General features: G+C 34.2%; 10 protein-coding genes across 14 annotated transcripts; 4 read left to right on the top strand and 6 right to left on the bottom strand.

Moving 5' to 3' along the window:
- Positions 1–15,821: 15,821 nt before the first annotated feature.
- LOC142981499 (uncharacterized protein CG3556) lies at positions 15,822–131,417 on the top strand. Its single transcript, XM_076127464.1, has 11 exons — positions 15,822–15,980; positions 56,906–56,935; positions 123,708–123,783; positions 124,264–124,460; positions 124,897–124,994; positions 125,949–126,196; positions 126,461–126,621; positions 126,914–127,130; positions 127,615–127,765; positions 128,418–128,629; positions 129,241–131,417. The coding sequence occupies exons 3-11, from the start codon at positions 123,717–123,719 to the stop codon at positions 129,300–129,302; spliced, it is 1,413 nt and encodes a 470-aa protein (XP_075983579.1). The 5' UTR covers positions 15,822–15,980; positions 56,906–56,935; positions 123,708–123,716; the 3' UTR covers positions 129,303–131,417.
- Positions 72,638–73,060, bottom strand: LOC142981863 (protein GVQW3-like). The gene has a single exon (XM_076128000.1). The coding sequence runs from the start codon at positions 73,058–73,060 to the stop codon at positions 72,638–72,640; it is 423 nt and encodes a 140-aa protein (XP_075984115.1).
- A 408-nt stretch (positions 131,418–131,825) lies between the features above and the next one.
- On the bottom strand, positions 131,826–151,020 carry NTPase (ectonucleoside triphosphate diphosphohydrolase NTPase). 2 transcript variants are annotated; one of them, XM_076127466.1, is made up of 11 exons: positions 150,691–151,020; positions 149,083–149,206; positions 142,204–142,347; positions 140,785–140,873; positions 139,970–140,133; positions 139,375–139,466; positions 138,853–139,006; positions 138,185–138,337; positions 137,524–137,696; positions 135,611–135,774; positions 131,826–135,162 (listed from the first exon to the last, which is right to left on the bottom strand). In XM_076127466.1, the coding sequence occupies exons 1-11, from the start codon at positions 150,709–150,711 to the stop codon at positions 135,070–135,072; spliced, it is 1,371 nt and encodes a 456-aa protein (XP_075983581.1). In that variant the 5' UTR covers positions 150,712–151,020; the 3' UTR covers positions 131,826–135,069. The 2 variants fall into 2 exon arrangements, with proteins under 2 accessions (XP_075983581.1, XP_075983580.1); XM_076127465.1 differs by lacking the exon at positions 150,691–151,020 and adding an exon at positions 149,773–149,971.
- Positions 150,106–155,017, top strand: l(2)k10201 (zinc finger protein 511 lethal (2) k10201). Its single transcript, XM_076127469.1, has 4 exons — positions 150,106–150,512; positions 153,157–153,300; positions 154,115–154,313; positions 154,648–155,017. The coding sequence occupies exons 2-4, from the start codon at positions 153,158–153,160 to the stop codon at positions 155,002–155,004; spliced, it is 699 nt and encodes a 232-aa protein (XP_075983584.1). The 5' UTR covers positions 150,106–150,512; position 153,157; the 3' UTR covers positions 155,005–155,017.
- Positions 155,014–156,589, bottom strand: Pglym78 (phosphoglyceromutase 78). Its single transcript, XM_076127467.1, has 5 exons — positions 156,380–156,589; positions 156,067–156,299; positions 155,789–155,980; positions 155,614–155,686; positions 155,014–155,451 (listed from the first exon to the last, which is right to left on the bottom strand). The coding sequence occupies exons 1-5, from the start codon at positions 156,480–156,482 to the stop codon at positions 155,285–155,287; spliced, it is 768 nt and encodes a 255-aa protein (XP_075983582.1). The 5' UTR covers positions 156,483–156,589; the 3' UTR covers positions 155,014–155,284.
- Positions 156,590–156,857: 268 nt separating this feature from the next.
- On the top strand, positions 156,858–170,900 carry LOC142981498 (uncharacterized). Of its 3 annotated transcripts, XM_076127463.1 has the most exons (8): positions 156,858–157,168; positions 157,864–157,923; positions 159,071–159,199; positions 162,741–162,824; positions 162,901–163,140; positions 163,480–165,836; positions 166,467–166,742; positions 167,337–170,900. In XM_076127463.1, the coding sequence occupies exons 1-8, from the start codon at positions 157,021–157,023 to the stop codon at positions 167,364–167,366; spliced, it is 3,324 nt and encodes a 1,107-aa protein (XP_075983578.1). In that variant the 5' UTR covers positions 156,858–157,020; the 3' UTR covers positions 167,367–170,900. The 3 variants fall into 3 exon arrangements, with proteins under 3 accessions (XP_075983578.1, XP_075983577.1, XP_075983576.1); XM_076127462.1 differs by having other exon boundaries at positions 159,074–159,199; positions 162,901–165,836; XM_076127461.1 differs by having other exon boundaries at positions 162,901–165,836.
- A 260-nt stretch (positions 170,901–171,160) lies between these two features.
- LOC142981764 (uncharacterized) lies at positions 171,161–175,213 on the bottom strand. Of its 2 annotated transcripts, none has more exons than XM_076127866.1 (4): positions 174,844–175,213; positions 174,078–174,179; positions 173,802–173,908; positions 171,161–173,558 (listed from the first exon to the last, which is right to left on the bottom strand). In XM_076127866.1, the coding sequence occupies exons 1-4, from the start codon at positions 175,039–175,041 to the stop codon at positions 173,477–173,479; spliced, it is 489 nt and encodes a 162-aa protein (XP_075983981.1). In that variant the 5' UTR covers positions 175,042–175,213; the 3' UTR covers positions 171,161–173,476. The 2 variants fall into 2 exon arrangements, with proteins under 2 accessions (XP_075983981.1, XP_075983982.1); XM_076127867.1 differs by having other exon boundaries at positions 174,087–174,179.
- A 373-nt stretch (positions 175,214–175,586) lies between these two features.
- Positions 175,587–177,048, bottom strand: LOC142981532 (mitochondrial import inner membrane translocase subunit Tim22). The gene is made up of 3 exons (XM_076127526.1): positions 176,666–177,048; positions 176,040–176,303; positions 175,587–175,716 (listed from the first exon to the last, which is right to left on the bottom strand). Exons 1-3 carry the CDS (start codon positions 176,889–176,891, stop codon positions 175,628–175,630), a joined length of 579 nt encoding a protein of 192 aa, XP_075983641.1. The 5' UTR covers positions 176,892–177,048; the 3' UTR covers positions 175,587–175,627.
- A 256-nt stretch (positions 177,049–177,304) lies between these two features.
- LOC142981619 (uncharacterized) lies at positions 177,305–178,809 on the top strand. Its single transcript, XM_076127639.1, has 4 exons — positions 177,305–177,507; positions 177,759–177,912; positions 178,159–178,328; positions 178,651–178,809. Exons 1-4 carry the CDS (start codon positions 177,387–177,389, stop codon positions 178,788–178,790), a joined length of 585 nt encoding a protein of 194 aa, XP_075983754.1. The 5' UTR covers positions 177,305–177,386; the 3' UTR covers positions 178,791–178,809.
- Positions 178,810–179,097: 288 nt separating this feature from the next.
- Positions 179,098–242,244, bottom strand: LOC142981618 (hexuronate transporter). The gene is made up of 11 exons (XM_076127637.1): positions 242,006–242,244; positions 207,391–207,511; positions 199,971–200,094; positions 188,870–189,013; positions 188,218–188,500; positions 187,842–187,947; positions 187,459–187,590; positions 183,972–184,110; positions 181,701–181,840; positions 181,122–181,319; positions 179,098–180,714 (listed from the first exon to the last, which is right to left on the bottom strand). Exons 2-11 carry the CDS (start codon positions 207,497–207,499, stop codon positions 180,536–180,538), a joined length of 1,554 nt encoding a protein of 517 aa, XP_075983752.1. The 5' UTR covers positions 207,500–207,511; positions 242,006–242,244; the 3' UTR covers positions 179,098–180,535.
- Between the last annotated feature and the right edge of the window lie 4,198 nt (positions 242,245–246,442).

Below are 246,442 nucleotides of genomic sequence, written 5' to 3'. Positions count from 1 at the left end.
GCAAACTCAGTTATATGGAAAAAATTATGAAAAAAACCTTTACATTTTCTAAAAACTACGTGCCTTTATATTATTTTCTCTTTCAACGTAGTTGGGTTTCAATGAAAAAGCTGTTTTGCTTTCATCTCGGGATAAAATTGAATGTGTGAGGAGCTTGAATGCAGCGCGCTTGAACAATCCCTGACTGGATGTGCAGTGAAAATTATGATGAAATTACCGCAAACTTGTGATGAGTTTTTGGGTATTTACTTTGACAATATATTTATGTGTGTTAGACAAAACTAGTTCGTAAGTTTGGATTAAGAATCTGGTCTTTGGAGATACGTGAAGGATAGATTGGGATATATTTTACCTTGAAATGTTTCGACGCATGTTGCTCTCGCTGAAACGTTAGTCATTTCAAGGTAAAAAGAGTGTTCGCGTTAATTCCAGTATCCTATTATATTTTAAACGTAAAAGATATAATAATACGAAATTAAGTTGTTGTTCAAAAGCCTGTTTGTGCTATTTGATAAAATGTTAAAGTATTTAAGTGTTTTATACTCGGCCAGTAAATAAATACACGTCTAAATAATAATACGTATTTAATAGGCAACGGCCATATTGACAGAACAAAGTATTTGAGAAGACCGATGACATTTATGAAATATATTTAAGTGTTGCAATTACAAATAATTAATTTCAACATCCTCTTCTTAATTGCAAACCCATAGCTATTGAACAGTCTTCAGTCTTCTGTTGACAAACTGGTTTTGTGAGGACATCAGCCACCATGTTTAGAGTTCCAACATAGCTGAGTTCAATTTCCTTCTCAGCTACCTTCTCTCGAAGAAAATGATATCTTATATCAATATGTTTGCAGCGAGCACAGTAAGAATCAGTACCTGCAAATTTGATCGCACTCTGATTATCACAATAAATCAAAGTAGGCTCATAATACGTATTTAATAGGCAACGGCCATATTGACAGAACAAAGTATTTGAGAAGACCGATGACATTTATGAAATATATTTAAGTGTTGCAATTACAAATAATTAATTTCAACACTATTTAATCGGTGGAAGAAGTTCTTTACTGCTCCAAAAAATAAAATCTCAAGATGCAAATTTAGTAGGTACGCAAAGTAAAGAAAAACAAAAACTTAATACAAGTCACAAATTTTTTGAGAATAACATGAGGCAAAATCGTCTTAGGTTAAATGCAGTAGTCTCTCACGTTTAAAGTATTTACTATCTTAAAACGTATTGTTCTATTACGGGATCAGAACTAAAAACCTGTGGCAGCGAAATGCTTAGCAGATTCTCAGGCAGATATAAATTAGAGGTAGAAAACAATGGAGAGAGTACGACGCAACTTGAACAGCGCTCGATTCAACTTTAATACTGAGACATACATGCATCATGGACGCTTTACTTTGCTAATTAGTTTAAGATTATAGAAGTAAATTCATAAATTTTTAATTACATGATATTTTGCCACCACCTAGCTATAATGTTTGTCTGATCAGCGCCGTGGGCCTCGTAGGAACTACCTATTTTGGCAGTACATTTCTCGACAATACCGACTGTAGAGAATCGCACTACCGTGTGTTGGTTGTTCTTTGAATGATGTCAAAATTAAATTGGAATTTTATCGTAAGTAAACATCGCAAATATTTTGCTTAACTGTCACAAGCCCCGCGCCCGCACCATACTGCCGCGTTGAGGCAGTATAGTGGGCTTAATGGTCCTCTCTTGTTACTTTGTGATGAGTCTTTTTTAACAGATATACTTTTGAGCACAGCTTAATAATGCAAAACGTTTGAGTTTTCCCTTTGACTATCGTAAGATATTACAGAAAATAAAAATAAAGCAAAACCCCGGGCTACCTGTAATGTTTCACTCATACTTTGTGCCTAATGTGTGACGACCAAAACTACCAGGCGAGCATAATTCACAAGGAGATCTACTGACCAACCTCACAAGCAGTGTGTGAACATGTGAAATACATCTCCCATTCGGCGCAGTAAGTAGCGGATGTAATACATTCTTAGTGCAAGTTGCGCAGAGCTCGCGGCTCGAATTAAGATACGGATCAGTAGTACCATGCGCTTTGTGCATTAAGTGTTTTATCATAGTTCGAGAGTTGCGGTACGTCTTACTGAATTTAAGTTCTCACTAATTTATCTGTAATGGAACTGCAATTGCGTTTTAAGGCATGGTTTTAAAGAACATTTATCCGACATATATTATAATATACGCACTCACAAAGCAACTTAAATAACAATATCGTATGAGAATTGAACCCATGATCATTGTGTCAATCAAAAGTTATTAAATTAAAACATTACATACAAACAATGCAAGTCACTTCCTTTTTCAGGTCCAATTATACCTGAATAAGGAAGTGACTGTACAAATATTTGGCACTTATAAAAATACAGGTAGTTTGTAGTCTCAATAAACTATATGATATTTTTATGCTGGAAAATATTTTAATATGGTAGACATAGGATAGTTTTTATTCGGCAAATTTTTTTCACCGCGGGAACAGCCGCTCGCAGCCACTACAATTACCTAAGAACGCTTTACCGTACTCAAGAATCGAATGTTAGACTTCCTTTAGCACGATTTTGTACGATCGGAACCATCAAGTTTCGAGAGTTTGACATTTCGAATGTATTACAAAAATAGTTTCTACGACGTCCGCAGATTTTCAAAATTTCTCGATAGCTGGCCGGTTTTCGATAGTTGATAGTGGTAGAGAATCGAGCTACTTATCTCCTTAACTATGTTTCCTTCAGTATGTACTAAATCTTTCCCTCATTAAATACCAGGGTAACATACAGCCTTGGCCAAAAGTATTAGGCACCCTATAAATTACTGCATATTTCAAGATTACAGAGAAATAAAACTAATTGTAATGATTAAAGTACTTTATTTCCATTAGAACATTATAAAAACACCGATACTTTCTTGAGTCACCCTTTGATTTTATGACAGCAGCATCTCTGTGGTCATACTACGTACAAGTTTCGTACAATCCTCTGTTGAAAATGCATCCCATTTTTGCACTAACGCGTTTTTTGAAGCAGTTTTTGATGTTTTCGAGTGTTCTGTTATTTTTTCTTCTTAAAATACATCACAAATGCTTAATAGGGCTTAGGTCCAGGGACTGGACAAGCCAATCCAATGGATCAATACAATTATCAGTAAACCAGCGCAATGTGGTGGCTGACTTGTGACACAAAGCAATGCCTTGATGGAATTTCACCATTTAGGTTAGTGTCACAAAAAAAACACGAAAACGAAGGTACGGGAGCAGTTTCTAGCACATTAATGTACTTTTCACTTTTTATGCGAGTTTTGCAATTGAACATTTGGCCGACTCCATCAGCAGCCATTCAACCCCAAATCATTACACTGTCTGCGCCGTGTTTTATGCGTGGGACTACGCAATCTAGGTGATAATATTCACCTCTGCGTCGCCTCACGAACGCCACACCTGGTATTTAACATACCTGTAAATTAGAAAAAAAATCACATATTACAAACTCTTATAACATTTAAGATTGCAGACTAGCATTACATTTATCGTTGTTATTGTGTTATAGACTGAATTAGTAAAACTAACCTCAAGTTGGAATTCATCACACCACAGCACATTAGACCAATCCTCCTCCGTGAAATGTTGGTGTCTCAGAGCCCACTCGAGTCGTTTTCTTTTGTCGCCTCCTGAAAGCTACGGCTGCTTCCTGGCTTTGCAACCTTTTAAGCCTTCTTCTACCAGCCTCTGTCTTGCAGTTCGAGTGCTTACCGGTTTTCCAATCTCTTCAGTTAAAGCGGCAGCGAGCTTCAAAGAAGTTTTTTTTCTGTATTTTACAGACCCGCAGATAAGTTTCCTATTCTGACGGCTAGTAGGCACTCGTTTTCTGCCTGTTCTTGGTTTATTTGTGTGAATGCTAGTCTCAGCAAATCGTTTAATAGCTGATTGCACTGAACACCACGAACATTTCACCAACTGCGCGATATCTTTCTGATTCTTACCTTGGTCATGGTAAAGTTCGAAATTAACACGATTTTTAAAACTAATTTCGTTTGTTTTTGGCATTTTCAAATAGATTTCTTCTCGCTTTAATCAGAAAACCATAAATGTTCTAGCTTTAAGCTTAGACTTTCAAATGCAGACTGACAAAACATCAAAAACAAAGTTGTAAGAAATTATGATATTTGGTCATTGTTGCACCAGTTGTTAATCGGCCACTAAAATTTGCCACTCATTGTTTTTAATAGTGATTTAAGACACCAAGATCAATTTTCAATAGAATATTTATTCATTATTAAAATAGCATAAGTGTGTAGTAACTTTATTGGGGGTGCCTAATACTTCTGGCCAAGGCTGTATAAAGCAGGCGTTTTCGTAAGTTAGTCCCTGACTCGGCCTTCCAGCAGTAATGAGATTCATCTGCAACTTTGCACTTGAGACATTGTCGTTAGTTCTACTCAGTTTTGTTCCCGCCACTGAGTTTGTACAGTTTTCTGAAGTTAATATTTAAAAGGCAATAGTTGGAAAAGTGAAAGAGCTGAACAATATAAAATTTTATAAAACCAAGAATCTTTAACAGAGAAATGTGAAAATCTTTATATATTTATTCTATTGAACTCAAAGTATTCGTTAAAAAAAGGTATGACGAAGGTTGTCATTTTATTATCAGTGTGTCAGTGGCTAATTAATATTATAAGATTGAAACCCTAGCCACTGCTGACAGTTTCCTTACAAAATGAATGCAAACTTTTTCTGCGTAAATCTTGTTACGATTGACCGTCAATCAATATTAGACTTGTTTAATTATCGACTTTGTTAAATAGTTTTTTACTACTACTAATAGTTCGAGTTAACTACTTTTAGTCCCCACCAAGCCCATACATCTATATTATCAGAACATTAAAGTAAAAACAGGGGGGCTATCATGTATCTCAGTTGTCAAACATTTGAAAGCCACTATGCTGTACATTGCTTTCTCACTTACATTATAGTGATGAACACGTTATGTACAAGCGGCAATGTACTGAATAGTGACCATCAATTTGACGCTCACTAGCTGTCAACTGACATACATACGTGATAGTGATAGTTACGTGGTGACAGGTAACCAAAACACATTTTAACTACAAAAATGCACTCCAAATACAGCAGACTATACGTATGAGTGCACTTTTGCTAAAAACCTACAGCTCGTTATCTTTCACGAACAGTAGCGTATCACGAAACAAATAAACATCAAGCCTGACCACACCTTGGTATAAAAATTGGACTTTTACTCCAACTTGGGTCACTACTATGAGTTGTTTTGTTTAACTGCAGTCACTGTAGTGAAGAAAATGGGATAATTATGAAGTTAAAATCCATCTACAGCTATATTGCAACTATACAAAATTTTGTAAAAGTCACTTCAAATCTTTAAAAAATATATCTTCAACATTTAAGCTGCTGTAATGATTTCACCTAAAGCTTACAAAAACTAATTATAATAAACAGATTAAAATAAAAATAATAAATATGACTACATTTCAAGTGATGGTGTGAAATAGTCAAAATACTCTATATTTATCCAGCCATACAAGTTTTCACAATCATACTAACATTTTAACGATAAAATTTGACTGTCTGTCTGTTACGCCTTCATTATTAAACACCTGAACCAATGTCCATTAAATATTTGAAGTTACTGAAAGATCACAATATTTGCCAAAAAATATTTCCGTGGTAATTTCTAATCCAATTTAAATTAAAAAATATATAAAACATTACTGAGATTGTTACTGCAACGTTATTAAAATAATTGTTAAACCATTTTGCTCTGTCGTAAAGCAAATATAGTGGTTTCCTTAATCACTTAATTGCAATAATTTGATAGCCTTAACAATGGCTGTTTTAGGTCGTTGACACAATACTAAGGTGATTTACATATATGATATTAAATCAAGCAGGCAATTAGAATAAGGACATGTAATTCGAAGCGGGTCACTGATCTATAATTACTGGTTGTATATTATATCTAATGTGGTTAATTGAACTAGTATTAATCGTATATTGTAAACTTACTTCCAAGAAAAGAAGTCGTTTTTTTTAATGTATAAATGTTCTCTTTTTCCTAGAGGTCTGTACTATCTCTCTCGATAGGTATCATAAACTGTCCTCGAAACATGACAACATTTCAACCTTTACCGTAGCATAGGTGTTATTACAGCATTGTACATTACATTTGCATATGGCCTTTATTAATTCCCCCCATTTTAAGCTTTTCCGGAGATTTCGACTTACACGGCAAACCTTTAAATGTTTCTTAAATTAAATGTACTCTTTGAATTCAAAACCTTGAATCTTTAAGTCATACTTCAGTATAGATTTGAAACAGTGATAGTTCAAAACGTAGTAGTAGTACAGTAGTTGACTTCCACAAATTATAGTAATCCCACATGTTCGTATACTTCAGTTAGTGTAGGCGTTATAAATCGGGTGGTTGCATGCAAAGTCACAATCTCGCGTTACATATCCACGGCACATCGTAAAATCTTTATGCAAACTCGATATTGTAGGGCTGGGAAACTTGAAAGGGTTGAAAACTTAACCTGTTTACTTTGTATCAAGTAATGAGGCAACTTTGATTTGATGACCACGTGGATGTTTTTAAAGTATTCTTCTTTATAACTTTAAAACTAGCTTCGTATTATAATTATCTATTATTTTAGATAATCATTGCGATATGTCTGTAAAATTTCGTTATTTGTTAAACAACGATTCGAGATAAATTGATAAAATCAAAATCAAAATCAAATCATTTATTCATATAGGTGAAATGCTGACACTTATGATAGTCAATGATGCAGATAGTGAATTTACCCCCAGTTCGGAAAGTAGGGCCAATGAGAAGAGCTGGCAAGAAACTCATCTGTAATTAAAGTTTACAGAATTATGCCCCATTCACTTAAATATATCTTGACGTTTTGGTACAGGTATACATAACAGCTTTCGTTCACGGTCTTTGCAAAATGTGCTGAAATATTATGCATAGTGTAGTACTAATTTATCCGGCAGGAACCCGGGCTAGACTAAACAATTATTTACAAATATAAAACTGCACAATCACAAACACAAAAAAAAAACAAACAGTAAACCAATAATCTAAAAAAGTGGGTCAACAGATTTTTACAAAAAGTTCCGCTTGGTGGCAGCACTGTCGTTTCAGTCCGCGTGATTCTGACACACGACTAACATACCGTAAATAGTAGGGAACTACGGTAAAATTGAATTATACTGTAAGCCTGTACTTTTAGCGTTGCCGGTAAAAAATACTCGGCGCGGCCATTATCGATAACAGAAAACAAATTTACTGCACGATACGGCTACGTCGTTAATCTGAAAGCTTTAGCTTTATAGACTTGGTGTTTTTTATAAAGAATATACAATGTTTATAGATCGATGGTTTTATTGTCAAATTACAGAGTTTTTTAACTTTACTTATTCAAGAAAATCGTAAGCATTATACAACAGAAATAATAACTTTATTCTACAATGAGTAAATAGATAGAGAATAGCACATAAATAATTAATTAAATACATTAACATTTCATTTAAACTTACATCCGACTATTTCTTATGTTCTTAAGTTTAATTTTGACATTTAACACACCTGTAGAATATATTATATTTAACTATTCACGTACTGTCGAACCAAAATCTTCTTAAAACAATAGCATCAAGGCAATACTTATTTGAAAATAAAATCATTTCAAAAGACCTTTTGATAAATATCTCATTAGACGTTTATTATATACATCCCTAAATAAAACTATTGTGTATAATATTTTCTTAGAAGTAAACGAGAAAACAAAAGCCTTCTATAAGGTGTAAGCGCTATTATCTTGTCAAATCAGTGTCATACAACAGGGCTTTTAAGTGTCCATTGTAAAGTCTAGACGGAAAAACACATTATTTTTATATAAAACGCATTAGTTTTAACAGGTTTTTCCGTAGCTGCTAATTGCATTTGTGTACAATCGACAGTTTTGTGATATTATTCTGTATTTTAGAGGTATTTAACGTACTAAAAATAAGAAACACTGGTTTTCTGCCCACGATTTTATCCGTGTGAAAAGATTTTCGGATGTATATTGTATTATATGTGTTAATCTAGGGTATAAACTGTCTACGTACCAAATTACATCAAAATCTGGTCAGTAGTTTTGACGTGATCGAGTAACCAAACCTTCAAACTTTCTCATTTAAAAATAATATAGTAATTAAGTTCTATAATATAGTAAGAAAACTAGGGGCAATAAATAAGTACCATAAGTTATTGATCCTTTGTTACAAAATTTACATTTTCTACTCCCAAACCGCATTCACAATGCACCAACATCACACTTCTATTTTCAGAATATCGACTCACATCCCTAGGGGTGTATCGATAACAGAGCACACCACTACGGCGCAGTACAACACTAAAACTGTAAAGTGTTTACGTTGATATTTACAAAATGGCGACGTTCGCGTTACGACTCTTGTTATGTACCAGGAGCACATGAATGTATAACAGGTGGGAGTTAGCACGTAAACCTGTGTGGAGGTTGATTTATTGGGAGGTTTTTATTTTTACAACAAAACTGTTCAAGTAATTTCGTTTCTCAGCAAAACTAACGAAATTCTATTTTTAGACAAAGGAACTGAGTTGTAGCTACCTTACAGGTTACTGAACAACTAATGGCGAAAACCGTCTTTCACATTTGTTGCAAAAAAATGATATTCCATGGTATGTGAGTTTCGGATATTCATTAAGTATCGTTCAAGAGTGGTAACAGGAAGCGTTCAAGAAAACAAGCAAGTTAGGTCGATAACCTAACAAAATCTTTTAGGAAGACCTGCTCACAAGGTGAGTAAAAGGCACAGAGCAGAATATATAAAAAGCGAAAAAGTCCTTCTTTCACGCCTAGCTTATGCCATGTATATAATAACGTCATACATGATGATAACTATCTTCTTTCTTTGTAGAGTAACTACTTAAAAATTTAGTCCCACAAAGTCTAGTTACAACTTAAAATAGTCAATCTTAGAAACCGTATAAACTCACTTATCAAATAAAACGTCTAACTGAAAATAAATACTAGGTAAGCAGAGATATCAAGAAGTAGACAAAAAAGCAAACATGACTCGTAAGTTGGGAAGTGTCGGTAAACTTTCTAGTAGACGTGGTCGACTCCGCGCTCAGTGTTTATCTACAGACTAGACTAATCGTCTCAAGTCTGTCTACAGCTGTAATATGATTTTCTTGAAAAAAGATAATAAGACTGAAAGATAAGTTTTATAAGTGTCTGATTCCGTAACTGATAGATAAAGTTACAGATAGTATATGAATATAGATATAAAATCACATTTCTGATGGAGGGTAAGCAGAGACCAAAGAACGCCATCTCTGCAAATTTATTTTGTTTATTTTTTTTCCTTTCTTTACATCATCATCATCCATATAGACGAATACAACAACAATTACAAACAAGAGGTAAAAAAGGACTAAGATTTTAGAATCTGTTTACAGTGGAAGTATTGTAATCCAAACAATAACAAATAGTTAACTCCCATAACCCTCGCGTTTGAGATGAGACTCAAGTGTGTTATTTAAGAGCTCTATAATTATTTTTGAAGACTACAATAACACTATAAATTTGGCAAGAACAGAAAACTATTTTTAGAAACTAGAGAGAAACAAAACACAAACAAGTAAATCCATTCGTAAATATCAATGGAATTTCCGTTTAAATCCCAATAGCATGTGCAAAACAAACAGCAATTTATCACCTCCATTATCAAGAGCTAGAACAAAGCTTGAATATAATATCTACGAAATAAAAACAAGTCGTATTTGTTTTATCATTTCAGTATTCATAGCCCCGGTCTTCCCGGCTAGAATAACTATTCAATTTGCCCTCTTCCACTACGCCGTCGCAGCAGTTTTATAAAAATAACAAAGAAACAGTTTTGTAGGTCAGTTTCTGAATGTAATTATGTTTTGTGAATGAATCAAGTGGTTGGTTGGGATCCTGTTTAAGGATTGTTGAGTAATATTTTCGTTAAATTAGGTATAATGTAATGATTTGAAAATTATTTGATCTGTCGTCAAAATGTTGTATTTTGTCATTTACTTTAATTTAAAGATTTACTTTAAAAAACGGAACATACCAAAAAATCTGTTTAAATTTCTACATAAAAAGACTCCTTTGATAGGTACTCTATTAAAGATAGTGTAAGAAATCGCTGAAGCATAAAAATAAAACAAAATTAAATGTAACAAGCAATGCACAAGCCAAGCATTTTTTGCGTCGCTTCAAATAGCACTAAGCGATCATCCATCTATGAATCGGACATATCGTATGACCGCGACAAGTGTTGCTTAACCCACCGATGGTTCACCGACAGGCGAGCGCAACTGGCCATTGGCGCCGCATAGAAACAGTGTATATTATCGATATTTCATCAGTTTACACTGAAGGTTCTTTTTTATACAAGTACAAGTATATTTTTAGTTTTTACACGTGTCGACAAAACTACGAATCTATAAATATAAATGGAAAAGTCGATCTACAATTCCTATTTACACCTTCAATAAAAACTTTCTTTGAACGACAGAGTTATTAAAAGCACCGTTTTCGCGAAACAGCCTGTCTTATAACCCAGGTCTTTTATTTTAAATAAACTAAATTAATTTCTACGCTCGTAAAACTTAAGAGAGTAATGGAAATTTTAATTTAATTTTATTAGTTCCAGTTTAAGGTAAATAAAATTAAACGTTAGTTGTCGAATAATGAAAAGTTCAAGTTTTATGTTTCTTAAGAAAGGTTTTATTAAAAACATTAAATTAATTAGTTCTCGAATCTATTACTTAAAAACCCTTTTTACCGTTTTAACTATAGTTATAAAACTAATTGAAGGCTCGGAGTAGCTAAAGGCTCTATTTGGACAAAATTAGTTAGCTAGTTTTGTCCTTACGCCTATTCAAATTCTATGCAAGGACCTTTCTTTCCAAATCACCCTATCGGCAGCAAGTTTTTATCAGTCATTTTGAAATGCATCTAAGTCAACTCGCAATCTTTGTTTGGGTCACCACTTCTACGAAGATTTCTTAGCTGACACCTAATCGTTGGCAGTATGAGTATAAAAATAAATTCAATAATAATAATATTTTTTTTGCTGAATTACCTACAAACTGTTCCACAAGTAGCAGCTCATAAATCAGACACAAAATACCTTTGCTCTACGCTGTACATACAAGAGATCCACTAAATTATTACAAAACATAGTTAGCAGAACCTAAACACAACCAACAATAAAATCCCTACACAATTTCAGTTCACAATAGTCTAAAGTTTAACATACAAACTTTGTACAATGTAAATACCGAAAATCTTTTGTTGGATCCGTCGAAAGTTTAGACAAAAAGTCTGGGACGTCTTGGGCTGGTTTAAACGAATAAAGGGAGCGAAACTCGCGTCGTTAGATGTCCTTCGGGATACATCCTGTGTACTGTGTTCCATCTGCTTGTGTATGTGTACTGTGTGGCAAAGATAACGCATTGTTTCGTATTCTGAAGAAGAATTGAGATTCAAATCGTTTGAACTTCGGTAAATATTCATATGTAATTTGGGAGTTATCTAGGCATACAAAGAATTGGGACGCGGAGTATCCAATTGGAGGTACCTCGTCCTGGCCACTTTATGGTGACTATTGAAGGAACACCGTCAGGTTTTTAGTCGGTATGCCCAAATTTAAAAGCCGGAACGCCTAGCCGGCGGGAGAGCCCGACAGACCCCCGCTACCTCCCTGGAGCGGGACATGCAGTAATGCATTTTCCTGACGAAAAAAAAAGGCATACAAAGAATATGTGCCTTCTTCGGCTGTCTTCTACGCTTTCACGGCTAAACCAATGAATCAATTTGAAAGAAATTTAGTATGGAGTTAGGTTAAAATAGGCGTCAAAAGACTACATTTTTATTAAAAGTAACTATTAAGACGCCAGAAGATGGAAGCTAGTGGCACCCGCTTGGTGGAGACGCAAATGCGGCATATATAAAAAATGTCTGGCTGTAATATTCGTAGCAACATAATATTACACGAACAGTTTCCCTTTAATGATTACCCACGTGTAGTCTCACATTACTGACATATTTACTCAAACATAATTAAGCCGATATTTAGATGAAGGGGTACAAACAACTCAGTAACTGCTACAAGCGATCATCGTATTGACACAAGAAGTTTTCCTTCAACGAGAATTAATAGTTCCTCTTCAAAATTTGTATAACAGTGCTTGTTTTCAATTAGGTTGTTGGTTCGGGAATCGTTTTTGGAAAAGTTTAATAGAATTTTATTTGAAAGGAAAGACTAGGCTTTAAATATAACAGAGATTGAACTTTTAAAAGGGACTTGTAAATTATAAAAATATACTGCTACATTTAATATATTGCTAAAATTGGGTGTATTTCAGTTTAATACTACATGTGTAACAGGTATAACATGAAAAACAGACAAAAAGTAGGTTCAATCAGTTCCAAGAAGGGCCGGGTATTTTTTACAAAGCGAAATTATCGCGACCACTACAATAATTAAACTAAACCGATCCATTAAAATATATTATTGCATAAACCAGTTTCTCATCTAATACATAATATCTGAAGCTTATTTCAACATTTCCAAAGCATACAGCACGTAATTTTCGACTATTGTTCTCAGAAAATGTCACAAAATGCTCGTATTACTTCGAAAAGGTCTCTAAATGTAATCGCAACGATAGATGTGCATTGCTGCAATCTTTTAAATCCAATATGTCAGGTACGTGCGCTGAAACCAAAAGGATTTGAACACGTGCGAGTACCAGGAGGTTAGAAATGAAAAGCGGTGTGCCATACGTTTACTACATGTTCACTCACTCCAGAATTTTGTATACGTTCGAAAATTTTAAACTATGATTTATATTTTTATATTACAATTTCATCATGATAAAAGAAGTATTTAATTTAACCTGAAACTCCAAGGCCTCAATTGGTCCCATCATATTCAGGATATATAATATAATCAATCTTAAGTAATTTTATCTACGTGTAAAAATGTCACGGTCACGACCAAGTATACTCTCAAATCAATTGCGTTTTTATCAAAAAACAAACAAGTAACAGTAAACGTGCTGCGACATGTTAACTTTAGAAGGATGCAAGAATCACTGTCCAATTAATAAATTAGTAATCATTTTAAAGATTGACATTGTACAGGTATTATTGCTTATAATTGTGTATACATCGCGGTATAGCATATTTTGTTCATTAATTCGAATACAAATACTTTCAAAAAACATTCCAAAACTAATTACAAATAAAGATTCCGTTACCAAAGTTTCATTACAAAGGAAAAAGGTGTCTGTCCACAGCATGTGGCGGTAACGTTTCACCCTCATTTGCCGGCGTCCACCCACTGAAAGTTCGACCAAAACGGTAAACACTGAAGAAACTGCAACTTTATTAATCAAACTTAAGTAATACAAATTTAATGTAAGTGCTACCGAGGGGTCAGCTAGACCCTGGCTTAATCGTAGGTTTAAACCGAGTTTAATTGTGTGGGCTAAACATCAGTTTTGCTAGACTGATCTTTGCACTCTAGAGAACGTGTTTGTATTTTGGTAAGTAGTTTTCCAAATTATTATGAAAGTTTCGGTCAATGAACGTACGCGAGGGATAAGTAAAATGTGCTTAATGTACAGAATAGTGCTTGAGTTTTGTACTTAATTTTGTGATATTTATAAACAGGTGTTTTGAGTGAGTGCTGTAGTTTTTGATGAGTGAATTTTCCATCATTATAATTAAACAAATCATTAATACTAATTGCAAGTGCAGAATGTATTTTGTTGTACATATCCGTGAATCCAAAGAAACGTGATTTGTAATACATATCCGTATAGTAAATGTTCAAATTATAGAATAACAACACTTTCATCTTAGTCACTCTCTTTACTGTAGCAATCCTAAAACGAGTAATCATAGTTATAAACTCCAAAATAAACTCAGGTTGTACACAATTTTAAGGAAAGCTATGAGGGAAAGCAGGAGAATATTCGTCAGAATTTTAATTTCAAATATAATAATTATATTTACTAACAACATCACACATAATCAAATCCAGAAACCGTCGCTAACAATTTCTGCAAAAATATGCTCTAAGAAGCACCGACGAAAAAATTTAATTAGTAGACCAATTTTAAGAAAATTTATTTTTCAAAGTGTGATGCTCAGTGACCCGTGGCCTTAGCTATGAAGATTGTACTCCCGGGTCAGACTTCCGGCAAAAATAATGGCTTTATCCTATAAAAACATTTGAACCGTTCTTACTCATTAAATATTTGACGGTAGATTTTTTTCCTGTGTGTATGGCAAGGAAGGATCTGAAATAGAATGTTGAATTACGGCTTTGATTAATAATTTTGGCAATAGAAAACTATATTTTTTTTACTAATAAACTAATTTGATAGAACAGGTATGAAAATTAAATTTGAAACAAAAGATAAGCATAAGTATTTGTTCTGAGCCTAGTTTAATATAAATAAAGATTAATCTTTGTTTGATATAAATATAGATTTCAATAGATATAAAATTATAATAGAAAAAAAAAGATAAGCATAAGTATTTGTTATGAGGGTAGTTGTAAATGTATTTATATAAGTATTAAGTATGTATTTCAAACTATAGAAGTATGTTCATCACCTATCTGGTTATCGTAGTACAAGCTCTGCTTAGATTGGAATCAGACCGTGTTGTCCAATGATATTAATAAAAACGACAGAATCAACAAATAAACCAAAAGCGACACGATTTTTGCATTACTACCAACTTCAGAACGAAAATTGCCAACATCATAACACGTATTCCCAGTTCTGTACAACTCAATCTACAAGACTGATGAGAGGACATTGACCACAATATTGATGACCACAGATCAGCACACATCGCGACCTTCCCTCCGATATAAAATGGTGGTCACTTGTAAATTATTGACCACGACAGGTGATATATTTCAGACGCCTTCGGAATAAGATGTGAACTGAATTGTAGAATCTATTGTGTTTTTGATCATGTTTTAGACATTATTGCTCTTATTACTATGAATATTCTTTGTTTTCGACTACGGCTCTTCTCACGTAATAAGTTTTTTTTTCCTTCTAGTAGTAGTAGTTTAATTATCATGATAAAAAGCTGGACTTAAATGACTAGCAGAAAAACACTTAAAACTTATTAATTTAAAATCACTCAGTTTAGTGGTTTTTAGAAATTCAGGACAGAAAATCGGCCCTATGAAATAGGCAGAGGATGGGATTTATGTACTCAAAATGTACTAAGTTAATACCAATAAGAATATTGGTTTCACTTGTTACACAAGGATTGCTTGAATAGATATAAATAGCTAGTATCAATAAAGTGTCGACGATACTTAAAGACTCGAAATACCACATAGTAATACTACTATATATTACTCTTAACAATTCCCTGGTGCAAAATGCTAGACTCAGTGATTCACTCCAGCCGCACATGTGATACATAGGTCATCTAACTAACACACGAATATAAACCTTACGCACCAATAAATAAGAACGATTTACATCGACACCACTCCATTAAATAACTAAAACGATTTGAATCAAGACGAAGAAGGTCAAAACTGCTGCGGAAATTAGACGAATAGATCTCTATTACCACAGTGAGAAAAGTATATGCAGACGCGCTGCAACGGAGGGTTGAAACAACCCTAGGAAATTCAGAGGAACGCTCAGTCTACACCAGTCCGCAGGGCCGGACGGACGCTTCCCGCGCGCTACAATTTTCCGAACTTTCCATACCATATTTGAAGTCAGTGTTTTTTTATTTATACTTTTTGGTTGGAGAACGTGATCGGCAGCGACATTCAGGTAAGTGGAGTTAAATATTCATACTCTTTTATACCAGACGCGTTCGTTACACATTCAAATGATTTCCTTTTTTCGTGTTTTACGGCTAAAGTTCCGTAGTTAATCCACGGTTTTTCCACTGAGAGGGCTTATTAAAAAAGTTGAAGTTTAGGCTGTGTATTTAAAAAGTCATTGGAGAGTATTTAAAATGGTTACGGTCGGGGGCATTCTTGATTTTATGGTTTTATTTTTAAAGTGACGTAATTTGTCGGTATTGTTTTACAGCTTTGGATTAGCGGGAGATTGATGGCCGTTTTATATGTCTCGTCCGACAATCTGTTTTACGGCCTATATTCTTTTTACTTTGAAACTTTTACACTCTGACAATGTTGGTACTGCACACACGGGCTCGGCTAATTTTTATTACTCTTTTATGACATTTTTATTGAAAAGATCGTTATTTTTCTTAGTTGGTTCATAAGTGTCTATTATTTTACTTCAATTAAGTTTTTAGTGTGTCTTTTTTTGCAGTATAAAATGTTAAGTATGTATTATATTATATACTAATTAAATTCTTGATACAAATTCGGTAACGTATATCACAATATTAACTTAATAGTAAAAGGGAAATCCTTTTATTAAGGCAAAAAAATATAGTTTTGCTGACAAAAACCTAAATCAATTTCCCTCACATGATTTATGTCGACAAAACTAATAAGGTATCATCACAAATAAATTAAATAACGCCCTCGCAATCACTGGTGGCCGATAATTGGGTCTTATACCCTAATAATGAGGAAAAACCGGGCTGAGCCGTATTCTCGGTTCAAAGTACGGATATCACAATGTATGTATACGGATGACAGGTACCAGGCTCGTATAAAATGATGGAGATGTATCTATGTATTATGAATGAGATTTTCTCGGTAGGGGATCATTGTTGTTCGGATAACTACAGTTCATATTTAGTGGTTATTTGAAGGTATTATTGTGAAAATGATTCCTAAGGATTTGAAGGTGGTTTCGCCGTATTTTAGAGCTTCAGTAAATAAAAACAAGTTTGATTGGTTATTAAATATGTTAAATTTACTTTAATTACTTACTTTAATCTTAGGTAAGTACCTAAGATTTTCATCTCATAATAATGGCTCTTCAACCTTTTATAGTAAGATTCAAAATACTTAAATGAAATAGTGTTTTTTTTATGAGTAAATGTATCACATCTGTTACACCCAAAAGTAAAGCCCTGGCATTAAGTCCGCCTTTATACAGCTCTGTATATAAAGTTTGAAAATAAATAAAAGCATAGGTGTATGAAATACACCCGTGTTTCGTAATATTTTCTATGTTTCCATATGATAGGGCAAGTCTATTACCATATACCGCCACACTAGTTAGCACATTTACCCAACCCCGGAATTTCTAACTTGTCGTATACATGACTGCTAGACCACAACGGCAGTAAACACACAATAATATCGGGATCTATAAATAATTTATCTATTTTGAGCAACAAAGGAATACGAAATACAGAATATTAATACGTCTGATGGAGCTTGAAAGACTTAATCCATAATAATTGACGGCTGAAATGGCGGAGGCTTCGAGGGTAGGGGGATCGATCCCCGGGTGAGGCAAATACTTGGATGCAGACCTTGTTTGAATTGTGATTTCTGGATGTAATTACACTCGAGGGATTTTGGGAAACTGGGAAACTAATGTAGCTATAAGTACATGAATGTTTTCGTAATCCAAACGGTTAATCGAAAAGCATCAAAGATTCGGTCTTGAGTTCGGTTTCCGAGTCGAGCTCAGAGATATTTTTTCTTCAAAGAAAATTCTGTATCATATATCATAATTGGAATATATTGCAAAGTTGCTATCAGAAAACTATAATATTTTACTTCTACAGTAAGTAATAAAATGTATATAACTTTCTAAAATACAAAATATTTCATTTTGAATGAATGAACATACATTAACGTTATATCCATTCATTCGTTCGCGAGTGAGACACAAAGGAAATTACTTATATTTGGGAGATTTGTTCCTCATCTCCAGGGAAATGTTCATTTCTTAAGAGCAAGAGATTGCCCTCGCGATTTCTTACGATATGTGATTGACTCGTAAAAGGTTTTTGTTAAGACTAAATTAGATATTTTAGACGAAACATTTAAATATATAATCAAATGTTATTTTTTGGGAGTTTGGTAGTTTTTGCATTCCATACTTATGCGGCGAACAGGCTATAGTTCAAAACCCTGCCAGAGTAGTTAAAAAGCTAGCCTTTGAGGAGTCCTTTTACGGTCCCTCTGCTGGACACGGGTCTTCTCACGAAATGAAAGAGGATTTTGACTTTATCTCTCTGATTGACTAAGTTTAAAAGCACTCTCAGACTTGGGTTAACCTCATAATGTTCGCCATAATTTTGCGTAATTTTAATTATCTGTACCACACCAAATGCAATCTGACAAGATGTATGGCTTTGAATGAAGCAAGGGCTTGTAGGGATCGTAGCAAAGGGGCGTTTTTTGGTTTCTACCTATGGGAAAATGTCGTGACTGTTATGTATGTATGTATGTACCAACTTCTAAAAGGTGTGTTATTATTTTTCATTGGCGAGTCGCCTCGGGTTTGAACTCTCGAGTAGTTGTGTGGGAGGCTGATGCTTGTCATAGTATTAAAATAGGTCAATTCTATAAATAGACTTTATAAATTGTGAAGGCGTTAAAAGGACCGATTACTTGAAGTAATATTAAGGCAGTTTCTTGGTATTAGTTTATTGGTGATAATATTGCACTGTTCTAATAAGCAGACATCGAGTTTCTTAACGTTTCTTTTGGTAAACTCTTACAATCCTTCATCGGTCTCAGTTTTTAAATGTTTTAGAGGTTATTAAAAGACTAAATTATTTTTCAAATTTGTTATTTCTCCTATTTTTTACTACACGTACATCATATTCTCCTCCACAGCAGAATTATAGACCAACACATAAGGATGTTAATAAATGTAAAAACAACAAAAAATCTCAAAGAATTTCATTAGTCTCTCGCAGTATTTAAAAGCCTCTAAAGTGTAATACGGAACGCCGATTTCAACGAAAAAAGCGAACTGAAAACCTAATTAAAAATATTTACTTTTTGCGCGCTTGAAAGAACCGGCGCTTACATCATTATACAATTAAACTTAATTAATTAATAATGAAAGTAAGGAAACAGATTGAAGAGTTTCGAAAGGATCTACGCCTGCGGAAGAAACAGTATTGGATAGAAAATTGCTTAATAATAGATAATTTCTATCTAGTAGATGATATCAAAATCTGTTCTATTGATCAACAAACGTTTGTCATTTAAAATGACATGAAAATTCTTCTTACATAATATATCTACTAGAGGCATTGACTAGTACTTATCATGCAAGATTTGTCTATAGCTATTAACTACCCAGTTATGGATAGTCGATAGTGATTGGAAATTGCTCCAGAGATTCATTTTTCTGAAACATCGTACAGAAAATAAAAAATCTCTATCCAAGATCTGATATCAGTATAATAGAATGATAGCATTAGACCGACCTAATTCTGATTATATTAAGTAATAAAATGACTACATATCTCGATTGATAATTTTATGCTAAGCAATTACGAGTAGCAATGAATTCAGATAGCTTATAGACAGGAAATAATAGAGTACTTCCTAAAATACAGCCCAAAACCTTGCATTTGATGACTTCTAAAAGACGATTAATTTTCGTCAAAGAGAACTCGTAAAAACTGTTGAAAAGAAAAGTGTTATTACCGCTTGTTACTGTCTAACAAAAGAACTAAAACAGGCTTTCGACAAAGGCGTAGTTAAACCTTCAAATTGTGTAGTAAACCTCTATATAAATTTATATAACGATGGTCTTTGGTAGCAAACCGCTTTTGCCGACTTTTTGTATTAATTGCAAACGAAATCTTCCAAATGAAATATTGAAGAACTATGTTTTACGATTAGGATTTTTATAACCCGTAACTGTTCCTCTGCTGGGTCAATGATCTCCTCCTGAACGAAGGAGAGGTTAAGCCTTGAGTCCACTACACTGGCCAACTGCAGGTTGGGAACTGTAAAAGGTCAATTCCTCTTAAAAAAGTGTCTACTGAATTTACAAACTTTGCAACAAGCTGCCTATGGATATAGCAATAGTTTAAATGAGCTTCGAGGATATAAAAGCGCATTTTCAGAATCTGCTATTATAATTATCGCAGTTGCAGTAAATCGCTTTTCTTTTAAACGGCTTAAAAATCGCTGTCGCTCAAAGGAAAATATTTGAAAATCTATGTCAGAAGTAATCTTGGTATTTAATATAATCTTTTCCACCTGACGGAAAGTCTTTTAAAAAACGTTCAAGCCAAGTGGGCAAGGCGACATAATTCTTCTTATTTGTAATCTGACTTAAGGCTCTTCGTACACAACGCAATAAAAAACTCCGATTTCCGTCAATTTTTTGTTGCTACGCGATATTTGCCGTACAGATGGTTCTGTGGCTCTTGAAATTCAAGTTTTGTAGATATTGTATAATAAAGATTATTGATAGGCAAGAAGTAGGCCAAGACATATTTATGATCGTTGAGCCAACGGAGTAAGTAAGTATTAATTTATCACAGTCTACAACTACCATTACAGGTGCAGTATTAGTACTCAATGCGGTAGATATGTATTTGAAACTGAGTTAGCGTAAACAGTTACATGTCACCTGTCACATTTAATCCTATGTACCAGCTCCTACGAATATTTTCTGTGTTATCTCTTGGAATCGAAATCGTTAGGTATCAGAGACTACCCTTCTTGCCACGCTGACGTTACCTGCGTACATCGGTCAAGCGTATACATGCGATATTCTATGGGACACTGCACAGCGACGCTGACGCGAGCGCCAGGTTTTACTACATACGAATTCGACAGTGCGCTCTATCAATAAATGATATATCTGGCATAGCAGGAAGGGAACTGTAACATGATTCTTTATCACTACCGACCATCGATAACCGGCTAGCTATCGAGTTATTTTGCAATCTGATCAACGCCTCTAGCGAGTACCGTAGGAACTATTTTGGCAGTACATTTTATCTGTCAAACTCTGGATACTCGATAGTACCGACTGTAGAGAATCGTGCTACTGCAAAGCCTTATGTTGCGCTGTGTACGAAGGGCCTTTTAGACCGAAGAAATCTCTCAGAATATTACGAACAGAATTTATATCCAACATTTCTTAATTAAAATGATGTCGGCGTAGCAAATAACATTTTGTGAATATAATTTAAGTTTGTTGCGTAGTTTCTTGATAAACTTCAAATATTTAAAGAAACACTTTTAGATAAATTGAGCGTGAAATTGGTTATAGATTTTAATTTGAACGCTGCAGTTGACTACTTGAAAATGTAAATCGGTGTTTGAGAAAATAAATGTAATTGAAAGTTGGTAATACAATTTTATTTTGCAAAGCCCATAAGTAGACTCGTAAACTTGAAAAAGCTTAGTCAGTTTAAAATTTGCAACTTTAGCGAATCTCTTTTATGAATCCATAGTGATTTTTATTTCAACAATCAACTTAATATTCACATTCTATGCGATTTTGGAATAGTCGTGTTTACTTCTCGTGTATCGCGAATCGATTTCCCATACCATCGACTAAACATAGTAATCCAAAAGCATTACTAAAATACACTTTAAAATTCATACATACATTCATATAATCACGCCTTTTTCCCATAAGGATAGGCAGAACCCAGAAAACGCCACTTGGTACGATTCTTACAAACTTCCTTTGCCTCATTCACATCCATACATCTTATCATATAGGCCGATTACGAGTACTTTAAAATTCAATACCTAAATAAACAGCAATAACACTAAAATATCACTGAATACAATATAATATTCTTATCTTAACAATGTCTATCAATTTTTGAGCACGTTTTGCGTTCAAAGTTCATTATACCTTCGTAATTATACATTCTACTTTTATCTATCCTCTATATTGTCCCGGGGGGTTAGATAAAGGTGTCCTGCATATTAATAATGGAAGCGTTTAGCATTATAAGCACCATTGATTATACAGCGCCATCTATGAGTAGGATTATGATCAGTTTTGTCATTTTGACGGAGTTTATGTTGATAAAGATGATGAAATTCATGATTTTAGTTGATTCTGAGAACGATTGTGTGAGTTTAGTAAATAATTGTAATTTAAAGAATAGCATTTCATATTTCTTTATAAAAAATGCATGAATATATAGGAAAAAACGTAAAGCAAAAAGTATAATGGTATAAATACTAATTTATGAAGAAACCTTGTCGAGTAGATGGCATATAGCAACTTTTAATTAAACATTGTCGTTGCCAAATGCCATCACGGGGAACCTTACTAACAATATTGATATTCTTCTGATAAGGTTATGAACATGAAAGCACATAGTTGTCATAAAGATATTCATATTTTCAAATCGCTACTACCGCCATCTACATTTGAACCTCGCGGAACAAATTAGCGTTGCCATTTTCAGCTTGTTTTTTTCCCTCGATTTATCCCCAGAATGGGGGTAGTGAAAGGCTGTATATTTGGAGGCACGTGTTGTAGGCATGTTTATGGTAATAAATGACTCGCTCCCACTGTTTAGAGCGTCTGAATTATTTCGTGAAGCGTTTTTCCTTGTGAGGTGCGTCAGGTGTTGAGTAGGATTTGATGTTAGATGTTTTTAATTCCTTTGTGATAGAGATAGAGCTGTCTGCATTGTGAAATATTGTGGTTCAGTTTTGAATTATGCACAAAATTTGTTTGAGGGGAATAAATGCATGTATAAGGTAAAAAGTATTCTTGCTGGAAAAAAGGTCTTTTCCGAGACCCAAACCAGTTTAATATGAGGGTTGCAATAGGATATTTGGGTTCAGCAACTTAAAATAAACGGGATCATAAACCAAATGTTATCACTGAATAGTTTTGCCACCAATTTGAGTACTAACTAGCACGCAAAGAGAATAATGTTTGTGAAAATTGTCTTCTAACCATCATACTGAAATACATGTTTATAAATATTGCTAAAAGTACTATTAGATATTTTGGAAAAATATCAACATTATTGGAATCATGTGAACATCACCGTCCCATGACGATTGTTATCATACCCATAAAACGCTTATAGCGACACTTCATTTTCACTCGTTTGCTATAAAACGATGATTATTTCGAGGGTCCATGTACCAGGAGAGCAGTTGGCACCAGCTGGTTATCTTGGGAGCTCGTAACAATAAGTGATAAGGGTTGGCACAGACGGCCGAAGCGACGGTACTTAATGTCTGGGAATGTGCGATGTATGTATTACCCCTAAGAAGGGTGGACGTGATTTTTCACACCCTATGTCGCTTGTGTTGAGTTAAAAATAGGCATTGTAGGTTTTAAGCTAATGTATCGAAAAAGGGTAAAAATAAAGTATTAGTTCTTATTGTAGGCTAAATATAAAACAAAGGAAAAAGACCAAAATTGGAGACTGATTCGCCATTCTTTGCTATACTTTATGTTTTAATTGGTTTTTATGTTTTCCTTTCAACTATAACAATTTTAAAGTTAATTTATTTTAATTGGCCTTGGTCAATTTTAATTTCACCTACAGATTAAAAGAAACAAAAGGTACTTTTAAATGTATTTTTATACGAATGAATGTTTTGAACGTCGAATTATGCGGACTAACAAAAATACCAATAGGTGAGAGCGACGTAAATCGACATCCTATAATCCTTAGATCTCCTAGTGAACGCGGCTAGTGCCACCAGATTGACTTAAAAAAAAAAAACCTTGGTAACCAACCAAACTGTCAAGGTATCGTAAACTATTGAATTGAGCAACGTAATTTTTCTATAGTATGTTTTTTCGTATCACATTTGATGCTAAAATGCAACAAATTAATAATTTCCTTCACCTTAACAAACATACTATAGTGAATAATGACTATAGTATTTGTAAGAAAACATTACAACAAGTTTTAATCAACAACGTTTAATGTTTACTCTCTATTTACTTAAACTTGTTTGTTCCCAATTACTCTTTGCAGTCATGTTTCCCTGGTAGCTTAACAATGAAAATATTTCTATAGCAGAGATAAAGTCAGTTCTTTGGTCATCATTAGGTTATGTTGGTAATGAACGCGATGTCCTGTGCAGTCAGCCGGTCGTTATCTCATTGCCAGCGGTCATTTGTTCATTACTGTGGACGTCGTCTGACCTCTGACGACTCGCAGTTTTACTTCATTCTAACGGTACGTTTTCAAAACCCTTTGGGAGGTTGCTTTGACAAGTTTTTGCGAACATACATAGTGCTCTTAAGACGACATGTTTTATTTATTACTTCAAGTCGTGTCTCCGAGTTCAAAACTCCCGCTTTGACATGTAAGCGAACTAAGTAAGAGTACACGAATGTGTTTTATTTTTTTGTTAATTTCATAATAATTGTAAATAACATTGTGACCTTAAGATTTTATAGACAACAATCTAAAATAAAAACCGAAAATGATATTAACGCTTCAAACGTAGACACAAAGTCAACATCAATTTAAAATTTCATATTTTTTACCGACGAAAACAATATTTTAGCAATTTTGTCGGCGCCGGCTCCTTTGTAATCTTTATTAATGATACCTAGTGAAATTAAACACGTACGCCGTATCAAAGTGTACCAAGTTTTACGTAAACAAAATATTAATATAACGGAGGATCCAACAATGCATCAATATATTGTATTAAATGAAAACATGCCGACGAGCGCGAGCTCCGCACACTCAAAGTAAATTGCACCCAAGCGTTAAATGGTTCCGCACTTTCCGTAGCCTCGCTTCCACACAAGAAATATTTTTTACAAAATGCTCAGCGCCGTTTTTTTCAAAAGAATTATTCTCTAAGAGACGGATGGAAATTCTTTAGAATGTTTATTCTTTTACGGACATTCTGTACCCTCTGTACCAAGTTGTATTTAACGTAACTTGCACACGACTTTACTCGCAATCACAATGTGATAAAGTCCTTACGAATGTTAAAAGTCCACTGCCGTACGCTGGATTTTCGAAAATACTGGGATTCTGAGGGTCACCTATAAATTATATACAAACATTAGGTAGAAAGCAGACCCATAGGGTACGGAAAAATACGATATTATGTCACATCGAGACCCGAAATCCTTATTTTTTCCTTTCCCTACGTGTTAACTACAATCTATGTAAGGGATCGCCGAAAATAATATTTTCAAAGCAAACACAATGAGGCCTTTGTGCGGAGGATGTAGTCTTTGTGATGAAAGCATATACACATTCAGATGTGCGTAATACTTGTGTGACTGTGCCGTTAATAGAAATACGCTCCTGTTGTGTTATACACTCCTGCTATCATAGACAATGCCTGCTCTTTTTGAGCGCATTGTTGATTTTCATAGATACACGAGAAAACAAAATGATGGCGAAATATCTTTGCAATAAACAAACTAACTAACGTTTTGTAACTACTAAAATAACCTTCGGTTGGATTGTCTGTTCTAGTGACTACTAGTAATATACCTAACCGTAAACCTTTATGTCCTCTCCTTATGTCTAGAAAACAAACAGACTTCTAGGATAGAGCTCCTATTATCTTATGTTCACCTGGTATATATTATTATGATGGATAGGAGTTCTTGTATTTAATTACACCACACCTCCGAGTCGCTTTATGAAGATAAGCTGACGCCGTTTATTTCTTAATTGACACACAGAGCCCAGGTGTTTGTTTATGTACAAGACAAGATAATACATAAGTACCTACACGGGATCTCGTAGATTTATTTCTGTTTGCTCAGCCGTTTCATGCGAAGAGGATAAATATTTATTCTGATCGGGACGTGCGTTTATTTTTCTTATTGTGTGTGAATTGGATTTCAATTTAAAGGCTCTTATAGATAGTTGTTCTTATCGATTTGTAATCGAATAATGTCATGAAGCAATGAACCACTTAGTTTTAAGCACGTTCAATATTATTTGAGTACAGCGACTGTCGTTATAAATAAACACTACTAAATTGCTATCATCTATGAGATAGTTTTAATCAATTTCGTAGTATATACTGCGTTGAATAACATTGAAATACGTTTATGTCATGCTTGGCACTTAATACTGATATTACGATGTTCCAAAGGGTTTTCCAAGCCAATAATCGTTTAGTTTGACAAGTTATGACGAAACACAGGTGACTCACCTGTCAAGTTTAAAACTTAAGACATCGCTATTTAATATCATATTATTATTAGCCAACTTTTTATACCTTGAAACTTTTAAACAACAAAATAAAAACTAATAAAAAAGACGTTTAAAAAGTCAAGCCTGTAAAAGACACAAAACTTAGAACTACCAGGCTCTCAAAAAATAGAAGAGCTAAAATTTTCCCTAAAGTAATAAACCGATACTGTAGACAATAACTATCGCTTTATCGTGCGAGTTTTTGGGTTGCCAACATTCGGATAACACCATAAAATCCTCTATGCCTCTATTATCTTTATAATGTTCGAAACGGTTAGAGTAGAGAATAATGTCTGAGGTCTAGGGATGAGCCCTATTTGACGTCACTGGAATATACTGACTACATTTAAATATGATTTACGAGTGCCCTTATTTTTATATCTACTTAGGAGTCGCTGCCTTTTGCCGGCCATTACCCAGTAGTAGAAAGTATAAAAAAGAAGGATAATGGGTTATTCAAAGGTTGATGTTGATGTTAGGTATGCAAGAATTTAAGTTAGAATTTAAAAATCATTATTACCGCAGAATGTTTTATTTCGTCAATCAAAATAAAATAGAATCTTTAGATAATTGAGTGCCTCAATTAAATCGCATATCAAATCAACAACCTACTTTTCCTCTTTTTACTTTCTTTCATTCATTTATTTATCAAACAATTCAACACGAATAAAGGTTTCATTCGTCTATTGCGATACCAGGAAAATATAAGTGGAAGGAGAAAATCCGATAATATCGAGACGCGTATTGTCTACCGCTTATTGTCTTTTGGGCCTCAGCCGAGCTTTTGTTTTATTTATTCTTCTCTCGCCCTCTAAAACATTAATCAACATTTTTAAGAGATTTTTTCTGCTTATAGTTTCATTATAAGCGCTATTGTTATTGAATTCGGTTGTTCTGAGATATATGGGACAATTTCTTATTCAAATCAAATGGTTTTTCAATGTGCTTGCGTTGGAAACGTTTTCGAATATACTGAATACAGTTTTGCAGTATTTGCCTATTTGTGGAATATATTACCACAATTTTAAATGAATTTTTCGAACGCTTTGAGAACTTTTCAACAACTATTCGATACAGACATTACATAGACGTTGATTAATTTATTATTAATTAATAAAGCAACTGCAGTTTTACGTAACGTACGTACGCGTAAATACTATTTCACATACCTGATTGCCATGCTTAAGCTGCGTTTTGCCTTCAAAGAACTATTTCTATGAAAATAAGCATATTATCTTAGCTGAGTTTTCTTTTACCGGAGATTTTTTCCCAAAATCCCTTGATCCTTTGGCCTATCACCGAAGTTATCGACGCACGTCCGCTATTCGGCTCGATACGTCTAGCCGTTTCGCCTTGAAATTTCTGTCAATCAGGATTGTTTAAATAAAATATGGCTACACGTGTATAGGTTTCCGAAAATGTCAATTATTTTTTTATATAGCGTATTTTTATTGGTCACCAATGACGATGATAGTGATTGTTTTAGGGCCTGTTTATTTACTGAATGGTAATATCTTCAGCATAAAACAAGTCTATGTATGAAATGGTTTACGAATGAATAGTAAAAGTCAGAAATGTATGGAATGTCAGTCAAAATCTATGGAAATTACACATATTGTTAGTGCCTGCTACATGCCTACTATAACATAGCATAAAGCAAAGCTTCCCACGTGTCCCTTTGTCCGTATGTATACTTAGATCTTTAAAACAACGCTAGGGATTTTTATGTAATTTTTTTTAATAGGTGATTCAAGATTAAGTTAGGTTAGTTTAAAGGTTTTTCTAAAATAGCTGTTAACCGGGCGATGCCAGGGCGAGTGGCTAGTAAACAACAAAAATATAATAGGAACAGTACAAACACCGAGTTGACAAAAAGTGTATGTCAGCATTTATTAATCGCATATGAAAAATTTTACACTCAATGTACCAGGGGAGCATATTTTCAAAGGTATTTTTCATGTAAACGAGACGCGGTATAAACGTGGCTCATATATTTTATGCGGGCTGTTTTTGTGGGACAATAGTGTGTGAGATAAAACCTCTACGACCGGTACATGTTTATATGTTAAAGGCGTTTTTAATATACTTGCAGTTCGCGCTTTTTACCGTTTCGTTTTACGGCTAACAATTTTTTATGACAATTTTACGGGGTTAAAATTTCATATTTTATTGTACTGGTTGATATTGACAGGTACTAAATTCATTTTTTTTATAAAATTTATCAATTATATACTGCTAATTGTTTAGTAGTAAATTACTTTTATTTTTATTACCTACCATCTCTTATTTAAAAAAAAAAGTACGCAATTTCACTCTCGCTAACATTTTGTTTTCGACCAGACAAGATTTTCTTGATTTTTAATCACCCCACCTGGTATACATATAATAATACATTTGTCACAGTACATGTAAGCATATTATGATATTGAGAATGTCTTTAAAAATAAACGATAACAATATATTTTAACCGACTTCAAATAACGAGGAGGTTCTCAATTCGAGCGTACTTTTTTTTCACGTCAAATAATTTTCCGTTACAGCCGTAAAGGCGAGATCTCCTGTTTCAGTATGAGGCACAGTATAATGCCGTGTTCGTTCATATTTTGTGTAGAATGAGGTTTAGGAATGTTCATATTTAATTCTTTGAATCCCTGAGCGTCCGTCCGGGATAACTTTGATATTTTTTGGAGATCCGCATTTGAAAGGAATCTGATTTAAAATTTTATAAACCTTTTTTCAGCTGTTTAAAGTGTGTGGTTTTGTGTTATTTTCAACATCTGTTCTCCTGCTACCATAATTAATGAAGAGTAATTTTTGTATGATGATTTTCCATAGTTTTTATGTCACTTGTACAAATAATATAATTGTAAGGTTTTCTTTTAAGTATATATAATTATCAAGTATCTTTCCAAATTAATTGTAGCTATACTATTGTGCTTAATTGCGTATACATACATCAGTAAAGAAAACTAAAAAAAACATCTATATAAACCTCATCTGATCTATCTTCTAGGAAAAAAAACCACTCGTATTACTTTTTTCTGTTGCCAGAAACAGAAATACTTTCTCTACCTTTATGCGTTCCTAGTATTTGGCTAATTCCGGGGATATAAAAATATAATTTATGGTAACATGTTCAACCTTTGCGTGACTGGCGATTAAACCGATATTTATAGTCTTGTTGTTTTTTCAACGAAGCTCAACTGTTTTGTTGGAAAATTCTCATTTCTTGAAGTTATGTGAACCTTGACTGACAAGAGGTTTATGTGAAAATAATGGCCGCTTACGTAATCGTTACGTTTTTGATTGATCTGTTAAAAATAGGATTTTCGTGTCTTGCAATTTTATTTTTAAATTGTTTTTCTTTAGTAGTGGACAGCAAGACATTTAACTTTTTTGAACTATTTAAAGTATGACTGTAGTTTTGAAAAATATCGCTGACCAACTGCCTAGTATAGTATTTTTCCGACTACCTATAATAAAAAATGCAACCGCAGCAATAGATTATTGTTTATTCAAATTCAATATTTCAACACAATATTTAAACCTTTTAAAAACGCTACACACTATTTAAAATTTCATAGGACCGTAATTGCTACATAAAATTTTCACTGAAAAATAAATATTCGCCAGCCTGCGACAGACAACAGGGTTATTCTAGAGTATTTTAACTTCAATTTGGTAGCGAAGTACTAAAAACGTAGTAAATAGTAAATATGTGTACTACAGACACATATTTCAGCTTCACTTCAAGGCTAACACGCAATCATGAGCACGTTAAAGTTGGAAGGGTATTGTGAAGACGGGCAACTTTCTCCGTGAAATTATAAATGGACTTAGTACTTAATTAGACATTTTCAAGATACTGGCCTTTTACTAGTTTTCCTATCATTATGTTAGCATAAAAGTTCTCTAAAATGTATCTATTTAACTTTTGGAACCACGAAACTTATATTTATTGCTTACTAACTTCTGCCCACGACTCCGTCTACATAAAAAGATTTCCCGAAGTCCTATCCTAAGTGTCAATCCAGGTTTTAAGCTGCTATCAATGTACCTTCATTTAAATCCGTCGTTACACAACTACTTACTTAAGAAACTACATCCATCCATCCACACTTACAAACGCCTGTAAATTAAAACAAACAATTTTAATATTGATATTTTCATGAATGTCTGGGGACTATTTTTTGCAGTCATCATGTTCCTTTATTAAAATTTAACATCTCGGAACTCCTTAATAATGTAAACGGTCGCATTCCAACTCTTTCAACTCATGTGCCCCTAGTACATCTTTGTTAATTTTTCCTCCCACATTCTGGTCATACGTCGGGCTTGACATGCCCTTTCGTATTTAGGTAGTGACCTTTTCTTTCCACAAACGTGACTGTGGACATTTTTCGGTCTGTTTCGTATTTCCAATGTGTTAATTTCTTTCTGTCATACCCGTGTCTCGTAACTGGCAACAAAGGAATCTTAACACTCGCTGACAAGAAAGTTAATTTTTGTTTTGGTGTGAAAAAGCCATTCAATATTGGAAAATGTACCATGACGTTGGAGGTTTCGACATTATGCTATATATTATTTATTTATGTGCTGATAATTTTAGCCAAGATTGGGTTTCCCACACACTAAAAATAGTCTTTTAAAGTTATAAATTGGCCTAGGATGCGAAATTCGAAACATTATTGTCACCACTCCTTTTTTACACAACCACTTTTACATAAAATCGTATCATCTGATTAAAATTCAAAGCAAAAAGTCCACATTCACATAAAACTGACATGTCACATAAACCTTAAAAACAAAAATTGTGAAAGTACGTGCGAATCCGCATTGCACCTACCGCGGAACCAACTCGACAAAATTTTGGTGAAAAAAATCTACCTAAAAATACGTTCATGGCGAAGCCACAGCCAGCCCTTTTTGCCCGACATTAAAATTCACGTATTCATTGTGTGAAAAGCAAATCGAGTAGAAAATTGTTGTGGCGAAATTTATTAGCTATCGGGGCACGTATCGAGAGAGGCTGTACTTTGATTTTAGTCCTACTTTTGAGTATTTTCTCGCGTAACTTCCAGTCCATTTGAGCTCACTTAAATTGTTTATTTATTGATGTTTAACGTTAGAGATTCTCGCTTACGTATGCTGAGAATATTTAAGTGAAATTGTGCCAAACTTGGAGACAGAATTTTATTAGTACTATTTTTTTAACTTTCCTCATTTGAATTTGAACCAATTAATTAACAATAATAATTGAACCTGACGTAGGGATATTTCTGAAAAAGTAAAGCTATTATTTTCAGTTCCTGATCAAAAATTGGAACCTAAATTATGAATTCAATAGTAATAAATTTTCTTTTCTGTCTTTAGTATCTACTAACTTAATCCCTTAAGACACAAAAGTGTTATTATAAGAAAATATTAAAACTAAAAGAGCTCGGTTTAATTCCAAGGCTGGTTAATGTAGCCCCGGGATTAGGGAGGTCCCTAAAAACGGTATTAAGTTTTCAATTATTCGGGATTGAATAAAAGTTTATAACACTTTGCTTTTATCAATGAAGTTATAAGCGAGGCGGTTTATTTCGTTATATTAAGAGCTTATAAAACAACTAACCAACAGTTTTTACCAAACTTATTTTAATTAATTCACGACAAAAAAATATTTTGTTCGCATTCAATGACCAGTATACAGGCTTACGAAGTACCAGGGTGACATAAAATACAAAGAGCTACACAACGTCTTCGTAAAAGCAAACAAGTTATTATTTGGGAGCTCTGTAAATAAGGATTTTCGTACTACCTACAGCTAATAATTCCAGTCGAACCTTGAAAAAGCCTTTCTATTTTCGGTTACAATATTGATCCCACAGTTTTTTGTACGGTATTATTTTGTTCCGAGCGAATAAAACCTTATGAAAGCTAGCCTAGTAGGAATGGAATCTTTTATGCAGGCGAGCACTTAATCCCAGGCCGAATAACTTACCCGGGAGATTTAAGGATTAATAAAAAAGTAAATATACAGCCGGTTTCAATTTTGTTAAATTAAGTTGGTTTCAATTTTAGTAAATGAAGTCGGAGCCAACGGATTGAGATAACGAGACAGAAGAAATAGTTGCCAGTGAAAACAGTCCTTGTTTAATTATGAGTTCTGTTTTAATTAAACGCGGTCTGGGATACGATTCGATTGCATCTTTTTGGTTTGAATGTCTGCAATATAAATTATCGCGTGTATTTATTTTGTCTGTCCATAGATTTTGTCGTTTAGTTGGCGTTCTCTTGCTATCTTGTTCAGTTAGTTTATGCCTAATAAAGCTAACTAAGTTTAGTTAATCGTATAAAAGAAACTTAGTAGTTGATGGGAAAGTTTAGGCATTCAAAGTCTTCTTGATTTAAAGTCTTTATTAATTAGGAATGTTTATTATAAAGGTACTTATAGGTAGGTAGCAGTCGGAGTGAAAATGTGGATTCGTTTGAGTCCATTCCCAGCTTTGTACAATCTGAACAATTTGAGAAAATGACTGGCGAACAACCTAGTAGTACTAAACAGAAAAAAATTGACTTACTGAATTTAATTTGGAATTTAAAGAATACTCATAGAGTTAAAAGCCCTCAATAAATAAAGATTATAAAAAAAAAGGTACTTATATGAAATTTTATTATCTACCTAAAAAATATTAATTAAAAGTGTGTTATATACTATTAGCAAACATTTTTTCGAACGCTTTTTCACAGCACGACTGTATAAAAAATACTAAAAATAATATTAAGTATATTATTTCCAAAAATAAATCACAATCCTACAATAGAGAATTTTTATAATACTGGGTACGGATCAATAAACTGGAGCTATTGAATGAATTTTCCTTTTTGACCCGCTCCCGTAGAATAATAATAATGGAATAGAATCAGAAGGTCGGAGTACAATACACGTATGTCGTCACACGCACGTAGCGACTCTATTACCTACGTACTTACGTATAAAACCTTATAAAAACCATACCTACTTCAGGAAATCGTATACCTATGGACTGAAATTCATATGAATCCTTAATACGTACCTCCTTTAGGAAATCATTTACCTACGGATTGTAGGTATTGTAACAAATCTTACGAGAATATTGTTTTGTTACAGTTTCATTGCTGCTCTAGTACTTATAGAGTTATTAATTAGAGTCTATTGTTAATTAGACGGCAATGGAATCCCTTATTCATATTTATCATATTTACTTCCACTAAAATTCTATGGGACTATACTAATTTTGTCAATAGACGAGCACTTATTTATTATAGGGTGGAGAAGGAGCTTTTACGCCTCTTTTGTAATAAATGTGTCCTTTAATTACAAAAGAAAAGCAAAGAAGTTACCGAAATATACACTGAAAATTTCATATTTACTTGTGCAAAAGTGAAGTTAAACTTAGTTATTATTTTACTCGTAGTGTTCTAAGCCGTTCAATTACATTTTTGCCGCTAGTTACACCGCTGTCTGTTATATTTTATTCGAGACAATGAACAGATGCCTGCCATATTTCTATTTCTGACGGGAAAAGATTATGTGGCAGGATATTACCGAAGAAATAAATGACTTTCTGCAGGAGCTAATTAAACTGTGCAGTAATTGCCTGCACTTACTGCGAATTTTGTTCATGTCCCATCAAAAGTTGGAAAAAAGTTGCAGTGGGACTATCTAATTAACGTATTTTAGGCACATTTGATTTCCTTTCTACTTGCTGTCTTACTAAACATAAACGTCATGTGAGCTGAAGAGCAATTCAGTGTTTTGTATTATTCACTCTTGTACAGTTTCAAAATTGATAGAAAGTGACAAAACTCTGTGTAACTAATCAGAGCTACAACATTTATTAGCACAACAGTTAGAGTGCTTTAGCATTAGAATCAGGCTACGAGTTAACTAAATTTCCATGTGAATGATGATGATATTGCCCCCGTCACATATCTAGCCGTTTGTACTAGGCATTCAGCATTATGCAGGAGGTGTTTGTTCGAGCAATAACAGTGTAGCGTCTGAGGTCGGTCACCGTGCGCTGGCCGCGCTCCAATTGTTTAAGACCCTCCGTCTTCCTTCGTTACTGCTATGCACTCCTAGTAATGACGACACTTTAGACTCGACGGTTATTGCATAGTTATTTTGTAGGATGCAATCTATTTTTTTATTAAGACATCTAGGTCTAACTTGTGGTTAGTTTCTTGGCAAAGAGTTTGAACCAAACTTGGAAGGGTTTCCATAACAAACACGAAGTTTATTCTATGTGCCAATGTTGTTGGCACTGTCCTTTCCAAAAAGAAATATCGGTCAAATTTCGTTCAATTTTGTATTTGCATAGATAAAACCTGTTCAAAATTATAGTTACACACAAAATATGAATTTATTGCACAAAGTAATTTAACATGAATTGTTTAATTTTAAACCAATTCTGTCAAAAGCAAAAACAAATTAACCTAAACTAATTGGAATACAAACAAATCTGCCTCTAATGAGTACACAAAGTAATAATAAAACCATAATTAGCAATTTAAAATAACTAATTCAATATAATTCATAAACAGCTACAACTTCAACACAATCCATTCAGAGATATTAAATTAAACTACCGCAACCGCAAAACGTGTGGTTTAATCTAATTGACATTATTTCGAATGTACTAGTGAATTTTATTTGGCAGTAAAACAGTCTGGTGTCGCATACACACACAGTAAATAGACTTGCAGGACGAGGAACAACGTTCAATGCTTGGCAAACGTTCATTATGCTTGAGACATGCAAAAAGCTTACGTACTCGCCTCTTAACGATTTTTCCCCGTTCGCATCAAAAACATCTCTTGCAATTTATGTGGTCCTGGTACATCGTTAAAATTGAAACCAATATTCGCAGGGTCCATTTTTTGTGTGAGAGAGAAGAAAGGTATGCGAATTAATGAGATGCATTTTTAATCCTCTTAAGATTTTTTATCTCTGTGCATCCGTGTTTCAGGATTCCTCACTAAAAAGGTTTCTTTGACCGTTTTCAAATCAAATCAATGGATCCAGATAATCTCGGGTTTAAAAAAATTGGTGGCGATGTTTTTCTGTTTAATTAGCAGTATGTAAGGGAAAGTCGGTTTATTTGGACCACTTTTTTTAAAATGTGTTTTTGACACAATTTTTTAATTATTTTAAAAACAATTGTTACACCAAATTAATCTCCATTTAATTAGCTTTATTTTTATTTAACAATAATCAACATTACAGTTATATATTTATCTCAAATTAACCTAACATGAGATCGGAGCTTTGTTCCAATTTACCAAACCAGCATGGTTAATTGGACTATGGGGTTGCTAAATTGGACTTAAGAGTAAATCTAACGAAAAATAAACAAAACTTACACATTTTCTTCAAAAATTATAAATTAAATCTAATATAATTATAAAGTAACTCGAAATCGGCCTTATATAAAAATCACCTAAGAAAAACAATCATCGCAAATATCAGGATTGGTACAAGTCTGATGATTACATTTATGGAATCGCACGCATTTCACCCAGTCAACTTTTGGCCCTATTTTATCCAAATAACTTAATCTATATGTAGCACACTCGCATCTGAAACATTCAAAACTATGACTTCTTCGTCTGAAGAGTCCTCACTTGACTCCTTGATTTCTCGCAGTTTCTTCAGGTTTCCACCTATAATATTTTTCTCGGTCATCTGTAAAGAGACAAGACAGTTAATAGGTACTTCACTACAGTAGTAAAGTACTTTTACTACAGTATTTCACTAAATTGTAAAAATATAGTTCGGTAAATTGGACCGGTTCATTTTATCAAACTACATACGGTCCATTTTATCCAACTGTATAATTTTAAGGAAATTAAATCAAAACAATAACATAACATATCAAAGCCGCCAAATAGTTTTAGCCAGTTATTTGCAGATACATTACGGATATACAAAAAAAATATGAATCTTTACAGCTTACCTTTAATATAGTTACGTCCTTAGCACATATCACATAAAATTACAGTAAATATCTGAAAAATAGATTATTGTTAACAGAGACCACACGCTTGGTTTTATGCCGAAATCAAAATGGCCGATGTACAATGAAGTTAGTTGCACCTCATTATGTGTTTACACTTTTAAAATAAAATTACTACAAAACGGGTTTTTAGAGGTGGTCCAATTTAACGAGCGGTCCAATATACCCAACTTTCCCTTATTATTTTCACGCGCTCTAAAAAAATTATATAATCAAATACCCGATTCAATATAGACACTCAATACGGTTTCCCGCTCGCACTTGGCCAGTATTTTTACTATTCGTCTTGTCTCGCTTTAAGTGCTTTGTGAGATTAGAATTCCATTCTGAAATTGATCTCTGCTTTTGTTTATAGGATATTTATTGCGATAATCTTTTTAAAATGAGCTTTCGCTTAGATTAAAAATCTATGACATTTTTTGTGGAAAATAAGTGTTTAAAGAACGAGTAGATGGTTTACGTTACGTTAACGGAAGACAAATCTGTGTATTTAATAAATTAATCTACCTTCAATAGATCGTAATAAAATATAGTTGGAGTTGGTTGAAATACACAAAAGTTTTTGTCCAAACTAATGGTAAAGTCTTGAAAGTTTTGCCTATTTCATATTTCCAACCAAAGAATACCAGGAATTTACGGTCAAAATTCTCTCCAGTTTGACTTAAAGGCGTAACTTATGTACTAGGCGAGCAGCACAATATTGGAAGTTTATTATAAACAGAACTTTGTCGAAGCTTCTTTAGGAAGCGGATATTGCGCTCTCTAGCGGCTGGCATCCGGTTCTGTGCCGGTACACCACTTCCACCGACACTTTGTACTTCCATAGTTCCAAACCGGGAGAAGCTCGATTATGAATGTTTACCTCTCTATATTTTATGAACTCCTAGTAGTCGGTTATTGATTAAGCCATGACAATGGGGTAAACAAAGAGGGGCGTTTAGTTTAATAATCGCGTGAACGTGCTTTGCAATTTCATTACTTTTATGTCGCGAATTGTATTACTTTTTTAGTCAACAAGGGACACGTCGAATACAAACGTTTTAAATAAACAAAACCAGTTTGCCATTTCAAAGCTTGGATAAAAATACTATCTATCTGTTTTCCAATTTGTTGAGATCACATTCTGCCATGTAGCTAAACTTTTATTTGGTCGTCTATAAACGAGAAATGAGACCTATTTAATATTTTATACATTATCTGATGAAGAGCAAATCAATGAAAATGAAGTAGGTAAATAAACACAACATTAAGCAATCGTGGCTGTCTGTTGACGTGACGCGGTCTACAAATACAAATAGATGGTCAGCCGGCAGTCATTTGTCTTGTCGATCTTACTTGAGTGATGATTCCACTCTCCGAACGTACAAATATAGCTGCTTGATTTTATGTAATCCTGGTACGACAGGCTCGATGGATGAAAGAAAACTTTCGGTTTTCGATGATAACTTTTTTTATTACTTAACTATTTATTGAAGGGCCCGGTTTCACATCTTCTGGAAAACTATCAGATAGAATATTGGCCGTTGTATTCATATATTTGCTGTCACTTTATCCAGCAGATATCTGGCAATCCTTAACTGTGAAATTGACTTTTAATGTTCTCTAATGATTTTCTACTCTTCTTATATAAAAAAAACCTCCTCACAAACTACGAATTACGTCATTTTCTTTAAGTTGATTTTGTTATAAAATAATTTCTGCATACTTATTTTCCACTAAACCACTGCAAACTTATTTACACTATAGAGAGACTGACCTCTACAACGTATTCGGATTAAATTGGTTGTCAGTTAGTTTGAAGATAACAACCCACATCAATTGTGATTAGATGGACAGGCAATTGGCAATAAATTATCAAGGATTAGCGGCTCTGACACCTTTACTTGCTCTACGAGGATCAAGGTTTATCCAGGTGAAGAATAGTCGGTTGCAAAACGGCAACAGTTTGGACTATAAATACAAAACAGATTAAATCTATGTTATTTTAAAACCAATTTAAAAAATAATGGTTCTCAGATATTTGGATGTTTTTGAATGTTCAAGGTATGACAAATTTGCTTTTTTTGCTTAAGAAGCATGCATATCTTAACGATAAGGTAATGTTTGCAAACAGGCAATAGGACTCATATACCAATCCTTCCTTCTTTTCTTATTATTTTATTAACATTTAGCAGCCCTGGTTATTTACTCTTACCGACAGTGTATATCATTCTCCTGCTTGGTATAGACCATATCTCTATTTACCTCTATCGTGCCCCTATCGAACACATCTCTACCTTTAATTTTGCTTCACATTTTACATCAAAACCAAATTTCTAAACATCACTGCAATATAACTTAAAAGAAATAGAATTACTTACTAGTAATATTTTATTAGTACAAACAAAAATCTTTAGCTAATAAACCACCACGCAGAAACAGCCCAGTCCCTACCTCCACAGGCATAAATACGAACATTAATTAGTATGAGCCCAAAGGTAGTTACTATTCAAATCTACTGATAGTAAACCTCCGATACCGCTGTCAACTATATTCTAATTAATGACAGGGAATATACAACTACCCTACTCGTACATGTGTAAATACGGAGGAAACGTTTACACGCCTATTTGATACTGTGTACTTAGTGAAGAGATTAGCGGTATATATATTTTCGTTATAACTAATATTATAAATGCGAAATTTTGATTGTGATAGTAGCTCAACGACGCTGAAAGCATTGACAAGATATAGATGATATTTGGTACCCAGATATTTTATAACATCGATACATGAGATACTTTTGACCATGCGAAATCTTTTCTCGCGGATGAAATCATGGGTATAGGCAACCGAAAATATGTAAGTAACGGTAAGTACAACTTTTACTGTTGAATTAATTAACTATTTGAAAAAAATTGTAGCGCGATTGAAAACAAAGACACTTTAAACAACGATCAAAATGAGTGTTGCAAGAAATATCCTATACCTTATAGCCTATCTATTGCGTATTTACGGAACACACATTTAACTAATTTAGAGGAAAATTTACTAGTTGATAACACATCTTTTAGGGAGAAACTTAATTCAGGGAAAGAATGGAGCTGTGGTACATTTCACTTTTGATTCTATTTCATACTTTGCAATATACAAAAACACCTATTATATCGCTTGTCTATCCCAACATAATCACAGTACTACAGACCCTACACTAAATATTACTACATGGGCACAATTCAAATGAATTTGTAATCACATTAGGTATCATGTCGCGAGTATAATTGTGTAATTATTATTAATGCATTCAGCGCGTCACTACACAAACTTGTATTTTGTACTACAAATACAAATGCAAACATACGCTTGTTGATTTTGAACGGGGATGCTGATTAAATGTATTGTTAATTGAAAGAGTAAATATTGGAATTAGTTTGTGCAACTTTCAGAAATATAATTAAAATTTTCTTTGGAATTTAACGTTTTGGCATGACTTTCATGCGTCAATCGGTAAAAATTGTTCAGCAACCTTTGATTCGAGACGGCTCTACCACAGATGAAAAAAATCTGAAGGCATATAGGTTGATTTGCTAATGGCAATAATTAAGTATAAAATATTGTATAGCAGACGTTAAGCCATATTATAAGCAAATCTAAAAACTGATACATTTGATACATTCACTTAAATATACGAATGATTTCGATACTTCATTGATAAAATATACACTTTCAAGTATATAGATGAAAACTATTAAGTCCTTGAAAAATGACGGGTTCTCAGACGTTGACACGGACACATGACAGTCACTTCTCAATATCCTCTATTCATCTACTTATAATCTTATATATAAAATTTCCATGTCACAATGTTAGTTACCGTACTCCTCCGAAACGAAACGTCTTGACCGATTCTCATGAAATTTTATGCACATATTGAGTAGGTCAGAGAATCGGCCAACATCTATTTTTCATAACCCTAAGTGACACTATTTTTTCTTATTTATATGGCAAAACAACGGTTGCCGGGTGAACTAGTAACATCTATAAATAAAACCATACGTTAAAAAGTAAATCGATGTAATGACGTAAGCCACATTAGTTTCTAAACATAGCCTTCTATAAACAGAACTAGGCTGATTCTATTCTAAGCTTTAAACAGCTACTACCTGCCGATACGCCTCCCTTCGGCCTCCCTTCTGAGAATGTTCGTGATGGACTCATCCCTCGTAAGCTTACGTATACGACTTGAGCCAAATGGTTCCACCGCATATCTATTGATGTACATGACTTAGGATTTGGAAATCTTGATGTGTTTCGGTAGTAGATAGTGGTAGTTATGTTTTGTGTTAGTCGAAGAAATGTGTTAAAATTGGGTATAATTTTAATAGAAGTGTTCTTTGGTCTTTGCCTAGCCCTTCTGAAAAAATGTGTTACTTTATGTTTGTAATATAAAGACCTCCGTTCCTTATTAATTGTATCGCGGCATAAACAGTGAACAATTTTTTACTTGCGGCTTCATATCTTAAGTCACTAAAAAAATTATTAAAAATCCAAAATTACTATTTACAGATCATGAAAGTATTTCAAATTAAAACAAACCCTAGTCGTCAATGGCCAATTCCCGCACAAGAGATGTTTGTGAATTCCAAGAATTCGAAAATATATACCTAATCAATTTACTTATTCTAATAGTTTCACTAAACAATAACATCCCAATAAATACGCAATAACTATGTATATTAATTTTAATACTGCTACATAGCTCTTAGCTCCGTATAATCTACAGGAACATAACACCGTGTTTATTCAAAGCATCACTATATACATACATGTATATAAACACATCACTATATATCTATAAACACAACGTGTACTAAAATAAACAGGAGACCCCACTAGTTTAACTAGGACACGGCCGATTGTGATCAAAGGGTGCCATATAAACCTCGCCTGAAGGGACCTAGCCTTCAGACCGTTGTGCCAAATAAACACATGTATATGTCGTTTTAGTATTTAAAAGTATATTTTTCGGGGTATTTTTTATTTTACGTTATTAATTGGGCCGTGACCTTCGATAAAATAAATGAATTTAAGCCATCAATGTCCCACTGCTGGGCAAAGGTCTCCTCCCATAATGAGGGAGGGGTTAGGCTTTGAATCCACCACGCTCACCAAGCTGGTATTTACATATATACAAACATAACATCACACTTGTTAAACTCGATGATGTAGGCAGAGGTGTATGAAATAGATTCACATTTCACCATTAACAATGTGAGTCCCATTTAATAGGGAGCTAGATTATTGCACGGGCACGTAACCAATCTTTTGGCTACTATTGAAAAATATTCAAATATAAATAAAAAATAACCTAGTACTTACTTTTTATTTCACATTCAAGATATTAAAATTAAAAACTAACTTAAGCGTGTTTTTTTACTAACACTAATCGCCTTATACAAACTACTTTTACATAAAAAATACGTGACGGATTTTCATTCTAACAAAAAAGCTCATTTAATTTCCACACAAAGGAACACATTACAAAATCCTTGTACACAAACATTCCCTACATCGCAGAATTTGAAGCGTTTAAATTGAAAACCGCAGCGCGCGCGGACAAAATATAATCCCGTGAAACACACTATTCATGAGATTAACCATTTATCTGACCCCCGGGGCGCGTCAGTCGTTGTCCGTTACAAATTATGCATTAATTTAACAACCACACGATTTTCAACCTTACATCTTTACATTAAAGTTGATAGTTACATATAGTATATGTTTTAGAAAATGGTAGATTGCGAGTTGTGTCTTAATCCAATCCTTATTTAGTATTTAAAGGTTTCCATGATGGTTTAGTTAACATTAATTGACGGGACGGTATGAGAAGGATACTGTAATATGATGAATGTCTTATGAACGTAGAACGGTTCTAAGAATGAATATGTAACTATTTGGCCTTGTTTTCAATGGAACACTTATTATGTGTTTAATTCAGTTTGAGGTTACTTATGGGGAAATTATACTAACATTCCACCGCAATTAAGGTACAGTGTAAGGACTACTATCTGTCAAACGTGTTGCACGTTCCATTATTTGTTGTAAGATTTGTATGGCGGCGTGAAAATACTAAGGAGCAAATATATTTAAATCTAAGCCAATCCTGCCGTAAATCGTCTTGAGTAAAAAACTGACTCAATAGCTAGAAAGCCTAGTGTATTTCAATATTTGTCGTAAACCTTCTAAAACCAGATTAAAAACCAAATCAAATATTATTTTATCGATTTTCTTTTGTCGCACCTGAAAAATATATGAGTGGGTGAATTTAAAATCCTGAATTTTGACAATTTTGCTACGACTGCACCCACGTTATACATATAATTAACTTACATACTAATACATACATACATTAAAAAATCGCCATCCCATTGTATTTACTACTATTTTTATTCTTCTTCTTTAATCATTTGTTTCTTATATACAAATTCATAAACAGGTGCTTAACCTAATTAAATAACAATGAGTTACCTTTTTTAATTTTCCTCCACATCTTTCATCCTCGGACCTCTCTCTCGCACAGTCCAATGAAACACACAGTTCTTCGCAAAACAACGTTTGTCCAAGTTTAGACAGGAAACCCTCAAGACCCGGGGGAAATAGGCGAGTTTTAGGACGGCACACAAAATATTTTAATAAACTCGGACACAGCCCTAGGGGTTATATGGTTATAACTAAAATGTACTGAACTAACTATCACGCCTGTATTTCCCTGTAGGGTTGCAGGTACAACATCTTGTTATATGCAAACATAACTGTTTTCTATTTATTGTCTTGTTCGTCTCTAACACTTTTGTATATATTGTATGGAACGACTTTTTGAAGTCCACTTAAAATTGAGTGACGATTCAGTGACTTACTTTACTTATCCTAGACAAATAATTGTTATTTGCTGAAAAAATATGACTTCCCTAAGTGGAAAGCGCTGTAAATTGTTATATGTTCTAGAAATAATTCAAATTCATTTCCGCTTAATAATTATCTTGCCTTCTTCAAGGCAATATAAAATTTCGGAATCGTCCATTTTGTAAAGCATATTTTTGTAAAAATGCTTGAGATTGCAAGCCTAATTTAAGCATACGTTTTTACCCGACTACAAGGAAAGGTACATACATGTATGTTTTACACAGTTTTAATTACCAACACGATGTAACGCAATGAGCACTCGCCTTTACACGCGGTACTCCCGCCGGAAGCCAAAGAATTTAGCAAGAGAACTTTTTTAATTTAGAAAAATATTTTGCTTAACTTTTTATGTTAATAACGTTGCTGTAGCAATGTTATCTATGTGGAATAGTTTTTATACAATTATACTTATTATGTAGAAGTTTCATGATTGTTGAATAAGTGTAACTATTCCAACATCTTCTTTTAAAGGGTTTTGTAGCGCGATTCTCTACCACTATTGACTATCGAGAACCGTTTTATTAAAATTGGTCGGGCTAATCATTACTTATTTATGCAATGAATTGGGGCAAAATAAGACTGAACCAGATAGGTCGCTAGGTTTCAATATAGGACGATCAGTATAAGAAATAGCTAGACCGAATAATCAGGCTTTTGTGTTAATAAACCATCCTCTCATATAATACTGAGTATTCCTTCGCTACATTATCTTGGGAATATGAAAAAATAAACGTTATTTTCTCATCAAAGGACGTTCCTTTTCAACGATGAACTTATGTACTTATTTATTTACTGAAAGAAATTTAATTATAATTAGCTTTGTTTTTGTAATAGCCTTGGGTACTGACTTTTATAACGTAGAATAGAATTAATGAGTAATCATTATGATGAGACAAAAATGTAAGTATTTTTACTGCCGGGAACAGTGTTTGATGTGTGTACCTGTGTTACTAGGAGTCCAAAAATGTTAGGAGATGGTCAGACCACTCAAAATATTTCTGAACCTGATGGCTTATTAAGCCAGACTAAAATTATGGCTACTGACGCGTCAAATTGTTCAAGAAAATTATGAAAACAAATAGGTCTTATCATTACATTGTGTCTAGCATTCAATGGTTTTGATATGCAAAATCAATATTGATGATCATATTCGATAATGTGTGGTCTTGTTAAGCAAACCATTCGTGCAACCTAAATTACCAGGCTTGCAGCGCAAGACGGAGTTGAAGCGTGTACACGAAGTAAGCGGTTTAACGCTGCTTTGGAAGGATTAGCCGTTTATCTGATAGTACACACAGTTGTCCAGAGGCCGGGCTTAGCCGTGCGCGGTGTAGTTGCAAAGTGATCGGAGCGTTTGAGCGTGAATCTCCTTGTAATGTATGGGCTCCTGGTAGGCACAGATGCAGTATTGGTGTATAAGCTAGATACATAACAATGATCACCAATAAGATCATCATAATTTTTTGTCATTTTCAATAAGAAATATTGTAAATCTAGACATTTATAGACACAAAACCCACTCACTGACTTCATCGAAATCTCAAATTATTTAACTCTTTCCTGTGCCAGGATAGGTTGCCTCGATAACCAAGCTTAGTCTTGCAATCATAATATTTATGAATGCATCTCCTAGTAGGTTCTGTTGTCCTAATAAGAGAGTCTGGTGCGTTGCCAAGTTTTAAATGATTGCCGCCGCAGATAATATTGTTAAGTTCAAACAATGATAGTCCCACTTGTCGTAATGTAACAAGTCCTGCCAAAACGTTTATAAGAATTGAGGATTTTGGTACTCAAATGAAAGTTATTTTTTTCTTTGTGACATACAAATTTATAGAAATAATTACTTATAAGAAAAAATCGTTTATTGCGTTTATGCATTTATGTGTCCTATGCCAAAATGCAAATATTAGGAACTAGCGGTCCTTGCGTTCATTGCGTAAACCTCAATAAATTATACACCAAAACCTTCCTCATAAATCACTCTATGTGAAACTTGTATGAAAATGCATAGCATTTTTTAATTTTATCGCAAACGAACAGACATGGCAGGGGCTTTATTTAAAGTGAAGGAACTTATTTCGATCGTTTTTTTATTTATTTCTCTCTTTCCTTATCCGATAGAAAACTAATCAAACATCCGATAAACACTTCACCTTAAATAAAAATCCAGGGTTTTCACGCTCAACAAACGGGCTTGCTTAAGCTCAAGAAATAAAACAACAAAAAAGCGCTTTTCCGCTTGAATACAAGCTAATAATGAAGGCATCGTAGAGCTATGCAGCGAGCGTTTAGTCCTCGCAAGCGGTAAGCGGTTTAGCGCTGCTTCCGCGGATTAGCTGTTTATCTCGCTCGGGACTACGCCATTGTCCACTGTGCATTTGAGTTTGGATTAATTTATAAGATTATAGCGGAGACGCCGAGTTTAAAACAGTTTTTTTATGCCACCGATGTCTTGTCATTGTATTTTGATGTATTTAGTGGTTGTTTTGTTGTATTTATTTAAAGAAATTTATATTCTTTTCTATACAGAGAAGGTAAGAGACGAAAATTTTGTAGATTAAATTGAAGCAGAGCGGGTTTTTAAAGGTTAACATTTCAATACCGACGAACAAGATAACCACTAACATCAAAGTAAATACATCATAGGTTTTTCATAATTACGTAAGACGTAGATAGATGTATAATAAACGTATATTCTCTAATTATATAGTCTTTCAGCGCAAACCACTAAATGGAAGAAAATATCATTCTTTTAATTTTAACGGTTATAAACCTGCCCGCTTGCTCTCACAACTTGCATCGACAGTTTGTCGCCTACAGGGAATCTTAGTTACGGCTGCAATGGCTTTGTAAAATTATACGCGATACCATTCATTCGGTCCCAAGGATATTATGCAACTTAACTTATTCGCCACTGAATTAACTTAATAACTTTATGAATTATTATTTGCTAACTTCGCTGCTATTCTAGGAACTATGAAATGCAATTTGCAGAAACCTCTAGGGCACTATTAGTAAGAATAATTATAAAAGTTTTATAATAATATTATTCTTGTGCCTGACAACCCTAATCGTGTTTTTTAATCTTTGAAGTTCTATAATTAAAAAAGCAGTTGTAACCAGAGACAAAACGGTTCATTTGAATTCAGAACGTTTAGATGTTCCCGCGGAAAATGATAACAGACACGAACACTCGCTTAAACTTTTTAATTTTTTTGCTTCACGAGATAAAAATAGCTGGTGGTTTTAAGTTTCTGCATAACTCCGGAATATGTTTTGCTACTTACATGTTCATTTTACATATAGGTACGTAATTTTACATGCTTAGCTTGAATGTGAAACATAGATACGCGACAAAAAATTTGTTACCTTAACGGTAAGCCTTTTTTATTTCGAGTGCCCTTAGGTTAAGGGTTACAACATTGTGATCTATAGTGAAGATATTGCAAGACTCTACTGCTTTTTGACTACAGAATTTCAGGTAGGACATATTATGTTGGCTTAAAATACTTGATCAGCCAAGACAGTTCTTATAAGCCACAGCTGCAGCCACTGTACAAAACAAATTGTGAATCTTTTATTTTGAAAGGAGGGCAACATATTTTCAATAACATCGAATTTAAAAACATGTCCATTGTAAACAAAAGCCGAACTTGTACGTGTTCTGTTACAAGTTTAAATCTCGAATCACAACAAAACTTGAAATTTAATAACTTTCGTATAAAGTATGTGAGTGTGTTTAAAAGATATTGAATACAATTGAATTGTACTTCGGGCGTGTTCGGGTATGTTCGGCCAAGTTCGGCTAACTTCGTCGTTTTGTTGAAGTTCGAATGCTTATTGCGAACAATCTATTGTTTAAACCTCTCGAGGCATAGACGAACGTGTCTACTTACGTTCAGAAACGCATTGCTACCGTTAGCAGATAAAATACGTTGTTTATATCCTTTTACTGGATTTCTGGTTTATTTGTACGTTAGTTGGAGAAATGGTTTGGGTAGAGACATTATAAGATTTCGAATGTTCTAAGTTAAGATGGACTCTCAAACATCAAAAGCTTTTTAATGCTTTTACAAGTCTATGGATTTTAATCGATAGCTTTTGATTCAAATGACGCGAAATAATAATGAATCGTTAGCTCAAATTTTCATTGCATTTGCAATAAACCATAGATTCTGGTGTCAATATAATAATATAAATCCTAAGTAGTGTGAATTCAAGAACACCGAAAATGACTTTTATGGTATAATTCAGTTTTCATAGACTCAATGAATCAATATTTTAATTTATCATGGACCCCTCTACATTGTAACAGGGAAATGTATTAATTTGCATAATTTGTGCAACTTTATCGTATCGGGACGATCGACTTTTAGCCCTTTAGTTAATTAAACACGATCCAATTTCAACCCCTAACGAATTGATATAAACGAAGGGATGAATTCTGCATTATTGAAATTTTACTTTCAGTCTTTTGATCTACGCAATAAAGGCAAGACTGCGATGCTTGCAACATAGATATACATTATACACTCGTCTGGTAATAATTAAAAATATAGTGCACTTAGTCAAAGGCAGATAAATATAAAAGTTAATAGTACAAGTTGTTTAAAATACAGACATTTATAATTAGAATAAGAAGCAATATTCGAGCAAAGTTCACTTTTGCGCCGCATCTTTTTTGGCATTACATGTTCCAGTTTAAAACAAAACATTTCCAAAAATTGCAGGGTGAAAGTTGTATAATAATATTTACCGAAAACAGCAAAACAAAAACCACTCGTACAATCTCCAAAAACACAAAACCCAACCCCATCATAATTTCTCAACTTTAAACTTTCGTTCTGAAATTAGTTTACCTAATTTCTTTTATCGCGGTCCGTGGGAAATTGAATATGAATCTGTTGTCACAAGCCTTTAACTTTGTGGCACGGGACTCGAAAAAGGTCTCATTTGCATTAAACTTTATACCTTTGTATAGAGGGCAGTAGTATCGATTCTGCCGCAGTGGGTGAATACCCCGATGACCTATGCAGGTAATGATTATAGTCGTTTTATGCCGCCGGGCTTATGCCTCCGTAATTATAATAATTATAGCAAGTATAAAGTAGGCTACAATGAAATATGATTATGCCACGGTAGGGTTAAAAAATTGCGGATTAATAAAAAAATTGTTTTAAAAAGTAATTCATTATTTCAAACTTGATTCGTTCTATTTTCGTTTAACATTCATTAATGTGCATTTTGTTTTTGTTTAGGCTATTTATTTACACACAGAACCAAATTGAAAAGTGAGATAACATTTTTTATATTTATAATAAATGTTCGTAAAACCAGTTCATTTTGCGAATCTGTATTTTAAAACTGTATACTGAAAGAATCCAAAATGCTGTTAGAATACGTAATGTTTGAATATATACTTTTTAGCCTTATTTCGTACTACTTTGAGGTTAGTATCTAGGTATCCTAACTGGATTAGAAAGGATCGGCTATTTTACGAAACATCTTAGATCAAGCATCCACAATCCTTAGGGATAAAAATTAGAGCGGTCTACGGTTTTTTAAAACGTCTCTATCCCCACTTGAATAAATTTTCTAAAACCGTAATGTAAACCGTCTCATTTTAAATTAGAAATTTAGAATACGATACCTGATTTCGGCAATAAAGCTCCCCTCGAGATGCGAATTTTGCCGAGAACTGTCGAAGACGCACGAACCGTCCCCAAAGTCTTTTACCTAACTTTGCCCCTATTTTGTATGCTTTAGATCGCTCCCGGTGAGACAGTGACAGTTTTAAATTATTTAAAAATGGAACAGCTTTGAGAGTGTAGCTGGCTGAATGAAATATTTTTAAGGTGATTTTATCTCAGTATTCTTTTTTTCGAATCGTTTGTAATTTGTTTTTAATTCGTCTGCTGTCGATTTAAAAGCGCAATTTCTGTAAAAGCATTTTCAAATAGCTTGTGGTTCTTATATTTTTAGAACGCTTATTATGAATAGTTTCGCACAATGTACAACTTATTTTTTATAATAATTTGTCTTTGATAAATATTTTCTTAACTAAATATACGAGTTTAGCTACATCCGTTATGAGAATTAGTTTGGAAAAGAACGACTCTCACTAAATTTAGTCATAGTTCAAATTTATTTTATCTTACTGATTAACTCAAAACTATTATTCAAATAAACCTTTCAACAAAAATAACAAAAGAATATTTAAAATTTTCAATACAAGACTCACACAAAATTTTACAATTTTTTCATCCAACGCTACCTGTTTAGTCACCCCATGAATGCATAAGTCGTTGGCATTGTGCCAGCGTCCCGTATCTCTGATTCACTAATAGATAAATCGCTACTCCGTCTGTCGGTTGCACATAGTACTGGCGCTCAGTACTACGTACTACGTCTCTAGAGAATATCGCTTGTTTACACACGCTTTCATACCTGCGTGGTGTTTTATTAGAACTCTTCAAATGTTATGTGCGCCTAGTACTCCGGTCCCTTTATGAGTCATGTTTATTAACTAGTACTTAGGGTCTGTTTATATGTTTACATAAACCTTTAGAGGTTTTACCCAAATAAATTGTTAGTTGGAAATAAATGTGAATGGCAATTGGCAATTGCTTTTGGTTATAAACATTTTATATGATTTTGAAAGAAAGGAAGGTGAAAAAAAAGTAGATTCAGAATGTAGTATGTTTAAGAAAATTATGTGTTTTGAGTATTTGTTGCGTTTCACAAGGCTTTAAATCTAAGTCAAGTAAAGTCTCAATTAAAAGAAAAGTATTTCTTTAAATAAAAATAAGCTCCTTATGATATTAAAAGATTATACAAAAGTATTCTACAACAATGCTCACTTTGAAAAACATACAGCAACAGCACCAAAAACACCAAAACCAGAAAAACAGGTAGTTACATAATACGAATAGTGATTTGGAAAGGCATTTAAAGGCTGTTATCTACTATTAGCATTTAAATGTGAATGATAAAGGCTAGATTTCGATATACTATCTCAGATCCTCACCCGCACAAAGGAAATCGACTGTCTAGGAAGCTTGATAATACTACTCACTCTAACACGCTACACTTAAAATTGTACCTTATTTTTGATTACACAATGTTTTATTTTAAATGACAATATGTAAAATCGTAGATGTAGAAGCTTTAGGAGTATGTCCTAAAGCATACTATATAGGGGACGCGAATGTTCACTTTAACAGATGTCTACAAAATGATTTATAACAATTTAATTGAAAATTCACGAGATTATACATATCTACATGTCTATTGTGAAATTCGTCCAATTTCAAAACGACCCGTTATATTGATATTTTGCTTGATTAAACTTTTATTTAACATGTCGTAAAGACAATTATCAAATAGGTCGCTTGTTAAATATGTCACAAAAAAAGGTTTTTAAATTTTTTAACGTATCCATACAATTCTATGGAATAGTCTCATTTAATCTTATATATAGTTTATTATACATATATAACAAACATCTTCTACTACTGACTCCAAACGTAACCTTGGTATACATACCAGGCAAGCATATAATCAAACAATCAGTTCAGATCCAAGGTCCACAAAACGTCAAAACTTTTACACTAGCAATCAAACACGTACACTATTCCGAGACTATTTTCTTTCAAACAAACAACGGATATTTGTTTTTGTCTAACATACAAAATGGGTCACGTACATAGCTAAACCTTTAAGGGGATTAGGAGTAACGTACCCTACCTTTAAGGGAATAATCGCACTGATACGAATAAGCTTATTTAAAACTTTTAGTTCGTGAAACAAGCGTTTTCGTGTACCTGTTGCGAAAATAGTAGGGAATTTTACCTAAATAATACGGTCCTTGGTTAACACCAAAACCACGATTAACTTTACATGTTATGTAAATAGAGCCTTATACCGTTGAAAAGGTAGATTACTAAAAGTAATTTTCTCAAATCTTTTATTTTAACAAAAGCTAAATAAAAGGTCTATTTTTTAAATGATGTTTGTATAAATGGCCTAACCACAATTTCTCTGGAATCTGTTTTTTACTGTTCTTAAAATTAATATTTTACTTAAAACTCGAAGAAATAGAAAAAAATATGTTTATTGGCTAGTGAAATATTCTAAAAAGTACCAAATGTACCAGGGTAGCAGAACTTATTAGGTGTGTAGTTGTACTGAACTCGTAATCAAGTTGGAGTCAGGAATACCTGTACCTAGGTAGGTATTGCAAATGTTCTGATCTGGATCTGACTTATTTACTAAGTTTCAGACTAATCAACGTTCGTCTCAAAGGGTCGGCAACTTCTAAATAGGTACCAATGAAACGAATATACGTGTCTACTTGTATAGCTGACATAGCGCTTTTCTAGGGATATAGAATGAAATTGTTTTTGTAGCTATAGTACTTATATTTTAATCGTGTAAAAAAAATATAACAGCCATTTATTTGATTAAATTTGGAAGAAAAGAGTTCGTAATTTTCTACAGTTTATTTAATTGCTATAAATCCTTTACTACAAATTTAAAGTCCATAAAATTCAACGGTGTAGTTTAAAAAAATCGGAAGGCCAATTTTAACTCAATATTTTTTACACGCTATAGGAAGTGGGATTATGCTAATCAAAAAATATTTTAAGCCATTTTAAAGTCATTAGTAATAAATTACATACTTTACCATTTAGAACTTCCCTCCTAAAAATAAAAAAGATAGTATCTATGGGTACCGAAAGCGTCAATGTTGCCATAGTCGATTTACTTTGTGGTTTTAAACCGTTTCCTTGCATCGACTAGGTAATTTTATAGGTCGGTTTACGAGCCACAAGATGGCCGCTTTGGGGAGTAACGGTGATGAACTGCAATCCATTAAAGACAAGCTTCGGCTATATTGTCAATGTAAATGAATTTGGACAGAGTTTGTTACAAGTTTTTATTATGTTGAAGTTCAAAATTAAGGAAAATTCACTATTATAGAATAGCGATTAATTAAGGTAAAATGACAAAAGAAATTAAGGCTTTTGAATAGCATATTACTCATATTAGATCCTGTGGCTTGATTATATTTAAGGGAAACTTTATCTAAATCAGTTCAGGAGTTTAGCCATGACAACGCGTTACAAACAGTCAGACATTCGAAATATTAGTATGGAGTATGACATTAAGTTTAAGTGCATAAACGCGTTAAATTAATCATGAATATACTTACTTTTATTCTAAAAATAATACGAAACTTTAACAGTCCTATTAGTTGGTAGAGAACCTTCTATGCCAGTTTCACGGCTGGCGGAGGTTCAAAATTGTGAATTTAGAACATCAATGACTCGCAGGCTTATGCAGCTGAAAGTGGTCTATTGGATAAAGTTGATTTATATAGGAAATAATAATAATTATAATCTAGATTAACCGTGCATGCAAAGGCTCTACTAAGTTGTCGGACTTTACGTATATCAGATTATTTCTACAGAAATTCAAGTTTTAGTGGAGCTTTGAAAATTATTTCAGCAGTCTTATCTTATCCATATATTAACGCGATATATAATATTAAATACATAGTTATTATACAGTTAGGTGCACTACAAGCCACCCGGTCACGACAATGGCCGACCTCATTCCGCCGGCAAATGTGTTAAAAGCATAAAACACTAAGTGCTACCAACCTCGCGAAATATGAAAAAGTAAAAATACTACAGTTGGTATGCATGGAGGTTTAAAATTTTATTTCATTCTATTTTAAATAAAGTTTTGCATAAAATATATGCATTTCTCATGTTTGCATTTCCAAATAAGATAAGTATAAGCCAAAAGTGTCTTGTCACTATTTTTTGTTACCATGTTGAATGCCGTAGCTACAATCTTATGTATACGGCGCTTAGATTTTAAGCTGCATATTTATAAATCAGTTTGTTTTAAAAACTTTCAGATGAAAATATTCCGTTTCTATAGTTATATAAACTAAAATACTTAAATAAACAAAACATCTTTACATTTATAATAATGACGAATTATGAGTCTTCGAGCAAGCATAATATATAACTATTTTTAATCGAATTTGTTGAATATTGAAAAAATTTTATCGGTACCGATTTACTGCCAAAACCCTAGTAAAATCACAGTATCTCACGCGTGATTTAAGATAGATAGAAATCACTAAGGTTTTCGGTAAAAGTATTACAATCGATAGGGTGTCGTAATCTTTCCCTTTTCTGAAGGATTTAGGGATTAATCCGACCCTTGGCGGGCCTTAGATGTGGTCCTTGTGAACGACTTAGAACACAATCCTGTTGAAAACCCTCTAACATGTATACGAGAAAATTCTGAGTAAAATATGAACTTTTGACATTTATGCCTTGGCATGATCGATTTAGCTAGATTATAATTGATAATTCTATATATTTACTAAGTAAAAAGCTGTATCTAATATGCTAACATCAGCTGCCAGTCACTCATACTCAAAATCCAGATTTTCACAATACAAGGATCTCTGCTAAGTTGTTGGACGGTAACAAAATAAAAACCGTCAAATTGGTAGCTTGATTCTCTACCACTATCGACTACTGAAAGCCGACTAGTCATCGAAAAATTTTGTATGAAAATCTGATCAGCGCCTCTAACGGGCGTCGTAGAAACTATTTTGGCAAAACATTTAAAATGTCAAACTTTCGATACTCGACAGTACCGACTGTAGAGAATCGCACTACTGTCTATCCCCTACACATTTAAAATTTCTAATGTCCTAAAGTTTTATACATTCTGTCATCTTTTGAAAAACAAAAGCTAATTAGCTAATCACACATTTCACCAGCACATTTCGCATTCCATAAAACAATCCATTTTCAAAAACATTTATCATTCAAAGCCACCATAAAAGTCATTGGACATTTAAAACACTGGCCATAAACATTCGCTTTATGAAACAAACGTCCACGTCATTCCGTGCGTTGTCAGCCAGACAATGGCGGGAAAAAACTATGCATTTTTAATAACCCCGCCTTGTATTGTCACGTGGATCATTTTGACACGTTTTAATTTTGCCGTGTTATAAAATATGGCTGGCAGTTTAGAGGCTGACGCAGGATTTGATGATACGTTTCGACGTTACTGGAGTTATGTGAAAAATATTTATAATGTACAACAAAAAATAATTATAAACAAACGCAGTGTTGGATTTATAGCTTGTTTCTGCAAATGCAAAACAAAATAAGACTTAGCTATCTCCGAACATAACTTTAATTTAAGCTTGGACGTATTTATGAGAGTTCTGTAAATCTATTGTTTGAACCAAAGATCGATTTCCTTCGATGAAACCCACGAAACCTTGTAAAATAGAATAAGAATACTTTATTATACGACAAGTCTTAATATTTAAAGCGCTAATTTATCAAATTTATTAATGCACATTTTCTTCTCTTATTAACTACATCACAGAATAAATTACCCAATCAAAAGCGTGCTATTTCATCCGAGATACCAGGGCATCATAACACGTCTGCAGTGTGACATCATTAAAACACCACGACCGGCTGTTGTCCGAACGGAACTGCGTTATCAATATTTATTGCGGCGCGGGCTTGTGACGTCATTAATTGAGCACACGTCGCACATACTGACTGATTGTTCGGCCAACTGGAAACGTGACTGAATATGAATGAATGACAGTTTTTTGTTGTTGTTTTAGCAGCTAGCACAGGCTAAGTACTTTTCTCTACCCATAAAAATTAAAAAAAAACACTAGTCACGCTAAATCTCCCAGAACTAAGTGATTATTATTTCTTCTTAAAATTTGTGTTAAGTAACAATATTGAAGAATTACTAATATACCGACTCAGACCAAATTAGCGACTAAATAATTTCTAATTAAATATCGCTACGCAGTGCTACGCTTCGTAGCAACGTCTACGAAGAGCGTAGCACTTCCTTAAATGCTTCGTAATTTACATTACAGATTTGATTGATAATAATTTAAGGGCCAAAAATTATCTTTTGATTTCGAGATTATTATTATGCTCCAACATACATTAACCTACTTTGGTTAACATGTAACACAAATAATTCCCATCCAAATCAAAATCTACTTACCAAAACCAACCAACTTCACAAACATCAAACAAATTACTTGTCAATCTAAGTACCAGTATGTCACAGTACTAACGAGAGTAACACGTGTGTTTCAAGTTCTCTTCGAACATGTTCAGATATAATTCATATTTCTACAGCGAGCGAAGTTCTAGAACGATCCAACTCATTACAAGGGAACTATATACTTCTTTTTCGCACTTAAAGGCGATTTGTTGGACTCTTTATAGCAGAAAGTTTGGCAGGTGATTATAGTTGGTACTTTCGGAACAATTTATTGAGTATCTTTTACTTTATTTATTGTTTTGTTACGTGATAGTGTAGTGAGAAATGAGAATCTATTTCAAATATATACAGTTTGGTGGCTCTGTTATCGAAAAAGTTTTGAGAATTGTGTATTCAGTGGAAAAGTACACTTCAATTTTTTTACATAATATAATACACAAAACTACGCCCTGTTCCCATAGGGGTAGGCAGAGACCAGAGATTCCACTTACTCAATCACGTCCATACATATATGTATTACATACAAGTGATAAATGCCCGCCTGCTGACTTTTTTAAATATACGTAATCTATCTATCTATCTACGAAAACACAGTGCCCAAAGTAATAATTACAAAATTAAACATCCGAAAGTTTATTTTATTAATTGTCATTATACAGCATAAGTATCAATTTACTCACTCATTAATTTCTCTTTAATTATTTACCGCATACGGTCGCCTATCCCGTGCACAAAATATGTAAGTACCAGGACATCATAACAGCCGCGGAGCTTGCAGCATTTTACATTGAGGTAGAAAATTGAAAACGTGTTGAAATTGTATTAATACTGGCTGGGTGAATGTATTGTACAATTTGAGGGTTCATTCACGAACGCCGCTCGGGGATTTAAGGCTCGTGTCGCGTTTAATCCGTGGCTGAGTGTCGGATTAATTGTTATGTTGATATGTTCTCCTAGTACTTTTTGGTACTGATATCTAAGAATGTAGCATGTAACCACAAGTTAACTGCTTAAAATACTCTCTCATTCCGCTTAGAAATTCTTAACAGCTTTTCCGAGTTTAGTACTTTGTTTTGTAAAAGGTAATAAACCTACTTCCTACATGAGTCCTATAAATGTAAGGCGGGGTACACACGCAATCGAGTAGACTTTGCTTCCAGTAGCTTGAACTAAGTTTACTACACTGGAGGTTGATTTTTACATTTTCATATAACAACAGCAGAATAATGTAGTAAACAATCGCGCATTTTTTTTTTCCTGCATATAAACTTGTTTGAGTTTCGTTCATTATCTATCTACCTTGTTAAAATTTAGCTAACATGAGTGATATTTTTATATAAACGTATATAACGTTATACATATTATTATCTTAATTACACGGACTAATTACTTACTCAAAATAAATAAGCGTGTAATACGCCTGAAACATAATACTAAAATAATCCGAACCTTTATTCCACATTAAATTTGACCTTGTAGGTACCCGCGAATACAAAAAGAACAATTCCATTTGGAGAAATAAAACCGATCATAAACAAGCAAATATGAGACACATTTGAAACTGTATTTTCTTTTTTTTGCAGAATATTAACCCGTCAAGGAGGCAGCCTTCGGTAAGTAATTCCCTCTCACCTGGGAGGGTCGCATATACCTCCCTTATTATACTTTATCTTATACTACCGGCCACAAAGTTTGGCCACAAAAGACCGCGGCTACAAAATACCCCAGTTATTAATTTCGCAAGTGTAATTACGCAAAGAATATATTATGAGGACGCCTTTAAGGTGAAATTAAATTTTTGTTGTAATATCGTAAATTTTGAGTGGAGTGAAAATAGCGGTGAATCAATTTTAATGTTGGGTTGTTTTGCTACAATTTTTGGTGAGTTCCACTTTTAGTCAAAACTAAGAACTTAGGTTTCTAATTTAGTTTTAGACTTTAGCATAGGAAGTGAATACTTTTTTCTAAGTGTTCGATATAAGGTTTTTCGAAATATTTTGCAGAAACCTAAGTGGGAAAAGCCATGATATCAAAAGTCTTATAAATATAGACTTTAAAAGTATCAAAAGGACATAAACATAGTATTAAAATTTCGCTCGTTTTAGACTTGCATAATAAATATAGCATATCGATTTAGACACTATGGAATTAGGTCCGGGCATTTTATTTGATACAAATGAAATTGAATATTATGCTAACATATAGATTACTTTAAAATGTATTAATCAGCTCTAAACCTAAGCCAAATATTGTACTAAGCAGATATCTAGTTCATTACAGAGTTAGCTAGAAAATCTGATTATTTCCGTGGAAATTGGGCCACAAATATGATTTGTACATAATTTGAGTACTGCGCTAGTACGCTGTAATCACGTAATAGGAACATGTTATATTGTAACTAGTAGCATTTTGAAATGTGTAGTGAAAATTACTGAAATAAGTTAATAAACTAAGCTTTACTTATTATTATTTATTTATAACGTAGCGTCTGTTAAACTCAAAGGTTATAGAGGTGAAGGACGCAATGGTCTAGAAATGTATGAAATATATCTTCGATTCGATTCGCCGTTTACAATGTTAGTCTTATGTTGTAATGGATGAGCCTATTGCCATATACAAAATTTACCGATCTCCGAAATACCATAAAAAATAATTTATTAATAAGCCTAGACCAATAGCACTTTTCCCGACGTTGAAGTCGAACCTGAGACCTTTAGTTCATTAGCCGTAAACGCTACCTAAACCATAGAGCCAGTCAATATTAATAAAAAAAGTATGTTATCTCTGCCTAAATCAGGAATTGTCCCTTCAACATTATTTAGCAGAGTAAATAAGCATTTACTACTTAAAAACTAAAGCAATTAAAACGATGGTTGATATAAACTGTTATCTACTTAACGGCACCTTCAAACAATGCTGTTAAACAATATTTCATTATTTATAAGCAATATCTCTGTAAGTGCTGTAATAAACTTATACAAAGATAAACTTAAGTGCTTGTTATTTATTAAATTATTGTTTACTTTGTAACTTTACAATACGTAAGTTGATTGATATAATAACATTGTCAATTATGTAGAGAATTTAAAGTAACATGCATACATTTACATAAATATACATACATATACATATACATAGTAACCTCCATACATACATAATTTCGCGCCTGTTGTACCCTATGGTGTAGGTAAAGGTGTATGAAATACACTCACGTTCCGACATCTACAATATTAGTAATTTAGAGGTTAACCCTATGTAACAAGGGGCAAGCCTTATTGTCTTATACCGGGCCCATTATCAAACTTTGGCTTCTATTGAAAAATACTATAATTATATTATTTTTGGTCTTTTCTAATATAAGCACTTTACGCGACTCGGGATTCGAACGTGAGACCTCTGCATGGCAGTCGCATATACTACTGACTGCGACAAGGAGGCGGTTACTTATACATAAAGAATGTCAGGAAATAACTACTTCTTTGTAATAAACAGAATAAAACTGTATTAATATTAGCATATAAAACAAAAGCCGAGCTAATCCGGATAACGAGGTCGTTACCGATACATCTTCCATGGTGTTGCCAACACAAGAATGATGATAAATGTTGCCAGCCACGCGTTGAAATTACCTACGTACGTGTAAATGCATTTTCCAAGATGGCTGACAAGATTTATGTATGTGTGGTACACAAGGAAGAATATTTTACGTTTATGGATGCCGCCGACGGTCCTCCGACATTTTAAATTACGTTACTCACTTTTTACTGGCGAAGTTTTATTTTTAAAGTTACATTTTTATCAAGAGGGTGATTTTCTTGTCTTGTTCTCTGTTATTTTATGATTTCGGTTTTGTAATGATGATGGAGGGTGCATTTATGAAGCGTATTTAATTCTTTTGTGATGAATTTGAACGACTACTTGAAAACGACTAATGGTATCGTGTATTGTCTACATTGCTACTTATATTAAGCTATAAGTTGCTTTTATTACGACAATAACATGCCACTATAATATAAAAATACGAACATTTGATATGAATTTGAAAAATAAATTAAGATGTTCAAACACTTTCTTTTAATCCTTTACTAATCAAGTAGATATAAAAGAGTTCATACGTGTCCTGGCCGCACACAATCGCAGTACTCCATATTTAAAAGCAAAAAAACGGACTTCAAAATGGCGGCTGCCATTCGATGTATTCAAACGTTCATTGTTCTGCTACGTATCGTCATACCTGACAGTGCTCTTATTGCATTCGACGTGGATAAAAAACGTTACATATTCCTCTCCTGTCTTAACGTCCAATATGACTAGGAAATGTGAAATATTGGTGCTTGAATAAAAGTGGAGTATTTTGGGATAAAATGTTTATAAAATATGTATAATATAAAGATAGGAATAAAATGCGTAGGACGGTTATTGCAACGATATTTACAGACTTATTAAGAATCTTAATAAAATAAATATTTATGATAAATTCATAGGCGCAAATTAATCACTTATACTTGGTTTTTGAGTATATTTAGCGGTAGTTTATCAATCCGCTTGCAATTTTTTTTATATAAGTTTAAACGCTATTGAAAAGATGAAAAGACTACCTCTAAATTAATCTTAGAAAGCGGGGCTTAGAAAACTTTTCATATCGCTAAAAATGTAAAATATTCAAAGGAACCAGTATAGTAAAGCTAATTTAAAAATTACTCAATATATAAAATATAAAACTAACTGGATATAGTAAAAACCAATCGACTGCATCTATTTACATTAAAACTATAAAACCGTGTAGAGTCTAGACTAATTTGAAACTAAAATAACTTTAAGTCCGTATCTCGTTGTCTAGTACATAACGGTTAAGGCACGTACTCACTACGTGAACTAAAGTTTACTTACCTTTGATAGGAGAAACCTTTTAGATTGAAGGTTTTTACATAATATTTTACTAACCTTAGGTACTGGGCATATCCTAGGCCTTACACGGGGCTAGAAAGAGCCTAAAGAACGCCACTAAATCCCTACAAACTTCTTTATAATAAATACAAAATTCCTCCTGTAACGCTTTTGCAGGGAAACCTCAGTCCATTGCAATGAAATCTAGTTTGAAGACAGTTGAAGTATCGGTATCAAACATAGGCTAATTAATAAAAAAACGATTCTTGTACAGGCTAAAATGGGGATAAAACCGTATGAACTTTATGAATATAACCGATAAACAAGGCTCATCAAATCATTGTACCTCAGACAGAACAGCGATATTGACTTTCTACATATCCTTCTTAAACGGTCAGTGAGCTACTAATTTTATGAACACGTCTAGTGCACACTCGTCCTAAGTGGTATAATTGCAAAAGTAATTACTGGGACTTGAGTTATTTGAAGTCCAGAACCGACTGAAATACTCATTCGAGATTGTGATACTCTCGCCCTGAATATTTAAGATTCAACACATTGAATTTAAATTATTTAGAGTTGTTTGAAAGGAGCAATGTAGTATTAATTCTATATAAATAAAGGTCTTGATGGCTGAGGGAATGACTACTACAAAACGCCACTTACTCCGATCTTCACATACTTTTTTAGCTTTTATAATATTCATACGGCTCGTGTCATAACAGCTCGCTATTGGGTAGATAAACTACCGCTAAATGTACTCAGAAACCAGGCATTAGCAAATTGCACATACCAATAATATAAAATAAATGTGTGCATTTTTATTAACAGCTATATAGAGAGTTTATTTATAATTTTCACTCCTCTCGTAAATAGTTTACAACTTCTTTATAAAACCTCAATAAAAACCTCATTAAATCATCATAAAATTAATGTCAAGAAACTTATTTTAATAATAACCTCGCACTTGTAAAACGACTCTGGTGTAAATTAGCAGGTACCGAGTACCAGGGCGCCACAATACCAAAGAGCTTTAAAAACAACTCATTAGCATTGCCACAGAATAAATTTTTGCAGCAACCAAGCGGTTTACCAAGTACCCGCGCTTAATATCCAACGAGCGGTCGAGTTAATCTATTCTTTCGTTTCTCTGCCCTCCTAGTACTTACTACTGAATTTATTTAAATTTTAAACTTGTTCCCCTTAAAATTGAGTGTGACTTAATTAAACTTTTATGAATACAACAAATTACAGTGCGTGATGAGTTTCACAAAATATTCCGTCGCTTTTACAATTTAATGGTTATGAAATTATAGTATTTGAAACCGTTTTAATGAATTTGAAAAGATTTTCAGGTGAAAGAAAACTCTGGAAGGATGATTTATATGTAGTGTTTTTTCGGAAATTCGGAAATTCATACCTAATTAACTGTGACAAAAAATAGTTTTATTTCTTTAAAAAAAATGCCAATCGTGTTATTATGTTCTTGTTTCCTGAAACAAAGGAACCGAACGGGCGGTGTACAAAGTTTTAAAAGAACCAATTCATTAGCGTCGCCGCGAAATAAACACTTTAAAATATAAGAGGGGAAAAAGCCCCGCTCTTGATATCTTAACAAGCACTCCGGTTTATCTATCCCTTCGTTTTTCTCCGCTCCTAGTACTACCACTGAATTCATTTAAAAACTTGATTCTGTTTTTCATAAATTATGAAAAAAATATATAAAATAACAATTAAATTTAACTTTTCAACACTCATGAATAAATTAATGACTAGTTTTCTTACATATATAAGCTTGCTCAGCAGTAGGACTGAAATGGGATTTTTTATTTTGTCGTATGGCTAGTGGTCAACCTAGTATCAAAGTTGTTTAAGCCGCCCGAAAGACCTTAGACATGGCTAAACGACTGTTATCTTTATTGACTACGACCGGGACCGACTTTAAACGGAGATGCTCAGTTCAAATACCATTTTGAGGTCACCCATCGATGGCATGACTGCGCCAAGGGCTGCTTAACCTATGAATTGTTTAACGACCGGTAAGCTCAACTGGCTTTGCACTTTGGAAAGTGAATTAGGTTATAGCAAAAGTTTTAATTATTGTGATTATACGATAAACATAATAGACTGCTAATAAAAATATAGCAGTATAAAGTATGCTAGTCTATTTTATTAGTTAACAAGTAAACGTTGACAATCGCGTTACGATGGACGTGTGTTGGTGCAATGCAGTACACCGATAAATTGCAATGGACGTCGCATAGTAATTGTGGTTCAGTAATTAATAGTATCGTATATTGACGATTATTGAGAGACTTGTGGTGTATTGATACACGGTGTCAATTACTTGCACGGAAAAAGCCAGAATCTGTAAAAACTTTACAGTGAAAATCTCCTAGATTGTGTTTTAACCTTTTTTTTATCGCATGGCTAGTGGTCAACCTAGTGTCAAAGTTGTTCATTGTTCAAGCTGCTCGAAAGACCTTTGACATAGCTTAAAAACTGTTATCTTAATTGACAACAACCGTGATCGACTGTTATGGTGCCCTCCGAAGCATGGAGACATTCAGTTCAAATACCACTGTGTGGTTACATATCTATGCAATGACCGCACCAAGAGTTGCTTAGCCCAGAGACCGTTAACCGGTTGGTGAGTGCAACTACAACTAAAACAATACCCATAGACGGTTACGCTTACCAATCGATGAACGATTCAATAGAATATAAATACGAACCACCAAATATAAAATCATCCAAATGGAAATAACCCATACTTTTACTCATCACATACATTTGAAACCTATATTTCCAATAATAATATCCACCAATCAAATAGGTTTGCCTATTCAAGTATTTGTCGTGTGTGTACAAATGAATTACTAATTAAATTACCATTGTGGCCAGCCAGCACCTCGCCGAGTAAATAAAGGTGCTAACTAATGTGCCGACAAATTGGAAACCTATTGACGTACAGAATTAAATATTCATTACTGTGTACAATTGCGAATAATGTTTTAATATTTTGAAAATATGCATATTGGACAATTGAACTGCTGTTTGAATTGAAGCTGCAATATGCTAGCAAGCTGCAATTTGTTAACAATATTTTGATGCCATTGTGAAACAAAGAGCATTTTATACGCTAACTAATATAAACGAAATAGGTGCAAGTTTAATATTATTAGTGAAGCTATTTTAAAACTAGGTAGACAAACACAGACAAAACAGATTTTAATTTAATAAAGACAAAGTTCACTAGTACATAAGTACTACTAACTACCAGGGCGACATAAACCTATAGGAGTAAACAAAGAGGGAAAAGGCCACACGTCACAGACGGCAGAATAACTAGGCACTCCACATCTGTCGATGACAGCTGACGCGAGCCGCCCTGGGAAATTGCACGCCTGTCGACGTAGATTGCTTAGAAAATACCACTTCGACAAATAACTCATTATTATCTCTTTTCAATGGAGAGCATTCACTTCTGAAGAATGCTAATTAAAGCTCTTATTAAAACTTTTGATAGGCGAGGTTTAGCCGCGGGTGTCTATTTCGTTTGTTTGCTTCTCCGAGTATTTGAATCGATAGATTTAATTATGTAGGACGCCAGAGCGGTTGTGCTCAAAATTAAGTTTGTTAAAAGAGATTGATAAAATATCTTTAGTTTTTTTGATATTTTTTATAACGAAACAGTTTTATGATGGGTAACGTTTCGTGAATATACGACGCAAGATAAAATATTCTTCGTTTAAAAATAAATATTTAAAAATCTCAGACTTTACCAATAAATCATTCACGAAATACGTAATTAAAGTAAGAAATACCAACCGAATATAAATACAATATTTTGCGAAAATAAAATCATAAAATTAAAATGGCGTTCCGTTTTCATTGTTTTTTTAATGATACAGTTTACAACGAGCAAAGGAAACGTGTATACAGCCAGTATTAATTAATAGCAAGACAACAGCATTGTGCGTCGTGCGAGCCGATTCAAGCAGATTATTGCCAATCAACGTGCCGCCATGATCCGAATTGAAATTTACATTTATGATGATACACGCTCAATAGTTTGTGCTATACCTACCGTGTACCGTGTAACAACGCAGGTAATACCTTTTATTGTTTTGCCAATAAACGAAATCAAATCTGACCGGTAAAAATGAAGGATTTAATGAAAAATACCTTGCATACTACTACTAATTTTTGCTGTACAGAATCGCGCAACTGACCTTTTATTACTTTGCTGTGTTCAATTTACGTGAAACGAATATAACTTTAAGAACAAAAAAATGGCTACTGTGATTTTAAAACTGCATTTCTAGTCTTAAGATATTTTCGTAGAACTATCTCACTACACTTCAAAGTTTATTTCATTTGCGTTTTCAAAACTGCACTTTCGCATCATTTAAACTTATTCGAGGCGAGACTCGGAGACATGAGACATTCATGAATTGTAAGCTAAGCTGAAACTTGTAAGTTGTAACACCTCAAGGAATACTCATACGTTAGGCGTTTTATTTTTACATACAACTGTTGTTTCTTTGTAGTCTGACATTTAGTACGGGTAGAGTTGCAATTTGTGAAGACTTTAAACTTCGAATGTGCATGTAAGTTTAAATGGCGGCTTCTTTTTCTTTTTAATATGTAAGGAGGTTGAATATAATGAGTACTTAATACATTGCTATTTTTTTACACATATAATAACTATCTACAATAGAATCTTTGTTGGTATGGTTATTTTCACTGTTTATGAACAAATTGGCGTCTGTAGCTTTTTTTTATGAATGTTACCTACTAGTTTGTAAAGAGATGTATACATATAAGCCGATTTTTTTAATTATGCTACCTATCTCGTCTCAGATTTTATAAACTAAAAAAGTTGATAAAAAATTGAAAAGGTAGATTCCCTGAATAAAATGAACAGAGGATTAGAATCTTGTCATAATTAAAATAATAAATATATTGCTATGATGCTCAATCAACTCCTAAAGTTCTCTGGTATCCTAGTATCGCTTTGTCCAAAGTATAACAATGCCAGATAAACTTACTTCGAAGTGAATAACAGATAATAGTGCGAATTGCCCGGATAATTAGCAACAATGGCCGCCCGTATCGCAACAGATACCGTACTCGTCTGTTTAGTATTAGTTTAGACAAAGTTATTGGACTTGAGGTGGACTCGCCTTCGTAGTTCATTGATAAGGGTCTTCGTTAAAGAGAGGTATGATGAAATACTATTGATATACATTCATAAAATGACGTCTTTTTCTCATAAAAGTAAGCAGAGACTAAAGACCACTTCGCACGATCGTTACAAACTTTTGATATTTATGTATGTAAAGATCAAATAAGTTCTTGTACGTAAATGACGTTCACTAAAAAAAAGGAGACGTGACGGCGCGCCATGCGCTATTCTAGTTGACTTAATGTTTTGGTCATACTTCATGATTTACCCTGTTGAAACGATTTTTCTTTATTTAAGTATAATTTTATAATAACGCATGACTATTTTATATACACACACAACCTTTCACCACTCATGCTAAAATGAAGAGGCTTATAGTATCAGTAAATTCGTAATTTGTATCAATCTAGAAAATACTAATACTGACCAAAAATCTGCACCAAATTCCTACATCATCTATATAAATACCACTTCCTACACTCTCATCCCGAAATAATACAAAAGTGTTATTTCCATGACATATCTTTTGTTAATACAGCATGGATTGCAACTAGCGATGATGGATGACACGTCTGATTGATGACCACGCCATCTGCGGAACTTATCCCAATCCGATTCAAAACGTATTTTTACATATAAAAGAGATTATTACTTGGGAAATGGTGAATCGATTTCGCAAATCAACTTTGATACGCGACAGTTCCGCGTTAAACAATGTATCCAAGGTTTATAAATAGATAGATCCTTTGCAAAAACGTTGCTTAGATAAGCCCTAAAAAGTACTTCTAGCTTTTTCTGAACTATCACTGGACACGCTACCGCATTTCTAAACAATTTCCCAAATCATCAACTTTCATCTGGGTTAAGCAATGTAACCAAGGATGAGAAATAGACAGGTAGACCTAAAAATCCTTGACGAAGGTCAGAATGATGCCTAAAAGAAGTGATATTACGTAGCTGAGACCTAAAAACCCTATAAGCCCTAAAATGTAATGAATCATCAATTTAATTAAACTGTTCCGTTACCTACTATGTGACTGATTGACTGATGGGCAACACACAGCCGAAATTTGAGCGTAGAAAGTTGAAATTTAGTATGAAGATTCCTAGGAAGTGTAGATGAGCACTGAGAAATTATTTTCGGCGATTCCATCCCGAAAAGGGGTGAAATTCCTCGCGGGCAAAGCCGCGTTCAGAAAGCTAGTGTTACATAGTTTAGCTGTTTAGTACTGCAAATACTGGTCAATCCATTAGAGAGTATTGGCTATTCTGATATCCGGTAGCAATCTCTTCGATTATAATCGGATCTCCAGCTTAATCCCGTTAGATTAGATGGCGGTCATCTTCAATCTATGTGCTTGGGGAGTAAGCTACTGGAAATAAGATTTCGCAGACCTGTATTGTAAAACTAGCGGCTGCCCGCGGCTTCCTCGACGTAGACTTTAGTTTTACCGTTTCTACAACACTTTTTTTATTGTGGATCTTTTATAAAAAAGTTCTCCTCCCTTTTTACCCCCGCTGAGGGAATTTTCTATAATTTCAACTTCATACGCTCAGTAGTTTTTTTGCGTAGTCCATCAGTCAGAGATTTATATATATGACGGAGGAGGGACCTCCGTAGTGTTTTTAAAAAGTGTGACGTCAGCATTGCTGACGTCACAATTGTGGTTCTCATGATGATCACTCATTTTGGGTCTTCTAAGAAAAACTTCACTTGTACTTATAAACTTCGTTTATTCAACGGGCAGCGTAACGACGTCCCAGAGAGGTCCGTACTGTACGGCGATCGGCGTGCAACTGAGCCGATTGCCTACAGAGCGGCCGTATTTATAGTTCTCGGCGCACGAGCACGTGTTTATAAGTTTTAGGTTAAGTATTGAAATTACAATAATAACGTTAATTTTACATCGTATTAAACTCAAAATAATCAACTGATGATTTATAAACTAATATTTTGGACAACCAAATTATTAAACAAACTTATTCTACTTTCTCTGGACAGCTAATGTGGTTGCGCCGATACGGCCATACTGACAGGCGGTGCGCGCTCTGCACCAGCCTTGTTGTTTCTAGTAGATTGTTGTAAGCTCTCGTTGACCTGAAAATTTAAATAATTATCTCTGAGTAGTGCATCTGTAAGCAACCGGCGTTGCTTTGATTTTTTTTTTTTTTTTTTTAAAAACATTAATATTGTTAACGTTCTCGAAGCTTTGGTTTAAAGGTTCTCGAAGGTTCTCGTAGAGTTCTCGGCGGTTCTCGTGGAATACTCGGAGGTTCTCGTAGAGTTCTCGAAGGGTCTCGTAGAGTTCTCGAAGTTTAATTTGGAAATTTGGAATTTTGAAATTTGAATTGAGTTACTAATTACAATACTTACTTGTTTATTCTGATGGGTTGTTTTGTAGGTCGTGATTTTGCTGTACTTGCGGCTCTTCTCGTGAGGTCGACGGGATGGGCTCGTTTGGGTTTGCAGCATGTTCTTGGTGAGTAGGTGAATCGTTTCCCGCCGATACGGTTAACTGATCACCAGGTTGTGGAGCACGGCGCAGCTGGTCATGGGCAACCTTGCGAGGTCGTCCTCTACCAATAACTTTCTTTACCAAATATCGGTCATTCTCTAGTATTCTACAGACTTCGTACGGTTCACTGAATTTAAGGTCGAGTGACGTTTGGTTGCGAGGATTATTCTTAACCAATACGTAATCTCCTCTTTGGAAATGATGGATTTTGGCCTTATGTAGGTTGAAGCGTTGCCTGTCTTGTTCACTTGAACGAATCATTTTCTGTTGCACCTGTTGGGTAAGTGCTTCAATATCGATGGTTTCGTTGTCAATATCCACCAAGTTGAGAAGCTCAGGAGGTACACTGTGTTTGCGTTGTGTAATGAGTGTCAGTGGAGCAACCCCGGTGACCCGATGGGTTGTACAGTTCATTGCCAGCTGAAGTTCCTCGAGTACAGTGTGCCACTGCTCTGATTCGTAATTTTTTATCATAATTAATGCATTTTTGAGGGTTGCGACGACTCTTTCAACTTGGCCATTCGCTCGGCTGATTCCTGGAGCGATAGTATGAATATTTATTCCGATGTTGTCACAGTACTCTTTGAACTCGCCAAGGAACTCTCTTCCTCCATCGACTATGATTTGGACCGGTGCGCCAAATAGATGCACAGTACGTTTTAGAGCAGCCAATGTACTGTGTGGGTTTTTGTTGGTACTGAAGTACAGTAGAACATACTTCGAGAAAGCATCAACGGTGACTATGACGTACTGCTGATCATCTGGAGTGCCCAGCTTCCCTGTTATGTCCATATGGATAACTTGGAAGGCTGCTGTCGGCTTTTGTATAGGGTGTAATTGGGCTTGAATGGCTCCGGATCTTCCTTTGGATGTCCGGCATATAACGCAGTTATCCACAAATCTCCGAACAGTAGAGCTCATTTTCTTGAACCAATATGTTTCTTTGATCTTCTGCAGAGTCTTTTCCCAGCCGGGGTGTTTGAGAGCAGTGTGAAAGGAGTTTATAATGCTCCATTGAAAGGATTTGGGGACAACAGTATTGAGCTGCTGACCGAAGACAGGATCATTGACGTTCTTCTTTAAGACGTTATCCTCCAAGACGTAGTCCTCTACTGGGTTATTGTCAGTGAGGCTGTCCATTATCGGTCGTAGTTCATCGTCTCGTCTCTGTTCTATTTTAAGCCAATCTAAGTCTCTCGTCATAACATTGACCGCAAACTCAACTGGGTTTCTACTAAAAAAGTCAGCATGTTGGAGACGTTCACCTTTGCGGTATTCTACTTCGAAGTCGTAGTTTTGTAAGAACGCCCACCAGCGATGAATCCTTGGTAGGAGATCCCTTTTATGTTTTGACGCTTTTAACGCATTGCAATCTGTTATTACAGTGAACTTTCGCCCATATAGATACTGGCGAAAGTGTTTTATAGCACGTACCACTGCTAGTGTCTCCAACTCATAGGAGTGGTAGCGACTTTCAGCCTCCGTGGTTCTCAAGCTCATAAAAGCAACCGCATGTTGGCGTCCATCTGTCACCTGAACCAGTACTGCTCCAAATCCAAGGCTGCTTGCATCTGTGTATAGTAGTATAGGCGCCTCTTCTTGAAATAACATAAGTGCTGGAGCAGACGATAGGCATTCAATGATTGTGTTACGAGCTTTTTCGTGTTTGTCTGTCCATGTCCATTTTGCTCCTTGCTTCGTTAGTTCATACAAAGGTACCATCACACGAGAAAAGTCAGGAATGTACTTCCTGAAGTATCCAGCTAGACCGTTGAATTGTCTGACTTGCTTGACAGTTTTGGGTACTGGGGCTTTGACTAGGGCTTCTACTTTGCGTGGACTTGGTCGTACTTGTCCATCAGAAACTACGTGTCCGAGATATTCGATGGACCGTTTGAAGAAAGCGCACTTGTCTGCGTTGATAGAAAAGCCCGAGTCTTGCAGTGCTATGAGGATTCGCTCCAAATGCGAGATTCCCTCAGGAAAATCTTTGCATTTGCTCAACACGTCATCTACGTAGACCTGTGCAGCTGTTCCCAGCAATGATGTCAAGGCTCTGTTAATGCATCGTTGGTAGACCGAACAAGCATTGCTCAAACCAAAAGGCATGGTGAGATACTCATATAGTCCATCTGGTGTGACGAATGCGGTCTTCTCTATGGAGGTCTCACTGATGGGAATCTGGTGGAAGCCTGCAGCCATATCAAGGCTTGTATAAAAATTACCATTTGCCAACTGGTCGATCTGGTCTGAGATCAACGGGAGTGGATAATGGTCACGTAGAGTATTTGAATTAAGCTCTCGAAAGTCCACACAAAGCCGATCGTCACCATTCTTTTTCTTGACCAGTATGATGGGACTTGAGTAGGGAGATTTGCTTTCACGAATGATTTTGTTTTCCAAAAGTTCTTGAATTATGGTGCGAACCTTCTCTCGTTCCACTGGGCTGAGGCGATATGGTCTTCTTTCCACGAATTTTTCAGGATTTTTCAATCTGATTTCTAGCTCGCCAGTGTTGACCCGAGTCTTAGGATACCCACGGATGAACAGGTGCTCGTATTTATTAAGAAGTAGTCGTAGTTGCATAACTTCATCTTTATTCGTAAGGTCACAGTCCAAGTTATTGAAGAGACAAGAACTGGTACTCACATGATTGACGATTGTTTCACGGATTAGCTTTGTCCCGTTGGCTGTGATTATCACACTTAGATTAGTGTTATGAATTAGGTTCATACCCACTAAAATGTCTGTTGACATTTCGTAGTCGGGCAATAAGTAAAACTCAAGCTCAACACTGATGGTATCCACGACACATACGGTCGTGAGCTTAGTTAACGATAATGCGGGGAATTGCCCAATCCCTTTCAAATAATTGACTACTGGTCTCTTCTGACCAGGTAAGGCCATAGCAATTGATTCTCTGATAATTGAGCACTCTGCCCCGCTATCGAATATGGCTTGCAAAGTCTTTTCACCTATTTTGATGGAGATAGGAGCCAGCTTACCACTCGCTACGTAATTAACATTTGAAGTCAACAAACGTTCGCGTTTGAAGCAATTTTCATAAGTGTGACCTGGTCTCTTGCAATAGGTACAAGTGGTTGTTTCATTTCGTTTTTCATTTGTCGTGTTTGTGGTTGTTATTTTTGAATCTTTATTGCTAGTTTCCGGTTTAGACTCCGAAGGTTTGAACCTGCAGTCATTAGTGGAGTGGTTCGTCTTTTTACATATTCGGCAGTTTGCAGTTGATGCTGTATTGTCCGAATAACGTGGACGTTTGTTATGTGGTGTGGAACTGGAGCTTGGATAACTCCGCTTCTTCCGTATCGATGTTGCAACTGAGATGAGCTCAGGGACAGTGGTTGCCCTGGCATTCATTAATTCGATACGCAAGCGCTCATCATTAATGCATCCAATCACAGCTTCCACAGCATGTTCGTCTCCCAGTTTGTCTTTGGTGACTCTTCGCCACAAGATCCAGGCACGTGATAAGAACTCCGCGATGTCTTTTGTTGTATCGTAAACATGTTCCCTGAACATGATTATATCCCGGGAGTATCTATTTTCGGGTTCAAAAGTGGTGATGAGATTTTTCCGCAACTCTTCCCACGTTGTGGTTGTCACCATCCAATCATCAATCCACATCTTAGCACGCCCCTTCAACAAGCTGCAGACCTTCATGCGTACATCGAAATCATCAAGCTTATACGCTTCAATAGCTTGATCTATATGTTGACACCATTCTCGTACACCGATGTGAGTGTCTGGATCGAATGATGGTAAGTAAACATCCTTGATCCTTATTTTTGCTTCAGTAGGTGGAGCACATAAGCGCTCCGACATTTTCTGCATAGTCTCCATCATTTGCATCAGGAATTGTGGTGGTATCCCTCCAAACTGCATTCCAGGGTAGGTATACGCTTGTGGTCCTGATCGCAGTGAAGCTTCCAATGGTGCATTGGTAGCCAAAACAGGTTCTTGTTGCTGGCTGTTGGTTCGTTCCAGTTGATCAGGTGGAAGAGCTGATGATGAAGCAGCTGGGGTAAGAGCTTCTTGCAATCCCACTTCTGATGACGGAGGAGGGACCTCCGTAGTGTTTTTAAAAAGTGTGACGTCAGCATTGCTGACGTCACAATTGTGGTTCTCATGATGATCACTCATTTTGGGTCTTCTAAGAAAAACTTCACTTGTACTTATAAACTTCGTTTATTCAACGGGCAGCGTAACGACGTCCCAGAGAGGTCCGTACTGTACGGCGATCGGCGTGCAACTGAGCCGATTGCCTACAGAGCGGCCGTATTTATAGTTCTCGGCGCACGAGCACGTGTTTATAAGTTTTAGGTTAAGTATTGAAATTACAATAATAACGTTAATTTTACATCGTATTAAACTCAAAATAATCAACTGATGATTTATAAACTAATATTTTGGACAACCAAATTATTAAACAAACTTATTCTACTTTCTCTGGACAGCTAATGTGGTTGCGCCGATATATACATAGTGTGTTCAAAAAGTATCGCGAATTTTGTGTTTTTTCAAAAATTCTTTATTTATTCGTAAATATCTATTTTGCCCCCTTCAAAGTAATCCCCCTGGGATATTATACACTAGTGCCAACGTTTTTTCCAATCTTCGAAGCACTTCAAAATATCATTTTTTTGTATCTTGTTCTGCTCCTTCTTCGATGTCGTCTTTATCTCTTTAATCGTGGCGTAGCGTCATCCTTTCATGGGCCTCTTCAGTTTCGAGAATAAGAATAAGTCACAAGAGGCCAGATCTGGGGAAAACAGTGACTGCAGTATCATCTGTGTGTTGTTTTTGGCCAAGAAGTCGCGATCGAAATTGAGCAATTTTGGTACGAATTTTACGGCGACATGTCTCATGCCCAAGTTATCGATTAAAATCGAAAGGCACGAGATTATCGATATGCCTAGGTCCTCGGCAATTTCTCTAACGGTGACTAGACGCTTGGCCAGCACCATTTTCTTCACATTATAAAGCTTTTCGTCTGTTAGTGAAGTGCTCGGGCGTGCGGCACGCTCTTCAACGTTCCCATCTTCTCGGCCTTCTGAAAACATTTTGTACCACCAAAAACCGTTGCTTTTGTCGAAAGTAGCTTCTCCGTATGCCACAGTCAACATTTAGAATGCATCCGCGCTCTTAATTTCGTCTTTCACTCAAAATTTTTAACAAGTTCATTGCAAAATTTTTTTGAATAGATGGAAATCGAAGACGAACTAAAACACGTGCAAGCAAAACAGCTGCCAAGAATTAACTGAACATCTCAAATGGCCGAACTTTACAGCATAAGTGAGAGACATATAAACCAACATAACGCCGCAAAAAAAAAAACAAATTCAAATATACGTAACCCGCGAAAATTCAAAATTCGCGATACTTTTTGAACACACCTCGTATGTATAGTTAAATAAATACTCGTAACCGGCTGTCCGGTGGTGACAAAGTGTCCGGATGTGAATGAATCAAACAAAATTTGAAAGTATCGTAGCAAGATTAGTGGCATACTTTGGTGTCTACATACCCCCATGGGAGAAAGGCGTAATTTTATGAACGTATAAATCTTTCTTTCACCATCGTCGGCACCTCGACAGTGACGTTTTAATTACACCGATGACACGCAAATATTCGAACACATACTTATTTTTATGCCACCCTGGTAGCCAGTAGCGGACCCTTTTCAAGGCTCGGCCGCGGTCATGCAGGTGCGGCTATATTGGACGAACACCTGTGCCGTTATGTAGCCCTAGTACTCAGTTGATTTATTTGCTGTATAGGTGATATTTTTTTTCGGATATTATATATTTCAAATATTTCACGAATGATGAATGGGATGACCGGATGCGTAGATATTTTTCAATTCCTAAATTGGCCATAGTTAAACGGAAACGATCCAACCCACACAGACGTAGTTTCGAGATATTTAACTTTTAAGTTCAGATCACTTTAACTTTGGGACTAACTCAGGACTATAACTTCATGGTGGGTTTGAATTTTACTTGGATTGTTTTCAAAATCAAAATCAAAATCAAATCATTTATTCATTTAGGTCAAATATTGACACTTATGATAGTCGTTACAATTACTGAATCTACCACTAGCTCGGAAAGGGGGTGGAGCCTTATGAGAAGAGCTAGCAAGAAACTCACGGCCACTCTTTTCAATCGCCAAAAGTTTTACAATGTGGTTGATACAATAATTGATCATGCGAGGAGCTGCCAACAATCAGCGATATAGACTAAACGTCAAATAAGGAAAATGAATATAGCTAGGTTATTTATTAGTCTCTGATCGTACCGTATGTTGGGAGCACCTACTAGCATGTGATAATAAGAATATGGGCAGCAAGTGAGCACATTGGTTGTGAACAATATAAAAGAAAAAAAAAAAGAAGTGACAGTTTTATGATTAACATCAAATTGTACGTAACATCACCTAATTGCATCATTAATTGCCCATATTTTACAATATTTAGACCTACTGCTACTGAGTTTATACAATTTATAGCAAAGTTCCCTAATTTCATAGAATCCTAATCAAGCGAGCGACTAATCCCAAGAGCTATTGTCGTTTAGATACTCATCAATTCTGTAATAAGCTTTCCTAACGAGATGTTCCTTAACAGCAACTTTGAATTTTGGCAGGGGTAAATCCATGATGTGCTTGGGAAGCTTGTTGAAGAAACGAATACCGAGACCTACAAACGAATTGTGCACCTTGTGTAAACGATGATGGGGACCTACCAATTTGTGTCTGTTTCTAGTGTTATAATTGTGTCTATCGCTATTTGTTGCGAAAGTCCCTAAATTTTGTTTTATATACAACAAGTTTGCAAGCACATACTGTGATGACACCGTCAGTATCCCTATCTGCCCAAAAAGTTTTCGTGATATTAAAATTTTAACTTCAAGGAGTGTTTTGGTATACATAACTCATTTTACCCATAGTGTGGGTTGGATCCTTTCCGTTTAACTATGGCCAATTGTAAATGCAATAATAAAATAAGATAGGTAAAAGAAAACAACATTTCCGATTAGGTTTGTAAAGCTTTTTACACGTTGTTAAATAATTTAATAACACTGGTATTTACAATTTGAAGAAATATGCCACGTACCGTCGTTGGTATATCTACCGTAAAATTAATTTAGGTAAAATCGTAAATAATTAGTTAATATATCATAATATTGTTTATTAAATCTGAAGCAGAAAAGCTAATCATTGGATTCCTTTAAAAATTACATACTAATTATTTTGTACTTAAATATTTATAGGCTTCACATAATTTCATGATGATAATATACAAAAGATTCATTATAAGATGTTTAAATATCCGTAATCAATATTATAATTAATGTATAAGTAATTAAAACTATTTACAAAGAGAACATTTTTCTAATTATATTGACCTTCACAATTATAATTAGAGTATTTTAGTACACTTTATACTAATTAACACCTACGAGCTACTCGAATTAATAATCTTTTTGATATCCTTGATGCCAAACAACATCAGGTCAGGAGACAAAATTTTTATACAAGACAACAAAAGATTCCTTAAAAACATTAAATTTGTTGTACCTACTATATGTACAATGTATCAGGCACTACACTTTGTCTTAAATTAAGATAGCAAGCAGACAAGTAATTATTAAATTAAAATTTAAATTTCAATCGATAACTTAATGTTTCTGCTAACAATTTTACGCTACACCTAAAAATACCTTACAAAAACTGACATATATATCAAACACGACATGTCAGTTTTAAAGGTACATAGGATCTAACAAACTTTATAACCATTTAATTTCCTAGACACCCCGATACGCACGTAGCAGGGTAAAAATAACCGTCGGTAAGGGCGCGCACGGCAGCTCACCGCCGGCTCTCACGCATGAGCGCTGATCAAACGCGATTACCTGCCCGAGCGAGAGAAGACACCTCACCGAGCACACACCGCCATCGCCTTTTAATGTGCACACGCCTTTAGTGAATATTTTTTTAATTTCGAACTAGAATTTCGCTAGTTTCTTTTTAATTTTTTTACCGTAATTAGCTGTTTGGTGTTTTAGAGTTTGTTGGTTCGAATATTATCGGGTTTTTGTGAAAAGTTTTTCTGGATTATCAAAACCGAATATCGTACCTAACTAAAGGTAAAGTTTTTAGTAAAATAAACTTAAAACCTACAACAAGCCAAAAAGCTAAACAAAATGTTGAAAACACTCCCAAATATTCACTAAATCCTTTATGTACTTGGGTTTTAATACATTTCAAACCCAAACTAAACTGTAGTTGATTACATACATACAAACAAACATAAACATGTAATCTATTCGTATTTTCTGAACCCGTAAAGGCTTTAATACCAGCGAGGTCTCAATGCTCACTAAATAGAATTCAATTCCACATATCCGTACGTTCTAAATTAATTGGAAAGGAAACCAATGCGGCATCATTTCGTATGTTATTACTGAGTTCAATGCTTGCATGAGCATTTCATTCATACGTTTGCTTGAAAGACTGTTTATGTGGTTGCGATTCGATTAACAGAGAAGATAACTGCTCAGTTTTTTTGTTTTACTGCGGCTGAAAAGTGCATATTGACTTACGGCCGTTTTCAATTGTCTATCTATCCATTGTTAACTTACTTAAGCATTATCAGTTAGCGATAGATCATTCTGACGCTATAGTCTAAGATCTATATGTAATCTTTAAACACTGAAAAGGTTTTAAGTCTCTAAACAGACTTTTTCTTCATATAGAGTTTTAAGTTTAACTTTTAAGTTTAATGTTTTTTAAGTAGACCTAACGACGGTTATAATAATATTACTTTCGGGAACATGTAACCGTACACTGTTCAGATATACTGTAGGTAGGAGAGTTTGTTAGTCAGTACGTTTAGATTCTTATCAAATAACTAACCAATAAATAATCAAACACAAAAACCGAATCCCCAAATATGTACCAAATAATATTATAATCCTTGATCAACGTTACGGATAGCATAATTTAAATGTTTATCACAGGTAGGAAGCACGTCATGTAACAGAGCGATAGTCGTGCTAAATTACCAGGGCAACATGGAAGCGGGCTGGTATTCATTTGCATTGCTAACGTATAAATTTCATGAACGGTCGGACACTCTCTCGCGTTGCTGAGCTCCTATTACGTTTGGGCAATTGTCATCACAATGTACAATTTTGTTTGTGTACCAACCAAATGAAATCAACTTTGGAAAGGATTTGTTTATGCAAAAAATTATTTGAATTCAGCTGTTGTTCATTATTTTTCTCATAATTACGGTTTTATGTAACGTGACATTTTGCATAATTGACCAAAGCAGGATTTTTCTAATTCCCTATTTTATATTGAAAGACACACGAAGTATTTCGACAGCAGTCTATAATTTATTAGTAAACGTAAGCATGTATGTAACTAACAGAAGCGCAAAGAAAACTAATTACACATTAAAACCATAATGGTTAAAACGTTAACAGACTTATATCTTATAAGTCTTGCAAAGATTATAGTAAAATAACCACATCAATATAATTGTCAACGCAAAATTATCAAATGCCATCAAAAACATTCTGTAAAAACCTCAAGTCTCGCCGTAAAAAGTTGTGAGATCTATATAATACCAAGTCGTTTAATCTATTTAGTCTCTACTTAAAGGAACTTCTGTCTTAAGTTATTACGTATGTTATTATCATGCCAATTTTAAAAAAAGTACCTCTAAAACAAATAGACCGACCTGGCCATCGCATGATTTGATTATTAGTATGTACCACACTACACAGCACGACAAGAAGTTAATGGTCCCGAAATGTTTATGGCGAGTTTGTGTTTTTTTGCGATGACCAAGTCGATCTATTTGTTTTAAAGGTATTTTTTTTAAAATTGGCATGATAATAACATACGTAATAACTTAAGACAGAAGTTCCTTTAAGTAGAGACTAAATAGATTAAACGACTTGGTATTATATAGATCTCACAACTTTTTACGGCGAGACTTGAGGTTTTTACAGAATGTTTTTGATGGCATCTCACTTCTTTTTGTAGAGCGAACATAAGTCCAATTTGTATGGAAAGACGTTTTTTTTTTCATAATTCAACATATTTTCCTATGGGAATGTTGTTCAATTTCATGGGCTAAACACCCTTACCCACCCTATACCCCCTCCCGTTATGCCTCATAAAGTAGGTACCTATTTACACCTATTTATTTTATCTTCTACAGTATTAATAATTCATTAACTGCAAATGTAACCTTGTAATCTTATACATTTATATGGGATTACAAAGTTATAGTTGCAGTTGGTGTATTTAGAAAACTGGACCGAAATTAGAAAATATTAAATTTTTCCCATGATTAAGACACTAAACCCTATTTGTATTCAAAATTTTAAGCTTCTAAGTCTGCTAGAAGTACCTTAGACTTTTGATGATCGGTGAGTCAGTGAGTCAGTGAGTCAGTGAATCAGTGAGTGACAAAATTCAAAACTTTAACAAGTTGTAATTTTTAAACCACTAGTTCAAATTGACTGAAATTTTAAATATACCGTGTTTATACAATGACTGATTAGTTGCTGAGAATCCAGGCTTCTTGTTTTATCCACAACGAAATTATAGGGGTGTCAAAAATAGCCCGAATTGCTTCGAGAAAAGGATGTTACGGCCGTGCCGCTTTTTTTTGCTCGACTTGCGGGGGCACTTCCGTGCCCCCAGATTCCCACATCGATCTAATAACAGCTTAATATGATTATCAAATTTAATTTCTTTAACAATTTAATTTATTGGTGAAAATAAAACAAGCAATAACGCTAATGGCTTCAGTGAATCGTTTCTCATTTATTATAGGTTAGAGTTCATCCACTAATAGATTCCCAATACACAGACCAATTTGGCTATGTCCACCTATATAATGAATTTATAATCATTTGTTTACTTATTATTTCGGTATTACTTCTATACACGTAAAATACCATTATTAAGGTTATTTTTATCACTAAATTGTAAGCATTACATGCATATATACATACATAATACCACGCGTTTTTCCCTATGGGTAGGCAGAGACTAAACAACGCCACTTGGTTCGATCCTTGTAAACTTCCCTTGCCGCACACATCCATACATCTTGTCATACAGGACCGCCGGTTACGAGTACTAGGCAACTTACCTTTTTTAAAGACCTCGCCGGTGGCATCTATGTATGTATGTCTTAATAAACATATTTATTAAAAAAGAAAAGTCCGCTCACCACGCTTGTTGCAATAAACTCAAAACCCACTAAACAGATTTTTATCAGTTTTTCTTCTGAATGATTCTTGGGGAAGGTTTTAGTGTATAATTTGTTAAGGTTCACTCTAGGCAAGTTAAAGTCTAGGCGGACCGTTTGTATTGCATAATTTCATAATAATTTCATTTGTAAAATGTATATAATCACAGTGCTCAAGATGGATGCCTTGCTACATCACACACAGTCGTGCACACGATTCCAACATAGCACATTATAAAATATTTCTGTCGTACATCTTGCTTCCAACTGAGATGGTATGAAGGCGCCTTATATGCATGATAGTTTTCATGACAAATTTAAATCTGTGTTATGAAGGGACAAAGGTTTTTGAGTAAATTATAACAAAGTGCTTATTAATATTATTATTAAATACAATCATAAGAAACAGCAGTGATAGCCGAGAATGGGTATGCTTTTTCCACGCTTCTGGTCGGCAACGCATCAATTACTTTTCGAAGTTATGTATTTATTTGAAATAATTATCATTTAATCCACGGTTAAGAAAAAGATCGTGATGAAACTTTGCATACCTGAGAGTTCTTTAATACAGATCTCAAAAAATGCAAAGTCGCCAAAGACCCCAACCCGTGCTTGGCCAAAGGTGATGGACTCAAGGACCTGACCTCTCCCTCCCCAGAACCGAGCCCGGCAGTGGGACAAGAATGGGCTAAGTTTATTGTTTTCAAGAAAGTACTCTGTGATTTGGCAATTCATTTAAACATAACACGCAACTATAAACACAAGAGTCTAAATTAATCACACAGCATAGACTAGCAGACTGCACATTATAATTAGTGTTTAGAACAACAATAGCAAAGGAAAGCGCGCACTCAACCACACAACCACGTATCAAGGAGGTTACATACGACAGACACCTTTATTATGTTAATAAGCACTACAAGTGCTGTCTTGAGTGCTTACTTATGTTTGAGTACGCTGTACGTTATCATGAAGTTTATGTGTATGTGTTTTAGATGTATTTTTTTATTATTCAACCCTTAACAACCTTTTGAGGTGGATTCATATTGTTTCGCTTTTCAAAGTATTTATTAATAACACTTACTTTAACTGAAAACTGGAAGAAAGTCTAAGATTAAGTCCGCTTGTTTAAAAATTGTTAGCTCAAATAAATAGAATTGGTTGAAATACCACACTAGGTAATGTATAACCACTATTGACCACGTTAATCCCCATACATATTCATAATAACACGTTTTTTTCCATAAGGGTAGGCACTTAGGCAGAGATCGAAGAACGCCATTTGTCACGTACACCTTAACGTATAATAATAATATCTATCAAAGTTCAAAAAGGCAATTCTTCAAATCAAGACTTTAAAACTTCCGCCTATTCCAAACAAAAACGTAGAAACCTTTGAAAAAGGACATTTCTCTTGTGTATATCACCGATTGTCGTTTTACACGCGGCGTGCCATTTTACGCGCGTCTATACAAAATGGTTTAAACTTTATAGGTATCCGCAAATTGGACGCGTCCCTAGGGTTCGACCCTCCCTGGATGGGTTATGGGTTCAAACGTTGTATTTATGGATTATTTTTAAGAATATACAACTTTTGGTAAAGTTGCCAAGATTTAAATGTTGGGGTTGAATGATTTATGAAAAGGGTTGAAAGTATTTAGTTGTTATTAATGCGCTGTTGTTCATACTTAATCGTAATGTAACTATTTTGGTTTCGGGTATGTTGATATGTGTTCGTAGAGTGGGGAGAAAACAATATTCTGTGCTGGAAGCCATGAAAAGCTAGGCAGCGATGTGTATCTACAGTTAGGTGATCTTTCCCACCGTACCATCAGTCGCAACGTTTAGTTTACTTCTTCTTATTCTTCTTATCTTATCGTATGGTTAGTGGTCAACCTAGTGTCAAAGTTTTTCAAGCCGCCCGAAGGCCTTTGACGTGGCTTAACGACTGTTACGCTATTGACAACAACTGGGACCGACTTTTTACGTGCCCTCCGAAGCACGGAGACGCCCAGTTCAAATACCACTATGGGGTCACCTATCTATGGAAGGTTTGCTTAACCCACAGATTGTTTCCCGACCGGTGAGCGCAACTGGCTATGGGCGTTTAGTTTACTTATTAATTTCTATTACATTCGAGAATCAAATACCTACATTGAAACATTATGGGCGATTTTATCTTTTTAATAACAAAATATATCATAAAAAACGGCTTCAACTGTCACTATTGACATTTGAGTCGTCGGGTACTGGATACTACAGATAAAATATACCATTCAGTTTCCACCCCTCCGGAACTTCTCTCTCACCTTTATGGTCCGTCTGCTATCTATGATTGAATATAATATTTATTTATTAATATATTTCGCGTTAAACATACAAACATTCCAATAAATAAATCAAATAAATCAGGAACACAGGTCACGTCCGTAAATATGTTTTATTGCGAAAGGCCCGCGATTTACTGATTTACGGGCCGATGTTCATTTGAAATGAATAAAAAATGGACAAAATAAATAGAGTGCTTTGGGAAAAATATGGTTTTATGCCGTAGTAGGCTATAGAAATATTTATTAAGTGTTCAGTTAGTGAATCAATGACCAGTTACGAAATAAATCGCTTCCTTTAAAATAAAAACGATTATAATTCCTACTTTTAATTCGATTAACGATTTAATTGTCTTATATACAGGAATATCAACTTCCATTCTGCTATTAGCAATCAATATACTGTTTAGAATAGTCTCAAAGACAATACCTACTTTAAAAAGACATACATAAAAAGAAAATGGTTTTTCGACTCACAGAGAAAATTATACAAAAATAAGTTATAGTAGCATAAATGTCAAGCTTTGCAATAATATAACAAAAGGAACAATCTACAATAACTGGACAACGGCAGAATATAAACAACATACTTAACCCAATAATATAACATATAACATTTTAAACAGATAAAAAGACCATTTACCCACAACCTATAATAACTCGGTAAAAAATACGTGTGAGAAATCAGAAATCATGAGTGAAATATAAAAACGTTATCGTTTTTACGGCCAGTGAGTCGGAAATCACACGATGTCGATGTTGCCAGACGTGATAAATTCACATATTTACCGCCAATAAATCTGCTGATTTTAACTTTTTTATCGAAAGTTCGTAAGAAGTTTGGTTAGTGCGGACTTATTTTTTTGGTCAAGCCTGCTGGCGTAGAAGTTTTAATATTACATTAATGTTCTGTTGAGATAATCAAAATTACTGATATATACATCATTTAATATGCTGTATTTGCACGTTACTTATCTGCCTATATTTTAAATATTCTAATATGTTAATTTAATAATAACTGTCCTATAACAAAACCGTTCTTTTAGTACTAGTTAACAAAATATTAATCCTTATTTAACCACATGTTCAAAAGATCCTAAGTTAGTTCTGTGTGCATATTCTAATTTTATCAACCTATTCCTATTACCTCTAACACTAACCAAATATTTTAAATATAACGAGGTAAGAAAAACAAACAAACAGCGTCCATTGTATAATAAATATAATACCCGTATATTATGACAGTTCGTAATTACGCCCGTTGTTACCCTCATGCAAACAACTTGGCCGCTGTAATTACCGCTTATGCAATCAAAACCTTTCTCTTGTGTTTAGAATGAGCCTTTTTTTATTCTATTTATCTTCTACTTTGGGACCAAAAAAACATTTTGTAAATTACACAAAGGTAATGTTTACTGTACATTGTCAACGAAACGTAGGTACGGTATAATGGAAATGCTAGGCTTTTGTCTATTATATGAACTAGGTTACGCAAAAGTAGGAAACAAAAGCTTTAGAATTTTTAAAGGATAATAGGTACAGTCTTACCGAAGGAAGTCGTGTTGTAACCCAGGTTGTGAAGATCCGATAGGCAGTCTCGCCATCTAAATTTCTGGTATCCAGTTGCATCCCGTGAACAGGAAGCCGACTCCAACATAGTTGGAAGAAAGGCTAGGATGAATTAGAGTGCATTTACATTCAAATACAGTCCTGTGACCAAACTAACAGAAATAACAAGAGCAGTTGAAAAAGAAAACTCAAAAATCTAATTTCAAAATACAGTTCTGGCAGTTTCTCTCCAAGCGAAGTATATCCGAACTATTTTAAAAATCGAGCAAGTCAATCGCCCATCAAACCTTTTGAGTTCCGAACATTCCGCTTTTTGTCTTTTATCGACCCATTCACGTTCTATTTTCGAAAACTGACGGCGAACTAGCACTTTGCAGCGAAAAATGTTTCCACGAAATGATCTCCATAAAAATATGTGCTCCTGGTACATTCAACTCGCATTATTCGAAGATAAATAAAGTTGTAGCTTTTCCATCTGAGCGCTCATTAATCACACAGAGTGCCTCTCTCAGTACTCTTATAAGACAAATGCGTACATTTTTCTCAAGTGGACAAGTAGTTGGCTTTGTATTGTTTCCTTCACTACAACCGCAATTAATTGTCTTAATGCCATGTTGCCTTAGTACAACGACGCTGCTAGACTTACTTATTCATTATCCAGACAAGAGACTTTTATTAAATAGAATATTTTGTTATTACAGCTAATCATCTTTTCCCGTCGTAGTATTGTAAAATATTATTGAAGGGTTAAATTCAGAATTCTAGTTTTTAGAATTTTTGTTACTATAAATTACAGATAGTGTAAATGTGTAAATTAATTTTGAGCGTTTTGATTATAATACCGGGAAGCGGCTTTCAGGTTTTAAATAGTAGTTCTTTCCTGTAAAAATGCAACTGTAATAATAATACTGCCTACTTTCTATTCCGAGCTACGCAAGCAAAGCCGGATGGATCCACTAGTACATTAAAAGTCCGGTAGCAGATATCTCGGCGTTTCCTTACAGAAATGAAATCGCCTCTATTGTCGGTTACGCACCCTTTCAGAGCAACGACGTAAAAAAATGGTAATAACTTGAATAAGCTACATTATGCTATGAAAATTCTTTGTTGATTTCAAAAAGGGTTGTCAATGATGGAGAAAAACGTCATAACGAATTATGAAACCATGTAAATTGAGGCTTTTCCGTGTTGCTGTATACGAAAATGACAAAATTTTGCCGTATTTCAGAGCAGAATTTAATGTTAATAATAATAATAAACATCATTGGCCATCTCACACACGGTCATTTGATTCCAAACTAAACAGAGCTTGTATTGTGGTAACCAAATAAATGTACTTACATACTTCTAAATTCATACTTACATAGATAAAATAACAAGCAGGCTCAGATCAATTAATACTCATGATAATATAGGTACAAACTTTGCCCTAAGTCTTCTGTTCTTAAATATGAAGGTCTCCTATTTAAATAATTTCCAAAAAAATGTTTGAAGGTAAAATAAATGTTTTAAGTCGATTAATAAATAAACCATTTTATCTAGACATCAAACAGAAATAAATTCATTATAACTTGACAAAGCCTAAAAGCCTTTTCTTATGTATTCTATTTTTTGTTTATTTAATAACGTTCAGGTACAACAGATAAATGCCAACTGTTTATTTACCTACAAATACAGATAAAACTAATTATTCTACAAAAGACACGAACATGCTATGCTGAAAATCCCACCAAAATCGGTTCATTCAAACACGAGATAATCGCACACAAACATACATACATACTCACTCGTACAGGTCAAACTGAGAACCTCCTTTTTTATGAAGTCGGTTGAAATCAGGCGTATTGTTAATTAACCTTGTTTACGTGTATCTCGAAAATAATAGTACTAAAGCCAAACTAACTCTACTAATTGAATAAACGTAGATTACAAACCGAGATTGGTATCGATCGGCAAACATTTGTGAATTGCAACCGAATATTGTATGCGAATGCGAACTAAACGCGCTACTCGTTCGCCAAACTTTGCCTATGTATGAAACAAACCAAGTTATGAATGATACAGGTGCTCTTGCATATTCATAACATTACTGCAATTCCACTGAACTGCTGATTGCAAGGCTGCACTTTGAAGCTTTTATACACTTCCTAATACTTCCTGGTACCCTGGTAGCAACAGATTAATGCATCTATGCATTGGTTTTGATTTCCCCGAAATTTAATTTACTCTCAGGGTCTTTTCTCAATATGAAAGGGTATATGGATACTCTCTCTATTTATTAGATTATTTATTTATATTTATTTAAAAAAAAATAGGCATACAGATTTTAAATACAAGCGATATTGTCGCTATATAAAAGTTTTTGTTTTAAGCAAATGACTTCATAAGGGAAAGTCCATAATGCGCTGGTGGTTAGTATTACATTATTACATTTACAAGAATACTCTTATTTTCTCTATTTCGTCTGGAATCGAAGATTTGTGAAATATTATTATCAATCCACCAAAAAAAGTAACACCAATTTAATGAAGTGCGCGTAGGGTGCGTGGGCGTTACTTCCAAAGTACGTCATTAGACGTCGTTCGTCTTTAGGCATGTAATAGACCTTTCAGGCCCCATGAAACTGATGTAGGGGAGAGTTCGTTTATGATGTCACTCCGTCAATAGTCCCCCGTCTAACAAATGTAAGAAGATAAAGGCATAGAGTACTAGGCGAACATAAATTGATAGTAGGTAGAGATGCGCTCTTTGTAATTTCAAAAATGTCAGTGACCTATCTGCGGCCGCAAATAGAAAACTTTTACTGCTAGATTTTTATAATGGGATTTCGTTGCCTTTTATGTTTAGGAAACTTCTATAAAAATGTGTAGTTTTTTAGTTATAGAAAGATGCGTAATTTTTTGAATCATTTTAGTTTGTTTTTCAACAACAAATTTATCAAAAACTAAACCAGAATAGAGGAGAACTTCTGTTTCCTTTATGCAGAACTATTGTCCATAAATTTACGTAGGCGGTTGTATGCATCTGTAACATTTTGCCGCCATAACGAGATGAGCTACTATTGTACCATAACTCGATGCATACTCGCCTCAAAATTGAGCTTCAAACGTTATATTTATTATGAACTCAAATCATAGCCTTTACTAATTGAATATTAATATTATGAAAAAAATACTGATGTCAGTGGCCGCATAGTGGTTATTGAGTAAAACGTCTCTTTATTTTGACCAACTGTATAGCAGTCGTTAAACCATCCTAAAGCATACGGCTTCAACAACATAAGGTTTACCACTAACCATACGAGAAGGAAACGTATCTAAAACATAGCATCATATAGGATATTACTGAATATATTCGGTATATATTTTGTATATGTATGTAGGTAGTAAAGTGGTTCTATTGATAGCCGGTCACCTCAGTAATTTGCACGTGAGCGCACACAGGTCCGACCGGGGTGACCGGCGGCCGAGGTGCCCGGACTGCCTACTGGACGAAATTGTGTAATATACGCTCAATTGCACTGATATCCATACCAATATTGTAAATGTAAATCTAGACGCCTTGTAGGCAATTGCGTTATATTGTTGTATTCCAGGTTTAGTGGTAGTATTAGGCACAGTTTTTTCTGGTGCAGAACATTTTAAACGACCTAATCATTTCGATTGTATTTTTCATTAGTTTTTCAGTTAACGAAAATTGACACGGAGCTTTAAGTACTTATTATTGTCATAACGGGCAAAAAACGCTTCTAAGCATAAAAAATAATACTCATAGTCCTACGAATTGCGCTTAAAATTTATATCAAGCCTCATATTGGCGGTTAAAATACGCTTGAGACAAACACGCTCTCCAGCGTATAGTTCGAGCTACGTATTATTCTCAAAAGCCTAAAACCAAGAGTAACCCAGTAGTTAGTACATAATAATCCCGCGCAACAATTGAGCTCGCACATGTAAAGTTTAATTTAGTAATGTGTTGAAACGACACGTCATTATTTCACAAACAATTGCCTTGCCGAGTACAAACGCTTTCAGAATTTAGACTAACTACGGCATGCTACATTATTCCTTATTCTAACGTTGTGTTGCTAAATTTGCGTTATTTCAACGGTTAAACAACATTTCGTGGGTGCTTTGTGACTGTATTTTGTGGAAAATGTTTTACTTTTTCACAAATATACGTTAATATGAGAAGAATAAAAGACAAACACTGACAGACAGCTGCAGTTATTTCTGCGTTTTTCTGGTTGCCTGGTACGTGTTCACGTCTAAACTGATGCATTTGGCTGGTGATTCCGAAGATGGATTACTTTTCAAATCACTTTGAATTAAAATCCAAATCATATCAAATTATTTGATTTATTTTTAAAAATAACGTTGGCTCGCCGCATGTGTGTGCCTGTGTGTTCGCCATAAACTCAAAATCTACTGAACTTATATTCATGTGGTTTATACCAATAGGTAGAGAAATTTCCGAAGAAGATTTTAGGTAAAATACTTTTTGCCCAGATTTAATATAGAGTAGGCTACTAATAAATATATAAAAACATAAAATGCGATAAAATTAAAAGAGAGCTCCTTACAAATGATTATTCCCTAGTACTTACCGATATTTTTAGACACTCAATGATTGAAAGCGAAGCTCAAACGCGTGGACGTATCGATTGAAATCGTTGATAACTTTGTGAAATAGGTCGTAGGCACTAGTAGTAATAGGTTTTGGAAAGGTCTCTCGAGATCAAAAGTAAGAGGAAATAAGGTAGCTTAAATCCTATTTCAGCGTTTCAATTATTTCACCTGAAATTTCGTAATCGACAATACTGAACTGGAGATGCAATAAAAACTATGTTTGCGTGCATAATACAAAATTGCTAACTTAATGCGATGAGAATTTTGAGGTTTAGATACTATATTTGCTGCCCTACGCTTTGATCGAATCGCATCGACTGTGGTTTGTATGTATGTATGCTCGTTTATCGTGTATTTTCTCCTGAATTGCGGAACCTGTTTCTGAAATTGTTTTTGTGAATTAATTAATTAAAATTTGGCCTTGAGTATTGCTTTTTTGTCATGCAATTCTTCCTACTTCAAAACATGATTTCTTTATATATAAGCTAAAAAAGCAAGATTTTTAAATATTCTAGTTTGTCTACAAAACTAAGCTATAATACTTATATATTATTTTTACAAGAACCGTTTCCTTTGTAAGCCTGGCTTAATTTCGAGACAATATAATAGTGGTAGTCTATTGTCTGGAGACAATAACCTATTCTATATCGAACAATAAGGATTGCAGTACCGTCTTTAATTGCAAGAACATTTTAATTAACTCCTTTACAAAAGGAAGAGTTGTGTCGACTAGTGACATGTAAACATTCAGTATTTTAGAGAGAGATGCACTTATATCTTGAAAAGAGAGGTATATATTCATCTTCTTCTAACGATATTATTTTGTACGAAATCGAAGTTCAATCGCGGCGTTGTATTAAGTGGTCTTTGGCCTCTACATACCCTACTGGAAAATGACGTGATTTTATGTATGTCTGTAATTATTACACTTAAAGCTTCCTTATGCAATCTAAATAAGACGCATCAAAAGGTCAGTAGTTATTGAGATGCTAACATACAGACAACCAAACGCGGCAGTTTTTGGACTTTCGATGAATAATAAATAATTAAATGATTTTTCCACATTAACATAAGCTCGCCCAATTTAATTATTCAATTTCGTACATGCGTACCAGGACCATAACTGTGAACAGTATCACAAAAGCGACTTCCATCCGTCATTCCAACGAGAAAGCTCCGAGTTCCCCCAACAACTGGTACGTGAACTGAATCTATGTCGAGTGGCCATCCACTCCCGAGCCCTCAGCCGCTCTCGGCAACGATACTATTCGAATGGCCGACCAAAGAGCGTACAGCTTTGTTCCAACCTTTTTTCACAACGAACTGTTTCATTTCTATATTCTTTGAATTTAGAACGCGTGGAAGACTGACCCTTGTGTTTTAATACTTTCGTTTGTTTTATGATAGCCTGGTAATTATAGTGCTTTGTTTTCGTTCGAAAATAATTGTGGGTTTTTAAAAACGTAGACTTTATCCGAATTTATGTTAAATGGTTTTATTTTTACACGATTTTAAACACTACTAAACTAAAAAAGATTTCCATGGTAAAAAGTATCATAATATATGTTAATGTAAGTTATAAACCATCTGTGTATGAAATTCCAGTTATATCCGTTTTGTAGTTTTCCATGAAAGAGTTACCATACATATATTATACATATCCTCACAAACTTTAGCATAATATTGGTAGGATACACAAATATACGAAAAGAAATGACCTTTCAATTCCCAGAACTATTGTAAATAAATACGACTTGTTTACACTACTTAAATATATAATATTAAAACACCATAATAATAGGCAATCTTCACGTGTTATTAAGTTTTATAGGGACCGCCCATGTCGGACAGTTATGTCATTATATGATACGTCTGTTTTTATGGGAAACTATGCCTTTTGACCACATCATATGAACAAGCTGGAAATATAAAGAAACTGGCTGACACGGCAAACCTTTTTTACCACATAAATTAAAAAAAAATGTTATGGTTCGGCAGCCCTTATCACTTAACGGTTATGAATAGATATTAGCCAATTCTCAGGCTTACTGAATATGGATATAAAATTTGGTAAAAATCGGTTAAGCCGTTTAGAAGATACCTAACATTGTGACTCGAGAATTTTATAAGCTCATGATTTGCGAATCATGATCGTTTATCTATAAATCATTTCTATATTTTATATTAATGGCAGTCGTTACAGACTTTGCCTATCTCCGTCTTTATATTAAATGCTAAACCTAAATATTAGGCTTTTCTTTTTTAGGAAAAGTGGACATTAAGTTACAACAGCACTTTATTCATCACAGACTTAGAGATGTCAATACGAAGCATATTTTATTTCACAAACGACTTACGACACAAACCCTTTTTTACCGCACAAGGAAAGCAGATCTTTCAAAATATTGTAAACAAACCTCGTCCCATTAGCATTATGAATAAATAATTTGAAATAAAGTATACAGTTGCACTCAGTCCATCTGGGCAGTTCGTTCGCCGGACATTGGTCTCAACGGGCCCCCTGTACGCCGCTCGGACTAACACTGCAACAGGAAATTGCACTTTTGCAATAACTCGAACGCTACAGACTTATAGACCTTATGGACAATACTATTGTAGCTTTTATGCGCTTTGTGGGACTATAAAATGTGAATGATGTATTTTGAGATGGTCGATATTGTAGGAAAGAATCCTAATACATTTACATTTTAATAAATAAGTTTTTGTATATGTTTATTAGAGAAATATAAGTAAGCTTGTGATTTGAAATTGTAGTAACAAACTATTATTAACGAAGGTTTCCAAAAATGTATACATAGATTATATAAACTAATGGCACAAATTTATAAAAGTAGAACCACAGAGCAAAGTACCTACTATGTAAAATTTAAAGAAAAATAAACAAACATATAGACATTGTGCGAAAGTGTTATGCCTTCAGTGACCGAAATTAGGTACTTTTTACTAAACCTACAAAACGGGTTTGACAAATATTTTGCACTCATAACAATTTACGGCCTTGAATGTATACCAAATCAAAATATATATTAATATCGTGATTTTTTCTTTACAAAATCGCGAACAGAGCTCTAGAACTCAAAACACATAAATACAGTCACAATACTCAGATTGCCAGCGTTAAAAGTACCGTGCTTAATGTGACCACTGAAAGGGATATAGTGCTTTTCCGCCATAGAATCAACAATGGGGAACAAATGCTTATGGTAAAGTGTATATAGTTTCAAATAGACATGGGAATGACTATGGTGTGTTAAATGATGCTAAGGTAATGAGTGTATATTTGTGAAGTGCATCTTGTAAATTACAAACCATGCTTTCGTATTTGTTTTGTTACAACGCGACGTCTGCTGTATGTTTTTATAGTGAACATACACTATGTTAAGATTTTTAACTTGACAGTGAAAAAATAAACATCTTAGGACATTCTTTATGAAGGAACTGTATTTAAAGAATTTAACGCATCCATAAAGTTATGTGTGGAAAATCTGTCAAAAGTCACAATGTTACAATTTTCGAAATATTTCCTCGTATGAGATGAAAAATAGCCTTAGACCACGGCCTAAACAATTTACCCGTAACTGTTACGAAATAATCACAAAGAATGTACTTTTATCTATACATACGGGAACGTACATGCAAACACAGCAGCTTTTAATAAACAATATCAATCCACCATCTTTAAATTACCCATCAAACTAAAACAGAAAGTTCCACTACCACACGTTAGTAAACATCGGATACTCGACTAATTAACCAACTATTCGATTCGACTCGACTTGGACAACATAGTTCAAATTTCGGTCGAGGATACTAATTTCTGAAATTAGTTTAACGTGATTGGGAGTGTCTTTACTTAGGTGTTAGTTACACATCTCTGGCTTTAAGTGAATTAGTATGTTCTTGACAGTATTTGAGGAAGGTTTAGGACTTATGAGTCTAACAAGCTAGGCTATTAGTGGTATGGTTTCGATCGGAGTATTAATTTGGAGGTATCAAAGTTACTCGATTCGCATCATTACTTGGATGATTGACTGAAGGTCATTTTCAATGTCCTGTCAAAGATTACAGATAGATTTTTACCTTTGATTATAACGTCAAAAGTCGACCATCGACTGTCGACAACTAGTTAGCTATAAAAAAAATGTATGAAAATTTATACAGCGTCTTTAGCGGGCGCAATAAGAACACTTTTTGCGGTACATTTTAAATGTCAAATTCTCTCTACTTGATAGTACTCACAGTAGATAATCGAGCTACTGTATACATAACTTGGTTATCGAAAACCAAATAACGATAAAAGTAGGAAATATGTAGCGGCTCGCTACATACAGCGACATCTACTGGGACCAGCGCGGAACCAACCACCACGTGCAGTGTGACTGACGTCACAAGTCCTAGATCGCGCTATCGAAGTTTGCACTGCAACTGACTATATATACAAGTTCCCGACTAGAACAGTCGGGCAGCCTAGGCCCACCAGGCACGATCACCTCGCCTGGTCGAAGGATCCTCCCTTTGTGTTGGAGGAACACGATCACCTCGTTCCTCCACAGTGGTGACCCCGACGTGATTGGAAGCAGCCTTCACGAAGAGCAGACCAGCAGCAGCAAACCTTCGCACCCTCATCACTCCTCACTCCTACAGCAGCAGTCGTACAACTCCAGCCAGCATCTTCGGCCACACCAGGGCACTCCACGAACATGTCGCTCACGCACATGACTGGCATACCCTACGGCCTCAGCGGCATCCAACCTGGGCATCATCGTCACGCTACTCTGACGCACCCAGGGCACCGCAACGCTTCGTCTCGACTCACCGCAGACAACAAGCACCTCGCCCCGACTCACTGGGGACACTTCACCGCACACCGCACACCGCACCTCTCCGACTCACTGGAGTTAGCGGCATACAGTTCCGACTCACTGGGACTTGCGGCATACAGTTCCGACTCACTGGGACTAGCGGCATACAGCTCCGACTCACTGGGACTAGCGGAATTCGAGTTCCGACTCACTGGAACTCATCAATGCATGGCACTGGAGAGACCGACTGACATGAAGATCGACCTACGGTCTGAGGGGGAGTGATGTAGCGGCTCGCTACATACAGCGACATCTACTGGGACCAGCGCGGAACCAACCACCACGTGCAGTGTGACTGACGTCACAAGTCCTAGATCGCGCTATCGAAGTTTGCACTGCAACTGACTATATATACAAGTTCCCGACTAGAACAGTCGGGCAGCCTAGGCCCACCAGGCACGATCACCTCGCCTGGTCGAAGGATCCTCCCTTTGTGTTGGAGGAACACGATCACCTCGTTCCTCCACAAATACTTTACTTTCTTTAGTAAATAGATTAAACGGAAACGTATGTTAATGAATTGTTAACGTGGGTGGTGGTGTTACTAATGATCTGGAAATAAAAGTAATATTAATTAATTGACAAATGAGAACTCTACACCCACGTGAAAAGTTTTCCAGTAAAAAAAAGTGTAACTAATTCATTCCTATGAAAAAAAAGTGGAACTAATAATTAATTTACTTAATTCGTCATTGAATTAAAAACATACAAGACCCAAAGAACTAAACGTCAAGTTATTAAAACATAATTTTAACTACTAGGACAGTTCCCAGAAGTTCAAATTATGCTTAATTATTAATTATTAAACAAGAATGAAGTACAACACAGTTTTAAGAACATCCTTGTTTAAACTTTTTCTACTTATTAAACGACAACTTCTTAGAAAATCTTCCCAGCTTCTTACCTGAATATAAAAGTTACATTTTGCGTTAAAAGACTTCCATTTTCTTGAGGCAAACGTGTCACAAAATTGTCAATAACTGGCCAGTTAACTCGTCGACATCGTTTCGTAATCGAGTCGAAAATTCAGCCTATACTCGATTCATAATCGAATATCGATTTCCTGTGCCATATTTCACTGGGCCACGGTGATTTTCGTTCCCTACACCCTTGTATTAAAATTAAACGAGCAATTTATCGCTCTTGTTACATAATGTAATTATTTGTGAACACATTATGGGCTTTCGCTGAGTGTTGATCAATTTATGGAGTGAGTTTTTAAGGAATTTTGAGGGTTAATTATATTTTTTTAACAAATAGATACATCTTATAAATGGTTTGCAGACGGCCTCGGTGACGAAGTAGTTTAAGTAGTCGATACGCTACTGCTTCTGCCATACCGGGGGTCGTGGGTTCGATTCCCAAACGGAATAAACAATTTAGCGTCCATAAATAATAGTTTTAGGTCTAGTTGTGAATTAGTCTCATATGTTTGTAAAGTCTATACGGTACAAGAGCAATTTTTAGTCTAGTAATTGTCTTTTTATACAAAAATGATTGCCTATAAACCCGTAATAAAGTACTTTCTATCAATATTTCGGTAAATATAAAGTGCTTGATCATTAATAACGAATAGGTAACAAATATTTTTGACCGCCGCTACCTTGACCCGCTAGTTGAAATGAATCAATAACGTTATAACGTTACAACGTTATTGTGTAACTGCTATCGTTATTGGTAACGTTATTGGTTCGTTATCGGCGTTAACCATTGAGCTGTAATGTTCATTGGGTTATATAGATAGCTGGTATAGGTTAAATTATGTATAGTGGATATTTACATTGTAATGTTGTCTATTGCTGTTATGCTGCTACTCGTATGTTTTATAAAGAACATTAATAACATAATATATTATTATATTACTTGTTTTTGCCGGCTCTTTTTGTTTGTGTCTTATGAGGACAAAATTTTAACACAACTTTCATCCCCTATTTTATCCCCTGTTTAAGTAAGTAATAGAATGGATTGATTGCTTTCTTAGCTGAAGCCTACGTCATAACATCTACCAAAAAGCCAAAAAATCTACCTTAAACCTCTATTTACGGCGAAATATTAGTAGCTATCATAAAATGATTGAATAAATCTTTGAACTACTATCAAAGCGTTTTATTTTTCACAACATTTGAGACTTACAGCGAATCATCAAACAACTGAATACCAAACTTAACAACTACGTCCCATTTTCTTCTAACTTAAACTTTTCAAACAAAAATCGCATGCAAATATTCTACATGGTAGACGTCAAAGATTTCTAGACAGAATGTGTTTGGTGAATAAATCACTAGCCTCGTCTAGCACTGGTACGTTGAAGTACGGCCTGGCACCCGATACACTGTCAATAATTTAACCTTATTTATTGCTAGCTATTTATAAGAATATGTATGTAGTGACAACTATTGCTTGTATAGTGCGGACTTTATGCATGGGATTGAACTAGAAAAAAATAGAAGAAGATTTGTTTAGGGGAAATTTACGTAGACCCTATTCGCTTGAATTAGGCACAGTTTGTTACTTTAATAGAAGAACAAGAAAAGATGTATATTTTAAACAAAATTATTCATATATAACTTACACAAATTATAATTTTATATGTTTAGATTAGGTACTACTTACTTTTATGTGTCTGAACCATTTCGGATGGTAGAGTCAATCAGAGTAAAGAGCCCGTTCCTTGGATTATAAAAAAAAAACTTTTACATTTTTTAAAGTTAATTGATACTTTACACACATGTCTCTGCGTTTTTTTTCATTATTAATGTTTCAATTTTATCTCTTTGTGTTCATGTGCTCCTAGTATCAAAACCATCTCGCGATAATTATGTACCTTTTCCTAAGAATTTATTTTATCTATCTAAAAATCCTCACATACTTTAACACAACTTTGATCATACAGAATGGTATACATGAATAAAACGAGCATAAGTTACTCCTCAATAAACTATCATGCGAAACCTTACTCAAATATGAGAGAGCAAGCAATAATTCAATTCTATCCATGCATTACCGACTACGAAAATATTATTACAATCTACTTTGAACAACCTTATGTTTATTTGACGAAATAATATTTTGAAATGAACGTTCTCCAATGTAAAATTAGCATGTTAAAGGTGAATTGCAATAAATTGTGGCGATGTTACTTACGAACTGAAAGTTATGGCCGAGTTTCATATAACCTAAGTTTTATATACTTTTCTGATGTATTTTGCTATTGATCGTGTCTACAGACTTTAGCAGCCCATTTGATTTTTGATTACATAGTACTTATCTATACTTACTCTCTCTTTGTCTTTTCGTCAGTCTGTTTTTTACGCTTTTGCGACTAAACGATTTTGATGATTTACTATTAATAAAGATTAACCCGGGTCAAATATAAGCTACGATTTCCTTCTTTTTTATATAAACAGAAAGGGCTCAAATCAGGGTAAAATTTATACACGAACGTAGCCATGTGGCTCAGTTTGTAGAATATAAAAAATCTACTTATTAACGTAACCAGCACTTATCCAGAGGTAGTAAACCCCAGTCGTGAAAGTTAATTGTTCGGGATATAGGTTAACAAGAGGCTCGTATACGGGCCCGCCCTAACTAGGTATTAATTACGTAAATACGTAGAATTACACATTAACACCGACAAATATTTGTTTCTACCTGTTAATTAACTTGATAAACTATGTTGTATTTCAAAATACAACACGTATTTTGTAGTTGTAGTGTTATATCTTTGACAGTCGTTAACAGTAGTCAGAAGCTTGAAAGTCTGATAACCAGTCTTACTCTTTACTAGTCAACTTACCCTCTTATTCATAGAAAGAAAGGCTTATAAAGTGTTTTGTTTCTTTCACTCCTTAGCGATATGAAAGAGAGAAAACATATTTTAGTAGTTGTTCAACTGAAATAGGTTTATAGAGTGTTTATGAATAAGAGGGTTAGTCTTATACCGTGTTATAACCTAGGTAATTGGGTTGTAGAAGTCCGATAGGCAGTCGTTTCATGTAAAATACTGGTATCTAGCTGCATCCGGTGAGACTCTAACATAGTTGGAAGAAGACATTTTGTAGTTGAATAGAATGTATAGTTACTTATTTTATTGTACAATCTTCTTTTGACACATTAATTTAAAAAAATACGATCGATTTGAGAGCCTCATCCTTTTAAAATTGAGTGAGTGCAAAGGAAGTTTGTAAGAGTCGTATCAAGTGGTGTTCTTTGGTCTCTGCCTACCCCTATGGAAAAAATGTATTATGTATGTATATTGTATGTACATACAAACAAAGTTTACTTAGGTACTTCATCTAATATATAAAATTCTCGCGTCACAGTTTTCGATACCATACTCCTCCAAAACGGCTTGACCGATTCTCATGAAATTTTGTGAGCATATTGAGTAGGTCTGAGAATCGGCCAACATCTATTTTTCACCCCTAAGTCACACTATTTTTTTTCTTTACTTATATGGCAAAACGACGTTTGCCGGGTCAGCTAGTTATAATATAAATGAAGACATAGCATAAAGTTTTTAAACAAATAAATTTACACTCCGTTCCTAATTCACAACGTACCCAGTAAGTTCTTCAATACTAAACACATAACCCAGTCATAGGCATTTGTTCAAAGTTGGATCAAATCCGACAACTTCCAAGGTAACACTGTGTTTGTCTTGTTAACTGTACTAAATATGTAGTACTGAAGGAAAACTAGTGTAATGACATTATATAGGCCTTTAAATACATATAATACTGGCTCTATGTAAAATTATCACTCCTCGGTTCGGCCCTAGAGGCGATTTTTGAATATAAACTAGTAGCATATTATGTTCGATCTTCAACAAATTCGTGTATAATTTCATCAATGTTGGATTAGCAATTTAAGCCTAAAAACGACAGGTTATGGCATTTATGTTATTAGGTGCCTGACTACATGAGTCATGAATGCAAAATGAAATCATGAGTCCCTCGCGACATAAGATCAACATTTTTAGTCTCATTTTATGAAAAAAAGAAGGAGTTGCATTTATCAAATATAACAACCCACAACATCTACCGCAATTACCTACAAAATGTTTTCACCATTATTTCGTAAATGTCTTCGAAAATAACAAGATGGCGTCATAAACAGCTACAGAATACGCGCCAATTCAGCAATTTTCGAATATCGAACGGCCAACGACAATAGAGCTTATATTTTTTTTTAATATCGGTCTTATTTGTCAAAAGACAGTGATTGATCTGCCAACGAATTCTTCATAATCGGTCATGGTGAAACGGTTCGGGTGAATTGTTGAAGATGTTTTTCAAGAGCGGATCTTTTTATTACTTTTCATGAGTAAATATTTAGAAAAAGGTCTGATTATTTCGCAGCTGTGCTCAATCGAAAGGTTGAATGATTGGTTTCTTGTTACAAAAACCTTTTTTCTAGGTATTGAATTTTATAGAACCTAAAGATATTTTTGGTTATTTACTATAATAAAACGTTTAGCTACAGATAGAGTTCGATTAATTTTGAAGCCTGAAGTGAACAGAGGTTCTGTTCACTTCTGGCTTTCACTTTGCTATAGTATCAAACAAAAACAGCCATTTCCCCGTAAAACCGTGTACATTTTCAGGAGTTCCGCTATCTGTCTCACACCTATTCCGTCTCTCTCCCACCCTCTCCCGTCAAATGACATTCATCATGCTTTGTCTCGCTCTTTTCTGGCAATATTCATAACAGTCTGGCGACACGTGGTTATAACTGTCCTTAACAGAAAGTGCATGCAACGAATATGCGGTTTCATAAAAGCCTGACACAAGTGCAAGTTATTCTTTATACATTTCTGGGTTCAAGAACAACGAATAAATGTTTTATGAAAACGTCTATGATATGATATGATAGTATTTTTCACTAGTGAAAGTCTGTTGTGAACAGAGGACTGTAGAACTGAACAGATTTGAATAAAATTGCTTAAGGTGATATAAATTATGGAAATGTATCTAGTAATCTTTTTGAACCGGATTGCGCATATTGTTAATAGTTTACTATGTATGAATGTCTTATCTGGCCCCTGCGACACAAGCCGCGAGCTTAGTGCAGGGACCGCTGTAAACGTTACATTGTATAATTAGAACAATTTTGAAAAAAAATAAGTACTTATTTTTACAGAAGCCTTTAACGGAATGTTTTTCTTATTAAATGGTTCGCGAGTCCTTAAACCGGTATAAATTTTCATGCATCAAGAAAACTAAAAAAAATACATTTCTTTTTAAACCAAGTTAGATCACGATCTATCGATAGAAACTTTAACTAATTTCTTTGCATAACTATCAACCCATATCGTTTAGATCATGGTACAAAATCTCTATTCAATTACAATACATTTTACAATACACAATTAAGGCCCATTTAGACGGGGAGAGTTTCTCGTACGGTTCCGAGCGAGAAACTATGCGCTACTATCACAAGCAATAATCGCCATAACACAATCGTATCAAAATGTTTACATACAGGCAAGAATTAAAATCTCGCATACGATTATGTCATACGAGATTCGCTTATGACTTATCGCTAGGCGATAATTGCCTATGTCTGTTTACACAACGAAGGTATAGTAAGCAGATTGTTGCTTACGAGAATCTTAACTTGTATTAACACGATCTCGTGTGACATATTTTCAAGTTGATACGAGTATCGTACAAATCAGTTTGAATCGTTTTTAGTGCGAGATTTGTCATTCGAGTTTAGTGATCCGATGAACTCCGATGTGAACTCCGATGCCCGATTCTCCATTTTCGAGAACTGATAGCGACACACAGTGGTGTAATTCAAGCATGCAAGATGATTTTCCAAATGATTCAACCAATGCACAATAATTATTTTTTTCCAAATATCTCTATATTAAGTTGATTTATTATAAGCTAATTGGCATTTATTTGTTTTGTAATCTACCTTATTAAAGTAAGACTGATTTTGAATATATACTAAGGTAATCTTTTTTTTTTCTTTATTTATGATCTTTTGATTGTACTCTAAATATTTCTGATAATGTTTGAAATGAATCTCCTGTAGCCAAATATTTTAAAGTTATTTCTAATTTTGTACGAGCGGGTATAGCTTGACGCATATTTGTGTTACTTTTTTGTATAGATGGTCCAATTTCTTGAACTAAATAATAAAATATGAGTTGAGTTTTCGTAAGCCGAAACATATTTTTGAATGTCTCTTCATCTTCCAATTGTAATTCAAGGCACAACGTGTTAGATGCTCCCAAATCATTTCTTCTAGCTATCCATTTTTAACCCAACACGTTTTCTTCTTTTTCCGTTTAACTAATTCTTGCCTTAGAAGAGCAGATATAATTAAAACACCCTCGCGCACTGCACTCATGGTAGCAACTGGCATAAAATCTCGAAATACGATTATTGCTTTGAAATTATGTTTACACAGACATAACAATATTCCATTGCAAGGCAATTCTCGCCCAAAGCAACGAGCGAGGAGAGCGAATGTTTAGACGAAAAAAATGATTTATATTCTTTCGACAATCGTATCTTCGAGACGAGAAACTCTCCCCGTCTAAATGGGCCTTTACATACATATCCTGCAATGTTACAAAGACTCCAATCAGCTAACAATCAGTTATCAGCGCGCACTGATTGCTACGGATCAGTCCGTGATGGATGTCTCAATAACTAGTCGTTATCACGAGTTATCTTTGATCAATCATTACTGATCTTGTGTAAGGGAGACCATGATAATTAGATGTAGTAAAAGCTGTTTTTTATTGAATATTTATCGTTGTGTGTGAAGATTTTGAATCTAATATATTCCATAGCTCCTGAAATTCATGAAGATCAACCATAATTATTGTGTTAAAATCATGCACATATGTATAAAAATGTACACGATTTTACGGAGAAATTGCTGTTTTTGTGTATGACTATAGAAAAAGATTCAGTACCCGGCACATATCAAGCACAAAACATTATATTTTGGTACGGTTTTAAATTCGAATGCAGATTCTTTGTGTAATTTTAAAGTTTTTTTTCGGTTATTTCAGTATGTAGGGCTTACTACACTCGATAGTATTGAGTAGCAAGTGCTACGCATTGAAATTAATTTAATCATTTTTTGTAGAGGCTCTGGTCACATAGGGCGACGATAGTAGCAAAAAATCGCCCCTCTGTTTTAAAAAACAATGTTTAAACCAGCTGACTCACTACATGGGTTTTTACGCCATACATAAACATAAACCTTTTACACCCCTATTTTTACAACCCTTGCGATCTACAGTTAAACGCCAACAAAGAAAAAGGCAACACCATACCAGTCAAAAGAAATTCTAAACCACGTTAAAATAAAAACCGACTTTTCTTCACTTCTAAATATTAGATGGAATTTTGACAGTGATTCCATACACTTGCTGTCATTTTATTTAGGAGATATCTAACACTTTAATAGAAACCTAAAACTTTTTGCGCAGTTAGCTGATATTTAACACCCGTACTTGTCAAATAATACTCATAATTTTGATTTTGATAATCTTTTACTTCGGTTTGAAATTTCCAAAAATCCTCTCTTAGTGCTCTCCTACACTTCCTGAGGAATCTTCATACCAAATTTCAACTTTCTACGCTCAGTAGTCTGTGCGTCGTCCATCAGTCAGTCAGAAACGGTAGAGTTTTATAAATATTGATTACAACACAGTTAGCAGGTACTTAACGTCTAACACCACTCAAAAGTGGGTAAACTAGAAGTATTAATAAAACAAAAGCGATCTAACAAAATACATTAAGTGAGGAATAACAAACAAGGTGTATGGAAGTCCAATATCGTTGGCAAACAAGCGCCGATGTTCCCAACTTTCAACTACCGAGCTCTAGGCAAAAACTCGCGCGATCAATAATGGGACTATGATCGACTTACATCGTATGGGACTTATGGAGACCTCGTATTTTTAGGTAAAAAGGTATAAAAGGGCTTTTGTGCTACAAGTAGGTAGTAGTAGTAGGTATAATGTATATGTTATTTTTGAAATTATTTAAGTTTTTCTGTTGATGAAACATATTATTTAAAGCAGTTTATTTGCTGTAGTTCTTTATATTTTATTTAAGGTTTTGATTGGAGAGCCTTAAATAAATACTGTTCGTATAGCCGTCCCAGTGAATAAAAGTGCTATTGTTTGTTCATATAATAAAAATTATCCATTGACGTGTAACAATTAATCTTAACAATAACTGTAAAGCCATGATATGTTTCAAAACAATATCACTAAAAAATATTACAAAATAACATACTAAATTATTTATCGATACAAACATCTCTTCTAAAAATATCAACAATAAGGAAAATAACACGATGACTGTCGAAAAACCGAATAACATTTATTTATCACACGTCAAGGTAACTGTTACCAAAAAGTAATTGTTACAAAGAATACTTTCGTCACACGCGTAAAGAATAAAACTTTTAATAGAGTTCTGTGTGAAGTTCTGATCACATTTTGTTTTAGAAGAATCGACCCAACTTTTACTTCTGGAGCAAATTCTGTGACAAATATTTTTATGGTGTTTATTTTTTGTTATAGCTTCTGGCCACGGCTTCCATAAACTCCATTGTCCATGTAGAATTAAAAAAAGTTATAGAAATGTTCTTCTTGTCAATTAATTACTTGATTATGCTTAACCTTCAAATATGCTCATGACAATAGCTTATTCATTCCAAACCAAAATTTTAATTAATTAAATGCTTTATTAATTACTACACAGTTTCACGTTTATTTTGTATCCGCTACCATACGTTTACGATTTTATATGAGGGATAGCTTCAAGTAGCTTTTTTCTAAAATTAGTTACAAATATATTATTCAGATATTATGTCTATAGTGATTCTAGTACAAGTAGTTCCATAAGACCGAAAAAGGTAGATAAGAATATTATCGCTTTCATTTTTTTTGGCCAGTAAGTACCAGGAGAACATACCACAAGCAGAGCTTACCGATAATGCCTAGAGAAAATATCGCGGAGTCAAACAGACCGAATACCGCTGTGACTAGACTCTCAGTCACGCTGATTGAGGATTGAAAGAGAACACAATGTAGTTAGTGAGTGCTTGTCGGGCAAATCCATGAACCAATTGATAGAAGCGGATTGTCATTACACTGCAGAGAACAAATCGACTCTTATTTGCGCTACTTCAAATTAGTGTTGGTTGTAAGTGCACTTAATTTATAGTCTGCAGTAGAGTCTATATTCTAGATTTAATTGTAAAGTTTTTCTAGTTGAAATTGAAATTGTGTAATATAGCACTAACCTCGCTCATTATTGGGTACAAAGCGAAAGTATTGTAACTAGGAAAAGGTGTGAATACGCCTCCATGTTAGAAAGAAACCGGGTTTAAATGGTTATATTATTATGATTATGATAAACTGAAGAAAGGCGAACAAAATACGTATCTAAGTACCAGGCCATCAGAGCTTACAAAGAGTTCCAAAACTAAAATACAAACAACAGACAATCATCACATCCATTCCCTCGAGACGTTCCATTCTACGCACCGCAATTCACTGTCATGTTTAGACCTACGATATAAAAGATTTTTTATACAATATTTTTTCGCAAGAGACCGCGGGCTTATCTCGATTTATTTTTTGCCATTCTCGCGATAAACGCTGTAAAGTGTCGCCCCTGTTTGCGTATCAAAATTGGAAGACATTTTGAATACATACATGAAATATTTACACCAGTACGTTGGAGGAGTAAATATGTAATTTACGTTGTATATGCGTCGGTATTATCAACATGGAGGCTTTGTTCAAGGCTGAAAAGCTTTGGTTTTGAGAAACGCGAAGTAAGTAATAAGAATCATACACGAGGAGGTACTTTGTTATTCCTTCTTCCAGAAACTGTGTTATATAGAAACTCTTGCTTAACTGTTTTTAATTGAAAAGGTCGCTTCTTCATAACCGAAATTAAGATATATTTCCAAGAGCTCCGATTTTCAACATAAAGCTATTTAACGGCTAACCTATTGTCAAAGTTCAAACCGGCTAAAGACCTTTGACATAGCCGATGACTCCAAAACTGTGAATCTGAATTCAATACAAGCAGGACTGACTAATTTTGTGCTCTAACTCACGAAAACTCCAAAACAGTAGCCCACACTTCTTTGAAATATCTTCATTAACAGTTACTCAACAAAATGAAAGTTATCGAACCGATGAGCGCAACTTAAGCGCTATTCTCTAGAACTATTGACCACCGGCATAGTATCAAAAAAATGTAGGAAAATCTATTAATCACTTCTAGCGGGCGCCGTAGGAACTATTTTTGCACTACTACGTGTTATATGTCAAACTCGGCTGGCTGCAGTGAATTGCGCTATTGGTCAGTAGCTAAAAACTAGTCAAAAAACAACAAAACTAAAATGCGCAATACACATTGTACTATTTCCGCAATCGTACATTCAAATATTAATCAAGTAGTGTCGGAAACTGAAGTTTTATCAGCAAACACTGATTACTCCATGCATTTGCATTGTCCACGGTAAATCACCGCGAGGCAATGGCGGCCGGACAAAAATGGCCGCCAGAGAGACAGGCATGCGAACTTTTTTTTTTCGTTTTTTTTTTAGTGCACTGGTTTCAGTTTGTGATGGACATGGTTTTTATGATGTTAGATAGTGTATTGTTGTTTCCGAATGGTAAAAGTAGTTGTGTAGAAGTTACTTATGTCAATTTTAGTACTGAAAGTGAATATGTTTCAGTAATTTTATCAATCAGTATATCATTAAAATTATCAATCAGTAAAGTATAAATATGTTTTAAAAATGTTTCTCTATAAGATAATCTTCACAAAGCAGCATAATGTATATTATAGTTTTTAAAACTGTATTTGTAGACATAATTATATCACTTAAGACGTATAGGCTAGTGGTAAAAAATAACATTTTTTTGCAAACCACATTGGACCGAATTTCGATACAGAACCAATATTTTTGAAATCCACCATCATACACCTCATATTTCAGTCATTATCAAAATTCACTATAAAATAAATAATAATATTCAAATTCTTTCAAAACAAGAAACCAAACTTATTACCTCATTAAATGTATACTCATTCAGCAATAATGTCTCATATTTATGTTAATCGACTACATCACAGATGAAAGGCGGCAGGGTCATCAATTCCTCCATTAACTGACGATTATGGAAAAGCCCTCGACGACATAGAAACACCATATTTTATGGGTTATATTATGACTGTCATTATTGGTTGATACTCGTTTAACTTATGTATAATGTAGTAATTATAAAACATAGCTTTTACTAATAGATTTCGAGTTCCATGATTATTAATGTGATATGCAGAAGTGTATGCGATCATGCACTTTACCTTGGATTTGACTTGACGTTTCGGCGGGGCTTATACTAACCGAGATATTTGAAAACCTTTTCATTACCAAAGTAGTAAAAAAATTATGTACTTATTTTTATTTTCAAACTTAATAACTAAAAACATAATTAAATATGAAACACAAGTATTTGTTAGTTACATTTTTTTTATTAACTCTTTTGATTTATTTATCAAATCATTTATGAAAAACTGATTATGTGTATGTACTGTGTGCCAGGATATTATATAAAACGTATTACTTAAAAGTTTTATAAATGTATTCTAAAATATTGATCTATTTCATTCACCGAGCCTCAGCAACCAATACTAGTTCATCAAAATTTAAAAGCCGATTCCCCATCTAATAGCGTATCCACGTATAAAATGCAAGCCGCTACAAAATTTTCTTTTAGAATCAATTTGAAACCGACGGTGGATGTACGGACACCAACCAAATAATAAATGCTTCCACTTCTATATAATAAATAATTCTCGTACCGTCAGCAGTGAAATGTACACGACTATACAGCTAGAAGAGACACTTTGTTTTAAAAACGAGCTATGTATTTGAATTGTAATAAAACCAAAGTTTCTATTAAAACTTTTGGGACTGTATCTCGAAATGTTTTTTTTCAGTATTTATGTATGTGCAAGTCTTAACAAAGATTTGTTGTACCATTACTATTGATTTAGAATATCTAATTAATATTTCTTAACAGGTTTAACGTTTAGAAAAATCATTACACATACTACCATAAGATCTAAATATGGTATTATATTCCTAATTTTATTGGTATTGTCTTCAATGTGTTGAAGATAATACCAATAAAATTTTACCAGATCTTTTCATCATTATAATGTTAACCAACAAACAAATTCGTTTATCTATATAAAAAAGTTCTATATAATAAAGTAAACCAGAGTACAAATCACAAACTTAATAAAAATGCTCTTTCTGTCTATTCCAGTGAGTTAAGTTGAGTGTGCGGCGTGAATCCAGACAGGTTCGCAGTGTATGTGTTATTTAGTGCAGTACCGTCCACAGAATAGATTTATTGCGTATTACTTTATTTAATCTGATGACCGTAGCTCAAGCGAACATGCTCCCAAACCAATACCGTATTGAAATTCTATTCAGTTTTGTGGCTTTTAAAGTTTTGTGGTGAACATTTTATTCAAGCTAAATATTACAGCTACATGGGAAAAGAGCTGTATATTATGCTTGAGTTTATTTCCCGTACTATGACAAATTATTTATACACAAGTTACATTTGTACACAAGTATATACGCCCGCGACTGCCTCCGAGTGAAAAGATTTCCTGTGGTTAAAATATCCTATTCGTTAATCTAGGCTATAATATAAATTATATGTATTAGTTTAACCTTTGTTCCAAACTATGTTGGAGTCGGCTTCCAGTCTCACCGGATGCAGCTGGATACCAGTGTTTTACATGGAGCGACTGCCTATCTGTACTCCACAACCCAGTTACCTAGGTTATAACACGATACCCTTCGTCACAGGCATAAAAAAATATATTTATAATTGAAATAGGGAGAAAAGAAAGCGTAAAGGTAATTCCTAGAAGAATAACAATATTATTATGGTCGAATGGATCTCTAAATTCAGCCAAAAAATACATGAAAACGTTAATCTCGTAAATTAAATTAGATTCATACGTTTTTCCAGTATATTTATATTTCATCAAGATAAGTGGAATTCGTTGAAACTCTTAGCTCTATTTATTCGTGTGGGCGTTTGAGAAGATCTCGTGATCGTACCTACGCAATGTTTTAGAAACAAGCTTTTAAGCCTTGAAAAAACTTTAGAACTTAACTTTGGAAGAAAATAACTTAAATTTACGCTGAAAATCGTACATATTTTTTGTAACGATATGACCTACGCGACCTCGCTCGCGTGCTTACTATATTAGGTGTAGACTGTATTGTACATTATATTAACCGTGTAAATTGTATTTATTTATTTACATTAGGGGTCGATTTTGGAAAGGATTAGTTGCCTGTAGACCTTTGGACATCTGCTATGGTTTTGCAGATTTTTATTGGAGTAGGTCCAGTAATTTTAACATGAAGGCGTGACAGACAGACACATTTTCATATTTATAATGATAGCTTTAGTACCAATTTTACATAACAAATACATAATTGTATTTCCAGTCCAATCCATTTTTATACCTTTTGAGTTCTACTTCTACGTTTGACATGATCTTATATCAAACAAATATCGTAAAAAGTGAGTAAAATGTTTTATCATTATGATAGGCTATATACAAACTGAACATTTATTGAAAAAATTTTTTATTGTTGTAGTATAGGTTAAGTGGTATTGTGAAACGTTTTTTTTATAGCCCATACATTTTGTAGTCATATCTTCATGTTGCGGAAAAATATAATTTTCAGCCACTACTGAACGGGTAGACCTACATATTTATTTTCAAAAAAAATAAGACTTGTAAAAATCAACTACCATTTACAACCAATGAAAAAAATACTGTTTGTACTCATTCATTGGTCGGTCAATTAGTAGTAATTTGTGTCAGTTTTTCAAGCCACCTGAAGGATTTTGATATGGCCTACTTCTATTCGAATTTGAACCAAATAAAACATTATTACACTTACAAAAAAGGCTTAACTACTTTATACCTACTTTTATTCATATATGTAGCAAGACTACCACATTTAAATACTGCTATGGTATAACTACACTTAAAAAAGAACAAAGAGATTTAATTTCTGAAAATAGTTTAGTGATTAAATCCCTATTTTATCTTCCATCGGTACAAGATTGTCGATTAGCCGGCCGAGTGATCTGTTTAAATAGAACGTAACGGACAGACGGACAGACAGACTGACGTGAGAGCTAGACTTACACATTGTTGCGTATCTATCTACGTTTAAACTACAGTTATGAGACAGTATTAACCCTATTAGGCGTATCATATTATAGGATTGTCATACGACATTTCTAGTTGATCGGCGAGGCTCTACTCGTATTCTTGAGTCAGTTGCTTCAAACGTTTAAGGGTCGATTTTTGCAAAACAGATAAACCTGTGTTTGATTTTGAATCAACGACTATGTCCAAAATGATGAATGCGGAATAGACAAAGTTTTGGTATGAGTTGATAACTAATATCAATGTTACGATTAAATCTATAGTACCTACATAATATGTATCCAGAAGACGGTATTTTAGGCCGCGTTATGTCTTCTATAATGAAATTTATTTTGTTTCAAACCACTACTAGTTTGAAAAGAAGTTCAGTGAATAGAATTTCGAAAAAATAGACTAATGACCTTAAAGATAACGTTGTCGACAGAATTTCTCTGATCACAAATTGCCTTTAAAAAAACTATAGCGTACTCTATTGCTCATTGCCAATATGCCGAAGGCCTTAGTTCAAATCACGATCAATTCATTAACATAAATTATTCAAATCAAAGCAATTATTGATTTATTCGGACACTACCATTAGTCTCTGGGGCATAAAGCTTCTGTCATGAGTTTAGAATTGAATTAACTGGGAAACGGCACGTAAAGATATTGTTTGTAAGTTTGTATATAAGTTGAACCTTCTGGAACCACTAAACCGATGATGACAATATTTTTTTGTTATTTCTGTAGCTTTTCGGTAAAGCTAGTATATTTTTATTTTCGAGTGATTTCAAATAAAAGTAGGGCTATTTTACATGTAAAAGTTGTAAGCGGAATCTTAATCAGTAAATTTATACTTATATACATAAACACGTCAGTATTTTTCATATTGAAAAACTAATTTTTGACCTTTAAAAAAGACTTGACAGCTTTGACCTTTTTAAAAAAATATCTGCTGGTTCAACTCATAGGTCAGACGATATTCAATTAAGATAGTAGTCACTAAAAGAAAAAAAAATGCAGGAATAACTTCAACATTTCGTACTACCCACACGAAATGAAAGAAAATATCTCCTTAAACAGATACTAAAGAATTCCACGATCTAATTTCAAGGCAATGCAATCTAGACCGCTAATGAAAGTTTGCGAAAAGTGCAAAAGAAGCTTAATTGTCGCCGAGAATGGCCTTCCATATAATGAGAGAGACCTAACTATACTTGCTATTCTAGAACTAAGAGCTTAAGTTTTTCATAGTTAGATTTCTTATCTCGAAGAATGGTCACCCATTTAGAACCAAAAAGGGTGAACGTTGCTTTCTAATACTGATTTAAACTTTATTTGTTCATTTTCCTACTAGATGATAGGCAGAAAGGTTTAATTCGAAGCCTCGATGACATTCGACCGGGCACGCTACTATACCTGCTCCTAGACAGAAAAAACTTAAATATTTTACCACCCCGAGAATCGAACTCAGGACCTTATATACTTCAAATAGTTTTTTAATATTAATCGACAAAAAACCTCCATTAAAAATCGGTAAATAAACAAGTGATAATATACCACAACCACCAGGGAGGCAGCGGTGGCAGGAGATAGCCAATCTTCATTAGAGGTGTTCGCGCCGAAAAGTCATCGCGCATAGCCGTGCTGCGCTAGGCATGTCCCTCGGGCAACGACAACGACATATTTTCTAGCTAATATTAACTCCACTGCCGGTGATACGACGAAAACTCGCATGTTTTTCACACAACTAACTCGTTTGTACGTAACACAAAGGATTTATGGACTGAAAAGTTTTGAAAGTATTTGAAAAGTTCAGATAACGTTTGTATTATGTGTTATGTTTGAAAGTTTGTGAAACATTTTCATTCCTGGATTTAATAAAGTTTATTACAGCCTTCACTCTTCGTATGAATATGAAAGTGAAAAATAACAAGCAATATTAAAATTTTAAAAATACATCTTACTTAGGTTATTATTTTTTCGGAGACTTTGGACTGAATAAGAGCTAATTATGAATAAGTGTCGAACAACCTACCTGCTAAAAAAAAGTGATAACAAATGTAATAAAACAACAGTCAAAATTCTACTTCATAAGCTATCTAATAGATACCCGGAAGAAGTGAAACCAGCCCTAAATTAAATGGACAGATCTATTTTACCGATAGCAGAATCTATTCGATTAATTGTCTCAACTTCACCCGAGTACATAGTAAGTAATAATTGTCAATAAATCATGTACATTGACACAATTATTTGTTTATTTGTTGTAACAATATATTATTATTAGTTAAGTACTATATTCTAGTTGACTGTCGGTGTCGGTTGAATGTAGCGCACAAGTTACATGTTACAATTCAAAGTTGTAATTATTCGAATATCATCGTGATTTGTGCTTGTTGCAGCATAAATGAAATAAAAAAAATATGATACATTAATTTATGTGTGGTTCTTTCAGAAATTATTTGGTCGTCATGGCTATATCATTTTTATTATTATAATATTACTAAATTCCCGCCCCGGCTTCGACCGGGTTAAAAACTTATTTTTCACAAAATCTTAACAAACTATGCGTTCTTAACTCAAACGTTCCATCTATTGGTAATAACAGCATAAAGAAATCGTGCCATCTATTGGTAAAAACTGCATGAAAATCGGATCTGTAGATTTTGAGTTTATATCTATAATATATAGATTTAACGTTGCGATAAAATATAAATATATAAGGGACGTTATCAAAAATACTTCACATGATTCACCAATAATTAAGTAATTTGATGTGTTTCAATTTGATATAAAAAATAAATATATTGCATCCTGATTTGGGTTACCAGGAAGTGAGAAAGGTTAGGAGGTATCGAAATCCTCACGTCATACTTTTATAACCTTCATAAGCAACCTTCAGAAAAAATATGAAACAGAGTAAGGTCTACTGCATACTTATTCCTTTTATATTCTGGATTATACCGAAAAGGTATAATATGGCTCGCTACAATGGTAGGGTGCGAGGTAAAAATGTAAATTGTCCCTCGCATTTGAAAGCTCAGCGGTGGATGCTCTAATGCATATTTTACATATCATATCACGTGTCGATAAGCAAATTTGCATGTGTTAACGTGCGAGCGAGAGATCTTTATCTTTCATGATAGCCTGGTACAATTTTAACGCTAGCCTCGATACGAAATACCAGTTTCCCGTCCTGCTTTTATTTTGTTTCATACACTTGAACGAGCGAGAGAGCCGATAAGTGGTAGTTATTAGAAAGAGACGCTGAAAAAGTTTGCTTGTTTAACAGCTAAAGGAGTTTTGAACTCGTTTCGTTAGCAAAGTGAAGTCGATGGTTTCAGTTTAATAGCTTGCCTTTGAGTAATCATCATTGTATGTGCATATTTCATGCGGTATAAACAGAATAATAAAGCCTGTGTTTAAATAAAGCTACGGCGTAGACGCTCTACGACGTAGAGAGTCTACGGTGCCTGCAAACTTTTGCATTATTTCACCTATTCATAATATCGTAGACGATACGATACATAATATTCTAGACTATGGAGGAGCGATTTTTCTTGAGTTGTGGCAGTTCAAGTTTATTTATGACTGGTTACTAAGATACTGAAATGAAAAAAAGTTTACTGTAAAAGAAATACAGAAAAAGATTTTCTTAAAATAACATTGTTCAAACAAAATAGGTCTCATTAAACAAAAAGATATAGATCAAGACCATTAAGATTAAATATCAACTCTTTTCTTGAAAAGTCGTAGTTTGGCAGGCGGCCTAAATATAAATTTTGCGGGCTTAAAATATAGGTAGCTGTAAGTGTCTCGATGCTCTAAGGAAAGTTGTAAATGGTATACATTTCTCATTTTAATAGCCACTTTGAGACCTATTAGTTTTGATGAAAGTCTCAGCTTAAAATCGCGTAAATTAACGCCGCGAGTCTAATGGCTAAGCTCTGACTTTTGAAAGACTGAAATAAACTGGCCGTGGATGGAACTGTTTGTGGAGTTATAATATTAGGTGGAATAAGTTTTCAGATCAAATTATTTGAATGTGAAACTATTTAAGCACTTGGAAACAAGTATTTTAAAAGATTTTCTGGTAAAAGTAACAACTTTCCAACCGTTGCAGAATCCGCTAAATACTGAAACTACTATAGTTTAACAACTAGTAGGTATCCTTGATGTATACATGGCTCTCTACTATAAAACTCTATAGGTAAGCAGCTAGCAGAGGTATACAACATTTAGAACATCAGTGACCCTGGCTTATGCTAACTGTCCCTGTTTGATACATTTTTTTTTTCGGGAAATACAAGGAATTCTTCCCGAGATACATATATTGAACATTCTTAGACTCGCTACTAAATTGTATGACTATTACTTTAGTATATTTTTACACAAACCTATAATACTTTTTAAACTTCACTTTTTCAAAGTCATAAAATAAACTATTTTTATATTCAACTATTCAAATAAACGTTTTACATTTTTCCTAACACTACATGACAGAGAACAGTGGGGTCTATAACAAACATGAATATGAATGGTACACTTGAAGCTGTCAAAAATCCCATGCGACACAAAATGGCGGCCACACGTACTAATGTAGTATGAATACGAGAACACAATTTATCTTTTGTACGGCCCTGATTGATGAATCTTGTTACTTAAAAGATTAATCTTAGGAATATATTCCTTTTGTTGAAGTTATTTGAGGATAATATATGTTTTAGTAGACTCTTTTATCTATACTAATATTATAAAGCTGAAGAGTTTGTTTGTTTGTTTGTTTGAACGCGCTAATCTCAGGAACTACTGGTCCGATTTTAAAAATTCTTTCAGTGTTAGATAGCCCAATTATCGAGGAAGGCTATAGGCTATATAACATCACGCTACGGTCATAAGGAGCGGAGTAGCAACGAAATGTTGCAGAAACGCGGAAAATTTTTCCCATTCTCTAAGATGACGCAAGCGAAGTTGCGCGGGTCAGCTAGTTTAAATTAAAGATTAAGTATTTTTAGTTAAGAATATATGTAAAGATAAATTAGCTAAATGCATCTGTTTTACTTGAAGAACAACTTTAAGAGCTAGTTTCACAGCTTATGAATATGTATCAGATAACCAATCTGAAAGATAAAATAACAGCGAATGTATGAAAACAACTGTCAAAATTCCATTTGATAAGCTAAACAATACTTATGCAGAAGATGTTTGCAACTAAAGTTTTTATTCATTCCACTTCGAAAAAAACATAACCACATCACTACAATCTTGATACTTTCAACACTAAATTATGAAGCAATGTTTTTATTACAAAAAAAATAAGGATTCCATTAAACCAGTCTAATTACTCATCATTTCGAAAGGTTCTAGTCCGTATTAATTTATGATCCTGACCTCAATTTCAAGCAGACATTAATATTAATTACGTTGAAGCTACATTGAACAAGATAACTATTATATCTAAAGGTTATTACTAGTGATTAGAATACAACATATATGTATATGAATATTTCACATCAAACCTAGCCATTATATTCAATACTGATTTCCCCAGAGCTTGACAGCTTGCAAATAGATTGTACAAAAAAACAACATCACTATAATCGTCTAAAAACTCGCAGTCGATTTTCCGGAACACGGAGAAAATCGTCGAGCATAAAATTAAGGGATATAAGTAAATGTTTATAGCTCGGAGTGGCTCGGAGAGGTTCGGAGTGGCTCGGGAGTGTTACACGGGCGGGTGCGCAGACGCCTCCTCAATTAACGCAGTAGACGGAAAATTAGCTCTCGTCACCTAAATGCACACCTGGTTCACTTGTGCGCGACTAACCGAAATAAACAACCTTAGGGCCCGCACAGACGAGCGTCAAGTTGCTAGCGCTAATTGCCACTCGTGCAGTTTTAAAAACGATAAAATGTTCTTTGCCTCGCCATGTTATGTCACATACTCTTTACGTTTGCTTTGATGGAATCGGCCCCCTAACTTTTGACACGCACAAAGTTGTCTAACTACACTGAAGTTAGTCTCAAGTGGCAATAAAAAAGGTAGTGAAATCTAATAAATCCTTTTCTGTGCTTAAAAAGACATTTTTTATAATTGTCATTAGTTTTTATCGCGGTAAATGAGATAAACCAAATATAAATGTCAAGATTCGTAACAAATACCAGATTTTTGATAATAATAATAGTTCTTAGGTGACTGTCAATGGCGTGAGTCCATTCGTGTAGCTAATGTTTCTTTAGACACTTATAAAGGGCTAATAAAGGAATCTATTGTCGCAGCGGACAATAGAATCGAATCGCATCATATACCACCTCTTTTCTATACTAACATTGTGATCACTATCAGAGATAATAATAGTTTTCTAAAGACAATGAGATGATATTGTACTATCATGATGGACATTGTGTTATAAAGCGGAAATATTTGATCATTTTTATATAGTTTCAAGAGTCAATATAGTTTTTTTAGGTTCCGTTTGCAAAATAATTTCTGATGAGATTAATTTTGTATGTATTAATTAATAACTATATTTCTTATGAAGTTATTAATGTGAATATATTAATAGGACGTCTTTTACCTACTAAGCGAATTTTCGAGTAAATCTAAAACCCACTTCTGTAGGAAAACAACTATTTAATGCTTACCGATTTTGTAGTAACAATTTATTGATTTTCTCAGACAAGTTCTACGAAGGTGACAAAGCACGAGACTTTCAAAACAAAAAATTCGGAAGCCATGATACATTTTAGTCTATTTGGATATTTCAAGCTCACCACACAAAAACAATGGGAGATTTGAAAGCCAGTTTTTTCCATTCCAGAGGCGACAAGTTTTGTTTTGTCTAAACCCATTCAATGATTACAAATCGATGGGTTTGAACGTTCGTGTCCAAACTAGAGATGTAACAAATATTCGGACTATTTTGGATACTGGTGAAAGTATTTTTTTGACATCTCGTAACACGAAAACAATGGACTGTGTGTTGTGATTTTTGTGGTAATTAAAATAAGTTAGTTAAGTTAGTGTCATATTCTGGGGCTAAGACTATTATACTTCTGTGATTCCAGTTTCCAGGATTTGTGTGTGTTAAAAGTATAATTTTAAATGATTCAATACTTTAAAAAGATAAGTAGCATTGTAAAATTCAATTCTATTCGATATTTGTACATAAAATAATTCATTTATTTTAGATCGTTGGGACATCTTAAATCCAAACTCCCACGCCTTAAACTAGCACAATCACCTTAGTTTGCTCGTAAAAAATTAAACGGCCCATTTCCTCAGCAAAAAGTTCCAGGCACAAAAGTTCGTATGTATGAGAAAAAATTAGGAAGTCTGTCGGACGCCGCGCTGATTAACGCTATTTATTTTTCACGTTACGTTGGACTATGTGCTCGAAGGACTGTATCCACTAGCCAAGGTTTAAACGAAGATTTTTTTGTTAAAATATGTTTTGAGATCTTATCGATGTGTTTTTGTGTCCTTGTTATAATAATTCTGTGGTAATATGACATATTACCAGGTATTTTACGTGCCTCAGAATATCCTTTTCCCATGAGTGCTTACGGAAATTACAAAATGTCACCCTACACTGAATGCTTGCATTACAGATCCATTAGTTATTTTTAGGAATCTTTTCTTTTTCACTAGTTTTTGGTTTCCGCCTATATATGCGGGGGAAAAGGCGTGATATTAAGCATGTACGTACTTTTCAACTTTTTTTGTAGTTCCTTGAAAAAATAATAAGAATAAAGTTACGGAAATTACTGTAACACTATTTGATCAAAAAATTCCATGGTAACAGACTTTTTATCATGGTAAATTAACATTTCACGAGAAACAGTAGTCAGGACACTGCAACATAGGAATATTGCAGGCCGTAATAATACTGCACTGCGATGCGAAACAAAGGAAAATGGTGTCGCTAGACCCTCGGGCAAGGGGCTTACAATTTTATTTTATACAATTTCATACATTTTATAAAAGAAACCATTTTTTAAACATAATTCATAGAACCCATTCAACAAAACAATTTTACCTTGCAAAGTAAAAACACTGAAATATTATATTTTAATATAAAAATTCATCGTTTCAAGTAATAAAATATGAATCTACTAAATCAAAACCTCAACATTGAAGCTCAAATAAATATTCTCAAAATATGGACGGTAAAGAGAGAGAAAGATGAACGAAATCCATTCTTCATCACTTGCAAGTACCAGGGCAGCAGCACACCTCAAGAGCTCCATCAATCACGCGTCAGATCAAACACGGATCGTTGCGCGCCATAGAGTAGATAAATTGTCTCTGTTACGTACAAATATCATCGAGTTCTGTGGTCTTGAAAACGACGATTTAGAAAGATAAATGTTACTATAAATGTACCTATTTTAAAGACTATGTATTAAATTTGTATAGTAACTTAGTTCCACCATGCAATTTGTAAAGGTGCAAAATATCAAAGGAAAAAGTATGTATAAATAAAAAATATAAACCTAAATATAAATTTAAAATACGATTTACTTTTAAAGCAATTCTGTAGCTGTAGCCATAAATTGCACATCAATAACAAAGAGTGCCAAGCCAAAAAACAAAATTTATTCATTAACAATTCGGTTGCGTTTACTGCCGGACCTCCCTCGAGGGAAGCTACCCCATAATCACGATTGGGGAACAAATTGATGATCTGAAAAACGCAGGTGGACTTTTGCCATCTCCTAAATAATATTGTGCCCTGGTACTCTCAGGGGAAAAATGAGATGGTTTTTACACCCAGTACCGCTACTAAATCACGAAATGATGATCCGATGTAGCGAAACTCTATAATTTAAGATAAACCAATATTTATTGTTTGTTTCTGTTCTGATATTATTTGTTTTATTGGTAAAAATGTTTTTTGTGTATTTCCGGAGGAGTATCATTTCACGCAAACATTCATTGTACATTGGTTGGTAAAAATAAATATCACAATTCAATCAGGAATATACATATATAATAGGCATAATTTCTTGAATATTTTTTTAGTTATTTTTTTTAGATTAGTAAATTCACTATTGTAAAGTGTACGGGAATTATATGGATGTTTTCATTTGATATACGAAGTTTGAAAAATATGATATCGTATACAAAATATTGCATATTACAGAAACTATAAGGACATACATCTTGACATCCGTCTTCGGGGCCGCACATAAGAACAAGTAAATTATGTTCGTGCTCATACATATTCAGGGACATCACACTCGCTTACGACTCGCCGAGGAAAAAACCAGCCTTATCTCACCTTTTATCTTGTTTATTTACCAGTATTTCGTATTATATGGAAGAAGAGTATAGATTCCGTAAGATGCTTTACAAATAGGCGCACATGATCTGATAGGAGGTTTAGCAGAACGATTGATAGGCCTTTGTTTGCAGCAAGTATTATTGTGTTTACTCTCTCACACCTTAAATTCAATGTAGATTTTCATTATATTGTACATAAGTACATAATAAATTATGTGAAATCACGCCTTTTTCCTATGGAAATAAGCAGATACCAAGGATGCCATCTGGCACCGTCCTTACAAACGTATTTTACTTCATTTTTATGCTGATTCCTTGCCAGATATATTATGATTTTGATCATACCTTTGAAAATACATTATAATACATTTTAAAAACAACAATATTCTCAATATTTGTCCACACAAATCTTCAGAGCGTGACCATACATAAAATGTTGGTCAAAGCATTATCCAGAGTCTTTTTATTCGTCGCCCTGGTGTCCGCGTGCGTGCAAATATTGCGACGTGAGTGTTTGGACTCCCCTATACCTCTGGCGCCCTAGTATATTTGCTTTGAGACGATTGAACGCCTGGTTATCCGAGCAATACAAAATGGACACCTTTGTACGGGATTTGTTTCTTTATTTGTTCCTTTTTTCAACAAGCCTCAAATATTAATTAAATAATATTATTTTCTTCTTATTTAACAATGGAGTTAGTTGTCTGTGTAGTTGTTAGTCGATTACAAGAACAGTAAATAATATAATAATGTAATTTTTTGATGAAAACTATTAAACTTTATACCTGCGTACATTTTATACAACTTACTTATTTATCAAACGAAGTGAACCTAACGAGCGGTGCACAAAGGTAATGGCAAAGACAACTGCAAAGAATTTCCCGATTAGAAAGAAAACTTTTATGTTTTCTATTTGTTAAAACGTTGAAGATGTGCTAAGTAATACTTTTACTTTAATGGAGAAAATGTGTTTATGTGAAGAAACAATCTTTTAAATTGTCAAATGGGTTTTATAAATCTACATCTATAGTATTAGAACGACTTTTTATTCCCGGTTTTCCATCAAAAATCATCCACCGTAGACGAAATCGTCGGTAAAAGTTAGTACGAAATATAAAAACGAAACAGTTTTGGATGACGATGCAATATTTGCCGTTGGCGCCTCCATTTTAACAAATTGTTCGCTGCATGATTTATTCTCCCCTGGTAGAGAGCTTATTTTGTACCAGGGTAATATGAAATCGATACTGATGTCTGCCTCTGTCATCGAACGAGCTGCGTTTACAGAAAAAAGAGTTAATTTTAAAGCCAATTTTAAGTTAATTTTACATGTATTGATTACAGTCATATTAATAACAAAAACAGACGTGTTAAAATAACTGAAATATGTTCATTTAAAATTAAAACGCGTGTTTAATTAAAAACAGCGGTATTTTGTGAACGAAATATGAAAGTTTATTCATATTCATGCACGTGACTTTCAATCAGTGGCTGACGGATGTAAAACTGTTTTGTAAAGACTCAGTAATGCGTTATTGATGACTAACTTTATCTAGAGAAAGCACAACAAGTAAATCTAAAATATTCAATTCATCAATAGTTACGACTAAATTCTTATACATAATATACTCTTAAATATAAAAAATTAAGAACTCCCGAAATAATTGACTATTCAAGCATGTATCTGTACTACCAACCAACAACAAAAATAGAAAGTATGGTCTCTTAAATTATGCGTCCGGTCGTCTCATTTTCATTTCCATGTATTGCTTTTCATCGCTATTATAAAATATAAGGAAAAATGAAGCTACGCATTATCCCAGAGAGAATTGGAGCCAATCGACTGTAGCAAGATGCAATTTGTTTGTGAACTATGTTATTTGCAATCTAGTAGAAAATTTAAAAGCCATTTTGTATATTACCTGCTTAGAATGTTAACTAAGAAACGAGGGGACTTGTACAACTATAATATTGCTATTCAAAACTGTTATTTAGTTCAAAAGTTGGAAACTGTTAGAATAATATTTTGTAAATTATACTTAAAGAGTAAATTTTCATAGCAGATAAGATTTGGGTTGTTACGCAATTTTCTACATGAAAAGTCAAAATACATCCCTTATAATAAAATGTCGAGCAATTTATACAATATTTTCTTTGAAACTTCAATGTACATTTTGATATCACATAAAAAATTACGTATTGCCTGAAGTCCTATTAGTTTGTGAGGGTGTGTGTACGTGTTAATCCTTCAGGCAAAAACGAATGAATAGAGAAATTTCCCACATAGTGGATATAAACCTGGATTACGCACGAGATACATACTTTATAACCTAAGGAATCCTTCCACGCCGAAGTCACTGACTCCAACTATATTTTCACCTATTTGGGTTCGAATCCCACCCGGGATAAATATTTGTGTGATGAGCACGAGTATTTATTCTGAACCTGGTTGTTAATTTATCTCTATAAGTATGTATTTAGAAGAATATTATCGGTTATCTGGTTACCATAGTACAAGCTCTGCTTAATTTGGAATCAGATTACCGTGCGTGTAAGTAGTCCCACAATATTTATATTTATTTATTTATTTCTTTTACTTCAGTGATACCAAAAAGATTTTTTTTATATAGATTTTTATACACTTGGTAAATTTGATAAAAGCGTCCTAGACGAAACCTAGTTTCCGTATAAAGTCCAATAGGCAGGTAATACGTGTCACAAAGTGCTAGCGCCGACAATTGCGACGTGTCCTGCACTCAACTGAATATTAAGTAAACCTATCGGTGCTATTGAGTTATTGCACTTGCAACTACTTCAATACTTTTGAGTTATTACTTGCTACACTTTGAATTAGATGGTTCTGCTTACTATTGAAAAACTTGTGCCAAGTATGTGAGTAACTTGTTTTTTTCGACAACGAAATTTAATATGTTATTTTCGAAATGATTTCTCATTACAATGAGCCCTTTTTATTTGACATGGTGTATAGAATTATAGTGACTATTGATGTTAATAATGGTATTTTCAAAAACAGACGTAAAATTAATGAAAGCCTAGCTGTACTCCGCTTGTGTGTTTTCCTGTATTCCTGAATTTATATAAACAAAAACAGTTAAATCGATTCAGCCATTGACCGATCTTAGCAAGACTAGCAAACGAATTCACTCATTTTACAAACTTGTTTTAATTTACCTGTCCCAATGTATATTTTTAACAAATAAAGAGAAAGAGAATAATATTTATTTAGACTACAACTAAACTATCGCCAAAACTATGAATAAAAAGCGTCATATTCGTAGTAAAACCCTGCATGTTGCACCACAGCACCGCAGATTGCGTTCGTGTCGTATCACCGGTATCGAAGACGACGCGACTCGATCACACTTCAAATTAACTTGCACTACACACTACATCGCACCCACTACAATGCAATCTGCTCACATCAACTGTGAATATATCGATGTAAAGAAAGTAAAGTTGAGTGGTCTGGGTTATAAAGATTTTGGTGTTTGAAAGAGGAAATAATAAACACTGATTGACTTTAAACATTATGGGGAATAGGTACTCTAATCACTTTTCCATTCACAGATTACCTAGTGTTTTATAAATTTTATAGAATTACTTAATGAAATAGAGTATTGTAAATTGTGTTGTGAAGCCCTGAATATGCTGAGATAATGTTTTCTTTTTATAAGTAAAATCAAATATAACACGATTAGCTACACGTTTACTTTTTTTTAAATTATCCTAAATCAAGTAAAAAAAACATCTAGATAAGTAAAAAAGTTATCAAGTAGCGTTAGCAAAGATTTATTTCACAGAGAATCTGTGTACAAAAACATGTTAAACAGAGTGTTCCCTAAAATCTACTGCACCAATTACGCTTGGCCCCTAAACAGAACAGCAAATATGAAAATTTAACAAAATGTCGGACTTGTACCGCAACACCGTTCACGTTGTTAACGTTTATTAGGAATTCCCGCAAAAAACGCCAATAATCCGATTATGAACGTACATAGCCTGTAGCCACTGGATTTAAAGCTTGCAGTATACATATCCACTGGAAAACGAGTCGCAACTGCATTGCTTTTGACACTGACCAATGATATCCGCCAAATATAAACTACAAAATGATTTTATGATATTCAGCATGTAGTGTTATCGACTCGACTCCACTAGATACGGTCTCGCTTAGAATGCCGCCGCTTACTAGTTAATCCTATCCGGGAACAATCGACCGGTTGGGTGTTGTAATATCGGATAATTTTTATGTTTAACTGCACGTTTGGCGCAGTGGTTTAAGCGGTCACCTCGCCGCAACAACCGTAGCGCCGCGTGTGGTGGGTTCGAATCCCACCTGGGACAAATCTTTGTGTGATGAGCACGAGTATTTGTTCTGAGCCTGGATGTTAATGTATCTATATAAGTATGTATTTAGAAGTATATAAGTATGTTTATCGGTTATTTGATTACCATAGTACAAGCTCTGCTTAGTTTGGAATCAAAATGACCGTGTGTGAGTTGTCCAATAATATTTATTTATTTTATTTATTTATGTGCACTCTGCCCAACCCTATTAGAAAAGTGCTTGTAAGGAATACAGAACAATAGCACGATTCTACACATTTAAAATGTATTCCAAAAATAGTTTCTACTCACATTTTTCGGTAGCTAGCCGGTTGTTGATACTCGATAGTAATCGGGATACAGCTCAATGTGATGTGTGGTTTGGGCCGCTTGTTAGGTGATAGGTGTGCTTCGACCCTTAAGTGGAATTACGCGGAACGTTTATATACTTCGTTTAAACATTCATACGAATTATAAAGAGAGAAGGAATTTGGTTTACAAGTGCCGGATTATTTTGCCAAATTCACGTAATGGAATGTTGCTTTTATGTGTCTGTTATTTGGTAAAACCACTAAATGGTTTCGTCTGGATTTTTCAGACAGATTTCATTTAAAACACGATTGCTAGAGACGTTTTTAAATAGCCTTTCGGTCAGTCTACGGCTTATAACGTTTACTAAGTTTGCCACAATCGACTTAGTAAGTACAATTATATGAACGTTTTTACACTAATGGTCAGATTCTTCAGAATCAATTCTACGTTCATATTTCTATGCTAGAAAACGTCTTTGTGTTATACTCTTCGTAAAGCTTAAGATAAGTCACATATCTATATTATGTCCAAACAATAGCGTAATCAAATACCTATACAATATAATAGGAGAGTCTAATTATCGCTCGTAGTTTATTTCACACAACCATTTTTGCCGTGTTAAAAGATAGCATACAAAAACAAATGTCAGACAAGCCTCAGGCAAGTTTAAATAAATCCATGTAAAAATACACCAGTGTTATTTTATTTGGAAACGTATAGTGTGTGTGTTCGCACGACTGCGCGACTGCTCGTCAAATAGTGTATGCAGCCGTATTGTGGTAGATTTGTGCCGTGATCGACGCTACACGCTCAGTTATGTGAGCTGAAGAGCGGTACTACTGGTTACAATCTCGCTCGAATATTTTAGGCCTGATTTCACCACTTCTCGATAAATGTTAGATAGCTAATCACTGACAGTAGTTTTAATACGTTTGCTGTCAGCTTATCGTATCGTAGGTTATCTGACGCTCATTTATAAACTATGAAACTGGCTCACAGAATGGCTTAGGATCACAGAATGATGCTTATTTTGACTTGTAAGTGGGAGTACTCAAATGCTACTTTATTATTTAATAGGCAAATTTAAGGTTGGGAATTCTTGCACTATTTCATAATACTGTAGTCCGTTACGTCAAACCGACTTTTAATATCAAATTTTTATTCTACAGAATAGCACAGACTTTTCTCTTATGTTTGAATTCAGCTAATAGTTATAAGTTTTTAAAACATTCGGTTTATTTTTTAGCACTGGAGGATTGTTTAGATATAAAAAGAGATATATTCATATTTAAACGAACCAAGAACTAGTAAATTAGTAATTTCGCAACAAGTCTAACACTTCTGTAGTTATTTTAATTCTACGGTACGAAAGTAGGCCTCCACATTCAGCCTGACAGCTGGCGCTAACATCGACGTGTTCATACCACCATACATGTTTTATGATAGCCTGGTACCTCGAGCTATGTATCAACGTATAACGCCCTCGCAACACGGGGTAGACAGTACAAATATTATTTTAGCGACGCGGTGGATCGCGTTTAAATGTGGCCTTATGTGCAGACACATATTTACAAACATATATACATATTATATCACTTATTATGTATGTTGAATATACAAAGATGGTTTGAAAATGTCTGAATACACTGTCTGCTTTCTGTGTTTCTCTGTCTTCTATAAAGGCCATATCTTGCGGTATGATCAAGGTAAAAGCTACTTCGAATGGTCCTAGATTATAAGTTTTTGATATTTCGTAACATACGTGTATGTAGCCCTACTTTGTGTCCGTGTGTTATTCCTAGATATACAAAACTCATGATTTTCTTAAACTATGTATGTTACGTAATTAATTAATAATGTTTTTATTGTTTCAGATCTTCATCATGGGCCAGTGTTACTTAATAACGTTATGTGCTTTGACTTTCTTCACCACGGTCTACTGTCAAACTGGTAAGTTTATTACATCCCCGTAGAGATAAAGAAAATCATATAATTTAATGTATCTATATAAGTATGTATTTAGAAGTATATAAGTATGTTTATCAGTTATTTGGTTACCATAGTACAAGCTCTGCTTAGTTTGGAATCAAATGACCGTGTGTGAGTTGTCCAATCATATTTATTTATATTTATTTATTTATTTTATTTATATTTTGATATTAAAGCGCAAAACTGCGAAAAGCAAGACTAGGTTAATCAACTACACCTACAATCAATTACTTCATTTCTGAAGCCGTTGTAACACTTGCTGTAAACATAAAAGAAAATTAACCTGTAGAGTGTGAGCAAAAGACAGTACACTATTAGACGAAGAAGTTACTTGTGCACGAACGAACAGCGCCTTGTCATCACCCATGAACAATTTGATGACATGTTACCTCACCCAGTGACGTCAATAGGAAAACTCATCGAAATTCACTTTCCCTCCAGAAACGGAACCACCAACAACGGTGACCACTAAGCAGCCGCCGACAACAACAGTGATCACTTCCACCACCACCGCCTGGGAGACGGAGACGCTGAACGAAGGCCAGGCCATACAGAAGGCGCTGCAGTACTTGCTGCAGCACCGCCAGCCTGACTGGGGCTGGGGCAATGATACCCATCATGTTATGTTGACTTTACAGGTACGTACCTACCAGTACCTTTCTGCCATAAGAGGAATAATGTATCACCACTTGTGATACCTGTATTCTGAACAAATAAATGCTTGAATTTGAGGAATACAGGCTTGAATAGTAGATACTGAACTAATCAAGCCTGTATTCAGTAGTAAATGGGTAAGATCTAAATGGACGCGATAAGGGGAATCCCGTGCGAAAAATGCATCGATCGTAACATGTCAAGAAAAATAGTATTTGTGTTGTTAAGATTACTTCTTTTTGAGGTCCAAATGACCCAATGCAATTAGAGCTGAGATTAGATGAACATAACTTCCTTAATGTAGGTACCCAAGATATTTCTATGCAAGTAGATACTTGAATTGTACGCCTCCGAAACCACGTTATTATTGATAATTTTTTTTTTGCTCTTCGCGGCTTATTGTTTTCATGTCTATTTCAGTTGGCAAACAACACAGGCAAGGAGATAGAACAGCAAGGCCTGGAGATGCAGCTGTCTGCCAAACAGATGGAGATTGAGATACTGCTCATGATGTCCAAGTGAGTAACCCACGTTTTAATACAGTGACAAAACACTTAGTTCTAACTAACTTTAAGATCATAAACGTGCTTACTTCATCAAAATTCAATTCAATGTATTTCTTACGTAAAAGAGAACATTGTAAATAACTACACTTGGCATGCTTAATACTAATTAGAAAACAATTACAAACTCCTGCAGAGTTGTCTAAGTTCAGTGGAACTCTCCGCTGTAACCGAGTCTCGTCTAGAAGGACATTATCATAGTTAATATAATTTCTAATATTACTTTGTCTAAATAACATAGCGAAAAGATAAACAGTCACTTCGAGTCCAGAAGACCAAAATATATGACTTATAGGACTATATCATGTCATACTGATCTACCACGTACTCACTACCCTCTCCAATATCGCGTTACATTTTTAGAATCGCACATACATTGTGAACATGTTGACATACATTTCGCGTGTGTCCTAAATAGTTACCATACTGTGTACATTGTAATTCTATGCTCAAACAGAAAGCAATCAACGGAATAGCTTCATAAATGCTTTTAATACTTAAGTTGACTGGTTAATATACATTCGCGATATAACGCTTGTTTTATACATCTATGAGTACTTCCAAAGTAAAGTCAACATCTTTGTTACAAGACTTTCATATTATTCTAACCCCTTTTAACCTTAGCTACGCATCTAACCAGAGATTAAAAATTTGAAAAGCATCTAAAGTGCTTAAAACTATCACGGCTTCAAAACATAATACTAACCCATATAATATATCCCCAGAACTATTTTATCACTGATTTCTGTATTTCTTAGATATACTTATGTTAAGTGCGTTAATTTTTACATATGTAAATGAGTGCATAAGTTTGGGCAAATATGGGCTAAATAGCTAAACGGGTATTAAATCGTGCTTAACGTGAAAATAATTTCTCAAAGCCTATTACTACAACAATAATCTTTGCAGGCACCACGAGTCTCCTCCCCCACTCGGGCGCCTGGCTGCCTACACGCTAGCTCTTGGCGCGCTGTGCAAGGACCCGCGCTCCTTCCACGGCCGCGACTTAGTAGCGGCCCTGCTCCATCGAGAACCACCCCATGACCTGGAGTTCGCGTACGCTACCCTCGCGGCGTGTTCTTCAGCTGCTCATGTACGACGTCGCCATATCAGGAGGCTGCTGGATATTGCTAATGCTGCGTCTGATCATAGTCTTGGTAAGGACTTTACATGCTTAAAATTTTTACGGATTGTTGAAATGGAGGTAATGTGTAATAGAATCAATTCTTCAATAGATTCAGATTACCTACCTTCCTATTATCTATTGAAAGAATCTGAATCTGAAAGGTTTTACAAGGCTATAAAACCAGTACCTAAGGCAAAACCAGCAAAAGTAAACCACGCAATAACTCTTTCGACTGCCAAACATAAAATGAAGTTAAACAAATGAATATTGCTCATACTTTTTGTGTTATCTTTAGACACGATCTCAATGGTGATTCTGGCACTGAGATGCGTGGTACAGGACCACAGACACCGCAGCCTTATCCACTTCGTGAGACGTCCCATGGCTGGACTAGCCCGTCAGCAGCACTCTGATGGTAGCTTCGGTACTCTTACTACTACGGCCCTCGCTATACAGGTAAGCACGATAAAAACGAATAATGAAGGAACATTTGAGATCAGGCAGCCCTATCAGATATAGAAAATAACTACAAAGTAACTTAACAATGTCGGCCATGTAAGATATAGGTTCTAATATAGGGACTGACCACTTGACTGCTCTAAAGAGAGTATTGAAAAGTAGCTTTTTCCGATTATTCATCAGTTTTTCTTTTGCTTTCCCTGTGAAGGCAGGCGCTGCAATTAAAATTCACAAAAGACCACATCATCACCTATCCAATTTTTATACCTCAAGTAAACTCTTCTTCCAGGCTCTAGAAGACTCAGACAGTGGTCCCGGCGCGCACCAGCACTGGAGCTTCCCAGCGGCTCGCAAGTGGCTGCTGGAGCGACAGAGCGCGGACGGCGGGTGGGGAGACGTGGCCAAGACTGCTGCTGCCGTCGCCGCCTTGACCCCCGCCTCGCTGGCCGCTGTACGACCCCCGCACTGCAGTGATAAGCTGCTTGACAGCCGACATGAACCATTAGGTAAGTGGAAATAAACAACAACAAGGAACTGCTTAGGAAAATTATGACATCACGGTAACTAAGCATGAAAGTGTGAAGGAATGCCGCCACGCATGAAAACACAACGATAAAATTTTTGGAAGAACAAAAAAACCAGAGCATCTAATGCGACCACTTTAACTTTTATCATGCATGCCATGAAATGGTTTCATGAAGGTGTGATTGAATAATCGCACCTTTATAATGTTGGGATTATAAGCAGCTGAAGTATTTTAAAGGCTTTGTTAAACTTGCAAACTGCATACTGGAAATAGATTTCGTTCCGCTCGCGGTAAAAATCGGGCTTTAGGGTTCGTTCCGCTGCGGTAAAAATCGGGCTTTAGGGTTTGTAATAATTGGCATTATAGACTCCTACTCTGATTTCACCAAGCAACGCTATTATTGGTCGGCGATACAAGTTGAGACTAAACTTTTGTAAAACATACCATTTTATTGGTCCTTCCAGACAGTAACGGCGGCGACGGCACCCTGAAGCTGGCGTATCAGTCAGGCAGCACCAGCAACGACTCGGAGGCTCGCAACGTTTCCTTCACTTACACGCTGTGGCTCGGCACCAACGTCACTGAGAACTACACCCTGCACATGGTCGCTCCTAGGTAACGTCTTTAATCCTACTATACTCAGGCCGTTACAAACGTGCGAACTACGTCATAATCAAAAGAATCATAGGAATGTGCTAGTGTAAGTGCGAGCGAAAGACTCCGTTAAAATAACATGACTTAGTTCGCACGTTTGAAATGGCCAGAGTATAGCGGTCCTTGAGGTGGTCTCTCGAGTGCTATAAAGCATCGTTATAGTACGATACCTGTAGCGCGATTCTCTACAGCCGGTACTATCGAGTGTCGAATGTTTGACATTTAAAATGTACTGCAAAAAATAGTTCCTAAGGCGCCCGCTAGAGATGCTAATCAGTATTTCAATTAGCGTTTTTATTAAAGTGGGATAGAAAACGAATCAAGATAAAAAGCACTTAAACTTGGACTATAAAATGAAGTAATAAATTCACAATAACGTCAGGAAATAAACCAGATAAAATTATTTTACCACTGACTACAATCGACACTAAAATTTAGAATAAGTACTTCTCTATAACATTAAACCCCAGTTTTAACTTCTACAATGAAACTTAATAGGACAGTTTATTTTTGAACATCTATCCCTAAAAATCTAAAATTGATTAAACAAATACTATATTTCTGAATAGCTCCTAAAAAAACAGAACTCAATCAAACAAAATTACCTTTCTAGGAACGTCTCCTTCTACCACGTGATGCAAATGGCGGCCGAACACAACCCTAAGTTCAAGTTTGAGGCGAGCGAGTGGCCCAACGGTCACTACGTGCATACCCTGGCCGGCCACAAGGAGGAACCCATGGGCTACCACTACTGGCTGCTGTACCGTCTGCCTGAGATACCGGACCCTGCCAGCCCGCCTGGCAACCAGCTTGTCGCTCCAGTTGGTAAGAACCACTTCACTTTTATACAATTTTGAACTGACCTTAAAAGAATCAAATCTTAAGGAGCTAGGAAACATCCAGTACGTAAAAATAGGGTCTATTGTTAATGATGAGACGTGGGTAGGAACATTAGGGGTCGAAGGCCCTTCGGGTATAACGGGCGTGATATTAGGTATGTAATTAATTTAGCAGTAAATACTGGACGATTTAATAGCTATAAATAAGTACTCCTTGTACATTCAGCCATTTTGATTAGCCTCAGATGAGACGTATAGGTCTTGCGCAGTCCACCTTTTTGTTTTGTTAAACGTAACGTCAATCTGGGTAACTTTGAATCATTTGGGTAACATTGACTGTGGGAATATGAACAAGTTTCAATTATTTTTTCATATGAAACCAACAGAATTGATAAAAGTTTGCAAAACTAATATAAACTTTTATCACGAACTACGAAAATTTATCATGTACTACGAAATATGTTTTGTTTATTCGTCATAGTATAGATTCGATTTCAGCATCATTCGTTAGTTAAGTCAAATACCTACCTAACTAAAAATGTAATTCCTCAACGTTTTATAATACCGTAATACTGATTGATCTTCGTTTCTTTGCAGGTGTGGACGACTTATTAGTAGAAGACGGTGAACACTATCTGTTCTGGTACAAGAAGCTGTAACTCGTGAGCTCACCAGTCACCACCACGCTCCAGCTGATTGTTCTCTACCATTTCACACCAATTCCTTTAGTATAGTTTCTCTACACCAATTATTTATATACGACCTGTCGGATACATGACCTTTGACCTTTAACCCTGTACCGGCCCACTTCTAGGCAAGGGTCTCCTCCTAATGTGAGGGAGGCTTTAGATCACGATAACAGCAAGCTGGTCAAGGAACTTTGCATGCCCTCAAGAAATATATTAAACCATTTTAAGGCATGCAAGTTATCAACAGTCTAGTAATTACTGCTATGCAATTTTACAATAAGTACCTTACAATTGTATTCGCTAGAAAGGGGTCTTCATTACTCTCGTTACTTCATAAGTATGCAATGCAAAAGAATGATTTTTGGTAAAAGCTGAATTAATTTATTTTCTATTGCAGTATCATTTCCGGCAGGTCTTAAACTCCCAACTTTTATCTAACTGTACTTTATAAACTTCAATAGAAAAGTTGTAACGTTAGAAACATATATATCAGTCGTTAATATTTTAAGCAACTGGAATACTTTGTAGTTTGAAATTATATATCACAAGTAGTGGTTAGAGACTCTTAAGGTTACCTTCTAGAGATGCTGTATGAAGATATGATGATGAGCTTCTTCATCAATGATGGAGAATGGGTAAAGCGTTTGCTGTGACAAGTACCAAAGATGTATGTTTACCATTTCGTGCCCGGAGGGGTGTTTTGATGTAAATATTTCCGTGGTGTTTTAGCATGAGAATAAATAAAAATACATTTGAATTATTTTACCTTATATTATCGGACCTAACAACAATATGCAATTCCGTTTGATGCACGCAGTAATTCAGATACCTATTAGAGCTCGCAGTGACTCTACACAATAACATATTCTTGCGTGAAATATTAGTTTTATAAAAGTTGCATTACAGCATTACTAGAATCAGCCATAAAGCATGGTATTTTCTCTTGGAAATACTTACTATAAATTACTATTCATATTTCGTGACATTTTGTCCTAGTACAGATTTTACACTCAAAATACTGCTACTGAAAATACAGTTTTGCTCTATATTGAGTGGTATTTATCTCATGCTAAAACAACAAGCGTAGGTTCTATCTATGTGAGGAACAATTACTTCAGTGTTTACTTAATATGCATTATATTTTAAAAGTGCAATAATTCTGTAATGTAAGTCAGTAATATAGACAGAAAATATGTGTTTTTCTGATAATTATGACAAATTTTTTATCAGAAAATAAGTATTTTCTGGTAATAATGACATAATTTTTATCAGAAAATAAGTTTTTTTCTGATGATAATGACATAATTTTTATCAGAAAATAAGTGTTTTTCTGATAATAATGACATAATTTTTATCAGAAAATTAGTGTTTTTCTGATAATAACATAATTTTTATCTGCAATACTTTGCATGCGTTAGTTGGAAGCATGTAATATAGCTACTAGATCAACGTTTAAGATTCGTGTTAACAGTAAGCGATTCTCAATTTAACAATTTTTAATACAAACTTCGGGTCAATGGAAGACTTCTATCACGCACACATATTACTTTAACTGACTTCAAAAAGGAAGAGGTTGTATGTTCGAATTATTGTTTTTTTTATGTCCTACCTACAGTTATTAACTTGAAACTTACGGGCAAATTGTGAATGGTTTATTTTACTTCGAACTCGACGGCGAATGTGCGCCAATGCTAACGAGTAGTAAACCGTGTTTAAAATATATTAAGTTGGCATAAATCCTTTCAGTTTCAATTCTTAAAAACAAAACTTCTACATTTTATGAAAGTCTTTATTTTTGTTAATTACTATTAATTTTCTGATATTTCATATCCGAAAAGGTAAACTACCTTTGACCATAGTAGTAATATTTATTAAAAGATTTTTGTTAAGTTAAGTACACCTTAAGGTAAGTCTTACCATTGACCCGTTGTCCTATTCTAGTAATATAATATGTAATCTCAAACCATAGATTTTAAAACTAATCATTTTAGACGAGACTGAACGCAAGAGTTATCTGATTTAATGCGTTAGAATAACATTTTTATTGTACCTATTGAATGGTTCTTAATAAAGTATAAAAAATTATATACGTGTGTTTTATTTCAACCCCTTTCACCAATTGTTTCTGCCACTTACTTCTCCAATACATTTTAAGTATATCTACGACAATGATAATAAAATAGGGAAAATACAGAAATCTATTTATATTCTATGATATAAAGTTACCAATAAAATAGATAAGGAAGGATCGAATCAAGTGGCGTTATATAGTCTCTACCTAACCGATCCCTATAGGAAAGAGGCGTGATTATTAACAAGTGTCTTACCTATATAAAATAGAATAATGTATACCTACAGACACATTGAATACGCGTGCTGGTTGTACGCGTGGTACGCGTGCACGAATGCATACGTGCACACTCATCAGCAAAGTTGAATAGTTCTAATGTTATTACTTCTAGTGAAGATTCCAATGATTAGTCAAACGACACATTTAAGATCCAACATTTATTAAATTTGTACAATTTACATATAACACCAATTCGACAGGTCGGCTAGGTACACAATACCTAAGTGCACAGTAAGCTACAAAACCTCATATATTGAGTACAAAATGAAAAACAATACTGTCATCATAAAAATAGCATTTGAATATATTTTATTTGGAAAGTGCTTATCATAAGAACTTACATGTTAGTTATTAAATTAACTTAAAATCACGCATACAACCTTCTTTTATTGTAACTAAACATGAAAAGGAACATTTTAAAATAAAATAGTTATAACTAAAATGAAAAAATGTCTTTAACCCATCGTAAAGCAATTCGTACTTAAATTAAATATTGCTTTAATTTGAATATTAAATGTAGCATTCGGACTCAAAAGAGTTCGACTGAATCCCTTCAATAACGTTTACTAAACGAAAATAAAACTAAATTCCCTGTTCCGGAATCTCAATAATGTCCATTGCATTAAACAGTAGCGTATGTAGTATAATGGCAATACTCGCGGTTGCTAGGCTACCAACAAAATGGTTGCCATAATTACGATTTGCTAAAATCAAAAGCTTACATTTATAATATTAAATTAATTAAAATCTCACCTATACTTGTATTTTTCGGGTACTGAAAATGCTTGCAAAATTATATCATGTTAGACATTCAAAAAACTACACATAATTGATAATATTCAGGTCTGAACTACCAACAATACCTAATATACAAAATTACAAAAAAGAATCTTGGAGTTCAATGTCCTTTTGTCCGCAACTTTGTTTGATATTTTTAAAATATTGACACTGGCAATCTCCAGTTTAGAATTTTTTTATACGGCAGATTTTTTTAAATTCAAGTTATGACAGTTTAAGCCCTTAGTATTGCCATTCACACAGTCACCGCCCGTTACAATTTATAGTTCCCCTATAGATGAATAGGTATGGACCATCAACTAGTCAACTAAATAAAATAAATGAAAAACAAATAATAATTACAATAGAATAAGAAACATTTATTACAATAATTAATTATAAATAAAAATGAGCAATATTTGATAAATAATTGTGCATAATTAATATTATTATTTGTAAATAATCGTGTTTATTATTTATTAAGTGTGCAAACACAGCGTATCTAATGTTTATATCTATATTTGTTTGTATGAAGAAACATTTCAATATTACATGAAAATAACCTTATTGAAAGACACCAAAACTGCTCTAATAATTCGATTACCTTGATATAGGTCTCAATTTGTTTAACAGATAGATATTCGACAAATGATTTCTTAGATTTCATATTCAAATAATCCACTTATTTTGTGTATAAGAATAGAATATAAGTATGTATATCAAATTAAAAGAAAGGCTTACCGGAAAATTCTGAACCCATTTCCCTACCAAAGTAAAATAAATAGGCTTTAAACAAACAAGTTTCCGTTGGCTATACTTGGTGATTTTTTAAGTTAACCATGTCTGTCCTTTCTGCATAATATTGAATGTTTCTTTGTACATACAATTGTGCATTGAGCGTCGGCTTGTTCAGATTGGATCTACGTAACAATTTTATATGAATGTTGCATGTGTACAAAATTTCTAATCACCAAAGGCTGTACATATTAATTTTAAAAAACCTTCTTAATAAATTCCCTGACTGCTATGTATTGGCACTGAAGTATTGTATAAACATGATTTAACTTAAGTTGAAACTCACTTTTTTTTTTAAATTGTATTGAAAAACACAATGGTCTTTTATTGTTGTTTTTTTTTTATTCAATTTTTTTTACCAATATAACCGTGATATTTGTCACAAATAATAATTGAATATTGTCCACTGAATTCTTATTCGGTTAACAATATAATATGAGTTCTGGTAACACAGTTAGCAGTTAGTAGTACTAACTTAGTACTACGCTATATCGAGCGCATGTACATATTATTATAATGTAGAAGCTTGAATGCTTCTACAAGAGTATAAAAATGCTATCAAGCCATAACATAAGGCTATTTGTTCACAATATTTCAATCCCAATACACTAATACTTGACATAAATTCGTACATTTCCTAATTGGCAACAATCAATAATATAATTCAAATGTGTTACGTCAGTGTGCGCTCAACTATTGCCACGTTGAAAATATATCAGCTTATAGCGTATATTATTTACAAGTATATTGGAATAGACTGAATAAAAATATGTTTCTCAAACTTTACTACACCATCACTAAAAGAAAAAGTTAACTTTATAATAAAATCTTTTAAATGTACCTTACTGTTTCAATAATGGGCATGGATATCTTCATAGAAGAAAGTGTATGTGTGTATTTTGTTTTAACCCATTACTGTCCCTGTTGCTGGGTAAGCAACTCCTCCCAAATGGAGAGCGAGGTAAGGCCTTGTACCTACCACATTAGGCACTCAATGCCTAACCACTAAAAAGTCAGGATTTATTTTACATGCCCTGAAGAATTGCATTACATAGCTCTTAGGCATGCAAGGTTTCATCACGATGTTAAATAATTTATTATTTCGTAATAAGGGAATCATAAATATTCATTTTGAACAAAATAAATAAATACGTGTGAAAGTTTGAGAAACATAATGAATAAATAAAACGACTATAATACATATTACTTATATCACATAGTGTACCGTAGAGGTAATTGTTGCAGCTCAAATCACTTTTGATACTTTACAGAATAGAACGGACTGAAGAGTTTTGATACTTAATAAGTTTGATATAAACTAAGATTTTTATACTATTACAACTTATATGAGTATATATTTTATAATTAAACTACGCTATTTGCATTCTTCATTGAAATATGTATAGAAATTAAGTGACACTATTCAAAACATAATAAATATAATATTTCGCGTTCCCACACAATTTTAATAACAGTTCAATTTGACGACTCATGGATAAGTATCAGTAAACATCTGTCAATATTCCAAGTGACACTTATTCAAACGTGGTAAAACTACCCGTAACATAACTGTATACGAAATATATCAACCAACTTTTCAAGCTAATTTAACAACGTCAAATAATTTTTACACGAACAATAAAATTCCGAATTTGTCACTACGATTCATCAAACATTCATCTGAAAAAATACCTAATAAAGAAATAAACCAACCAAACAAATATACCTTACATCTCAGTCCGTCCTATTCGTACAGTGCACGTTCAGTAGCGTGCACGTGACGTCACAGCTCGTCACAGCTGATACAGCTCTACACTAGGGCTCCAAGACGGACAGTCTGTTCATCACTGTGGTGTACGCGAGACCCAACGCCCATGATACTTCGTGGCCGTTCACTTTCTTGAATAACTGTAAACAATGTAAAATAATGAGAATTTTCTATATGTGGATAATCTGTATGTGGATAAATTGTAGGGCATTGATTTACAGGGTAGAAGACTACTTTAAATAGTCAAGGTAGTATTTACTGAATGAAATGCCATTATTTTAAAAAAAAAAAGAAAGCATTACAGTCATAAATACATCTACAGCCAAATTCATTATAAATACCCATATAAGCTTGAAAATTACGAACAAAAGTAAGGAGTTCATTTATAATTGGAATTATTAAATTGTAAATCCGAGATAAATTCGTCTTTCACATTTAATGACAAGTCTCATGTTTAGCGATGGAAAAATAACGCAGTCAAAACTATTTAATATTTATAACATCACTGAAGAGCAAAAAATTGGTTCAAAAATGTTCTTTTTTTTTGCTTAAGCTAGCATGATTAGATAAGATAAGTGCAGTACATACGGAGATGGGTTCGTTGTCGGCGATCTTGTAGGCGTCCTGCAGCAGCGCCACGACGTAGACCAGGTCGAGGCAGGCCCACGGCTGCTCCACGTTGGCGCCCGAGCACGCCCGTACTGCCGCGCCGCGGTACGCCGACACCGACACCGTGCCGCCCTTCATCACGTCTGTACATACAAATAAGTACAGTTTTGAATACTTAGGCATTCATAAATAAATAAATTTCATTCCAAACCAAGCAAAGCTTTTACTATGGTAACCAGATAATATTTCTAAATACCAGCCCACCAGGCTCGGAAAAGAAACTCGAGCTCATCACACAAAGTGCTTGTTCACGTTGGACCGCGCGGGCGCGGTGGCGGTCGCGAGCGCGGGGACGTGGCGATTTGTGTTCACGTTGGCCGCCAGGCGTTTGTTTCTACCGACAAGCTCAAACTGGTTCAAACTGGTTGAACTTACTTGACGTCGCGAGTACATCGCGCCCGCCACCGCTAGTTCGACGTGAACACACACGAACATCTTCACGCGTTTGATATAGCCGCGAGCGCGCGCCGCCGCTAGCTTGCCCGCTAGTTAGACCGCGCGTACAGTTTGTACGTGAACACTTCGGTATAACGCCATATGTTTGATATTTCGTGACTGCGCCCGCGAGTCAACGTGAATGAACACCTACGGTTATTGCAGCGGGGTTAACTACTGTGCCAAACGTACAGTTGGTTTCATAGTCTGTTGGGTTAACCGGTAGGTAATTGAACTTTGGGTTCAATGGCGCAGTCATTCAATAAAAAGGTGTTTCGAAGTGTACGTAGTCGGACCCGGTTGTTGTCGATTAAGACAACAGTAAGCTGTTAAGCCATTTTCAAAGCTTATCTGTGCGGCTTGACTTTAGGTTGACTGCCTCCCTGGCGCAGTGGTTTAGGTGGCCACGCCGATACCACTGCAACGGGAGGTCGTGGGTTCGATTCCCATACGGAGCAATTATTTGTGCGATCCACAAATAATTGCTTCGGGTCTGGTTGTGCTTTGTGTCCGTTGTTTGTATGTTTGTAAAAGTCCCCGCGACACAAGAGCTTATTCTTAGTGCGGGAGTTGTCTTTTTTAAAAGAAAGAAAAAGAAAAGAAAGGTTGAGAGGTTCATTGGCGCAAGGTATGGTATGGCGACGTCTATATACTACGGCGTAGAAGCTCTACGTAGACTGTCAAGTCGCGTGAAGCTGTAGATCGCTACATAGTTGACCTACGTAGGACGTCTATGCAGCGTACGTGTTCGAAAGCACGACGTAACATATACATGTCGGAACATAAAAAGAGTATAAAGACTCTTGGGTCGAAATGAGGTCGTATGCAGGAAGCCAACGCCATCTAGTGGTGTTCGATGGAGTTAGTGGGGCGCGTTGTTCGAATTTGAGAGATATGATTCTCTTCTGTTTTGGCGGGAATGGCGCGTGGACGACACTGAACCATCGGGTCTATCCCACTAGTCCCGTTGAGTTGTCCCGTGACGGGACAACTGGCACTATTTTGTCCCAGTTGTCCCGTGGCGGGACAAATGACACTGTTTTGGTGCCAGTTGTCCCGTTGCAGAAAAATCACGGGACTAATGGGACAGACGGAAGGGTCAAAACCACTTGTAATTGTAAAGTGTTCAATTGTACGAGTGTGACTTATTATCTATTTGACACTACCCACGACGCCCACAGTCGATGAATAGGTTTATCACAATGAGTACCTATGATGATGGAGGAAGAAAACCCAGGGAACCCACACCCCTTCGTCATATCATTATATCAATTATGAACCCGCAACGACGACATACATATATTATCGATGGCAATTTAAACAAAATTCTGCACAGCTGGCTAGTTTCAATGAATTGGCGCACTGTAGCCGGGTATGAGGTAGAGAGACATAGTTACCGATGATGCCGGCGTCGGCGGCCACGTCGTAGAAGTAGCTCATGGCGGCCACGGTCCCGCGCGGCGCGCGCGCCGGCTCCCAGTCCAGGCGCGCCAGCACGTAGCGCTTCACGAGCGCGTGGCACGCCGCGTACACCGCCGCGCGCTTCACGTTGGCGGCGCGCCGGGCTCCACTACAACACACGTATCAAACTAATCACGCATATTTTATACACGTCACTAAAAGTATGACAACACAACAACAAATTACATGAATTTTAGCTCTTTAATCACAAAGCGTACATGTATAGTATACGTACAATTAAGCTGCGTATACGCTAGAGGAGCCGTGCACTAATTTGTGTAGTGACGACTGACTTAAGAGCCTCGACCGAGCGCAATTTTAGAAGATATTTATGCTCCGCTTGTGCACGAGCCGAGCACTCCTAACGTAGACGCTTAAGAGTACACTACATAGAGCACAATGAACATACATTCACTTGGCCCAAAACGCTTGCTCGTAACCTGCGGTACACTATAACGAGATGCACGAATGTGAATGAAGCAAGACAAATTAATAGATATCGTAGCTACATGCTACGATATCTACAAATTTGTCTTGCGTTGTGTCCCTGCCTACTCCTATAGAAAAACAAGTGATTTTATGAATAGTAGTACGTACCTAATTAAATACTGTTTGTTGGCATAGGTCCAGGGCTCCTTCTGCACGATGGGGTCGACGCACACGGACGTGAACTCGCCCGTGTCGTTCTCCGACGAGCTCTCCATGCGGAACACGCCGTATCTAGCCGCTAAGAGACCCAAGTTTAAGTAACTGCAACAAAAGAAATAATATTCTTGGTAATTATATAAAGTTGAATGTTGTACGAGATTCTGACTTTATAAAAACTTCCAATAAAAAAAACATATTTAGTTTAAATCCTTATAATCCTTTAAAACAATAATTTAGCGAAGGAATATAATAGGCAACTCTAATATGTCGAGCAAAATCCGGCAACGTCGCATCAATTCACTCGACATCGCTAGCGACACATATCGCGGGACATTTATCTCCTGCTAGTATATCCCTTTTTTTGTGTGTCAGGAAAATGCATTACTGCAAGTCCCGCCCCAGGGAGGAGAGCGGGGGTCTGTCGAGCTCTCCCGCCGGCAAGGCGTTCCGGCTAACTTGGGCATACCGAATAAAAACCTGACGGTGTTCCTTCTACGGTCACCATAACGTGGCCAGGACGCGGTACCTCCAATCGGATACTCCGCGTCCCAGCCGTCCTAGTATATCCCTGGCAGATTCCCGAAAACTAGAAAAATGATTATTGTAGAGTATCGTACCTATGCGTATAAATAGTGATGTTGTTCCCGGCGGGCACGACGTGTCGGTCGACGGCGGGGTACTGCGGCGCGTCGCGCTCGCTCAGCTGGTACGTGATCTGCGTGGAGCCGCCGCCCAGGTCCAGCGCCGCCATCGTGTCGCTCTCCATTAGATCTGGAAACAAACGAGAATTACTTTACTTCTGTATTTTTTAGCTTTTTAGGATCTTATGGAAGTATTAAAAACAATGATTCCTAAGAATGAAAAATTGTAATATCAAAAATTTATGAGTTTTAAGAAGTTGTTTGAAGAATATCACTTTAAAATGAATTGTATTGCACGCATAATATTATTGTATAAGATTATATTCTAACCTAGGTTAAAATGATTTTTTTTCAAATAAAACTAATAAACGTGCATTTTTAAATTTCACTAAGATAGCGACAATATACAAAGTAAGATGGGTTAGTCCAATAAAAACTGTCTGTACTTATTAACTTGGAAGAGAGTAGTACCGAAATAAGTTGAACATTAATACTTACTATGCAGTAAGTTGACAGTGTACCAAATGAATATGCCTTCATCTGCTCCATCCATGATCTTCACACTGTCCGGGCCTACATCATAACCCAATCTGGAATCAAGAAGAAATATAATGAATCCATTGATAACTTACCCTCTTATTCATAAACACACTATAAACCTATTTTAGTTAAAAAACGACTACAGTATGTTTTCTCTTTTTCATTTTGCTAAGGAGTAAAAAAAAACAAAACACTTTATAAGCCTTTCATAACTTGATATATTTTTATGAATAAGAGGGTTATTTTCGATTATATTGATATCGAAGGTGATATACTGATATACTGTAATGTACTACAAATAATTTGTAAAACGTCCGGGACTTTGTGAACCTGTTGCTTTTTTGTGAACAGAACTCTACTTAAACGAAATATTACACTGTAACGTAACTTTTTCCTTAACGCTTTTTGCTAAAACAGTCGAACCGATTTGGATAAAATTTGGCAGGATAATGGATCATATTTTAGCTAAGGATGCAATATGCTGCTATCTTCAATAACAACATGTGAGCAGATTCGCGGGATAAGTTAGTAAATAACAAAGGTTAGTACTTACTTAGATATAGCAGCGGCGACTTGATCGATGAGTTCCTGGGCTTTCGCAGCAGGTAACAGTCGCAGTCCCGCCGTAGCTCGCACTATGAGCGGCGTGGAGCGACGCTTCTCCACCGGAGTTAGGAACTCTGCGTTCTTTATTAGCTGCACTATTGTATTTGCACCCTAAAATATTGAAAAATTATAAGGTTTTTATTACACTGCATCTTTTATATGATACAATATGGATGCTGATAAGGTAGAATAAAGATTTTTTTAATTATCTCCTAAAACTAAATAGCATGTGCATAGGTAGATACTTGTACTACAAAAATATTTTTTCTTGCAATTGCTATATACTTAACAAATTTTGTATGTAATAAATCCATGCTATATAAAAAATAAAAAAATAAATTTTACCCATTACTGTCCCACTGCTGGGCAAGGGTCTCCTCCCGTAATGAGGGAGGGGTTAGGCCTTAAGTCCACCACGCTGGCCAAGTGCGGGTTGGGGACTTTGCATGCCCTCAATAAATGTATTAAACAAATTTTTGGGCATGCAAGGTTTCCTCACGATGTTTTCCTTCACCGTTGGAGCATGTGATAATTATTTCTAATACACACATAACTTCGAAAAGTCATTGGTGTGTTGCCTCGGATTCGAACCTGCGACCACTGGCGTGGGAGCTATATGCATCAACTAATTTGTCTGGTGGATTTATGTAGCATAGCAAATCTCTGGTGGAAAGGCACCCCTAATCTGTCATATAATGAATCTTATACTCTATACACAATACACATAGGACAGTAATAAACTACTGAAAATAATAATGTTACCTTTTCAGGATCATCAGCAAATGAGGATAATCCCGGTTTTGTTTGCTCAAAATATTCATCTACTAAGTCCAAGTTGGCTTGGCCGAATACTGAAAAGAAAAAATAATTATCAAAATATAAAAATATTGTTTCCATGTAATTATACCACCTCGAAATACTGGGAAAATAATTAAGTAATGAGTGATAAAAACTGTTTATTTCTCATGCCTTTGTAAAATAGGTACTCTACCTACGTATTTAATTAGACACACGAAACAACCGGTTTTACTGATTACTTACATGAAATTGACATTTGTTTAGGACGATACTTTTTGCGACGCTACACCAAGTTGAAGTAAGCTTTGCCGCGTTTCAAGTAGGTATTCATATTGCTTGTTTTAGAAGCATACAATTTTTATAACTTATCTCAATAATGTCTCACATTGCCTTACTAATCGGCAAACGCCTTACGATGGGCTACTCTTATATAGTTAAATAAATTAATGGCATCAGTCTTCGTTTACACTTGTGTTAAAACACAATTTCAAATATATTTCAAAAAGACGATGTTTTATATTTATTATTAACCAATCATATTATGTATGAAATAGATGTTTATAAAAACATTTGCCTAAAATAGAAACACGTGAACGCGGCTTCAAACTTGTCGTCCTTCAGATATCAAGTGCATTGTACTCGTATCATGCAAATACTGTATTTGATATCACGTGAACAGCGCAGGTAGGAATGTATGGAGAATCCTGTACAACTATCAGTCAGTTTGTTTGTCACGCATGTATAAACCGCTGAACAAGCTTTGATAAAATTTAAAAAGATTTAGTTTGGAGATAGTTGGAGATCCCAGATCAAATGTATACTATTTTTATTTTATAAAATCGACACCTTAACGGTTGTAGGGGGGTGAAGTTTGTTTAATAGGATGTTGTATAGACTTTAGAATGGATGGAATATTTTCAAATCCGAATTTCGAGAATCTAACGTCTTAGTCATGTCAGTTTCTCAACATTCATTTCTTCAATATAAAACGTACTTATAGGGAAAATATTTATCTACAGACAAACTTCTTAGCCGGATGCAAGTAAGACCCCTTGACCTTTTCTGGATAATATAGTAATTACAGATACCATACAGTATTTCCCCGAAGTAAAACTCAAATGATAACCTACTAACATTAAAAATGCGCAAGTTTATATGGTTGTTACTTTTTCATACACAAACTAAGAATATTGGTGAAATTTTTTTTTTTTTCGCTCGAAGCCACTGGTAGAAACTAATACTTAAATGAGTTATTCCAAAATTAGAATAGCATAAACTAAAACCGGTTTATTATTTATAAACAACAAATTTGTACATGAGTGTACCTATCTATTTTTTGACTTAATTCATGATTAATCTAAAAAATATTTAAAATCAACTCACCTGTAAAAGGTACTCTAAACTTATAAGCAAGCACCCTGGAGCCCGACGAGCCTGCGTCGATGATGACCGCGTGGTGGTAGGCGCTCTCGTAGCCAAGGCTCTTGGCGATCCCGTCCAACCATTGTGACTGGCCAGCGAACAACCCTACAGCACAACACTTCGTTGAATATTGGAAAAACAACCAAATCACTTTATCCCACATCACTAGATACAAAAAAAAAACAACTGTCAAAAATTCCCGCGCTTTTTTCTGTCAGTGAATTTTTTGTTTATTTTTTTTACGGACAGCTTGTATACAGCCAGCTCTGAAGGAGACTAATTCGCAATGAACAGTGAATATTGTGATGTTATTCATATTTATGCAGCAAAATGACCCACTATGAACTTTATAATAATACCTACACTACGCTATCAATGAGAATGTTTACATTGACTTTAAGTTCCAACTACTTACTTAATTAATTGCCTACTAATTGTTAGAAATAATTATTTAAATAAACATAAACTAATTATTGTTATAATTACTTTACTGATAGAGGTGTTGAGTTACAAAAAAAACGGACATTCCTTCGTGGTAAAAGTAATCAGTATTAGTTACCAGGCATCGAGGTTGATAGATTCAGAAATGGCTAAAGCCTTTGTTTATACAGTTAAATTACAAATTGATAAAATTAACTTAATCAATCTTTATCTGGCGACAACGCAGTTGTGTTAAAAAAAAGTGTAATTATTAATTCAATAGACAATTCTAGACAATCAAGAACTAGATAAAGAAAAACAAATAATTTAAAAAGAAAGCAATAAGGAAGTAATCATGACACGAAGAATTGCCGTTTTTTAACCAATCACAACGCCGATAATGAATTACTTTTTTTAGAGAAATCATTACACCACACCTACTACGAAGTAAAAAATAAACCTTTTTTTTGTGTTCATGTATTTTAAATACCTAACAATATAACGATAGTGGTCTACAAATCTAAAATACGCCAACTACACACTAGGTACCACTGGCCACAATATTTTTTTCCTTCCTTCTATAAAACAAAAAAAAATACTTCAAAAATACCTGTAGTAACAAAAAGTAAATTACGCACTAACGTTACGTTTCCATTCTCCATTTCTCATATAATAACGACTCGAATATTCTGGAATATATTTGTCTGTAAAAACCACAACACTACCGCTTTCATCTCCACTACACACGTTTATAACGAGTAAGAGAATATTAAAAGAAAATTATTTACAAAGTATATTGACCCTTATGGAGTATTTCTTAGGAATTGTTTCAGCATAATTGTTAAAATGCTGTAAGTTGTTATGTTGTAACGCGGCATTGAAATACTACCACGTATTGTATTAGAAGTAGACTATCGATATTCAATTTTAGTGTTCGCTGATTGTATAGTTGGTTTAGTTTGTCGATAAAGGTGTGTAACAGTGAAAAACTAGTCGGTTTTATTCAAGCGTTTGTTTATACTTCCAAACATCATCATCATTGGCCTGTGACCATCTATTGCAGATGATTCAGGTAGCGTCAGACAGAGGGATATTTGTTATGAAGAAACATCTTCGTTCGTGGCTTAAAAGACCTATGAGAGCGACAACCGCATAACTATACAATATTCTAAGGAAACCTTGCTGCGTTAAGAATGTAGGTTTCACTCAATTCTTAGTCTGAAATATCACCCAATTTGAAGTGCAAAAATACATTTTTGGAGCGTCTGCGATCATATAAAATTCATTGCATGATGCATCTCAGCTCCCTGGGCTAACTTAAGCCTCCCGTTATAGACTAACAGATCAATGAAACTAAGAGCCTGGGTGCTATTATTTCAAAAGGGAACAGAATCTCTAGGTTATCTAAGATTTCTCAGAATTTAGGCTATCTATGAAGGAAGGCGACCTGCGATAGTTGTGTAGCCAGTTTCAGTGATAAATCCCCGAGTTGCCAGTCCAAAAAAGAAAGTATGTTAATTTGTTTTAAAAAGCTACATGAGTAGGTATACAGTTAGGTACAATAAAGGCTTGCATACAATTTGCATAACTATGCATAACAGAAACAATAATGGCAAGCGTTAGCTAATGTAACCTACTTATACGCTAAATATTCCTCATTTTGTCAACAATAAGTCAGAAAACCCCTTTAAAGTATAACGATATGGGCAAACACGAGGAAAATTATTGTAATTCCTTTTTATTTTACTGAGTCAGAGGGTTACAGAGTTTTACAGACGATTACTTTATAACCTATAGCGTCTTGAACGATCCAGAAATCGAACTCAAGACCTCGTGAACCTGCTGTTTATATACACTACCGACGCCGCAACGCCAAGACCACGACCAGAGAGGCATATAAATATAGAATACACATATTTTAACTTGTGTGGAATTAAAAAAACGACCTCTAGGTATTAAACTTGAGACCACTGTAATTTGAACCAAACAACAAAAAATGTCGGACGAGACTAAAAAACTTGCATGCGTGAGTTTTTTTTGTCACGTTTTTAAATAATCACCAAGGCATGTGAACATATCGGTTTGTTGTATTTAAATATGGTATAAGTGAATCAAGTGCGAAATTTAGCAAATTATATTAGATAGTAGGTTACAAATTTATATTTTAAGGCAGTCTGTATAAATGTAAAGATACTTTGGCTACTCGAAATCGAATTGTTGGAAGAATTTAGACAAAATACTTGTTTAAAAAATAGCAGTTTGCTTTAAGTTTGCACGGATAAGTGTCTAATAGCGTATCTGATAGTGGCGGTTACTGTAAAAACAACCATCAAAAAAATTATTTTATAAGCTAACCGATACTTATCCAGAAGGCCTAAAACTGGCTCTTAAAGTCGTATTTTAACAGTCGTATAATATGCGATTTATTAACATAGTTCGATTGGTATGAGGTAGCGTGAACTTGGTGTGAGAAAACGCATGTGACGGAATGGAAACACGATTGAACTAAGCCAAGCTAACAAGCGTCTAATATACAATGTGTAATTGCTTTTATATAAAAATCGTAATCCACGGCTTCCGTAGCGCAGTGATTAAAGTGGTTTATATTCCCACTCGGAACAAATACTATGCGATCTAAAAATGGTTTCTTCAGGTCCGGTTGAAAGACTTATCAGTTGTTTGTATGTTTGTAAAAATCCAAAGGAAGATTGGCAGGTTCTAAAAACATCAGCAATATCCGTTTACAGCATGTTTCTGAGAAAGAAAACACGTTGTGCCGAACTAACTCACTGGGATAAGACCTAGACAAAGTTTGTACGTTTGTGGAAAGTCTCTGCGACTTGAAATCAAGTTAATAATCTATCGGCTTTTAAAATAATTCCAACTAAGTTATACATTTAAATAGCATGGCTAAAAATTACAAACGTAATATGGATCCCACAAAATCATAACAGTACCTAATATTTAAACTACAATTGGTTAAAATCACAGTGCGATACCGTGTTACCGCTTCTGTTATCAGTAAACGCATTTAATTAACGTTATCACAAGGCATAAGACAATCAACGTACTCTTGTAATCGTTATCATACTTCCTTACACTAAACTTATTATTGCAACTACTCTATTTTGTACATAGTTTCTTATATCAATTGTTATTTATTCACGTGTACCGAACAGTTCAAGTGATTTTTCTAAAAGTGAATTCTAATAATAAATCTAGGCTCATGGGCTTTAAAAAAACTTATTGTAATAAAACATTTCACGTAAATTTCAGCGTACGGAAAGAAATTCTATAATATAAAAATGAATCGCCAAAGACACATCTCGAGAGCATCTTTGAATTGAACTAAAAGTCTAAAATTAACTAAAGATATTTTAATGAAATAGGATTACCATTGGGGTAATGACTAAGATGAAATATGCGAAATATGAAACAGATTCTTGGCATAACAAATAAGAAAAATATTATTTATAAATCGTCTCGCTGCCATCCTGTTATGTGATACTTCACAGCATCACACAGTCACAATGATACTGACAAATATCTGACGAATATGTGTTAATTGATCATTTAAGAATAATTGACTGCTGACTCACCGATACTCGCGAATACAGTAGGTAGGTACCCTATAATCGGGCCGTTACAAACGTGCGAACCACGTCATAATCAAAAGAATGTGACAATGTGTAAGTGCGAGTGAGATACTCCGATAAAATGAGTATAGTCATTATAAAATATTTCGATAAAATGAGTATAGTCAAGTTTTCATGTTAATTTTTAACTTTTCAGTTTACTTTTTTATTAATAACCGTAACGGAGGCTTATTGTGAGGTATACATACGTATGTACTAATAAAAAACTATCTCGGTTAAATAATATTACCTCAAATACCAATCTATTGTCACCTCTAAGTTAGAAATAGAAAATATTTGAATCCCATTTAAAAACACTCTTACCTTTGCCCAATTCTACCAAAACTTCGATATTATGGTTCCAAAAAAATATTAGTCTCAGGTTAACCCCCGAGTGTTGCCATAATCAAATGACGGAAGAAAAAATGATTTCAACCTACTACAACATCTATTTTTAAAACTAAAACAACACCCTTATTACACATACTCACAAAAAGACGTCTGATTACAATAAATTACGTCATAATGCATTTGACGCAAACATTTTAATATAAAAATAATTTAAAGACCTAAGACAAAACATTCTTAATGAGTTAGTTTACCCTTGAATTTAAATACAGACTAGAAGTAAACACGTAAGAAGAACAAGCAGAAATATTATTATATTGTTTCTAACATTTCGACTTTTTGAGGTCCCAAATTAAATACCAAATTTCGCGCATTTTAGAATACAGGAGGCGTTGGATCTCTTTCTACTTATATCTTATTAAAAAAGAAAAATGATTACTTATTATTACAATACTCACGATTGATACCGTTAAGCCGTTTGCTGTTCAATTCTTTTAAACGAGCTGTAACTGACGCTTTAGCTGATAGGCGAAATAACGAGGATTATTTTTTCTATAATATTAGTATACCTTCTATTCTAAATCCGCACATGGGCAGCTTGAACGACTTAAGGCCTAATCCTTTAGTCCTTCTAAGAGTAGACCCTTACAGTGGGACTTATTAAATATCAGTAAAAAATTAATATTATTCGAGTTAAAGGATGAATAACCCTTCGTCATTACAGTACAACAGAGTTAGCTGTCAATTTTCTTTGAATTATGTTCCGTCAATTATTTTTATTAATGCATAGTATTGCATAGTCCCATAAAATTATAGCTACTGGTGGGTCTAACGAGAAATGCCTTTATCAAACAACATAAATAACTATGACTATAAAATAAACATTAATAAAACACCTGTTGTATAATGAACAGAACAATATATTATTATCTTTACTATTTATTCATGGTGTATGAAAACAATAATTACTACATGCATTGTGAAATTATGTAATATTTGCATTTTATTTATAGTTATTCATTAATTACGAAAATTCGATTATATAAAGTTGAATGGGCATTTAATTTTATAGCAGGAGTTGCCAAGCTAGTAACAAACATTTTTGAAACCTGGTTTTTGATTAAAACTGAGAGGGAATCCGAGAAACATTCACAGGACTGCTATTTAATACACCTGTTTTAAAAAATGGTATCCTTAACCACACTTACCCCTCCCTCCATAGGGAGAAGACCCTAACCCAGCATTGGGACAGTAACTAGATAATAAAAAAAAATGTTATAAGATCAGTAAAGTACGGGAGGTGCTGATAGCTTCTTCAAGAAACAGTCTGAATTGATTGAAACAATCAAAAAGTAAGCAGAACCATAGGTGGGTACAATGCAATGTATTCCCTTTGCCCTGTTACTAGACTGCTACTAACTACTTTAGGAAAAACTTACTGTACAAAGTTAAAAAGGATATAATTTCATCAGCCCATTAATGAAACATTATGTTTCAACAAGGAACTAAAATAATAAGATGTGTATCAGGTAGATAACATCTTATCAGGCATGTTTGGCTTAAGTGGATTTTAAAGCACTACTATTTAATATAAAACAATCAAGTGAACATTATATTGTTAAAAACATTTCTTAATACTTTTATAAAAATATTTGGCGATTAAAACGAATTTATTGACAGCCTTTCTCATTGCCCCTACATTCAACTACTGTATTTGACCATCAAATGATTTGAGTTTGAATAAAAAATATTCTTTGATGGAGCTGTGAATAGCACAGAATGAAACAAATCCTTGAAATAATTTTTCAAGACTTGAAACTGCCTAGAATTCTAGATAATGGAGTAGCTACAACATAGTAACAAAATACTATAAGGCTAATATCAACTTGTCATGTCATACTTGCATCACATCAGCTCATAGTGGCCTGATTGATGACTCTAACAAAGATTAGTCACCTGAATCTAGATTATAATATCAAAATCATAATGAGTAAGTATGTGGAAATCTGCTGTTCCTATAAGAATATTATCTTGAGGAAATCTTTTGGTCTTATAAGAATTTTATCTTTACGAAATCTTCTGGTCTTATAAGAATTTTATCTTAACGAAATCTTCTAGTCTTAAAAGAATTTTATCTTAATTAATCATACATTTTATTTGTTACTATTTAAGTAGCTGTAGCAACAGAAAAAAAGGCATTTTGAAGCATGTTTTTGAAAATATAATGATGATGTGCTTCATGCATCAGCATTTTTTAGTTAAATAGATGTAACTATACTTAGCATCATCATGAATAACATAGTAATACTGCTAACCACAGATAATTTATTTCTATGAATAGCACTTAAGAATACAAATTAGGGACATCCTTCCCACACTATACTAGTGTCGTGACTAAGTTAGTTATTGTTAACAGAATATTTATTAAGATACTTACCCAAGAAGTATGTGACACATAGTGCTAATACAATGAGTAAAATAAACACTTTCTTCAATCTTCTAGGATGCTTTATTGTTCTACTTCTAACATTGATATGTGGGGCTGAGGTATCATCTTTTAACTGAAAAAGAAAAAGATTTAGTGAGTATTTCTAATTTAAGAAAAATTTACAAGACTAGTATGTTTACTTTTTTTTTCTTGCCGGGTACAGTTCTGTGGCCACCTAATGAAATTTGTTTTGGTCTTTATTTTTTAATGAGCGATTAGTGATGAATAAATATACAAATATGTTACGAACTTTATACATCTTCAATATAACACCAATGAAAGCTTTGTAGTTTAATTGAACAATTTTAATTTATTTTTTATTGCCAATTCAGATATCTACAGTGATTTTTATTGTTACTGAGATTGTATCAATTTGTGAAACTAAAAACTCAAGAGCGAAAGATCGCCTTAACGTGAGAAAAACACGTACCTAACACTTTTTCTCCTATTATTGCAAACATTGAGTTTTTGTCATGTTGTTATGTGTTAATAATACAACATGAAAACAACATAAATTGTTTTATGATTGCCAACAGGCATGTTCGTTACAGCAACAGAAAAATTAATTAAAAATTATCGGTAAAATTTCACGACACTAAGAAAATAAAAACATTACACTCAATACGGCAAAATACCTACCTCTAAGTACCTGTACGTGCTGAACTTTCCCATGTTGACTTAAAATAAACATCACAACCGATAAATCAGTAAATGCAATATTAGTTTTAACAGTAATACAAATAGGAGTATGTTTGAGACATTTTTAAATTTATTTTTACGTGAATTCGGAACACAACGTCACACCGACGTATATTTTCGGAAATGTCACATCAGTGATGGGACAATACTACTAATTGTAAACGAAGTGCCGCAATCGATTTTACGGCTTCGGCACTATGAAACTATACGGTTAGTCGATGTATCGTTTTTTATTGTAGTCGATTGGAGGTGTGTTTACCTTAACTTTTTTTGTTTCATTATCACACATACATAATCCCACACTACTACAAAAATAGTCTTTACGACGAACAAAACTTCCATCACCGGCTATGTCAATATTTTTATTTCAAAATATTTGTTCAATTCGTATTATGGTGCTGAAGAAATTGTTACAAATAAATTAAAGACTATTAAGTCTACTGGAAATTTTATTCCATCGGTCATCGTTCATTTATTCACATTTCAATGCTTAACAAGTAATAGGTTTCTTACCTACCTACAACTATAAATAAAATTATTATTTGGTGATTGGCAGATAAAAAAATGGATTTAACCAAAACAGTGATCTAATAATGACGGTTAGCCGTTTTTTTATGCCTTATCTGTGTAAAAAGTAAATAGAAGAAACATTAAACATCGACCCGGAAACCAGTTACAAGGTAAGTAAGCTGTTATTATTATGGGTATATTAGCAGGTAAATATTTATTAATTCATAAATAATGTTGTGTAATATGCAAGATAAGTGTCATTTAATAGTTTAACCACATGTTTTGCTAAACGCACAATTTAATTAAATTATAACCTAAAAAGGGAAACTTATCACAACTTTTTCTTACCTTTCTTTGGCGTACGTTCATTTTGAGTTATATTGTACTTCCTAAACTTCACAATTACTATATTACAACTAAATTATATGGGACTACAATCACAACTTTATATTTTTAATTTATTCAAGTTTCACTTTTTCTGATCTTGATTCATGACATATAATTAAAGCACTGTATTATTACGAATATTACGTATTGCTATTTACAAGTATATATTATAGTATATGTACACAAGTGGCAGACGTGCGCATCACGAAGAATATAGCCACAGACTATATATCTAACTAGACAACTGCGCTACGAAAACTTATGATCTTGAATGAATAACATTTGTAACTGTTGGTCAGCGGCATTACAACCGCTACTTATCGAAGTTTTTATCACTGAATATAATAATGACTCGATGAAATGTCATACATGTATCAGTTTTAAACACCTGGGTGCTTAAAAATATATTAAAATACTACAAATAAAGATTCCGTTTGCCTTAACGTAAGTCATGTTTTTATTATGTAGGTACCTAGGTAGGTACCTACATAATAATACCTTACCTTCATTTTGATTATGATACCTTCATTTTGAATGAATAATGTATTTGACCTTGAAGTACTGTAATTGCGTAATGTATGGAGTGTTGGTATCATTTTGATGGTCGTATTATTGACCACGTCCTGGGATACACAGGCACTAATCTAAAATTGCAGTTTTATGATTTTCATTCGTAGATTCGATTTAGCTAGCAGGTAGAACCCAAAAAGATGCAACATGATTATAGTTTAATGATCCATCCATAATGCTTCCTACTTGCGATACGATATGAGCAAAGTACAAAGGTAGTAAAACTAATATAGCGATGTGTTTACGCATTCAAACGTTCTTACTTAAGTCAACAAATAATTAGAAGTTACAGAAAAACATTACCCTTCTCATTGTTTTTATGTGCCTGATCATTATGGCAATCGAAAGCGAACATCTTTGTCTTTAGGATAAGTAGGACAATGTACAGTACCTACAATTAACACAATTTGGGTCATATCCTGAGAAGGAATCAAGGAGCTACGTGCCTTGATACGAAATCGGAAGGCGCGACTCATTTTATTATTAAAGCATCGAAATATCTGCAAAGTATTGCACAGTCATAGTGATAAACAAAATGTTGTGATTCTTGATTGGTGTAGGTAATTTTATTGATGACGCTGGCTACGCGTACCCCGTCTGAAGCATAGGGCCCGTACTATTATTTTTTCCTAATGTAAGAGGATAATATTTCTGTGTTCCAAATCCTACCTATTAAAGAATAATAGTACTAGTTCAACAAGCTATTTAATTAGTAACGGATTTCCAACCATTAATGCTCTTTAACTTCGTTTCCTGGAATAACTTTCTATTGCGTACGAAATGTTGAAATCTGTTGTAATTTTTGGCCTGTGAAGATTAGTTGAATAGAAGAACTGGCCTTGTTGCATTTAGGGAGTAAGACTGACGGATCACTGCTGCTTGTACACTGGTGTTTCGGAGTTTCCAGCATTATGCACCTCATGGCTAAACCATATCAGACATAAAAAAATATTTGCCTACAAACAAACAAACACAATGTAATATCAGTTTATAGACGATTATTATCACGTTTTGCTACTGTGAACACTATAATGTACGTTTAATAAGTATTTTGAATATGACTTAAGATAATTATCACGCAGTCATCATATTACTGAAGTCATTATTACGGTGCAAATAAATACAATATGCCATTCGATTCAGATGTGCGTAATCTCTATTATTATTTGTTATTATCTTTCGTTTTAAATACACTACGTATTATCATGCCCTGAAGTTAGATTATATTTGGATGACGTCATTTATAGGTGGACCCAGACACACCGCCCTTGACGATTGACCTTCCAATAGTTCTTTTTTGAGGGTCTCGTGTCCTTTTATTTTTGGAATAAAATATTCTTAAGTCAGTAAAGAAACTAGGTAGTCTGCGCCCCTGGTACAAAAAATAAACTAAGGCCCTCAGAACAGTCAGAACCTAAACTACCTACATCAGACAATAAAAATAAATGCTTTGTCATTCCCAATTTGTTGCTCTCAACCCGCACTTGGTCAGCGTGGTGGACTCAAGGCCTAACACCTCCTTCGTTTGGGAGGAGACCCAAGGGTCTTTACTTTCCCACTGCTAGCTAGAAGTAGGAAAGTAAAGGGTAACGGGTTAAAAAAACAGGGCCCCGAAAGCCTTCGGAGCTCGGGAGCACCGATTCGCTCCTAGCCATACTACCTATTACCTACGCCGCTGTTTCAGATTTGTAGGTTGGCTATATAAGAGAAAAGGTTATCAAAGAATCATATTTGTCGTCGCAACCTACACGTTTAATCAGCTACTTGATTTGCAACATTAATTTAATACGTAATAAAATGGAAACAAATAATTGCGAACTGTTTATGAGCTCTAATTTCATTAACATGGTGTTATAGAATGGAGAACCAAGTACTACTAGAAAGAATTACGTCGTACGGAGTTGGTCGGCGAAAACTGGACGATGTACTGTTTATAAATGATAAACCTCCTCCAAGACTAGGAGTTTACGACTTTGACGAAGAAAATCTTTGCCATGAAGTGTAAGTGTACCTTTTATCATTTAACTAGCTGACCCGCGCAACTTCCCTTGCGTCACAAGAGAGAATGGGTAATATTTTTCCCCGTGTTTGTATCATTTTTTACTGGTACTCTGCTCCTGTTGGTCGTAGCGTGATGTTATATAGCCTAGAGCCTTCCTGAATAAATAGGCTATCCAAGAGTAAAATAATTTTTAAATGCGCACCAGTAGTTCCTAAGATTACCTCGTTCAAACAAATGAACAAACTCTTCAGCTTTATAATATTAGTATAGATAATGTATTATTACGGACGGTCTGTGGTTTCCTGTTTTGAATAGTTTCTGAGTTCAGTATATCGTGAGAAAATAACGAAAGCACTAGGTAATAGAGTGAAAAATATGTAAACATCATCCATTTATCCCACCTGTATCGAAATGAACTGGATTCATCTTATTATGGACGTTATGACGTTGTTCTGAATGTTCTGATGCAACCATTGTCCAAGCCTGGAAAATTTGTTGCATAGCTACTGTGTATATATAATCTATTAGGAATGATCTTATCCAACATAAGTCAGCGTATTTGTCAAGCTTCATCGATGATGTCATACACTACTGCTTCTTCATGTCCATACCATAATCTAACCATGACGATGCAATCCAGCCTCGACTAGCAATTTCATTGTTTTTGCAGACGAATATTTCGAATCATCAATAAATTTATCAATCAATAGACCTTGAACTGTTATGTAAAGCGTCACACTGAAAGTTTATATTGACGCGTTGATAAATTACATTGCATAATGCAGAACAAGACTACAATGCCTTTATTTTTAGCATAAAATCAACATGCAACATTCCTGGGTGTACATTTACGGCAGAATCTCTGCTGGAATACGAAAACCACTACAATGCATCACACAGATACGCGTGTGGTCAATGCAAAAAGAACCTGCCGTCGCCCCACTTTCTAGATTTGCATATTCAAGAAGCTCATGATTCGTTTTTCGCGGTATTGGCTGAAAGGAAACCTTCGGTAAGTGTTCAAATTCTATCGAAACTTGACGGATTTACGATTTGATTGTTTAATCTTGGTTCAGGGAAATATTGACAATTGAATTTATTGCCGTCTTCTTCTTCTCACGAGCAACAGCTTTTCCGAAACGGTGATAGATTGAAAGACTATGACGATTTCGAATACTTGTTAAACTACATTTTGACTTGGTCTAGCTACATAAAGAATAATTGATTGTTTTACGGTTTTATTATCAGATTTATTTACGGCGTTATCGTATTAGTTTATCGTGTGTCACTTCTACGGAACTTAGAGGTGTGAAATGAAAAGATTAAAATGGTTATATTGTTTTCAGTACTGCTGTTACATAGAAGAATGCAAGGAAAAATTCAAGAATGCCGACGAAAGATTACAGCATTGCATCAAAGAACACAAATTACCCAAAGACTTTAGGTTCGAATCGAAACCAAAAAGCAAAAATAAAAAACCTAAGCCCAATAAAAAGGCTAATACGAATGATACATCTATGGAGGTTGATAATCAGGGCTCTACTAGCGAAATAAAAAAGAAAATAATACTTACAAATAGTAAACAAAAGACATTTGTAAAATACACTGGAAGAAAATTTACGCAAAACAATAAGAATAATGTCTCTAAAGATGTAAACATGGATGATGTAATAACAGATTTAAAGGAAAGTTTACCAGAATAAAAGAAAAAATACATGTTGTTCTTTATTCTTGATACACAATCATTCAATGTTTTATAAACATCTATGGTAACAACTTAATTTAATGCCTTGGCATACACCCAAAATGAAATCTCTATATTTTTTTTCTAATTTTGAAACATGAACATCATTAGAGATTCCTCTGCATCTTTACGCTTACTTAAAATAATCTCGAAATTAAACATACATACGTAATTTGTAATAACAGCTATTGTCATAATAGTTACAAGCTACAATAAATAAATATGGTTAAATTCTTCATTTACTTGGCCTTGCCTTGAGCGGCGACGGCGGCCATGGCTTTCTTGACTGTCTCTTCGTCGCCGAGGAAGACCATAGAATCAACAGGCTTCATGTTCTCATCTAATTCATACACAAAAGGAATGCCAGTTGGCAGGTTCAGTTCCATGATGGCTGCATCACTGAGGCCTGAAGAAAATAAAAAAATATGAATCAATAAAAAAATAGTAAACTTATTTTACGGTCATAAATAAAATAAATTTTAACCTATCACTGGCCTACTGGGCTGGGCAGGTCTTAGGCCCTGAATCCACTTTAAGTACATTTCAAAAATTAAATGAATGGACTCACCATCTAAATGCTTAACAATACCCCTAAGGCTGTTGCCATGGGCAGCAATAATGATTTTCTTGCCTTCCTTGATCTGAAAAATAAAAATAAAGTGCATTTACTCTCTATAGCAAACAAAAAAGTATAATAAATACCATAAACACTATTGATAGTTTTTTTTTTATGTTTGACCTACCTGCGGTACAATGACATTGTTCCAATAAGGTAAGGTCCTCTCAATAGTCAGCTTCAAACTCTCGAACATAGGGAACTCCTCAGGTTTTGGGTCACCGGCGTAACGAGGGTCGTTGACGATGGTCTCGTAATAAGGATGGTCCTTCTCCATTGGTGGTGGGGGCACATCGAAACTGCGGCGCCAAATTTGAACCTTGAAGTAGAGAAAACAAATTAATTTTAATAATAAGTGTTAAGGCAAAGGTCATTCTTATAATTATAATTAGAGAGTTAATTTACTTGAGCATCGCCGTATTTGGCAGCAGTCTCAGCCTTGTTCAGGCCAGTGAGACCGCCGTAGTGCCTCTCGTTCAGGCGCCAGGTCTTCTCGGTTGGTAGGTCAGGTTTGCCAATCTCCTTCAGGATAGTATTTAATGTGATTTGAGCCCGTTTTAAGACTGAAGTATGAGCGATATCGAAATCATAACCTTCGGCTTTCAAGGCCTTTCCAGCTGATACAGCCTCATCGCGTCCTATAAAGGAAAACGTTTTATTATTATTAGTTAATATTGTTTAAACTATTTTGTGTGACTTTGAAATGACAGAAACTCACCTTTAGCGCTGAGGTCAGCGTCGAACCAACCGCAGAAAAGATTCTTCTCATTCCATTCACTTTCGCCGTGGCGGATCATAACAATCTTATATTTACCAGGCATTTTAAAATAATTTTAATACTACTATTTTAATTTATAACCCGGCGTATTGTGGATAAGCCGACTCTTTTCCTTTGACGTAAATAACCTGGATGACCTCTAAGCGAACAATCACAGCGTCAATAAATGTGACACTAAAAACTACGTTCCTAAACGACTTATGTGAAAAATTAATCTCAAGTTGTTAGGAAATAAAATTATTTATATTATTTACAAAAAATGTCTTTAGTATAGTAAAAATCTTCGCCGCTGAATGAAAGAATTAGGTAGGTACAAAAAAATATTACAAATAAATCGACTAAAATTGGCGATATTGCCGCAATCGATATCCCAACTCTAACAACAATAATTCTTCCGCGAGTAGGTAACGAACTCGAATTGATAACCTTCACTTTCTGTTTTCGTTTACTATGCTCAATGGGATTGAATTCTACCTAAAAATATATGCAATGTTAACTAATGTGACGATAGTGGATATGCCTGAATAGATTTAGAATAATCTTCTAAAAGACTTGAAGTTGATAAAGTCTTTCTCCTAAAAATGGCACCGAGAAAAAATTTAAAAAATTCTGCTACTGAAAATAAAATTCGAGAGAAATCTCCAAAAAAAACAACTAAGAAAGAAAAAACTGTTCTTAAAGTTCCGAGCGTTATTACCATTAGTATTCCACCAAGAAGGCGCAGTTTAGGTATGTTCAAAAATGCTTACCTACTCGAAATTCTATTGAAGTCATAACTTCTCAAATTACTTTTGAAGTAAGTGTACAGCAATTGCAGTAATATTAATTCATCGTGTTGTTCTTTTGTGCGTCTATTACACCTCGTACTTATTATTTTATTCACATAATGATTTTTGGTAACTCTTGTGTCTGTAAGTACCTATAACTTTATTGTTCCAATAGTTGACGAATATAACATGAAAACAAAATTTTGCATTGATAGCAAAATGTGCAAGAATGTTTATTAATTTGACCGTGTCTTTCATGCACTGCTCAGCACACACTTATTGGCAATTGTTCTTATTAATTCTACTTTCAAACTACAAAAGAGATGTATTCCTATAATATATTCGTTGTACAATTTCTCTTAGAGAAAAATATGCCTTCAGATATAATGAAGACTCAAAAATGTCTCTTTAATTTAGTTTATAACAGTAATACCTACTGGATTCTATTGAGTATTTATTTTGAAGCAAATTTTAATATATCTCTGCTTATAAATAATTTTCATCTTGATTAATGTACCTATTAAATAATCTTATAAATTACTGGTAAAATAAACTACTGCTGTGCACATCCAGTATTTAAAGATCATTTTCACATAAAGAGTAAATATCAAATGCATACAGAGTCCAAACTTTCAATATTTATTATAATATTTACAGATGTATCAGATGCCACTAAACAAGTGGACTTGAACACTAAGATAGCATTAGCTGATGAAGGTAAACAGTCTACTGTAGAATAAATAAAATAATATTTAACCATAGTTTTTATAGACTAACCATAATACCATCATTTCATTCCATGTTCTCATTGTAGTCAATGTCATCATCATTACCTTGACCTTATTTGCTTTTTATTTACCTTCCTTGGTCACCAAGATGTAAAACAATTCAACTGATGCATGGAAAGATCTGAGGCCTGTTCATATCTATTAGTAACTCATGTAAATAGAAGTACATATTGCCTTTATTTAATTGATAAATGCTTACAGCGAAAGTCAAGATAATGTTCTTTTTAACAATAATTTATTAAATCTGAAATGTTGATTGCTGTGGAGTGTGTTTCTCAATTCATTTATCATCATTTTTACACTAATATTGTTATTTCAGTTTATAAGTCCTTTTTAATTGGACGTTGGCCTTATAAAATCCAATCAGACTTAATATGAATTAAAGAAACACTGCACAGAAATACTAAAATAATTCTGTTACTAAAAAAACTGGTTCTCAACTTTGTTTGCTCCATAACCTGTAGAAATAATCGGTTTCATATCATTTATTATGCATGCCTTATGTAGCAGATGAAGTTTTTACCCAATTTTCATCAATTGCAATTTAGAATAACTTGTAAACATATTTGTTGCATGAATATTTAACATTAAAGATAGACAAATGTAATCTAATCATACTATGGATGTATTGTTTATCTTGATTTGTTTGTTATAGCATAGTTGCCCTAAATTTAATTTCAAAGAAACTAAAAATGTTAATAAGAGTTGGTAGTTATATAAAAGAAGGCTAAAGTCAGTAGCAATGCATTCATACAAAGTGAAACATATCAGTCCCTAATAGGTCAATTATAATAAAGTTAATCATTGCCAATACAATAACCATTTGATTTTAATGGGTCATTCACTTAAAGACTGTGTGGCAGACCACTATGACTTTAATCAAACCACTTTGACATTAGTTCAATATAATCTTAAGCAGTATTGTTCTTACAGTTAGTCCTGCTAGCGTTGTATTCAACCTAGTGTCTAATCGTACTCTTAAAATCCAAACTAACATATGATATATCACGGGATCTGGGAATAAGGTAACCCTTGCCCAAGTAATGTATTTGATAGTAAATGTTATATTATTTCAGTAGCCAGATCTCAACTTCTAAAGGAACCGATAGAGGTCCGTCCTGAGAAAACTCCCGCTAAAAGGGGCAGGAAGAAGAAAGTGGTTGTATCACCATACTTTGCAAATGGTCCTGCTACTAAACCAAAAGGTGAGTGAATATAAAACTTTTACAAACATACAAACGAACTTCAAGTAAAACTAGGTTTTTTGAGGATCATTTTAAAAAGCATTTTCTTACAACACTTATTTTGCTCGAATGTTTTCCAAACGACGTAGCTTACGCCTGTATTAATAGACAGGAATAATAGTCTAAGATCCGACCGCGTGATTTATACATTCACGTGTTTGATTAATAAAATATAATTTTTATCGATATTTATAACTAAACCAATGCAGATTCGCAAAGGTGGCCATCCAAAATTGGCCGCAATTAATTTTAATTAAAATGTAATTAATTATTTATTGTTGAACAATTACGTTCACTTGTTTTTGTTAAAAAATATATTTCATTAGAAAGAAATATACCTGAGATACCGAGAAAGTTCAAGGTGCCATCCCTCACTTGGCCGCAACCTAATGTCAGCCAGGTGTAAACAGGTATAATTTCGTTAAATATATACGTTCATAATGTATTATCATGTTATACATACCAAATTAAAGATTAATTCTTTCCCTACATGATGAGATATAGGTGCCTATGCAAAAATGCCCGCAAATAGTGACTGCCAACGATTAAAGATAAATAAAAGCGAGAGAAACTTAAGATGCTTGTCGTTTTCATGCTACTGCGCATGCGTCCATAGATAAGGTGTTCAACTAGTAGCGCGCGTATTTGCTTGGAGTTTAAAATACTCCAAGAATTAAGCAGTAAAAATAATATGTCATAATAATTCATCTACCAAACTAGTGTTTTCAATATTTTTTAACTATATTCAACTAAAACAATATTCTTTAACTGTGAAACGTAATTTTAAATATAAAATTTGTCTTTTAAATATTTTTTTGTTTTATTACAATTTTTAACAATATTAAGGCACTTGTCCCACCGCCGACGATGAACGAGTAACGAGTGCGTAGTTGTTTAATGACAGCTGGTTGCTCTCTCGGCTTGTATTCTAATCATGGAAGAATTAGTACTAACTGGAAGGATCACTAAGATCACTACACTTATTATAACATTTTCAAGATACAAACTATTCTTAGTGTGCATCAAGAGTAATAAATAATGTATAATACTACTTTTGATTGTTTTTATACCAAAATTATGTGAAACAACAACATTATGAAACAACAATTACCGAATTTAAATTCAGTAATAATTTTAAAATTACCACCATAAGTTACAAACATTATACAGTGTCAACTGTTAGAGAGGGACAAAGGCTCTAAAAGTAAGTCTCGCTCGAGACTGTTTTTCGAAAAGACATTAAAACTAAATAAAAGTAAACTCTATTAACGAGCAGTAAAGTATGAATTTATTTGATATATTTTTCTTAGTGATTCTTCCAGTCATTTTTATTATTCCGTGGTTCTAATCGTTGGGCGAGTCCATTTTTGACAGCTTGTCGCTTAGCAACAAAACTAGTAAAGCGGCAGTGTCATCAACTATTAGTATATGCATCTCTTTTATTTACACGGAATGTTATATCTATTGTACGTTTCTTGAGCGAGAAAATAGTCGATAGTTAATCGTTTACTCGCTGTTGGTGGGACAAGTGCCTAAGTTTCGATTATTTTCGGTCTTCATAAAAAATGTCATAAAAATTACTATCCAAACCAGTGTTTTTAATTTTTTTTAAATTATATCCAACTCAAACAATAACTTTGAACTGTAAGGCACTTGTCCCACCAACAGCGAGTAAACGATTAACTATCGACCATTTTCTCGCTCAAGAAACGCACAATAGATATAACATTCCGTGTAAATAAAAGAGATGCATATACAAATAGTTGATCGCTGACTGTTCACACTGCCGGCGACGACTCGCTTTGGCGACTTCCCATTTGGTAAACCTCAAATTACACCTACTAAAAAGGTGCGTTTGGTAAACATTTCGTTACTTCATACATTTAATCCTATTTAGTAAACTATGTTAGTATTGTTATTTTTGTACGGTACTGTCGGTGTGAAATTAATGTTGAAGTGTTCAAAAGTTTGAAAGTCTTAAGACAAAATCTTGACCATCAAAAAGAAAAAAGAAAGGTATTCGTTGAGGTTTACCAAATGGGAACTTTACCAAATGGCAAGTAGCCCTCGTTTTACTAGTTTTGTTGCTAAGCGACAAGCTGTCAAAAATGGACTCGCCCAACGATTAGGACCACGAAGTAATAAAAATAACTGGAAGAATCACTAAGAAAAATATATCAAATAAATTCATACTTTACTGCTCGTTAATAGAGTTTACTTTTGTGTAGTTTTAATGTCTGTTCGAAAAACGGACTCGAGTGAGACTTACTTTTAAGGGCCTTTGTCCCTCTCTAACAGTTGCCACTGTATAATGTGTGTAACTTATGGTGGTAATTTTAAGATTATTACTGAATTTAAATTCGGTAATTGTTGTTTCATTAAACAGAATTTTTGTATAAAAACAATCAAAAGTAGTATTATACATTATTTATTACTCTTGATGCACACTAAGGATAGTTTGTATCTTGAAAGTGTTATAATTGTTAGTGATCCTTCCAGTTAGTACTAATTCTTCAATGATTAGAACACACGCCGAGAGAGCAACCAGCTGTCATTAAACAACTACGCACTCGCTCCCCGCGGCACGCCAACTCGTTACTCGTTCATCGTCGGCGGTGGGACAAGTGCCTAAGACGTTAATTTGAATCTATATTAAAATTTATCTTTATACACAAATGTTTTTTTTTATTTTTATTTTCATCAATATAAAGTTTTATTTATTTTCCTTGAATCCTTGATTAAAGAACTGAATTAAAAAGTTTAAGTTCAAGCTTAAGTTTCTCTCGCTTTTATTTATCTTTAATCGTTGGCAGTCACTATTTGCGGGCATTTTTGCATAGGCACCTATATCTCATCATGTAGGGAAAGAATTAATCTTCAATTTGGTATGTATAACATGATAATACATTATGAACGTATATATTTAACGAAATTATACCTGTTTACACCTGGCTGACATTAGGTTGCGGCCAAGTGAGGGATGGCACCTTGAACTTTCTCGGTATCTCAGGTATATTTCTTTCTAATGAAATATATTTCTTAACAAAAACAAGTGAACGTAATTGTTCAACAGTAAATAATTAATTACATTTTAATTAAAATTAATTGCGGCCAATTTTGGATGGCCACCTTTGCGGATCTGCATTGGTTTAGTTATAAATATCGATAAAAATTATATTTTATTAATCAAACATGTGAATGTATAAATCACGCGGTCGGATCTCGTACTATAATGGACCTGTAAATTGACCTTAGACTGAAGAACCTATTTTAGTACATAAAAGGGGCTTTTTAAATTTGCGTTTCCAAATTGATACAGACCTTAGAGTCTCGATTTGGAAACACTATGTTTACAGTATAAGGCTTAGACAGTAAAAATAGTAGCACTGGTTAATATCAATATATTCAAGCAGAAATTACATTATTATCTCACGCACAAGATATCTACCGCCTCAGCCTAGTAGATATACGATACATAATCATATATTTTTTTATGTTACAGCTAAACCAAAAACACCTGCGGCGAAGAAGACTACCACTAAAAAGACAACAGCAGAAAAACCAACACCTGCTAAGAAAACACCTGGTAAGAAATAAAACATTTAAAAATATTCATACAAAATCACCTAAAATATCCTCTACAACAAGTACTATCTTTCTAGGTACCAGGAAAAGAGTTGCAGACTCCACAGTACAGAAACCCAAAATAAAAAGACCGAGACTTAACAAAGCGGTTGAAACCGATCAGGAAGAGGCTAATGAACCATCAAATACAACAGAAAAAACTACACCTACATCTGTTAAAGTTACAAAAGTAGATACAGCCAGAGAACCAAGTAACAACTTAGAACATAATTCTGTAGTGACTTCCACTCCTTCAAGGATTAGAAGAATAAATCGAGGTAAGCGAATTAATGTACGCGAAACTACCCCTCAACGGCCAGTGTTACCTAAATCGCCTAAACGCATCGCGCTGACAACAAAATCGACTAAAAATGTATCAGATTCAAATGCAGGCCAAGTGAACTCCCGCAAAACATCTACAAGTAGCACTTCAACATTGTCTTGGACTAGAGATATATCTAGTTCGAGTACTACGACTTGTTTCACCGTATGTTCCAACGACTTCGTACGTTTTGATAAAAAACTACCAGTGTTGGAGCTAACTAATATTGATAGGGAGGTAAATAAGTATAAGAAATCTAATGCTGATGATAAAAGCAGTACTGATTCGTCCTCAGACTCGGAAACGGAACAAACTTCGGACAATGGATCATCAGTTTTTAACACACCACTTAAAGTTAAATCACCAAACCTTAGCGTGTCATCCCGTAATAGTGTACCTCGATCTCAAGCCCAAAAGAACGCAGATTCTAATCAAACAGACTTTGGTAAAACTGCTAAGAATTTGTTACAAGCTTTGAAAATGATCGATTTAGAATTTATCAACTGGTTACATGACACAGAGTATGTAACTACAGATCTGAACAAAATAAAGGATAAATTATTTGACATATTGAATAATGAGTTTCATGCGCTCACACATTGTAGAAGCTTGCAACAGCTATCTCATTGTGATACTAGCGTACAATTAAATGCTATTGCCTCCGATGAAACTCATGACAAAAATAATACCGTATTCGAAATTGATAATGTCAGAATTGAAAGAAATATTGAAAATAATAACAACAAGAATGAAAATCATTCCAAAGATATCATAGAAAATACAAGACATGAGTCGAATAGATTCAAGGTTTATAGAGTTGAAAATAATACTGAGACTAATAGGACAGACAGTGACAGGACTGACACACGACTAGAAAACAACGCGGAACCGCAGAATATCGAGAACAATAATTTAGATAGACCAGGAAATGAACAAGTTACTGACAAAATAGTTGAAAATCGCATTGAAAATGATACCATAGAAAACAATACTACCAATATGACTGATACAAACAAACACGAAATTAGTAAACGTACCGAATCGACCTATAATGACAGTACACGAAGATACAGAAATGATAGTTTTACAAGTAACGACAGTGAAGATGAACATGTTAAAATTGCACCAGAATATGACTTCGCTAAGCCTAGCACGAGTGGAGTGATATCTAATAAGTCACGCAAATCATCATGCCGGTTCAGTTCAGAATCGGAGGCGAATAATGATTGCGAAGAGGATTTCACTCGAGATGTTGCCGTTCAGAACTTCTCTCAAAGTCCTAACGATGATGATGACGCACTCTCCTTATACGCCGAAAGTTTCACTGGACTGGAATCTTCTAGAATAAATGCATCTATTATTTCCGCGCCGATAGAAAAACCACAAATCGAGGAATACATTCCCAAACCTGTGACCAAATCGCCACAAATTTATTCTTATTATCCCACTAAATCTACTGTTTTTGAGCAAGTCAATAACGGTATTGTCAAGACTGTGTGTGAAAAACAAAATGCTGACTCCACATCTATAAATAAAACACCTAATACTATACCACCGTTGTTTAGGCAGATCCCTTATACCAACAATGTTGTAGAAAGTAATCAAGAAATGGAAAAACCTTTCGCTGATGTCCCACCAAGCTTTATAAAGCCCCGGTACATCGAAGATTATAAACTGCCCAATGAGAACAGTTACCTGTTTAGACCGTATTGCTTCTACAATATTGTCAATAGGTGCAAATCTGTGATACTCAACCAGCCGTGCAGATACCCCCACGAGATACCTGATGTAAATGAAATTTCGCGTAAACTATGTAGGATGCATGACAACGTATTCGTAAAGGAATATATACCGGTGAGAAGAAATCCTATTTTACGGAGGAGATACGGCATTTGCTTCATCCACGAATGTGCAAAGAGGCAGCTCACTAGGATACTAGTAGAAATGGCATATGATTTCATAACAAGAGGCTCGCAAGGCGTGCAAATAGACGAGACTTTGAAAACGACTGCGGCAGAAGTGACTCTATTACATTTGAATAGTGTAGAATTGAGTGTGTGCGAAGACTTGTTAATGCTTAATGTCGGTGCTGAAGAGTTACTGTGCGAAGCTTTGATGCGAATAATGACGTGTACGCAAAACTTTTCGCGTTTCAAACCAGTGTTCTTGAGTCTTACGTACTTTATGGTGAATAACGATAGGACGTTTAGTCTTGAGGTAGCGGAACAGATATTGGAGCGCGTGTGTATATTGCCGTTCGACGAGCCGGTGGTGAGGGCACTGATTCAGATCATGCGGTTAACGGATCCGCATATATTCTTGAACTCTATGATCGGACATTTCGAGAAGTCGATAAGTGAACATCAGGAGGTGTTTGAGCTGTATACTAGTCTGAAACGAGAGATAGATTTTAGTAAGCTAGGACGGCAGGAGGAGCCAGTTCAGTCAGTTGAACGGCAGCAGTTGATGCGATCGCCGAGTTTCATACAACCATTGATTCAATCGCCAAAGTTCACGAGTACGATGATCCAGCCGTTGGAGCAGAATCGGTTGCTGCCGCAAGTGTTCATACAGACAGGGGACCAGGCAAGGCCAGAGATGAGGGAAGTAGCACCGCTCCCCCCGTCACCGGACACGACGCACCTAGATATGGTGAGTTAATTTAATCTCCTTTCATTTATATCATGTCTTTGAAACAATAGATCGAAATAATCGCGTTATATGGTTTTCTAATATTACATGCAAGCAAAGCAAGCATACAAGGAATTAAATTTCAATCAACAAGCGACCTTGGTCATGCATGTCAATTTCTGTGTAATGTTAGATAATGAATCATCGTAACTTCAAAGGTTCATATTCCACACTGAACTTAATACTTAGTTTTTGTTTATTTAGTACTTTGTAAGTGTCACTGTAAAATTATGACACTACTTTATCGAAGCGGTAATGTGATCTTGTTGCTATATTCAGACGCAAGAAGTTAACTTGCACATACTATATTATCATTCCATTTAGACGTTCTTCATAATTTGTACCTCGTTTTCTTGTTAGCTTTTCATTTACTCGTAGTTGATAGTAAGTAGACGCGTAGGTAAGTTGAGCTTAAAACTGTCGAACTTACATCTTTTTCCTGGTAAAATGCTGCTCTGGCTGACAGTGGAATAATCTTTAAGGCAAACATGGAAATGGATTAAGCAGTTACAAACATACAGTCTTACGCATTTGTAATAATCAATATGTATATTTCACTGACATAACTAAAATAACAATAAAATTTTCCAGAACAAACCGTCTGAAGAATTCACGGTGCCAAAGATCACACGGACAATATGGGCTTCGAGCACCAACACCGCCGGTTTAAGTCCAGCCTCGTCCATCGAGGACAGTGCCCCGGCACCTAACTTCCACAACTGGCGCAACAGGAGCATATTCCAACATATCAATCGTACTAGCTACTCTCCGAGACCGATAAGACCTGTCAAACACATGCCGCGGGGCACTGCACAGAGAAACCGGCCGTTTACGCAACGGCTAGTCACTATCGGAAGGAGTCCTATTGTATGTATATGTTGACTTGCTAGCCAGGGATTAGACAACAGGGATTTATTTAAATTTACATAGTAAATAACCTTAAAAATCTGTGCCTGTGCTATGATTTTTTTAGCTATATTTATTGGATGGGCCTCCATCAGTCAAGTCAACAGTCAAGTTATATAATCCTTTTATTGAACTATATTATTTGTTCGATAATTGTAGTATTTGATTTAAAAACTTTCTCATAGGAAAAATGTGTCATAATGTGACAACCGTTACGAAAGGTATATTACGGAAACAGACTGTAAATTTGCTCTCTAGCAAATATAACAAGTCTTAGTGTCAGTTCCACAACTTACCCGGAAATAAATTACTAGTAATTGTATGAAAAAATCTTTAAAAGATATGTATATTCATTCTCTATACCATTGACTATCATAAGTGTCAGCATTTGACCAAAAAGAATAAATTATTGGATTAGATTTTAATTTTTTTCATAGTTTGACCTGATCGATATTTATTTCAAAGTAGTAAACAGGGTATAAAAAGTTCCTCCTTTCGAACGATAGTCACATAATATTTTTTACAAAATACTAATTGTATTATTTTTATTTTCAGACCTACCCGCCTCCAAGCAAGGACTACTGAGAATAGCTGTGAGTGCAAAGTTTAAGTTATAGTGAACCTCACAATGTTTTAATTGTGACTACCTTCCAGATAAGTTGTATTTAAGAGAACTATTCGTTACTAGGAAATAAGTAAATGCCTGAGTGAAGATATTATTTGTCAAACAATTTAACCTAGGATCGAGTTAAGATATTTGGGTAAAATTACTTCTGATGATGCCTGGTTTCTGGGGCACATTTAGCGGTAGTTTATCTATTAAAACTGTCATGTTTAAATCTTAAACGCTATTGAATAGATAAACTACCGCTAAATGTACCTGCGAAACCGGGGGTAAATGATTTCCGTCAAATTCTCAGTTTTGTAAGATTCTAGTCTTGCATAATATATGCAGCATATTGGCATTATGGTCACAAAAAGATCTGATTACTTTAAAGTTTCAGTTAACTTGAGGTACTTGTTAAAATACGTTAAATAATATTATAATGCAACGGATTTTAAACGTGATTGAAATTGAAAGGTGTACTTTATTTGTTTACCGGACGTTTCGTACGAATAGCATCGACCGTGATCTCGGGCAAATAAGGTATCCACCTTTAATTTTCAATCGACCCGTTGCATTATAATAAGTGTACAAATCGCGAGAGTTTAAAATCGTTAATACGACTATAGTCTACAGGACTGTAAAATACTTTTTTATCTGTAAAAACGATAAATACTAAACATTTGTTAAATGCGCACATATTTTTAGGATTTAAAGTATGATTGCCATATTATTTCTTTACTAAGCTTTTAGTATGATAAGTTTAAGACTACCTCTTTATATGCTAGAAGAGAATGAGTCCTAATTTCACCAAATCTGAATAACTGTTAGATAATTTATATACGCTAGAAATTTAACAGTTGTCTTCAAACATTTACTGTAAATTAATCTTGTAGATAGGTTATCTAATACTTGTTTACTAGCCGTGAAACTGGGTATAAATGTGATATACTTGCCAACAAATCTAGTAGTTTCGCCAAAATTAATGTTTATTGTTTAAACAAGTCCCATTATTATCCCGCTGGGCAACTGCTGGTGTACTTTAACGAGAGTAGTCTAGAGTCCTCCCTGGTCAATTTAAAACATTTTAAAATACAAAACCATTAATAAACCATTTGAAGATATGACAAGCCAATTCAGACCACTACTGAGAGTTACTAAGCCAATATTACACAATTTTAATGCGTAATTTATCTTATTAGGTGCTAAAACAGTTTTTTTCGTCTTAACTAAAGGCAGCTTCTGTGTTATCTCTCTTTTGCCTTGCTTGGTCATATCGAGAAAATATCACTCGTGAAAAACTAAGAAAATCTTATATTTTAAAATTCAGACAATAATTACTACTACACTTTATACATTTTAGCTTGTTCATATTTTACTAATAGACTGCTTAAAAGTGGCATACCTGTGAAGTAGTTTTCTAAATATATTCAAAACAATCTTCCAAATTTTTGTATGCCTTATGTTCGCAATAAAAAAATCTGACTTCAACTTATTAAATTTCATTATTTAAAAAAAATGTATTTAAAATATAAACAGTACAAGAAAATAACTTGCTTTTCTTTAAAAGCGACGCCAGTTCAACCATTTTATATTCTGACAGAGCTTATAAAGATTGCCTTACATATTCAGATTCAAAATGCATTTAAATATTCCACCATACAAATAAGTATAAAGCATTTTATATAAAATATCAACAGACAGAAGATATGACTCATGAAAGTAGCATTAAAATATGTTTAAAATGTGACATGTTTTTATAAGATGTTATTCCAAAGATCTGAGTTTATAAATCTTAGTGTAGCTGAAACGCAGCATTTAGCGTCTTCAACGAGAAATTTTAAACTTATATGTAGCAAGTACAAGTCGCTGCAATATGCTACAAGTTGACGTGATACAACCAAATATTTGTTGCATTTAGGCTTACCACGTTGTAGAAAAAAAATTGACGAAAAAACAAGGCTTAATTTTAACCTGTTCTATAACAAACAAAATGCTTGTGAATACGGTCAAAAGTTTATACATAGTTGTACTTATAAGTAAATTTTCTTGTGTTCATAACTTTATGTCAATTATAGCCAGTTTTACCACTTCTGGATAAGTATCGGTTAAATTTCCAAATTGACAATTTTATTCGCTCATTGGACATCTTTAACCCTGTGCCACCTCTTACCATAGTTTCAGTCATTAGCTGACCTACTGATGCTCCAGGTAAATTTCAACGTCATCACACCAATATTATAGTGGCCTACTTCGAGTTTACCTTTATCTATTGGATAGTTAAACCGATGCTTATCCATAAGACGTGAAACTAGTTTGTAGGATTATTTCAGTGATTTTTTAGACGTTTGATAGTTCCGAGGACTTTTATGAATAAAGATTAATTTTGTTATTCTAGTGTGTGAATGGTTAATACAACATTTATCATATGTTTGTTTCAAAAGAGTTTAAAATACACCTTTATTTTGTCTGTAATTGACGATCCCTAGATTAAGGAATCAGCAGTTATGTTATATTACTTGACAAAACTTTAAGAAACCCTGTTTTTTTATTTACCATTTCTACGAAAAGCGCTAAAAGCGCATTGTGATATAATTATGGTAGCAGACTGTCTTGTTTCCTCTTGTTCATACGTAGGTATAGTTGAAATATTACTATCTTGGTAATAAACGTCTTGCGAGAAAAACTCTGATTAGGAAACCGTTTTTTGTCACTTTCAATTTTGAAACTGTAATTGAAAAGACAAAACACTATAACTGTAGTTCAACAACTTCGTAGAAAGACTTGCCAAGGCGTTTATTAGTAAGGCAGTAAGGTATAAATGTGTATTAGTTTAAGGCAAATTTAGGTACAAATAGACAAGCAAAGCTGTAGTATAAAGTTATAACAGGGTTGTACATAAATGGAGAATGACTGAGTTATCACTACTCAAAACTAGACTGACTTAAATCGATATCTGTAAATATAATTTCTAAGAGAAAATTGTATCCTTTATATTAACCTTATTAGTACACATTTATTTTTATTCTGATGCGAAGCGTTCTCTAGCAAGTCACTTGCGCAATTTCTTGCTGAAATCAATGTTAATCTATTTTCAGTAACAGTGAAGTAAGTAATAATATTTACAAGACTTGTGCAAGAATTTGTTACGAACAGCAAAATATTGCATAAATCCATTTGCGCAACTCATAAGTCACTTGCGCAATTCTTATTGCTAGTGTGCACTTCGCAAAAGATATAACTTTATTCCAGCGATGTTACTATCTAACATTGCGATGTTGTTACCTTTCCTATGTCTTTCATAACCTAGTGTTCTAAATAGTGTTTAAGACTTTGATTGAAATAAAAGGTTGATTAATCAAAATTTATGTTTGTTGTGTATCAAAAGTACAGTATTTTTGTAAGTGTACATACATCATTTGTTATTTGATACAAAATCTAAACTTTAGGTTTATCAGTGAAGCCCACTGTAAAGTTTATAGCTCAGATATTTTTGGTAACTAATAAAAAAATAATGGTTATATGGTTTTTATTTCTATTCCTTTGTGTGCACAAAATGTGTAAAATTATTTTGCAAATTTAAAATTTGTTTTGTAAGCTGACATAATATATAGCAGCTTTGCGACATAATTGAATGCTACAAAGAGCTCATTAACGTCTTTGTTTTTAGCAGACATCAAACAACGCTGCATTTGAGTTGTTTATAAGTTTTTTGTTGTGGGAAAGAGTAGTGAACAGGTAATGAGAGTAAAATACTTATAATAAAACACAAATATCGTAGAAAACCAAATATAATAATCAGACAGCATCATAGCCAATGCATTGAAAATTAATAATACATTCATGTAAAATAATACGCTACAATAATTAAGAAGGTACATTGAGCCTCAGGAAATAAGTAAAACCTAAGAATAAAACGAACTACAAGACAATCAGTCTTTTTAGTACAGTCGACGTCACATAATACACTCGCACTTATTCAAAAGAATAGTGCCATACTTCATAAAGCCTCGCAAAAATACCACAATTAGGTAAACATTCTGTTAGAAACAGCTTTTTACATCTCTTTCTATAGGCGAAGGCACGAATGCGTTATTAACTCATTAATTAGAATAATAGCTGCACATATTCTTGTTTAAAGCACACCTCAGTGCAATGGTGCACTGATAACCGAGGTTTTCAAAGTATCTGCCGTGTTTAAACCACTTTTTGAGCTACCATTCGCCTGTACCTTGTACGATTGAAGTTTTATGAAAAAGTGGCGATACGTAGCTCAAATAATTGCCAAGTTTACTGCATCTTTATGTTGCCGTCACTATCTTTATACGAGGCTCATCCCAAACAGAAGAAACCTTACAACTATGACGTAGACTGTATCTACTTAAAAAGAAAAATATAGAGATTCTAGATATTTAAAAATAAATCCACACGATCTTAATTCTAAGTATAAATTAGCGCCCTACGATATTGTCACAGCGAAGCGTAATATAGTAGTGTAAAAAAATCTTATATATTATGTATGTATCATGTTATTGAACATAAGAGTAGCACAAAATAAAGACCATTGCTCAAATCTGTTTATGCAAAACTTTTTTGCTAAGCAGGGGCGCTTTCTTCAGTTCACACTTTTCCGGTAAAATGGCTTTAGATATAAGCTTCCATTTTGTAGGTTTGGCTAATAAATGCATGTTTTTATATTCCGTCTACATTTAAAAATGATTTTAATATATTTCAGCTAGCAAAACTTTAAAAATCATTTAATGTAGCAATACAACTTCCATTTAAGGTCTACCATTTACGGTAAAACGACGAACTTAGCTATAAAATACCGAATGCAGTAAACTGTAGCATGACTTTCTGAATTAATGATTTCTTCAGAACGAAAATGTATATTTTGTGTTACTCTTAAGTCTAAGTTATACTTATACAATTTGTACTCAAGCGATACAATTTGGCGTTATAATACTGGATATGCGATAATACTTCTTATCATAATACAATTTATTTGAGAATAAGTACATTAACCAAACACTACTATTTTGAACTAAACGAATTAAGAGACCAGACTTCGGTGGGATAGTTTTTACGTGGGGTAATCACATTGTTACAAAATGTTTCTAGAAAATAAAAAGAGCTTATTTTCAGAGTATATAAACTTAATTTTTTCAACCAATGCATGCATATAATCAAGGAATTTTAAATTTAATTGGTCTTTATGAATGTATAGGCCGCTATACATTCATAAAGACCAATTAAAGAACCATGTATTATGTGCTGTTAAAAATACATATAAAATACTACTGCTTAGTGGTAGGCAGGTCACTTTTTCATTTGGTTGTATTACTTCGTAAATCACCACGTTGCTTTCATATTCCGATCTCTCTATATAATGAAGTACATTACCACATAAAATACATAATAATGCCACATATTTCAGGCTAAAATCATACTATAGTATTGTTTTCATTGCCAGTTGTTTCAAACAATATATACGAATTTTGAACGAAAGTGAACAAGCCAATTGCAAATGTATTACAATATTGAAATAAACACTATAAGTATAGCACCAATTGCATACGAAATATCGACAATAGATACACCCACACTGTTCAATGCAGTTTGTTAAAAATTATAGAAATGATCTTGAACATTAGCTCAAAGTGACTGCCCCTGTAGGACATCAGTAGATAGTTTATGCATTTGCCATGGAGAGACGCAGATTTATCATCGAGCTATCTGCAGGCGAAAAAATATTAATTCCGAGTTTCTCGGGTTAAGAAAACCCTAGTTCTTACCCAGAGTAAGATGTGAAGGGCGCAGCTCACCCCTGTGGCTCGGAGAAGTAAGTCTTGCGCCTGGGCCCATAGGTTGTGTTAGTTTCAATAATTAAAGTGATTGAGCATGACTTATCAGATATAAGTACATGTATTGAGCACTTGGCCAGTGTGCAAACAATTAGAAGTGGTACTAAGTACAAAATTATTGATACTTTTTTAACATACTCCATTGAACAGTATTAGTGTGAAAGAAGCTAGTCTTAGTTTAAGCGGTGGGTTACATAGTTGTGCGTCGACGGGTATATCAACAAGCTTCAGTGGAAGAGAGCCCGCGGTCGCTTCTTAGCGAGGATGTGCCACGAGTGGGTCACGCCCTTGCGACGTTTTGGTGATAGACTGGAAATAGAGATAGTGTTGATTAAAATAACTGTTTGTGTGGACTTTCACAGTGCAGTAGGAGATAAATTATTGCCATATTAATTCAAGTGTGAGAGAAGCACACATTGCCAGTCTTTCTTCAATTTATCCAAGCATTCATTGATGTAAATGCTAGATAGAATAACCCAAGCTTCAGTCCTTTGTTGCATGTGTTTATTAAATCAGTAGGAGTCTAGATATTAACATAGGTTAATGCCTTACCCATGATCTGGTGTGTCAGGCATGTAGGGCGACATTCTGAAATCACGGCTGTGGGGCGTCTCTATGCCGAATGGACTGTACAGCTTCGTAGGACTCCTACCTAGCAGCTGGAAATTAAATTATTACATTAATATTGAGAAAAGAGTATGTAAGAATTAGAAACATGATTTTAGTATTCAGAAGTTTAGTTTGCAAAAGTATTCAGGTTTTCAATATATTAAGGCAGTAAAAGCGGCTGTTAGTATTCTATGGTTAGTATAATAATGAAATAACAACCTTGGATACCTGTTTCTTCTTCATCACCGGTGTGGTTGGTGTGCGGCACGGAGAGCCAGCCTCCGCAAGTCTGTGACGACGCCTGCCTCCCAGCCTGAAATGCTGTACAAAACAAAACATTTACTTACAACTACTGTATTTGCATATTTTACACACATTTTATGAATGTTATTATAGTTGATTGACTCCTATCCATCAATTAACAGCCCTGATAATATTTACTAAATACCTTATTTCATATCATTTACATTGTGTATATTGATTAGGAACTTTTCATGTATCAAACATTTTAAATCAAAGATAGAAAAGCTAGTTAAGTAGGTGTGGATATACTGCAATGAACCTCATTCTGCAATAGATTTTACTGTTATTTAGTCAATATTTTAGCATAATATGACAACACGATATATGTTTACATGCATGATACATGACTTAATGATACCCTGAATTTTATGTTCTTCAGACTGATTTGCTACAGCTTTTATGCTTATACGTGATCCTGGTATATGACCATATATAATGAAGCAGATACAGAAGGGATTTATCGCATGGAATTTAAATAAGGGTGGGATTATGACCTGTGGTTGCCATGCAACTTCGGTGCCATGACGGTCAATACTTTTCGAACCCAAATCTCATGAATGATAAATAAATCATTATTCAAAGTATTACTAGATGGATGAAGGTATACTGAAAAATAATTTTATGAACCTTCACCAGACCATTGCATCATTTTTTCTAGTAAAATAGCATGAACAATGGATACCTGTGACAAATTCCCGAAGGTGTTTCTAACACTTCGAAGAGTCCGTGTTATCTTGTCGGCGCCTGACTGCAACGCACGACGAGAGTTCGCAAACGAATTAGTCTTAAATATATTCTTGTTGTAACACCCGTCCACATTTCTCAAGCTTTCCCTTGTCGGCGAATCGATAACCGAATCTTTTACAAAAGGATCCTTCATTTTCGATATTTTGGACGTCGCACTCACTAAAAAATACACTAGCAAACTACTAATACTAACTACTTGTTACAAAATTGTATAAAAATCACAATTCAATACACATTTTTGTTAAATATCGAAAAAAATATTAATCACGCTAAAAACGACCAACTTCGTCCGTTGCTTTGTTGATTTTTTTATAACGGAAACTTGAATTTTCTTTTTGGCCTTTCGGAAGTATTTGAATACTAGTCTTTTGGGTCACTTTTGTTTTGATCCAATTTTAAATATTTTAAGTTTGTTTGTAAAATATACTGTGAATTTCTGTACATAGTTTGATATTAATATTTTTAACTTAAATATTATTTGATTTAATGTAAATAAATAATGTATTTAGTAACCCAGCCGTCTGAGTTAAATTCTTACAACGTATGCAGCATGCATGTATGTAGCATGCAACGCAAGCGCGAGCGTCACAACTGAGAGTATTCAGGTATGCCTCATTTTTAAGTCATGCAATAGGTTTTAGAAGGGATATCTCCGAAGTCACAAATAAAAACTTGTCAAACATCTAACACATTTATTCAATAAAATCTATTTTAAATAATTATGAGCCACGCTGATGCATGTAGTAGTCGATCACCGTGGAAAATGCTGCGAAACCTGCTGCGCCAAATATACCCGCCCTCAGACCACCTGGAAAGATACATATTATCACATAATTTTTTAAATAACAACAATAAATACATAAACGCTGAACCAACATTCAGCTTAATATTAATATGTAATGCAGGTATTTTAGTCTTCCAAAACGAATAAAAATTAGAGATTTTGTTCATATAGAATGACTCCTAATAAATGAATTAGTCAGCAATAACTAATCATGAGTAAAATTTACTCAGTATTGCTTGCACTACTGAGCAACTCTTACACTTGAATCCGAGACACAATTAGTATAATTTTATATCAGCACAACATTCATTTCTAAGACTTTATTCTCTTTTTAAGATTAATATTACCTCTTAACCCAATAAGTCCTCCAGTTACTCCGCCCGCATAAGTCCCATTCTTCCAATCTGACTTGCCTCTCGCTGTTTCTATGCAACATTCAATACCAGAAAACACAAGACCAAGTATAGCAAAGTTCTTTGCGTAACTCAGCATGGAGTTTTTCATCTCTCGCAATATTTCTCTGGCCGTTTGGTTCTGTTGTGCTGTTGCATCTGTTACGTTAGGCATTAGAGATGATGTGAATAGACCGACTGCTCCTCCAAGACCATAGCCTGAAAAATGTTGAATAATTAAAATTAAGTATAGCTGTTATGAAGAATAGAGATTGTGAAGGAACATGTTTACCCTTCGGCCAGATGATGCAGGCTGGCAATTTCAGTAATAGCAGTAAAGAGTGACTTTCTATAACTGCTAAACTACCAATAAAAATATTTTTAAAAACATTAATGGTTTTAAATTCTTAATACTTATTTACAGGTTAACAGTCACAAAATCTCAGTTTTTAAAACAATAAATTAGGGCATTTCAATCTTAACTTCTATATCTCTTCTTCTTATATTGGTACATATACTTTTTAGGTGCAACGAGTAGTATGAAATGAAATAATAGTGATTATTTAATCCAAATAACTTACCGATAATACAACTGGTAATAGATTTAAATGGGCAGCTCTCAATAGTGGCTTCAATCATTTTCTCTTCGTTCGTTTTTATTATGACAGGCCCCAGGAACCTAGGTATTATGATATTCTCCCGAAAACGTTGGTTGTTACCAACAAGGTATTTGGCCAAGGAATCGTAATCATTTTTCTGTGAGAATTTGAGTAAATTCGGGTCCACCGGAGGTCTGTAGTCTGTCATGATTAACTAATTATATATATATTACACTTTAAATTATTCTTCCATACGAACTTCGTTTTTGTCGCAATAATCGATGTAAATAAGATTTTAACCTAAATTCACTGAAATCTTTAAAATATTCGATCAGCGAGCGAGCAGCTGATGATAATCATTTGACACTGACAGAAATCAGAATGACAGATTATCTAACCAGACTGTTTACAAATGTTGTTATGAATCAGCTTCATACGTTGAGAGACGAAGTTGTGCATTTTTATAGTTTTGTTGGAATTTAATTTATTTTCACTTAATTAAAGATTACTTATTTCTATCTGCTTCAATATGGGAAGTAGGTGAATAGGCTGTATCCACACAATCGATATGTCAATCACAGTGAGAAAAAAGTAACTAGCTCCATACACAAAAATAAATAAAAGGACGTGAGTCGTGGTTTGATCAATATCAATTTATTTGTAAAACTATTTTATTCAGATATTTTTAAACACAAATATCACAATGTCTGATTCATCAGAAGATGAAGATCTTTCACGTTTCAGAGAGGTTGTTGACAACTCTTTTAATAATTTAATTAAGGAGTCACGGGGAGAAGCACCGATCAAAACTGCAAATGAAAATAGTAAGTTAATTCTTAATTGTATTGTAATACAAAATTGTATTCCATTATCAATTTAAATTTTCCCCAGATGCGGCCTCTTTAAGTTTATTTTTCAGATAGGTACACGCTTTTGTTTCCGATAATAATTGTATTTATTTAAGTATAACCTCACTTTTGTACAGGTCTGAATTTTGATTCAAAAATTTGCATTTTTTGGACAGTATCAATTTTACATTCAATAGTTACCAAAACATTAATGTTTATATTTTCAGAACAGGAAAAGCCTAAATCAGAGAGATATTTAGAAGAAGCTTCTCATTACAATGATGTAAAAGTGCCTGAAGAAATGCAGAAACGAATATGGTCTAAAATATCAGCTATCATACAGAAAAATGTTGAATTTATAGATACAGATAATGGTATCAAGTAAGTATTTGCAACCATTGCAAAAATAGGTACTATTGTACCTAAATCAAAGCAGAGATAAAATCATAATACGTACCTACCAATTTTTTCTATTATCATTTTATCATTTATTCAATAAAATGCCCTTGCAATTCTTTAAAGACTATATTAAGCAATGCTTTTTATTACCAACGAAAAGTTTACTATTAGTGAGTACATTTTTCTATTAAATTTATTTAAGTGATGCTATTTCATCATTGTTTTCAGGAAAAGAAAAATCAAAGGTGGAGTAAAACTTTTCAGAGGTTCTGACGGTTTTCTTTCACATAAAGAAGTAGAGGACACATATACAGAGAACCATAATATTGAGGCAAAGAAACTCAACAAAAAGAAGAGAAGGCAAGTTGATGCTGAGGAGGAACCAGTCAATGAAGATGGTACCTATTTATTTAATACTTATTAACAGTAGTAATTTTCCAGTGAAATCAAAACCATAATTTGCATCCCGAGTCTGTGGCAAAAGCCTGACAGTACCAACTGTGTTAGGGTGTGCTTTGGACAAGGATATAGAACTTTGGGCCCATGTTGCACTAAAGTATTATTCTACTAACCCAAAGCTGTTAAGCTGTTAAAATGTTTCAATTCAGAAGAATGGATGACCATGTCTTTTTAACACAGAGAAAGGTCTTCCACTAGGCAGATGGTCTTTGTTAACTACCCATCTGGTGTAGTATCTAAATCAATATTTTTAAATTGCAGACAAAGTAGCAGCAACAGCTATTAGTGGAGAATATATTTTGTCTAAAGAGGAAACAAAATCTTGGAAGTCTAGAAGAAAAGAAAAGCTTTTTAAGTATAAAGGCAAGAAGAAGAGTAAGGTCTTAACTTTAGTTGAATAAAATCATGTTAACTACATTATTGCGTTTTTGGTTTTATATATATATAGATATACAATGTAATTAAGACCCAGTACCTATAGTATCATTGCTAATAATTATTTGTCCTTAATTAAAGGTTGATACCTACCTTTTATTAAGGACAGATAAATTTATTCAGTTTTTAAGTTAAGTAGGTACCTATATAATTAAACTGCAGCCCACAAACAAGGTGGAGCTTTTGGCCACCAGTAGGACAATTGATGAGAGAATCGGTTGCTTAGGTATGGTCTGTAGTGAATAATAATATTTCAAAAATAAAACACTCAAAAAACATTAAACATTTTATTTACAATAGTCACATAACTATGAAATAAATATGTACAAAAGATCATTATCACATCAATAACTGCTTCTCACGATACTTCGTGTTTCCATATTTCAACAATGAATCTTTAGAATTTGGTCATACAAACGAATGGGAACTATAGATGAGATGTAGAAAGCTCTTATGTGAAAAAGGTCAAAGCGCATTTCATGTGATATTGCACATAAACCCTTTTACATATAAAGTAAAATTTTTATTTATTTATTTTGAGATATTTTCATAGTGCAATGGTAATATCGTTTTGTTCCTACATCATTACAAAGTGACTAATAAATGCGAAATTTATTGATGCAGTGTTAATTTTTTAATTTGTTTATTTTTGATTCGCCATTCGTATTGTATTTGTGAAAATAAATAAAACATAGTCAACAATATGACGCGGAACTTAATTCTAGCTTATAATTAAAATCTTAACTACTCAGACATACTTTATTGGTACACACGACAATGCACGGACAAACTATTGCACTTGACGAACACATTAACAAATCACATTAAACTTAAGAGTCAACTAATCACGCACGCATTTTACACGAATAACTAGAAAAAAATTATGAGTGCAAATAATTTTAGTTGTAGGTATTTACTGGAATATGAGCTAATAACTTTATACTAATTACTAGAAAACTGCAATTAACTTTAGTTTAATTCATTGTTCTCTGATCAATTCTCTGATCAGCCCTGGGCAGCGATTGAGTTTAAGGGAGTATGCCCAAAGTTGGATCTGAATTTGATTGATATTTTGATAACATTAGATATTATAATAATATCTCGATTCAGAACTTCTTTGATTAATTCATACTTTACGCACATTACACACGCTAATTTTAATAAACAACAACGTTGACGTGAAGTGGTTGATCTTAAATTAATGTGAATTTTACAAAATTCCTGTACTGCTTCACCTATTACTAAAGGAACATGCATTGTTTCGAGTCATGTAATTCAGCTCTCCTAGCTATCTCACAAACATATTCTCTCCTGTCATTAATTCACAGCCTCGCAATTTTCTAAGTCACAAGTTGTGATATTCGAGACAAACAGTTTCAATTAAAAGAGATTCGTACCGTGACCGTTTTAAAAATTAAATAAAGATTAAAAACATTGTCTAAACTTAAAATATCAACTTTGGATGTAACGCAACATTCATAACCGTTATCATTTTGTCATTTTAGCTCAACAAGTAAAATATTCCATCTTCAATTTTACACTAACGTTCTATAAAGCTTTCATCCATGAACTCACTCATTCATTATTAATCAACTTTTTCGCATTCATGCACCGTACTGAATACGTGCCTGTTCGTAATTCTTTCGCGCTCATGACGTCATGATTTCGGCCAGTTTTAATAACTTATCGATAGGTTCCTTTAGTAATAGTTCTACAGTCTTTCGCTTGGTGCTGAAGGAAGGGTCCTCGTGGAGTTCCTTGAAGGAGCCTCGTCTTGGGTGAAGGCTCTGTTGTCGAGACCGCTCGGTTTGTTCTCAAGCTCCTGGGACGGCGCTGGTTTCTCCACTGGACCGTCCATTAAGAACATTGTGAGGAAGAACATTATGCTGCCTGTTGGGGGAAAGAATATTGGTTAGAATGCTTTAATGAAATTAATCCTTAATCGTCACTTGGTTTAGTTCGTAAACTAGCGACCATTACGATACGTGCTAGAGAAGACATTCTCATGAAAGGTGACATGACACCTTTATTAAAATTAAGGGTCTAAAATCGTCATTCCTCTTCTTATCGTATTTAGTTAGTGGTCAACCTAGTGTCAAAGTTTTTCAAGCCGCCGGAAGGCCTTTGGCGTGGCTTAATTCATTAGTTTTATTTAACAACTGTAATCAACAAGGATAGTCCACCCGTTTGTCCTAAAAGACCATGACCATGCTAAATGCAAAGGTTTATGATAGTATCCATCTGACTGGAAAAATACTCTAAAGTAAAAAAAGAAGAAAATGTGTTTGCCAACTTACTTATGCCGTAGAATCCAGCGTAGAAGATCATGATAGCCTCCCTGTAGCCGATGGCCTTGGAGACAGGGTCGACGAGGATGGGCAGGTTGCCGCCCACGTTGTTCATCACGAACAGGAACACTCCCACTGTGGTGGAACGGACGGACAGCGGCACGATCTCCACCAGGATAGCGAACACGATACCGAACCACATCTCAGCTTGAAATAAATTTTGAACATTAATAAAATGGTCATAGGTACTAGCCATAAGACTACTATGTCATAGAAATTTTTGAGGACAGAAATTAAATAGACATTCCACACAGCAGTTATATAACGTTAGAAACTGATTTATAACATTTGTTTTTAAACAAATTTGTTTTAAAATTTTATATCATATAACTGCTGTGTGGGAGCACCCTAAGAAATATGGCAAGAAACTGAATTTATAACGGTCTTCATCCAACATTATAAGTCGGCAAAGGTCAAATCTGGATTGATTATCACCTGCGTTCTCCATTTACGTAGATATAACGATTAATAGAAATGAGTTTACTCATTTTATGGAACAGTGACTATCTGAATGGAGTTGGTACTTACCAAAGAAGTAAGAAATAGCGAGGGTGATCATGGCCCATAGGGGTCCGAAGACGACGGAGCCGAACGCGGGCAGAGTAGCGATGAGTTGAGACAACGCCAGCACCAGCACACGGGAACGAACACCCATCTTTTCTACGTACCTGAGGAAAGAATACATAGATTTAAATTTTCTTACGATTTTAATAAAAAACGATAATCATGAGTTTATCGCGTGTGTTTTTAATATATTGTATAACAACACGCGATCAATTGATGATTCACTTTTTTGTGTAACACCTCTTAAGATCGACGTCTAACGTAATAAGACTCCAAGTAAATAATAAAGCCTAGCAACAATATGGTGAAGGTAAGCTTATGGAATCCAATCCTAATTATAGTAAAGTTATATTTTGTAAGAATATGAATCAAGCCATACCTACCTAATGCCTAATTTGCAAATCAGTCTAATCACTGTCTGTCTGTCTGTTCGTCTGTTCGCGTGTTTGTGTTTTAGTGTATCATTTGGTAATATTAACCCGATGTAACCCGGGCAACGAGTCGCTAGTAAACTATAAATAGTGTTAAATTAACACAGTCTCAACAAAGTCAATTGTCCAAGTAAGTAACCTTGTGACGGTCTGGGATTCTAATTGTCATGTTCCAAAACTTGTTTGACATGCGGTGAACGTGACCCAGCCTCCTGCCTTCTTAAGTTTAGGAGTTGTCTGTCACCTGTGGTTATGTGACTTTTAGAGCGTGCTGTGTGTTTCTGATACTATCAGACAGTTTTAGGCTTTACAGCGTCAAATATGGCTATTTCGTGAGTAGTTTGATCTGATTGTGATGTAGTAACTTTGAACACGTCAGTGGAAATAAGTTATTTTTAGCTCTTTTCATATTCTACGTGTATAGCACTAAACTACATAATAATGTCCTCCTAGCCGATATACGGCGACGGCGGTCAGTTTCATTGAAACTGGCCATCTGTGCAGGACTTTGTTTATAGTGTCCAAGTGTGTGCACAATACACAGGTACACTCTCTATTCCATCACTCTCATAGTTTGGTGGGACGGATAACCGACACGACCAGTGAGAGGTCAGGCGCAGGACCGACGGCTTTACGTGCTCTCCGAGGCACGGAGGTCTTCGACCTCAACTTCCCAACTCCGGGCAATTTCTAAGAAATTCTTACAAGAAAATCTCAGAAAAGACTTTTTGGCCCGACCCAGGATTCGAACCCGAGACCTCTCGCACGGCAGTCGCATACACTATCGACCGCGCCACAGAGGCAGTTAAACGTTAAACGTTTTTAAACTACATAATAGATATCAAATATCGTGCAATATTGCGGTTGACCTGGTTAAGTGGTGACGCTGTCTAAATTACCTTAATTACTAATTAACCGGTTAATTTGGGTGTTAATGTAACCGGTAACCGTCAAAATGGTTAAAAGAGAGTGATATATGTAATTTACCGGAATGAGCCTAAATTAACCGCTCTTTTTAAACCGATTTTGAGCCCAGAGATCCTATCACATATTTCAGTTGACAACTATTTGAAAGACACTATGCTATAATTTTTTTAGATTATAGTGATTAACATATTCAACATGTTACGCAAAAGTGGCAATGTATTGAACAGTGATCAAGAATTTGGCGCACAGACATTGTCAACTGAGATACGTGATAAGTCCTTAGTTTTTACAGATAACGACTGTCAAAAAAAATATTTTGTTTGTCCTGTAACGTGTTATATGATTGTACATATGTTTGTATTACAATGTGAACAGAGCTTTAAGCACAAATCTGTATATGTGCGGAGAGCCTTAGCTGCGGTTAGATTAGGAATTTATTAGAGTGCCCAAGCTTATAAAATATTCAATACTCAGCGCGGTCATATCTATCGCTGACCTAGAGACACTTGCTTGCTGTTTCTGTGTTACTTATTTATTATTTTTCTTTGAAAATACATTTGTGCCTAGTAAGAATTCGATTACTAAATAAAAGCAAATGCCGCAATACAGTTGAATTCCTCTATACTCTATCTTCTTTACCTGTACTGTTCAACATATTTACTAAGTAACGCATTGTTTGAAGGGACACGGGTACACTATCAAAAAAATGTGTAAAAAGTCTTTACGAAAAAGCTTCCACTCTCAGAGTATCCTTAATTTGAAGTAAGTACTTACTTTTTCCTAGAATAATTTTGAAAGTAGGCTAACGGTTAGACGTTAGACCACGCATTTTTTTCGACTAAATAATAGTAATACCTTAGGTAAACTTCATACTCACTTGTCTGAAATAACTCCTCCAGCAACAACACCGACGGATCCAATTCCGACAGTGACGGCAAACAGCCACCAGCCTAGATCCACATCAGGGAAGTAGTCACGGTAGTACAGGTCCGCGTTGTACGCGAAGCACATACCACCTGCAAGAAAACAAAGAGTTTTACCATCGCACTATTTAGGTATACTCTCGATACCATACACTCGATAAAAAGATGGTTATAAACTCGAAGACTCTAAATTCCCGGATGTCTTGGGACATAGTTCGTTAAGCTGTTCCGTTTACGACTTTGGAAATGTCAGGACTATTCAAATCCTAGGTGTCGTCCACCAGGATCCAAAGGTACAATTTATGGGATGGAGAGGCCCATACCTAGCTGTGGGATAACACAGGCTACCAGGAATAGTAAATATCTACAATTAAATGACACGAAGTGAAGTACACAACTAGATCTATAACGGTTGTATAATTTTACAGTCATGGCCCTCACACTGATTATTACAAGAGCATAATAACACACTCATTACTGCTCATCAATTACATACATCGAGGTGCCAATTAGGCATTGCAAATAAAATTGTAATGTCTATTTATTTAGGCGTTCAATTAAAGGATTGATAAATGAACTATAAATAAAAGTAACTTGTGGTTTTCATTGAACTCACGGGCGACGACTTAGCAATTCTATTTGACATTTATTACTTCATTACTTGTTTTCTAATTATAGAAATGCTATTGATTGAATGAATAAATAGTTAATGCTTTAGAATAATAATATAAAATTAACCTAGATTTATATTCATGTCTAATTTGGTGGGTGAACAAAAGTTAATCAAAGGTTCCCACTCGGAATTAAATGTGATTGGAATAATAATGCAATGCCTAAACAGCGGTACTGTTAAGTATTGGGAGTTTGAGAGTTGTCAAATGTACTAAAAATAGTTCCTTCTGCGTCCGCTAGAGGTGCTGATAAGATTTTCATACAAAATTGCTCGATAGCTAGTCTGTTGTCGATAGTGGTAAAGAATCGCAGTACCGTTAAGTCAGTTTTGAATACCTATCAAGTGTTTTATACAATGAAAGTCATAAAACCAAACAGAAGGGCCATTGTAAATAAAATTAGAACAGACTGAGTTTAGCGCAGAACGCTAACAAACAAAGACTTGAAACAACTACAAAGGGTTGATTGTGACAGCGACCATTAGACGAAGATAGCACCCGACAGCCTGCCCTAAATCCGGCCCCGGGTAGGTATTTAAAAACATAATTTTTATACGAATTGCAGAGTAGTGCAAAGATTTTAGAAGACATCTCCTCAGTCTTTCAATTGCAGAGTTTTATTTGAAAGTTACATTTAAATAATGTCCAGTAAGTTAATAAGGTGTGTGGCGGAATAAGTTTTTTTTTATATAGCTGAATCGCTTGACTCTATCGTTTAGCAAGTATCATACCGTATTGTAGCATTCAATGACAAACAAACACGTAATACGAAATATTAGTAGGCTAGTTCTATTGCGAGAGTTTTCTTTGCCTATTTGTATATTTTTTATTTCTTTTGCTTTCAAAAACAGATGTTATTTATCTCTAATTACTCGAATTGCCATAAAGAAAAATGTTACGACTGTTATTTACAACAAAACTCGAAGAGCAAAAACAAGTTTTGACCCTTTACTTTCTTAAAAGGTAAAGTAAATGGAAGGAAAGTCGTCAACACCAATTTATTTCAATTAAGACGTTAATTTTCATTTTAGAGAAGAAACAACAGTGATAGTTGTAAGAGCCCTAAATACCGCGGTAAAAAACAAATATTTATTTAGATTACAGAGTGGTTTGAGTTATAAGACATATTTTTAGTTGAAAGATAAGTAGATCTATGTAAAGATATGAGGGTTCGATTATTAGGAATAAGAGTTCGTTTCTCGGTATATGTTCACAATTAAACAGAACAATTGAATGCGGTCACATTTATTTTTTAAATATAAAGCAAGTTTCATTTCAGTGAAATGAGGTGACAACATAACTGAAAATAGAAACTATTTTCATTATTTTATCCGCCATTAATGTTGTTAAAACAACCTATCTCTAAACAGACTAGTCAGCGAAGGGGAAGCCCCTAAATTGTAAAAAAAAAAACAATAGCCGCTGTTTTATTTTCGATGCCTGAACTCTAGTTACCTGAAATCGCTTTTAGGCTTTTTAACGTTTACTTGTCACGGGACAGTCACGTTTCGTTCCTATTTTGAGAAGAGATATTTTTGTTAACAATAGAGAGCCACATTTAGGCATATCTGTTAATTATGTTAATTTTACTAATAAACGTGATCATTGTCTGAATATTTTACGGCATATTTTCGTTATTGGCGTTTACAGAAATTCGGTATGGAAACGGCGCATCATGTATGCCTATGGCAATGTTAAATCCATTGATCGTTAACCAACTGGTGATCGAAACTAACCATGCCTGTTTTTATTAGCCTAAGCTACTTTCAATCACATAATTATATAATCCATATTAGAATTAATAATTGAAAATGTTTGTTTGTCCGTCCGTCTGTTTGTTACGTTAAACTACCGAACCGACTTTCGTATATAATATTTAAAAAAAAAATTACGTCGGTATCTGAGCCAAACATAGATTTCCTTTTTTCAGCAACCCATAGCAAGTTACATGCGAACGCGAACCTTACGGGTCAGGCTCAGTTACTCAATACTATTTATAAAATATACCACTAAATATCGTAAAAATTCTTAGTTACAAAAACGTGTTTCTATTATCATTTTGCTTCAAAGGATTTAACCTCGAGTTTCGCAAGACAACTATAAAGGTCTAATTATACCATGACAAGTACCTCAACAAATCATAATCTTATTATTGATATTACTAAGCAATAAAGTTTATAATAATAATACAGTGTCCGTTGGATAAAGTATCTAATTGTTATTATTTTATGTACTTCGATTGTGGATAGTAAATAAATTACAAGCAGTGACTAATTCTTACTGAGGTCGTAAATATAGGTATTAGATCAGTTAGCTGCACATAAAAGCCTTATAGATTAAAGTACCTAATTATAGTGTACCACAATGACTAGCTATACTAACAAAAGCAAGTTCTTACTACTTGATTCCTTTATTTTACATATGTACATAAGATCACGTTTGTTATACCCAAACGTGTAAGCAGAGGTGTGTAAAATACACCTACATTTCACCAAACAATGTAAGTCCCGTGTACTAAGGGGAAGGAGGCTTGTTTCTATTGCCATGTATCGGGCCATTATTTTATATTAATATTACCTTCCCTAGTTTGGGAGAAAACCTTTGTCCTGCAGTGGGACAGTAATGGGTTTAAAAAAATGGAATTATAGACTGCCTCTCTGGCCTGAGTCCTATTATCAGTGTCTGTTGGTCACAAACTCAAGGGTCGGGCAAGGGTTTTAGCACTTTTCCAAATTATATAAGCTTTTTCAATAGTAAATAGTCTACTTACCACAATGTCTGATTGAAGCAGCAAGGCACAGAAGAATGATTCTGGGCTGAGAGATGACGTGCCAGATGTTAACTTGAGGCATCTTCTTGCCGGCTTCCACTGTGCCGTCGCTGGTCTTCGCTGGTCCAGTACCTAAAGAGGAATAATTAATCAGAAAAGCTTATAAGTGGTAGGTTAATTTAAATAGTATACAGTCTAAAGGAAAAGTTTAGTTTTTTTCAGTATTTCAGTAAAGTAAGTTAAGTAAGGACAGACTTTCAGTTGTTGTTTTTGATTTTTCTATATTAACATTTCTTCACCGAAATAAGGATTTTAGCAGACTATTGGATGTTTAATATTTAGGAGACTATTTACTAAAGTAGCTTAAATAAAATAAACTGTACCTTCTTCGCCAATGGTAGTTCTGGAAGGTTCCTTAAGCGTAAAGAAGGTGAACAGTGTGATGATGATACCGATGATGCCTGCTCCGTAGTAGCATACACGCCAGCTCTGTACAAGAACATAGCATTGTTAAGATATAGTCAAGTTTTTAGATCCTTTACCTGATCTTTGGGTTGTTGTTTGCAAGACAGTTTTACAGTGAGCTGTCATTACGAGAATATCATAGTGAGCAGAGCTTGTAGATTTGATAACAAATTAATATATTCGTTATATAATTGTTTCGGATTTGGTTGTTTTTAGTGTTCTTTGTTTGTATGTAAGTCTTCAAAGATTAAGTAAAGCAATTACAATTACTACAAAATAAAGGATATTACTCACCAGTCCCCAAGCATTGACTTCAGGAATATACCTTCCAACGGGGAAAGCGATACCATATCCGCCATATATACCCCAGTTGAAGATCGACAGCGCCAACGCTCTCTGGTGTTCAGGGAACAGGTCGGTCAAGATACCAGTGGCTAGAGGATTGCAACCAGACTCTCCAGCAGCCATGATCATACGCAGGAGCACGAGGTGCCAGTACTCCGTGACTGTGCCCATGAGCATGATGGCGATGACGAAGACCAGGGTGCAGAAGGCGAGGATACGAGCTCTGTTGTACCTGTTGGCAAAAGTGTGGGTTAGATTTTGGAGCTGTATTTAAAATTGAAGTAATTGTACAGATTACAGTATTTAAAGTTCGATTGTCGGACATTCTGAATATTTCTAGGCTAATCAATTAAGGTTCACTCCTTCCTCTAGAAACTGATATATCTAGTCGTAACGTTTAAATTTATTTTCGGTTATCCGCTAGAATTTCAGCTTCTTCGTCGTTTTCATTGCGGCACCGTATGATCATTTCTCTAGGTTAAGTTAGGTAGTAGTTAGCTAGGTTTAGGTTAATTTTGAAAGATCATCGAAACGAACACGATACAAACAAATTCAAAACAGTACAAATCTCTACAAACTAAGCATTTAAAGGGTATCTTACTTGTCAGCCACGACGCCGAGGATAACTCCGACGACGGTGAAGACTGCCATGAAGGCAGGGCCGGCCAGCACCTGGTAGTCTATGCCCAGCCCGTTGTAGCCCCATTCGCAGTACCGCGTCCCGTTCAGCATCAGTGACTCACACCTGCACACAAAGACGAGTATATTTAGTCAAACTCATTAAAAAGGGATAAAAAGGTTTAATTTGTTTTTTCATATGTATATCTTTTGAGTGAGAATACAATCAAGTAGTAAGTTTTAGAGAAAATAAAACAAGTAAAAATAAAATCCTTAACGTTGTATCTTCACTGCCACGTTACGATAAGTTTTTCGGTTGAGTCGATTTACAAACATTAACTTAACTAATTACTATGAACTAGACTAAAGTTAGCTAGAGATAATAATGTTCTAAGTTGCAAGCTTCAAACAGATAGGTATCAAATACATCTCCCTCTATTGTTTACCAATCAATAACAATTCAAATTATTAATGTAGGCTGTACTGCTTTGAATAATATGCAAGTGAGTTTTATGTACTTTCGTATTTGTAATTTCATGCATAAATGTCTAACTTATTTGAACTTTGTTTATTAATTAATCAGAACGTTTCAACTGTTGTCGTTAATAGCCAAACTCAAAGTTTTTAGTACTCTGCGAACTTTTGATTAATTTTCACAACACCTATGAAAATATTTCAGTGAATGAACTGTTGAGTGAAAACTCATGTTTTATGTCAACTGAATTTCTGATCTAAGCTCACTCATATATTTTAATCTATTCATTAACAGACTGTGTGAATAACGAATTTTTTTTTATAAAAAAATGTTTCGATTTTAGTTCTATTTTTTAATTCTGATGTTTGCAGCACTATAATATTATGTTTTAATTTTTAATTCAAGGCCCCTCTTTCAATTTGGGAGGAGACCCTAGCGTAGTAGTGATGAAGTAAAGCCATAATAATTATGTAAAAAATCATGTTCAACGTGTCAAATAAAGTCAAGTCGATTATATTTGTTGCTCTTTTGTGTTACATATAACTGTTACGGATCTTCTTCTTATCGTGTGGTTAGTGGTCAACCTAGTGTCAAAGTTGTTCAAGCCGCCCGAAGGACTTTGACGTGGCTTAACGACTGTTATCATACCAGCAACAACCGGGACCGACTTTTTACGTGTCCTCCGAAGCACGGAGACGCCCTGTTCAAATACCACTATGCGGTCACCCATCTATGGAATGACCGCGCCAAGGTTTGCTTAACCCACAGATCGTTTACTGACCGATGAGCGCAACTGGACACGAACCCATCATGCCCACAACCCAACATTTATAAGGTTATAAACTCCCCAATTTACACTATTTATATCTACTCCTCAAACGATTTGTAAACAGGTACCCGTAGCAGTATCTTATCAAGGTGTAATTCTATGAATAGTTTATACCATCGTTGTTAGTGGCCCGCGGGGTAATCTCTGTTAACTAGTTTAGTTGAGCTTGTTTACATTCATTGCTACACTGATGCAATATTCAACTGCAAAACCGAGTTATTTATGTACTTGATTGTACTCGCTTTTACCCTAAGGACGAAGATAAGGTATACAATTTTTTTTCCCTTTCTACATGTATCTGAACAACATGACCCATTGAATCACACGTTAGTTTAGCGTCTTTTTTTCAGGCCATATTTTTTGCTAGCTTATTCAGCTCGTGTGAAATTTGGAAATACCTAGATAGTATTTTTGAAAATAAGTAGCTTATGTTTCATGCCGCGTCTTCGCTACCTTCTTGCTTAAATACCATCGAAATTGGGTTCAGTCGGTTTTCAGTGGGTTATTAATGATAACATAACAAATAGATTCTAGTTGTATGCATCTACATTTTAATTATCAAGTACTTTAGTCCGATTGTTACGTATTTGTTGATGTTTTGAGTGAAGATTGACATAATGGTATAACTGACTGATAAAATTGAACAAGCGAGTTGTATAAAGTATTGCTGTTTCTTAGAGTACGTTCTACGAAAAGACTTGTAATCATTGGAGGTTTCTTATGCTACGAAATTACCAAGAAATTTGTCTAACATCTAGATTCGTAGAAGTTCAGTTCATTAGAGACTTTAACAAGTATTCTTTGAAACCTTTAATGTTTGTTTCCATGAATTACTTGTTTATGTAACGTTCTTAGATGCTTATGTAAATTGTTAAATGTTGAACTATGTATATTAGAAAAAATATTTAGAGTAGATAAAAGTTTCTTTTCAAAGAATAGAAAACGTTTTTAATTGATTACGTTAGGTATTAAAATAACTCTGTTTGCAAATGTGAAATACAGATATTACGTAGTCTATAGATAAAAAAATATTTTAGTAAGTATTCCAAAGAACCTTAGGCATCACAATCCTTCAAATTATTTATTAATTTCGGATAAATGATGACACTTATGATAGTCGGTACAATTACTAAATCGACTGAATCGATAGAAAGTCTAGACAGTTCAGAGGCTGTAATATGATTGTGTTGTCATTGTTCAGTAAGAGGCAAATTAATAATTATGTCATTTATTTTAAAACGTACTAATGAATATGACTGGTCAAGCGAAAATAGAATGACATGTTCCAAAAAACAACCATAAAATGGACTCGAAACAATTTTTTTTTACACAACTCCATAGCAATTCGCAAAGCCTTGCAAAAAGCCGGTTGTAACCAAACTCGAATGGACAGTGCCATAAAAAATATCATTCAAAGAAAAACAGGAGCGATAATAACAGATCCTTATGATAATACCTTTTAGTTTTTATACCGGCTTCCGTGTTGCTGTAAAAAATGTACTACAAACGTTTATTAGTACATATTGTTGTACCTAGATTACCTGCGACCTTGGTGACACTTGGCTACTGCAATATGCAAATATTAATGGAATAAAGTATTTGTTGTGAAGTTTTCCGTCAGATTGCGATAAGTTTATGTATAATTGTTTTATCTTTATGTATTAGGGTCACCTTGCTGTTAGAAGTCTCGGAAGTATTTGTTCCGATTAAAATAGTAGTCCTGTGAGGGCTATTTATGGACGTGGTCACTACAAAATGATGGCTAAGTCTAGGGAGCTAAGTAAATGGGAATATATTTAAGCCCTGATCCTATTTTGATATAGGTAAATAGCATTTTGCTTGGCTGAATGTAGGTTTTAGAGCTGCGTAGGTACTGTTTTGGACAGCAAGGAGCCGTCATAATTGAACCAAGCATGCATCGCATCTCTTTAGTCATAAGTGAGAGCCTGTGCATTATATTCTTCTTTATCTTGCTGAAGGTATTGCATGATCTGGATTCCCAAAACGAAAAACTAATCTTGTGAATCTATATACACACATAGGTCTGGGTTTCGGATAAGCGTATTTAGCCCTTAAAGAAAGCAGACAATATTATGTAATTTTGGAGTGTCCGGATACATCAGAACGTTAAAGTCCCAGGCAACTAACAATTCCGTAATTCTTAAGTCTATTTGCAATATATTACTAGTACATTTATGCGTAGGTATAAAACATATCGATGTTTACATAAGAGCTATAACACGATTAATCACCGGTATGTATTCAACAAGTACATGTCATAATAATGTACTATGTCCAACATATTATTATGTGTTTTATAAAAACGATATTACGCGAGTAGGTAAATAAAACAGGTTTAATTATTTATCGTTAATTGTTTCCTGATTGTAGGCGGTTTAGTGACCTTGGTGTTTCGAAGGATTATCATTTGATGGCCATAACGGGATGGTTTATGGTATTTTACATATCGTTATTGTGGTACGTACCTATTGGAAGAATGTATATAAAAATACAAATAACCTACATTCTACAATCACTATATTTTGCGCGTTTTATCTGCAGGGTTAATCTCGGGAACTCATAACATTCTTTGTATTGTATCGAAACAGGGACAAAAATCTGGATAATTTATCTTGAAAATTTAAACATATTAGCTTAGTATAGTTTTTAAGAATTGTAATGTGACTGGTAAATAAACGATAATAATTTGACAAAATATTTCACCATAGGAAAGGACAGTTAGCGAAATAGACACAGGATATAATGTATGTTGGTATGTTCATATTAACAGACTAATGAATTAGCACTAGGTTTATCTTAAAAGTTATATTTTAGCGATTTTTTACTGTCGTTTTAATAAGTAATTGATATCAATTTGTTCGAGTGAGTGACTATCTTGGAGATGAACATAGGCTACAAATCTCAACTAAAAATCAAAGCGAGGGAAGCCGCGGGCACCAGCTGTTTATTGAATAAACATATTTATTGAAGTGTATAATTAGGACAAATAATAAACCCACGTAGCACGTGACTGTCTCTGCTTGTGCGATTGTCGTTCCGTTATTGACAGAAATGGGTTACTTGTTCAATGTTCAAGCCTTCAAGCTTTCAAGGGAAATAGGAATGCGAGGGAGATTGTTGTTTATTGTTATTGGGACTTGGGTATAGTGGGGCAATGAAAGGGATTCCAGGTACTAATATGTATGATGTAGGCTCTATATCTGTATGTATGACATTATTAATTGGGTTGTTGATTGGAATATTATTAAACTTGTACACGTAAAAGGTTCATCTAAAATGTTCAGGTTACGTAATTTTCTATTAGGTGTTTTGTAGATATTCTCTTACGTTAAACCAGCGGCCCCGGCTTTGCCTGGTTTCAATAGTTAATTTACAAAAACTTTTACAACTTAACAACTACAACAACCAACTTAACTATTAAGCTTTCTCTTGAATCACCCTATCTATTAAAAAACTGCATCAAAATTCATTGACTAGTTTTAAAGATCTAAGCATACATACATTATGTATATACATTATACATACAGACATAGTGACAGACGCGGGAAGCGGCTATGTTTTATACTATATTATAGTGATGACTTATGTCACGATTATTTTGCAATGAGATAATAAGCAATTTTAAAAGATCATGTAATAGGGTTGTTAATAGAGATTATCTACCACCTGATTGGCAGATTCCTAGTTATAATTTCTAAATTAAAACAGGAGTAATGTAAAAACATCCTCCTAGTTAGTTTAATCCTTGTTCCAAATTCCAACTTTCCAATGAATTAACCATTTTTCACCTCTGTTTATAAAATAACGATGCAATAATACCTATTATTATGACAATGAGATAATAAAACCTGCCAATCATTGTCAATAACGAATGCAATAAAATATCTTTAAGGAAAATCACAGAGTTTTTTGTATTGTTCAATAAATTGGGTATTTGTGTAACCGCAAGTTGTTTACATAATTACAGTGTCTTTTGAGCTTTTTTACGTGACATTTTCTAGGTACAGACCTATGAAACTTTCTTATGTTTTCTCGGTCTCCTTAGGAAACAAACATACGCAAACACGACTCTAAAAAAAAGATTGTTCAGTGGTTTTTATAACGTCTCTATGTCAAGACTTTTTATCCGAAAAATATGTGAATGTAATTTGAACCAATAATTAAAAGTTACTAAGAAAATAATATTTCTATTTCTTTTAACTTAATTCTTCTATGCGCGGGACTTTCGAAAGTCCAACTTTATAGGTACAGAAAACCAAACTTACTTTTACCGTTGATTCACTTGATTTTGGCACTAGATCATTAAAATTTATAACACTTATCTAACGGATATAGAAAATTATCAGAAGATAAACCAGTTATTCAAACCTTCAGTTTATAGCCATAATATAGGTACACATAAAATTGTACCTAACATTTTTTGCTCTACCACTTACCACAATGTCCGAGTTTTTACACGGTTAATTAAAATAATGACCAGAAACGAGTGTCATGGTTGATAATATCTCGGTGCCTTTGTCTCATTGAGACCAATTGTCTAAATATATTAGCGTTTTATGTCGCCGATTGTATCTTAAGCCTTATAGTGTGGCCAATGACGTTGCTAAAGTTATGAGCTTCCGGCAAAAATATATAAAGTCTACCTACTTCGAAACTTATTGTGTGAATTTGTGAGTGAATATTAAGATTAAATTTTATTGTTACCCATCCTGCTCTGCAGCTGGGCATGACACTCCTCGAGAATATCTAAACTTTCGATATTAGGCATTAAACCTACCTTACTGGTGAAGAATGGATTTGGAAAATTGCATTAAACGTCCCAGGCATGCATGGCTGTTAGTGTATAAAATATGATGTAACTTTCAGGCATGGTTTCGCTACCATGCTTTCTTTAATCGTTAATTTCTGTATGTGTTAGTTATTTTAATTTCAGTCTTAAATAGTATTCCAGAAATCATTTGGCAAGTATCGTCCCAACGTAAATAGAATATACACTTGTAAGCATTACTCCATACTCAAAAGCAGAAAAACGTCTTACATTTTCCTTCAAATAATCCTTCATCACATCATAATCCAGTATTTCGTTCCTAACGAAGCACAAAGCTTCACAATTAGAGTAATCAGTATGAAAATGTGCCCTCTAGTGAAAAACGTGCAAAACCTTCTGTAATGTATACCTCGTTATATTTGATTCACTTCGCAAATTGTCGGCAAGGAAATTGGCGGACTGATTCAATTTATTTGTGTTTTCTTGATACATTTTTTACGTGAAAAGATTTATAAATTTAACTTATTTATTTAAGGACTAAGCTATTAATATAAGTAGATTGAGATATTCAATTATTTAGAAGTAAATTATTCCAATTATTCGGTCAATTTAATTTAACGTTAATAACATTTTAAAGTATAGATCGGCTTTAAATACTTTACTTTACGATTACTTTAAAATGTTAATATATGTTTGGACTAATCTTTACTGCTGAATTCAGAGTTTACATTTTTTAGGCTTTTATTTTTAACAAATTGAGTAATTTTGAACCAATATGGGACTTGAATCTTGTATTATATGATAGAATACGGGAATTAACATGAACACGCATTTTACCTTTGAAAGCCTTACGTTTCGGCGCACGTTACACTGGCCATAACAATGCGTGTTCGCTTTAAATATTCCCCTATTCTTTCATATAATAAACAATACATTCAACGCAAAAGTTTATAAGTTAGATTTAATCGTGTATATGAAACTTAAACCTAGAAGTTAACTATCACTCGCCGTATATTTTGTTTAAGATAGTGCGTACAATATAATGATAGTTGTTATTAGTCTAGAAGTAAACAAAGCCATAATTCCTCCCTTTCTTCCAGCTAGTCGTAATATTCCTTTGTTTCATTCAGAACACGGTCTAACAAGATTATTGTGTCAAGGACGTGAGCCAAGGTTGTAATCTTCATTAATATCTGCCGTTTGCAATAGATGCTATCTACAGTAGCTATCTATCGATAGATCTTATCTGTCAGTTGCATCGTGACTCATTTGTATGTGTTTATTGAAACACTAGGTGACCCCTGTGACTTCGCACTCGTCTATTTATATTTCCTATTCTAACCGCTTAGTGGATGATTTGTTATGTAAAGTAGTGTAGTTATGTAGCATATTTGATTCGGGTTTACTAACCCGGGATCAAAACTCTTTGTTAAAAGTGATTAAAATAGATTTAGCGGTTTTGCAGTGCAAACGTAGATATTAGACATACTTTCGCTTTGAATTACTAGTTGCGTCCTGTTACATGTATATTTTACATGTACATAGTAATAATAGCGTTATGTTCCATTAGTAGAGTCTCGATTTGAGTGTGGGTATCTCACAAACAAACATTTGCAATATCGGTCACACAGTTTCTGAAGTAAGCGCGTTAAAACAAACAAACGGAAACTTCTTAAACTATATTATACTGTTGATGCATACAATATATGTACATTATAGATAGCTGTATTATATCAGCATTCAATTATACATAATAAAGGATTAATCTTTAATTAATGTGTTCAGGATTATTTATTGTCTTGTTAAATGTAAAACATTCATATAATTAAGTTCTTTTTCTGCTTCGAGTCATTGAAGATAACAGCTAATGGTTGCATGAAATTGAATTCAATCATCATAGCAATTAATAATGCTTAATTGGAAAAATTGGGTTAGACTTGATAATATTTTCTAAAGAAATCCAATTAGTTCATTGTTTCTATCCAATAAGCGCCGCGTTTGTTTTTCTGTAAAAATGGTTTCCTTGATCTATTTAGTTATACTTTTTTTATCTTTCCTAATTTAACTCACATCCGTTAAACAAACATGGAGATTTTCAAATATATTATGATACTTTTGCCTGCGTATTCGTCTGCGTGAAAACATTTTCCGGAGTAAAATTTTCCTATGAGTGAATCAAGGGTAGAAATTACAAATATAATTATATTTGTTTATCAAATTTCGTTTTGGCTTGAATGAGGAATAAACATCCGTAAATCGAAGTATGATTGTAAAATGACGAATTATCAGTAACTAACAGATAGTGCGGGAGTTCTTAAAAAAATATTATGGTGAAAAAAAAACCATAACCTTCTACGTAAGTAGGTATATAAACCTTTACTACATATAAAAGGTGGTTTAAAAGACATAACATTTATTTATTTACAACAAATACCTCACTTCAGGTTCAAAACCTGCATTAAACCAAATTTCCTGTATATACCTGTAATGTAAATTATTTATATTCCCAAGCTCTAATGAGAGACCTTCGTTATAAAATATTTTATATCATTTAAGCCGAATGGGCTATATAACGACTTCCTGACCAATTGTTTAATGTTTATTAACCTTATTCGGTTATTTATATTATAACTGGATTTTGATCTCGACTGTATCACGTGTAGGTATATTGTTACTTAAATAAAATATTTTATTGTTAATTAATACATTTATAATCATTGGTATTTTGATGTTCGCTATGTTAATTCCATGTAGCATGGAAGCCAATTACCTTATATCGGAGACGTAACCATCCTCCAGGCTAATAAAGAAGCTGTTTAATAAAGAAAATATAGATAATCTATGTAAAGAAAATATGAATAATTCCAATAGCAATTGGAAAATTTTACTAACACTGTCTGACCGGAGCATCGAACCCGAGACTAGTGATCAGTATTGCATATATACACTCGCTCATATCACGGAGTTTAGCTCATCTACGTGGAAAACAAAATTTCCTTGGGAATACGTATTTTTTCAATGAACCGAATCTATTTATATATATTTTTCGACTTAGTATTGTCACGTGAACAGTTAATCACGAAAATATATTTTTACATAAATATGTCTACAAATGATAGGTTAATTATAATTTGTTACGATTTTTGTTTTACCTTGAAACCTTTACCTACCGTATACATAATTTAACTAATTGTACCACGAGGCTTCGGTAATAGGTAATACTCGTGAGATTTCATAATCTTTATTATATTACAATGCCTCAATAATTTTCGTAAAATAAGCTTTAGTTACCCGTTATCACATTAGTTATCTGCTGATATATGGATGTGACTGAAGTAAGAAAAGTAAGTAAGTTTTTTGGTAAGTTCAATTATATTGTTCCTATCTTTTTTGTTTTTCTGCCTACTCCAAAAGGAACAAGACGTGATATTTTTCGTTGTAACTGATGTAACTATCGATTAAGTACTGTCAAAATCGATACAATTGTTTTGGACATTTGCCGTAACAAACAGGCAAAAGCATTACGCTTTACAGCATACGCATTTAGTAAAAACTATTTATAATATGCATTATTTTGTCATAACAAACATACTTTTCTACTTATTTGTATAAATAGATAAGTTAATATTGATGTTAATATTATTGTAACTGTGTCATATATGGAACACTTAATATTTGATGTGATTATGTAAATTAAGTTAACCTGTTTTCGGTATAAGTATGTAAACAATATAGTGGGTATTGTAGATAATTACCGTTAAGTGTAAAATATGAGGAAATTGAGGAAAAACGAGTAAAACTTGTTTTTTTGAGACTTTAGTACGGTTAAAATGTTTTTAAATTAGTTTTATATACTGCGTTTCTTTATCCCTGTTAACCCTTTTTGTAATAAAGATGTTTTTATTTGATAGCTATTTATAATGTTATATCTATTTAAATATATCGTCATAATTTTTGAGTGTTGTATCAATTTAGTTGCGATTTCGAGATTTTAAGGTCTCTAGAGACTCGCTTCAAAGTAGAAGTTGCTGTAACAGTAGAAAAGCTGTAGTAAACAGTCTTAACTGTGTTTCTAATTAGTAGATTATTCATGTGTTTGTAGTAGCTCCTTACATAATCAATGGAGAATCCATTAGTAGGAACCACAGTAGGAACATTGTAAAAAATATTTGAAAATTAAAAGGAGTGACCTTATCTTCCGAACAGTAAATTCACCTGCTGTATTTAACCATCAAAAATGTCTGTCCCTGACCTAAATGGATAAACGATTTAATTTTGATTTGTACGTAAAAATATGGGTAATGGTTACAATTCACGAAGGCACGGTGACGACCTTAGTATCCTCAACTGCTAACCCGACAATCTAGTGAAATAGAGCCTTCTAAAGCAAATATACACCAACCCTCTATAAAGTGTCAAGTTCTAACAACGGTCTATTCATCTTGAAGCATATAACATAAAGTTTTCAGTCTACATAAGGTCCTTGGAGATATATACCAGTTACAACTAAAGTTTAAAACACCAAAGTTTTGTAATTTCGCTCTAAGAAGAGGTCTATGACCCCCAATTACAAACCCTGGCAATCACTCTTTTGTTTCTTGACAGAATAAGTTACCTAGTTATTTAACTTTCTAACACTAATACGGAATTTCTATAGCTTGCGTTTAATATGAATTGAATGTTCTGTTGTAAATGATCCATATGCTTAAGCATTAAATAAGTAACAGAGCCAGTTGTATTCTATTGTAAGTAATTAGTAGGTTATGAAGTCTTAGCGAGGATACTTTATCGCTTCGGTGGCTTATATGGAAGGAGCAACTCTTTGCTTTGCAAGACTCTTTAAAAGTCAGCGTTCATGGTTTTCAAGAAAAAGTTCTTGTTAACACTCGTCAAAGATCGTTTCCTTATTTCTTATTTCAATCGTTTCAAAATTATTCTTATGTACTTAAATGTACCTATAAAGGAAGGGTGTTTATGAAGGCTGTACTCACATATCGCTAGAGTTGACCTTCTCGCAGACGACGGGCAGCTGACTCAGCGTGACGTGTGTCAAGTTCAGCATGCATGACTTGTCGCCGTAGTGCAGGTCGTCCGCCGTCACTTTTGATGTTGTACCTGAAATAGAACGAAGATTGAGTATCTTATAGTATCTTTATTTAAATCTCGTATTACGGGACTTTGGGCGGCTCTAGGATCTTTGTCTCGTCACAGAAGGCAAGAGTAATTTTCCATATGCTAAGTTAACCATCAAACCAGATGTTTCAATGGTTTTAAAAACTTAAGGAAGGTTCCGTGAAATATAACGATGTGATGACTCCGCCGACTGTAATATTTCTTAAAGACATGCAATATTATAAAGGGAAAGCCTGATGATTTAGATGCATGCAGAGGCATTCCTGAATGAATGACAAGAGTCCAGTAATAACTATTGTCTGGAAATTAGAGCCTTTTGTTCATCACAGGGTCAAGTATTTTCAAGAAAATCGTCGAGACTAGGTTTATCAATTCGCAGAGATATTTCTAATAGGACTTGTATGCAACAGTTTTTACGATCGCAACACTAGTAGTATTTTTTACCAACAAACTAATTTATCAAATTGCAACATATAACACAATATAATTAATATCGAATAGTGCTTATTAATCATAGAACAAAGATTGATTACCGAACACTTAGTACATGGAACAAATATGCAAGTAATATAATATATGCTAATACAACCTTGTTCATGAGTGATTTAGTGTAATTACGAAATGGTGAACATGCTTTGAGAGCTTTGAAAGTAAAAGTGCATATAGTAAAGTCTATCTAGAATTAATTTTTGGGTAAGACCGACCGACCGACCGAAATGACACGATTCTGCAACTACTATTGGTATTAATAATGATTTTAGAACAGAAAAACTTTATGCTTTAAAAACAGGCTTGTTTACTATGTTTATATTTAATTTTAATTTATGAAACAGTAACGCACACGCAAAGTAATGCATGAAAAAAAAAGTGCAATTGTTTTTAAATTAAGGTTGATTTGTACGTTGTTGATTAAGCCGTAATGGGAAAAAAATCGAGATATAAAAAATACATGTTCGTCACTTTTACGACCGTTTCAAATGTAATAAAATAATATTTTTTAAAGTAATATTATTCTAGCTGTGGTAAAAAAGGCGTTCTAATAGTTTTTAGCCAACAATGCGTAAAAGTATTATTGTTTCATAAAATAACCTGTCTGCAAGCTCCTTAAGAACATTCTTAATTATATTATTGATGATATTATCTAGCAATAACACATTCTTACGATTATTAAATTGTTAATAGCTAATAGATATACGTTACGCAAATAGTCCGAGGCGGTAATATTTCGGCATTTGTAGAATGCGTTTATTGCGCTCGTGCGATACGAACAATAGGTGTAGATAACATTATGTTTAAACATAAATCATAATAAACGTGATTCTTTATATACAAACTCAGATCGTTTTTTATTAAAAGCTATAATAGTACTAACTGACGCACGTAGCTCGCGTATTAAATTTCAAACCCGTATTTCAGTATTCATTGTTCAAAAAAATAGGTCAATTCTATATTAGGTTAACTTTTATCCCGTTTCAGTTAGGTACACAGACTTGGTTTCGCATTTTCTATAATATAAATATAGATTTACAGTCATTTTATAAATCGTTAAAATTATTTAAACAAATAATGATTTCACATTATCATTAGCTTTTTATGTAGCTGTTTTTTTTTCAATAGTGTGATTCTCTACGTCATAGATAAAACAATTAAAACAAAATCATACACCACAGACTCATAATTGTTATAAAACACTGGCCACTTATAAAATACTTGTGTAATTTAAACTAGTCTGAATAGCAGTACGCTTTGGTCATGACATTGAACAACCTTGATAATGACTTACGACTAATTTGCTGTCATTTGAAAAAGCAAATTTGTTTCGCGGCTTTTTTGTTCCAATACTATAATTGTATCGATAATTTGCACAAAATCGATAAAAAAATGTTACATAAGGTATTACGTTTTGTCGAAAATAAAATAAATGGTTGTTGCTAAGTTATTAAAGCAATTAATGGTAGTTTAAATGGATAGAAAGAGAAACGGATTGGTTGATACGGATACAATTTTTATGGCATGACTACTACTGAAAGGTTTAGGTACATTAAGAAATGTAATTGCTAGTTAGTTTCGAACAACGAGTGTATTTAAATACATACATAGGTAGGTAATAATATACTTTAGATATGGTCATGCATCATAAACAACTAAATTGAAATCACTGCAGCACAGCAGGAGCATCCTACAACAAGGCTTTCCGAAAAAATAATGATTTTATCTATCTTATCCAAATATTTTGTATGTAGTTAAAGTATCAAAATAAAGAAAAGTTTCGTAAAAACAATAATATAAGAACTCAACAACCAGACTTTTCAGACATCCGAAGTTATTTTACGTAGCTGTAGACGAGAACAAATATTTTGAAGTGGGTCTGACATTTAGCGAAGTGATAGTTGAAGCAAGGTTCTTCAGGTCAGTAGAGCACCTAGATACAGTCTGGTTAGGGATGCTAACTATAACATCGATAATTTGTCAGAACATCGATTTTGAATTATTTTCTATTAATGACAACTATAAAAAAATCTAAAATGGGATCACTAAGATTACTAATCTTATGTTACTAATATCACGAATGCGAAATTTTGTATGCTTATTATTAATTGACGACCATGATTATCCGTGAAAATCTTGCCCAAAAAATAAGAGTTTCAAAAAATACGATATTTGTCTGGCGTGAGCGTCACTACTGATTCCATAAACAAAAATTTATCAAAGCATTTGTATTTTTAATTTATTAGGTACTGCTAAAATCAATAGTCAAGCGAAAATAAAGACTGAAAAACATCAACAACACATGTTTTCTTAAAGATGTTTTTGGACACAATGCATCGGTAATTCGCTACATATGTACATACGATACGCTTTTTGTGTACCTGATGGCTAGATTGAAATGTTGTATATGAAATATGTGTTGCATAAAGCTACTTTTACTGTTAGTTTGGATTCGGACTGCCTAGTAGTATAATTATTAGGGTTCCGTATCCAAAGGGTAAATACAGGACCCTATTACTGAGGCATCGCTGTCTGTCTGTCATTACGCTGTATCTCATCCATCGTGATAGTAAGACAGTTGATGGTATTAAACCCGCAGCGCGCGAGTCCGACTGACACTTGACCGTTTTTTTAAGTGACTAATGTCCTCCTAGCCGATATACGGCTACGGCGGTCAGTTTCATTGAAACTGGCCATCTGTGCAGGACTTTGTTTATAGTGTCCAAGTGTGTGCACAATACACAAGTACACTCTCTATTCCATCACTCTCATAGTTTGGTGGGACGGATATCCGACACGACCAGTGAGACGAGGTCAGGCGCAGGACCGACGGCTTTACGTGCTCTCCGAGGCACGGAGGTCTTCGACCTCAACTTCCCAACTCCGGGCAATCTCTAAGAGATTCTTAACAGAAAATCTCAGAAAAGACTTTTTGGCCCGACCCAGGATTCGAACCCGAGACCTCTCGCACGGCAGTCACATACACTACCGACCGCGCCACAGAGGCAGTTAAAGTTTAAGTGACTACTGTTACAAAAAAACATATTTTTTAAAAACAGCGATATTTTCGTTTGTTTCCCGAGTATCTGAAACATTGAGGTACGAGTATTAGTCCATTGAAATGTTACATGAGATTTACATTTATTAGAGGACGCAATTTTATTTTTGGAAGAGAATAGAAGCTTAACTTGAAGTTTGTGGGGTCGCCACTCTTGTCCCCCGGCCGCCATCTTGGAAAAGGGGGTAGAAACACTTTTTTCACTATATCTCGGAAACTATGCGTCTTACAATAAAATTGTAAAAGCATAATGTGTAACAAATTATTTTGCCTACAAATATGTCTAACAACTTTTTGTCCTAAATTAACAATTAAAAAAGTTATAAGCAAAATAGTGAATTTTTTTTTACAAAAATTTTCTTTCCAAATCCGGTCTATTTCGGAGCGCTGTTACTGAGTTTCTAATTAATGAAATAAAAAAAATATATAAGGCAAAAATTTTCTCGATAAATACTCTACAAGATTGGTCTGAGTTATTTTTTTTTAATTTATTCATATCAGCTTAGCCTTTTTTCCAAACTATGTTGGAGTCGGCTTCCAGTCTCACCAGATGCAGCTGAATACCAGTATTTTACATGGAGCGACTGCCTATCTGACATCCACAACCCATTTACCTGGGATATAAAACGATACCCCTGGTTAAGACTGGTTGTCAGACTTTCAAGCTTCTGAGTACTGTTAACGACTGTCAAATATCTTTGAAAATGACAGCCGGGACCCACAATTTAACGTGCCTTCCGAAACAATTTTATTGTAAGACGCATAGTTTCCGAGATATAGCGAAAAAAGTGTTTCCACCCCCTTTTCCAAGATGGCGGCCGGGGGACAAGAGTGGCGACCCCACAAACTTCAAGTTAAGCTTCTATAGACCCCCCCTACATGTTCCAAAAATAAAATTGCGTCCTCTAAGAAATGCAATATTCGGCCCTCAAATTGTAACATTTCAATGGACTATATCTATACATCGATATTTCGTTCTCTTACGTCACTATGTCTGGTCCACGTATAAATACCAACATGAATAAGTAAAGGGCGCGCGGACCGCATGTTTGTTACGTGTTTGGGTGCTCACAAAGCTTCTATTGGGAATACTGCTCCAGTTTCTAGTGATACGCTCTTTGTGTTCCTGAAGTCTGGTGGCAGGACATTGAAATGTTTGTTAGTTAAAGGAATATGTGACGTCATGTGTTGTATAAAGCTACTTTTACAGTTAGTTTGGAATCTTCTGCTTTCATACACACTGCCTAGTATAGTTATAAGGGTTTCGTAACCAATGGGTAAAACCAGGACCATAATACTGAGACTTCGCTGTCTGTCAACAGGCTGTATCTCATTAACCATGATAGTATGACGGCTGTGCACAAGTCGGGCTCACACTTGACCAGTTTCTTTAAATTGCTATTGTTTTTAGAAAACATTAATATTTCTATACAGCAATGTCTTTCGTTTATTTTCTGAGCATCTAATAAAAATATGTATAGATACAACGATAGTGATATCTGTTGCATCACTATGTCTGGTCCACGTATAAATACCAACATGAATAAGTAAAGGAGCGCGGACCGCATCTTTGTTACGTGTTTGGGTGCTCACAAAGCTTCTATTGGGAATACTGCTCCAGTTTCTAGTGATACGCTCTTTGTGTTCCTGATGTCTGGTGGCAGTACATTGAAGTGTTTGTTGGTTAAAGGAATATGTGACGTCAGGTCTTATTGTGAAACAACATTTTATAGTCCGACAACTTAGTAGAGAGCATAGAGCACGCATGGTTTATCTAGAATATAAGTAATGAATATTTCTGTGTAAAAAAAGAAGCTGTAACAAATAGGCCACTTTTAGCTAAATAAATCTGCGAATCACCGATGTTTCTAAGTTAGTCTTACTCAATGTTTTAAAATACGCGCAAAGTTGGAGGGCTATGACAGTCGAAGTCGGTTCAACTTTGATTTGAAGACTGTTAAACCCATCTTTCTCTGCCTTTAGTTTCACCTCCAGGCACAAAACTACAAACATGCTACAAAAGTAATTTACAAAGATAAAGAAAGAAAAATCCTTAAACTCAGCACCATGAATAACCACACCTCAGCCTAACCCTTCGGGTATAACAAGCGTGAAATTTTGTATATATTTTTTAATTTTTTTTTTTTTTTTTTTTTTTTTTTTTTTTTAAATATTGTTGGACAACTCACACACGGTCATTTGATTCCAAACTAAGCAGAGCTTGTACTATGGTAACCAAATAACTGATAAACTTACTTATATACTTGTAAATACAAACTTATATAGATAAATTAACAACCAGGCTCAGAACAAATACTCGTGCTCATCACACAAAGATTTGTCCCGGGTAGGATTCGAACCCACCACACGCGGCGCTACGGTTGTTGCGGCGAGGTGACCGCTTAAACCACTGCGCCAAACGTGCAGTTTTTGTATGTATGTATCATTGTATTCATATCAAACTTTGATCAACACAAAACAACAATTTGCAAGCCACGAGGAAATAAAATATGTATTCATGCACCCTTCAGTATCCGCCTGAAACATTTACAAAGAGATATATACGAGAGGTAGTAAAACGTTTTGTATTCTATATGATAATGTAATAGAAATTGATACGTGTTTAGATATCCATCATTCATACTTGGAAAGCTTTGTGTCTAAGTGGATAATATTTTTACTTGTTGTTGATTATTTTTAAGGTTATTGGAGTATTAACCAGTATTACTCAACGTGATAAAGTGTAACATACTTTTTGTTATCATATAAGTTTTATTTATTTTCGTTGTTATTAAGTTTAAGATGACTTCAATACCGTCTTGGTAGATCGTGAAGCCTGCTAGCTTACTATCGACACTCGTATTCGATTCCAATCGTGTTAAATCGAGCTTATGTCAAATCGTAATCGTAAATACCAAACGCATGATTGAACGCTATTTTTGAATTTATCCTTATTAGGTTGCTTCATTTGTCATATCTTAATTTAGATCAACTTCTGATCACGTGCTATTTTCAAATTAAGTTCCATTTTGACATAAACTCGAAAACTGGGATCGAATTCGAGAGTCGATATTTTAGCCAATAAAAATAGTCGACAAAGGGCCATTTATTGTTTCTGCATATTTTCTTGGAACACAACAGTGTCAGTACTTAATGACATAAACATCGATTATTATTAATGGGCAAAGTTATATGCAAATACTGAGCAGTACTTATAAATATTTCCATACTGAACGGAAACTTCAAGTCACTTTGGGTTTTCCTAACGTTTGCTCTTGTCATTGTGGTCACTCACTGGTCATTTTAACTCGTAATTTGTCGTAGTAGTCTTTGTATGGATACTCAGAAGTAAATTAAACACCCACATTTTACTATTAACTAAACTTCCTGATTGTATATTGCCCAGAAGTTTCTAAATAAGATATTATAATATTAACTTAAAGAGGTGAACGACTAAAGCTTATAAATCTATTACACCTTCACGGCTAAACTGCTGAACCAGTTTTCATGACCATTGTGTGACCAGTGATTCACCAAATAGCTGATGACTTACATTAAAATTTCTTGTTAAATTCCCCTACTTGCTGGAATTGGGAGATCAACAATTTTTGTAGAGTTCCAAATAAACGGAGACGCAAGCGTTAGCTAGTCGAAGTCTTAAACTTAAATTATACTTTTAGATAATAAATAAAATAAAATCTTCAGATTATAAATAAAAATGTGATACGTACCAATAAGATAATGTCCGAGTTCTCCTAGGATGTAGCCGATGGACACCAAGCCCAGCACATACCACTTGTAGAAGCCTTGCAGCTTAGCCCAAATGCCTCCGTGGAACATCTTGATTTATTTCTATAAACAAAACAAAAAAGATACATTAATTTAATAGTTATTTTTGTACAAATCTACATACACACATAGAATCACGCCTTTTGCACACAGTGAGAGGCAGAGACCTTTTTGTGTAATTATTTTAAACAATGGGATTTTACAAATGTCCTTAGTTCTCAGAACGGATCATGTGGGTCCAATATGTAGATATTTCTGAGAAATTAAAAGGTGTTTGTGCAAATTAGATTACATGAAATTCCAGGAATTTGGACAACCTATTAACGTAATCCAAAAGTATCTTTCCAAGTGAGTATTGTTTCGCGTGACAATAATCACTGTAAATTGAATTAAAGAAAAATATAAGTTTATATTATAAACGCAAATAAATAATTTAAAAGGTATTCAAATTATAAAGGGACAAGTTGTTATAATTAAAATATGGCCAAAGAGCCTTTTAAGTGACATACAGTAAAGGATCAACCTCCGGAACAAATAAAAATTCTTCATACACTCAAGCATGTTTGATTTACACTTAAGACCATTAAAATTAAACGCTTTGCTATCAAACGGCTATAAGCCACGATAATTGTACCGGATGAAATCAATAACGTGCAAAAACAAATATTTCTAGCTTCAAACGACCTCAAATTATAATAATTAGGCCTTATGTGGCTTAAACTGTAACGATCGTGACATAGTTTTGTCTTAAAAAATGCACACGCCCTGTACAATGTGTTGCATACAATGATAAATTGCGTTGCTCGAGTTATAAGAATTAATGTATGGTTAAGTTATGCGATATAGATAATTGTTTATATCCATACTAATATTATAAATGCGAAAGTAACTCTGTCTGTCTGTCTGTCTGTCTGTCTGTCTGTCTGCTACTCAATCACGCCTAAACTACTGAACCAATTTGCATGAAATTTGGTATGGAGATATTTTGATACCCGAGAAAGGACATAGGCTACTTTTTACCCCGGGAAAATGACGCATTTCCCGGGAAAATTCAGGTAGCGAACGAAGTTGCGAATATTCAATATTATAATGACACTGAATTAACAAAATTCCGTTGTCATGGCAACTGTTTTAATGGCGGATATGCCTTAGCGCGATTTCCTTATATTATTAAGAGATATAAATAATTTTGAGAATATTTTTCGTGAAAAAAGAGCATATTTTATATCATCACGCTATGACCAATAGGAGCAGAGTAACAGTAAAAAGTGTTACAAAAACGTGGAAAATTCTGACCCATTCTCTCTTATGTGACGCAAGCGAAGTTGCGCGGGTCAGCTAGTATCTGTCGCAAATATGTCAGCCAGTAGAGCGCGGTCGGTATTATTTGCGCCGAAACTTCAAGCAATCAAAGTTAAAATAAATGTTCGTTTTTAACTGCCGTATGTAGTTATGTATTTGTTAAAAAGAAATGTAAAATTTCAAGCATATTGATTTTATTTTTGCCCATTGTGTTAAGTAATAGAATGGATAGCGTAAGAACTAAGTAATAACGATTACAGGAAAGAAGAAAGTTTGCTTCAAATTCGTGCTTCACAAAATTAGTTTATGCAAACTCCGCTAGGAGCGCTGATCAGTTTTACAAACAAAATTTCTCGACAACTAATAAATCTACGATGGTAGGAAATCTATCTATCTATCGCCTTAGTTACCTGAGTTTCAATTAACGATTTGTCGGTGTTACCTCAAAGGTGAAGTATGTATTAGTAATAATATTAAATCAGCGTTGTTTAGCGGCGGAAACACCTGACTTATGTGACAAGTAAAGGATATGGTAACGTGTGGAAGGTCTTGGGATTATACCTGCTACCTCACATGCTGTATGATCAGTGACTAATAAAATGTACCATGTTGCATTCAAGTAATAATCGTACACGTATTAGGAAATCTCCAAATTGCATTTGGTTCTGTTTTTGGTACCATAATAAATAAATCGTTTTAACATAAATGACATAAGTGACATTTAGTCTACATCTTTGTTTGTTAACAGCTTTTGATATATATTATGATCAATTATTATTATTGCATTTAAATTTTCTTGGCAATGTCAAAATAATGGCCACTGAGTTACTTGTTAACTCTTGTCCTAAGGCTCTCCCTCTTTTGTAACTAGCGTTTGAGTTAGTAATTGAAAGTTTCAACATTTGACCTAAATCAAGTATTGATTTTGACATTTAATATCGGTTTTTTAATGTTCTTACGATATAACATGTGTCAAACATGTTGTAGAAATGAGGTTGGTGGGATATCCGGCCTAGGTTTTATGGCTACTGGTTATTAGTCTACTAATTAAAGGGTACGGATGTTGTGTCATAAATGTATATAATAATTTGTTTATTGAATTATAATTGTGACCATTAGTATTTTATCGTTTTTCGGGTTATGCTTTATAAAGAGCGTCGGATCAGAACATTTGAAATGAGCTTGTTTACTAGAATTAGGTCTGGAGATAATTTTATATTATTTAAAATAAAGAACATATACTTTTAATGAAAACGTCACATTTTTACTATAGTTAAACTTATAAAAAATAAGGTCCAATAAAAATTATAATATTTTCTAACTCTATTACTTTACGATTATTTCGATCGTGCTATCGAATGCAGTACAAATTGAAAATTCAAATATAAACACATCTATGTTCAACAATCCCTATTGTCATACAAAACCATAACAAAAATCTAAAAATAACCTCAAAACAGATTTGTGTCGCCATTAAAGTGTCACGGAGACCTATATTTGGATAATAAAAATATAACAATGACCCACAATGACAACAATGAGTTACGTAATTAAATGGACTTGATGTCGCGTGCTTGCATTGTGTTTGACAACACGACAAGCCACAAATCCGCTAAATAATAAGTCATAATGAGCTCTTGGAAAATCATTAGACGATCTGAGATAAGGTTGAAGGAATCTGGGTGTAAATGAGTGATGGATAAGGTAAAATGGTTTGAGAATTGATTTTTGTGAAGTGTAGTTAGTAATGTTACTAGGTTAACGATTGATGTCTTATTAGTCACAAAAAGTTGTATGCTGTATTCTTTTCTTTAAAACGGTATCAAGGCCTAACTCTTCCCTCATTGGTGGAAGAGACCCTTGCCCAGCAGTGGGACATTAATCGTTTTTTTTTTAATAATACGTACTTATGAACTAACAATAGGTAAACCTTACATTTAAAACATTGATATACATTAATTTTTATAAGATAAATCTCTTTTATTTGTATATTCTTTGGCAAGCTCATGGTAGATTTGGGTATACCACATGGAAGAAAAGATTATATTAGGAAATTAATAAACTGATCCGTAACTGCTAATATTGCTTATGTATAGAGAGTAAAGACGAATAAACATAGAGATTTAAAAAAATAAGCGTCTGCAATCTTCTTTTTTTTTATCACATCTTAGAAACGCTACACACATGCAAAAACTCACGCTAGAATTAATTTTTTAACTGTGGATCTAACTCATCGACTATCACCTTAAATAGTGTCACCGTTTTTCACCACAAACAACAACATTTTTTTCCACCCGTGAAAGTCGCATTTAGCCGTATTTCTTGTCACTGGCCATCAACTTTGACCTTGCACTTGCAAACGCTGTTCAACAGCGAGTCCAATTAAAAAATAAAAATAAACTTCCTACTTCGTAAAACGTTTATTTTGATTGTGATTTCGTATCCATGTTGAATTTGAATCGCTGCAAATGGATCTAAGTAATTATTTTTAAGGAAATTAATTGTATAGTCTGCCTTTTAGATATTTTGATGTGGTTTTACTTTTGGATGGTTTTATGATGGCGGAAATTACGTACGAGTTCCACCAACGCATTACTATCCTCATAACTTTAGTTCGTTTATAAAAACCAAAGATGGCTATTATTCACAATTCTCTGGAGATATTTTTCCGTAAAATAGTGGTTCATATCTTTCGTGTTATATGCTTTTGAATATTAATGTAACAAACATTTAATATCGTTTAGTATTTTGCGGGATCCATGTCGGAAACATTGCGTCATTGCATCAATAGTAATAAAAGTCCAGGTTTAAAGAGTGCAATAATAATAAATAATGAAAGATAATTTTTGTTTTGGTCGTCTCAAACTTTCGAATGATATCGTTGCATGTTGGGCAAAGTACAACACCGTTTTAAAATTTCGAAACCTACTCTACCAATACATTTATTACAGACAAGGATAATAATACTTTCATGCAAATATCTTGTGAAATAACAACACAACGATCACGTGTGTGTGGCGTAAAGAGCAAAGACCGATGTACAGTTAAGTGTGTAGTTACATTTGATTACATGATGTAGACAGTCACTGACATCTCAAATGTCAATAGACGTTCTAATAAGTAAAGGTAGCCTCACTTATACACTTTAGTTTATTGAGACAGCTATAAAGATGGAATGTTTAACAAAACTATATTATGTAGTTTGTTATAAGGGAATTTGTTTTTATAGTTGAATTTAGTTATAACACCACAGGCGAAATGAGGCTACTACTATGGTACTATACTTATTCCCGACTTCTGAGGTACATTTAGCGGTAGTTTAGATAACCTACCGCTAAATGGAAATAGATATTCAATAGCGTTAAAACTCATATAATAAAACGCTATTGAATTGATAAACTACCGCTAAATGTACTCGGAAACCGGGAGTTACTCATTTAAAACTCACAGCTTGTTTTGATCGGGGTATGCATTATGCTAATAAATTGATCGAGTTGGTTGGGTCCCCACTAGCAATCTTGGAGAGGCACTATACCTATCCTTGAAAGCTTTTGAAGGACTTGAGCTTTGTTACTATTGTAGAAGATAAGATTTCAACAATGGACCCCTGTATCGCAACTAAACAAGCCTATACTTGTATGTATATAATAACATAACTATAATTCGCAGGGTTATATTCCTTATCGCCAGTTTTCTCCCAGCTTTAATAGAAGTTCTACTAGAAATCCTATAGTCCGGCAACTTAGTAGAGAGCCATGACATGTATATTTTAGATAATCAAGTTAACAATCCTATGTGTGTCTCAAATAAATAAACTGCAGCAATCCGTCCGCTATATCAGCCTACGAGTCACTGATATTTACAATTCAAAATCCTGTATACCTCCGTCAAATGCGAACCTTACATACATTCTACTAAGTTGTTGGGCCATATTTCTATGCTACTTATCCCATATCCCGCCACACTTAAGATGTTTCTGATGGCTCAATTCATAACAGGAAATCGTACCACGATGACGGCAGTGCTATTAGATGCCAATGCCAATATTATCATAGTTCGAATAGTATCGCATTCTACAATGTAGGTTGTGTTTTTTTATCGGTGTTTGCGTACAATGAAACAAGCAATGCGTGTAATTGCTACTAATTATGAGTGTTTGTCATTATGTTTATCTTGTGTTAACCTCATTTTAACTGGATAGAAAAAAGTTTATGATAAACTTATGCAGCAGTATGAAACGAAATGAAGAAATGTATGGGTGAAAATTTCTGTTACAATATATTTTTTAGTTAGTTTATTTTTGTATGTTTGTTTCTTTATTATTTTTTTTAACTAAGGCAAAATATTGTGTATATCAGTCATGATAGCATGTTATTTATGTGACCGTGATACTTCCAGATCACGTAAATCAGTTTACAACTATTTAAAAGCCACTATGCTGTTCATTGTTTTCTCTCTTAGATAACAGTGATTAACACGTTACGTGAAAGCGGCAATGTACTGAATAGTGCCCATCAATTTGACGTACGCTAGTTGTCAACTGAGATCAAATACGTGATACCTTTACATTTCCTTCTTGTATCTTTGCTATTTAAGAAAAATACTGTTTTAGAACTCACAAAAGTGTTTACAGAAATAATTATTAGGGAAAAAATAGTATGATTATTACGTAACGTTTCCCAAATTCCTTACATCATGTTTCGAAGAAAATCAGCGTGCCGTATTGCGACATAGACATAGATTGTCGTTGCGAAATTCATTGCGCTACAATGTCACAGTAGCGTTGAATGTCATCCAAGTGATCGTAAATGTACGACACATGAATTTTAAAACAAATTAGTGACTTTGTTAGCAGTTCTTAGTTCTAGTTTTACTATTTTCTCTTCGGAAAACGTTCCTTAAATTAGAGAATGAGTAAATATGGATACACTGTCATATTTTCCCTCATACAGATGTACGTACATAAAGTCATGCTTTTTTCGCCTTTATGGGCAGGCAGAGATCTGTGAAATTGTCACAAGCTGTCATATTTTCATATGCATGTTTATCAATGCGAATAGTGAGACATACAATAATCAATGAAATGTTAAGTGCGTATTGTTTGTTCGTGTATAGCGATCATTAATTGAATAATTTTATAAAAACACTAGCAGACCCGACAGACGTTGTCCTGTCCAATAAATTAAAAAAACATTGTCCAGCGGACAAAATTGTGAATCTAAACCATTCTCAGATCCCCTTGAACACACAAAAAAAATCATCAAAATCGTTCCAGTCGTTTAAGAGAAGTTCAGTGACATACACACTTACAGAAGAATTATATATACATATATAAAGATAAAGATGTATGATTGAAAGTGTATCACTGCATACACATTTAGGGCTGTATCTATGTACTGGGATGAAGTGACATCAACAAACAATTAATTTTTTCAGCCTTTAATTGAGGGTTTATAGTTGTCAGTCTTATTCATCAAGCTATGAGTACATTTAACTCTCCTAGCCGGATCTGGAACCCGACCTTGAAGTGAGTAATATCATTGAAATCTTAAGTTATCATCAGCCCTTATCTAGTGGTATAATCTGGTCACAAATAGCACTAGCTTTTGTCAACCGGACATGAGACTAGGTACCTACTTGTTTTACTATTGTATCACTTACAGGGACCGTCTACTAGCCTACCTAAAAACACAGTTGCCCTATTATTTTAGCTAACCAGTTCTTATGGTGTGCATCACAGGAAGACCTTAATTACCTATCATGGATAACAATTAACTTAACTTTCCGATATATCTTCCGAATAATCATTACACTACCTTCGGTATGACGCGATGTATAGATATAAATAACGCAAGGTAAGTTTGTAAGGATCATACCAAATGGCTTTCTCACGTCTCTACTTTGAAAAAGGCGTTAATTTACGTATGCATGTATAAACTATTTTGTCTCTATTCCCACGATACATAATGATGATGTTACTAGAGTAAGTTTAAAATAAAAAGGTCCAGCTAATAACAGCAATCCGTAGTAGCTTGGCTTCATATTTTCTTTTATTGCCGACAGATACAGAACACGTGTATAGTACCGGCAAGTCATTAGCAAGCAATTTCATCCTCACTTGTTTTTGCCGACATTGCGATCGCTTATGCAAGATGTTTTGTCTTACTTTGTTTGTTTGTTTTCGCTATAGTTTTTACTACTTGTATGGTGACATTTTTTGAATTTTACATGATAATTGAGACTTATTCTTTGGTATAGGCAGTAGTGTATATGACTGCTACTACAATTGGTTACTAGGGTTCGGTTGCCGGGTCGAGCATATTTCAAATGGGGTTCTCTTTCAGAATGTTTTCAGAAGTAGTCCAAAATTCTGCAACGATCTTGGTACATGGCAACAGGCTGGCCGTCTAATACACGAGACCGACAAAATTGCTGTGAAATATTACTATAAGAATTGCCACATTACACTTCTGTGTACGCCTTCGGATATAAAAAGCGTGATAATATAAATAATCATAATAAAAAAATATACTAGCACAATTTTTTCACGAGCTAATTTTTTTCATCTACTGCTCCTGATTTTCACACAGGCCAAAATCCTTCAACATTAACAAAATATTATTATCACATTTTTTGCACATTTATTCTTGACACTAGTACCACCTGTAGATGTCACTATTGTGTTCTAAACAATATGTCTAAGTTGACCTCACCGTTTTTTTCATTGTTCTATAATCCTACAACTGCTCAACGCATGGTTGGTTGAAAAACCTTTTATAATTTAACGGTTGAATCATTGTCACGCATTTATGAGTTAAATGGAGTATATCAAAAATATTGTCTTTCAGGATCGTCCATGTATTTAATAACTTCAAGGTTTTTTCGATGCAACCTTTGATTTCTCATTTTTTTGCGACCAGTTAAGAATCTGTTGTTTTTTTGTTTATTCATTTCCACTTGAGAGGATGATTTGAAAAGGTTTGGTGTTATATATGTCAAATGTATCGTTCCGATTCACTAAATTAAACATGCGGATGTAGTCTTATTAAAAATTCTAAGTCATTGTAATAGTATTATTTGTGTTGTTAGTGGTCAACCTAGTGTTGAAGATGCACACTGCTGCTCGAAGATACCACTATCTCACATACTAAAAATTGGCAACTGATCTAGGAAAAGTCTGCACAAAATGCCGCTTAACTCACTAATCGATTTCTGATCAGTTAGCACCATTGGCTTTGAGTTGCAAAAAATATAATTTTACACGTAAATCCATGTGACATATTAAAAACATGTAATTTTAAATAGGTACATGTATTATTATTTGTTCACCATGTTTTCCTGCCTATCGTGCTACAGGGGCTCAAGATTGAAGGTTGAATTGTCCAACAAATAGCAGGAGGCAATGAACCGGACGTACAATTTCTAAAGAACTTTTTATCATCACTGGGACTTTAAACGCCTAAGGTTGTCACAGTCAGTTAAACCTAAATCTATTATCTAGACTAAGCAAGACTATAATAATATCAGCTTCTTGTACTAATTGGAATCTAGAAAACTGATTCATAACTTTTTTAATCAAAGAAAAACGATTCTTCGTATTTCATAACAATGATTGAAGCTGAAAGGTTAATATTTTTTGTTACTTAATAATGTTGATTATGATTTTGCACCTTTTTCCTCCGTCCGTGAACTCTGTTGATTAATTAAATTATCTCTGCAGCATTACTCTGACCTAAAAACCGCAATTTTGGGGAGAATTCATAATTAACGTTTACTTTCTCTTTTAACGATGTTCCCGAAAGTCACGTTAAGGAATTAGCGAGTTTTTGGAAGTCGACTGACTTTTTACGTTAACCGACATTGGGTCAGTTTCATTCTTCTACAGAACTGGAAATAATTCTACCAGTGAAGAGAAACAGATGTCTGACATTTTTGCAACCTTTTTCTGAGATCCAAATATTTTGCAAATTTATATTCTATAATCTATTTTTTTTTACTTTCCTTTTAGGCAGTATAATTGAAAGAATCACCTAACTCTACAATATTATAATGTTATATTTAACGTGTTTCAACTATCGCGGCTTGTACACTTAATACTAGGATGCACAAAGGGTCCTATCGCGGTAAACTATTGTAATTAACCCGATTTCTATGTTTCATGTTCTTTTAAAGGCTCTTGAATAGCTAACCCTTTCATCTTTCGTTTATGCTAACTATAATCTAGGAATATATTATATTAATGCACTTAGATAGAGTTACAACTATCTGTCAAAACAACATTCTCTGGCTTCCAATTCCGGTTAGTGTTCATGCAATGCGAATACGGATATTCAGCATTACATACGGGTTGATAATATACATGTCTAATTGATAATTATGTACTAAGCTAAGGTCACCGGATAAATCAAGGTCTCCACTAACTCTTGAATATATTAGTTAGATTTAAATTGTTAGGCAGGTTGAAAAGAATTAATTGGGACCCAATTTAGTACCTTGAGGTACCCTGGTAAGTTGATCTATGTTTTGTTATTCATCGTGACTTGGTTGCTTAAGTATATTACAAATTAATAAAGGTAGATTTACTAAAATATCAATACTTTTAGGAATATAAGCTAAAAAATTGAGCTTTGAGCGCGTGAATCTTCGCGTTGTTAGAAATATTTTGGCTAATGTGATACTTACCATCAGTTTTACAACCTAACTATGTAGAGTAATTATCATAGAGATATTGATAGTTTATTTTTAAAACTTGTCACAGCCAAAATCAAGAGCATTTCGGAAGACCTTATCCTTAACTAGTATCCTTATGTCATAATTCTATTATGTCACTTTGGTCTCCATCAAACTATTCTAGCTGTTTCAACTTCAACGTGTGAAGATTATGATATCCGTTAAACAATTCGACCTCTAGTACGTGTTCAAGACTTCTATACAAAACGCTATTGTATTTGTGGTTAAGTTAAAAAATCAAGACCTCGCCCTACATTGTGATATCTTTATTCACATCTTTGCATTTTATCACGTTTGTTTCGTTTCTGTTCAACTTGTAAAGGATTCTTAGGATCTGAGATAATGCGGTTACATTATTTGTTAGTGCTTGAAGATGCAAAGCAATTAGGAATATTTTTGAACATAAAATTACGCCTGCGATGGTGCATAATCCATACATACATGCATGCCAATATCACGCCTTTTTCTCATAGAGGTAGGTAGAGACCATATAACGACATTTGGGTCGACCCTTACAAAATTATCTCGCCTCATTCACATTCATACATCTAAAAGTTCCCAATGAGATGATAATCAGCCATACTTATAAAACACAAAAATAAATAAAAGACGTCTTACTACGCATACATAATCATTTTAAAGGGCTTCGATTGAGAAGGCTATTAACACAAGAAAAATAGAACATTAAATATTTCACACACATTATTTCAAGACATCACGTTTATGTAAATATGCTTATTTTACCTACATGTAAAATATTGGTCTTCCTTATTTCCTTTGTAATTTACACGTGAGGTTCCACTCGACCAAATAAAATTAGAGCCCAAATTAAACTCTATATACCTTTAAATACCGTTAACTGTAGCATATTTATTTGATCATTGTAACTTTACCTATTGAAAAAATAGAGATTTATAGAGATAACAGATTTTATTTATGTTAACTGTTCTTTGGAAAATAAACATGAAATAGTGCATTATCAATGTATTAAAACACGTCATTCTAATATTAATAACTAGCTGACCCGCGCAACTTCGCTTGCGTCACCTAAGAGAATTGGTAAAAATGTTCCCCGTTTTTGTAACATTTCTCGTTGCTACTCCGCTCCTAATGACCGTAGCGTGATGTTATATAGCCTAAAGCCTTCCTCGATAAATGGGCTATCTAACACTGAAAGAATTTTTCAAATCGGACCAGTAGTTCCTGAGATTAGCGCGTTCAAACAAACAAACAAACAAACTCTTCAGCTTTATAATATTAGTATAGATGGGAATGGATATCTGTCTGTCTGTTTCACTTTCACAACTAAATGACTTATGTTATTTGTTCCCAGAAAACAATTTTACTTAATGCTTAATTACAATAATTGATAATTATCTTCTTGGTAATATGTTTCCATTAGCTTAACATTAAGAGCTTTTATCATTTGAAATCTGATACTATAATGTGTGATAAGTATTTGCGGATCACATAACGTTATGATGTAACATTCACATGTTTGACATCAGATATATTCATTTTATCAACGAAGGAGGCTGTAATTTTGTAGCTCTAAACGATAATCCTTTTGCGATACTTAAATAAATAAAGTTAAAAATTAAGGTCTGTGGAATTGTCTCATGAGATTACGGGCAAGTCTAACTGATGAACTATACACGCCAGATAAACCACGCTCAGATTTATTACAAAAAAAGAACATTACTCATATCTGAACGAAAAAGTATATACGCTCATGAGTTTATTGATAGGCATTTCTTGAAACGTGTTTCATCAAGCTTTCATTTAATTAAAAAATCTTGTTGCCAAAAACAACGTTACAAACATAGCACGTTGAACCAACTAAATCTCTAGCGCGATGAGAAAAATCTCCATTTCTATACACAGGCTCAGAACGAAATACATACATATCATATAAGTATTCTCAACACGTACCCTGCTGGTATCGTGAGCCGTGAAATATTTAACATGGTGGAGGATACAAAGTATCCGGGTTCCCGTGAAATGTCATAAACGAGATATAGGAAATATGAAATATTGAGGAAAACTCCCGCCGGAGAGGAAAATTCGTTTAATTAAAGTGGTATTATGAAAGCGTATTTTTATTTGATATTGTAGTTATGGAGAAGTAAAGGCTGAAGGAAGAGTGAGTATATCTATTGAAAATTTCGTAATAAGTCAAACTAAACCAAAGTAGTAAACATATTTGGATTTTCTTCCGTAAAGATGCTGTCGGTTGAAATTCGGCTATGGTAAGTATGTATCGAAACGGGTTTTTGAGGCGCCCATAGCCAGTTGCGCTCACCGGTAGGTAAACGATCTGTGGGATAAGCAATCCTGGGCGCGGTCATTCCATAGATGGGTGACCGCATAGTGGTATTTGAACTGGGCGTCTCCGTGCTTCGGAGGGCACGTTAAAAGTCGGTCCCGGTTGTTGTCTACTAAGATAACAGTCGTTAAGCCACGTCAAAGGCCTCTCGGGCGGCTTGAACAACTTTGACACTAGGTTGACCACTAACCATACGACGAACGAACGAACGAACGAAACGGGTTACAATTGTAGAAGTACTTTTTTGTCTCATAATTAACGTTTTGTTAGTGATGTATACATTTACGTAACAGTATTTTAAAGTAGGCATATGTAAGTTATTATTATCCACTAAAGCTGGTACCAAAGTCTAATAAACAATATCAATACATAGGAAAACATTATCCAAAGAGTTGCTTCAACAAAAAGCCGTCCTCGAAATTCACGCGTGCAAATTCTTACAGTACTGTTTACGAAGTTTTTTTGCTATAATACCTACTGAGTTTAATTTGTGTTTTTTGTCTACTATCGGATAGTGAAAGTCATGCTCAAGACAATTGTCTTTTGACCTTGAGTGCCGAGGCTGGGTTAAATTCGTCATACTGGAATCACAGACTATTTCAGTAGCCACTCGTGACTCAAAATGGCTTCCTTTAATTACATCGTAATTTATATTTTATAAAAAGTTAATAGAAAATGAAGTAGACCATCTACATATGTACGTTATTTTTCGTATAGTGTAAAGGTAACATACTAGACAAGTAATGCAATACTAGTTTGCCATCCATGTATGTATTTTTCATTTCGTATGTAAAGGTACTACACAAGTATATTAATAGAAATTTGTTACGAGTTTAAACTTGGTTCAACACCAAATCAAACAAAAAAAAATGTCGTACTCATAATACCGATACAAAGAAAAACATGCTAGCAATACGTTCACAAAGATAAAGATTCAAAAATTCATATTATGCAATCATCGAAAAAAAGCAATAATCAATAAAAATAAAAAATAAAACTCAAATGTATTGAATTATTACTCAATGATTGAACATTACAATACAATAATACACTATAATATAACATTACTACACAATAATGAATGAGTGGTACGCATACTCACTATTTTTGCGAGGCACGACCACACACAATAATTACAGTGGTTTAATAATAAAAACCAATAAACTCAGTACTTCTGTCTCCTGACATATTATTACATCTTAATAACTAGCTGACCCGCGCAACTTCGCTTGCGTCACATAAGTAAGAATGAGTTAAAATTTTCTCCGTTTTTGTGACATTTTTTACTCGTACTCTGCTCCTATTGGTCGTAGTGTGAAGATATATAGCCTATAGCCTAACTCAATAAGTGGGCTATCTAACACTGAAATACTTTTTCAAATCGGACCAGTAGTTCCTGAGATTAGCGCGTTCAAACAAACAAACAAACAAACAAACTCATTAGCTTTATAATATTAGTATAGATACGAACAATTTTCCGAAGCACGTTCATTAATAATAATGGAAACTTATTTATTACTCAGTAATAGTGCTTGTTAATTATAAAGATAATTAAATAAAAATCCTTATGAAGAAATAATTAAATTGCGAAATTCTCGTAAAGAAATATTTTTCCCCCCTACAATTTATTGCATAACATACTGTAATTGAACTTTTGTATTTGCTTGTTTGTACATCCATATAAAAAGTTTTTCACTAATTTCAGGAACAAATAATATTTTGACTAGCTTCTACCCGCGATACTGTCTGCGCGGAAAGAGCGCTTTAGGAAAAACAAAGTATCCTTATAATTCAGGTTAAGTACCAAGTTGGTGACGAAAAGGTTTCATGAAAATCAATTCGGCAGTTTTTATCTACGCAATAATAATACTGAGAAGCATTTCATCTTACACACCTTTTTTAACACAGATATTTTTAAGCACGCAATAGCAAATCATTGTCTCTTTCTAAGACTTATGACTAAGTAATTCCTGTTATAAGCCAGGAAAAATACTTGTGGTTTTAATAAATAATTATTTAGTATAGTGAATAGTAGTATAACTAATCGCAAATGGATTCTATTTGTCATCGAGTGTGTGGCGCCGGTACTTTTAATTTCTTGGTATCTCGGCTTTATTACAGAAATATTAATTACCTAAGTATTCCGGAAACAACTATCTATTGAGGAAAATAAATATAATTATTATTAAATTATCCTCTGCCGGAAGCAATATTTATTAATTATAATAAGAATGCTCCATTCATTTCACTGATTCATTCAATTATTTGCAAAAAAGGGAAAATAGAGATATTTACTTTGCAATTATAAGTTTTATAGCATATGTCCTTATTTATATATTTCCATGTCTATTTAATATGTAATATTGCTATACCAACCTGCCAGTGCTTGATTTGGGTTTACCCAACTTGCATTAACACGAAGGTAAGCATATTTTTACCTGACACCTTTCAAATTACGAAAGCATTTTTCAGGTATATTCGTTCAGTGATTCTGGAGACTGGAGTTATCTACATGAAGTACTACCGATACAAAAAAAAATATTTGCTCTCTTTTCTATAATGTTACTTTTTTTTTCTTTAAAAAGACAACTCCTGCACTTACAATTGCTCTTGTGTCACGGGGACTTTTATAAATAAACAAACAACGGTTACAAAGTACAACCAGACCCGAAACAACTATTTGTCGATGGCACTATTTACTCCATATTTATTCCATGTGGAAATTTAACCCACGATCCCGACACTAGAAGTGGCGTGGCGACCACCTAAACCAAGTAGGCTATTTAATTATTTATGCCAAGTTGTCCCACATTGAAACAAGCAATTATCAACGTGTCCAACAATCAAGCTTCAATTCAACCTAATTAATTAAACAATTCAGTCATTACAAGTCTAACACTGGTTCTTTTATCAACTCCTTATAAGAGCAAGTATCCTGACACATGCACTGAGATATATGAAACCAATTAATAAACTCCAATGGCTATATTGGTCAGTGAACATGAGGTATGTGCGTAAGGTGAATACGTGTTAGAGTAGTTAAGTTGTTGTATATTTTGCATACAAGTAATTATGTTTGAGAGATTTTATCCTCATTGTTATATCTGCTAAAGATTCTATAACAAAAGATTAGTTTTAATTGGGCAGCAACTTTTTCTGTGCGGACTTGTGATTTTTTTTAATCCACATTCAATTTAAATTTCATGGTAAAAGTGCAATATGCGTTATGCTAGCACATAAACTATTTGTATGTTTTTTGTTTCAAATCCATTGTCTTAAAAACATTAGGGATAATCGTAGGTTGTCTTTCGACTTTTTGAATCTTTTTGAAACGCAATGATTGCGCTAATTCCTAAACTCAGTATTATCGAATTAACCGATAAACTTAGTACTTTTAAAGTTCTAAATAGCTGTAGCCAATTGTTGACAGTCAATAATAGTAGAAAAATTGCCTTATGTACATTTTTGTCAAACAACTCCTGACCTACGCAATATATTTATATTCCAAAGGGCGCTATTATCTTTTATCTAATGTGTGTTCGCCTTTGACAATACATGACCATACTCAATTGCCTTTATTAATATCAATATCATTCTTGTAATTGTAAGAAATAAAGTGTTTGTACGAAAATAGACAACATTCGCTATGGTCATTTTAATTAACAGATGGTCTGTGGCCTTGGGAGTTATGCAAGCAGTTTATGTTTCTACAATCGTTTATTATTTAAACGAATCTGGTATTTTTCTTTGTATCTTGTTATTTAATTTGAAATTTGGTTTATATTTAGTGAATTATTAAGATCATTATGTTTAATATCTTGGCTTTAGTCCGTTTGGAGAATATGACTGGATTTAAATTATTAAAATTTGAAAAACTTTGATTGATTTCTGACATCAAAGAAACTGGTTTTTTGAAAAATATGAATAATTATGTGTCCTTGACGTCTAGACTTATTATATAAATGTAATTGTTAAGAAAAAAAGAGAATGAACAATTTTATTATGAAGGTTTTAATGTAAAAGAAAATATATATTGAAATGTATTTTATCAATACAATAACGTTTGTTTACATAAACTGAGGTGTGATATAAAATTCCATTAATTTTCATCATATTAATATGTTAATTTATTTTTATAAGTTATTTTTCGGCATTATACATATTCTAAAATACATACACCTCATGAATTAATTTTCACTTGAAAATAATAATTACACAAAGTCAGGTATTACAGCAGTTTATTAAAATACGGAATAACTGTACATTTTTCAAGTTAACGATGCGTCTAATAAGCATTTAGAATGCATAATAAAACAATCATTTTACTCAAAATACACATTTGCGACATATTCTAGAACCTAACAACACATCTTTCAACAGGGATGAAATCGATTACGTCTTCTTCATCAATTGTTCCGTGTTGCCAGTCACGAAATACGTGATTTTCAACAGCTAGTTTTTACTATTCAGATGGTATGATGGTATTTTTTTAATGGTAAAAAAGTCGCTCCATTATTGCTTGAGCTAGGATCAATTTTCTAGTGAGAATAGTTTAAGACTTCTGAGAATATGAGGCTCTAATCGATACTAAAAAACTTTTATTGAAGGTTTCAGTTCTACCATTTAGAGAATCTATGAGTTTTATTACATGTAAAAGATTACTGAGGCATATTTTTACTGCGGTATATGATACTATTTATAATTATAGCGATTAATATTATATTTTTTGACAAGTATATTCTAGGTATTCTAAAGAATTTGATAACATTATTCTAATTTCTAGTATAATCAGCCTGCAGAAGAATCTCGAAGCAGCAAAACAATTAAAGTTGCAAGTGACTATAACTTAAAGACGATTATTATTCAGTTAAAGCTCGCGCCATTAAAATATACGAAGCGGTTTTAACAGCATACATTATTTCATTCTAGAAGTATCATAGAATTAAAATACATAAAAACTATTACATAACAGAGCTCAATTATAAACATAAAAACTGCTAAGGAACGTAACGCATTCGGACGAAGATTGATTTCTATAATTGTTTTACAACGAAACAAACAAAAAATCAAATGATCTGTCGGCATACTGACATACTAAGCAAGCAATATTTATATCGATGAGCCATTATTATAAAGCTCTCGCCAGCTATGATCTAATATTGTGCAACAGGGCGACCAAGAGTAACGGATACAAAGTACAGCTGAATTATTTGTGGACTACACAAATATGTATTTGTTTACCGTGGGAATCAAACTCATGATCATCATGGGCTGGCAGTAGGTCACTTTATTAGTGGATCATCGTCAATAGGTTCATTAGCGGTTGCCTAGAAGCGATTGCCCAGTGAGATAAGGCCGCCATTGTAACTATTATATTTTCTTCCTCTTGAATTTTCTTCGTGTATTTTGTTTGTATGATAAGGTCATCAAGCCACAAGAGACCTAACTGAAGCTGTTACAAAATGTTTTTGAGTGAAACAGTTGCTTTTTCAGAACACTCTAAAGCCTTTTACCACCTTTTATACGAGAAACTAAAAAGTTCCAAACGCTTGACCTGTACCTTGACCCGACCTAAAACACTCACATCACCGTTGCCACAAAATAGGTCAAATAGCTAGACAGTCTCAACGACCGCGTCTGTTTTACTTCTCACGAGAATAGGAGTACCTCAGAGTATTTAACTAGGGCCGGAAAAATGACATCAAACAGAATTTCTGACAAGTTGATTAAAGTAATCTTACTGCCGAAACTAATATTATAAATGCGAAAATTAGTCCGGACGGAAGTTTGATTTTTCATCTTATTCTTTCATGCAAAACTACTGAATGAAATTTGCCTCATAAATGACTTAAGTATGATCTAGATTGTATATTGGATTATTTTAATTTTTACCCCACTAAACTTTCCCAGGCAGACGATGTCGTAGACAAATGCCAGTGATACATAAAAGAAACTGTGGTATGCAATGTGACATCAAAGATACAGCCTAACTTCAACTTACGAGACGAAACGCTTGCAGAATAAATTATTTCTATGACACATAATATGTTCCTTTAGTCGTTGTTTTCCACGTATTGTCACATTCAGGATGTAGATATTTAATACGGAACTAACTTACAAGAAACATGAACCAGTTTGGGTTCACAAAAAACAATAAATTATTGTAATCAGATACACATGTGGGTATCATGTTTTTGTTCTTAAGGGCTAATTAGTTTGTTGTATTCGTGACGATAGGGCGGACATTTTGATAAGTAATTACATAATTATTACTAAGCTTTTTTGAATAAGTAATAAATGTTTATGATACATATGTCGTAAATATATTGATTTATGAATGATACATGTAAGTGCGTGTGAAATAGATATAAAGCCGAATATTTGTACCATAAGGTGTATTACATAATTATAATGAATATCAACTACAGCCTTTTTTAAGCATATTGTACGCATACTGTACGAGAGTCGCATGTAAAGAAGTTCATAAAAATTTTATAGAACGAGGATCGAAAAATAAACCGAATAAAATAAAGAATTGCAGTTGAATTTCAAACGCTGGTCTTATTATCTATTAAAGCTTGTTGCGTGTCTTCAACTCATGAAAAAAATAAGGTAAAAAATAATCTCACAAATAAAATTATTTATCTGCGTAACAATCTAGCCAATTAACAGATAATCTTGCAAAACAATAACCACAATACAGTGGCAATTAGTTAAAAAATATAATAATATAAATTAAAATATTGTTCATCTTCATTAAGTGTCGCAAAAGCAGTACGAGGTTGCAAAATCTCATACAATTGATGTTAATAATGATAGAAATTGCATGACATAACATAGACAACGTGGGCAAGTGTGTCAAGGACGGGCGGTAATGACCGCGGCTGTTATCGTGCAACCTTGAGTCTACAATTGATAGGGCGTTATTAGATTATACGAACAATCTGATGATGGGTTCGCGATGTGTTATTTAGACAATGATAATCCGTTATTTATTTATTTGTGGTCATGTTTGAACTTTTGTGATTTTTCCGGTGTTTTGACTGCATGTGAGCGGTAGTGCATATGACTTTTCTATGGAGAAGAATGCGGGAATTCGAGGTTTGGGGTTCGATTTTCTCAATAGTAGGCCGGTAATACTCGCGGTACTATGGTAATAAGTTCACCCCCTTAAGCATGGGACTTACAATGACGATACATGGATATTATTATAAGTAAGTATATTATTTCATGCAGCTCTTGTGGTTTATAATATGGTCTAGAAATTACACTGAGATGGTGTTGCTGCTACTGTTTTTTAAAAGGGTTTTCTTTTTTCATAAGAAAGCATAACATAGCGTTTAACTACGAAAATATGACTCTTTATTATCAAAACTTCTAGTAGGATAGTGTCTTTGTAAACTTATTTAATAAATTATGCTTTTACAGTGAAGAAGACACTATGTGCATTATGATTCAACACCATGATATTCACATAATAGCTGATGATGTTATTTTACATAAAATCAACTATTCTATGCACTTATGTTGTCATAATTCTCATTATTGCAGTGAATCAGTGTCAGGTGCAATGAGACGTGATTAGCTCATTAAATGTCCGTCTTTATAATGTGTTGTAGACTGCTTGTCGGGAATCTAGTTAGCCTATATATTAGTTAATCAGGGCTTAATTTGTTTGTAGCTTTGAATATTTTATCGATAGTCAGAGATTTCGGCATATTTAGGGCGCTTGGAGTCGGTAAAATACTGATATAGATTGTCTCTAACCGCGAAAGTTTGGAGCTTAGTTGCCACACGGAACAAAGATTTATAGGAATTAGATGACAGTTTATTAGATCTACAATCAAAATGGACACTGAAACTGAACTTTTGATTAGAAAAATACGAGACGAAAATTGCAGTGTGCCTGAAAAGTACAAAGCAAACGGTTCTATTCCATCACTGTGAGGTCTGTCAATGTAAAAACAAAGCCTCTATTTCCTCTAATAAATCAAAACACATTTAAAATACCATAAAATCGCCCACATACATCAATATCATATTCAAATGACCACAATTATTCATGTAATCAACCATTGATTAATCATATTCAAATAAAATGCATGCAAAACAGACAACAACAGACATAATTTAGTAAAATATCCGCCTGTAGCGATCTAGCCGGGTCGTGTCACGATATTGATACAAACTTGGCTTATCTGTGTTACAATCGACCATTGTGTGGTATACAATTTGAGTAGCAGCGGGACAAACTCCGACTTGCTTATTTCTAAGAAGAAGGAATTTAAACGCCGACTCGCGTGTATCTAGGAAGAAGGAATTTCAGAACCAGTTTCAATGAAACACTATTTAACACTAAATAAGTTGGACGTGATTTTGTTAGCTCCAGTATTCCAATTTGCTACGAAATGACAACTTTGGGACAATAATAATAGTAGTTGATGGGACAACTTCTACAGAGGAGTGTAAAAGGCAACACACGAGACAACACAATGAGTCTAATGGGATAGACTCAAAAATGGAGTCTGTTACTTGTCTAAAATAACGATAACGATTTTGATGCCTGGAAAGTGGGTTATTATTGGACATAGTTACCTTTAACTGGGACATTTTTACTTTCTTTGAGGACTTTGGGTCACATAATCTGAAGATTGACAATTCCGTTTTAAATCGAGATTTATGGTCACCACAAGTATGACGCGGTTTCATAAACAATGTTAAGTGTTTAACATAGCTAGGTGACTAGGTACTGGTGTTACTTGGGGCTAGTCACGAGCTTGCTGTTTCCCTGTTTGAATAATTTGATTTTGCGTAGGAGTTTTGAAGCCTGTCCTGTTGCTACTTGAAGCTTATGCAAGGTTTTTAAGTCTAATTGTAGCTTGGATATACGATCCAGGGTAATAGACTTTACAATTATATGATATTTAAGATTTTTCAGCCATGCTACATTTTTATAACTCGCTGCTGGACTATAGTCTTCCCTTATTTTTTACCTTATTATTTTCTTGAAACAGGCTGACAGACTTATGTCCTTCTATCGTCTCGGTATTTCTATGATAAACCACTTTTTAAATGACTTTCTTACTTTATTATATCAACGAACTATTACGGCCACAACCCTAGTCTTCTCTGACAGCAGTTTATCAAAGATACAACAGGCTAAATATGAAATCATTCTAAAGTATTAAATAAACTTTGACCCTCCTCATTTTAAACAGTCAATCATCAAATTGAATAATCATGCGTGAAACTAATAATTCGATGCAGTTTTTATGTTCACATCAGTATTTCTATGTTCAAATGTCAAAGAATAGACAGATTTATGTTATTCCCATATAAAACCGGCAATAATTGAGTAGGTGTGTGCCTTGCATGAATAATTAGTATACACATGCATCAATGCGTATTAATAAAATGATCACGATGGGTGATTATATAACGTTTCATGAGTGAGTGAATATCATTAAGATGAACTCATACGAGTGATGGATGCTCTTCAATTAAAATAATACCTTAGCAACTGTTTTGCTTAGTAATTAGAATCGTTTACCTAGCAATGATATAACAACGAGACGATAATAATTTTGTTCAAACGGGTTAAGAATAATGAGCTCAATACGGAAACCTAGCGGCCCCGCGACTCCAATCGCATTTAAACTTTCATCCCCTATATTAATGCAAAAAGTGTCGATTTCTAATTATGTTCTATCTGAATCTTTATTTAAACTAAACATCAAATTGATTTCTAAATAATTTTAATTCAGGTTTAGAACTATATTTAAAACTTCAAAATCTTAACTTTATAATAGTAGTAGCCAGTACCTCGATTCTCTACCACTATCGATTACCGACAACCGGCTAGCTATCGACAGTTTCTACGACGCCCGTCAGAGGCGCTGATCAGATTTTCATACAAAATTTCTCGATGACAGGTCGGTTGTCGGTAGTCGATAACAAAAGAGAATTGAGCTACAGTAAGCGTGTATAAAAGACAAATGATCGAGCTAAAAACAACCTTAATTTACATTGGTTAGCGTTTAACTAACGCTAAATATATTAACAAAATAGAGTTCAAAATGAGCTTAAATCCACTTTATAACTACAACTAAATATTCAATGCTTAAACCAGTCGGTCTACAATTCTAACTTTATACAAAGTGGGGCATTTAAACCTATTATTTGGTGTTTTGTTTCTGTCTAACTTGTTCTACTAATGTGACTTTTAACTTTTAGATTCAATTATCAATTGAACTAAATAGCATTGGGTAATTCTATTTTGTATTTCAGTGGCACTTTTAGTGATATATTGTTGTTTTTATTCTCAATGGGGGTCTGAAGGTGGATAGAATACTTATAGCTTATTTTAGGTCAGAATAGTCATTATTGCAAAACTGTATATTTTCCTGATCATCCAAGATAATACCAAAATTTTGTTGTACGGTCTTTAACACTTTTGTCATTTAAAAATTTCCTTTGGATTACGTTTTCCCGAGGATACAATTTTATTTACTTAACGTGTAGAGGGGTCAATAGTTCAAGTTTGTGGGGTCGCCACGGCGCTAAGACTTTTTCTATTCCTATTAACCAATTCTTAATAAGTCTGGCACTTCTATTACTCAAATCACGTTATGCAATGTGTCGTATTCGAAGTTACTAATTACCCAAATCGCTAGTCTAATTTCCTTACCGTTTGGTTTCTTAATTCATATAATCTGTACATACCTAATTATTCTCAGATAACATAATAATTTATAAGCCTCAACAATACAATCGTGTCCAACAAATATTCACGAAGACAATAAGTAACGATATCTGACAGTATCGTTAACTTCCGTCAACGATCGTTACTATATACTGTGTACACGAGAGTTGAGACATGACTGCCGGTAGCGAGGTCGGCCTCGGTCATGACCAATGATTAGTATCTGCGAAATATTAGACATTATGTGTGTGTGAAGGTTTTTTATAGCCGGTGTGTGTTTAAGAAAGCTTGTATAGGCTATGACCATATTTATGTATGACTTTTTAGCGTATCCGTAAAACAAGTTAACAGTCAGTAAAAGTTATTGTTGAATTTTTGATTTATGTAAATAAAAATGGATCACTGAAATAAATGTACGCGCGTAACTTTTGAACAAGTACTTCAACTAAAATGGGACCGATGGGATCAAATTCCCGTGGGAATGGAGTCAACGGGGTAAAATTGTACTATACCAGTCCGCTAGTATTAGTATATTTCTCGGGATCTATGGATATTTGAAAAGTATAATTTGACCTTTTTTTCGGATGTCCACTTTTAATAGAAACATTGTTATCTAATATATAAAATTCTCGCGTCACAGTTTTCGTTGCCATACTCCTCCGAAACGGCTTGACCGATTCTAATGAAATTTTGTTAGCATATTGAGTGGGTCTGAGAATCGGCCAACATCTATTTTTCATACCCCTAAGTGACATTTTTTTTATTCATATGGCAAAACAACGTTTGCCGGATCAGCTAGTACTACTATATTACTTTGCCCAAAATCTTGGTCTATGTAAACTATGACATTAACTCCTAATTTCCCGGGTATGTAGTTAAAGCCATAGGTCTATTGTCCCCTGACCTAAGTGCGCTATGAGTATCATGCCTAGTAATGCTTAGTAAGGTACTTTAGAGTACTGAAGTTCTAGGTCGCTCACAATAAACATTTGTAGATTCCCGGGGTCATAGTTACGCTACTTCTGCCTACCTCTTTGCGTTAATATCCAGCCTATTCCGTTCTAAATATGCTAAGTGGTTAGTCTTAGTTCAGTAATGTTTGTTGTTCTTTTAATTATAATGGAGTACAACTGCGTAATGCTTACACAACTTGCTACTTAAAAATTAACGACATACGCTCTGGGGACCAATTCATTAATCTACTTTAAAACAAAAGTGACTGTATACATTTAACTTTTGAATAACTCTTACTAAATGTTCCTTAAGGATATATTTTAGATTTTTGCTTGGTCATTTCAAATATTTTGCTAGCCTATTCTAATGCCTATGCTGTGGACAAGAATGAGTGAAGATAACTGAAATGACCTATGCCTAAAATGTATAATATGCCATTTTATCCAATAAAACCAAAAAAACTAATATTGTATCAATCATTTTCTACCTCAGTGTTTCCAAGATTAGGAATCAAAGACTTTATATTGATTTATGATAATACTAATGTTGTAGGAAACATCCGGTCCACTATAAGATTTTAATTTGCATTACAAAAAACTAAATGAGTTTTAATATAATTTAATATCTCAACATTATTAAGGCAATAAATGCACCAAAAGGAGGCTTTTCTTTTTAAACTAGCACCATATCTCTTTAAATACTGACATCAAGACCAACGTCTGTATAAGTCCTTAAACAGTTTTAAATGAACTCAAAGATAAACTTAGCTAATTAAAGTTCAGTCAAAGGCGAGGTGACAGAGACACCTAAGTAACAACTAGATAAAGATCTGCTCAAAGATCTCTTGAACCTGAAGTTTTCAGCTAATTCACTCTTAGTATGTAAATTAGTTTACGATTTTCGCTTACTAAAATAGGTTAGTTCAAACTGAGTTACAACAACTGTATTAAGGAGTAATGTTTCATTTCAGTATAAGATTTTGGACTTCAAGCTTAAATAGTGAAAATAATATGACGATCTTTTGTTGTACAAAATGCTAGGTATCGTACTGCCTAAAATGTTTTCAACAAGTGAAATCGTAACAGATTTATTTATACAATATTTGTATAGATAAGTTAGAGCAGCTAATATTTCTAAAACCAAATGAGATCTTTCTACTTGACCCTTACTCTACCTTTTACAACGACAAAATTACTGAACAATAAATATAGGTAAAAATTATAAAGCTAATAGATTACATCCCGGTAAAGGACGCAGGCTACTTTTTCGCTATATAACACGATAGAGCAGGCTCGCAAGCAATACATAATGGTTATTAATTTCGCCAAAAATGTCACCAATCTACACATTTTAATCCTGTCTGATTGTTAAAACAAGACCCGCAGTATGTTTACCTTCAACAATAACAAATTCACAGACCTTGAAGTAATTCGTGTTCATGTCATCAGTGTTATAGATCTATGCAATAGGTGGGTCGATGACACGTGTCGCTTACGACCTGTCGTGTCTCATAATGCATATGCTAATGGTCGAGAGTGACCGACTTTGTAACTGTTATCTAATTGACAGAATTGTAGACAAGGTTGAGTTTGGAATTTGATTTTGATGAATATATTTTTACTTAGGCAGCGTTTTTTCGGTTTTTGGAAAAATATAGATTTCTTAGCACATTGTTTTGGAAGCTTTAGAGACTTTAATTCAACTTAATTACTGTCGTCAATATATGGGACACGACAAGTTGCATTCCTATGTGAAAAGTAAAATAAAATGTCAGACTGATGATGTGAATGAATACTAACGAGCAGGTGAATGTAATTCCACTACAAGGCTTGTAAATAATACAACTTACTGCTTGAGAAAAACAAAAAGACGCAAAAACCAACAAAAATCGTAGTACTCGTCGTTTTTACCACTCCAAACAATTTATTACACTTAATTTGCATACTATTTTCGCTCTTAAACCAGGAAATACAATCAAACAATCACGCAAGCAAACAAAAAGTCAATTTTCTATTTCAAACTGCATCTTTTGTTGCACTATTAGTATCAATGACTACGTTTAATTTAACAGTACTTAACAAAAAGAGGTCTATTCGTTTAACAATCATGCTGTTTATTATTCATAATGCTAAATTGTATCGTTTACCTTGCGTTTAGTCAAGGATACCTTAGTTAAACACGAGCGCTGATAGCCTTTCATGTTTAGGAGTAAAGAAAATCTATACTACTTGTTTGTTTGCTTGTTTGTTTGAACGCGCTAATCTCAGGATCTACTGGTCCGATTTGAAACATTCTTAAGGTGTTAGATAGCCCATTTATTGAAGAAGGTTATAGGCTATATATTATTTCGCTGCGACCAATAGGAGCAGAGTACCAGTAAAAAATGTTACAAAAACGGGGAAAATTTTCACCCATTCTCTTTAATGTGACGCAAGCGAAGTTGTGCGGGTCAGCTAGTTCTGTATAAATCTAAGGTAGAACGGACGGATCCTTAAATAATATATTTATTTTTCCTTTAAAAAGAGGTCAAAGAAAGTAGGCCAGACATATTTCTCGTATGCATCCTGATAGATGGGCAAACCATGTGACGGATTTGAGTCCAACAGACGCACACAGAAATCGTGTTCAGAATATGATGCAGATCGACGTTGCGATGATCTCGCGCTATTATAATAGTAGGAGATAAGGAAAGTAAGTACTTTAGTTTGCTCGTAATTTTTCGTGTCTTTCGCGTTCTTTGGCCTCGGCCCTACCCCTGTTGGAAGTAGGCTTGATTATATGTTATGTTATGACAAAGCATTTTTACTTCAAAAGGGAAGGAAGAAGTTGGTTTTTAGTAAAACTGGGCAAATGAAGTGCGCTACTAAGACGTCCTGTCTTGTAGGGAGTCCCTGAGCCTAGTTATTTTACTTTTTAATATCTGGTTTATTTCCTAACTGCGTATTCACGGTCTAAGGTCACAAAGTACGTCAAGTACAAATTATTAGGCAATTGATGAAGGTGATATAAAATTCCTAATATAAAATATGCGAATTATTATGCAAATGAAACTGTCACATTTATTATAAAAACCCACGGTAATAATAATCTTATAAATAAACTTCCGTATTCTATATCTTGTTTCCTTTTATATGAGTAATCGGACACACACATACACACACACATATACACACATACATAAACACACACAGACACACACACACACACATTTTCCCGCGCTTTTATTTCTATGTATGTATGATTGTATGTGTAATAATCTTTGTATGTGTTGTCCTTTTTGCTTCTAGCCCAAGATTTTTTTTTTTTTTTTTAACCTATACTGTCCCATTGTTGGGCAAAGGTCTCCCCCAAACTCCTCCACCGGTCTCTATCCTCAGCCATCTCTTGCCACCCTTCCAGATAGGTGTCCAAATCGTCACGCCAACGTTTCCTCGGCCTACCTCGCCGTCGTCGACGACCTTCAGGCATCCATTTTGTGACGATACTTGCCCACCTATCTGGATGCATCCGAACAACATGACCCGCCCAATCCCACTTAAGTTTGGCAGCTTTCTTGCCAACATCCGCGACTCCTGTTTTGGAGCGTATAACGGTGTTACGTATGCGGTCTGCGAGTTTTAGGCCTAATACGCTCCGCTCGATAGCTCTTTGGCAAACTTTAAGTTTAGACTTCTGAGTCTCGGTCAGAGACCAGGTTTGAGCACCGTAAGTTAGGACAGGCAAGATACACATGTCGATGAGTCTACGTTTATGTACCATTGCAAGGTCGCCCTTGAGTAACGTCTTCATCCAAGAATTAGTCCATGAATTTGGATTATAAAACAATAAATTATATTTTATGTTCAATGTTATATTTTTGTTGTGATGTGTTATGTATATTGTCCATGATATTGACCGTGAGAATATTAACATATTATTATCATAATTATTATAATTTATTGAAATAAACTGTTCTAACAGCTAGTATATGTGACTGTTAGTGTGATTTTGGGTCCTTCTCTTGATTCGATCCTTGGTTAAGAAAAATGTGTAGGTACGTTTTTTCAGCGAAAGTATGAATTTTCAGTTTAAAGTAGTAATGACGAAACATAGTCGCTACATCATAATTATTGTATAGGGTGCCAAAGATTCAATTTCTATCCATACTAAAATCTGTCTGTCTCTCTATCACGCTTTCATGGCTAAATCGCGATATCGTTTTACATGTTTTATATTCATTGTTTCAGATTTTGATACGATTTAACGTTGTTTCCTTTGATGTATTACACAAACTTAAATGCAAAAAAAAACACTTGTATTTACTATTCAACGCAATCGCAACATTATTCCAGTCGTCACGTAGAACTGAATATAAATATCGGAGTTAAACGTGTGGAGATTAATCTCGGGAGGCTTGGGATTTGCACGGACGTGTCCCGCTTGTGTTGCCTCAGAGCCTGTGTACCGTGGGCTCGCACGTGACACACATTTGTAACTCTGACGGGTAGGAACATTTATATCTGTGGGGTTCGAAAGGGGTAGGAATGGAATCGTTTCTCTTTATAAGTCCTCACTAGAACCAAAGATTTACAGATATAGGTGTATTGTATTATGCAATTTTCGCTATTTACTAGGTTGCTTATGTTATAGCCAATTGGATGGTTAATCTCTAGGTAACAATTTGTTGAGAATATTTCAACTAAACTTGTTAAGGGCCCGTTTATTGCCAAATGCCGGGCACGTAACCAAACTTCGGGCTACTTCTTAGAACATAAAATTTTCAACTCAAATTGACAAAGCCCGGTCGCAATTTCCGCGAGCCAGGAATAAAACCCGAGACCTCGTGACCTGTAGTCGCGTATACTGCGGTTCTAAAAATCCTGGTTATCGCAATTACTTTAAACTAATTAAGAAGTTTTATCAGCAATAACCTTATGAGACTCAACAGAGAGATTCACCTTCGCCCTAGTACGTAGCATCTATATTATTATGTTCTTGATTTATTTATAAGGTATCTCCGATCAATATCATGGAATATGTAGTAGAAGTATTTATGGCTTGTCTTAGAAAATGGGTATTTTTACGACCGGGAACAAATGGTACCCCCGATGCTGTGTTGGCATAATAGAGGCCCTACGTGATTCGTGTTGTTTCGTGCGAAAGGAACTTTTTAAGGTCTTACTCGAGCTGGTATAAAGGGTACGATTTCTAACGTTAGACAAAGACAGCGTTTCTTAATAGTGCTATCTCTTTTAATACATAGAATAAGTCTCGCTAACCACGTTTGGTGCTCGTACGTTTGTTATCGTAGTACCTACAATTATGATTTTCGTATTGATAATTTATTTTATGCTTTCAAATTACTTGAAATATAAAGGTTTTCGTGTATTTCCGCGAATAATACTCATAGCTATAGTATAGTTTTTAATCGCTCCTCAGGTAGAATTTTTCTTATTATTCATCTTTGTTCAGCTTGAAATATTTGTGAAAAATCGAGGTCGTTTGAAGGTTTGTTTAGGTGTTTCATTGTAAGTCATCATTGTAAATTAATGTTTAGGTACCTGTAAGTAGTAAATGAGATATTTAAACTTTACACTAACACAGATAGTTCCTGAAGAATTTTGGTTCTATGTAAACTATTATGTGCTTTGAATTTCTTCATTCAGGCTCGGGTCTCATGCTTTCCTTAAGCATTTTTACTAACTGAAATTTTAATCTTTGGTTTCCTTAAAACACCGTAAACTAGAGCAAAAGTTTAAATACTTTAAACATTATTATTATTATTCTTTATAGACACCCATTAGGTATCATATTTGTCCAATTTAGTATAACTTGTTACGATATTAACTTAAAGTTTGGTAACATAATTTCCGTTCCAGTTATGCCTATATCAAGCGTGCAATCAATTTGTGTATAATTTGACCCGAAATACTTAATTTTGTTAGAATACCGTGGTTAGTGTCAATATTAGTTAGTCAACTACGGAGGTTAATGGTTGGGAAACATGTTTAATATGACTAAAGTTAATAATAGACCCTAAATAAATAAATAAAATGTAACTGTAGTATCATAATTTTCATAATTTTTGACTGCCTCTGCTCTGTGGCTATAGTAAGAGAGGCTGATATAAATACATCTAGATTAAATCTCGGGTAAAAAACCTGTGCCTGAGATTACTTTTCTTATCAAAAAACTGTCAGCGATTGCCGTGCTCCGAAAAGCACGGTAAGCTGACGGTCCGAACTCTTGCCGGTTGTTTCGGTTACCACTCAGGCTTAAAAAATAGGGCATACTACAGTATTGTGCATTTATTGGTCACTATTAAGAGTTTCCTGCCGATGGCCGTATTCAATGAAACTGGTCAACAAATTTTATTGACAGTGGCCATGGTCAAATATTAGCCAGGAAGACATTTATCATATTTCTGAGCCCATAATGACATCAAATCCGAATATTATCAAGGGCTTAGTTAAAACGTATTACGTCAATAATCTCATATTTAAGTAATATTCAAATTTATTTAAAATTAGGCCTATTATTATTAAAATTTAGTTTTTAAAAATGCGGAAGGCTGCCACGTGCGTCAGTTGTCACGTCGGCTGTCTACACACTATCTAGAACGATACGATTGTTGCCGTCGCCTTGAACTTCAAAACTTGGACAATGCAGTGAAAGGGTGCGGACGGCTTTATGCAGATATGCAGTATTTATTCAAATGAATTTATATTTTTAATTTAGTAATTGTTTTTTTTTTCTTTTTTTGTGGTGAGATGCATGTATGTGGATTTTTTAAATTAACAAGGATTGTATAAAAGTGATTTGTCACGATGATAAAATTCTGAACCAGTTTAAATATGTATTCATTTAATGTTATATATTTTTGAACAATTGACTTTCATCGTTAGGTCCAAATATGACCTGTCCAAAGTTAGGTAAACTATTTGAACCTTATGGAGTTTTAACAAGCAATAAATCTAGGTAGACAAAGATATTCAAAAAAATATATGAAAATAATACGTATGTGTGTTCTTTCATATTGTTTCTTAAAAGGCACTAACAATATCTTACATGCAACGTACAATAATAACCACACACCATAATTAACCTTATTAACATCAGTAAAAGGACGAACTACTGAAAATAAGGCTAAGGTCCTTACCAATTAAAACATAATTAATATCCACGAAGATTTTAAAAACAATCATCGATAAATCTAGCTTCTAATCGGAATAATCGTTTTCAACCAAGACCTGACTTAAGACCTTTTTATAATTACTTGCATTAATTAATTCATAATTGGTATAACATTTCCATGGCTTTATAGTTTTAATTTTGAAGTATTTTTCCCTAAGAAAACCACGCCTCTTGTTTCATTGTAACACAATGCATTTGCATTTTGCATTCAATCAGTTAACTAAAGGCCGTAGCTTAGAAATGATTGAATAATTATACGTCCAAACTTCCTTATCTAAGACTAGATTGTAAATTCAGAAAAGCTTATCTAAACTTATCGATCTAGATTTGATCTTTGTCTTATCGTTTGAAATGGCGACGGATAAGACCAAGGTTTGGTGTAAATTGTGAGAAAATATTTTCATTTAATAAAAAATGTCAAAAATTGTTGAGTATGGACTGATAGTCTAATACTTTGCAGGTAATTCACAGTGACTTTTCAGTCTTTTAACAAATTGATATTATGTGATTTAAAATGTCAATTGCCTCCCAGGGCGGCTATTTTGTTATTGTATATCAATTTGAAAGCCTCTTGGCTGTACATTGTTTTCTTTTTTAGGCTATAGTGATTAGCACGTTACGTCAAAGCAGCAATGCACTGAATAGTGACCATCAATTTGAAGTACATAAGCTGTCAACTGAGATACGGAAACATACTTCCTATTTGTATACTCGAGTCTCGATTAAAAATATAAATGCTACACTAAATATCCTTTAAACTATCTAATGCTAAACGACCCCTAGTTAATCTTGCCATTGAAACTATTCCCTAAGTGACTACGACATAACAAAAAGGCTCTTTCAAAAGACAAAGGTTTGGTAAAACTTTCATAGAAAAATTCCGATCCATTTACTATTCTCAATGGGCCTATTTAATTCGTAAGGCCCGGTATTAATAACAAGTTACTGTCTATATTTGTATCTCTTAATTAATACATAAATATAAACAGCAATTGCGCACACGGAACTTATAAATTGCAAATATACATCTCATGTAATTTTTTATAACTTTTATTAACACAGTTTTTTCTCTTTTAATTAGACATTATATAATACTTAATATCATATTTTATTTTATGATAAAAAAGAGCAGTTAAGATGCGCGTGTGAATTTGAATGTATAATTTGGTGATTCAAATTTTTAAGTAATAAGTTTATTTTCAAAATAGATTATCTTAGTTAAATAAGAAGATGCAAGGTCAAAGCCTTGTCACATTTATGATTTTATTTTATTTTAACGAAATATTTGAATCGGTCATAAGGAAGTATATTATATTTATATAATTAATTATTATTATTAAAACTATAAACTACATGAAATAATTCTATTGTGCATCTCGTGATGAAATTTCCGGGATAAAAAAAATACAATTTTATTAGAGACATACATACAAATTATTGCCGAGCCGATTGTTACTATTATATCATCAGATAGCTTGTAGATAATAAAATAATTAATTATTTGTTTTGAACAGCAGCGCAATTTTGACTAGCGAGAGTTTAAAATTATAAAGTGACAATAGTTCACTATTGTCACTTTATAATTATAAAAGAGTTTAAAACTCTAACTAACCTTGCTAGGGACACCGATAGATTTTTCGTAAAAAAACATCGTCGATGACTGCCCACTTATGGATACGAGTAGAAAAACTCCCAATATGTCATCTTGCAACGGAAAAATCGCCTTTAATTAGAGTTTTTATATCATGACTTCTGCCCTCACACATAACACCGTCCATTTTAAGCTTATTTTTACGGATATTGACCCGCTACTAATAGTGTTATGCCGATATGGACACTACCTTTTATTGCGTTTTATGTTCTCTACTATGTATTTAACTTTGTAGCTAGAAATATATTTTTATCCTCTAGTAACAGACTCGTGAATACAACTTATTTTTAAAGCAAAATATGCTAGAGTATAGATACGTCTTAAGATTTGCATTTTTTTACTTTAAACAGGTTTAAAAGAATTACTTATCATAGAATACAAAATTAACGAACCATGAAGTTAGATGTGTTTACTAGGTATAATTTCGTTAATAGTATATTTAATCAGTTGTTCCTATATCATACTTATATTATATACTTCTTGTTCCTATATTATTATCTTCATCCCCTAGTTTATTGAGCGGATCATCTCTCATAATAACTTTAATAAGAATTTCTCTGAGAAAATGTTGATTAGATTTGTTAAAACTCACTCCAAGAGAACTTGACAAATAAACTACGGAGAGATTCAAAGTAGATAGCAGAAAAAAAATCTAATTTAAATCTACGGTAAATCCTCTTATCAAAAGTTCTAATGGACCCACGATCCCTGATGCAAAGGTACTGTGATGACCACATTAACAAGAACAACTACATCAAGAAAGATCGCAAGAGACGCTTGATTAATACATTGATAAGTGCGTATAAAAATATTGCAATTACGAAAGACGGTCTCAACATTAGCTGTCCCAATTTCAGTTGTTCTAAAATTGTATAATACGAAATGACACATAATATCCGTAGAACATTTTACACTCAACTCTACCAAGAAATATTCCAGACGCTCTCCTGGGAACTTACTCCTTCCATCGACCGCAGTTCGAAGAACTCTAACTTAATGGAAAATAATAGCATCGTTTTACTATTACCGAACACTGTGACATCTTTACCTTACGCAATCGTTTACTAAATACTTTCTCTTTCCAAACTCGTGACTAAAAAGCCATGTGCTCAAGCTATTGACATATGTATCTGGCTGATTGTGTGAACGACCTTTGCCTATTCGAAAAAAAATAAGGCTGTTTGAATAAATCTGTGTTATAAAAAAACTTGATTTGTCTTTTATTATTTCCTACTATAAACTAAAGATGGCTCTTAATGGCTTATTGTACGTAATTACATGTCTTATAATTAAATCGTTAACGAAGACATTGTTATTGAGATTATAAACAAAAAACACGCCTGTTAGCTGTTGTGCAATGTGTTGCTGTCTTTCCTAATAATATTTACATACAATGCTGTTGCAATTTGCAATTACAAATTGCAATAAGACATCTTTTATAAGATAATTCTTTAAACATTTTTGTGTGTGAATAAAAATTGCGGATAAGACGTTGATATGCGCGTGCGCTTAAACTGACAGCTCGATGAATGATAAACGTAGTTTTTTGTTAGACAACCTATTTTTTGTAAGGACATTCATTAATAGCAATTTTATTATTTAATATCATTATCTTTTTTCGTCTTCAATATTTTAATTTTTTGAGTTAGTGCTTGTATTATTTTCACAAGACTCTGTGAGGAAATAAATGTTTAAGTAAATAAATAAATATATACTTACTTCACGACTGCAATACACTTGAAATTAACACCGTTAAACACACGAAAATCCCGCCAAAAATAGTGCGCGGAATTTGAAAATGACAAACGCGTCGCTTCGATCTAAAATTCGAACTCGATGGTCTGACTATTTTTTTTCTTCAATGTTCCTATACAACCTCTATGTATACCAAATAGGTTGTAGCGGTAACATTGGCGCGTGCGCTGCGGTATGGTGCGCGTCGGCTACTGATCTAGCTGGTCTCCTTGCGTACCTTGAAAGCTACTGAAAGCCCCGCCCGCCTATCGCATTCTTGGTAACAATTTAATTAGATCAATGTTTTAGTATTATAGTCCTTCGTGTCTCTTTGTTGTCGAAGCGGATGAAAAAACAGGGCCGTCAATGAGATACAGTAACCGTCAGTCATTATAAAATCGATGTCAGCCAGCAAGGTGAAAAGAAAAATATCATTTATTCGTGGAAATATGATTTTTTCGGAGTTTGCTTGAAAGATGACGATGAATTGACGTTTTGCAATTATGTAATATCCTGTACTTTTTAGGTGTAATAAGTCAGTTATTAATTGATGTCATTAATAACTGAAGATCTCGTGGTGCATTTATCAATGTTGCGCAAGATTATTTTATATTAAAGGAGTTCAATACGGCGGTAGATCTTTTATATATATTTTATTAAATTAACGAATATGAATTGAATCATTATTTCCTATGCGGCTGTAGGGTGGGCCTGAAATAATTGCATGGTCTGAGGACTGAATTTAAGCGTCGAAGGTCATCTTTACATTTTTCAAGATTACCTAACTACCTAACAATAAATTTATTATTAGTCTTTTACACCATATTTCACATGATTTCAGCGGCATCAAGCACGATCTCTATTTCTGCGTTGATGTATGAAAAATCTACACAGAAAATTCTAAATTAAATTATCATAGACAACATTATTCTATATTATCATGGATAACACTCATCATTTGTCTTAGACATAATTAGGATGATAATATATTATAGATAGAAGTGCAAAATATGGACGTAAATACCCTGGGCTTTATTTTAAAATACCTAAGTAAATCAATGTAATCATGTACGGAAGTAAATTGACAATAAATAAACGAACAATGTCCGAGTGTGCAAAAGTATCGACATAGGCGGAAGTTTGCGTTAATAGATTAATGAACATAGACAAAGACACAACGCAACCTTTGTGTGGTGCAATGAACTTATTCGCTTTCCTCCTCTTCCTTGAAAGATAAAAATATTAAACTTAATTATATTTTTCTTCAATCAGCAGCCGACAATCAGTGTTCGAATGACTGCTGATTTAAGAAAGTCCCAGATTCAAATTCAAAATATCCTTTATTTTGTAAACTATGCATAAATAGTCATATTTCATGTATTTTTTGGCCGTTTCGGACCACGGGTCGAATGATAACCGATATTGGTATAAGCACTCGTCTCTCACACAAGTGGTCGAGGGTTCAAACCTAAGGCGACAGTAAATGTCTTTTTAAAATAAGTATTATTGGTTCTTGAGGTGAAAATAATCACCGCGAAGAACCTTGAGAGGTTTTAAGAATAGGTTTTGAAGGATGCACAACCGATCATTCAAGGTATATGAGACTTATCCAGTTAGTGTATTGAAATTTTATTACTTCATTTTCATAAAATGCTCCTTTTTTATTACAATTTAATATAATAGGGCAGTAACGTGTCTTTTCACACACCACGAAGCATAAAATCTCAAAAATGCATCATTTTATTCAAGCGTAACACACAGTTAATATATTTTTTATATCTATTAAATGTATATAAAGTTTATTGCAATGTGTAAAAAAATAATAGGACGAAAAAAGTTAATCGGTAGCCATTTTCTAAATAGTGAATAGTGTCACGTATCGTCATAGAGTAGAACGCAATCTTGTAAGAATTTTAACAATATTAAAACCTAATACAAGGAAGAAACTAGATATCCGTAAAACGTATTTTCTTTCAGTTTGTTGTGATAGTTGCAAGTTTTTGTTCGACAGCCAGCCGCGGAACATATAGGAAGAATGCTTTGGTGTTAAATCTATACTAATATTATAAAGCTGAAGAGTTTGTTTGAATGCGCTAATCTCAGGAACTACTGGTCCGATTTGAAAAATTCTTTCAGTGTTGGATAGCCCATTTATCGAGGAAGGCTAGAATAGACTATACTATATAATATATGTAAGCGTGTATGTCACTGAACTTCTCTTAAACGACTGGACCGATTTTGATGAAATTTTTTGTGTGTTCAAGGGGATCTGAGAATGGTTTAGATTCACAATATTGTCCGTTGGACATTTTTTTTTAATTTATTTTTTACAAATTAAAGACGTGCAGACAGGACAACGTCTGTCGGGTCCGCTAGTACTATACATATCATCACGCTACAACCAATAGGAGCAGAATATCAGTAAAAAATGTTATAAAAACGGGGAAAATTTTGACCCGTTCTCTCTTGCGCGAAGTTGCGCGAGTCAGTTAGTGAAAAATAAATTACAGGTCTTCACACTTCTGTTTCAGGATGTTTTGAAGGAATCACAGTACCCAATGAAAGAAGGGGACTGTTCAAAATATCGTCATCTTAATTAATACCGAATTGAGCTGACAGCAATTTTACGAAAACGTTAGACTCCTAGAAAATAATCACGAGCAACGATATAAGCATGCAAACGTCACAAAATGGAACTCAACTAAAAGCACATAATCATAAAAACATTTTTCTCATAATCGAACCAATACGACCTCTAACCTCTCTCTGAGTAAATTTAGCGGTAGTTTATCTATTCAATAGTGTCAAAACTCATATAAAAAAACGCTATTGAATAGATAAACTACCGTTAAATGTACCTCAGAAACCGGCGGTTACAGGTCCTATTGGTTCGAACGCTATTGAATAGATAATTTACTCAGAAATCGGGGGTAACAGAATTAAGGTAGTGGTGAGTTACTCTCCATGAAATCAGAGCTGAAATAGTTTTGAACCCCGCTGTCCTAGTTAAGATAGATTACACAGCTAGGACTGACAGAATGGCAGCCACGTGGGGCACACACATCATTGTGATTTACATCGCGTATATAACAAACTGTGAGAGTTACAAATGGTACATCGGGATAATTTACTGATGGTACAGAGAAATTCTATAACTATAATGAACTTTACAGATTATAAACTATAAGTTAATTTAACCCATTAATGTCCCACTGCTAGAGGTCTTCTCTCGAAATTAAAAAGGGGATAAGCTTTGAATCCTTACAATATATTTCAAGAAAAAATCTGCAAGCGCTGAAAACTCAGAAGCGGTACTTTTTCCGTAGTTCAACAACTTAGTAAAGAGTTTTGTATAAAAGGTTCACGTGAAGCAGAGGTATACTAGTTCAGAATTCAGAGCAGTCACCCGCAGGCCTATGCATCTGACGGTGGCCTGTTAGAACACAGCTATTTTATTTTGGAACTACACATAATAATTAGTTATATTCTGAGTTGTTGGAGTAAAGTTCCTTCGCCGTTGCTTATGTAAAATATATAAACTCATTTGAAAAGTTTACCATAGGCAAGACGAGAAAATTTTGTAGTATAAAAAATTTGTTCGCTTGTTGTGTTTGTGGTTACAAAATATATTTTTGCAAAAATAAACCTACACAAGGTTATGCATTTATCTTCGTTATTTAGGTTCCTTAAAGAACTAGGAAGGGATTTAATAATGCCTACCTTTCGCCAATTAGGACTAGGTTCCATGAATTTGCCGTCGAAAAAACCCAACCACACCTTACCCGATCATTGAACTTGTTACAATATCTTGTTTGAAAAAATAACGACACTATAAAACCAATGTGCATGAAGTATATTATTGACCTTTCAATTTCAAAAAACTATAGTTTTAGACCTTAGTGGCTGCGTGCCATAGCTTAGTATGGAGTATGTCGCATTTTTTTTTCTTTAAAAATTAAGAGGTTTAGTGCTAAATCCTGTTTACCATCTCGAATACATAACACCAGAGAACAATTTCACGAGTACAAGCGCCCCTAGCGTATTCAACGAGAACTAATTTTATCAAGCAATATAAATGCCAACGGCTAGTTATTTGAAAGGGTAAGGACAAAAGAGCATAGAAAATAGTGTTACTAATTATAAGCAAAAGAGAGAGACTGTCAAAATTATTGTTCCAAAACCCTAACAAGAAATATTTCTATTCTTGCAAGTTGAGTATTAACAGAGTATCTTAACTTCAGAATCAAGCATTTACTTAGAAAACGTGTCGTGAATTTTTCATTTACTTATCGTTGCGTGCCCTTTGTGGTTCCTCCGGGAGGGCACGGAGGTACATGAGTACTTTCCTGACATTTCGCAGAAGCCTTGACGACAAACTAGAGAAAATACTGTTGTGTTTTGCTGAAGAGTACAACTTGTGTT

Source organism: Anticarsia gemmatalis, chromosome 20 (assembly GCF_050436995.1).
Source record: "Anticarsia gemmatalis isolate Benzon Research Colony breed Stoneville strain chromosome 20, ilAntGemm2 primary, whole genome shotgun sequence".
Lineage (NCBI taxonomy): Eukaryota > Metazoa > Arthropoda > Insecta > Lepidoptera > Erebidae > Anticarsia > Anticarsia gemmatalis.
Note: the sequence above shows the minus strand (reverse complement) of the source record. Positions and strands in the feature narration are given on the sequence as shown.

Coding starts and splice junctions, on each gene's coding strand:
- LOC142981498 (XM_076127461.1), top strand. CDS start 157,021: ATGGCACCGAGAAAAAATTTAAAAAATTCTGCTACTGAAAATAAAATT. Junction 162,825..162,900: donor ACCTGCTAAGAAAACACCTG/GTAAGAAATAAA, acceptor CTATCTTTCTAG/GTACCAGGAAAAGAGTTGCA. Junction 166,743..167,336: donor CTATCGGAAGGAGTCCTATT/GTATGTATATGT, acceptor TTTTATTTTCAG/ACCTACCCGCCTCCAAGCAA.
- LOC142981532 (XM_076127526.1), bottom strand. CDS start 176,891: ATGACAGACTACAGACCTCCGGTGGACCCGAATTTACTCAAATTCTCA. Junction 176,304..176,665: donor TATTACCAGTTGTATTATCG/GTAAGTTATTTG, acceptor AACATTTTTCAG/GCTATGGTCTTGGAGGAGCA. Junction 175,717..176,039: donor AGGACTTATTGGGTTAAGAG/GTAATATTAATC, acceptor GTATCTTTCCAG/GTGGTCTGAGGGCGGGTATA.
- LOC142981618 (XM_076127637.1), bottom strand. CDS start 207,499: ATGTTCCACGGAGGCATTTGGGCTAAGCTGCAAGGCTTCTACAAGTGG. Junction 200,095..207,390: donor ACTCGGACATTATCTTATTG/GTACGTATCACA, acceptor GTTCTATTTCAG/GTACAACATCAAAAGTGACG. Junction 181,841..183,971: donor GGAGGAGTTATTTCAGACAA/GTGAGTATGAAG, acceptor TTCTTTCCTCAG/GTACGTAGAAAAGATGGGTG.
- LOC142981619 (XM_076127639.1), top strand. CDS start 177,387: ATGTCTGATTCATCAGAAGATGAAGATCTTTCACGTTTCAGAGAGGTT. Junction 177,508..177,758: donor CAAAACTGCAAATGAAAATA/GTAAGTTAATTC, acceptor TTATATTTTCAG/AACAGGAAAAGCCTAAATCA. Junction 178,329..178,650: donor GGAACCAGTCAATGAAGATG/GTACCTATTTAT, acceptor TTTAAATTGCAG/ACAAAGTAGCAGCAACAGCT.
- NTPase (XM_076127465.1), bottom strand. CDS start 149,805: ATGGGAAAGTTCAGCACGTACAGGTACTTAGAG. Junction 140,134..140,784: donor TTGCTGATGATCCTGAAAAG/GTAACATTATTA, acceptor TCAATATTTTAG/GGTGCAAATACAATAGTGCA. Junction 135,163..135,610: donor CCGACAACGAACCCATCTCC/GTATGTACTGCA, acceptor CATTGTTTACAG/TTATTCAAGAAAGTGAACGG.
- LOC142981764 (XM_076127866.1), bottom strand. CDS start 175,041: ATGAAGGATCCTTTTGTAAAAGATTCGGTTATCGATTCGCCGACAAGG. Junction 174,180..174,843: donor CCTTCGGGAATTTGTCACAG/GTATCCATTGTT, acceptor TGTTTTGTACAG/CATTTCAGGCTGGGAGGCAG. Junction 173,909..174,077: donor AGAAGAAACAGGTATCCAAG/GTTGTTATTTCA, acceptor TTTAATTTCCAG/CTGCTAGGTAGGAGTCCTAC.
- Pglym78 (XM_076127467.1), bottom strand. CDS start 156,482: ATGCCTGGTAAATATAAGATTGTTATGATCCGCCACGGCGAAAGTGAA. Junction 156,300..156,379: donor CGCTGACCTCAGCGCTAAAG/GTGAGTTTCTGT, acceptor TTTCCTTTATAG/GACGCGATGAGGCTGTATCA. Junction 155,687..155,788: donor ACAATGTCATTGTACCGCAG/GTAGGTCAAACA, acceptor TTTATTTTTCAG/ATCAAGGAAGGCAAGAAAAT.
- LOC142981863 (XM_076128000.1), bottom strand. CDS start 73,060: ATGTTGACTGTGGCATACGGAGAAGCTACTTTCGACAAAAGCAACGGT.
- LOC142981499 (XM_076127464.1), top strand. CDS start 123,717: ATGGGCCAGTGTTACTTAATAACGTTATGTGCTTTGACTTTCTTCACC. Junction 123,784..124,263: donor CACGGTCTACTGTCAAACTG/GTAAGTTTATTA, acceptor CTTTCCCTCCAG/AAACGGAACCACCAACAACG. Junction 127,766..128,417: donor CTGCACATGGTCGCTCCTAG/GTAACGTCTTTA, acceptor TTACCTTTCTAG/GAACGTCTCCTTCTACCACG.